Source organism: Phocoena phocoena, chromosome 1 (assembly GCF_963924675.1).
Source record: "Phocoena phocoena chromosome 1, mPhoPho1.1, whole genome shotgun sequence".
Classification (NCBI taxonomy): Eukaryota; Metazoa; Chordata; class Mammalia; order Artiodactyla; family Phocoenidae; genus Phocoena; species Phocoena phocoena.
This window is the reverse complement of record NC_089219.1, coordinates 139,442,697-139,661,322: the sequence shown is the minus strand read 5'-3', so window position 1 is coordinate 139,661,322 and position 218,626 is coordinate 139,442,697. Positions and strand designations below refer to the sequence as shown.

At 41.3% G+C, this 218,626-nt stretch overlaps 1 protein-coding gene across 4 annotated transcripts; it reads right to left on the bottom strand.

The window, feature by feature from the left end:
- Positions 1 to 12,098: 12,098 nt before the first annotated feature.
- On the bottom strand, positions 12,099 to 189,358 carry RGL1 (ral guanine nucleotide dissociation stimulator like 1). Of its 4 annotated transcripts, none has more exons than XM_065896243.1 (18): positions 189,227 to 189,358; positions 143,423 to 143,533; positions 105,696 to 105,904; positions 81,638 to 81,715; positions 63,084 to 63,268; positions 57,050 to 57,174; positions 55,440 to 55,655; positions 51,368 to 51,471; positions 47,703 to 47,787; positions 37,194 to 37,283; positions 34,457 to 34,543; positions 33,090 to 33,122; positions 30,971 to 31,092; positions 28,402 to 28,491; positions 23,516 to 23,702; positions 19,424 to 19,678; positions 14,932 to 15,046; positions 12,099 to 12,286 (listed from the first exon to the last, which is right to left on the bottom strand). In XM_065896243.1, exons 1-18 carry the CDS (start codon positions 189,356 to 189,358, stop codon positions 12,099 to 12,101), a joined length of 2,412 nt encoding a protein of 803 aa, XP_065752315.1. The 4 variants fall into 4 exon arrangements, with proteins under 4 accessions (XP_065752315.1, XP_065752384.1, XP_065752410.1 ...); XM_065896312.1 differs by lacking the exon at positions 189,227 to 189,358 and adding an exon at positions 144,500 to 144,526; XM_065896338.1 differs by lacking the exon at positions 143,423 to 143,533.
- Positions 189,359 to 218,626: the final 29,268 nt, after the last annotated feature.

Sequence of the window (218,626 nt, the reverse complement as noted above, 5' to 3'; positions counted from 1 at the left end):
AACTGTTTATATATTTTGGAGATTAATCCCTTGTCAGTAGCATCATTTGCAAATATTTTCTCCCATTCTGTAGGCTGTCTTTTTGTTTATGGTTTCCTTTGCTGTGCAGAAGCTTTTAAGTCTAATTAGGTCCCATTTATTTTTTTATTTTTATTTCCATTACTCTAGGAGACGAATCCAAAAAGATGTTGCTGCGATTTATGTAAAAAGTGTTCTGCCTATGTTTTCCTCTAGTAGTTTTATAGTATCCGGTCTTACATTTAGTTCTTTAATCCGTTTTGAGTTTATTTTTGTATGTGGTGTTAGAGAATGTTCTAGTTTGATTCTTTTACAGGTAGCTGTCCAGTTTTCCTGGCACCACTTATTGAAGAGACTGTATGTTCTCCATTGTGTAGTCTTGCCTCCTTTGTCATAGAATAATTGACCATAGGTGCGTGGGTTTATTTCTGGGCTTTCTACCCTATTCCATTGATCTATATTTCTGTCTTTGTGCCAATACCATGCTGTTTTGATGACTGTAGCTTTGTAGTATAGTCTGAAGTCAGGGAGCCTGATTCCTCCAGCTTCATTTTTCTTTCTCAAAATTCCTTTGGCTACTTGGGGTCTTTCGTGTTTCCATACAAATTAAAAAAATTTTTGTTCTAGTTCTGTGAAAACTGTCATTAGTAATTTGATAGGGATTGCACTGAATTCATAGATTGCATTGGGTAGCCTAGTCATTTTGACAATATTGATTCTTCTAATCCAAGAATATGATATATCTTTCCATCTGTTTCTACCATCTTTGATTTTTCTTTAATCAGTGTCTTATAGTCTTTGGAGTACAGGTCTTTTGCCTCCTTAGGTAGGTTTATTCCTAGGTATTTTATTCTTTTTGATGCAATGATATATGGGATTGCATCCTTAATTTCTCTTTCTGGCCTTTCATTGTTAGTGTATAGAAATGCCACAGAGTTCTGCATATTAATTTTGTATCCTGCAACTTTACCAAATTCATTGATGAGCTCTAGTAGTTTTCTGGTAGTGTCTTTAGGATTTTCTGTGTATAGTATCATGTCATCTGCAAACAGTGACACTTTTACTTCTTCTTTTCCAACTTGGATTCCTTTTATTTCTTTTTCTTCTCTGATTGCCATGGCTAGGACTTCCAAAACTGTTGAATAATAGTGGCGAGACTGGACATCCTTGTCTCATTCCTGATCTTAGAGGAAATGTTTTTAGCTTTTAGCATTACATATGATGTTAGCTGTGGGTTTGTCATATATGGCCTATATTATGTTGAGGTAGGTTCCCTCTGTGCCCACTTTCTGGAGAGTTTTTATTGTAAATGGATGTGGAATTTTATCAAGCTTTTTCTTCATCTATTGAGATGATCATATGGTTTTTATTCTTCAATTCATTAATGTGGGGTATCACACTGATTGACTTTCAGATATTGAAAAATCCTTACATTCCTGGGATAAATCCCACTCGATCATTGTATGTGATCCTTTTAATGTCTTGTTGGATTTTGTTTGCTAATATTTTGTTGAGGATTTTTGTGTGTATGTTCATCAGTGATAATTGGCCTGTAATTTTCTTTTTTTGTAGTATCCTTTTCTGGTTTTGGTATCAGAGTGATGGTGGCATCATTGAGTTTGGAAATGTTCCTTCCTCTGCAATTTTTTGAAATAGTTTCGGAAGGATAGGTGTTAACTCTTCTCTAAATGTTTGATAGAATTTCCCTGTGAAGCCATCTTGTCCTGGACTTTTGTTTGTTGGGAGTTTTTAAATCAATTTCAATTTCAGCACTTGTGATTGGTCTGTTCATATATTCTATTTCTTCCTGGCTAAGTCTTGGGAGATTGTACCTTTTTAAGAATTTGTCCATTTTTCAAGGTTGTCTGTTTTATTGGCATATAGTTGATAGTAGTAGTTTCCCATGATCCTTTGTATTTCTGTGGTGTCAGTTGTAACTTCTTTTTCATTTCTAATTTTATTGATTTGGAGCCCTCTCCCTTTTTTTCTTGATGCGTCTGGCTAAAGATTTATCAATTTTGTTTACCTTTTCAAAGAATCAGGCTTCCCTGGTGGTGCAGTGGTTGAGAGTCCACCTGCCGATGCAGGGGACATGGGTTCGTGCCCCGGTCCAGGAAGACCCCACATGCCGCGGAGCGGCTGTGCCCGTGAGCCATGGCCGCTGAGCCTGTGCTCTGCAACAGGAGAGGCCACAACAGTGAGAGGCCCACGTATCACAAAAAAAAAAAAAAAAAAAAGAATCAGCTTTTGATTTTTTCCTATTGTTTTTTAGTCTCTATTTTATTTATGTCTGCTCTGAGCTTTATGATTTCTTTTCTTCTAACTTTGGGATTTGTTTGTTCTTCTTTCTCTAGTTGCTTTAGGTGTAAGGTTAGGTTGTTTATTTGAGGTTTTTCTTGTTTCCTGAGGTAAGTTTGTATAGCTATAAACTTCCCTCTTAGAACTGCTTTTCCTGTGTCCCATAGGTTTTGGATCATTATGTTTTCATTTTCATTTGTCTCTAGGTATTTTTTTTATTTCCTCTTTGACTTCTTTAGTGACCCATTAGTTGTTTAGTCACATATTGTTTTGGTTGTTTAGTAGCAGGTTGGTTAGCCTCCAGGTGTTTGTGTGTGTGGGGGGGGGCAGTTTGCAGTTTTTTTCTTGTAGTTGATTTCTAATCTTATAACATTGTGGTTAGAAAAGATGCTTGATACAATTTCAATTTCCTAAGTTTACTGAAGCTTGCTTTGTGACCCAGCATGAGATGTATTCTGGAGAATGTTCCATGTGCACTTGAAAAGAATGTGTATTCTGCTACTTTGGGATGGAATGCTCTATAAGTATCAATTAAGTCTATCCGGTCTAATGTGTCACTTAAGGCCTGTGTTTCCTTACTGATTTTTCTGTCTGGATGTTCTGTCCATTGATGTAAGTGGGGTGTTAAAGTCCCCCACTATTATTGTGTTACTGTTGATTTCGCCTTTTATGGCTGTTCGCATTTGCCTTATATATTGAGTTGCTCCTATGTTGGGTGCATATATATTTACAATTGTCATATTTTCTTCTTGGATTGATCCCTGGATCATTATGTAGTGTCCTTCTTTGTCTCTTGTAACAGTCTTAATTTAAAGTCTATTTTGTCTGATATGAGTACTGCTACTCCAGCTTTCTTTTGATTTCCATTTGCATGGAATACCTTTTTCCATCCCCTCGCTTTCAGTCTGTATGTATCTCTAGATCTGAAGTGGGTCTCTTGTAGACAGCATATATACAGGTCTTATTTTTGTATCCATTCAGCCTATCTGTCTTTTGGCTGGAGCATTTAATCCATGTACATATCTATATGTATGTTCTTATTGCCATTTTATTGTTTTGGATTTGTCTTTGCAGGTCTTTTTTCTTCCCTTCCTCTTTTCTCTCCTCTTGTATTTTGACGACTATCTTCAGTGTTGTGTTTGGATTCTGTTTACTTGTGTGTATATCTATTAATACATTTTTGGTTTACCATTACCATGAGGTTTTGATATATGTATGTTTTGATATTTGTCTGTGTATATATATGATAGTTTTAAGTTGCTGGTCTTTTCATTTCAAATGCATTTCAAGATTCTGCATTTGTACTCTCATCCTCTCACAATTATTGGTTTAGATAATCATATTTGTGTATGGATGATTTCCTACATTTCCTGTATGTTTGCCTTTACCAGTGAGCTTTCCCATCTTGTAATTTTCTTGTACCTAGTTGTGGCCTTTTCTTTTCCACCTAAGGAAGTTCCTTTAGCATTTGTTTTAAAGCTGGTTTGGTGGTGCTGAATTCTTTTAGCTTTTGCTTGTCTGTAAAGCTTTGGATTTCTCCATCAAATCTGAATGGGAGCCTTTCTGGGTAGAGTATTCTTGGTTGTAGGTTTTTCCCTTTCATCACTTTAAATATATCATGCCACTCCCTTCTGGCCTGCAGAGTTTCTTCTAAAAAATAAGCTGATAACCTTATGAGGATTCTCTTGTATATTATTTGTTGTTTTTCCCTTGTTGATTTTAATATATTCTCTTTATTTTTAATGTTTGTCAATTTGATTACTATGTGTCTTGGTGTGTTCCTTCTTGTGTTGATCCTGTATGGGACTCTCCGTGCTTCCTGGACTTCGGTGATTGTTTCCTTTTCCGTGTTAGGGAAGTTTTCAGCTATTATCTTTTCACATATCGTCTCAGGCTCTTTCTCTTATTCTTCTTCTGGGACCCCTATAATGTGAATGTTGGTGTATTTGATATTGTCCCAAAGGTCTCTCAGACTGTGCTTTTTTCTTTTTATTCTTTTTTCTTTATTTTATCCCATGACAGTGATTTCCACCACTCTGTCTTCCAGGTCTCTTATCCGTTCTTCTGCCTCATTTATTCTGCTATTGATTCCTTCTTGTGTTTTTCATTTCAGTTATTGCATTCTTCAACTCTGTTTGGTGGTTCTTTATTTTTTCTAACTCTTTGTTAAAAACTTCTTGTAACTTCTTGCTCTGTGTGCATCCATTCTTTTCCTGAGTTCTTGGGTCATCTTTACAGTCATTACTCTGAATGCTTTCTCAGGTATATAGCCTATCTCCACATCACTTAGTTATCCTTCTGGGGTTTTATCTTGTTCCTTCATCTGGAACTTATTCCTCTGCCATCTCATTTTGTCTAAACTTCTATTTGTATTTTTATATGTGTGGAAGGTTAGTTACATTTCTTGACCTTGGAGAAGTGGCCTCCGCTGTAGGGGATGTCCTATGTGTCCCAGCAGTCCACTTCCCTCTCATCACCCAGTGTCTGGGCACCAGCTGGTCCCAGGGTAGGGTATTTGTAGACTTAGCGCCGTAGGCTGTGGGACTGTATATTTCTTGCTTCTGGTGTCTGCCCCCTGGTGGGTGAGGCTGGTTTAGAGGCTTGTGCAGGCTTCCTGGTGGAAGGAGAAAATGGTGCCTTCTCTTATTATGCAAACGGAATGAGGAAATGGCTTGAATTGCAGCATGAAGAGTTTAGGTGTGCTTTCAGGAAGAATTATTAAATACTGAATGGGTTCCAGGCAAGTGGTGGAATGGCTCCATTAAAATTTGTTGTTGGGCTGGAAAGTGTCTTCCTTTCTGGTCTATAGATTTGCCTAAGATGGCCTGTGTCTTAGCCTCCACCCGTAGGTGTACTGATATTGAGATGATCTTAGCTCGGGTCCCTCCTGCCACACCAGGGAGGCCACTCACAGCCCCAAACCGCCCTCTCGTATGCCCTCAAAAGGGATGGAAAGAATGAAGGATCACCTCTGAACACTGGTTTCTCTTTAATTTCCTGAGTTTATTTTTTCGGCCCCTCCCTGGAGTTTCTTCAGCTTGGCTTCCTCTGCTGTGGGCACTTTGACCAAATCTCTATGTCTGAACACCAGCTTTGTGCCCCCACCCCCGCTGGTCCAGAGGAGGCTCCACTGGGTGCTTCCTGTTCTAGGGGAGGCTGGGCAGGCCTCTGGGCTCTTGCTCATGAGGGAACGTGATTTTCAGTGTCCTGGACAGCCCTCTCTCTCTGTTCTTCAGAGAAGATTAGAAAATAACTTGTGACAAAGTGTCCTCTCCCAAAGGGAACTGGCAGTTCGGGGAAGACCCTCAGACAGGAGTTGAGATGTTTGTATTGATGGTGTGGTCTGAAGGGTTTTACCTGCTCTGTAAAATACCAGCATGAATTGGGAAGACTTGAAGGGGATATTTAGAATGGCCACAGGGAGGAAACCATGCCCATAGCTGAGCAGGGAGGGGACAGATGAGGGGTTGCAGGCCTTAGGGAATTAGAGGGGAGAGGAAAGAGGCAGCTTCCAGGGCACAGCACAGAGGTTCAAGTCCAGGAGAGAAGTGCAAGGGCCAAAGGGATATGAAAACAGATTCAGGCTCGTTAGTGGAGAAGTGAGCCTGGTGCACAGGCTGGAAAGGGAGGGAACCAGAGAGAAAAAAATAGTAGGAGAGGCTTGGAATGGAAGTGGCAACCCAAGTCCTTAAAATGACTATTTTATCCTTGCAAACCTGCAACAACAGGAGAGGCTGAGGTGGCAGTGAGCTGGACAGCATGCAAAGGAATAATTGGGATGCCCAGGGCCCCCAGTGCCTGTGGAACAGCAACAATTCACTGTCCTGCATGTGAGTCATCCCCGGGCAGAGGGAGAGTCAGAGCAGAGAGCCCCATTCTGCAGGGAAAGAAAGATACAGGTCTGGGAGAACAGGGGAATGGGGGCTCAGCTTCTGGTGAGAGACCTGTCCCCCCCTGACCACAGAAGGAATCCAAAAAAGGTGGGGACCCTGACAGGAATCACCTTAGGCTCTGGGAGGGGGATGCTCCAGCTCAGGGCCGTTTCACACGGGCCAGTGGCTCCCTTCCGAGTCGCCCAGTGTGTGTCCCTGTGCAGCCTCAGCCCCGCCAGGAGGCACTGTGGTCAGGGCTGCGCTGGGCCCACACTCCCCTCTCCCCAGCCTCTTTGGAGCGGGGCTGTGGAGCAAGCTGCAGGAACCCTGGCTACCCTCCAGCTCCGTGAGTCAGTCTTTCCCCAAAGCAGCAGCAGGCTCAGTTTTCCCAGGGTGCTGTTCAAGCATCTGAAGTCCCATGTCTGAGTGTCACATCTGCCCTGTGTCATTGCTTATTAGGGAAGGAGGCTGGAGGGCTTCTAAGAAGACAGCACGCCCCGCCCCGCCTTAGGCCATGAGCTTCCCGGGAATAACAGCAGTGAACTCTTAAAGTAAGCACCAGAGGGAAGTGCTTTCTTTACGTGTGCTGTGTAATGTAATATACTACATGAACCTCCAGAGGTAGGAACTATTTTCAATCCCCACTTTTTAGATGAAGCAATAGCTAAATGACTTGCCTAAGATAGTGAGTGGGCTGGGAGCCAGAGCTAGGCAGTCAGATCCCACCCACACCAAACTGCAACCATGCAAAGCTTCTAGAGAGAGTTTGCCTCATTTCTTGTTTCCTCACTAACATCTAATGTTTCTGTCGCTCTCTCATACACACACAGCCTGATGTATAAAGAAGCTCTGCAACCCCATCCCCCGTTTACTTCCCATCTATGAAATCTCACATATTAATTTTTTTTTAGCTGATTAGACCAATTCGCTGGCCTGCTGGAGGCTTGGATGTCAGATGTTATATAAACGAGGATCATCAGAAGTAGACATCTGGGGGCAAGGTATTATTTAGAATGCTTCTCCCATTTAGAATGCTTCTCCCATTTAGAATGCTTCTCTCCCATTTTGAAACTGGTGCCCTGGTATTGGGCTGGCCAAAAAGTTCGTTCGGGTTTTTCCACGAGCTGGTATGAAAAGCCCGAACGAACTTTTTGGCCAGCCCATCTTTTTTTTTTTTAAAACGGCTGGAGCAATCTAGAAACAGTTTAAATCATTTACTTTTCTTCTTTTTTCAACTTGACTTACCGGTACCCTTTGTGTGGGAGACTGTGACTGCAGCACAAAACGTTGCTCTAAGTTGAGACAATCGTAGGAATAAAAATGATTTCTTTTGAGGAAACTGTGACGAAGTACTCGATACTGATCACTGGTGTTCGCTCCTTTAACTCCTCATTCAGTTGGTGCTTTTCACCCACCCCACGGGCTCCTCATGCATCCTAGGTGGGCGTTAACTCACAATGCCATCCTGGTCCTTACGGCCCCGTTTCCCCACCTGCAAGATGAAATGATGCTCAGGATATCAGGCAGCAGTTCTCCGACCAGCAGCAGATCTCTCCTTGGAGACTTGACAGAACCAACCAGATGCACATCTAACCAAGGTAGCCTGTGGAAATTCACATGTAGCTTTTGGAAATTCACATGGTTGGAAGGCTGGGGATAGAGCCAACAGACCCCAGGCATCCTGTCCAGCTCCAGCAGGCTGTAGAGAAGCATCTGTCAGGAAAGCCCAGTCCACTGTGACACCCACATAGCACGGTTTGGTCATTCAGAGCCCTGCCCTTGACCTTTGGCAACTGACGTAACTGCTCTGGGCCTCAGCCCCGGGATCTGTAATGCAAGGGCGAGGACTACATGATTTGTAAGATTCATTCCAACTCTTAAGAAAATGTTAAATACCTCAAACTGTTAAATAAGTGAATTGCCTCCACACAGTTTTCTGGGTAGAGATGTTGAAAAACCACACCTAGTGGTGGTTTTCTAATTCAGAGTCTTAAATTAACTAAATTTGTCCGGCTTCTATTTGAATCTGACAGTTTATGTGTAAACACTTTAAATTTCCTAGATTTTTAAAAATTTGACATACAACTAAGTCTGTAAAGTAGCTCCTAGTTTAAAGTAGGGACCACATTAGACGCATGTAAATTGGTGGTGACCGCATGTTAGAAATAAATTCTATAAGGCTAATTCTAAACAAAATTCAATTACTCTTGCTTTTTCTCCTCCTTTGAGCACCTCTCTTTCTTCAACCCTTCCTTTGCTCTGTGCAGCCCCCATCTCAAGTCCTCACTGCCATCTCCTCCAAACAAACATTTTTCGGAGAATGTGGGAAGATGAACAAAGCCATGCACCCTAGTGAGAAGACAGAACTCCTTTGTGCGGGGACGGAAATGCTCGTCTACTCCAGGTGCCCTCCTACATTTCCCCACCTCCCCTGCGTTTAGATTGGGGCCACAGACTGGCCAACGGACTGTGAATGGAAGTGATGTGGTCCCTTTCGTCTAAGGCAGTCAGGAAGAGTTGTGAGTTCTCTCTACAATCACTGGGAGTTGAAAGAAAAATCTGAGATGGCGGAGTTGCAAGATGGAAGCTGCCTGGACCCTTGGAGCCGCTAAGGAGAGCTGCCCAATTTGCAATACCTAGCTCAGTTTTCAACGTGTCATATCTTAAGTTACTGAGATTTCATGGTTTGTTACTTTAGCCTAGACTAAATCCCTTCCAGAATTATTTCATTTTAACAGAGATCCTAGGGGAAACGGTAACTCAAAACATGACAGAAATAACTTTTCATAGTGGAACTGTGGATACAGGTCGTCACTGGTGCCATTGCGGCAGCCCTGTAGAAAAAGACGGTTGACATCGGGGAAACTTCTTGATACCACTAAAACTGGGACATGGGGCAATACCGTATGCCTCTAATGGTCCTGTGCTGCATGGCAAATTTGAAAAGGCTCCAAAGAAGGAAATTTTAAGACATTATTCCTTCAGGCAAAGTCTCACCAAGCTGCTTCTACAGGGAGGCAAAACAAGGGAACCCATTTTCTCAAATGATCTTGAAAACATAGTCACCTAGTGCCAGACATAGAAATCCCTTTTCTTCCTGCCCATATTATGGATTATTAAAACAAACACCTACTTGGCTTTCTCCACTATCCCACAAGGACCCAGAAAACTTGATAATTTGGATCCATTTAGGAATCCCATTTTTTTTTTTTTGGAAACAATGTGACGGAATGACAACAGGCATCTGTTGAATGAAGCTGCCTTTTGGGAAGACCTTGTTTCCTTCCTCCACAGAGGCCCTCCCGGCTTCCGGAGCACCATGGACGGTTTCAAGAATTGTGCAGATGGTAGCAATTGGAGACTCAGGAAAGGCTGTCAAAAAGGCAAAGTACTGCCTTGGATCCCAACTCTAAGTCTGATTTTATACAAGGTGTCCCCAGCCAAACTACTCCTAAGAATGCTGTCCAGCAAGGCATCACATCTGATGGCAGTCTCCTAAGACATCATTCTTTCCCCTAAATGCGCATGACACTTACCAGTGGAGAGGGTCCCTCCTAACTGTGCCACTGGCTTTCCCTCTGCTCCCTCCAACTGAACCAGCATGGGCTTCCAAAATGCTCCTTGACATACCTGGAACCCAGATCCACCAGATTAATACTCCAGATACAATCCCTTTGGGTCTGGCCGCACATGCCAACCAAGTCCCAAGCCAGTTTATTAATTTGACCAAAAGGTAAACAGATGATGGAGATGCAGAAAGACAAGCATATGCGAGCAGCTAAAAGTATTAACCCGGCTGTCCACCAGGAAACAAATTTAAGACATTTAAAGTGGCATTAAATAAATGAGGCTATGTTTTATCTACTTGTAACTTCCATTGTCTTTTTTAAAAAAGGAAAAAAATATATATATATTTTACATTGCAGTATATAAATCTAGACTCTACATATACAGTATAAATACACAAGGCGAGCACATGGGCACAACACGTATGTCTTGGTAGCCGCGCCCTAAACCAGGCCAACAGTTCTACATTTTCTTTTTGACCTTCCAACCAAGAAATTCAGGCTGAGCCTACGTTTCCTTCAGTCCCCATGACGTCTAGCACCCTGGCCATCCCTCCTCCACGCACAGAAGCACAAATCGAACCAGCCTTGCAAACACAGAAAAAAAGTGCTTTTCAACTAGTTGAAACCAGTCGGTCTTTACAATGCGGTCTGATCTAGAAAGACCTAAAGGAAATCTGAGGCCTTCCTGGCTCATTCTCGTTCTTTGGTCCACTGCCACAAATCTCTAGACTTTCCCTGGTGTTTTTCTTGCAGATTTCATATGGCTAATTTATGTAACATAAATCACACATAACCTTTGGGAGCTGTCTTACAGGATAGGAAAAAAAAAAAAAGCTCCACATTACAATCTGCACTTCATATCTGGGTTCATTCTTTATTTTTGGAATAAAAACTGGTATTTTGAGAATTTTCTTCTTAAAAAGGACAACATTCTGAAAGTGCTTCTTAAACGTGTCAATATCCCACGTATGGCTTTGTAGTTCAAACCCCAGCCACAGCTCAGATTTGGAAGGGAGAGGATGATGGTGGTACTGGAGACAAAAGTGTCACTTAACAGTGATACTGTGATACCAAGTGTGGAAACCTGAAAAAAAAAAAAAAAGTTACTGATTCCATCTGGAAGAATGTACCTCTTTAGAAACGAGTTGGATAATATACGGAGCCCCATTTCTTTCCCCATGACTAGGCACAGGAAGGCCATAAAAGTTAATACGTAAAACAGGACACTGCTCTCAGCAGTGAACATCTTCCGAGGGGCTAATCACAGAGCAATCGCTGTTCAGAAATCGTTCACAGGCTCAAAATCATCAGTTATAATCAATCGCAGTAGGAATTTCTACACCTGAGGAACAAATTGCACGTAATATAGAGGTACTGCGATCCAGATGGCAAAAGACTGCAGACATGTAGTTTCACATGCAAAAGGCAATCAGAAAAAAACAATGAAGTAGTGGCATTCCAAGACAGATCAGAGTCCACATGAGTCATCATCCTTTTGTGCTTTCCTTTCTGGCTGATAAGTTACCAAAGAACATGGCTGGATGTGCAAGAATGATTGTGATATGTTCTTTAGGGGGGGGGGAAACAAACAATGAAGTTGCCAGAAATCAAAATGGGCTTGTGTTGCCTCCAGAGGTGTCACAACGGCTGGACCAGTGGCTCAGACAGTCCTCCAAAGCTGCTCCTAGCCCTCCCTGGGGTAGCAGAAATTGGCCGATGCAAGCAGAGGTCAAAGCCACTGGCTCATCCAAAGCCTTTCCGAGGTGGCCTTTCATTCAGCCTGTGGCAGTTCCCGCCTCTGCGGTGGTTCTTTTCTGGTGGCACTTGATTGAGAAAGTAATCCTCTCCCTTTATAAAAATAGTTTGGACTGCTTATAATACTGGCACAAAGGACACTCTGTATTCCTAGGGTTGATTCTGTTTACTTGGAAGGTATGAGACGAGGTTCTCAGTTCCTTCTAGTTCCCTGTAAAAAGTGACCTCGACTTCCCAGGCCATTGTGCAAATTTGTTTCTCCATAGTCCAGAATATCCCGTAAGTCCCTCATATTTATATATATACACACACATACCAAATGTGTGTACATACATATATATTTATAAATGTGGGTAATTTTGCATTTTGGTCTCAGATAGGTCAAAGAGAATCATCCTTTTCGTGTCAAGTTCATCTCCGATTTCCCCACGACGCCTATCATAGTGCCTTGCACACCAGAGGTACTCAATAAATATCTGTCCACCTCACCAATGATCCTCTAACACTCGGTGGTAGCTGCAATCACCACGGCCTGTTCTCAGCCCCACCCTGCCTTTGGCAAGCAAGGGGCCACTGGTCTCTCCTTTCAGAGGGTGATTTTGCTGTGTCTGTTGCTCCAGCAGCCCCGTTTGGCTGTCCTGGGCAACGTCAGGCTGGTCCGGCTACGCAGTTTTACTTGCTCTTCCACAGAATTCTTTTTGCGTAAGATGAAGTCAAAGTTCACTTGGCTGTTCATGGCATAGAAGACATTTGCCGAGTCTGGGATCACGAGTTCTAAAAAAGATAAGGAAAGAGAAGGTAGTCAGCTCAGCGCTAACCGTGGCAGGTGGAAATTCTGCTCAGACACACGGCTGGGACTATGGCCGTTTGTCCCTGGAATGCAAACGGAACCAGACAGTGACCACCACTCCCTCCCCGCAAATCGGTTCCAACAGTTTCCAATCCCAAGTTAAAAAACCTAAGTGCGAATCCAATCTTAGAAATTCAAGCCACGAACCAAATGCGCAAATGCAGGATGTTTTAGCTGGAAGGAAGTGCAGTAGGAAGCAGAGGCCTACAGGAGTTAAAAGACATTCCCAAGAGCACAGCTCGTCAGGGGCAGAACTGGGACCCAAACCCGGGTTTCTAGCCTCCTGCAGGCCATTTTCCACTCCACTATGCAGTTTTTCACAGAGATAAGCGAATCCAATAACATGGGAAAAAGGCAGAAAATCTACACCGTTTTCCAGAACTCTTTACTTGGAAAATCAAAATATTTTTAAATTAATCCCAAGTCAAACCAGTATGTTACACCATTTGAGGCCTTGCTTCCTTAAGAACTTGCATTTTAATATTAAAGGGCAACCAAATAAGACAGTATCTATCTCTTAACATTTAAACCATTGCCTACTGCAGTGACTCCCACCTATATAGATAGCTGCAATTTTTGAACAAGGATTATTCCAAGCATAATATGAAGTTATTGAGCAAAGTGATTTGAATTTATTTTTAAAAGAAGCTATATACTCTTTAGCACTCAGGGGTAATGGATATCTTAAAAAAACCAACAGGGAAAAAAAAGGTAAAACGTGCAAGTCTTGCTTTGCGGCAGTGGAGTGACAGAGGCAACCAGGAGAGGTGTCTGCCTGCAGAACTGGATTAAGTCGACCTTACGTTAACTTCGACCACTGAGATTCCACAGCACGACTGATGCAGTCAGGTTCTGCGTGACTCCGCTACATTTTGCACAAATGTTCTATAAAGGATAACTCCCTTAAAGTGTCCCCAGTCTCCTGCCCACATATTCCTGGGTCAGTAACAACCTACCTCACAGCTATATATCAACATATCTCCAATACGGTACACTTTCGGGTGCGTTATTTCCTGTCATAATCACCCATGATGCACAAGGAACCAGTAGGGTATTGTCGCCATTTAACTAATTAAGGACCAAGGCCCAGGGAGGTCAAGCAGCCCACCTGCCACCACACAGCTGGTGAAGCCGGGCCCCAGCTGCACTCCAGGACTCCTGGACCTTCACACCCACTGGCCTCACCTTGGCGTGTTGGTTTGTGGACGACACGGTAAAACCCAAGAGACCACTTTTCAGGCTTGGACTTTTAACAGTAACTACATTAAAAGATGAAACTGAGAAAGGTTTGCCCCACGACCTAGGGCTCAGCTGGATGAAAGAAAACGTCCAAGAATTTTCTCAGAAGCTATAGTTTTTCATCACTAAGAAAAGGTACGACTCCAACTTCGCCTATTCTCGTCGGGGCCTGAGATATAGCCCTGGGTGATTTGTTGGTCAAATGGAGTATGAATAACTGCTCCCTTCCATCATCCCCGCCTTGTATAATTCTTCTTTTCCTTTCTAGGGGGAATTCTTGTTGGGGAACAGCCCTCCCTTGAGACACTTGCATTGGTCTGTGCTGGGTCTGTCAGCAGACAGGGTTGGCCTCAGGCAACAGTATTGGCTGTTCCTTGTGCACTTGGAAAAGAGACTCAGTCTGCCTGAGTCTCCTTCTCAGATGTGACACGGCATAGAGGAGTTACCTACCAGCTCGCCTCCTACCCCACAACAAATACAACCCCAATTCAGATTAGCAAATCGATACACGCAGGGGGATTATGTGCCTGGAGTTTTCATAAAAGGGATTTCTTCAACTAATGGACTCCTAGGCAAACTGGAGCATTTCATGATCACCGGTTCTTTGCCTCAGTAAGTGTGAGGTAAAGAACCTTCCAATCCTGGCGCTGGAAGCTTTTGCCGCTTGAAGGTCAATCATGAATAAAGATGACTGAAGGACAGACTCTCATAAGTGGTTAACTGAAACCATGAGAAATTATCGCAGGAACTGCAACCTTTCTGGACACACACTATTGGTTAATGGAGGTGCGTGACCGTCTGCAAAGAGCCAACAGACCCTGTCCATCCCCCAACTCCTGACACAGGGAGGGACCTCCTCCTACAGGAAGGCTTGAGGAGAAGTTTACAGAAACGGGCGGGAGGAACGCTCAGCAAAACTGCAGAAAGCAACAAGGGTTGCTGGGGGACCAGCCTGAGACGCTTGATTCTACAAGCGAGCTGATGGCATATGGCTCCTGGCAACTCCGCCCCAGCGTGATTAAAAACCCTCACTTGGGCTTCCCTGGTGGCGCAGTGGTTGGGAGTCCGCCTGCCGATGCAGGGGACGCGGGTTCGTGCCCCGGTCCGGGAAGATCCCACATGCCGCGGAGCGGCTGGGCCCGTGAGCCATGGCCGCTGAGCCTGCGCGTCCGGAGCCTGTGCTCCGCAACGGGAGAGGCCACAGCAGTGAGAGGCCCGCGTACCGAAAAAAACAACCACCCTCACTTGGTTCCATTTAAGAAAGACATTGTGTCCACTTCCTGTCTTCTCACACTGGGGCAATCTGCCTTGAGAAGGAACACGCGCCTACCTTTGTCCTCCGAGATGACCTGTACCAGCTCGTACCCCTCAGCCGGGTCCGAGTCCAGATTGTGCTTCAACATCGCCCTCTGGATCACGGCGGGAGTTTTATCCTGGCTCGTCAACTGGAAAGACAATGAAAGGGTGTGTAAAGCATTTAGCTTCATGTCTCCTGGAAGAGTTGTGCTGACCTTCTTATTCTTGCTGTCTTGTGCCTTCCTGGGAGAAATGGCCAGGTGGAATGAGAAAGGACCAAGAGCCAGCAGTCCTAAGTTCCAGTCCTGGCTCCATCCTCAGATAAGAGGTCATCTTTTCACTCAGTCACCTGCTCTCTCAGAGCCACAGTGTCTTAACCCCATCAAAACAGAGAGACTGGGTGCCTTGCCAGTTCCAATGGAGGTTCCGGTGGAAGAATATATATGAGGGAATTGTGAAAAATGCACAGCGTTTGCAGTCCTGGGCCAAAATTATCCTCACCTGTTGAGCACTGGTTACAACCTGTGGGTCAGAACGGCCACGGTTCGGCACACTGACCATTTCAAAAAGCACAAGTGGCTCTACAACCCAGGAATCCCACCCCTAGGTATCTACCAAGAAAAATAAAAGCATTATGTCCACGAAAGGACTTGTACACAAACATTCATAGCAGATTTATTCGTAACAGCCCCAAAGTGGAATCAACCTGCATCTCCATCAATAGGAGAACAGGGGAGGATAAAGACAGTGTAGTGCATTCACGATAAGAGCACGACTCAGCAGCTAGAGGGAGCTGAGAACTGAAACATGCAACAACGCGATGCATCTCACAAACGTCACGGGTGAGCCAGAGAAAGCAGACGCAGAAGATGACACGCTGCAGGAGTCTGTTCTTTCAAAAACAGGCCAAATTAACCTGTGGGGTTAGAAAACTAGCTAACCTTATCTTCAACTAAGGTTAAAGCAGGATTGAAGGGGCATAAGGGAATTTTGGACGGGGCGGATAAAAAATGTTATTTACCTAGACTTGGGGTGGTGGTTATATAACAGAAGTATACATATGTAACTATATGTATACATATATATGGTTATAGTTATAAAAACCCAAAGAACTGAACACTTCAGATCTATGTATGTAATTACATGTAAATTACGCTTCAATAAAAATGAGCTTCTAAGTGTTTAAAAATAATAAATCTAACATTTTTTAAAGTGCAAGTTAAGCCTCCTCTCACCCCAATTCTCCCCTTCATCTCTGCCCATCAGCCAACTATTCTCAGGGTGCTCAGAGCAACAGGAAAAGGGGGCTGACTTATGTACTATCCCTTGGGTGATTTCTTTAAATTTGAAAGAAAGCAAAATGAAACACACATTATTCTTACTTAAAAATAAAAGCTGTTCTCACCAAGAGGTAAGAGGAGAGAGACAGCCAAAAAAAAGAAGAGACGACGACGTAGTAGTCTGATGTTTTCCAAGAAACTGTTATTGTGAGCCCAAGGATGTCTGGGCCCACAGGCCTCCCTCCGATCTGGGGCAGCAGCTGTATTTGTGAGTCAGTAAACAATATGCATTACAATGGGGTCCCTATAAGTGACAAAGACCGTGCTCAAGGTTCTGTTACCAAAACATCTGGCACCTCCTTACACAAGGGAGAAAGAGATGCATACAAAATTCTAAAGGAGAAAAATTATTTTTTTATAGTCTAAAGGAAGTACTCCTGCAGCTGGATCAAACTGGTCCAGGAGCATAAAAAGCCAGAGGAGAAAGGACACCAAATTGGGGGATGGTTGTTGGGTTAAGGTGGTTAATGTTATCAGCTTTAAACCTACCTAAGGAGAAAACCAGGCTATGCTTATTTTACCTTAAACCTCCCCAGGTGTGTCCAAACAAGGATGGGCTGGCCGAGGGCTTTCCTTGAGAGTCTGTCACTTTGTACCATAAACGCTACTGCGGGGAAATGATGATCACAGACAATACTAACAGCTCAGCCGTGCAGCCTTACGCTGATACCCTGAACCAGCACTGGCCAGTAGATACATATAATTCGAGTCTCATCTGTAATTTAATTAATTAATTTATTTTATTTGTTTATTTTTTTAGATTTCTTTTTTCATTGTGGACCATTTTTAAAGTCTTTATTGAATTTGTTACAGTATTGCTTCTGTTTTATGTTTTTGGTTTTTTTCTGGCCGCGAGGCACGTGGGATCTCAGCTCCCCGACCAGGGATCGAACCCACACCCCCTGCATTGGAAGGCAAAGTCTTAACCACTGGACCGCCAGGGAAGTCCCTCATCTGTGATTTTAAATACCTAGTAGCCACATTTAAATTTTTTTCAAAAGGGAAATTTTAATATGTCCAAAATATTGTATCAGCATAAAATCAATACAAAATTGTTAATAAGCTATTTTACATTCTCATTATTGTTATTTTTTTGTACCAAGCCTTCAAATACCTGGTGTGTATTTCACGCTTACAGCATATCTCAATTTGGACTTTGCCCATTTCAAATGCTCGGCCACCACCTGTGGCTGGTGATTACGATACTGAACGATGATTGGGTGTCACCCTCATACACCTTAAATAGGAATGCGAAACACTCCCTGTGCCCTCCCCGGAGCTTAGTTTTCTAACGCCACAGGTTGGGCCTGCTTTTGAAAGATCAGACTCCGGCAGGATGCGGGGTATCTGATTTCTTTGGCTCAACGTGGTGTTTTAGAGACTCATCCACATCGCTGCGTGTTCAGTGCTCGGTTCCTTTCAGTTCAGAGACACCGTAGTTACACAGCTGGCACTTACTCCCCTGGTTGGCGTATGTGAGAGAAGCCATGTGAGTAAACCACCCTGAAAATACAATAATACCACTGATGACCTCGGCTGCCTGGTGGTGGCGCCCCTTCCTCTCGGACACTCCCTTATCACTCCTCCCTCACTACCACGTGGGTTCCGCCTCAGCCCTTCCTCACTCGCTGCACTACCGCATCCAGCCGGTGGAGCTGGACAACTCCCAGCATTCGACCCCAGCACCACCAGCCTTGCACCAACCTGTGTTTCTCACCATCTACTAGGTGATGCCATTTGGATGTCCTGTGGTGACCTTGGATTAAGTGCACCCCAAACCCCCTGCTCCAGTAGTTACACTGCACTGGACGGGACCACCAACCATCCGGCTGCCTGGACAACCTTTCGTCCTCCCTCTTCCACTCCCCCAGAACAGTAAGCAAAAAGTTCATAACTAAATGGATGAATTCCATCATTCTAACTTAGAAAAATCTTGCAAAAATCCATACCATCTCCAGACCATCATTCAAACCCTTAACACGTCCTACATGGAATATAATGGCAGCTTCTAACTCGCTCCGCCACCTCCAGTCTACTCCCCCTGCACTTCTGAATCAGGTCTCCACAATGCCAGCTACTTCTCTAAAGAACAAATCTGATCGCCACCTAAAAGCCTGCGATAAGACTCTACTGCAAGACTAACGCAAACTCCTTCATGAGGCCTGCAGGCCCTTTACAATCTGATCTGACCTCTATTAAAGTATTTAATACGTTTTGAAAAATGCTTTATGATCTCCTTTTTGATTATAAGTTCCTCAAAGACAGAAATGTCTCATTCATCTCCCTGTTCCCAAAGCCTGGTCCAATGACTAGTACACAACTAATGTTCAAGAAATATGTTGTTGATTCAGTGAATGCTTTAGTAAAGCTCTTCTTCAGATGTGAAAAGACAGTGTGACTCCTTATCACTGACATCATATTCAAAGCTGAGCTTATAAGCAGTCAGTGTGGCTCGAAGAAGGCAAGTCATGAAGATGCGGAGAGATGCGAGATTTACATTTTACTGTGGGGTTTTACTGCAAAGGAGAGTCTGCTTTTCAATACATGAGATACATCCTTTAAGATAAGGAGTCTATTCTTGTAACGGACACACCAGACCTTACACACCTAACGTTATTACCAGGAGAGGCTCTGTACGTATTCCAAAAAGACTGCCATTATTGAACACGTTTTTGGGACTGTGCTCAGAAACAGAGTTTTTATAGGAAGCTCAAGAAGATGTCTTATTTATAAGCATAGCTCCTCGTGGACGCAAACTGTACGTCCAGCTGGATCACCCACTTTACTAAGTCTGAGTGCAGGTGACTAAAGGAGAAAACTTTGCCACCACCGAGGAGATTGCTAAGAATGCACAGCAACTCAGTGATCCACGCAGACACGTTAATCCCCAGGAAGACCTGCAAGGAGGCGTGCAGCAGTGGCATCTTCCCTGGGATGCATTTATGTAGTCATCTCAACCGAGAGTTTTGAAGAGGGTGATACCCGGATGAATAAGGTTTAGCAACTTTTAAGACGTAAAAATTATATCCTATGCGCACTGCTGACATGCAGATCTTTATACATTATTAGTCTATATCCAGGGAGATTTCGGCACTGATGCGCGTGGCACACACTCATTTTGTGTGAACGCACGGATATGTGCTGACACGGCGCGTGAGTACCCGGGTGTCGGTCTGAGCGCCTTACCATGATGCTCTTGTACATGTTGCCATTGTTGTCCTCTATGCTGATGCGGATTATGCAGGTGTCTTCGTTCTGTTGGTTGTAAACGGGGGGCAGCACTGTCGAGGTAATGGACGTCACGGAGACAGAGCGCTTGTGGATTTTCGGGTTGTTGTTGCAGGGCGGAGGGGACGAGAGGGGGTTCATCAAGGACGACATCCCTGAGGAAGCTGTGTCCATAGAGTGGATGGAGGAACATGAGGAAGAGGACTCGGAGAGCTAGAAGGGTAAACACAGCCCAGAAGGAAACAGAACTGTTAGGAACCCTGGCCAACAGTGTGCTTCCCAAGTTTCAAAGCAGAGGTCGAGGTTGAGACTAATAAACTTCCGTTATTTCCTCCACAGCAGCCCACAGCACACGTGCGTCTTATTTCTGGCGGAAGCACCCCCGTGGCAGATGCCTGTCAGTGACTCAGTGCTCAGCCGAATCACTCTGCACCATGGGAGGCAAGGTGGTCCTCTCATTTCCAGAGCTTTTCGCCGCTCTGGAGGAGGGTAACCAGCAGGTGGCAGCAAATAGCAGAAACTAGAGGCAATACGTGCTTGTGAGGGAACCCCGAAGCTCACCGGGCAGGAAGCCCGGTCCTACTGCCTCGAGCAGGAAGGACGCTTGACCTGCCCCCAGAGATCCTTTCTACTGTGATTCCGTTTCACCGTCAGATTTTGGAGCAGGAGAGAAATGGCTATATTTTTAAAAGTCTCTAAGATGAGGACCACAGATTATCCAGCTCTGCAGGGAACATGAGCCCTGGAAAGGCACCTGGAGATGGCCTGGCCCCAATCCCTCTCTACTGCTGAGGAACCTGAGGCCACAGCTGTTGACAGCACCGTCAGGCTGTGCTCTCAAGTTTCCTGACTTGCATGGCCAGGTTCGCAGAGCAAGGGTGCAGCAAGGGTGAAGTCGGTGAGAATGTGGGGAATGAACACAGCACACCACTGCCCCAGGGATGCTCAGCGCTGTGAGGTTTGTGATGAGCTTTCAGACATCTTATCTCATTTTGGTCTCCCAACTATCTTGTGAACAAAATTCAGAGCATTAGAAATATGAGGGAAACACGATTCAGAGAAAGAGAGTGACTTGCCCAAGGGAACACAGCCTATGAGAGGCTCCACCACTTAACCACATGTGCTTCCAGAACCAACTGTACACATTTTCATGTTGTATACCAAGGATAATTAAAGAATGAGGTACTAGAGTTAATGTGTTTTTCTGATTAACGACAGGGTTCTTATATGTGCAACACCAAATACCAAAGAAATAGGATGCCCCCAACTCACTAGGTGGTGGTCCAAAAAATACCATTAATTGAATCATTTGAAATATCAATTCTTTTTATAGAAAATTACAAATAATTTCTCAAAATGAGCTGAGCTAAATTATACCACATTAATCCAATAAAATAATCTGGAAGTCATTTAAAAAATAAATAACTTACTAATTTCTTTCGTACCCATCTACCTTCCCATGGAAACAAAGTACAGAAATTTAGCTTTCTGATTCTCTGGCTTCCAAGTAAAATGGAGTCTCCTCTATTTTATTTCCTATGACTTCCCTTTCCTGTGGCATAACTGTACCTTAAATAACCGTACGTTCAATTCGACTGCATCATTAGTTGAATAGAGCCAGCAAGATGATGTGACAACTCTAGTAATGCAGCAGTCTAACTGAGGCTTTATCATAACATTGTTTAGTTACTTTTTTTTTTCTTAGCTTCCCAAGTGAATCAACTTAGTGGCTCAATTTGAGGGCTAACTGGTGGTGGATAATTTTAACAGCCTGACTTTGCTTGCAGGTATACTACACAGTAGCCAAGAGGGGTCCCCTTTCCAATTACTGGTTCAATTTTTTCCCCTTCCCTTTCCTCCACATAAATCCTTTTTCTTTTGTTAGATTTTTTCCCATGATTTTAATGACATTTAAGATAAAGCCTTGAAGATGCCTGGGTTATACAGCACCATTAAACAGACCACCTCTTGAGCCCAAATTCTTACTGGGAATTTAAGTAGTGTGGAGCAAATGTGAAATAAATGTTTAGTAACCACGATCAGGGGAATGAAGAAAAAGGAATGCAAATTACACTTTACTCAAAAGAGGGACCTCACAGTGTGGCCAGTGGGAAAGGCAGGGTGGGCGGGGAGGGCTGCAGGACCTCAGGGTAGGGAGGAGCTGTGAAGGTCTCTGGGGCCAGCCAAGCACTGAGCAGAACTGAGGCCTTTCCAGTTAACATTCGGGGCTTCTGCAGCCCAGCAACTACTTGCGTCCAATTCAATTACTCATTTTTAAACCCACAGAAATTCGTGACTCTGAAAACCGTTCATCCAAAGAATTAAAATTCATGACTTGCGCAAGAGACTGAAGAGCCAGTGTGATAAGGGGGGAGACAAAAAGGATGCAGCAAGGGGTGTGCACAGGACACACGCAGGGCTTCTGCATAGCTTTAAAAGGGATGACCCAGACCTGTGTGCACGTCCACTGCATCAACAGATGCAAATGTGATTCTACCTCCTTCCGGGACAGGTAGAAATCCCACAAAGATGTGGGCAATAGCTTAGTTGTCACTGTTGTACAATGTCCATCATCAGAAATGGGGCCTAAAAAGCTTAAGAACCTGTCAAAAGGTGAATGATGGGGCCTCACTCCAGATTTTGACAAAGTCAATGCTGAGTGTCAAGTCACGGAGAATGATTCCATCCCTGATTAAGGAGATATGCCTGAGAGAACAGCCAGTCCCTGGGTGTTCGCAGAGCTTTCCTTCAATATCTGGAGCATTAAAGATGTGTCTCCAGATTTCAAAGCAAAAAGGTGAGACATCCCGCTAGGGCAGCATCTGAGTCATCTCAGGGCTAATGAGCCCTTCCTGGATTGGCTATTTTGTGACAAGGTCACCTGAGGGTTCCCAGGTTGCTGCTGGTGCTTATAACGCAATGTGAAACAGCACACGCATCCCCTTGCAGAATGGCAGATACAAATGAAAGGAAGGAATTGTTACCAACACTCTACCTCACTGGCCTAAGCGTAAGCTAAAGGGCCAGAAGCCACTTACACAGCAAGTATGGCAGCCAAGATCCTCCCCAAATGGTGCAAGTCCTAGTCACATCAAAGTTGACATCTCTGACCCAAGCTCCTTGACCAACAGACTGAAGCAGGTGTGTAGAGAAGATGAAGGTGGATCTTTTGTTTCCTTTTCACTTATTTATGCAGCTATGGAGAACAAAAACTCTCTCTGGGAATTCCTTTATCACTTCTCATCACTTTCCCTTTTGGGGTACACAGTAGATTATACCCTTATTACCAATTCCTCAACCTCCCCTGCATCCGTGCCCTTTGCCCTGAGACTCCACAGTTCCTCCCATGAGGAGTGGCATGTAGTTCCCCACCTCATTCATTTATGTGGGATTTGGCCACATGATTTGCTTTGGACAACAACTTTTGGGAGACAGAACCCAACTGAAGCCTTGTTACGCGCTTGCAGGACTGGGACTGCCCTCTTGCTTATCCAATGTAGCGCGATAAGAGCATGCCCTGGGTGGCTCCTAACTCCAAAAATAACGAGAGGCAGGTAGAGCAGACCTGGACCAAACCCATGGCCTAGGGCCAAGCGCAATCCAACCTGCAGATGCAGGACAGAGGATAAATGGTTGCTGTTTGAGGTCACTAAGTTTTGGAGTGGTTTGCCCTGCACCATTATTGTGGTAAAACCTTGGCTGAGACAAGGTATGACACCGAGAGACTGACACATCTTTGGCTCTTGACTTTTTGCTCCAAGAAAATTCTCCATCTCCTGAATAAAGTGTAGCTCATGTTACAAGTCACAGTCCTTCAGTTGCCTCTGGATGTGGGAATGGAACAATATTTCAAAGCCTCAATGAATGTCGCTTCTAGACATGTTTCTATAAGGAATGAGTCCCCAGATTGAACTCTGCTTTTAACACCTCTTAAAAACATGACTTGCAAAATGCTGTAGAGTGATCAATTGGAAAACAGACACCCCTCGTGTGGCAAACACTCGGTCAGGTGCCCGCATTAGGAATTACGGAAAAGGGTGAAGTATATACCTTTTTTTGAGCCTCATCAGGTGTGTCCATGGGAGTGATGGAGCCCTCCTCCGCCTCTGAGTGATTTGACTCACAGGATGACACACTGACAGAGTCCATGCTCTCACCAGAGCTCCCGCTGGCAGTGGACTTGGGCTGTTCTTTGGTGGGAGTGCTACTGGTGATAATGTCCGACCCCAGAAACAGTCTGCAGAAAACATAATGCCAGGCATTCAGGCTCTTACAAATCTGGAATCCATGATTAAGCAAATATTTTTGTGTTAACTGAATCCTTGATGTTTTCTCAGTCTTGTGTACCCTGTCATTATTATTTTAGGGAAATATTTGCTACAAAGTTTCTAACAGATCACAGTAAACATCTTGTCCCAATAGATTATTCCCAACCTCAAAGAACACACAGATTGCTTAGCTGAATGAAAGGCCATATTAATCTGAGGTCTTTCTGGGTCAATGGTTCTCAATTTTTTGAGAGTTCTGTACCACTTTGGCAGGGTCAAATTGTCGTGGCCACACCCCTATCACTTCCCACCATAAAATAAAATCCAGGAGGCAGAAGAAGGAGGCCGGCACTGCGCTGGACAAGAAACCAAGAAGGAAAACTTCTTTCCTAACAATCTAGTGAACTAAAATAACCTAAACTCCTTCACTATAAAACAACTAGACGAGAAACATTAAAAATTCTTTTTAAAGTTGGGCTTGCAAGACAGTAAGAAAAGTCCCTGCAGGCCAGAGATGAAAAGTGCACTGAAAACCAGAACATGCAAACTAATTCTGCTCTGGATGGGGAGTGGAGGTACCAACCCTGGCAAACTAGGCACATGGGTTTCAACACGTACACAGGGTCCAAAGATGAGGGCTTTTGTCTATGTAAGGTGGGCGGTGAGTACTGACATCCTTTACAAAGAGCCAGGATCCTCAGAGGGCTGTACCCTTAGTAAAAAGATGGGCTAAAAGAAAAATCTCCTACTGACATAGGAAGACAGCAGTGAAACTTACCTGTTGGCCTGAGCTTGGGTAGGAGAAAAATGTCTCCCCTGATCATGTGCGATTTTAGCCAGCACCTCACTCAGATCTGCTATTACTTAGCTGATCTAGGAACTAGGAACTCTCAGGCCAGTGATCCTTCTGAAGAAACTAGCATTTAAAAAGCAACAACAACAAACTTCCTGGAGGAGTACACCTTCAACATAGGCTGCAGAGAATTCCCTGATGAAGATGAGCTCACTATACAAAGTTACAAAATACACACAAGGAAATAACCCACCCAAAGAGAGAGTCAACCGGCATAACAAAACAGCAAATCTAGGCTCCTGAGAACTTTAGATTACAAGAACTGTCAGAAAAAAAGTAATAATTGATTCATTCAACAAATATTTGAGTATCTACCATGAGCCAAGTTATAAAACAAGTATGTTGAAAAACATTAAAGACGTACAAGAAGAAACTGAAAATGGCAGTTAAGAGTGAGACGCTCTGACGAAAGGACAGGAAGATAATTTGCAAAAACAATTTCACTTCTAGAGTGAAAAAGGTAGTGACTTAAATCTAAAAACTCAGTGGAAGGATTAAATAAATGTGGAAGAGAAAAATTGTGAACTAGATGATAGTTCTGAAGAAAATCCTCAGAGACCAGCATCAAAATATAAAGACATGAATAATAAGAGAGGGTAAAGACACAGAGAATGGAATAAGAAATGCCTGCATGTATGTAGGGAGAATTCCAAAAGAAGACAAACGAGAGAATGGAAAAGGGACCACATCTGAAGAGACAGTGGCTGAGGAGATTCCAGAACTAATGAACCACATGAATCCTCAGATCCAGGAACCACATCTTGAATAGGATAAATAAGACTAAATCCCCACTTAACCTGCACAGTGGTACATCAAAGACAAAAGAAGTTCTTAAAAGCAACAGGGCAGGGGGCATAATGCAAAGGAACAGAATTCAACAGACATCTCAAAAGCAAGAACAGAAGTCAGAAGACATGGAATAGTATCTTCAAAGTGCTGAGTGAAAATAACAGTAATCCTTGAACTCCATACCCATCTAATATAATTCCAAGAGTGAGGGCAAAATAAAGACTTTCTCAGACAATGACTGTTTACCATTAACAGACAGCAAGGAAGGAAGTTGTAAGATGCAAGAAGGAATGGCACGTAAAGAAACTAGCAGACAGACCCAAACCCAAACAAGCACTGGCTATATAAAATAACAGAAACAATGAAGATGGGTTTGATTTTTTTTTTTTATTAAATAGTTTTGGGAATTACAAGCTCAAATTCCAAGACCTAATGCATACCTTTGTTCTGTCTCATCTCCACCCCACCATCTCTTGCCCCATTTTCCATGTCACCTCCTTTCTTGGACCTCCAAGCACTACTGGGGCTTTGGGCAAAAAGCTAAACTGACCACAATTCACAGGAGAGAAAATAATGCTACTGTCTTACTTCTCCATGAATTACAAGGTAGACCTTGGAAGGCTGTGAATTAGTGGTCCTTAGCCCGTTAACCGAGAGTCTCTAACTTAGAATTAAATTGTTCAAAGACTAAAGGTTCTTCCATTGGTACAATCCCATGAGGTCATTCTGCTTTGCAAAGATTAATTCTAGCAGAACATTAAGCGTCTCTGACCTTCAAATGAGGCACCTCTCCCCCTAAGGCTCCAAAATTCTCTCCGATCTCTTTGGATGATGGGTGATTAAATGTGGGGAGAGGAAAAAATACATTTTCAACACTTGTAAAAAATGCTAAGATCATAAAATCTTTTGAAAATGAATGTTATACAAACACCTTTATACGTACAAGGAATAAGATGGGGGACATGTGACCTGTGCTATTCCTAATAAATGTTCAAACTCAACTGCAGATACCAAGGGTTAAACTCAAGCATATGGGCAAGATTTCACTAACGGGAGAGATGTGTGGAGTGTCCACCACACTTTGTGCAGGACTCTGCACCCTGACAGTACTGCCTCTCCTGGATTTCACATGAATATCCTCACAAAGGCTGCACGCTGCCAGAGTGGGTGCTGGGAGAGGACCCCGAGCTGCTAGAGCACCCAGCACAGTAAATACAGATACTCGGAGTCAAGGGAAGCAGTTAAATAAAAATGAGCATGCAGTGGCCGCTTCCAGGCACAGGGTCTAATTAGACTGACATCAGTCTTCCTTTCCTTCCTTCCTCCTGAGCCTTTCTCTCCTCCTACTTTTCTTACTTCCCTCCCTCATCTTCTCCCCTCCTCCACGTCTTACTTCCCATTCCATCTTTCCTTCCCCTCTTCCTTCAGAAAGTATTTCTCCACTAGGAAGATGGTAAAAGAGTTATGACCTTGGCTCTAGAGCTAAATCTTGCATTTGAGCCCAGATCCTACAATAACTAGCATACTACTTACCTTGTCTGTGCCTTACTTTCCTGGTTTATAAAGTTGGTATAATAGCAGGACCTACTAGGTTATTTTGCGGATTGGACGAGAAATACATGTATTGTTTTCTCAGAACAGTGTTGGCACACGGCTCAATGTATTCACTCAATAAATATCTATTAATCATCTATGTGTCGGGCACCAGTCCAGGTTCCGGGGTTAGCAATGAATAAAAAACAGACATAAATGCCCGTCTTCATAGGGTTTGCATTCTAGATAATAAACAGACACATACAACATAGAGCACGTCAGCCAGAGGGAAACGCAATGGAGAAATCCAAAGCAGCTGAGGGTGAGACAGTGTGTCACGGGTAGGCAACGTGGACAGGCTGTACTATTAAATAAAGTGGTCAGGGAAGGCTCATGAGAAGGTGACAAAGATCTGGGGGAAGTGAGGGAGTGAGCCATTTGGCTATCTGGGGAACAGTGCTCTAAGCAGAAGAAACAGCAAATAAAAATGAGTGTGACTTGTGTGCTCAGGGTGGCCTGGGGGGCCGGGGTTCATGGAGTAGAGTGAGAGGGAAAGGTGAGACGACAGACGGGGATGGGATGGGCAGATGGGGTTCAGTTGGTACTGCAGGTCTTGAAGGGTCTTGAGGGCCACTGTAAAGACTGGATTGTACTCAAAGGGAGACAAGGTGTTACGAAGTTAGCTACGCCTTGCACTGAGCTGGGCAAACAGCCATGGGTATGATTCACAAGGTTCCTGCTCTCAGGTGGCTTACATTCCAATGAAGGTGACAGCCGGTATGATTGGGACTGACTGGGCAGACGGCAACATTAGACAGGATGCTCTCTCAGGAGGTAATGGTTTTGCTGACATCTGAAAGGAGCGAGCCCCAGAGAGAGCACACGCCAGGCCACAGGGCCACAGGCCATCTAGTGCAAACACCTGGTGCATCTAGCGCAGAGGCCACAGGCACAGGCCATCTAGTGCAAACACCTGGTGCATCTAGCGCAGAACGAGCCTGGTGTGGTTGAAGGATGGCTGGGAGACAGGTAAGCCTGGATCCTGGTGAACAAGGGGGCGTGTCGGACAAGAGGAAGGTGGTAAGAAGAGTAGGGGAAAATCACGCTGCACCTAGTGAAACAGGATAAGGAGTTCAGGGCTACCTTAAAATAAGACCATCAGAAGTTGTAAAGTAAGGAAGCGATGTAATCTGGTGTACATTTTAACACACGACCAGACTACTGGGTGGAGAACAGATTGCTGGAGCAAGGGTGGGGCCGGAAGCCAGTACTGATGTTGCTGGAGATGTTGCTCCAGGCAGGAGATGATGGTGGTTCAGACCAGAGGGAACACTGGGGAAGAATGAGTGGATTTAGAAAACCTATTGAATTCATGACAGAAAGATAAACTATTTAGTGAGTGAACTGGCTCAGGGGAACTTTGTTGAATACCCTTCCCCTCCCGACTCAGACGGGACCCCCTTGGGGCCCCGGGACCCCAGGGTGGCACTCACAGGCTGAGCCTCTTCACCATGCTCTTCCGAGGCTTGGGAGAGGTGGCACTGGCATCAGCCGCCGCTTCGATCTCACAGGAGAGGGCGTAGCTGGGGGAGAGAGGGGAGCTCGTGAGGGCAGAGCTAGAGAGGTGAGCAGATTTAAATCCACATGATTTACTGGCTTCCTTTTAGAGGTAGGTTCTGAGTTTTCAAAGTAAAGATACGTACCATGTTGTTCTATGGCGAGTGTCAGAGGGTTCTGACTTAATGACCAGATTGTACAAATTGGCACATCCCTCCTCAAAGCCCTACTGGTGTACAGAGTGAGGCTGTTTAGGTTTGCAGGCGTCAAACACACGAATTTGCCTGCTCTGGCAGCATCAAAAGCTGACTCCCTTCTGTTTTCCTGATTGTTCTCAACCCACTGCTGGGCCAGAGGAAGAATCATTTCTTCTCTCCCACCTCCCTCCCATTGCTCTGTGTGTGTGTGTGTGTGTGTGTGTGTGTGTGTGTGTGTGTGTGTGCTTGCGTGCCCATGCACGTGCTCAACTTACTGTTTATCTAAGGGAAGTGAAAGAAGAGACATTTGTAAATGATCTAATCTTCAGTAAACAGACACAGACAGTTATATTATTGATAAAAATATATAAATATGATTTCTAATTGACAAAACCTCCTAAATTAAAAATGCTCCAGATTCAGACGTCTATATGCCAGGCAGATATAACTTCCACAGGCACAAGAAGAATTTATATCTGCCTTGAAATGCCTTTTATGAAAGCTTGTAGCTCTAGCTAGGAGATGTACTTGATTCTCGGTAGGTGAGGAAGGCTAAGTGGTGAATATTAGCTTGGGAAGTTGTTTATTATGTGTACTTTTTTAAAACCTAAAGATGTATCCAGGTAGTTGGTCAAGCAGAAGTATTCATTGAGATGGGAATTATTCAAATATTAACTTAAGCCGTAGGGGTTTTATAAACAGCAAGAAAAAAAAAATGGGATATGTTTAACAAGATTCTTTAATCATTAAAAAGTCAATTCCACAGCTGATATTCTGAGTCTGAACTCTCTGATCCAAACCACCAGCCATGGTGTGTATGTTCCATATGTGAGAAGGATATCCACAGACAGTTCATACACACTGATCATCAGACCAGAAAATGTAAAGAGAGGCAGCAACTGTTTTGTTTTCTACATAGCAAAGAAAAAGTCTCATTAACCGATGAGTACTCTGAATTAAAGGTTTTTTTTTTTTTTTTCTTGAATCAAAGGTTTTAATGTAACAGGACCAACCCATTCTGAGATTTAAAAGGACCTCAGAAATCATCTGGCTTTCAAATGAGGAAACAGGCTTCCAGGGTTTACATGACCTGTCCAACATTATATAACCACCTTCAGAGCTTAGGCTTAGAGTCAGGCAGACCTGAGTTTGATTCCAAACTCTATCACTGACCAGTTATAACACTTCTCTAAACCTCAGTTTCCTCATTGGCAAAATACTTATTTTGCTGTCAACTTCACCCTCCCTGCTGATAAACTTTCAAGGAAATCCCCTAGTCTACAGCAAAAGTCAGCAAATATTTTCTGTACTGGGCGAGTCGCTGTTGCAACTACTCGATTCTGTCTTTAAAGCACGAAAGCAGCCATAAATAAGAGGGAAATGAATGGGTTGTGCTCCAGTACAACTTTATTAATGGGTATTAAAATTTTAATTTCAAATAACTGCCTCACGTCACAACATTCCTCTTCTTTTGTTTCTTTTTCAACCATTTAAAAATGTAAAAACAGGAGGTAGGCTGGATATGGCCTGTGAACTCTAATCCTCTGAACTACAGGGTAAAGGCTACACACCCCTCCCTGCTGGGCCAGCATTCAAGGCACTGGAGTTAATGTACCTTTCCAAGCTCGTCAACCTCTATTTTGACACCCGTCCCTTGTGAACCAACCAGAGTCCAATTGTTCTTCCAAATGCCAAGCTGGTCAGGCCACCAGGCCTTTGCTCACGTTCTCCTCTCTGTCTGGAATGTTCTTCTCCAGTTCTCCTGGTGAAATCTTTTCTTTCTTTCACAGCCCAGCCCAAATGTTAATGCCTTCATGTTATCTTCCCTTTTTCCCCCCCTTCCTTGGCCAGGTGAACTGTTCCTGCCTATGGGTCCTGCAGCACTGTGACTATCCATTGTTATTTCAATTCTTCATGAGTCTGTCTTTCCTCCCCACTTGAAAGCTCCCTCAAAGCTAGTACCAATTACTAACAGTGACAAACGTGGTAACGATGCTGTCTCAAATATGATTACATTTAATCATCTTAAAGAAACATTTTAGAGTAAGCATCCTGAAGATCAGGAAGAAGTGACTTGTTCAAGGTGACAAAGATAAATAAATGGTAGAGCAAGAATCTGAAAGCACATTTTCTGATGCCATCAGTTCAATTCTTCCTGCTATACCATTAACCTTTGAAAACCGAGGATCTGGAACCTTGGAGCTGCTCACTAAACAGTTGTTGAGTAAACGGCCAAATGAGGAACCAGATGCAGTATCTCTCTGGCCAACACCACAGCTCCGCCCTGATGGGCAATGTGTCCTCCTACCTCTCCTCCTCTGTTAGGAGCTGCTGCCTCTGGAACCACTGGATGAACTTTGGGTCTGGGGTCATACAATAGCTGTTGCAGGCAGACTGTAAGAGCTTGATTTGGGCAATCACTTCAAATTCCTAGAGCAGACAGAGCACCAAAGAGAAAGAGTGAATTAAAAGGCCAACCAAATAGACATCTTTTCAGCATGAAAACACACCACAGTAGGATAAATGATGGACAGATGCATCTAGGAGGATTCTAGAGTACTGCTTGTAACTCTGACTCACTGGTGTCTCTGCATGCTTTAGTGGTCAATCCTTCTTTCTCCTTGAAAAAAGCAATTTATGTGAATAAAACAAGCTACCAAAGCGACCCATACTAGGTACTACCTAATGTCATAGTGACTTCCTTTTTCTCTTTTCCATCTCCATTCTTGAGGCAGAAAAGTTACTTTTTAAGCCTGAGTCCTTCTAAAATGTATTTAAAAATTCTACTTCCTAAAAGATAAGGAAAATAATTACTCTTAAGTCAGGAAGCGCACAAGTTTCCCACCCCCATCTTCTTCAACCCTTACCCCTCAATAAATAAGTTTTGGTAGGGCTGAATATCTAAACAGTCTAGGGCCTCATAAACTTGAATGTTTAGATTTCCTGAATCCTTGGGGTTTTACTACTCCAGTAAATCATTTAACTCAGTCTTTTAAAGCTCACAAGAGAAGCAAGTGTATAATTATGTCCAAAATTATTTATACTTCTTTAGGTGTTTCAATAAAGATGTTTTTAAAGTCAGCAATGGATATAAGCTTTAGCTTTAGGTTTTACACTCAAACTTTCCCAAAGTTTAACACGCTAGTCTTAAAAAGAAAGAGATTACCATCCAGGGTTATTCTGAAGGGAAAGGACAGAGACGGGTAACTGTGGAGGCAATAACTGAATTTGTTTTAATGTTACAGGACAGAAGCAGCCCAACAACTGGCAGATTCCGTAGGTGTCAACTTCCCATCCAGTCACCTCCACCCTTGCTCTCAGTATCCAAGGAACATTTATCATCAAACGCTACCAGGGACAGAAGGCTTACATTCGTCTAGGGTAGTATATCTTGTTACTGATGAGTTCAGCCTGGTCAGCTCCTAAAACTTTAACTGCAATGTCATTTCCTCCTGGAAGTTTCTCTGACCCCACAAGTTGGGGCTAGATGCCCCTCCCATGTGCTCCTATAATACCCACTACTTCTGCTCACAAGCCCTTATCAGGCTGCATTGTAACTGCCTGTTTGTCTACTTTCCTCCTTGACTGTGAACTTTATGAGGGCAGGGAGCGCTGGGCTTTTTCTGCTGCAATCCCTAAACCTACCACACTGCCCGACCCCTGTTAGGTCTGCAGTCTACGTTTGTGGGATGAAAGAATGAAAGAATAAGTAAAGAACAATGAGAGTTACTACGGGGTGAAGTTATTATTTTGCTCACTCATATTCCTTGGAATTGTTTAAATATACGATTTAAAAAAACACTAAACCCATAGCGAATTTTCAAAGCTCTGTTTTATCTTTTTTCATGCAGTGTGGAACTCTTCTACTCTCCACAGAAAAATTTCAAACTGATGTTGCACACCCCTTCCTATGCTGACAGGAAAGGAAAAGAATAATTATCCACATGTTAACAATGAAGACCGTTTCCTTTCCTCTCTTCAATAGGCCTACAGGAGTTAACCATCTTTATTAACCCTTCCGTAACATATACTCTTATGAAACCCTTTCTCCTTAATAGAATGGACCTGTTATTGCTGAAGCTGATTGTAAAGAAGGAGATGATGAGGGGGTAAAGGAAGAACTGCAGGCTCAGGAGAGACAGGACAGCATTTGAACCCTGGCTGTGCTACCCAGTGACTCTGGTCAAGTTACTTCATTTCTCTGCGTCCTGGTTTCCTCACCCTTGAATTGAGGATGATAAAACCTACCCCACAGGGCTCTTGGGCAATACCACATAACAACATGCCAAGGACAATGACATCTGATAAATTTTCAATAAATGCTAATTTTTTTCTGCCTCTGCAAAAAATTTAAGTCTCCACTCCTCTAATTTTTTTCGTGCCCAGATGAAGTAAAATGGAAAACCACAGCCAAGACCCCTACTTACCCTTCTTCTCTTCTCAAAGTTTATCAGCCCACCCTGAAAGAAATTGTTTTAAATGAATGACAAACCAAGCTACTTTGAAACTCAGCCTTATTTGTTCTAGGTTTTTGTTAAAATAGCTCAAAGAGATAATAAAGTCACAATTATTCATGATGCTGTAATTATGGCTACAATGGAGGAAAAGAAACATCATTCACTTAAAAGGAAAACATTCTTTTAATTATAATAGGACAGGATTGGCAGACGGCCTTCTCTTAAGATGTCTGAAACCAACTAAAACAGTAATGATAAAGGATTTACAACACAGAATCCAAATACATTTGCAGAGACAGTAAAGACAAAAGCTTGAGTGAATATTCTGTTACACTTTTTTTTCTTTACCAAAAGCAACAAAAACAGATGGTCATTGACTCATACTGGAAACCACATTGTCAATGTTTTATCAAAAGAAGTTTATCAAACTTCTACACAACATCATCACCGAACACCGAAGTTAAGTTTCAATTCTCCATCGTCCCAGCTCCTATTCTCAGTAGGCTGAATTTAACTTCTAAATCATCGGTCACTCCCCCTAAATTCCCCAACACTGATGAGTGTTTCCTGAGATAAGCTGAGGCAGAGGATGTGAAGAGACGCGGAGCATCTCTCTCTGAGGGAGCATGTCCACAACATTTACGACGACCTTGGAGGTGGGAATTTGCAAGATAACTGCTACTCCTTCTAATTATGATAGAGTAAAAGCAGACTGACTGACTGCATGTGATAACCAGGAAGGTGAGATAAACTTAAATATACAGAAAATCCTTAAATTTCATTCCAAATATCCAATCTCTTCTCCATGTAATATTCTACTACTGTATTACTGTTACTAACAAGTAGCTTGTTTCACTTCTCTCCCCATTCTGAGAGAGAGAGAGAAGGTAATAATCTGAAACAATAAAGCGATACTTCAAAATCCACGAGCTGGACTGACTCCCTACCCCAGCAGGTAGAATGTGAGGGTACACTATCCCCCCAGCTCCACCTGCCAAAGTCCCACCCAGCACCTCGGTCTTTGCTCAAACCCACTCCTTCCTAAGGATCTGCCATGACCTCCCCTCACAAGGAATTGATCGTGGCCTGTCCTCTTCTCTCTTTGCATTTCCGTTTGAATTCTTACTATTTCTGTCCATCACTGCCTGCTTTGATATATCCCTTCCACTGGATTGTGAGCCACTGCTGGTGTCACTCATCTTCGTATTCCTCAGAGCATCTAGCACAATGCCACGTCCATAAAAAGCCCTCAATAGGTACAAACAAAGGTGTATTTCTCTCTTGGGTAACCAAGGAGAAGGCTGCCGATCCACCTGCACCATCAGCCTGGAACTCACCTCAATGTAGTCCTGAAGGGCAGTGTCAAGCATGGTCAGGTCAGTCAGGAAGGTGCCCAGGTAGGGCACAGTTCCCTGCATCACACCCTGAAGAACAAGCACAGTAAAACCATCTTCGCTGTTATTGAAAGTTCAGGGTTTCAATAACCTCCACACCGGACCAGATGGACCTGTGGCCCGCTACAGTCAGCAACGTGCCCATTTGCAGATGGAAGCAGCAGTCTTCGAATGGCTAGGTGATCCTCGACAGCATTTGGAGAATAATTAAGGACCATTCAAGGCCTAATCTAAGGCCACTAGTGCTAACCTACATGAATGAGATTTTTAAAAATCCCTACACAAATAGGTCAGGAACTCTGTCACCAAGGTAACTTTCAAAGTCATGAAAACCAAGCCTCAAAGCCAGGAGATGGTTCACGTGTGTTCACAGTGGGGTTTACACATTGCTTAGGCTCAGGTCAGAGGGACCTCTGTTCTCTTCCACAGCATGCGGACACTCCCGGTGGTTCAGAATGGCCCTGGGAGGGACGGTCTCACCACTGGTAGAGGATTGGGCTGCTGCCCACTGGAGAAGTGTGACCGCAGGAGGACGGGGTGTCACTAGTAAAGTGGCTTGGTGACTCGGTTCTGAAGAATACAGGAGGGAAAGGGAAAAATAGTCCCTTTAAAGTAGAAAACCTGCCAAACTCTACCTTAACCAAGTGATGACAGCTAATATCACCAGTGACATCAGATGTCATGCTGATGTCATTCACTCCTTGACACGATGGGAAGACACTTCACATCTGTGATATTCTTCCCCAAACCCGTGACCTCAGTCTAATCACTAGAAAAACAACAGACACCCCCTGGTTATGGGACATTCTAAGGATACTAGAACAGTCTTCCTGAAGACTGTCAGCTAATGCCAAACAAGGAAAGACTCAGAAACTGTCACACAGCAGAGGGTACTAGGGTGGCAACTAAATGCAGTGGGGTGCCCTGGGTTGGATCCTGGAACAGAATGAGGATGCTCATGGAAAACTGGTGAAATCCAAGTCAAGTCTGAGTTTCAGTTAACAGCAGTATGCCCGTGTCGGTTTCTTAGTATTGACAGATATGCCACGGTTACAGAAAATGTCAATGGGTGGGGAGGTGGGGAGGTGGGGAGGTGGGGAGGTGGGGAGGTGGGGAGGTGGAAGGGGGATGGGGGAGGATTCACAGAAACTCTATGTATTATCTGGAACTCTTCTCTAAATTCTAAAATTAAAAGTTGATTTAAAAAGAAATTTCCCCGGGCTTCCCTGGTGACGCAGTGGTTGAGAGTCCGCCTGCTAATGCAGGGGACACGGGTTCGTGCCCCGTTCCGGGAAGATCCCACATGCTGCGGAGCGGCTAGGCCCGTGTGCCATGGGCGTCCGGAGCCTGTGCTTCGCAACGGGAGAGGCCACAACATTGAGAGGCCCGCGTACCGCAAAAAAAAAAAAAAAGAAAAAGAAAAAAGAAATTTCCTTCAGAAATAAAGGTAGAAGCACTTCCACTGCAGGTATATACATACTATATTAATTTCACCAAATTTCCTTTGAAATCATCCCTATTCTCCATAAGGCCACAGAGGCACTAACCATTCTGAAGAGAAAATAAAAAGGGGCTTCCATGGACACCTTATCCTACAGTCCATTAAGGCACTTATGGAAATTCTGGCCAGAAGACAAAGTCTCCACCAGGGTAGGACATGGCTGCTTCCTCAGCCAGAGCTGCTTCTTGAGGTTCACTCCAGGCAGGGCTTTGTCCTTCAGGAGCTCTATGTCAGCTGCAGTATGTCCTTCCCTATCATGTGTACAAGGTCTCATCCTGAACTGAAATAATCTCTCTTTTTTTAACGGCTATTTTTAACTTGTCTTTGAACCACCAAAAAAGCCTGAAGCGCTGTGAATGCTTTACAGGCTTTATGTTACAGAAGACTCCCATCACTCAAAACCAACATTTCTGATTTATGCCCAGCTTTCCAAAGAAGGAGAAAATCTTCTCAAAGCAGGGATGAGAGTATTTTGAGTTTGTCAGTCTCCGTTCTCCTCTCTCTGGTTTTCCCCTTCTATGCTAAAAGTTAGGAGAGTGTTAAAAATAAAGCCAATGATGTCAAGGACTACCTTTCAGTCTTGAAGAGGGAGGTATCACGTTCCTTTGAGTACTGAAAAACTAGAAAGATTTGGCTAGTACTTGGGGTTAGTGACGAGAGCCAGAAAATGACTAGAGGATTTGGAACAAATGAAAAGATCTCCGAGTACAAGGACCAAGTCCTCCTGGGAGCTGACACTCTCTCTCCCCGGCACCCAGGTACTGGGCCACCGTGTGTTCCAAGCAGGCTACAGTAGGCATTCCCGTCAGGGAACTGAAGCCCAGGGGTCTCAAGGCCAAGGTCACGGTAGCTCCTAAGTGCAGGAGTGGATAAAGAAGACAGCAAAAGGGACAGAAATCTACCTGCCGCAGATTTTCCCTCACTTCCAGAAAATAAAAATGTTCCAGAAAACAATGTGATTTGTGACTTTCAGTGTTTATTTCCTGCTGGGTCCAGCGGGAGTGAAAATAGCTTCAGACCTCCCAGGGCTGCTGAGAACAGATGAGGTAAAGAATGGGGAACTTCTTTGAGGGCAGGGGCACCCTGCAGACTAAAGGGTCCAGGGCCATGCAGGAGCCCAGCCCCTGACATAGGGCCGCTCTGTGGTGGGCCCTCAGGGAGACCCAGGGCCTTACATACCATGTCCTTCTGGAGCTGAAGCCGCCTCTGAGTGCGCTTCTGGTTTTCCTTCACGCTGCTGTCCAGGTTTGCAAATTTTGAGGTTCCTTCCTAAGAAACAGAAGCACACACAGAGGAAAGTGATACAGGGGCAAGTGAAGGGGCACCTAGTTTCTGGGGCGGAACTTCTGCACAGCTATCTGGACGCCATGCAAAGTGAAGAGGCCTCCAGCAGGCTCTGGACTATTATGCAAACACTTGGCTGGCTAGTGGTTGAGCCATCTATTCTTGAGGGTGCCTGGTGGCCATGGCTTATCCCGTTTCCCCCCCTCTTTTGTAAGAAGAGCCCCTGATTTGGTTATAAAATCAATCATTAATACAAGGTAGGCAATTCCTGGAACTGGAGACAATTTTTACACATCCCAAATTTCACTTGAAGTAATCACACATCCTGGAAATGAAGACCTCTTCCTCTATAAATTTTATGATTTCTTGATCTTGGCCTGAAAGGCCTGTGCCAGCATTCTGTGAAAGAAAAGGGACTATTTCTGTGGTATTTCTTAGCTAAATGAAACTTTTTATACCGGAAGTTTTCTGAGGAAGTCCAGCACTGATCTATGAAAGCCAGACCTTCATACATTTTTCTCCCCTTTTTCTCACCCAGTCCATCCTCCCAACTTGCCTCTCAGGTTTGGAACTCCTACAAATCAATCTTTCCTCCTGGCGCCTGAGAACAGATGGCTACCCTTTCTCTCCTCCCATCTGTTGCGACAACAAACTCTTCTACATAATGACTAATCTCCAGTTTTGCTGACTGAACATAAAGTGTTTTTGGTTTTGTGGTTTGGGGGGTCTTGTTAAGTTCTCATTTTCCAGGAACTGCATGAATGGGAGGCAAATTTCACAATTCAGTAGTGCATAATTGCATTGTTTTTCCGTTAGTCAGTTCTCCCTGGGTTTATTATATGACCACAGCATGTGACTTTTCACTACTGTACGACTACGAGGGAATCTTTTCCAGTGACTTAGCCTTTCCAATGACAGTGTGACATCAGTATCTTTTATCATTCACCAGCCTTTACCCAGGTCCAGGTACATCACTGGGGACAGAACCCATAGTGACTCATTACCTATTTTCAGTCTCCCTATTACAAATGATAATAAGAAGAGGTATCGTTTAATGATTCCCTGCTTACAGTTTTTCCTGGGGATGAATGAAAGTGTCCTGAAATGTGCCACTTCCTGTGCTGGCTGGTTGAGTCCTCCCAAACTATTGATAATTTTTTTTTTTTGAATTTTATTTTTTTATACAGCAGGTTCTTATTAGTTACCTATTTTATACATATTAGTGTATACATGTCAATCCCAATCTCCCAATTCATCACACCACCACCACACCCCCACCACCAGCTTTCCCCCCTTGGTGTCCATACATTTGTTCTCTAAGTCTGTGTCTCTATTTCTGCTTTGTAAATAAGATCATCGATACCATTTTTCTAGACTCCACATGTATGCATTAATATACAATATTTGTTTTTCTCTTTCTGACTTACTTCACTCTGTATGACAGACTCTAGGTCCATCCACCTCACTACAAATAACTCAATTTTGTTTCTTTTTATGGCTGAGTAATATTCCATTGCATATACGTGCCACATCTTCTTTATCCATTCATCTGTTGATTTGTAGGTTGGTTCCATGTCCTGGCTATTGTAAATAGTGCTGTGATGAGCACTGGGGTGCATGGGTCCTTTTGAATTATGGTCTTCTCTGGGTATATGCCCAGTAGTGGGATTGCTGGGTCATACAGTAATGCTACTTTTAGTTTTTTAAGGAACCTCCATACTGTTCTCCATAGTGGCTGTATCAATTTACATTCCCACCAACAGTGCAAGAGGGTTCCCTTTTCTCCACACCCTCTCCAGCATTTGTTCTTTGCAGATTTTCTGATGATGCCCATTCTAACCAGTGTGAGGTGATACCTCATTGTAGTTCTGATTTGCATTTCTCTAATAATTAGTGATGTTGAGCAGCTTTTCATGTGCCTCTTGGCCATCTGTATGTCTTCTTTGGAGAAATGTCTATTTAGGTCTTCTGCCCACTTTTTGATTGGGTTGTTTGTTTCTTTAATATTGAGCTGCATGAGCTGTTTATATATTTTGGAGATTAATCCTTTGTCCATTTATTCATTTGCAAATTCTGAGGGTTGTCTTTTTGTCTTGTTTACAGTTTCCTTTGCTGTGCAAAAGCTTTTAAGTTTCATTAGGTCCCATTTGTTTAGTTTTGTTTTTATTTCCATTACTCTAGGAGGTGGGTCAGAAAAGACCTTGCTGTTGATTTACATCAAAGAGTGTCCTGCCTATGTTTTCCTCTAAGAGTTTTATAGTGTCTGGTCTTACATTTAGGTCTCTAATCCATTTTGAGTTTATTTTTGTGTATGGTGTTAGGGAGTGTTCTAATTTCATTCTTTTACATGTAGCTACCCAGTTTTCCCAGCACCACTTATTGAAGAGATTGTCTTTTCTCCATTGAATATCCTTGCCTCCTTTGTCACAGATTAGTTGACCACAGGTGCATGGGTTTATCTCTGAGATTTCTATCCTGTTCCATTGATCTATATTTCTGTTTTTGTGCCAGTACCATATTGTCTTGATTACTGTAGCTTTGTAGTATAGTCTGAAGTCAGGGAGTCTGACTCCTCCAGCTCCATTTTTTTCCCCTCAAGATTGCTTTGCCATTTGGGGTCTTTTGTGTCTCCATACAAATTTTGAGATTTTTTTGTTCTAGTTCTGTAAAAAATGCCATTGGTAATTTGATAGAGATTACACTGAATCTGTAGATTGCTTTGGGTAGTATAGTCATTTTCACAATACTGATTCTTCCAATCCAAGAACATGGTATATCTCTCCATCTGTTTATGTCATCTTTGATTTTTTCATCAGTGTCTTATAGTTTTCTGAGCACAGGTCTTTTTACCTCCTGAGGTAGGTTTATTCCTAGGTATTTTATTCCTTTTGTTGCAATGGTGAATGGGATTGTTCCCTTAATTTCTCTTTCTGATCTTTTGTTCTTAGTGTATAGGAATATGAGAGATTTCCGTGCATTAATTTTGTATCCTGCAACTTTACCAAATTCATTGATTCGCTCTAGTAGTTTTCTGGTGGCATCTTTAGGATTTTCTACGTATAATATCATGTCATCTGCAAACAGTGAGAGTTTTACTCCTTCTTTTCCCATTTGTATTTCTTTTTCTTCTCTGATTGCCACGGCTAGGACTTCCAAAACTATGTTGAATAATAGTGGTGAGAGTGGACATCCTTGTCTTGTTCCTGATCTTAGAGGAAATGCTTTCAGTTCTTCACCACTGAGAATGATGTTTGCTGTGGATTTGTCGTATATGGCCTTTATTATGTTGAGGTACGTACCCTCTATGCCCACTTTTCTGGAGAGTTCTTATCATAAATGGGTGTTGAATTTTGTCAAAAGCTTTTCCTGCAACTATTGAGATGATCATATGGTTTTTATTCTTCAGCTTGTTAGTATGGTGTATCACATTGATTGATTTGCATATAGTGAAGAATCCTTGCATCCCTGGGATAAATCCCACTTGATCATAGTATATGATCCTTTTAATGTGTTGTTGGATTCTGTTTGCTAGTATTTTGTTGAGGGCTTTTGCATCTGTATTTGTCAGTGATATTGGTCTCTAATTTTCTTTTTTCGTAGGATCTTTGTCTGGTTTTGGTATCAGGATGATGGTGGCCTCATAGAATGAGTTTGGGAGTGTTCCTTCCTCTGCAAATTTTTGGAAGAGCTTGAGAAGGATGGGTGTTAGCTCTTCTGTAAATGTTTGATAGAATTCACCTGTGAAGCCATCTGGTCCTGGGCTTTTGTTTGTTGGGAGATTTTTATACTTCCTTTTTTTTTTTTTTGCAGTACACGGGCCTCTCACTGCTGTGGCCTCTCCTGTTATGGAGCACAGGCTCCTGACACGCTGGCTCAGCGGCCATGGCTCACAGGCCTAGCCACTCCGTGGCATGTGGGATCTTCCTGGACCGGGCCACAGACCTGTGTCCCCTGCATTGGCGGGCGGACTCTCAACCACTGCACCACCAGGGAAGCCCTGTTGGGAGATTTTTAATCACAGTTTTGATTTCATTACCTGTGATTGGTCTGTTCATATTTTCTATTTCTTCCTGGCTCAGTATTGGAAGGTTATATCTTTCTAAGAATTTGTCCATTTCTTCCAGGTTGTCCATTTTATTGACACAGAGTTGCTTGCAGTAGTATCTTAGGATGCTTCGTATTTCTGTGGTATCCATTGTAACTTCTCCTTTTTCATTTATAATTTTATTGATTTGAGTCCTCTCCCTCTTTTTCTTGATGAGTCCGGCTAATGGTTTATCAATTTTGTTTATCTTCTCAAAGAACCAGCTTTTAGTTTTATTGATCTTTGCCATTGTGTTATTTCTATTTCAGTTATTTCTGCTCCGATCTTTATGATTTCTTTCCTTCTACTAACTTTGTGTTTTGTTTGTTCTTCTTTCTCTAGGTCCTTCAGGTGTAAGGTTAGATTGTTTATTTGAGATTTTTCTTGTTTCTTGAGGTAGGATTGTATTGCTATAAATTTCCCTCTTAGAACTGCTTTTGCTGCATCCCACAGGTTTTGGATCATCGTGTATTCATTGTCATTTGTCTCTAGGTATTTTCTAATTTCCTCTTTGACTTCTTCAGTGATCTCTTGATTATTTAGTAATATACTGTTTAGCCTCCAGGTGTTTGTGTTTTTTACGTTGTTTTCCCTGTAATTTATTTCTAATCTCATAGCGCTGTGGTTGGAAAAAGATGCTTGATATGATTTCAATTTTCTTAAATTTACTGAATCTTGATTTGTGACCCAAGATGTGATCTATCCTGGAGAATGTTCTGTGTGCACTTGAGAAGAAGGTGTAGTATGCTGTTTTTGGATGGAATGTCCTATAAATATCAATTAAGTCTATCTGACCTATTGTGTCATTAAAATCTTGTTTTTCCTTATTAATTTTCTGTGTGGATGATCTGTCCATTGGTGTGAGGTGTTCAAGTCCCCCGCTATTATTGTGTTACTATTGTTTTTCCCTTTTATAGCTGTTAGCATTTGCCTTATGTATTGAGGTGCTCCTATGTGGGGTGCATATATATTTATAATTGTTATATCTTCTTCTTGGATTGATCCCTTGATCATTATGCAGCATCCTTCCTTGTCTCTTGTAATATTCTTTATTTTAAAGTCTATCTTATCTGATATGAGTATTGCTACTCCAGCTTTCTTTTGATTTCCATTTGCATGGGATATCTTTTTCCATCCCCTCACTTTCAGTCTGTATGTGTCCCTAGGTCTGAAGTGGGTCTCTTATAGACAGCATATACATGGGTCTTGTTTTTGTATCCATTCAGCCAGTCTATGTCTTTTCGTTGGAGCATTTAATCCATTTATATTTAAGGTAGTTATCGATATGTGTTTTCCATTTTGTGCCAACACATATCGATATGTGTTGCCATTTTCTTAATTGTTTTGGGTTTGTTATTGTAGGTCTTTTCCTTGTCTTGTGTTTCCTGCCTAGAGAAGTTCCTTTAGCATTTGTTGTAAAGCTGGTTTGGTGGTGCTGAATTCTCTTAGCTTTTGCTTGTCTGTAAAGGTTTTAATTTCTCCATCGAATCTGAATGAGATCCTTGCCTGGTAGAGTAACCTTGGTTGTAGTTTCTGCTCTTTCATCACTTTAAATATATTATGCCACTCCCTTCTGGCTTGTAGAGTTTCTGCTGAGAAATCAGCTGTTAACCTTATGGGAGTTCCCTTGTATGTTATTTGTTGTTTTTCCCTTGTTGCTTTTAATAGTTTTTCTTTGTGTTTAATTTTTGTCAATTTGATTACTATGTGTCTTGGCATGATTCTCCTTGGGTTTATCCTGCCTGAGACTCTCTGTGCTTCCTGGACTTGGATGGCTATTTCCTTTCCCATGTTAAGGAATTTTCAACTATAATCTCTTCAAATATTTTCTCGGGTCCTCTCTCTCTCTTCGCCTTCTGGGACCCCTATAATGCGAATGTTGGTGTGTTTAATGTTGTCCCAGAGGTCTCTTAGGCCATCTTCATTTCTTTTCATTCTTTTTTCTTTATCCTGTTCCGCAGCAGTGAATTCCATCATTCTGTCTTCCAGGTCACTTATCCGTTCTTCTGCCTCAGTTATTCTGCTATTGATTCCTTTTAGTGTGTTTTTCATTTCAGTTATTGTATTGTTCATCTCTGTTTGTTTGTTCTTTAATTCTTCTAGGTGTTTGCTCTTTAATTCTTCTAGGTCTTTGTTAAACATTTCTTGCATCTTCTCAATCTTTGCCTCCATTCTTTTTCCAAGGTCCTGGATCATCTTCACTGTCACTATTCTGAATTCTTTTTCTGGAAGGTTGCCTATCTCCACTTCATTTAGTTGTTTTTCTGGGGTTTTATCTTGTTCCTTCATCTGGTACATAGTTCTCTGCCTTTTCATTTTGTCTATCTCTCTGAGAAAGTAGTTTTTGTTCCATAGGCTGCAGGACTGTAGTTCTTCTTGCTTCTGCTGCCTGCCTTCTGGTGGATGAGGCTATCTAAGAGGAAACTCTTGAGAATTTTCTTAGAGTGAGAAATCAATTCTTTCTGACTTGAATGCAATGTCCACCTCTTTCCAGGGAGTAGGTTATTCTGGTTCCCTTTCAGTTTCTCAATCACTGACAGACATTTAATGTATGGACATTATTGCAGGTATACCTAAAATTATCAAGAAGGATTTCTGAAAAGTTAAGAGGCTCCTGAGAATCACAGAAGTAGGATCCTAAAAAAGCACTTAGGAAAACCTCCTCATTGGGAGGACAAAGATCTGGGATGAGGAGCTGGAAGGTTTGCTGATTTCATGACTTCATGAGAGCTAGATTCCACTCCTGGATAGATAACTAAAAAAAGACTGACTAGTAGTGCCAGCTCTTCCAGGTGAGGTGTCAACTGAAATCCCCTATGTGCCACATCCAACCATGTTTTGGATGTGGAAGTGTTTTCCTTCCTTGGCCCTAAATCCTTTGCCCTGCAAGGTCTCACAACACCAATCCCTTGAAACTTCTTGAGACTCTTCACAGGATTTGTGACTGCATCGCTCTGGGTCCCTCCTCTGGTCTCCTTTTGCTGCCTGTGTTCACTCTCTCTTAATGACTCTTCTTTCTGACAAAGTCATCTTGTTTTTCACTCTACTCAGGTAATTGGAAATACTATCCAGTCCTGTGACCTCAGTCATCACCCATGCTTGGATGAATTCCAAATCTTGCCCTCCATTAACCTTCCACTCTCCTCTTGTCTCCTCTCCTCTCTGTCCTTCTTTCTCTCCCTCTAGTGCAAACTTCTCACCTGAGTCTCGCTTTCTCTCTATCTCCATCTGTGGCAAAGGACAGCTGCCCTCATCCATCCTGTTCCTGGGCCTCAGAGGGGCCTCTTCTACTTGGGTGCTACACAGACATTTGGATCCCTCTCCATACATGTTGATTAAATGACAGCTCAGCAGTTAATGGTAATTATGTGAATAGGCCTTCCCAGCCCTACGGTCTTCTACCCCAGCTCTGACTTCAATGTGCTTGGAGCTTCACTAAACAGACATGTCCACCAGAGCCTGGGCCTTTCTAGCATTTGTTTCTAGCAATGTAACCCAGAAGAGTTCTCACCAAGAATCCCAAGAAACAAGAAGATTTGGTGAGATTCTGCCTTCCTGTTGGTTTGAAATGTGCAGACTCCATAGATAACCTGCTTGGAATGATCCAAGTTTCGGAAATCATAAGACAGTAACAGGTTTAAGATAATCTCCGAGTAAAATAAAAACATTTGTCTCCAACAATTAAAAGGAAAACCACAGATTTTTGCTAATTCTGATGTTGCCTCAGCCGTAGTATTAAAGAGGTAGCACCTTACATCTGTCCAGAAGCAGAAGAGAAGATAGGTCATTCACGACTAGGATTACCCAACCACAAATCAGTTTAAGTCCAGGAGTGGCATATTAAAAACAGAGACCAGCCATGGTTCTTCTGAAAACCAAAGTACCTTCATTTCATTACAACTGTGCTGAGAATTCATATCCAGAATTATATACTTAGTATGAAGAATAATAAACAAAGATGACTGGAAAGGGACCCACAGAGACGTATGACCCGCCCAAAACATTCCACTATCGTTAACGATAATGTGCAGACCACATGAATTCATAGCCAAGTTTTTCATCTTTGGAATTCCAGCCACGTATAAGAAATTTAACCTAGAGCACCGAGGTAAACTTCTACATTTCAGAAAGTTTTATGGGACCTTTAATGTCTAGATATAGCTCCGCTTCTAAGGTTTCAGCCAGAAGACGGCCACCAGGCAATGAGCTGTACAGTATGCGATTTATCTGCTTCGGAAGGATGGCTCAGAGCTATTGGGATTTGAATGTGTGGCTCCAATTAGTCCAGCTTTGTATTACTGACAGGGAGACCACTAAGCCATCTCCTTCCAGCCAGATGAGTTTCCATTTAAAGTCTGCAAATCCAAGGGGATGTGAAGCAGGGAGTAACACGACCTCAGCAAGCCAAGCATTGTTTAGCATGCAGTTCATCAGGTGAGCCTAATCCAAAGTCAGACAGCAGACAGCCTGCCCTGCTCACATCATCTACGCCAGGAAGGGCTAAGAGTGGGCAAGTTGTTAAAGTCCTGTGAATTAGGAGGTCCATCAATGGATGTCAGTTTCTGAACACTTGCTACATGCCCAATGTGTTAGGCATTAGAGACATAACAGTGAAAAAGGCCCTGCCTGCAAGAGGCTTACAGGCCAGCAGGGAGACAGGTGAAATGCACAAGCGATTCCAATGGAGCATATGATAAGTGTTAGGACAGAGGAATGACGGGCTTCTGGAGGACATGGGAAGGGGCCTAATCAGACCTGAGGGTGTCAAGGAAGGATTCAAGCAGAAATTTAGTCCTCACTGAGACATGAAGGAAGAGAAGCAGGACTTAGGAGGAGAACAGTCAAGAAGACCGTAACAGATGCTCTTACAGGAACGACTAACCTAACAGTTATCAACTGATACCTTTTCTAAGTAACCCCATCCCCACTTGACTCTCATTCCTACTCCAAGTGTCTACTGTAAGCTTACATGTATCACTTATACTTTCTTCATTTTCATTTGTTATGCATACTTTGGTTTCACATGTAGATAGCTTGCGAAATACTAAAAAAAAATTGACATTTGCACATGGCTTTCAAATATTTCCTTAGTCAATCTTCAAAACAATTCCATGAGATCAGTAGACTAAATAGTACTATTATCATCTCCAATTCACAGAAAAGGAGACTAAGGACAAGGGTCCTCTGTTCTAACAGCCCAGTTCAGGGCTTCCTCCTATGGTAGCACATATCATAGTTTTTTTGTTTTTATTTTTGGTCTGGGGTTTTTTTTTCATAATTGCCCACTTCGCCTCCCCCATGAGACTGCAGTCTCCTTAAGATTGGAGGCTGCCTTCAGAACGGCTGTACCTCCCTCACCCAGCACACAGTGAATGCCCAATCAGGATTAACTGAATTACCAACTTATTTTCCTTCTCCATGAAGTTTCACATGACATACCCTGCCTCCTACTCCCAAGTGGTCAGAAGAAACAGTTTTATGCCTAAGTGATGAAAGCACTGGCTTTACAGTCTCACCAGGCTGGACTCACATTCTAGCTCCACCACCTACCAGATGTGTGGGACTTCGGGTTTGTTCCTTACCTCTCTGAGGCTTGGCTAGCTGCAAAATAAGGAGGATAAAATCTACTTTATAGAGAGGCCGTGAAGATAATATCTGGTCTATGTCCCCCTCTGACGATTGCTCACAACCTATCTTTGTACCTTTCTTTGACTACTCGTTCTTGTTTAGTGTCTATATCCACCCACCAGCAGGTAAGTTCCTGAAAACAGGGTCTGTGTTCTTCTTCATACTCCCAGAGGCCGGTCAAATGCTTTACAAATATCAGATGTTTAACAAACATCTAGAGAAAGAAAATGAACCGAGCTGTAGCTTTACCTAGCGTGCCGTTCAGAAGCCAGCACTCATCTGGTGTTCGATAAATACTGCTGACGGACTGGCTGTGCAATCTCGTGCAAATAAAGGATGTAGAATTGCAGGCTTTGCCCCTGTCCTTCTAGAAGCTGTTTTGCTGAGAAGGAGATTCCATGCTCTCTCACCCACCTCACTGCCAGCACTCAGTGTTTCCAGGGCAGCTTGTTGAGGAGCTACAGGCAGCAATGCAAATTTCACAATCTGGTTGCGTCGCAGTGAAGCTGAGGAGCTGGACTTTGAATTTTCTCAGCCTCAGGCTTCTTCGATTTGGCATAAAAACCAAAAGTCCTGCCTTCCAGTCCCTGTAGCCTCTCTCAAGGGACTGCAGGCATCCAAGGAGCCCTCAAGCTACCCTTCCGTTGAACGGATGCCAGAGCGGTCAGCACAGTACAACCCAGCGCCCTCACCTTCATCAGTAGCTCCCGGCTGGTCAGGTGGTTATTATGGTCTGAGAAGATGTCCGAAAGTTCTTCAAACATCAGCATTCGGTCCCTACAAAGGAATGAAGAAAACATTAAGAAATGAAGATTAGTAAAAGTCCCACACCTTGGGCCCAGGTGCCCTCAGTACCTCTGGCTACAGAGGGGAGGGCTACATGAGCACAGACAAAGCCAATGACCTTTCTCATGCAGGGTGGCTTTTTTTTTTTTTTTTTTTTAACAGGTAGACATGATCACCTGTGTGAAGAGAGGGATATTTTCTAAACATGCATGTTATAATCATAAAAAAAGATCGTTAAACTGGGGTATTAAGTTGTCTAATTGGGACATGTTCTCTTCGGCAAGTTAAAAAAAATTCTCTCTTAGCAACACACCCACAGCCCTACAGGACCTGAGAACTCTTCTTGGCCAGTCCCCTCGTTTGAGAGATGAAGATGCCAGGGTTGGGGATTTGTCTGAGCTTCCACTACTAACTGCTGAGAGCTGCAGTACAGAACCCAAATTTCCTGAACCTCTTAGAGTCAGAGTAGATGGTGGAACCAGAACGGGCTCTGGAGTCAGAGGGGATGGGTTCCAATCCCAACTCGGCCACTCACTCCCTAAGTGATCTTAGACAAGTTGCTCAACTTTCCTGAGCTTCAGTTTTCTTATCTGCACTACGGAAACAGTGACAGCCCCCTCGCAGGATGGCTGTGAAGGTCACCACGATCACACATGTGAAGCACCTACTCCTCCCTTGCGCCTCCCTGGTACACTACGTCTCCATGGGCCTCGCACTTTTCTCTACACCCCTCCAGGGTTACTGAGAGGATGACCTGAAGGCAAAGAATTAACAGAGGCAATGTCATTCTATATGCAACACTTTCATTATTGTGAGAAAGCCATTACTAAGAACTTACGTGTCTTACCATGAGTATAGTATTACTCTTAGAATTAAGAAAATCGTTAAAGCTATTTATATTTTGGAAAAACTCATTAAGAACTTAATTGCATGTGGGCCTAAATAAACAGAAAGAAATAGATGTCTTCTCTGTCCACTGAAAGTTATTAACATAAAGGGTCATCAGGAAAGCAATAACTGAATAAAATCTCTTAACCCTGTTCCTTGAAGTTAGCAATAGAAACTATATAGAGCTGATATGCAAGTGGCTTCTCTCGGGAACTGTGATACTTCTCCAGCAGCCCTGCTAAAATATGAACCCACCAACCAATGAAGACACAAACCAGACACCCATGTTGTAAAGAATAGGGCTTTGGGGTTTGTTTTGCGGTGTTTCTTAAATACAAAAGCCAGCTGGTATTTGTAATGAGGTGGATAGACCTAGAGTCTGTCATACAGAGTGAAGTAAGTCAGAAAGAGAAAGACTAATACCGTATGCTAACACATATATATGGAATTTAAGAAAAAAAAATGTCATGAAGAACCTAGGGGTAAGACAGGAATAAAGACACAGACCTACTAGAGAATGGACTTGAGGATATGGGGAGGTAGAAGGGTAAGCTGTGACAAAGCGAGAGAGAGGCATGGACATATATACACTACCAAACGTAAGGTAGATAGCTAGTGGGAAGCAGCCTCATAGCACAGGGAGATCAGCTCGGTGCTTTGTGACCGCCTGGAGGGGTGGGATAGGGAGGGTGGGAGGGAGGGAGATGCAAGAGGGAGGAGATATGGGAACATATGTATATGTATAACTGATTCACTTTGTTATAAAGCAGAAACACACCATTGTAAAGCAATTATACTCCAATAAAGATGTAAAAAAAAAAAAAAAAAAGCCAGCTGGAAGAATGGACCTTCTCATATGGTAACCAAAGAGATGAAGAAACAAGTCCACTAATTTTTTTACTTGTGTTTTAGCCTCAGATTTGCTATGGTAGAAATCTTTGCCTGGCTAAGTGACTTTCTATAGTGTTCTACTTATCAACCACCAAGGAAAGAAAGGATTACCTTTCAGTGCCACCAGAGAAGGGTGCAGTGGGGCAAGTCTTCGTTTTAGCCCCTGACTGTCCCGTTGTTGCTGATACCACAGCTGAGGAGCAGTGATGAGAGGAAGGAGTGGGGCTGGGGTGCTGAGGATGGGGATGCTGTACGCATCTGATTTTCCCATCATATTTCGCCAGGGCCTAACATCTAAATGATTTTATATGATCCTTATCTTTCCTAGGACTCCTGTGCAGAGGAAAATCAATTAACTAATCTCTCACACAGAGTCACCTTCTTCATTCAAACTAATGAAGAGGAGAAAGAACCCAAGAAAAGAGTGGTAATCGAGAAAACTGCACTGGACTTTGAAAAGCCTATCTGCCACGTTTTCTCCGGAGAGGTAACAGAACACGAGCTCTGGAGTCCAAGTGGCTGAGGCGTCTGCAGATCTATAACACCAGGCAATAAGATCACCTGCTTCAAAACCCATCAAACAATTATATAATAAATAACGTGACTTCCCCTAAGCAGCCTTTCCTCTGAGAGAGAATGTGAGCTTACCAGTAGGTTGAACACTCTGGCACCCCTTTTTCAGCACAAATCTACGAAACTCCGGTTTACCAATCTGGATCTCTGTTGAGTTTGGGTAGTGTCAGTCCCTTCAGGCTTACGCAGCTCTGAGTGAGTTGATGAAATTGAGTACCTAGACCTTCCACTCTAAGGACAGAGCCCACCAAATGCACAAGGCAGGCCTGCCTGGGGAGCAAGCTGGCCTGGCTCCCGACTGGAACTGACAGTGCCTCACACGGCACAGACTGCACTACACACAGTATAGACTGTGCTGCATACAATATAAGTTATAAACAGTTCACGCATCCTCCCCTGTTATGGCCTGACTTCTTGATTAGTGCAAACCGAGAGAGACTTTGTTGAAAGTAGCTGACCTAGTTTGTAGTCACGACACATGCCCCAGCATCTAAATCTGTACTCATGGGGGACCAGAACTGCCTCCTCACTCACTCTTCCCTCCTTTGCAAAAAGCCCTCTGGTCTAGAGTTCAGTGAAGCTCTGGACATGGGGGCGAGAGCGACAGTGAAACAGTAAGGAAGGACACAATTGTTCATTGTTCCAAAGGTTATGGCAAGAAATGTGAAGAAAAACACAATACAGGATGTGGGCAGTTAATCACTTTTAGTCAGGTACCTAGGAAGGAATACTTAGAGGTTTTTAATATCATTAAGATAGCTTTTAATAGGCGGAAGCAGAAACAAACTAAGTGGATTCTCGTTGAATAGCAAGAACTAATGTCCTATCTGCACACACTATCCCTCACAGCTTGGAACAGCTTAGGGCTTTGGAATGTGGCTGAAAAATAACCAGAACTAATGGCAAATTGCTGTAACTTCATCACTCCACAACCTTATCCCTCAAAGCCCAGATAATATGCACATCCTTAAAATCATCCCCAAAGCCAATCATCTTGGCTTTGGCACCCTTTGAGAATGAGTTTGATTTCTGCAGCAGCCCTGCCTCAAAACTCATTCATGATGATGTGTAAAACACACCCTGCCTGGAACACACAGAGGCTTTCAAAGATGTTTCTCTAGTTATATAATATGAGCTTTGAAAATGAGGACCCACACCATTTATGCAGCAACGAATCAGCCCAGCCAAAGAAAGCAGAGCAGAACACTTGGGAACTTACTTTGGCACCGCGGCCCAAGTCTTTTTTAACCGATAGATGGAATTGGACTGCAGTGCCGAAACGATGGCCCTCAAGGAGGAGAAATTCTTCAGGATTCTACATTCCTGTAGGGAGAGTGATTAAAACATACAAGGCATTTAAATATCAATAAAACAGTGAGTTGGTGGTTTCCTGTTTTAGAGGTAGCACAGCTGCCATGAACTCTTACCACTAAATAGGCGGCTGTATAAATATTGAACATCAAAAAGTGGCTCCTTTGCTCCCACCCCAGTCACTGAAACACTTTACAGATTTTGGCCCTGAACGCTTGTTTTTCTCCCTTTAATGTATTTTCTGTGTTGTTGTTACAGTTTTATAGTTTCCAGCTTTCCCAGTAAAAACACGAGTGGAGGTGAGTCTACAGAGCTTTGCTAGAGAAAGCAAACTTTCTTCTGAAGAAAGCATACATATGCCCTAAAAATACACATGAAAGATGACTGTATCCTTCAGACCCACAAAGTGAACCGGGCAGCAGCTGCTTCGAGGTCAGATGCTATCAAACATCTCATGACCAACCCTTGTCCAGAGAGGGGTATATAACTTGGCAATAAAAACTCACCACAAGTTGAACTTTGGCTTTTATGTTCTTAGCCAAGAGGGAATATTTTTATACACATCCATTCGGTTTCAAATGGGCTTGTGCCGCAATCATAAACATTCAGAAACACCTTGGTACTTACAATGGTTCCAAAATAACTTGGGCTTTTAAAATAAAATTCCCTTTGGCAGCGTTTTCAAACAAAATAGAAAGAGAACAGGAAACATTCTGGATGTCATTTTCTGGGGAAGGAGAAAGACTGACTGCCTGATCCTGAAACTTCAGCTACCATTCAGAGTCTATAGCATCAGCAGGCAGCGACCCTGAAGTCAAAGTCCTGCTGAACGAATGGCAGGGGACAGCGAAACAGTCAGGGAGAGGGTCCCATTTGCAGCCAGAATGGGGAAGGTGGCAGCCTCGAGAGAGTGGACAGTGCCTTATGCCCAAGGAGATGCTCCGTGTGCAGGCGTATGGGGGAGTGTACTACATCCACCGTTGACTATCGAGTGCACTGTGTGAGCATGGGCTGGGCTTCGTGCAGAACATCTGGGGCAAGAGGACCCAGGGTGGTTGGGCATAAATGCACGTCGCTTGAAAGATCACTTCATGAAGTCACGCGAGTCCTGACTGTGAAGGAAAAGTGGCATTCTCTGACTTGGCGCCCCCAAATCTGGCTACTTAACATTACTACGCCAAACAAACCCCACAACATTTTCTTAGAGTAAATGCCAAAGTTCTTTACAAAAGTCATGCCCACGCTTTTTAAACGCCTCAATGCTTTCCCTTTATTTAAAAAGAAAGAGAGAGAAAGCTAAGGAGAGAGAGAAAGCTCCCACTCTGAATTACAGTCAGTCTGGAAACCAAGCCCATGACAGCATGGTTCAACGAAGGTTCAGAATCCAAAAGTTATGTTCTAAAAATCAGGAAACTTGCAATAAATAAAGGGACTCAGGCCCAGATATTTCATGCAAATTGTGATAAACATATGGAACACATTATTCAGAAAGAGGCTTAAGCTAAGGGTTTAAAGGAGTACAAGGGGCATCTGGCCCCATTTCTAGAAAAGGAATCATCTTTGAGGAGAGGTGATACAAAAGTAAAAATGTAGCAGTAAGGCCAGTCCAAGAAAATACAGTCATGTTAGGTCAGAAATATTTACTGCATGTAAAATTATCATTTTTTCAAACATCCTCTCAATAGAAAATGACTGATTAATGCAGGAAAAGTAAAATAAATCTTGGCTGGAAACCACCTGTGAGTCTTGTTATTTTATTAAGTTACCTACACAATTTCAAGGGACACAGCATGCTCCACACTGGGAAACTGCATCACCAAGAGTTAAGGACCCTTGGCTTTTAAGCACGTGCTATGGGATTTGGAATATATCTCAAATTATACAACTTGTATTTCTTATTATCACATAAACACACGATTGATATTTATATGGGCCAAAGTCATTGTTTGAGTCACCCTGTCACATATACAGATGCTACACGCTTGCTACAGATTTTCTAAGCAGTTGAACAGATTAAAAGTAGATAGACTATTTTCTTTTGAGACATGTAGATGACTATAAATGATATGGCGTTTGTGGCCAAAAAATACTTTTTCTTATCAGTCTAAGAAGACAGAGAAATTCCATGCTCTATCAGAACTTCTTCTGTAGCTCTTACTTGTCGATAAATAACCTCAATTCAGAATAGGAGAAGTCAAAGTTGCATAAGATATTTTTTTGTTTTTTTCCATATAGTATTTTTCCATGTACTAAAAAGTCTGTGGTATCAGACCACCTACAGACTCAAAATAAAGCAAATTCTCTGGCACAGTTATGGCTTTGCTATTTAATCAAAGACCACAAAAGAGAATGTGAAAAAAAAAAAAGAGCAAAAATGTGTAAGTTTAAGCCTTATGCCCACAGATAGGGGCTTAATGAGAAAAATATATAATGGGGTAGAAAACAAAATGTGTTTTGGTTAGGGTTGACCCACATAGCCCAGAACAGAGTATATTTACATAATAATTATTTGTCAAAATTGTTGTTAACTACATAGCTCTTGCTGATGTAATTTCTTCTTTTGAGAAAAAAAAAAATCTTCCCAAATCTTCAAATACCCAAAATCCTATCAATTATTCAAAGCTAAATTCAAATGTCATCCTACCCATGAAACCTTCCTGGATCACCCCAGTCAGAAGTGATTTCTTGCTCCTCCACTTTTACAGCACTTATGTCATACGGCCCTACTCCTCTTCAGCCCAGGCTGATAATTCCAGTATACCTTAGCTTCCTCGTTTGACTATAGGCTCCTGTAGGATCAAATCAATTGTGTTTAGCTTATCTATGTCCGCAAAGGACATAAAATTGTAGCTCTGAAGCATTTAGGGGCTCATGAAATATGTGGTGACTGACTGAATACTGTTCACCTTTCCTCACTCATGAAATAAGATGCTGATAAATGAAGGTCAAGGTCATATGGCATGGAAGGAGTTGATCCCATAGACTGGACTGACACCCAGGAGAATGTAATTCAGGCCTAGGAATAGACTCTGCCCCTCCAACTTCAGATATAAAGCCCTCAGGAAAGCCCTTGATTAATGTGAAATCTGTATATTTCAGTCTTTTAGAAAAGAGATTCGAGATCCTAAGAAGGTATTGGCTCTTCAAGTCTGCAGAAAATAGAATGCTCCCAGGTACTGGAAGGGTGCGAGATAATCCTTTTGCATTGTCAGAGCAGTCCATTTGACACTGAGGCCACCGTTGATATTTACTGGACACGGCACAGAACCAACACTCAGGCTGTGAAAAAGCAGACATTCCACTGCACCCGGAAGGGGCCCATGAGCAGAAAGAAGTGAGCAAGGGACGAATTTTTTTAAAGAGGAAAAATAAATAAACTCCCACGTTAAGAAAGGCAACTTTTTTCTTACCTTGGAAGGACAACAAAAACTATACTAAAATAGTATAAAACTCTACTAAAAACTACACTAAAAATAAATGGTTCTGAAAAACCTAGGGGCAGGACAGGAATAAAGACACAGACGTAGAGAATGGACTTGAGGACACAGGGAGGGGGAAGGGTAAGCTGGGACTAAAGGAGAGAGTGGCATGGACATATATACACTACCAAATGTAAAATAGATAGCTAGTGGGAAGCAGCCTCATAGCACAGGGAGATCAACTCTAGCACAGGGAGATCAGCTCGGTGCTTTGTGACCACCTAGAGGGGTGGGATAGGGAGGGTGGGAGGGAGATGCAAGAGGGAGGGGATATGGGGACATATGTATACGTATAGCTGATCCACTTTGTTATAAAGCAGAAACTAACAAACCATTGTAAAGCAATTATATTCCAATAAAGATGTTTAAAAAAAACAAAACCCATGGGCCCTCACATATGGTCTTTTGACTGCTTTTCAACCAAATGGAAACATCAGAGTGATGGCAGCATAATCTCCCATATCTATTAAACCCAAAGAATATTTTTAAAAAGACAATTACATGAGCAATGTTAATCCACTTCTCGATGATTTTGGCTCTCTGCTGAGTTTTGAGTTCTTTGCCCCCCAGAATGGTGCTGACAACGCATTTGGTGAGGGTATTAAACTGAGAGATGGTAGCACGGATCGTAGGAGCCAAGTGTTTGTTTTCCTTCTTGTCCCTTCGAGACCAAATGCAGCCCAGGCAGTGGTGAGGCACTACTTTCTTGAATAGTTGCTAGAAAAAAAGAGGAATTGACTTTAAGGACAACACACACATTTCATATGGCAAAGCATGTCATCTGTAAGTTGGTACTTTGTGAATGGACAAATAACCCTTTCCTACTTGATTTGCCTCATGGTGTTCATTTCAATAGAAAAAAGTAAATAATTAATACATTAACTGATCAGAAAAGCCCACGTGTTCCCTTCTAAATCTGCTCAACTGAACAAATGGAACACGATGACCAAAAGAAAATTTAAATGTCCAAAAGCATTTTGACTTTTCTGTCTTGGAAGGAAAGCCAGGTAAAAATCTGTACTACTAATCTAAAAGAAGTGGTTAAGATTATTTTGACCTCAAAATCATATCCATGGTACGTCCTGGACACTCATGATCATGAACTGTGTATAATGCATATGAACGACCACCTGAAAAGTGATCCACAGAAGTACAGTACTTGTGACACTCATCAAGGTCACTATTCTATTTCCCATTATTTAAAATGAAGAAACTAAGAAACATACAAAAGGAAAAACTATTCAACATCACACAGTAAAAGGAAGAGGGATTTAAAGCCTGGTTTCCAGGTCTTTGCCTAAAAGTCATAGCCAATGAAGTCTTCCATCTTTCTCTTCTGCTATCAGTGTGTGAAACAACAACAAATTTGTTGAACAAATCTGATTCTCATTTGTACAACAATTTCAATACAAGACGTGCAAGGGCTTGTGTAAAACAGAGAACACCAGGATTTACTTTATATAGACTATCTGATTTACTTCTGAGAATCTATTTGCATGTTAACTAGATGGAAACTCTATGCTGCTTCCTCTAAAGTGCTAAGTGTGGAAGAGCTAAAAACCATTGTGATCACTGATAACAGCCCTTTTTTCTTTAACCAGCTAGCACTGAGCTATGAAACGTGGCTGATGAAACCAAATATGTACAGCTAACAAAAATATCCAAACTTCAAAAGACCAGGAAGCACATGTGGAAATGAGCTGCCAGATATAGTCACATGTGGATTCAGTGAATTTATTTTATCCTAACTTATACTTTGACCCCTTTACAATCCTCCAAATAAACAGTTTGGATCTTGAAATATTCATGAGTCTAAAGGGAGAGAAATACCCATGGAACAGGATAGATTTTTGTTTCCCTAGAATTAGAATTCTTATTTCCCTCTGGGTATTGAGTGCCAAGTAAAAAGCACCTTCTCCCAGAATTGTAAGAAGAGCTTAGGCCTGAATTATTCAGATGATAGATTCAAATCACATCTTCACTCTGCATTTACAGGCACAGCCTCTCTCAGGGATTTGGAAAGACTTAAATCATGTGACCCGGGGCCACCAGTACTGTCACTCCCCACATTCTAAGTAGAAGCACATCAGAGGCACAAAGAGAAGACGTACTGCATCCATGTAGGTCAGCTGCTCAGCCACGAGATCTTCTGAGAAGCACGTGAACTCTGCAGACCCGCCACCCTCCAGTTCCTCTTCCTCTTCCAGGCTGAAGGAGATGGTGCTGGGAAACCCATCTGTTCACAGGTGGAAAAAAATTAGTAATTTGGTGCTGCTGTATACAACCTTGTTTACAGAGTCCAACTGGACTTTTTTAATTTAGGAAGAAAAGAGCTGCTCCTTTAGAAAACCCACAGGGAGAGAACAGCAAGGACAATAAACCTGAGTGAAATGGAGGTTTTCCCAGGCTCTGCTTGTTCCTAGCTGCGTTATTAAGTTCAGAGGCCTCATGTTGTCACCTGGACAAACACTGGTTCCTTGGTCAAGGACAGAGCCAGGTTAGGCAAAGTCTAGAGAAACAAAGCTGGGCTACATTCAGGGGGTCACCCTCATTTGGGGGCTCCCTCAAACCCTCTGATCAGCTCAAACACTGATCCAACTACTTCCTAAACCCCCCAACTATGCAGTTCTTAATTACTGGGCCATTTATAATCAGAAGCCTGGAAGGAATGGACATGAAGGCAGGCCAGGCTCTGGGGAGTAGAACAGGCCATTCTGGTGTCAGAAATATTGATGAAGTCCTCAGAGTTCTCAAGAAGTACTTAGAATCCTCAAAATGTTAGGATTAGCTTTCAACTTCCACCTAAAATTAAGTATGCATGAGACTACTACAAGCAACTCTATGCCAATGAAATGGACAATCTGGAAGAAATGGACAAATTCTTAGAAAGGTATAACCTTCCAAGACTGAACAAGGAAGAGATAGAAAACATGAACAGACCAATCACAAGTAATGAAATTGAAACTGTGATTAAAAATCTTCCAACAAACAAAAGCCCAGATGGCTTCACAGGTGAATTCTATCAAACATTTACAGAAGAGCTAACACCCATCCTTCTCAAACTCTTCCAAAAAATTGCAGAGGAAGGAACACTCCCAAACTCATTCTATGAGGCCACCATCACCCTGATACCAAAACCAGACAATGATACTACAAAAAAAGAAAATTAGAGACCAATATCACTGATGAATACAGATGCAAAAGCCCTCAACAAAATACTAGCAAACAGAATCCAACAACCCATTAAAAGGATCATATACCATGATCAAGTGGGATTTATCCCAGGGATGCAAGGATTCTTCAATATATGCAAATCAATCAATGTGATACACCATATTAACAAATTGAAGAATAAAAACCATGTGATCATCTCAATAGATGCAGAAAAAGCTTCTGACAAAATTCAACACCCATTTATGATAAGAACTCTCCATAAAGTGGGCACAGAGGGAAACTACCTCAACATAATAAAGGCCATATACGACAAACCCACAGCAAACATCATTCTCAATGGTGAAAAACTGAAAGCATTTCCTCTAAAATCAGGGACAAGACAAGGATGTCCACTCTCACCACTATTATTCAACATAGTTTTGGAAGTCCTAGCCATGGCAATCAGAGAAGAAAAAGAAATAAAAGGAATACAAATTGGAAAAGAAGAAGTAAAACTGTCACTGTTTGCAGATGACATGATACTATACATAGAGAATCCTAAAGATGCCAACAGAAAACTACTAGAGCGAATCAATGAATTTGGTAAAGTTGCAGGATACAAAATTAATCCACAGAAATCTCTTGCATTCCTATACACTAATGATGAAAAACCTGAAAGAGAAATTAAGGGAACACCCCCACTTACCACTTCAACAAGAAGAAAAAAATACCTAGGAATAAACCTACCTAGGGAGACAAAAGACCTGTATGCAGAAAACTATAAGACACTGATGAAAGAAATTAAAGATGATACCAACAGATGGAGAGATATAACATGTTCTTGGATTGGAAGAATCAATATTATGAAAATGACTATACTACCCAAAGCCATCTACAGATTCAATGCAATCCCTATCAAACTACCAATGGCATTTTTTACAGAACTAGAACAAAAAATCTTAAAATCTGTATGCAGACACAAAAGACCCTGAATAGGCAAAGCAGTCTTGAGGGAACAAAACAGGGCTGGAGGAATCAGACTCCCTGACTTCAGACTATACTACAAAGCTACAGTAATCAAGACAATATGGTACTGGCACAAAAACAGAAATATAGATCAATGGAACAAGATAGAAAGCCCAGAGATAAACCCACGCACCTATGGTCAACTAATCTATGACAAAGGAGGCAAGGATATACAATGGAGAAAAGACAGTCTCTTCAATAAGTGGTGCTGGGAAAACTGGATAGCTACATGTAAAAGAATGAAATTAGAACACTCCCTAACACCATACACAAAAATAAACTCAAAACGGATTAGAGACCTAAATGTAAGACCGGACACTATAAACCTCTTAGAGGAAAACATAGGAAGAACACTCTTTGACATAAATCACAGCAAGATCTTTTTTGATCCACCTCCTAGAGTAATGGAAATAAAAACAAAAATAAGCAAATGGGACCCAATGAAACTTAAAAGCTTTTGCACAGCAAAGGAAACTGTAAACAAGACAAAAAGACAACCCTCAGAATTTGCAAATGAATAAATGGACAAAGGATTAATCTCCAAAATATATAAACAGCTCATGCAGCTCAATATTAAAGAAACAAACAACCCAATCCAAAAATGGGCAGAAGACCTAAATAGACATTTCTCCAAAGAAGACATACAGATGGCCAAGAGGCACATGAAAAGCTGCTCAACATCACTAATTATTAGAGAAATGCAAATCAGAACTACAATGAGGTATCACCTCACACTGGTTAGAATGGGCATCATCAGAAAATCTGCAAAGAACAAATGCTGGAGAGGGTGTGGAGAAAAGGGAACCCTCTTGCACTGTTGGTGGGAATGTAAATGGATACAGCCCCTATGGAGAACAGTATGGAGGTTCCTTAAAAAACCAAAAATAGACTTACCGTATGACCCAGCAATCCCACTACTGGGCATATACCCAGAGAAAACCATAATTCAAAATGACACGTGCACCCCAATGTTCACTGCAGCACTATTTACAATAGCGAGGTCTTGGAAGCAACCTAAATGCCCAGCGACAGACGAATGGATAAAGAAGATGTGGTACATGTATACGATGGAATATTACTCAGCCATAAAAAGGAACGAAATTGGGTCATTTGTAGAGATGTGGATGGATCTAGAAACTGTCATACAGAGTGAAGTAAGTCAGAAAGAGAAAAACAAATATCATATATTAACGCATGTATGTGGAACCTAGAAAAATGGTACAGGTGAACCGGTTTACAGGGCAGAAATTGAGACACAGATGTAGAGAACAAATGTATGGACACCAAGGGGGGAAAGCGGTGGGGGTGGGTGGGGGTGTGTGTGATGAATTGGGAGATTGGGATTGACATGTATACACTGATGTGCATAAAATGGATGACTAATAAGAAAAAAAAAGTATGCATGAAGCAGTAGGATAGCCTTAAGCTAAATTCACCTGAGCCTTATTAGAGATAAGATCATCGATTAGCAAATTAATCGGATACAGACTGAAGAAGTAGGAAAAAATAAATTTTTTCTACCTAGGGCTCCAAATCAAAAGCATAAGTGCTCAGCACATGGAACAGGACCTCCAGTCTCCATTGTGAAAGACTGTGGACCTGGAAGACGTTTACCTTGGGTCCCTAGCCTCTCTTCCGGGGAAACCTTCCCCAATTCCTGGGTTGTTCCCCAACCTCATCCCCTTTCACACTCCTTGCTCTTCTGCCTGTCAAATCCATTCTCAAGAAGAAAAATCTAGCTGCATTCAGTTATATCTTAGCAGACATTTAAATCAGGGCGTTACTACTCCCCCAGAATGTTTACATTGTAAGCCTTTGCAGAATAAAAGACTTTTAGGCATCTTGGATCAAGTTGGGGTGACCGTTTCTTAGTTTCCGAGGGGAAAAGGGGTGCTGAGTGGACCCTACATCACCTCCCCTGTCAGAGCACCACGTGGGTATCTGCCAACTTTGGTGACAGGTATGTGATTTAAGACTGGCCGCCTCACCCTGGAGTTGAAGGTACTGATGTGAACGGGGTTGGTTACAACCAGGTAAGGAAGGAGGGGATCTCTGCCTGCCTCTGGAGTCTGAGACACAAACAAGCATGAGCTAAAGAAAGCTAAAACCCCATGATTTCACCACTTTTCCTCCACACAATTCTGGTCCTCTCTCACTGGGTGGAGGAATAAGATATTTGAAATCCCAAAGGTTCAGAATGGGCCTCTCAACCCTCTTGCTAACCACTGTGCATAAATCCGTCCCAGTCACTCTGCAATGCAGAGGCTGGCCCACTTCAGCCAAGGAGTATATGTGCTAAGGCTTGATCTCATTCACCCAACACTCCATAGCAGCCTGATATGTGCCTTGGATCAACTCTGCTGTATCTGAAGATTACATGGTCCTTTCTCTCCAGGGTCTAGTCCATGCTTTCACTGTTTCTGCTTTTGATTCTTTTCCGGTGGTAAGTAGGTAAAAACTTGAAGCAAGATTTCACTTTTGGAAAACATGTAGGAGAGCTTGTTTGCTTTTGCCAGCATGAAACTGGGTAAAAAAAGCACATGGGAACCAAGCTCCTAAAACTCTTTTTCGGTAATGATTCCTGTACTTAATAAACAGAGAGTTTAGAGAGTTCTTGATTAAAAATTTCCAAACACAGAAAAAATTCATTTCTGGGATTGCCTAAAAACTTTACCAAAGTCAGGCCATCTCGTTCTCCCCTGCCTCAGCCTGCCAAATGAGCTGGCCTTCCAGTCCCGGTTGGAAACAATGAACCACTGGTCCCACCGGTTCCCCAATTAGGCCGGAAGCCAGGGGCAGCTCCCGTGGGGACAGCTGGGCTCTAATGGTGTATCCACTCCAGCACAAAGACAGGAGGGGAGGCCCTGAAGGGAGTTGAGGTCCGGCAGCTGGAGGAGTGCCCCTGGTATTCAAACATTCCCGGCAAATGAAGTCATCGGAGATACCGAGGACTTGGCAGTCAGCTTTTAATGATGCAATTGCATTTTCCCCTCTCTGGTCCCCCACACGTAAAAAATTCAACAGGTTCTGTTTGGAATTTAAGGTTATTTTCTTTGGCACTGATGCAGCTTCCCTTATCAGTGTTGAGGAACCATTTCCTTTCCCTCACTGAGGAAATCAGGCGTCACTTCAGGGAAGTGCCTGTCAGAAGCTCCAAGTGGGTCAGCTGCCATGGCAACCATCCCCCAGCAGCCAGTGAGGGGATAAAACGTCACACTGAAAGACCGCCCTAGCCTCTTTCTGACTTTCTTCAAAGCCTGATGGTTCCAAGCCGCCCGTGGCCTGCAGTGGTGGCCCTTCCTCTGTCCTTGAAAATAGGCAGTCAATTCCTCAGATAGGAAAAAACAGCCACAGAAATTTCCTCTGGATGAGGCCATCAGAGATGCGAAATGATGGTAATCTGCCCCAGTAGGGGACAGATTACAGGGATGCTTTCCGGCTGAAGGAGAAACATCTTTTCTGAGCTTTTCAAGCTTTTGTGAGGACAGGAGCAGAACTGGATTTAATTCCTCGCCTGCTGAATGGGGGTGGTGGTTTGTGATGCGTTTTCATTTGCTAGAAGGAGGAATCAATTAGGCAGATAATGAAGAGCAAATTCAAGTTCAGCAGGGTGTGTGATGACAAGGAAAGGTAAAAGACCATCAAGGAGATCGTCCTCTTTATGGTATTAAAGGAAACCCTGAGAAATCATTTCACCTCTGAGCCACTGTTTCCTCACGTAGAAAATGAGGGAGTTGGACTAGGTGATGTTGAATATCCCCTTCTCTGCTCTAAAATGCTATATAGGTCCTGTAATTAGTACTTCAATAACCTTGAGAATTTTACCACAGCCCCCAATCCCCCAGCAGCCTGTCCTGCAGGAAACCAAGGCCTCCTATTCAACAAGTACAGGGAGAACATTTCCTCACTGTGGAGGTTTGCAGGATCAGAATCTAGCTTCTTCCCTGGAATCAAACAAGTACTCACTGTCAGTTTCTACTTCTTGCTTGTGAAACTGCTCAAGAAGATTCTGTGCTCTTCTCTCTGGGTCAGAGCCTGGCATCATCTGCTTGAGATAATCCAGCAGTTTCTGTAAGCAAGGGAAGTGAGGGGGCTCTCGGAAGTCCTCTGCGCACTGGTCAAGCCAGGCCCTCAGGATGGAGGCGATTGCACTGAGAAAGAGAAAACAGAAAGTCACTGTACTCAACTGGCTCTGGAGACGCAAAACCAGCCCTGGACACCAGAGCCTGTCCCAGCCATGCCTCAGGAAACCTTGGGCAAGTGATCAACGGATAGTTCCCTAGAAGTTCCCAGCAATGTCAGTGAAGTTAAAGCATCTGAAAACAGCCTGACTACCTTTTATTATTTTAAGTGGTGGTTGGGGAGCTGGGGAAAGACTGGTAAGTTACAAAAAAAACCAACAAAAACAGGACCATAAACTTTGGAAAAACCCACATAGGGCAAAAAAAAGACACGGAAGAGAAGATTTAGTGAGTCCTGAAGCAACTTCAAAGTAACCTGTATACAACAAGATTATGTGTTTCCAATTCTGGATTCACTCAAGTCAGAGACCACAAAATCTACTGTGATAACATTTTAGGAAATAACAGACAGTGGGCCAGAACTTTGATAGACGGAAGGGCCTAGGTTTAGGAAAGATAATGTGTAAATTTAATTTTACAAAGATCACCAGGGTTTCAGCATAGCACCAAAAACGTCCTCACAAAATTATCCTTTCACTTTTCAAACTACCAGAGGACAATGTGTTTCCAGTGGGAGAATCAGTATGAGTAGAAAGTTAGGTTTTGAAAAGTAAAGGAGAAAAACTTGATAAGCAAAGCCATTCATCGAGAGGGCGACTTCTTCTGATGGCTCAGCTGAGTCCACCTTGGGTGAAACAAGGACCAGGGCACAAAAAGAGACCGGGTCATCATGGGAGCACATTTCCCTCCTTTCATGTTACTAATAACACAGGCTTGTTCTCTTTAAGGTAGGTGCAGCCCCTCACTCAATGGAAGAGACAAACAGCTGACAAAAAGGACAACTTTTGAGTGTTATTGTCCTGCGCTTCATATTCAAAGAAGCCTTTACAGCCACTCCTGAGTCGGGCACTTGCTAGGCTGTGTCCCATGCACACGGTACTTTGCCTCACTAATGACCAGCCAGCCCCAGGAACAAGGTGCATCCATTGACGATGGCCGGAGAAGATGACAGGGACTCTAAATTAATCCAAGCATGTTTTATTGACAGAGCTGGGACACTTTGTTTTAGCGAAAGACCTAATTAAAATTTTTCAGCTGAAAAAAAAAATGTCTAGCAGATTTTAAAATTACCATCTGATTAGACTTCAAACAAATTGTTCGCTTAGTTAACGAACTGTAAAGAAACGAGAAGATATAATGATCCGTATATATGAAACCGCCGCCTGGACTTTCATAGGTGTGTCTAAACTTCACAGGTCTCAAGTGCATAGCAGAGAGCTAGACTGTGATCAAGGCAGAAATGCAGCTAAAGCCAATCTAATGCTGAACTTTTGGAACTGACGTACAAACACAGAAGGGAAAGAAATTAACTGTTTTCACTGCTGTGGAGATCACTGTTTCACCAATATGGACATGAAGACATTGGGAACGATAATATTCACATAGCTACAGCAGAAGTAGATGACATAAAACCACTAATTAAGGTTGGCATGTAAAACCATAGAAATAATTCAGTATTTTCTAAATCTTCAGTGCAGATTCAAAAAAGAAACAAAAGTTTCATTCCCTCACAGAAAGCTAGAAGAAATTAATCTGGGCTCTGGGATTAACTGAAAGAACGAGCAAAATGAAATTAATGAACTTCTAGTCAGTGAACCTTCAATATTCGGGTCACTTGTCACATCATGTTATTTATGAATGTTTATGGCCCCCCAAATTCATATGGTGAAGCCCTAACTCCCCCTGAAATGATGGACTTCAATTATTTTGAGAGCCCATACACGGCACTCATTATTTCTCCTTTCTTCACCAAAACCAAATATCACGAATTGAAGAAGATAATGATGAGGCGGCATCCTACTATTTCGTTTTTATAAGGAAGATGACTTTTTCTGTGAATAATTTCCCTTCTTTGCTGACGAGCATTGAGACCAGAACTGGGGTAGGCACATAGGTGGGGTGATAGCACAGAACTCAGGAAAACCTGACGTTTGCATACATTATGGTGACTCTTACAGAACGGTTTTGCACTTCTCAAAAGAAGGGTGATTTAATTTAATTAGTACTATCACTCACTTAATATTTTTTAATATTTCAATGAGGGAATACTCTTTCGATGACAGTGATTAAAAGACAGATATGGAGGGATGATAATTCACATCACTAAATTAAAAATCTAAAAGAGCATCCAACCAACAATGAGACCAGCAACTCAATGACCCTGATAACACCTCAAAAGTTCATAACCTAAAAGAAACCCAGGTAGAAATCCAAAATTATAGTGAAAGACAGATGTTAAAACATATCAATATGTCATTTACTCATTTACCCCCCATAATTGCTAGTTTTAAAATTACAAAACAATTTATTGAAAAAAGTAAATACCACAAATACACAAATATCTATAAATTAAAACAACAAAATATCTACCCCCCTTCATTCTAATCTTATTACCATGACCTTGTGTGAACAGTTTGGAGTATATCCTTCTAGACTTTTCTATGGATATGTTTACATATTTAAGTAGATGTCATATGTATAAACCATGGATTTTTTTTCCCCCATAAATAGTATGTCATAGACACCTCTCCATCCACGCCAGGACCTCTAGCTCTCACTGTTTCTCAGGGTTACATAGTATCCATTGCATGCACACACCATAATTAATATAGGTATTCTACTAGTGCACAGGTAGTTAAGTTATTGTTAGGTTCTCACACTTACAACTACAAAATGAATATCCTTGTTTACATCTCTGTGTACTTGTATATTTCTATGGGGCACGTTGTATAGGACTTCCTTCCATGGAAAGCTGCAGCCTTGGAAGGTCCAGGGGAATTCTGAAGGGGGACCTTAATCCATACTGGATTCACCTTTAGGTGCACATTTTGTCCTCCTCAGACTGGTATTTTCTACTAGCGTTGTTAATCTATTCATTTTACTCTTTGTGACAGTGCCCTTCCCACAGCTTAGCGCCAAGAAGGCTTTGAAAAGTCACTACAAACCCAGACATTGAATTAAAAAGCATTTTCAGACAAAAGAGAAATGAAGGCAGAGGAGGAAGAATAAAGAGAAGAAGGAAAAGACATATACAGACAGCACAATACAACACAAGGCAGACCCCTGCCCTCTTATTAGCAGAGTTTTATCAGCATCCCAGGGAGGCAGGCTTTCTGGAATGGCCTGGACGTGTGCCCAAAGCTCAGAGCAGCTTTATGTTTGCCAGTCCTGGGAAGAAACTTTCTGTTCTTGATAGGCTAAGAAGCAGATAAAATGTGAAACTTTTGAAATTTCAGAAGGGAAAGCAACATCACAAAATCATGACACAGACAACAGGATTACTGGCCAGTGACTTTTCCATCTTACCTTTCCTGGCTCCACTCCTAAGATCTAAGGTACATCCTAACCAGAACTGGTTAGTTGGAAGGTGTAAAGAACCTTAATAACGAAGGGAGGCCCTCGTTAAAAGTCACAACCTTACAGGAAAGGTGTGACTGTTAAACTAGAGAAGCTACTTGGCTCTATGCACAGAATAAGAAATGAGGTTCCAGAGGAAAACCTGGTTCCCATCCTCACTGTGCCACCTGTGAACAATGGGAGTGGGACTGATCACTTAGCTCCACTGACCCTTATCTGGAGAAGAGACATAATAATACCTGCCTTCATCTACCTGACACTGATCGGTTGAATTTCAAATGACATAATGTCAATAAGGATATTGAGGTATCTGGAGAGAAACACAACTGTTAGCAGTCTTAAGACTACTTGCCGTAAATCACAAAAGGAAGGGATTAAAAAAGGTATGGCTCAGTGAACATCAATGAGCACTCATGGAAAGAACTCAAGGAAACTGCCACGTAAAATAGAGTGATATAGAATACAAACCATGCTCATGCAACACCTGTGGCTCCAGGCCTGCTGGAGGAAGGCAAACACTGTGAACAAATACCACCACCCCCACACACAGACACCACACACTCACACACACACACCACACACACACCACACACCCACACACCACACCACACACACACCACACACCCACACACCACACATACACTCACACACCACACATACACTCACACACACACACCACACCACACACACACCACACACTCACACACACACCACACACCACATACACACACCACACATACACCACACACACTCACACACACCACACACACACCACACACTCACACATCCCACACACACCACACACACACACACGCCACACACACGCCACACACACACACCACACAAACCACACATACACCACACACACACACACCACACACACACCACACACACACGCCACACACACACCACACACACCACACATACACTCACACCACACACACACACACCACACACACCACACATACACCACACACACACACACCACACACACACGCCACACCACACACACCACACATACACTCACACCACACACACGCCACACACACACCACACATACACTCACATACACCACACACACACACTACACACACACCCACACACCACACATACACACACACACACACCACACACACACCACACACTCACATACTACACACACATACACCACACACTCACACACACCACACTCACACACACACCACACACCACGTACACACACCACACATACACCACACACACACACCACACACACCACACACACACCACACACACCACACACACACCACACACTCACACACCCCACACACACCACACACACACACGCCACACACACACGCCACACACACACACCACACACACACCACACACACACCACACACACCACATACACTCACACCACACACACACACCACACACACCACACATACACCACACACACACCACACACCACACACACCACACATACACTCACACCACACACACGCCACACACACGCCACACACACACACTCACATACACCACACACACCACACACACACGCCACACACACACACCACATACACTCACACCACACACACACACCACACACACCACACATACACTCACACCACACACACACCACACACACACACTACACACACACACGCCACACACACACACCCCACACACACGCCACACACACACACACACAACACACCACACACACGCCACAGTCTCACACACACACCACAGTCTCACACACACACCACACGTACACTCACACACACCACACACACACCACACACACACCACACACACACCACACACACACCACACACACCACAGTCTCACACCACACACACACTCACCACACATACACTCACACACGCCACACATACACTCACACGCCACACACACACCACACACCACACACACACCACACCACACACACGCGACACACACACCACACCACACGCCACACATACTCCACACACACACACTCACACACACACAACACACCACACACACACAAACACACACACACCACACTCTCACACGCAACACACACACTCACCACACATACACTCACACACCACACACACACTCACCACACATACACACACACACGCCACACACACACGCCACACACACCACACACTCACACACACACCCCTGAGTTAGCCCCCCTCAGGACAGACCAATTCAGGAACATCAAAGTGTAATAGAGGGACTTCCCTGGTGGTGCAGTGGTTAAGAACTCGCCTGCCAATGCAGGGGACGCGGGTTCAAGCCCTGGTCCGGGAAGATCCCACATGCTGCGGAGCAACTAAGCCTGTGCGCCACAACTACTGAGCCTGCGCTCTAGAGCCCGCGAGCCACAACTAGTGAAGCCTACGCGCCTAGAGCCCATGCTTTGCAACAAAAGAAGCCACGGCGATGAGAAGCCTGTGCACCACAACAAAGAGTAGCCCCCACTCACCACAACTAGAGAAAGCCCGCGCGCAGCAACAAAGATCTAACACAGCCAAAAATAAATAATAAATTAAAAAATTAAAAAAAAAAAACTTGTGAAGACTGAAGAAGTAATTTCTGAAGCCAAATGGAAAGATTAAGATTGTGACATAATCTAAACTCAGTAAGGAGAAAAGCCAGCACTCCTCACTCCCAAGGGAACGTGTGTGTCTGATTAAGAATGACTGGATGGGGGGTGGGGAGAGCAGGGGCAAGACCCAAATCTGATGGTGGAGCAGACAACCAGGATTGCTTTCTCTACCTCAGACATCCTTGGCAAGGTGCAAATTCTTGCAGTATGTGAAGGAAGGAAGTCGTGTCCAGACCCAGATGCGGTTTCTAAGACTTGTAATAGAACAGACCCCTGGGGAAAATGAATTCACTAATCCAACTAATATTTATTGAGTACCCTTTATTTTCCATATTCCCGAAAACTATTTATGTGATGAATGTCACAGTAGGGGAGTCTAGGGTATTTACCTTCAGAGAAAGTAAACCTGGTCAGGGCTCCATGGAGTGCTTCCCTGAGGAAATGACGTTAAAGCTGAGATCTTAAGGATAAGGGAGAATTAGCAGGGTGAAGACTCTGGGGTAACAGCGTAAGCAAAGGTCCTGAGGTGAGAGAAAGCAAAACACTTTTAAGAGACATAAGGAAGAACTGTTTAAAGAATAGGAAAAGAGGGGAGAAATGGAGCATAATGAGATTTGCTATGTTCATTTGATTTCTTAGCCAAACAGAAATCACACTTAAGAATACCTGGTTGGAAGACATCAGACAGATGTCTTAGCTGAGAGGTATAAGGAAATAGTACAAAACTTCTAATCACTCTCAGGGACCTTCAGGCATGCAATGCAGAGTAAGAGGGCTGACTGAGGTGAGCATTAGGCTATTATGCTCAAACTACAGATTTTTAATACGTACAGGGATTTTAAGATAAATGCATTAAATCATGTTAAAATCGCATAGGTAGTAAAATACTCTAGAACTGGTAAAAGGTTTAATAAAAAAAAAACCTTCTAGGTATGAGGTCATCGCTCCCATGATATATAACTTCCAAGCCAAGAAATAGGATTATTATGACAAAAAGAATAACTCTGTCCATTTAGAGCTTTCTCTCCCCAGAAATCTATTTGAGGTAATTTTTTTTTTTTTTTTTTTTTTTTGCGGTATGCGGGCCTCTCACTGTTGTGGCCTCTCCCGTTGCGGAGCACAGGCTCCAGATGCGCAGGCTCAGCGGCCATGGCTCACAGGCCCAGCCGCTCCACGGCATGTGGGATCTTCCCGGACCGGGGCACGAACCCGTGTCCCCTGCATCGGCAGGCGGACTCTCAACCACTGTGCCACCAGGGAAGCCCTGAGGTAATAATTTATCGTTACTTAATCATCAGCAGAAGAAGATTAGACATGGAAACATTTTTTAAAAGCAGCAAAACATTTTTTCTATTTTAGGATACTCTCCAAGAATTGGATCTTTCCCTAATATAGATAATGAAAAGGTAAAAAGATCTATGTAGAGGGTGGCCTTTGAAGCAGTGTAGCACAGGACACTGCCAGGCCCTCTGGGTGGGAGCCAATGCACTTTGCCCTTCAGGGAAAGAAAGCAAAGTAACCTTGACACTGACTCTGAGCTAGACCCTCCACCTTGTTCTCCTAGTCACAGAATGATTTTCTGCTGTTTCTGGGAAGGCTGCCAGTTACAGTCTGCCTCTAAGACCCCTGGCTAGATGGTTTTCCTGATGAGAAAGAACAAAGGGAGATGCAGAGATTTTTTTTTTCCTTTTTTTGCCTGTAAAAGCATGTAAAGGATGGAAACATCATCTAGACTCATCAAGGTAATCTTGCAATGCTCTCTTGTACATTTTCCATTGTACATTTTGGTACTGGTGGTGAGTAGAGGTTAGAACGCTGGGAGGGAAAGTAAAAGAGGAATTAAGAGAGACCCAGGGAAATAAATGTAAACAAAGCCAGAGTAGGGACGAAGCACCAGAAGGCAATATAGGGCAGAAAAGCCAGTGAAGGGCCATGGGCAGTTAAAGAAGAGGAAAACCTCCAAGGCAAGAATGAGGAAGAAAAAGACTGGGATAGGAAAGACACACAGTATAAAGAGTAAATATGGGTGAGAAAGGGTCAAGAGTAGGAGGAGATGAGCTCAAAACCAATAACTTAAAATCAAGTGTTTACACACCTGTCTTTCATTCCCAAACTACATGTGCAGATCCTGGCAACTGCATGTAAATTTACAGAAACTGAAGGGAATTGTTGTGCAGAGACTCAATCCTATATTACCAAACCTTACTCAGTATGTCAGTGGCTGCACTCCATTAGAAAAGGAACAAAACTAAGAGGTCTCCTAAGTGCCTATTTTTCATGAGCAGTATAGCCGATGTGGTTACACACATTCTCCGGAGTCAGACTGACTCTCTGGTTAGTCAGACAAACCCAACCTCTTTATGCCTCTGCTTCCTCATCTGTAAAATGCATACAGTAATAGATCCCTCCTCACAGAGTTCTTAGGAGGCCTAAAAGAGATAATATATCTGAGGTATTTAGAATAGTCCCTAAGACATAATCAGTGCTCAAAAACATTAGCTATTTTCATTATTTTAAAAAAGAAGAATTACAATCTATAAGATTAAGGACTAAAGGCAAAAGGAACTACACATCAACACTGGACTCGGGTTGAGAAAGTTGTTTCCCTCGGGGGTACGAGTTAACGATTCTGATACTGCTATACATATATACTGAAACTGAACAATTAAGTAAATGGAAGGCAGAGGGTAGAAGCCGGTTTTCTCACTGCTGGAGAGGATACTCACAAATAAGCAAGGGGAGGAAGCTAGAATGGTCCATGTGGTAAGGATTAGAGTTGAAGGCATCAGTAAGAATTCATATTTAATATAATATATAGATGGTTATACATAGAAATATTTATAGGTATATGCATTTACACATATATTTCCTAGCCATGTCAGCTGACAGGGCCAGAAGAAATGACACCCCAGTAGCGATGAGCACACCTAGCACCCAGATCTTGGTTTCTAATATCATTCTCCAATAAAAAGAACCAGGTTGGGCTTCCCTGGTGGCACACTGGTTGAGAATCTGCCTGCCAATGCAGGAGACACGGGTTCGAGCCCTGGTCCGGGAGGATCCCACATGCCGCGGAGCAGCCGGGCCCGTGAGCCACAACTACTGAGCCTGCGCGTCTGGAGCCTGTGCTCCGCAACAAGAGAGGCCGCGACAGTGAGAGGCCCGCGCACCGCGATGAAGAGTGGCCCCCGCTCGCCGCAACTAGAGAAAGCCCTCGCACAGAAACGAAGACCCAACACAGCCAAAAATAAATATAAAAAATAAATAAATAAAACTTTAAGGTCTCCTGAAAATCTAAAAAAAAACAAAAAAAAAAGAACCAGGTCTCCTTGAAGAATGGCTGATTCTAAGACTGGGATGGGAAATATACAAGGTGAGTCTAGAACGTCTTGTAGTGCCATAAAGTAAGGAAGGGCTCAAATCCAATAATAGGGATGTGTGAAAGTGACACAGGAGTCAACCAGAAGAGTTCCCAATGGCCAAAGCTGGAATAATCTGAGCAATAAAATACATAAAGTAGCATTGCATTATAGCCCACAGTATAAATAAATTTCCATGAGTCCATACTGATATAAATAAAAGACTGAATAAATTAATAAATGGGTGAGACAAATCTCCCATGCAGAAGTTTTCCAAATAATTTAGGTAGATACTTTACCCTAAAAGAAGGGAAGCAAACCAAAGGGGTTGTGCATAGTGACTTCCTTCCAAACAATATAGTATAGAAAGGAAGGGGGAAAAAAGACATATGCCATGAGGAAACCTGAAAAATAACAACTTCATCCAGGTGATCAAGGCCAACATCAACAGTCGTAAATCATGTTGAAAGTATGTGATGAGAATGGTATTTTATCTCTGTGATGTTTCTCTCAAACCTCATAAATTCAGTCTAACTATGAGGAAAAATATCAGTCTAATTACAAGAAAAATTCTAATAAAGGGGTGTCCTAAAATATATCTGGATCAGTACTCCTCAACACTGTCAAGGTCATAAAAAACAAGAAAAGTCAAAAACTGTCACAGCCAATAGGAACCTAGAGAGATATCCCAACTAAATGTAATGTAGTATCCTGGATGGGACCCTGGGACAGAACAGGGCCATTACGTAAAAATAAGGAACTCTGACTAAACTATGAACTTTAGTTAACAATGCACTGATTCATTAATAATAACACGTGTATATTCGTGTTAGAAGTTAATAATAGGGGAAACTGTGAGGAAGGTATACGGGAACTCTGTATTATTGGCTCAATTTTTATATAAATGTAAAACTGTTGTTTAAAATGTCCTAAGGGGGAAAAAAAGATGAACAAGAGGGTCCAACCTAAGTACTTAAGAGAAATAGTCTCATTTTTATCACAGGGAAAGAAGTAGAGACCACACAGTGTTGAGGTTAAAGCCTGGGTTAAATCCCACTCTCTCATTTATTCACTGTATGACCTTGGACATGTTCCTTAACCTCTCTATGCCTCAGACTCCCCATCTGTAAAACAGGAATAATAACACATAGGGTTATTATGAGGGTATTAAAAGGATACTCAGTACTTAACACAGGGACTATTCCTATGAAGCAGCCAATGAACTCTAGCCATTATTATTAGAAAGAGACACCGCCGCTCACCAAAGTTATTTTTCAGGGACCTCAGTAACTCATTATTCTCCAATTCCTCACAGTCCGAGAAGGGAGTTTTTATGCTATAAATAGGCCTCTAATGAAAAAATTGCTGAGGCGTTCTACAGTTTTCACCATTAGAATGGAGTTTCCGTTGGGGATGACAGATGCTACAAGGCACCAAGAACAGGAAGCAGGCGCTCAGATTGATGGGCCTGACCAATCTGGTCTTCCTTCTTCTTTCCTCACATCCTCCAACCCATCTCCTTCCCCAGGAAACAAGCCTAACTTCCACATTTCTAACAGCTGTTTGGGGACCTTGTTCGGGGTGTTCATTTCATTAAAAAGCCAGGCAAAACAACACAGGCTAAAGGAAATAATCCCAAACTGTACAATCTCAGAATGCTAACAAGCTAAAGCACTAGTCACAATGGTGAGACTATACCCTAGTTCCTCATGCACTTCTCTCTGCAGCTCTTTTACTGTAATATAGACAAATATGGCGGGAGGGGTGAGGGGGCAGGGAGAATTTATGAGCACCAGAGATCCCAACCGCTATTTTTGAAATAACAGGCCTGAGAGCAAAATGGTGAGAAATCCAAGTCCTGGAGTCAATTGGACCTGAGATCAAATATCAGACCTGTCATTAACCAGTTGCTTGATCTTAGTCAAAGCATGTAATTTTTCCAGAGCCTCAGTTTACACACCTATAAAATCAGGACAATATCTCACAGCATGTCTGTGATGGTAAAAAAAAAGGTACAAAATGCCTAGCAGAAAGCCTTGCACTAAGGTAAGTACACCCCAAACTGTAGCCAGTGGTGGTGGTCGGAGAGGTGACAGTGGTATCATCATTTCTATCATCTCTGACGCTGCAGGGTGATCAAGGGACAGAGTCTGGTTGTGATGTCTCTTTACCTTTCTCTAACATGTAGAGGACCTTAGGAGATTCTCAGGGGGCCATTTATTCTTCTCTCTGAATCAATGATTATCGATGTTGTTTCATTCCTCCATTATTAGAAAAGTGATTTCTGCTTGGGAGCCTGCACTCTTCCCTTAAATGCATAATTTTGATTCAAGATTTCAGTGACTTTTTTAAAACTATACTTTGTTTTTCTTTGTCCAGTATGGATGCTTTAAAGACAATACCAGGCTCTTTTATGTGGCTTATTGCATCTCCATTTCTACTTTTGTTTTACTTTTTAAAAATATTCCTTTCACATTATAGCCTTTAATTCTTCTAAATTTGGAGTTTTAAATCTTATTTTTGCTTTTTTCTTTACTCTTCTTTCTTTGCCCCATTTTTGTTACAATCACTCAGATTGATTTCAATTGCCTTCTTAGGTTATTTGAATTTGATGGAATGAATATTGATTGCGAACTCACTGGGAAGATTTGTTAATACCTTCCACTGTAAAGTTTCCCAGATATAAAGAATTACAGCCAACTTCCTTTAACTCATCTCCCTTTTCTTTAGAATGTTTCTAATATCTTAGATACTAATATTTATAGGGCTCTTTACCACTGAACTAAAACCTGGTGTCACTATTTACAACTTCTGGGAAAAGATTACAAGAATGACTTTTATATCATCTGAATGTTTGGAGATGAAAGCAGTATGATTTCAGTGGTTTAAACCACTGCTATGGTAAAGAGTTTGAGAAAACAAAACATGGCATTCCAGAAGGGAAGTGACGAGAGTCAATTAAAGAAAAAAAACTGTAACTATTTCAACATTACAATAGTAATTTTTTAAAAGGAATAAAAAAGCGTAATTCCTGAATAGTTTTAAACATCTTTAAATAGAGTTCTGTGTGTGTATACATACATATATATATATGATATTCTAATCTCAAATACATTTCAGAGAGTGAAGATTCACGGTGTCAAGGCTCTGTATGGTTAATATCCCTTCTTCATGTTCTCTTCACTTCTGAATTCAATGACTGTAATAAATCTGCATTAAGGAAAGTTTCCTTTTCCCATCTGGTTCAGATTTTATTATTCTAAATAGATAGCATTTTCTCATGTAAAAGTGATGGCAGGAAGGAGGAAAGGGGCGCAGGTAGAATGAATGCTGGCAGAGATGTTTTCTTCTGTCATAGGAAGTGAGTTCCCTGATTTCCCAACAGTGACAAGTTTAGGGATTGTAGAAACAAACATGGTATGACTTATTATTTACATCAGTCTAGTGCTAACATCAGAAATCACTGTGTGGCAAAGATCCCAACATCTAAAATCCTTGCAAGTTGAATTCCCTGCAACTGAAGGAATTCTTACTTTAGCCAGATAACTTTAAAGGTCCTGATATCACACAAAGCCTGAACCGGGCATACTCGGGACTGGAATTACAAGTGAGAGTCACAGCACAACCAGATACTTTTTGAAATTCATGAAGAACACTAGCCAGTTGTGGTCCAAGACACCAGAAACCAATCTTTCATCTTGACTGTTTCATCTGTTATTTCTACATTTTTGCCTTCTTTTAAGTTCTTTTATCCTTTGAAAGGTTCATTAGATCCATATTCAGAAATACAGGAAAGACTGTTACCTTGGGACTTGGGAGCCTGTATCAAATGTAAGCCTTGTTCTATGCTTTACAACAAAAACTGAAAAACCAAACAATAGTTGAGCATTTTCCTTTTCATAGTTAAACCCAGTAGTGATTCCCCACCTCCACCCCCCCATATCCCTGGGCTGCAAAACTGAAGGCATCTGTCCTAAAACAGGATGTTTACTTCTTAGAATGTCACTGAATTCCTGCCGTCTGTTTCCCACCTGAAATCACAAGAACACAGATTTGCAGCAAAGGAAAACAATGGGCATTTTGCTGCTCCTTGCCTGACCCCACAATACAATGCTTTAGCCCATCTCTTTATTTATGATCCTAGCCAGCAGTTCTGATGTCACGATTAATAAGAAGCAAATCAAAGAAGCTGTGTATTTTTTCTTTCCTATTTTATCAAAACTGGTTACCCAATCTTTCCAACAGAGACAAGCAGTAAAGGGCACCTCTCAAACAATCAATATAATATTTGGACCATATCTCTGCTTCTGATATTCATTTTCATTTTTAAGAAGATGAAAAGAGGGATTCCCTGGTGGCGCAGTGGTTGGGGGTCCGCCAGCCGATGCAGGGGACACGGGTTCGTGCCCCGGTCCGGGAAGATCCCACATGCCGCGGAGCGGCTGGGCCCGTGAGCCATGGCCGCTGAGCCTGCGCTCCGCAACGGGAGAGGCCACAACTGTGAGAGGCCCGCGTACCGCAAAAAAAAGAAGAAGATGAAAAGAAAGCTAAATAAATTTTATCCTAGGCATCCTTAAACTTGAAAGGATCTCAGAGCACTCATTTTTCAGGAAAAGAGACTGAAACCGAGAGGTGAAGTGACAGTGATGGAGGAGGAGCTTGAGTCCGAGTTCTCCAGCCTCGTTTCCCAGGGCCCGTCACCTTCCATGAGGCTGGCTCCACGGCCACCTCAGCACTGGATTCGCCTAATTATAAGAAGGGGCATAAATAAATAAATTTCCAAATAAGTATGGTATTATTTTTACATATATTTAGATGTTCATAAATAAAGACAGTTTTCACTTGAGCACTGCAGCAGCCTCATCGCCATCCAGCAGGGTTTCTTACCTAGGCACTATTGATATTTAGGGTCAGGTAATTCTTTGTTGCAGGGGGGAGAGGGGCCGGTCTTGCACATGGCAGAATGTTTTGCAGCAATCCTGGCCTCTGCGCACTAGATGCCAGAGCACCTCCCCACCAAGTTGAAACAACCAAAAATTCTCCAGATCTTGCCAAATGTCCTCTGGGGGCAAAACTCCCCCACTGAGAACTGGCATACAGCCATATCTCCTACACATCTATCAGCCATCAGGAAGCCTTCAGTCACTGCTACAAGTCAGCTGCTGCAGCTCTGAGATGATCGAGGAACTTTCCATGTGTTGCATGTGGAATGGACAAGGTGCTTCCCTGATTTCCTCCAAAAACAGACAAAGCAGTGACCCTATCAAGTCACAGAAATGATCAGAAGGGTAACTTGTGAAAAAGAGAACAAAAAGAGAATGCTCAAGTGAGATGAAAAATAATAAAAGGAGAAGTGGAGGGAAAAAACCCAAAAAAGACAGAAGAAAGGGAAATGGAAAGAAGAAAGAGGTCAGCAGAGAGAAGGGATTTTAGCATTCCAGTATCTGTAGGACAGAGTGACCCATTATACGATAAAGTGGCATATTTTCATCGGGCATAATTTTTTAAAAAGGCAACTCAGTCTGAAGAAAAGGGTCAAGAACTTTCTACCAATTCACTGTGAGGCTTTAGGAAAGGACCATTGTCCTCAGATGATGGACCCCTCAGGGGAGTTCTATGTGAAGCTCTTTGTTAAGGCCTCATATGCTTATAACTGTAAAGCCCTTTAAAACAGCTTATCCTGGAGTCTCACCCACGTTACTGTTCCTGGTGTACAATTCATGTGAATGAAGCTTTAGAACAGGCCTTTGAAAGAATGAGCATGACTCTTCACGTCCAGAGTACAAATCAATTTGCTTTAACTGCCACTTCCCAGAAAACTATTTAACCTCAAAACACCCCCTGGGAAACAGCAAAGCTCTCGATAGTTTTCATACTGTTACTCTCCTCAGAGTTTTCAGGTGGCTGGTTGAATGGTAGCTCTAGACGTGGCGCAATTCCAAAATATGTAGATAACAACACGCTTATTGCTGCATCTGGTCACAGATCGAGGTTACGTTTGACAAGCTGACCACTCAATTCGTAGAGTATCTCTTCTTTAACATATGTTTTAAAATTCATTCTAAAAAGGTTCTTGGTTTAAAAAAATTATTATTTCCGTAAGTTTTCATGGATACACAAAACTAACGACAACAAAAGCCCTCTAATCCTACGATTCTCAAACTTTAAAATGCATAGGAATCGCTTGAGGATCTCGTTAAAATGCAGATTCTAATCGAGGTCTGGGGCGGGGCCTGAGACTCTGCATTCCTAACAAGTTCCCAGGCGATGCTGATGTGGCATTTATGGGCTAGGCAGTGGCATCTGGATTGGGCACAACAATGAGATAATAAAGAACCACAAGAAGAAAAAAAAAAGGTTGTAAGTCTAATCCATTCCCTCAAATTACCTATCTGATTATACGGCTTCCCTCCTGCAAAAACTTTTTAGGGCTGACTGCCCACTGCTTACCAGGGAAAGCCCAAACCCTCTTGAATTTGTGAGAAATTCAAACCTTTCACGATAACTTCAGCTCCACTAGCTGCCCTCACCCAACATCTACACAGTGAAGCAGCTGCCCCAATTCTGTGTTGTTGCCCCAGATATCATATACTCTGCACTTCCCTGATTTGATCCCACTGTCCCCTCTTCCTAAACGGCTCTACCATCCAAACCTTCACGCTCCTTCAAAGCCTGCTTCAGATGTCACCTCTTCCAAGAAGCCTCCCTAAAGCCCTCTAGGAATAAGGTATCTCTTCCACTCACCACACCTTGCGCTTGGCATTCAAATATCTACACTGGTGTGTTTAGTTTTCTGGAAGGTTACAGCCCATCCAATAAAATTATGAAACTACCTGACAACTAACTCAGGAGTTAAAAAGATACCCAGTTTTCTCATCTTTACATCCCTGGCTCCTGGAGAAAGGAGTCCATCAGCCAATTGCCTGAACAGTTAAAAATTCCATAGGATTACCTCCCTGAACTTTTGATCCCAAAATGAAACCACGAGTGGTTTCAAGCACCCTAGTATATAACCTGTCTACTCAAGAACCTCACTCCTTCAGCAGCCTGTACCCCTACATCGTGGATTTCTTCTTCACTGACTGCTGGATCAAATTCATCTGCATAAACTACCTCCCATTTAAAAAAAAAAAAAGGCACAATGAAAAGACCATCCCTTGCCCTCATCCTCCGCCCCATTTCTGTTTCCCTTTACAACATAACTCTTCCAAAGAGTCATTAAACTTGTCGTCCCCACTTCCTCCCCTTCTAACCTCTCTTAACCCACATCTGCATCCACCAAAACTGCGCTTGCCATGGGTGACAAAGACGGAAGTGTGGCAAAATTAGGAGTCACTCCCCAGACCCCTCTCTCTTGATGTCTGGGCAGCATCAGACACAGTTGGTCACGCCCCCTCCAAAACCCCCTCTCCGCTTGTCTTCTGGAACACAGCTTCTTTCTGCTCCTTCCCCCTGCCTGTTCTGTTCCAGTCTCCTCTGCTGGACCGTCCGCTTTCCTAACTCTCAGTACCGGAGGGAACCAAGGCTCAGTCTTTGGACCTTTCCCTTCTAGATCTACCCTTCATCCACAGGAGGTCACACCCATTCCCATAGCTTTAAACACCATGTATAAACTAAGGATGCCCAAATGTATACTTCCAGTCTAGACTGCTCCCTGGAATCTACACTCACCCAATTACCTCAAAATTAACACGTCTAAGATGAAATTATTGACACATGCTCCCCACCCAACTTTCTTATCGCATAAAGCCGGGGCTCCATTCTATCACTCGCTCACACACGACCCTTGGAGGCATCTTTGCCGCTTCTTTGTCTCATATGCCGCACCCACTGCATCAGTACATCCTGTCAGCAACACCTTCAGGACTTCTGCAGAAGCTGTCACTACTACAAGCTACTACTTCTTGTTACCACTCCTATAATGACGATGTCGACAACTACTATTACTACTCACGTCCATGCTGTCATCACCTCTTTTTTTTTTTTTTTTTTTTGCGATACGCGGGCCTCTCACTGCTGTGGCCTCTCCCGTTGTGGAGCACAGGCTCCGGACGCGCAGGCTCAGCGGCCATGGCTCACGGGCCCAGCCGCTGCCGCGGCATGTGGGATCTTCCCGGACCGGGACACGAACCCATGTCCCCTGCATCGGCAGGCGGACTCCCAACCACTGCGCCACCAGGGAAGCCCTGTCATCACCTCTTGCCTGGACCCATGTAAGGGCCCTAACCGGGCTCCTTGCTGCCACTCTTGCCCCTGTCCCCAATGTCATGGTCTATTTTCCACACAGAGCCAGAGCAGGCCTTTTAAATATAAACCAGGCCATAGCACTATTCTCCTAGAAGCCTGTTAAGTGTTTCTTATCTTTCTCAGAATAAAATTCAGCATCCTTCCCAAAGCCTCCATGTGATGAGGGGCCCTTACAGATCTCATGCCCCAGTACTTGCCACTTCATTCACTTGGCTGCAGCCTCATTCACCCCTCTACTTGTTCTCAAACACCGTTCCTGCCGCAGAGCTTTTTCCATATTCTCCCTGCCTGGACATTCACAAGGCCTCACCTGCACCACACGCAGGTTTCTGCTCCAATGTCTCCAGATCAGATCAGAAAGCCTATGTGAATCAAAGTCTCCATCAGGATCTAGCCCCCCCTGCCCTCCTTCATTCTTTTTTGCCTGGATTCTTTGTCTCTCTCTCTCTCTACTAAAATATAAACTTCATAAGAGCTTGGACTTACTTATTTTGTTCATAGCTGTATCCCTTAGCACAGGGCCTGGCCAAGAGTGGGTGATCAATACATGTTTACTGAATGAATAAACGAATAGCATTAGATGGTCAAAAATTACTTCTATGACTTTCCATGTATTATGGAAAAAAACCATGGCAACATTCCAAAGGAAATTAAAAACTCCACTAAATTACATTCTTTTAAGATAATAAGTCTGGACTGAGAGCTTGTAATGCAGAGAAGAGGCAGACTCACTTCCTGATCACCGTCTTAGACTCTGATGAATTTTGGCCTCCAACTTCTTCACAGTTTGGGCTTGTCAGGTTTCCATACCTTTATAGATAAAAACAAACAAACAAACAGACAAACAGAAAATGCAGTCAGTAGTGTTGGAGAGCAACTCTTTTCCATTTCAAACACAACAGTTATACTTTTCAGGAGTATTTAAGGAAAGTAATATCTGTGAAATAACATCAAAAATGATACTATATTATTGATATTTATTTAATGGGTAAACATATATATGTGTGTGTATATATATGTGTGTGTGTGTATGTATAAATATACGGTCTACAAGGAAAGTGATTTAGCAATGAATCACATTACTTAAAACTTTCTCTTAATATTTAACATTTCTTTGGATTTTTTTCGATGAAATTACTCTTTTCCTCTTAGCAGGAGAATCAGGCGTTATGTGATGCACAGGTAGGAGATTCCTCATGAACTCTGGAGCATCAACCTCTCTGTGTAGCTACTGAAGGAAGATGTGGCTTTGCTTGCGCAACCTTCACGCCTGTGCCACACATGGGCACAAGATGACGACTCCATGCTCTGCTTATGAGTCTGGTCTCCTTGAGGATAGGTCCTATTGGAGGAAGGTGATGGAAATAATTCCAAACCCTCAAGTAAAGGCTGAGATAGAGACAAGGACTGAAGAACAGAATCCTCATGTCTCAGCAACCAAGAGAGCAGCAGTGTGTACACCGAGGTCAGGCTGATCTAGGCTTCCCCAGCCACTGGGGAAGGGGGACAAAGGGGAACAACGGTTTAGAAAGCAATAGGTGCCTAAATTTTAAAATTTGTCTCATTACAAACTCAAAACTTATTAAAACATTGATCAGGGGCTTCCCTGATGACTCATTGGTTGAGAGTCCGCCTGCCGATGCAGAGGAAGCGGGTTTGTGCCCTGGTCCGGGAAGATCCCACATGCCGCGGAGCGGCTGGGCCCGTGAGCCATGGCCACTGAGCCTGCGCGTCCGGAGCCTGTGCTCCGCAACGGGAGAGGCCACAACTGTGAGAGGCCGGCGTACCGCAAAAAGAAAAAAACATTGATCAGTCCCCGGTTACACTGTCAGATGTCCTTCCAACTCCATAGGTAAGCAAGTCTATTTCATACAAATATATCATGCTTTGTTTGGTTCAGAATGTTCATTTAGTAAATTCACTTTAGACTCCTAAGGAGGAGCCTTTATATTAACTTATAATGCCTGGACTATTTCTGCAGTTTCTCTTCCCATCAGTGGAGAATTCAGAGATTCCTTGGAGTTTCACAAGCTGGTAATCTGTCCCAAAGTTTTGATAATAGAAATTCTATAACTGGTGGGGTTTACATTTTTAAAGAGAACACTTCTGTCTTCTACTAATAGGATTAAGAACCCCAGTACCCTTATGGTTCCTTGTTCCTAGGATTTACAAGCCCTTTTAAAAATAAAAGCCCACCATCTGGTTTGACAGAATGCCAGTCCATCTGGTCTCCCCATCGCCCTATCCCGGCAGGTTCTACTTTACGCCCGCAGGGATCAGCCCCCTCCCCCATCCACGTGCTCCTTATCAAGCTCCTCAGCCTTATAGACTCCTTGGCCTCCCAGAGATATTTTCCACTGGCCTCCGCCCTCCCTGTTCCTCTTCATTCTGTCCTGCACCTGCTATTTAGAGGCTTCCAGGGCTACCCTTTGCTTTCCCTGAGATAAGAACTCAGTCAGATTAAGATTTATGCAGCCCCATGTGGGCAAGGCAGGGCTGGGAAATGAGATTCCTAGTAAATAAATAGAGTGGGATTTCTTGGCTCTCTCTTTGGCCACCGTCATAGCGAACCCTGTCCTCATGTTCCCTCACAACAGACTGGTTTATTTAAGTAGGAAAGATGGGATAAGTACAGTGAAGAGGGAGGCCACTGTGCCTGCCACCCATCTGACTTGAGTGATCCATAAACTCCCGCCTGCCAGCCCTCGGTGACTAAATGCGGGACTTAACCTTCGTTTTGGTCACATTCTGTGTTCCTTCATTAATTCTCTTTCTGGTTATCCCGGAAATATTGCATCTTTTATCTTCCAACTGGAACCTCTGAGAGGTCGAAATAAAAGCGAAAAAGCTTCACGAGGGAAAGACACACATTTTATTGCACCTGATATTTTTCTTTCCAGAGATGTTCATACTAAAAATCTCCTGGTCTTCCTATTCCTTGTCTTTACTTTTGCTTCTCACACTCTGCTGCTCTTTCTCTGCGTTTTTCAGACTCAGAGCTGAGATGCTGGCTGGGATGACATGAACACCCATCACAGTTCTGCTCCCAGAATGCGATGCCACAGGTGCAGTCGGACGGTGTCACAAAGCACTAAGTAACTTACACTGGTGAGGGAGCAACGTTCTCTCTCCTTAATGAATCCGGTAGCATCTGCTCAGAAGACCACATGGATACTTCTCCTGGCCAGCAGAGTATTATGAGTAGAGGCTCATAGTCAGGACCAGCATGATTGGTTCGTAATAACTTGGAGACCAATCAGAACCATCAAAACAAGGCATGTGTGTGGTGGCGCACACGGTCCAGGCGCTCAGGCTCTTTAAAGGCTGCAGCATCCCTAACTCTTTCTTCTCTGCCCGATCCACTAGGAAAATCTTTTGGCTCTGCCATTATGACATACCCTGAATCCCAGCACTTCTCATCACTCTGCCCTGGCTCACACTGCCACCATCTTTGGCTGGATCCATGCAACAGGCGCTTAACGCCCCTCCTGGCATGTCTGCCTCAAGCCGCAGCGATGCTGTTCATGCCGCTGCTCTGCTCAAAACCCTCCCCCAGCTCCCACTCTTCTCCACTCTTCGGAAAGGCCATCATCTTACCCATCTCCTGAGGCCCTAAGTGACCTGCCCCTGATATCTCTGACCACGTCTCCTACACTCACTCACTTCCCCTCAGCCTCACTGGCTTCCTTGCTGCTTCCCCACACCACACACACACACACACACACACACACACACACACACACAAACACACACACACACACACACGCCAGGCATCCTCCTGCCTCAGAATCTCTGCACATTCACTGCCACCGCCTCCCACGCCCACACCGACGGTGCACTCCCTGGGCCCCTGCAGGTCTTTGCTCCAATGTCACTTTATCAGTGAGGCCTTCCCTGACCATCCTAAGTAAACCAACACTAACACCACTGTTTTATTCTCCTCCACAGCCTTTGACACATTCTAGTATACTGTGTAATTCATACAGCTATTGTCCATTAGAACACAAACCCCACGAGAGCAGGACTTCTGTCTCTTTTGCTCATTACTCTTTAGAGCTTAAAGCAAGGGCTGGCACCCAGCGGGCATGCTGATGGCTACTTGTTGGGAGCAAATGAGTGGTCTAGTGGGGTTCCCTAGGCAGACGTGGAAATGAACTTCCCAACGACTAGGTTCATATTTGTCTCTATAAAGGCATTCTTTGGCTTTTTGCTTATACAAGTGTCTTAACCTGTCTGTGCCTTCATTTCTAATGGTCTAGGAGCATAAAAAAGCTTTAGGATAGCTGTGATCATTACAAAAATCTAAAATTAAAATGCGAAAGGAACCTTTAAGATCTTAAAGCTGAGACCCTGAAGGTGTAAGCAGTATAAGAATACAAAAAAAAAATGTATATACAGTTTTACAAAGGAGACCTTTAGAAGCAAGATAAAATTAAAAAGCCTATAACCCTCTGGAATTTAACGGACTGGGGAGGGGACGATTATTTGCCCCTGCACTTTTCTTATCATTAAGGAGAATTAAAGCCTTACAGAAAAGAAACTAGACCAGCACTGGAATCAAGAACTCTTTGACGTTCAAGCTAGGTCGTTTGAGAGTTAGGAGTTAGTTTTATGAGATTAAGAGTGTTTCTTTGATGTTTCCTGGACCCTCTCATAGCTTCCCATCAAAAACCAAAGTCAAGTTCAATTCATTTACTCCAGGGGAGTAAATAAAGGGTGTGTATGTGTGTGTGTGTTTAATTAATGAGTAGCTACAGACAAACCTGTCAACAATGTCACCTCCAATTTCTACAAAACCTCCCTAGAATTTAAGATCAAAGCTCGAACCTCTTAAGAAGGCTTACCGAACTGCCCTTCTTTAAATGGCCATTCATAAACCTTAAAATACAAATTATCAGAATGACTTCTGACATGGTTTTCTCCGTATCACAAGGCAAAAGAAAGATTTACAAACGTCTCCTAAAGTACAGCCTTGCGCAATTTTTACTGCAGCCTAAAATTTACTAGAAAAAGAAAAAAAAAAAACCTCAATATAACGTTTAACTGGTTGCTAATATTTAAACAGGAAACAGTTATTTCCAGGGGGGATGGATGTATTGTTTGGAGCCTATCCGGGCAGATAAAACGTTTAATGTGTTTGAAGGGACGACCCGGGATACTTGTGGTTCAAAGAAATCTTAAGATAAAGTTATCCCCAGGGACAGTACTTCTGGTGGTGGTGGCGGGGGCGCTTTCTAACCTTTACTCTCTAACAGAAAAGTCTCAGCAACATCAGACCAGGATGGGGATAATCCTGAAGAACCTTTCAGGCTCCACTTGATTACGGCAAGTGATCCCATGGTAACAGCAGTTAATGATTAGCGAGAGCTCACTGTATACCAGGCACCGTGCTAAGTACTTTATATGGATTGTTTCATTGAATTCTCACAACAATCCTAGATGATGGGATTATTTTTTTTTTTTTTTTGCGGTATGCGGGCCTCTCACTGCTGTGGCCTCTCCCGTTGCGGAGCACAGGCTCCAGACGCGCAGGCTCAGCGGCCATGGCTCACGGGCCCAGCCGCTCCGCGGCATGTGGGATCTTCCCGGACCGGGGCACGAACCCGCGTCCCCTGCATCGGCAGGCGGACTCTCAACCACTGCGCCACCAGGGAAGCCCGATGATGGTATTATTATTCTTCCTATTTAATGGATGAGAAAATGAGGCCCAGAGAGCTTAAGTAATTTGCCCTCAAAGACACAGCTAGTAAGTAAAGGAGGGATTTGAACCTTGACAGTCAGACTCTAGAGCCCAGTCGCTGAGTCAACACCCGATCACACAAACCATAGTTATTTTGCTTATTTATTTTATGTCTCCCTCCACCAAATGATAAGTTCTTTGAGGTTAGAAACCTTGGGCTTTTCACTTACTCAGTCATTCATTCTTTCACTCATTTAGTCCTCATTCAATGAGTATTTATTAAAGCCTGTTTTCAGGTACTATTCTGTGCACTGGGGATACAGCAGTGAACTAACCAAAGCCCCTGTTTTCATGGAGCACAATGTCGTGGGGGGAGATAAGCATAAACTAGTAATTAGTTAATATATACTAGTCAGATGGTGAAAAGTGCAATGGAGAAAAATAAAGTAGCCAAGGGCACTCAGACATGATTGGAGGGCCTGAGGTAGCTGCTTCACATGAGTGCCCAGGAAAGGCCTGACGTGAATGTGACAATGAACTAAAATCCTCCAGAAGGCGAGCGAATGGGCCACACACACCTCTAGGAGGAGAGCCTTCCAAGCGGAGGGGAGAGCCAGGGCAAAGGCCTTGGGACACTGGCAGGATGGTGCGCTTGAGAAACGTCAAGAAGACCAGTGAGGAAGGAGCAGAACAGATGAAGCGGAGACAGAGAAGGAGGTGAGCATGCAGGTGGCAGGGGCAGATCACGAGGGCCTGGCCGGCCATGGTCAGGGCTTTGCTTTCACCCTTTTACCTCGCTTACTGCTATATGCCCTGAGCCTGGAGTAGAGCCTGCGCTTAGCGGACACTCACTACACATTTGCCAAATGAATTCATTAATGCCCTCTACTATCACGAATAGTTGAGGATGGGGAGGGGAGGGAAGGGAAGAAGCTACTTACTGGGGATGATGAAAGAACAGACAGGAGGAAGTGAAGGCAGGAGAGACCTCACATGAAGCTGCTGACTCAAGGACCTCGGGGAGCCTTTGCTTTTCTAATCAACCCCAGCCTGTGAACATCTGAAGCATTTTTTCTTTAACTGACCCACAAGAACACAGGTCAGGTATGAGGAAAATGTTCAGAAGCTGACCTTGACTCAGAAGAATGACACAGTGAAACAGCCTGCAGATGTCGGGAACACCAAGTGAGGCCTTGATTAAGACTGCAGACCGCACACCACAGAGCAGCCAGGGGCTTGTTTTTAATCACTCCGAGTAATACCCTCCACGGCAGGCACCTCTCTACCCAAGGGTGACCTGACAACTGGGTCACGGCCACCAAGTCTACCTTGGAAAGGTCTTGCTACCACCATGGAGCCAGTTATTCAAGGAGAAGACAAAGGTCAGAGACAACAGGCAAAAACTCCTTGTTCTCTTGCAAGAAAGGAAGGGGTTAATGATGCCGAACAGAGAACCAGGCAGTGTGATTTCACTCACGAGGTCTCGTTCTCTAGGCAAAGTTCTCCCATGATCAGAAAAAAAGTCAAAAAACCCAGAAGGAGCCTCAGTTCTCCCCTCCAGGCCTTTGCTGCGAAGGGACCTCCACCTTCCTTGCCCTTCAATTCGTCACATTATCTCCATATTACTGATGATGGTAGCAGGAACATTAATGTTCCCTTAACCATCTCCCTGATAGTTAAGGAAACATTAATAGCCAAAGTACCTAGTATTTCTGTTCCACTTGATGGTTTCAAGACACTATAAGATTTCCCTTGACAATACTATCTCCGCCTCCAGCCCCAACCTACAACAGTCTGAGAGGGAGACCAAGAAAAGGACAAATACTTTACAGTCACTATTCAGCCAGGGAAAGAAAATGAAAAGGTGTCTCTTGCTATAACTTGTTTCTCATTCACATTTAAAGTTTTTTCTCAAGTCTGATGGCCTTCATCCCCTTGCTGTCAGGTTTCTTCTATTTTCTACTGCAGGTCCTTGTCACCCATCTCTCTTCTCTGGCCCGTTTACTGCCCCCAAGAGCTTGGTGGCTCATCCGTGCCTCCTTCTTCCACCTGTAATTGGTAACAATTCTAAACCATCAGCTGCGAATCTGTCTTGTTAGCATGCTACAGCCGCTGCAGACACAACAAAGGTCAGAAGGTCGACGGAAGAAACAGGTTACAACTGGGGGCAGGGAGCAGGCAGCACCCTGACAACCACAGAATCTGTCTACAAGTTGGGATTTTCCTTAGGTTTAAGATGAAGTAATACATTATTGACAAGTCAGTGCGAGCCTGTGGCTCAGTTTTCCCCAACCACAAAATGATGCTCTTGCAGAGCTCTTCAAGAATCTTCTCGGACTTACCTGGTGGTGCAGTGGTTAAGAATCTGCCTGCCGATGCAGGGGACACGGGTTCGTGCCCCGGTCCTGGAAGATCCCACATGTCGCGGAGCAACTAAGCCCGTGCGCCACAACGAATGAGCCTGCGCTCTAGAGCCCGCGAGCCACAACTACTAAGCCCACGTGCCACAACTACTGAAGCCCGCGCACCTAGAGCCCATGCTCCGCAACAGGAGCTACCACATTAAGCCCACGCACCGCAACAAAGAGTAGCCCCCGCTCAACGCAACTAGAGAAAACCTGCGTGCAGCAACAAAGACCCAACGCAGACAAAAAATTAAAAAAAAAAAAGAATCTTATGAAAAATGCTACGTAAAATCAAATACCATGACAATGAATTTAGTATCATGGTATCTCATCAGTTTGGAGACTACTTTTCTCTCCTGTGCTCACAAAACTCAATATGACATCCATTTATCTAAATTGGTACTTGCTGGCAACTTCAGTAGAGACCAAAGGCAAAAGAATTACATTTCCCAGGACTAGGATCTTGAAGTCATTCTCCAGGGCTAAGTTCACTCCACAAAAGGTTAAAAGAAAGAAATGTCAGGGCTTCCCTGGTGGCGCAGTGGTTGAGAGTCCACCTGCCGAGGCAGGGGACACGGGTTTGTGCCCCGGTCCGGGAAGAGCCCACATGCCGCAGAGCGGCTGGGCCCGTGAGCCACGGCCGCTGAGCCTGCGCGTTCGGAGCCTGTGCTCCGCAACGGGAGAGGCCACAACAGTGAGAGGCCTGCGTACCACAAAAAAAAGAAATGTCAAGTAAGAGAAAAGTGATTAAAAAAATAAATAAATAAAATTAACTCAAAAACAGCCAGTCCCCTTTTCCTTTTAAAGTTTCAGAGATATACCTTTTTAAAAAAAAAACCATTGCATTCACTTTAATGAAATTAATGAATTTACTTTTCAGAACCATACTCATACTAGGAGAAGTGCCCTCCTCTGACTCCTAATGGCCACCTACAGGGTCCTGTCACTCATGCTAGGAAACCTTTGCCTGGAGAGTCACAACCTAGGGTCCCTGGATGAACTTAGGGAAGTTTGCGAATCCCTAAGCCATAAGCCAAATTTGGTGATGTGGTTTTTTTTTTTTTTTTGCTAGAGAGGGTCCATAGTTTTTAGCAGATTCTTAAAGGGGTTTGTGATCAACCCCTCCCACCAACTGCTAGAAAATGGTCAAAACCATAGCTTTAGGTTATCAAAGGTGAATTGAAAACTTTCTGATAATCACTCAGAATGTATGTACCTTGCCTTTCAGGTTTTTTTGTCAGTTTTGCTTTGTAGTTTCCAAACATAAGCACATTTTTTAAAAACCTGCTGGGCAATTTGCTATTCTTTTCTAAAAAAGAAAGATAACTGCATGTGCTGCCTCCCTTTGCCAAGTGAAATTTTTTTTCAAAAAAGAGCTACTTGAGAGAAACATTTTTCTTTCATTTCCAGAAAAGAAAGCTAGCCTGGTGAAGCTCTGAGGCTCAGTCCTTGACAGCAACCTTTTAGTGTTTATTCCAGCAGAACCATCGCTACCATCCAGATTCTGCTGTCCAGCCACATGTTCCCATGGAGAATCCCCACTGTGATGCTGGGTGAGAGTGGGGTCCTTTTGACAAAAATAAAGATTTACCAAAGACAAGCAACCCAGCAGTGAAGAGAACTTATTTCCATTTTCCCTCGTGTGATTACAGTTGGATGTAATTCTATAGCAGTACCACATTAAACTTTTCTGGCTAACCCAAAGCGGAGCCACAGGTACAGGGAAGAAAGAGGAACAATGCTTGTAGGTAGTGGCTAAGCCCTGTCCTTTGTTTCAGGCCATGCTTCCAGAGCTGAGTGTGTGGGCCACGCTGAACAGGGCATGAGGGCCTGAACAGAACAAGGTGAAGGTGAGCGAACACTTGACCTTCAACTTCCCTAAGCCCACAAGCACTAGATTTTTAGAGTCAATCTCTCTGACAAGAATTCCTTGTTTCCTATCGAATCATGAACAACTTCCCTTGTTCCCTAACAAGACCAAAAGTTGTGTTGATGTTATATTCGTTTTCTATAGCTGCTGCATCAAATGACCACAAACAAATTACACAAAATTACTATTTTATAGTTGGGTAGGTCAGAAGCCCAACACAAGTCTCCTTGGGCTAAAATCAGCTGCTCCCCATCGCTCGCATTACTGCCTGAGCTCCGCCTCTTGTGAGATCAGTGGCGGCATTAGATTCTCACAGGAGCGTGAACCCTACTGTGAACTGTGCACGCGAGGGATCCAGGTTGCGCGTTCCTTATGAGAATCTAATGCCTGATGATCTGAGGTGGACCTTCGGGTGTCACTGTCTCCCATCACCTCCAGATGGGACCATCTAGTTGCAGGAAAACAAGCTCGGGGCTCCCACTGATTCTGCATTATGGTGAGTTGTACAATTACTTCATTATATATTACAATGTAATCATAATAGAAATAAAGTGCACAAGAAATGTAATGCGTTTGAATCATCCTGAAGCCATCCCCTGCCCCACCCCCACCCCGGTCCGTGGAAAAATTGTCTTCCACGAAACTGGTCCCTGGTGCCAAAAACGTTAGGGACCACTGCTATAGGAGACAATCCATTTAACTGCCTTTTCTAGCTTCTAGAGGCTGCCTGCATTCTTGGGCTCAGGGTCCCCTTCCTCTAACTTCAAAGCCAGCAACATAGTACCTCTCTGATCTTGTTTCCATCCTCACATCTTTTTCTCTGACTCTCTCTTTGGCCTCCACCTTTCACTTTTAAGGACCCTTGTGATTACACTGGTCCTAACCAAATACTCCAAGTTAACTTCCTTATTTAGAAGGTCAGCTGATTAGCAACCTTAATTCTGCTTGGCCATGTAACCCAATATATTCATAGGTTCCAGGGATTAAGACTGGACATTTTTGGGGTGGGAGGCATTATTCTGCCTGCCACAGTTGGGAGTGTAAATTATTATAAATGTTGTATCTTCTATGGTTTAATGAAATAAACCCTCTTTCTCCCCCTGATAAAGCATGAGCTAGCAAGAGCCTGGGACCCTTCACAAAGCATGTGCCCTACAAAAGTTTTCAACATTCTTTTTGACGTTAGAAGCATTTCGATACCCAAAGATTCTCATAGCCCTTGTTATAATCCTCTTTTCTATCAGCAATACTTCCATCGTCCTAATAGCCACAGGAAATAAGATCTGAGTTCAATTTACCTTTAAGCAATCTGTCTTTTTTTAAAAACCTATAACATATACACAAACTGAGGGTTTTCTTGCCTATGTGGTCATCAACACTCAAACCTGGACAAAATCTATTCAAACTCATCTGCTATAACAAAAATCTTAAGAAATGGCCTTCATTTTTAAATAAATTCTCACCCTCGTCAGGATATCCAGTGTATCTGTATTTAAAGCTCAAAAAGGAAACAAAGCAATGTTAGGATTTCCTGAAAGCTTTCCCACTCTATAAATGGGATGAGCATCCTGGAATCAACTGACCAATAAATCTCAACATTTTCATGCACGGTGGGACAAAAGATTCAATGGATGAACCAACCACTCTGTTTGTTTCCACTTGATTTTGTTGAGAGTTATGGAGGGAAGTTACTAAAATAAATGAAGAGAATGGCATGGTATTGAAAAACTTTCCTACATAAGTGATAGAAGTTAGACATAAATCACTCTGAGACAGAAGTGTAGAAAAATTGTACTATGAGTTTAATAGTAACATTTAATGTTAAGTGTTACTGCTATAAAGAGACAAGCACCTGGAAGTGACTTATGGTCGTCACTAGTATAAGATGCTGTGAGGCCCTCTAAGTAGGTTAGATTCCAATACCTGCTCCCTAAGTGCTCTCTGCTCATAACCCCCTCTCTTAGGACCTGGAAGAACAAAGGGAAGATATTAGTAAACCTTGCTCCTACCAAAAGAGAAGGGAGTTGGGGAATCCAAAGAGCACTGCATGGCAGCATGAATCTCGGAATATTTGGCAAGTGCCTAGTCTAATTACAGAACTAATTTTCTTTTAAAGCTTAATTATTTTTAAGTGAGGTTTCACAAAAAGTAATTTGGAACATTTCTGTGTGCAATTCAAAAATGCTTACCCAGCTTCTTATGCTAAGGAAGCATTTAAGAGCTGAATGGATCGGTGTTATGAGCTTTTAAAAGGAGGTTCGCTACAACCACCTCACAGTTCCTGGGGTGGGGGGGGTAGGGTGCGGGGAGGGGGGGTTCTTTAAAGTACACATTCAATTGAGAAACTGATAAGATAAGCCACAGACAGGGAGAAAATATTTGCAAAAGGCATAACTGATAAAGAACTGTTATCCAAAATGTACAAAAACTCTTAAAACTCAACAATAAGAAAATGAACAACTTGATGAAAAAATGGGCAGAAGAGGACTTCCAGTTTCCAGTCCAGCACGTAAGGAGCTTAGGAGTCACCACTTCATCCTAACAACACGTAAAAAGCTGAACAAACTGGAAAATCAACAACTCTTCTTAGATCCGTCAGAGAAGTGTGGTCACAAGGCAAACCCGTGCCCACTAAAACTGAAGAGACCGTCAGACAGATACAGAAAACCACAACAGAGCAGAGCAGAAATCTCCATGGGAAACAAATGCTGAACTGTAATTGATGAATTGCTGCAGACTTATTGTGGACAAGTCTGAGGGATTAAAAACTCCAGGGGGACCCAGTCGTAGACACAGCACCACACTGCTATGAGTTTTACCTCCAGGAACTTGACCAGGTTATCATAGTTAATATAGGAGAAAAACCTCCTCATGCTTCCAGCAAGGGAAGGGGAAAAGGAACCATTAAAATACACTAGAGCACTCTGTTCTTAACAACACCTGCCCTCAGGACAAAAAATTTTACCAGAGTCTAACCTGCTGGGGCTTTGTCACAGCTTCACCTACCTTGGGTAAGGAAAATACCTAACTCTAGTCTTCTCTAGCCTTCCACATGGGGAAAAGGAAATACCCATCTCCAGGCCCTTCTAGCCACCCTTTCCCTAAGGGAGGAAATAAAAACAACAGAGAAGCACTGATGAAGTTCACAGTTCAGGGGCACAGGCTAACCAGAAGACTGAAAGCTAATCACAGGACTACAGAATGCCTTCCTGTCCCCCACCCCCGTACATTACAAGTACGTTACTGAATGCCATTTCCTTCCACCTGGTACATCATATCCACCTTTTATTCAAAAATTACAAGGCATGCTAAAAGGCAAAAAAGCACATTTTGAAGAGACTAAAGAAACATCAGAAAAAGAGTCAGATATAGCAGGAATGGTAGAATTATTAGACCAGAAATTTATAAAGACTACGATTAACACGCTAAGAAATTTAATCAGAAAAGTAGACAACATATAAGAGCAGATGGATAATATAAGCAAAGAGATGAACATTCTAAGGAAGAATCAAAAAGAAATGTTAGAGATCAAAAACACTGTAACAGAAATGAAGAATGCCTTTTAGGGGCTCATTAATAGGCTGGGCATGGCTGAAGAAAGAATCTCTGAGCTTGAGGATAAGAAAATAGTTCTAAAACTGAAAAGCAAGCAGACAAACAAATAAACCAAAAAAAAAAAAAAAAAGAGAGAGAGAGAGAGAAAAGAAAAAACCAGAACAGAATACCAAGTACCATGGGACAACTACAAAAGGCATAACATATGTGTAATGGGAATACTAGAAGGAGAAGGAAGAGAATGGAATAGAAGCACTATTTGAAGGAATAATGACTGGGAATTTCCCCCAAATTAGCAACAGACACAAAACACAGATCCAGGAAGCTCAAAGAACACCAAGCAGTGTAAATGCCAAAAACACTACATATTCAAACTTCAGAAAATCAAAGATAAATAAAAAATCTTGAAAGAAGTCAGAGCAAAAAACAAACCTTAACTTTAACTAAAAAGGAGCAAAGATAAGAATTATATATGCCATCTCCTCAGAAAGCAAGAAAATATTTAAAGTGTTGAGAGGAAAAAAAAAATACCAACCTAGAATTCTTTACGCTGCAAAATTACTCTTTAAAAGTGAAAGAGAAATAAAGACTTTCTCAATCAAAAACTGAGGGAATTTGTTGCCAGTAGGCCTGCCTTGCAAGAAATATTAAAAGAAATTCTTCAAGGAGTAGGAAAGTGATATAGGTCAGAAATTCATATCTACATAAAACTCACACAAGAAGAAATAGACAATCAGCATAGACCTGTATTATTAAAGAAATTTAATCAATAATCAATAGCCTTCCAAAACAGAAAGCACGATATCCAGATGGGGTTCACGGATGAATTCTTCCGAACATTTAATAAAGAAACTTTACCAATTCTCTACAATCTCTTCCAGAAGACAGGATCAGAGGGACTGCTACATAACTCATTCTATGAGGCCAGCTTTACCCTAATACCAAAACCAGGCAAAGACATTATAAGAAAAGAAAACTATGGACCAAGATCTCTCATGAACACAGATGCAACAATCCTTAAAATATTAGCAAACTGAATCAAACAAGGCACAACCAAGAGGGATTTATTCCAAGCATGCAAAGGTGGTTCAACATTTGAAAATCACTTAATGTAATCCACCATATCAACAGGCTAAAGAAGAAAAATTACATGATCATATCAATAGATGAGAAACAGCATATCCAACATCCATTCATGATAAAACTCTCAGCAGACTAGGAATAGTAAGAAATTTCCTCGACTTGATAAATAACATCTACATAAATATAGCTAACATCATACTTAACACTGAGAAATGCAAAGCTTTCCCACTAAGCAAGGATGTCCCCTCTCACACTGCTTTTAAACATTGCACAGGAAGTCTTTGCTGATGCAAAGAGAAAAGAAAAGGAAATAAAAGGTATATATCAATAGATTGGGAAGGAAGAGATAACAGATGACATGATTGTCTATATAGAAAATCCAAAAGAATCAACCAAAAGCTTTTGGAACTAGTATGTAAGATTGCAGAATACAAGGTTAACATGCAAAAGTCAATCGCTTTCCTATATACCAGCAATACACAAGTGGAATTTGAAATTAAAAACATATTACCCTTCATTTGCAGCAACACGGATCGACCTAGAGATTATCATACTGCGTGAAGTAAGTCAGACAGAGAAAGACAAATACCATGTGATATCACTTGTATGTGGAATCTAAAAAAAAAAAAGGCTACAAATGAACTTATTAACAAAACAGAAATAGAGTTACAGATGTAGAAAATAAACTTATGGTTACGGGGGGGTGGGGGGTAAGCGGCAGGGGAGGGATGAATTGGAAGACTGGGATTGACACATACACACTACTATATATAGATAACTAATTAGGACCTACTGTGTAACAGGGAAATCTACTCAATGCTCTGTAATGGCCTATATGGGAAAAGAATCTAAAAAAGAGTAGATATATGTATATGTATAACTGACTCACTTTGCTGTACACTTGAAACTAACACAATGTTGTAAATCAGCTATACCCCAATAAAAAATTTTTTTAAAAAATATTACCCTTTACATCAGCACCCTCCCCCCCAAATTAAAATATTTAGGTATAAATCTAGTATATATATATATATATATATATATATATATATATATATATATATATATATATATATACACACACACACACACAAGATCTATATAAGGAAAACTACAGAACTCTGATGAAAGATATCAAAGAAGAACTAAATAAAGGGAGAGAGACTCCATGTTCATGGATAGGAAGACTCAATATTGTCAAGTCAGTTCTTCCCAATTTGATCTGTAGATTCAATGCAATCACAATCAAAATCCCAGCAAGTTATTCTGTGGATTTTGACAAACTGATTCCAAAGTATATACGGAGAAGCAAACGAACCAGAATAGCCAAAAATCCAAAACACTGACAATACCGAATGATCACAAGGATGTGGAGCAACAGGAACGCTCATTCACTGCTGGTGGGAAAACAAAATGGTACAGCCACTTTGGAAGAGAGTTTAACAATTTCTTACAAAACTAAACATACTTTTCCCATACGATCCAAAATTCTTGCTCCTTGGTATTTACCCAAAAGAGCTGAAAATTTATGTCTACACAAAAACCTGCACATGGATGTTTACAGCACCTTTATTCATAACTGCCAAAACTTGGACACAACCAAGATGTTCTTCAGTAGGTGAGTGGGTAAATAAACTATGGTCCATTCAGACAATGGAATGTTATTCAGCACTAAAAAGAAATGAGCTATCAAGCTTTGAAAAAACATGAAGGACCCTTAATTGCATGTTACTAAGTGAAAGAAGCCATTCTGAAAAGGCTACATACTGTATGATTCCAACAATAAAACATTCTGGAAAAGGCAAAACTATAGAGACAGTCAAAATATCAGTGAGTGACAGGGACTAAGGTAGGGTAGGGAGGGATGCAGAGGCAGAGCACAGAGGATTTTTAGTGAAGCAAGATTATTCTGTATGGTACTATGATGATGGACACATGTCATTATACGTTTGTCCAAACCCATAGAATGTACAACACCAAGAGTGAATCCTAATGTAAACTATGGACTTCGGGTGATAATAATGTGTCAGTGATTATAATAAGTGTACTATTCTGGTGGGGGAATGTTGACAGTGGGGGTATGATTGGGTGCAGGAGTTATATGGGAAGTCTCTGTACTTTCCACTTAATTTTGTTGTGAACCTAAAACTTCTCTAAAAAATAGTCTATTTTTTATTGAATTATAGTTGATTTACAATGTTATGCCAACCTCTGCTGTACAGCAAAGTGATTCAGTTTTACACATACATACATTCTTTTTTTAATATTCTTTTCCATTATGGTTTATCCCAGGAGATTGCATATATTTCCCTGGGCTATACAGTAGGACCTTGTCATTTATCCATTCTAAATGTAATAGTTTGCATCTACCAACTCCAAATTCCCAGTCCATCCTTCTCCCTCCCTGCCCCCAGAAACCACAAGTCTGATCTCTATGTCTGTGAGTCTGTTTCTGGTTTGTAGACAGGTTCATTTGTGCCATATTTTAGATTCCATATATAAGTGATATCATACGGCATTTTTCTTTCTCTTTCTGACTTACTTCACTTAGTATGATAATCTCTAGCTGCATCCATGTTGCTGCAAATGGAATTATTTTGTTCCTTTTTATGGCTGAGTAGTATTCCATTGTATATATATGTACCACATTGTTTTCTTTTATCCATTCATCTGTTGGACATTTAGGTTGTTTTCATGTTTTAGCTATTGTGAGTAGTGCTGCTATGAACATAGGGGTACATGTATCTTTTTGAATTATAGTTTTGTCAGGGTATATGCCCAGGAGTGGGATTGCCTGATCATATGGTAATTCTGAAAACAGTCTATTTTTTTTAAAACACACATTGAGCCCTAACTGCCTTGACAGTAATGGTATGAGTCTATAGATTTATTAGTCTCTCCCACTAAATGTAGGCAGAAGCTGGGTAATGTTCACTGTTGTATCTTCCAGTGCACCTGCTCATAATAGGCATGAATAATAGTGATTACTTATTTGTTAGACAAATAGTTCCTAAGCATCTACTGCCAGATACCGTTCCTCTCTAAGGTTACGGCAGTGAAATAAACAGACATGGTCTCTGCATAGGGGCAGCTATCAGGAAATAAGCAAGATAAACAAGAAAGGTACTTTCAGGGATTTCCCTAGTGGTCCAGTGGTTAAGAATCCGTCTTGCAATACAGAGGATGCTAGTTCGAGCCCTGATAAGGGAGCTAAGATCCCACATGCTGTGGGGCAACTAAGCCCGCATGCCACAACTAGAGAGAAGCCAGGGCACTGCAACTAGAGAGAAGCCCACATGCTGCTATGAAGATCCCTTGTGCCGCAAGTAAGACCTGACACAGCCAATAAATAAGTATTTTAAAAATTTTTTCTATTAAAAAAATAAGAAAGGTACTTTCAAATAGTGGTAAGTGCCACGAAGAAATGAAAACAAGGTAATGGTAATCTCTTAAGCACTTAACATTTGCCAGCCACTATAATAAGAATTTTATATCATCAAGCTTAACCCTCATAATGGCCCTATAACTTAGGTTATTTTTCACTCGTTTTATAGATAAGGAAATTAAGCCAGTAAGATAAAGCAACCTGCCCAGTGCCGCAGAGCAAGTAAGAAGTGCAAAACCAGAATCAAATTCATTTTCTGACGCCCAAGCCCATGCTCTTAACCATCCCTATACCTCAGGTATAAATCTCATGACTAAAACAAAGACAGGAAAACTGCTTTTCCCATAAAATATCTTCAGACTCTGAAAGGAAGGGGAAGCATATTCAGCACTTATGACAAAATCTATGGAAATAAATAAACTGTTTTCAAGTTTTATATTTGATCGCTTTCTCTATGCTGTGGAGGAACTGGCTTCACTGGCAAGGGCAGCTCCATTCTTGCTGGTTATTGGTGGTGCATCAGCTTTTACACATGATGGTGTTACTACTCCAGGTGTCATAAAATATGGATTTAAGATTACTATCCCCATGGTGGTAACATATCTGCATAAATCCTCCCAAGCTTCTTCACTTGCTATCTCCCTACCCTCCAAGAAGAGTTCTCTTTGGGAAGTAGTACATTCAGGTCAGGGGATTTGGTCTGAGTACATCAAACAAACAGAAACACTCCAGACCCATGGACCCAGCAGGGACCTTGATGGCCCATGACCTGTCTAACCATCTAATATCACTGGCCAACATCCAGTTTTGTTTTGATAATATCGTCCTCCCCCACACAATCCTCTCTTATTGTCTCTGTCACAGAACCTAGCTCTTACCTCCCAAGGATTGTATCGATTTTAATTACACACATTTGTTTGTATGCTTATTTAATGTTACTCTCAGCCATTAAGCATGAAGAGGGCAGGAGTCATGACCAGTCTGTTTACCATTATATGCACAGCACCTTGCACAATACATGGTAGATATTAAACACCTGGTAAATATCATGTCAATGGATGGATGAATAGGAGCGCTGATGTTCAAATGACCTGTTCACAACTGTGTGAAGGGACTGTTCCTCAGGAAATCCAGTTTCCAAGGAAAATCAATTGAGGTATCAGAGAAAAGGATAGCTGAGTGGGATACCCAAGTCATCCCTTTCTTTAAAAATGACACTAACATGGGGACTTCTCTGGTGGGGTAGTGGCTAAGAATCCGCCTGCCAATGCAGGGGACACGGGTTCAAGCCCTGGTCCAGGACGATCCCACATGCCTCAGAGCAACTAAGCCCCTGCGCCACAACTACTGAGCCTGCGCTCTAGAGCCCGCGAGTCACAACTACTGAGCCCGTGTGCCACAACTACCGAGCCTGTGTGCCACAACTACCTAAGCCCGCATGCCTAGAGCACATGCTCTCTTTAATTAATTAATTTTTTCAAAGTAACATTTTTAAATGACTTTTAAAAAAATATTTATTTATTTGGCTGTGCCAGGTCTTAGCTGCAGCACATGGGATCTTCATTGTGGCATGCGGGATGTTTAGTTGCCGCATATGAGCTCTTAGCTGCATGTGGAATCGAGTTCCCTGACCAGGGATCGAACCCGGGCCCCCTGCATTGGTAGCGCGGAGGCTTAGCCACTGGACCACCAGGGAAGTCCCTTAAATGACACTTTAAATGACATGGGAGGTGATTTGGTGTGCTTGAAAAGAGCTTCCAAGTGGGAAAGAGATAGGTTTTAATTCCAACTCTGCCTCTTACTGACTGAATGTTTCTGAGCCTCAATTTTCTTATCTGTAAACATGCAGGTAATGATAAATGGACTAAATAAGATATAAGTCTGTGAAAATGCATGGCAATCCAACATGGGAATAAGAAATAAGTTCAAAGACCCACTGAATTAGTCTCCTCTCTACGACCTAAAGCAAGCAAATTCAAGTCAGATTGGTCTGAAAAGCATAGTGTTTATGGGATGGCTTCAACCTTTATTCTCTAAAAGTCCTGCACTGGGAGAATTCACTCAAAATGAAGGGGCAATTCAGATTATTACTCAGTCCCTTCCAAACTGTGACCTGAGTGCCATTAGCGGCTTAGCAAAAGTTTCTAGAGATTTAGTTCACCCCATTACGTTTGTCCTTGGCAGTTCTGCTCATTCCTGATATCAGAGAAAGAGAGAATGACCAAGAAAGAGCCCAAAAGTAGCTTATGTGACAGCTATCTGAAGAAAAATCTAGATATTTGTATAGACACTTCATGGTTCTCAGTGAGGGTCACTAGCTGAAGTAGGTTTCTCCCTACATCTGAGGTTGGGTATTTTCAGTGGTATCCAATTTCCTCACTTTTTTTTTTTAATGGTATGGTGGGAAGAATATATTTTTAAGTGAAATGTATGTTTAAAGTTAGAAAAAATAAAATCTCGAAGCCCCAACACAGCTAAACCACAACTCAAACTTTCTCTTAGGATAAAAGGAAGGCAATGAGCCCTAGAATTAACTCTGAGCCACAGTGAGAAGCACAGAAAACAGGATTTCTTGTTAACTGCTGATCGCCCCCAAGTAAGGGATAAAGCAAACACAAGGAATTAGCCATATATGACTTCAAACCACTGTCCACTGGTCAATCACAAAGGCTCATATTAGCAAAATGAAAAGAACTATTAAAAATATTTTTAAATCACAGAAAGCAAACAGTTCCATATGAGAAAAGCCACACGATTGGAAGTCTTAAGAAAAATCAAAGCTTGATTTCAAATATACTTTTCTCTGGAGGGAAATAAATGCCACAGCATCTGCCTTCAATTCATTCATGACTGGTTAGGATTAGCACATCCCGTAATAACTTCTCGGCGTTAATTTCACAAAGGATAAGTAATCTACTATTAAGAATCCAAGAGAAATCATTTTAAAAATAACATCAGAACACCAGAGACCCAAAAACAAGTCTACCACAATTTACTAATAATAAAATAGAGTATCTAGCTTATTTTCAGAAAAGGCAGGTTCATGCAGCTTTACTGCTGACCTCCCAATTACAGACATTAAAACCCCCGACAACCAATTTAAGAACCGAGTGTTTCACAGAATCTGCATTTTGGTTAAAATCAAAGATTAACATTTGGCCACAGGATATAAGAGAGAGTAGGAAATGGAATGAGGAAGAAATATTTATAATGAAGTTTGTACATATATGGACAAATCCAAATTTCTGCAGAGGAAGCATAATAAGTGGGATTTATTTCTCTGAACTTCTGTAGAACATGTCAGAGTTTCACTATTACACCATTTTAAGTAGTTGTCTACTTGTTTTCTGCACGTAATTATCTTCTGCACTAAAATATTAAGTTGTCAGGGTGGATCCATGTTTTGTGGGGCCAGCATATGTAATCTGAGGGGTCCTCTCTAAGAAAAAGACTATAAAATTATGAATATAAATTACGTAGAGTGTACTGCAAGTGAGGGCCCCTGGAGGTTAAATACCAGCAGCTTCACAGTAAATTCATCACAAGGGTGAGAACTTACCAAGTCTCAAATTTCTGCTTCGTCCACATGGTGTCTTGCAGAGCACTGGGTATTTTATAGACATTCAGTATGTGTTGATTCCACTCATGTCAGAATCAAAGGATCTGACTATGAGATTAAATTCAAGGTCAAGCCTTGGCCTACCTAAACAGTTCAAGATATATCTTAACTCTTCATTCAGTTATACCTTAAATGATTGTTTGAATTAAATGTAATTTGAATTCATGTTGATTCTGTCATTTAACAATTGTCATCTAGTAATATTTTAACAATCCAAAAATGTCTACCCACCGTGATAGGAGAACAAACCGATTTTTTTAAATCATCAAATAAAAGCTGGATGTACATGAGCCACAGACTAAACACTCTAGTTCCTGTGTGTATGCCCACTATTTATGATGAGCAGCTGGAATTCACGTGTACTCTTTTACTGACTATGGACATCTGTGGCCTATTATCAATGGAGTTACCCCATAAGCAGAAGAGGTTACCAATTCCAAAGAAAACTTGTAGGAGTTTTTGATGTGTTGACCTATTTCCTCATACTGCCTGCCAACAGTTAGCATACTGCATCCTTTTTATAAATATGTAACAGTGGAAAGAAAATTCATATAATTCTTCAGGTTCTATTTATAGGTGTGAGGTATTATACAAGCAAATAAACTATGAAAGAAATGACTCACTAATCCCATAGGTTTATACTCCAGGCTTAATATTTTAAGTACTGCTACGTGAAAAAAAACTACAGAACTTCCCACCTATGTTGAAGTCCAGAGTTATCTTAACCGGATCACTGCATAATAAAGTATAGACGTTTTGTGAATATTCCTGAATATGAACATATCAATAACCATTGGTCCAAACGATTTCACTCTATATGCATCTATGAGGAAAATATCTTGAGAAAAACTCACTGTTATCAATAACCTTATTCACATCGTAACAGAATTAGATTATTAAAGGCCTTTCTTAAGACTGATAAACATGACTGCATAAAAAGAATTTTTAATGTCTTCATAAAAAAGAATATTTGTAAACAACTTTTAAAACCAAGGGACAAATTAGAAAAAAATATTTCCAACATATGACAGGCAAAAAAACCTAATTTTGATAATCTACAGAGTTATAATTAGATGATCAACAATTAGATAACAAAATAAAAATAAAGATATAAACAGAGAGTGCACAAAAAACACAAATGACCAATAAGTATTTTAAAACGTGCTATACCTCACTCATAAATGTAAGAAACATAAATATAAAAACAATGAGCTACTTTTCAATGGACAGATGATAGCAGAGATGGTTTCAATTGCAGACACGAAAATACAGCTGGCAAGAGTGTAGGGAAAGCAAAGGGACACTCTCATTTTCTATGGACAGGAGAGTGGTAGGTACAGCTTTCTGGAGGGCAGTCTAGCAACATCTTTCACATTTTAAAATGCTTATAAGTTTTGACCCATCAGTTGCTCTTCAATGAAATTATCCTATAGAGTTCTCAACAAATACTTAGAAAATATATACTCAAAGACACTCTTTGCAGCATTGTTTAAAAGTTTAAAAACAAATTGAACTGGAGAGAGCTTAACTGTCCATCCATAGAATATCCCATTCAATAAGTACTGTAAAGCCACTAAAAAGAATATAGTAAATCTATCTATATGTGCTGACTTTAAAATAACAATAACTTACATTTCTTGAGCTTTCACTATGCCAGCCGCTGTTCTAAGCCCTTTACATATGTTGAAGAACTTACTGAGTAAAAACGTCTCCAAGATAAAGATAAGGGAAAAAAGCAAGGTGCAGAACACACTGTGTACTATGATTTCTATTTATATCGTAAATATATACGATAAATATCATACATAAATAAAAATATATAAATACACATTTCTATGCACCCAGAAAAACTTGGGAATAATACAGAAGGAATAATTTACAGTTATTATCCAGGAAGAATGGGACTGGAAATGGGACTTGGGGAAATAGAAATATTTTCTTTTTATTTCTTACTTTTTTTTTCATAATTTTCTGAATTGTTTGAACTTTATATACATGGATTACTTCTATTTTTAAAATGTTAATATGTGTTACCTGCCTAATTAGGTTACAGTCTGTGTCTATTTTTTTTTTCCCTACTTCCACGTATTTTAAAAAACCTAATAAATGTTATTTGGGAAAAAGTAGTAATATGAGAAAACATTAACGTTTCTCTTTATACCCTTCTATGGTATAAGAATTTTTAACACGAGCATCAATTACTTTCAAAATTTAAAAAATCTAGTTAAAAATCAATATTCACTAAGTCAAACAGAACACCCTATCTTCCTTCCTTCCTTCCTTATGCAAGAAACCCCAGAATACAAGGATGTGGATGAGGACTCTCATGATTCTAAAGTAATCGTTTAGCTGACAGTTTTCTTCTTCCCAATACCAAGTCAATTTAATAATAATTTTTAAAAGATCAAGCTTTGGGCTTCCCTGGTGGTGCAGCGGTTGAGAGTCCGCCTGCCGATGCAGGGGACACGGGTTCGTGCCCCGGTCCGGGAAGATCCCACGTGCTGCGGAGCGGCTGGGCCCGTGAGCCATGGCCGCTGAGCCTGCGCGTCCGGAGCCTGTGCTCCGCAACGGGAGAGGCCGCAACAGTGAGAGGCCCGCGTACCGCAAAAAAAAAAAAAAAAAAAAAGATCAAGCTTAATTATATAAATAAAACAAAAATAATGGGGGGAAATACAGCTATCAATTATCAATGTGTGAATTATAATGCACACTGCTCTATTTATTCTAAGTAACATATGACTTAACAATATAGATCAAGGACGATATGTCTGTGCATACCCATAAAGCAGCCAATACATGGTGATTGTTAATAGTACATTTAGCATTTTAATTCTCACAACAACCCAGTAAGATTCCTGGTTAATTGACTAAGCTAGAAAATTATGAAAACATGGAGAAAATTTCAGAGTGGCAAATGATAACTGAAATCTATAAACAATTGAATCTACCTTTATGATAGGCACTCCTAACTCTTTTATAGATGTTTTTGTGAGATATTTTTACAGAAATGGACCGTGAAGAAGCTCCTGAATAATCTCCATGCCCTTTGTTCCAAAGGTCCTTCCTTCCAGGTAACCCTTCCTCACGCGTCTCTCTCTCAGCATACCAAGTGCAGGCGATTCAGAACCTCATGCCTTCACTCTGCAAACAGCCTGACCTTTCTGTCGCCTCTCACACCCCTTCAGATTCTTACCTGTCCAGCAGCAGCTCCAGCACTTCTTTAGTGGAGGCAAAGCCTCTGTACGTTGACAGGAAGATGCTGATGTAGGTAAAGTCATTGTCCCCAAAAGCTGTCAGCAGGTTCTCCACGAGCTTCTCCAACGTGCCAGCTTTTATGGTCCTGATCTTACACGTCTCATACTGACTGACTGTATGCCCCGGAGGCAGCTGGTCGCCTTCAACCTGTACAATAAATTCATGATTTTGATCAGGAGGAATGACTCCCTAAGGTAAAACTGAAAACATTGAAGTAGTGGAAGCATGTTTTCCCTTACTCTTAATTTCCCTACAGGAAAGTCAGGTAAGGCAATCCTCTCACCTGTGAGTGTAGTAGAGCGGGATGGGCGAGCGGGGGCGCGTAGGGGTGGTATGTGCATTCCCTTCCTCTCTAGAAGTAGAGGTATTACTTCACAGAGGTTACATGTGCTTCTACTTACTTCCCTATCAAGAACTAGGTTGCTGGCATATTCTGTCGAGAATGCTTTCTATGACCCCCAGGATCAAGTTTAGCAAGTCTTTATCAATCACTCCCTTTGTATTGTTCCACGGTAAGTTTTCAAACTCATTCTCGAAGACAGCTCCTACAATGGTGTGCCGGAACCGATCGTGCTGGCTTTGGAGAGCTGATTGTTAAATTTTTAGATTTGTATGAGCCAGATGACATCATGCTGATAGCTGGAAAAGATCAGCCATGGGAGGAATATGTTCTCCACAGACATCTAGGGAGATCTGACCGCAATCTGATGTTCTTTAGTTCATGGGAGGCGATAGACTTTCTGATTCAGTATCACTGGCTGAGAAGTGTCTGTACGGAGCAGACCTCGGCTAATCGCTGACGAGTAATGGAAAGGGTAGGTGGGTGCGTGACCCCTGCCTCCTGGAGACTTGCAATGTACAAGAGAAGACGTTTCCTTCTGAAAAGTAGCTATCACATGAGAATGAAACTGTGAATAGTATTGGTAGGTATAACTGCACCTTGGAGACATAAACCATAATACTAAAGAACTGATTAGTGATAATATCTGTAAATCTTCAAAACTGAGCATGAGGGAAGTGAAATAAACTGAAGAAAAATACAGGTGTGCCTTACATTCTACAATAAACTGGTGCCTAACAAATTATACAGCGACGTGATTTTCAAGGTTTAACCTGTCCTTCATAGGCATAGGGGAAGATGCCCTACAGAGAGGAACTTTTTCTAAGCAAATAATCATTCTAAGTGATGCAAACAATCACCAGGCGATGTCTCTGAATTTGAAGTGTGAATTGTTTTATATCAGATTTTCCTAAATTGAAATCATCAGACGTGTGAAAATTAAAGAAAAGGGGCAAAAAAGAGAGAACCGAACCTCTAAACGATGATATTGTGCTTATTATGTCACATGTCTGCTATTTCTTCGCCTGGCCTGTCAAAAGTTAAACCGCTGGAAGGAAATCAGCAGGCAAGATTGCCTTCTGTAAGACCAAAGCCAAGGCCATCACTTTTAGGAGGGGCTTAGAATAGCTTAATGTCATCACAGCTAACTGCTAGTAGGAGTTAATATTAAGGCTCCAGCATATGCGGTGGATGACTTGATTTCTTTATTTAATTTTTGAAAGATACTTTTACTTTACCAAGGAAAGGGTTCTGGTTCAGTCAAAATACCAAATGTTTCTTTAGGCCTCTTAGGCCTGTTGACTCAGATCATGGCCTTACAATCATTCTTTATCACACTGTATGTAGTTTTAGCCTAGGCCTAATAGTATCCATCTGTCTTCCAGGAGCTTCAGTTAACTTTAACTAGAAACAACAAATGAAGAATATATATGGTTTCAAAGTCTAATTATGTTTTTAATTACTTGGTACAGTGTTGTCCTCAGTGTGTGCTGTAAAACAAACACTAGTTCCAAAACAAAAGGTCCTGCAGTCAAGTTTGGAAACTATAGAGTTAAACAAAGTCCAATATACTTCTTTGCTGGAGAATTTCTTCAAGTTTTTAACATGTTAACATGGTATGAAACTCCAAAAGAGGGATCTGGTATATGACATTTTCTAATGGGTTTCCCTTTAGTCTCAGAGCATCTTGCAGAACGTCAGAATGAACATACTCTGGAAAATGTTAGCTTAGTAAGTCACTGTGACGCGTTTCAAACTTAATTCACATATGCCACTTTTTACTTAAAAAAAGAAAAATCAAGACACTGTAAAATAAAATGTTAATTTTTATCTTCGAACATCTATGTTCCAAACTTACGGTTACCAAGTGGGAAAGAGGGGGATGGGATGACTGGGAGATTGGGACTGACATACATACACTACCATGTACAAAACAGATAACTAATGAGAACCTACTATATAGCACAGGGAACTCTACTCAGTGCTCTGTGGTGACCTAAATGGGAAGGAAATCTAAAAACAGGTGTATATATGTATACGTATGACTGATTCGCTTTGCTGTACAGCAAGAAACTAACACAACCTTGTAAAGCAACTACACTCCAATAAAAATTAATGTAAAAAAAAATCTATGTTCCTTTGATCTCTTTCTTACTACCCAAATTTAGGGATATTTTGTGTTTTTTACTTTGTCACCTCAAAAGATCTGGCCAACATAATGATCAGTCTGATAATATTAAAAAGTAGTAGTTAAAAAATATACCTCAATTTCAAATGTTAACAACAACAAAAGGAATGGCTTCTCAGTTTCTACAGATATTCAAGCTCTAATCCTAAATCAAGTTTCCTTACCCTGTGACAATGTCAGGGTTCCCTCACCAATTTTATAATTTGATGATTCTTATTTTACTCACAATGCAAATTCCACTTTAAATCTTTTCTTATTAGAAGTAATAACTATTTAAAAGAACTGATTTTTCCCTAAGCAGTGATGTCGCCAAAAAATTCAAACACAGAGAAAAATGCTTGTCAAAGACCCTGATGAAGTGGGTCCCTTTTCCTGCCAGAAAGCAGATTTGGCAGGAAGCCAAGTTTCTCCCTTGGGAATGGAATCATGTTACTCATTAATCCAGTCGCCTCCCTTCACTCCTCCTTTTACTCTGGAAAAAAAAAAAAATCTCAGTATGCATTCTTGATCCCCGTAAGTCCCTTTAATGGTTTCTGTTCCTCAGTGTTTTTATCTGTACATTAGGAAGAACCATGATTGAGCTCACAGAATGGCTAATAGAATATTCTGCAATACTTAGATTTTAAAAATCATTCTCTCATTGCAACAGGTGAGCATCAATGGCAATATCATAAAATGAAGTACAGGAATTGCTCTGATGCCTAAAGTCATTCTCACAAAAATCAACAACGCAATTTAAGACGGCAGAGCACTTGCTTACTCTTAATTTCTGCACATTTGCTAAGTACCCTAATATCTCTTTGCTATGGCAGGGGGAAGGCCAGATTTTCAAAGATGAGTTTTAATTTACCAACATTCAGATAAAGTACATTTTTATGAAATAAAAATTCTGTAATTATCTGCTTGTTACTGGAATTGAAATAAAATTATACAAAAGTGAAACACACAAAAATACACCACGCCTATGGTTAGAATGGAGAAGCTAAAATTGTAGTTTCATTTTTGCAGCAAAATATTCAATAGCTACATGACCCTTAAGAGACTTTAGGGTCTGTTTTTGTTTGTAATATCTCAATACCTTTAAATTCTAGTTTAAAAGAATAGTTGGGAGAGGCGGCGGGGAGAGCCTTGGCAGACAAGTGTTTAAAACCCCAGACTTAGAGAGCAAGACATGGAGAGCTGAGCATGCCCTCTGGGTTAGCACGCTAACAGGAAACAGCTCAATCTGGATTTAATCAGAGACCATCGCTTTACTGACAAGATCATGATACTGAGGCCACAAGAATGTTTCATAATTGTTTTTTTGGCCAATCCTTCTGCCATTAGAATTCAGCTTTTCCTAAGAGAACATGCCTGACTCCTATGGGGTAAATATCTAAAACCCTGCCCAACTGTCCTAGCCATGGAATTTCCATAATTACCAATTCTGACATAAGGGGAACAAGAGAAAGAGAATGAGAGAGATGAAATGTGCCATGTTTCAACCGTGTTTCCAGTCATTGAGAAATATACTCTTTCGCATTCTAAAATGTAAACTGTTCACAACTTGGGTGTTTCTAATTTTAAAAAAATTGTCTTCAATCAATATAATCCTTTAGTCATCTGATACTTTAACAGGGAACGTGTTAAGTAAACAACCTCATTAGACTGGAGACAGTATGAAGTCCTTCTCCAAGCCATGCTTAATCTTCAGTACATCAGTTCTCAGGCAGCCTGGCTTGAGCAGAAACGTAAATAGTGAGCACTCTTCCAGTCATACATAACTCTCTAAGAAAATCTAAATCCCAGAGCCAAGGTTTTACAGAACTTTAAGAATAGCACATTGCTCTCTGTACGCTCATCCCAGAACACCAAGGGTCCATTTTCTAACATCTATTCAAATGCTCTGTAACCACCACCCAGAAACAATAAGAAACCACCACAGTATAGGAAATGCTGTGAGATGACTCACAAACTCTGATCATTTGTCCATATTGCCCAAATACATACAGATTAAGTGTCCTTGCCATGCAAAGAAAAAATATGTGTATGTAATGGCACAAAGCAGAACGTTATGGAGAGGCCAATGCATCTGAGTATAGAGATCTATTTACACGTGGGACGTTCAGAGATGTAAAGCATAGTCTATACGAAACTTAAGGCATGTGATGTCAAGCTCAGTGTGAGCTTCTGCATCGTGTGAACTTCTACTCTGGGTGTCAACTAACTTCCTTTGCTAGGTTAGGGTTGCTAGGATGCCCAGCTAAATTTTAATTTCAGAAAAATAATAAATGAGTAATTTGGGAGCGTAAGTATGTCTCATGCAGTATCTAGGACCTACTCATACTGAAAAATGATTTGTTGTTTATCTGAATTTCCGAATGAACCTGGCATCCTGTGTTTTTATTTCCTAAGTCTGGCAATTCGCTGCTAAGTGCATACAAAGGGTGCGGAACGGATCTCTCATTTATTCATCTACTTATTCAGACACACATTAACCAAACGGTACTATGTGCCAGGCACTGTGCGAGACAGTAGAGATGCAAAAGTAAATAGCATGCAGTTCAGACACCAGGATGTTCAGTCTGAAGGAGGAAACAGACACAAAGAAACCATTATAATGCAATATGAGTAAGATGGTGGACAGATACGCAGATACCATGGAAGAACCAGGAGCGACTCTACATAGAGGCAGCATCTGAAAGTGACTGGAAAGATAAGGATACCACCCACATGAAAGAAAACTGAGAAAGAGAAGCCAGATTCTTGTGAGGCAGAAGCACTGAATTCCACTTCAGTCATGTAAAACTTGGGAATTCCCTGGCGGTCCAGTGGTTAGGACCCTGCACTTCCACTGCAGGGGGCACTGGTTTGAACCCAGGTCGGGGAACTAAGATCCCACATGTCGCACAGCATGGCCAAAAAAAGGGGAAAAAAAGAAAAGTAAAATGTGAAGTATCTTTGGGATTTTCCAATGGTACCGTCCAACAGGCAGTCAGAATCCAAGAGCTGGGGGATAGGTCTAAGATGGAAATATATAGAAGTCACATCAATTAAAACAGCTTCACCCTCCAGGCAGAGTGAACAGAAGAAAAGACTAGAGGGCAGAGGATGGCATCTAGAAGAATACCCAAATTAAGAGGGTTCCAAGAGCAAAGATGTCAAGCACCAGAAGAAGCACCTGCACATATGGCCAGTTTACACTCACCTGATCTGTGGTAGCACTTTTGGACAGAGAATCCAGGAGCAATCTTCACTGCCAGATTCATACAGATGCCAACATATGCACCTTCCACCTAATTACACAAACATACCGAGGTCTAGCCAGCAGCGTGCTGGAGTCAGCCCATCCCGCTTGCAAGAGCTGATTGTAGACATTCCTCAATCCTATGTTCCATGACATCATGTTGGTATTGTGAATCTGGCCATGGTGGAAATATCTACACCGTGGAAATTGGCAAACTGGCTAGAAATCGGGGCTTTGGGTCTGGAGAGTTGATTTACCAGCACACCACTGCCTAGAAGTCCCCCCTCAGATTATGCCAATGGCAAATTCAGAACATTTTTCTCTTTCTGTGTCCACTCCAGTTAAGGCATGTGTGTTGTCACCATGACCTTTGACCTCACAGAAGATAGAAAATTATGCCTCTGAACTAAGAAAAAAGGAGAAGAGGTAGAGGAGCATATGCCTGACAAAGTAACGTGCTCTGAAAAACATTACAAGATCCCCAAGAGCTGACTTTGCTTGAAGCCACACACGTTAGAATGTGGTCAGATTTCTACGATGAGGACGCTTCATCCTCAGGAAAATGCTAAGAGGGCTGTGATAACAAACAAGGGCCAGTGTTTTGTCAGACAGAAATCCCAGTCCCTTCCGCCATCCTGTCTCAGCAGAGTTTCCTAGATCATCCCAAAGAGTCCAGGAACTCTCCGAGGGGAAACAGGAAGTTGTGTTTTCCATCTCCTAAAACATGGTCATCCTCCTGGCTGTGAATCTGTTCTGCCCGGTGTTAACCCATAACAGACTGGATCTTCTCTCACACAAACCCCTACGGCTGGCATTCTGGTCCTCCTCCTTTAAGGATTTAAGGAGTCTCTAAGGAGGCAGATTCAAAAATTAAGCGGATTTAAGGGAGTTTGCTGACTCTGTTTTTCAAATAAAATAATTTCACTTTTACATGCTACTCTGCTGCTTGAGACTCAGAACGCTAATGATTAAGATGATTAAACGGCTTCCCTTTCCACCTCTGAGGCCAATTTACTACGGTACCTAGGGCAATGACTTAAAGTTTCAATGTCTCGGTCATTGGCTTTGCAAAATGAAGAAATCACATGCTATTTTGAGAAGTTCAAGGATTTACAAATATGGGGGGAGGGAGGTTTGAACTAAAACAGTCACCGCTGCACGTGCCAAATTACATCACAAACTGTCACACAGGGTTTTTAGCGTCCAGAGTGAACTTGCAAAATTCACAGCTCCCTCCTGTCCCACACATTCAGACCTCAAATGCCCAAGGTCTTCCTATGCTGAGGTCATAGGTTAACAGGCGCCTTGGCTTTCTGGAACTCATTCTGTTTTTGTGCAACCGAGCCAACCTCTGTCTGAAAAGGTCAGCAGGGAGTAGTGAGCTTCTGTGGGACCTAATATTCTCTGTGAATGAAGCCTGCTTTGAATGGAAAGGCTTCCTCACAGCCCAGCAACTTTCCCAGCCCTCCATAAATCCCACCGACAGTTCCACGGGGCTTCATCTCCTGTTGAGATGTAAAGTGTTCCTTCACCAGGCTTTGCGGGAGCAGAGGGTGGCAGCTGCCTGATGTTTCCTAACTGAATCAGCTTGATTCTTCTTCTGCACACCACATTAAGGAATCTCTTATCCTCCCCACTTTCCTATGGGATAAATTCAGTTTTAAGCAAAGTAAACATTCAGTTCCCACTATTATTATCACCTATTACGATACAAGCGTAAAAATCAAGCCCCATTATCAAAATGCCAGCAAAATCATTATTCCCCTGGGTTTCAGAATTTGAGGAATGACTATCCAGCTTGCTCCTTTTCTGCTCCAAAAATGAATCTTTCAAGCCTATGTGAGCTTACGAATTCAAATGTACAGTTGCACTTTACAGTTCCCACAAAGCTCTGGGACACAGAGTCCCTGGCAAGCACTTTACCCTCAGCGCTGCATTTGGCACAGGTAGTATTCCGAGATCATACACGGGCTTGTAGAACTGGCTACCTACAGAGTGACAAGGTATCTTTCAAGCATCCTATCAGGTGATCCAATCTAGGGCAAAGTATGAAGACCGATTTAGTTTATCTTGAGTACCTCTCTCTGAAAGATACACCGAACGTAACTGACTTTTTTAAAAATAGGTTTTCCTATTCATAAGCTGCAAATTAATTCTAAGAAAATCATCCGTATGCCCTGAATAAAAAGGAAGAGAGGGTTAACAGATATTTATTGAGCCTTTATGGGCTAGCTGCTCAATCCTTATAACAATCCTTGGGTATAGGAATTATTCTTACTTGACTTGAGGACACTGAGGTTTGGAGAAGTGAGCTGTCGCACCCAGTTAGCCAGCCAATTAGCATAACTGACAGAGTCAGGATATAAAACTAGCCCTGTCTTTCTATTACAGCATGTTGCATTAAAATGCAAAGTGAGGGGCTTCCCTGGTGGCACAGTGGTTGAGAGTCCGCCTGCCGATGCAGGGGACACGGGTTTGTGCCCCGGTCCGGGAAGATCCCACATGCCGCAGAGCGCCTGAGCCCGTGAGCCATGGCCACTGAGCCTGTGCGTCTGGAGCCTGTGCTCCGCAATGGGAGAGGCCACAACAGTGAGAGGCCCGCGTACCGCGAAAAAAAATAAAAACACGCAAAGTGACACAGTGTTGGGTATTCGGTCTCCTTATTTGTACACCTAAGACTAGAATCTCCATACTTCATAGGACTGTTGTAAAAAAGAGATAAAATTAGATAATAGATCTGAAAGCATGTTGAACGGTTACAAGAACTATTCAGGATTCTACAGGTAAAAGAAAATATTGTATGTCATACTAAAATCCTTCTCTTTTCACTTTCTTTCCCCTACCCCAATTACTTTCACCAAAATTAGGTCTTATGACAGCAAATATTCTCTGGCATTATCCCTCTTACTTCCTGACATTGACTGAGATCTTTAACACCTAAAGATTTAAAAAAAAAATACTGTTTTTGTGTTAAACACCCTCTTTGGAGGAAAATGAAACTTCCCCTTCATTATTGTGGTTTCTTAAGTGGGTAAATTAAGTCCAAGAAAGATGAATGACTTCGCTCAAGGGCTCCAAAAGATGCCAGGAGAACAAGGTCAGTAAGATGCATGAGAAGTTACTGGATAACACAGTGTAGGATCCCTGGGGGTTGCAGGGGGACTCATTAATAATCTAATTTCCAGATTATTAATTAGTTTTCCTACCTGCTAGTTTTATAAATCTCTCTAGTCATGAGACAATTGCCTTATATTTTTAGAAAGAAAGGAAAATGAAAGCAAAATGACAATATGATTGGTTATGTGATATAGCCAGACAAAGTGGCGCTGACACTTAATAAAAATAGATAGAGGAGAGGGCAGAGGATAGAGAGAATTGATACCTGGCAAAAACACAGATCCAATTTCCCCAAGCAAACAGAAACTTTTGAAAAGAGAACCATTTTGTCCACTAGACTTTAATGTGTCAAAAATATATGTAAAAAAGTAGGCATGTCAGTTGTAAAGAAAATATTTATCTTCCTAATAACATGCTCATCATTCCCATGGCTCATGACCCACTCTTGATGTCAGTTAGTAAAAAGAGTATTAAAAGAGCTCCCATTATGCAAAGAATCCAAATGAGGGGCTAAGGGAATCTACAAAAGAAATGAAAGACTATACTCTAAAAAAACAGTAGAGATTATATGAATGTGAATTTTTTCATTTAATGGGATGGAAGGAACGATGTGTAGAGCTTAACATCAGTGAATATTTAATAAATTAAATAAATGCCAGGTAAATAAGCAGCGGCCTTACAGAGAGAATTTCAGCACTGATGGGGATAAAGGTCTCTTGCAACCCTGAACTTCAACTTCCATGCCTTCATAAGGAAGGCATGGAACTAGATTCTTTTTCTAGTTCCAGGTCAATTAATCTTCAAATACTTGTTAGTGCCCTCTGTTTGTCTCAGCAGTGAGCTAGAATAACTCTTTCTAATTTAATTGCTTTTGTTATTTCCTAAATACACTTGAGAGGATCCATTCATTCAACATCTATTTGTTGAGTTCCTACTCATGTGACTGCTGAAAGCCAAGGTAACAACAGAGAACCCAACAAGATGTTGACTTGCACAGAAAAGTCCCCTTCCTCTACAACTAAAGGAGAAGAAAGCAGATGGATGAGCCGTCATGACTGGATCTGGGCTTGGTCTTATGAAGCCCATTCTCTAGAGTCAGAGTCTTCAAATTACCCAGTCCTGAGAGATTAAAGCTACTCTGCAAGGAATACCACAGAGAGATATGGCTGATTTTACCATGACACGCAAATAGATAGAAGCTATGACTATAAAGAGAGCGACTCTTTCTAATCAATGCTACATAACTGTAAATAGTAATTGGAGATGGAACCACTGGCCAAATTAAATATATACAGTCCTCAGCCATAGCTTCTCTGTGACACCTCCAGCCATGCTCTGGTAACAGACCAATGGACTGCGTCATTCATTTGTATAGATCGAATCAGTTTTATTTTTAACCAAAGGCACTACTCAACTTCATAAAGACCGTATGTTCAGAAAAGCTTCTAAAGTTTTAGTTATAGTAGTTTGAGTTTCTGAATATAAGATATTTTAAGATCTTTTTGGTACAAGATGTCACTAAAAACAATGTACATTTTGGAATTTGTCTGTTTCCTTGAACACACTAAGCAGTTTTCAAGAGGATCACTTGAGATGCTGGGTAAAATCAGATTCCTGAGTCCATATTCCAGAGATTCTGATCAGTAGACCTAAAATAAAGCCAAGGGATCTGCATTTTAGCCAGCATCCCAGATAATTTTAAATCCAGAAGCTCTACTGATTACCCTTTGAGAAATACTGTGTTTGACAATGCAAAAACCAAAGATGAGTAAGGTTTACTGATGGGATAAAGGAGTTGATTAACCAATATAAAGCTTAGACAAAGTCGTGTGGCCTCTCTTAGTCTTAGTTTTCTCATTTGTAAAGTGGGAACAGTTTTACCTTTACCTTCCTTTACTCACCTTGATGTTGCATGGATGATTCCCAAAAAATGTGGGATAAGCTCTGAACCGCTTGAGATAAAAGAACTACATAGTAAACTAAGGTATTATTGACACTTATTCAACGGCCTGAGATGCTTTCAAGCAAACCAAGTGATCTTTCTTATGTGTTTATCTTATGAAATTCAATGGGTTTTCCCACAAGAAGGGAAGGTATTACATGGGCCTACAGAGTTTACTTCTGCCCTCATTACTCCTCCACCTGGTTGTCGATCCCATGGAAATGCTTCCTGCAGAACTGGCACCGTGGATTCCCGCCTGGAACTGTCTGCCCCTTGTGCTTACAAACATCACCTTCTCAACAACAACAATCAGTAATTCTAAGCGCTTTCTATGTGTCCCATAATAACCTTAGAGAGCAGATAAATTTCTTATCCCCATTTGACAGATATTTTACAGAAAAGTGAGGCCCAGAGAGGCTAAGTGACTTGTCCCAGGGCACACAGCTAAAAGTGGCCAAAGCCAGGATTCAAGTCCAAGTGGTATGGACCCACAGTCACACTTAACCAGAATTCTATTTCATCTCCTTCAAGGGTCTCCTGTGATACTACAGGTGGGTCACTAGTTCTTGGTCCTTCACTTACCATCAGTATGGAAACATTCCCAACCTCAAGCCTCTTTCCTTCTTAGTCTATACTCTCTTTCTGGCCATTCCATACATACTACGCACTACCCCCGCCCCCCGTTTCACCTAACACAAATATTATACTAACTCCCTAATCTTTAACTCCAGTTCTTACTTTCCTTCTAAATTCTAGACATGAATTTCCAATTACTACACAATCACCTGGACAATCCATAAGGAACTCTAACTCAACGTGTACAAAAAAAAACTCATTTTATTCCTCTAAAATCTCACCCCTTCTCTAGCTTCTGACTTCGTTAATGATCCAAGTCATAAACCTACAAATCATCTTTATTCCCGACTTATCTCCCCCTCACCTCCAAAATCCAACCTGTCCCATTCCCTAAATATCCCTCCATTCTAGTCTTCTCCCCCATCTTCACTGTCTTACCCTAATTTAGACCTCATTTCTTAACTGGGTATGTATAACAAGCACTTAAATTGTTTCACTTGCCTCTAGTCTTGCTAAAATCATCTTTCTAAAGCACAAATCCTAGTTTCAGAATAAAGTCCAAGTACCTGCCAAAGCTAAACATGCCTATCCTATGACTCAGCAATTCCATTCCTAAAAGATACGAGTATTATGCCCACCGAAAGACAGGGACAGAAACATTTATAGCAGCCTCATTTATAATAGCCAAACACACTTTCCATAGTATGTTGCAAGCATGTTTACTGACAGGCATCCTCTGCTAGACCATAAAATTGTTAAAGGCAAAGTCTAGTCATGTGAGTATTTATAGCTCCAGAAATTAGCCTATAACCACATCAATAAGTACTTCAAGAATATTAAATATGTTTTTAAGACAAAAATGAGTTTTTCATCTAACAAATCTAATGATACTATGCTCCCTAAGTAACATTTTTCTTGATTCTTCTAGATTCAGTCAAATAAAAAAATATGTACATACACACAAGAAAAGTCTGTCCATACGCAATAAAAGTATACAATGCTCACTCATCACCTCTGAGTTGGACTGCTAAGGTAAATACCCTTTCAAATTCTTTTTACGGCATCCCTAGTAATCTTTTAAAGACACAAATCAGATCATGTCACTCCCCTGCTTAAAGCCTCTCGCTGGCTTCCCATGACACTTGGAATAATAGGCAGACTCTACCATGGTCCACAGGCCCTTCCTGCCTACCTCCCTGACTCCACCACCAAAATCATCTCCCTCCCTCCCTAAGCCCCAGCCATACCAGTCTTCTTTCGCTTCATCAAACACAGCAAGCTCATTCACACCTAAGGATGTTTTTGTGTTTGTTCCTTCTGCCTAACACGCTGCTCAGCCTGATTTTCTCCTCGTGGGTCCTTCCCCTCATTCACTGCTTTTGATCAAGTGGTATCTCCTCAGATACACCACCTGGACCATCCCTCCGGTGTCCCACTAGCCATCTTCCCCGGCCAGGCCAGATCATGTCATCTAGGTTAACTGCCTTATAGCCCTGACTTGTTTGCATGTTTGCTGTCTGTAAATTCTGCAACAGCAGAGCTCTTATCTATCTTGTTCACTACTATATCCCTGGGGTATAGAATAATGTCTAACACACAACAAGTGCTCAGTAAATGTTTGTTGTAGTGAGCGAAAAACAAATTAATGTTGTAATTAAATGGCAAATCATTTAACAATCTCAACGAAAGGCTGATTATACTCCATAGATCCATTGAAGAATGCCAAACTCTCCTCGGAACTAAAAAATCTTAGGTAAACAAAGTTAACTGTTTCTATCTCTTCACAGCAGTTGAGAACTACAGTGAATTCTCAAAATGACTATTTGGAGCTTTTTTTGAGTCTCCATTAATTCCACACTTGGTTATCATGATTATAAAAATTACTGAAGGGCTTCCCTGGTGGCGCAGTGGTTGAGAGTCCGCCTGCCGATGCAGGGGACACGAGTTCGTGCCCCGGTCCGGGAAGATCCCACATGCCGTGGAGCGGCTGGGCCCGTGAGCCATAGCCACTGAGCCTGCGCGTCCGGAGCCTGTGCTCCGCAACGGGAGAGGCCACAACACTGAGAGGCCCGCATACAGCAAAAATAAAAAAATTACTGAAGTCATGGGGGTGTTTTTCTCCAGAATTCATCAAGATCGAGTCCCTGAATCGAACTACACATCTCAAGGATCTCTCATTCTCTGAGGCTGACACTGTCTTCACTGTTCTGTCAGATGTAAATGCCACTGAACCAATTTCTTGCTTTGAAAACAAAGAGTGGGAATATGCTCTTGTTTTGACTTCTTGCAGCTCCAACTAGGAGCATCTGAGGAAATGAATACACAAGCTAATCAACCAGCTACATAATGTAAGTGTAAATACACTACAAGTTTACTTATGAGGTGTTGGACTACCAAGAAGCTTCCAATACTTTCTGCATGAAAGACATGGTATAAAGTAAGTAAGGAGTTTATTTGAAGCCTTTTACCGTCCCCTTTCTTCTGTGCCAGGTTCTAAGCCTTGAACACTAAGAACGCTGTTTGAGGTCCCTGAATTTATAGTAAGTTTGTATTACTGAAACAAATAAGTGCTCTAACGTCGCATTATAGAATGCTAAGTAAGGGTGCTTTCCACCTTAAAACAAGGCTAACTTGCTATCCCAGGCATTAAACCCTCTTCAGTGGAGGTCTAGAGGACTGCAGCTTTACCACAAATCCTACGTTCATTCATTCATTTATTCCGAAATATTTAGTGAGCTTTTACTATGCTTAAGTTGCTATATTATAAGACACTGCAGATACAGAAGTGAACACAGACATGGTCTCTATCTGCATGAAGCCAACATTCAAGCAGAGAAGACAAATACTAAACAGATAATTTAACAATTAACTATCTAATGCCAAGAGAGATCACAGCTCTCCATAAAAAGGTGCTAAAAGAAAATAAGGTAAAGGGATCAGACTGTGTCCTGGTGATCAGGGAAAGTTTCACCGAGGAAACAGAGATCAGAATAATCAGCAGGTGTTCACCAGGCAAAGGCTGAGAGAGAGAACATTTCAGGTGAAGGCACTGCATGCAAATGCCCTGAAGGAGGAAAGAAACCTGGCATCCTGGAGGATAAAGAGAAGCTGACGTGGCCAAAGGAGAGGGAGCCAGGGTAGGTAGGGTGGCAGGAGACAAGCTTAGCCAGGAGAAGAACGGAAAGCCACTAAAAGATTTTAAGCAGGGAGGTATACCATGATCAAATATAACATGGATCTACAAGAAGAATGAACTGCAGGAAATAAGAAAGGATTCAATTAAAAGACTACTAAAGAATGCAAAGGTTTCTCAAAATGTGGAATGTGATCCACTTGCATCAGAATCACCTGAGATACTTGTCAAAAGCAGATTCATAGAGCCAACCTCCAACCTACAAAATGCAGGTCCCTGTAACTGGGAAATCAGCAGTTAGTCCTAGATTATTATAATAAACTTTAATGACTAAGAAGCACAGTAATAATGCCAGAGGAATTCCAATGATCGTCAAATGAAATAAGCCAGGATTGAAGTAAAATCCTCTGCTTTTACTTGGGCGTGAGTTCCCTCTTCTAAAATTTTGGTGGTACCACTCTCCTCTCCAGCTCCTTTCTCCCTTACCTATAGCAAGGGACCGATTTTATTCTTTCTCCATAGTCATCAACTGATATTAGTTTTATTCAGAGCAGAAGCATACACTTACTTTGACTTGTTCCTGACAGGAGCAGATCAGAGTAAATGAACGCATAAGTTAATCAGTGTTACTATACAAGTCCATTTCTGACTAGAAAAGCTCAGGTTGGGAATAATGTTATCTTGCGTTTGTGTGGCCCTAATATTCAAAGCTCTTGTATATACACAATCTCATTTGATTCTCACAATAATCCCAATTTATAGACGAGGACACTGAAGGCTCAAGGGGCTAAGTAACTGACCCAGTCACATTCCTAGAAATTGACAGAGGCCAGAGGCCAGCCCGGACCCTTCAGACTCCAAAGCCACGTTCAAGGAGCAGTGCCACGTGGCTCCAGCAGGTCGGACCCCCAGGTGCTCATGGAAGGTCCCCCATGTACTGCCCTCTGCCCCTCATGCCACACACGTCAAATAGTGAGAGCCGACTGACTCCACGTCAGGTTCTGTGAATGAATCACCAACTCTCAGGTCCTATACTCAACAGCAAGTCAAAATTCCCTCTATGGGGTACTGGGAGGGAAAAGACGCCACTGTAGACAAATTACGACATAGCTGTTCCAAGTCGCCAAAACTACTTGAACATAAATATTTAGATTTCGTATTAACACGACAGAGGTCACGGGGCTCTGGGAAATTATAACTGTCTTAATCAAACAAAACATAAACTTCTCTTGTCAAACAGGTGTAATGGTCATGTTGCCAGTAGTAATTGTATGTTTGGATTTTCAAAAATGCATTCTCCTCTCCCATTTAAAAGAAAAAAAAAAATGCTGCAACATTTCCCTTTCCAGGAATGTGATTTAACTTAATAGCTAAGCTAATAATCACTAGCTGCTTATTTGGTGCAAACAAAGAAAGCACTGTCTCTGCAAGTGGGCACAATGGTTCTGAATGTGAGATGGATTTAAGTATCTGGTTGTGAGCGACCATTACGTTATGTAACGAACGGAGCTGCATGAATACCTATTACATAACTCCATACTGCCTGGGCACTCTAATTAAAGTGGGGGGACTCTCCCATCACATGAAAAAGCTCTCCTGAGTCACTTCTATAACTTGTAAGGTTAAAAAACTTAAATTATACTGAGCCAGGGAAATTGTGTACACAGCTGTTGTGTCCAAAGTAAACCATGAAAGAGGGGAATAAGAAAAGAAATGTTTCTGTAGGGACTAGAAGGTAACTGTCCTGGAAGAGGTAGAAGGGAGCCAGGTTGGAACTGAACTGAAAAGCTATGCTCTGTAGCTCTAACTGGGGAGAAATGTAGCATTTTCCAAATATACTTATGTAATCTGATGGACACCTAGCACTTAGTTGGAAGCACATATAGTCGTCCCTCGGTAGGTATCCGCGGGTGATTGGTTCCAGGACCCTTGAGAATGACAAAGTCCACAGATGCTCAAGTCCCTTACATAAGATGGTGCAGTACCGTCACACAACCCACACACATCCCCATATACTTTAAATCATCTCTAGATTACATATAATAGTTAATACAACGTAAATACTATTTAAATAGCTGTAATAACAATGTAAATGCTATGTAGATAGTTGCCGAAGTGGCAAATTCAAGTTTTGCTTTTGGGAACTTTCTGAAGTTGTTTTTCCCGAGCATTTTCTAGCCACAGTTGCATCTGCAGGTGGGGAACCCGTGGATACAGGGGGCCAACTGTATTGATTCATTTTGTCAAAAAGGCACGAGAGGCGCAAGATGTCATATAAGAAAGCAGTAGTCGGTGTGGAGGCAAAACCAGTGAAGGTTTCTAATTTATTCATCTGTAAGTTTAGCCCCCACATACGTCTCTGTAGCTCCAGCATCTAACTAATTCCACACCTTCTGAGACTGGGAAGGAAGGAGGCAGTACCTTTAACATTTCCTTCCGGTAGCCCTGGAAGGAAGCTGTTCAGGGTGCAAACGAGGCCAAGGAAAAAATCAAAGTTTTAACAAACCAGTACAATTTAAATCACGTAACAGTGATCCTTCATGGGGAAATTTAATGTTCAACCTCGAAAGAGCTGTTTTCTCAGTGAGGAACCTTTTAAACAGCAACATTCTAAAAGTTTTATTAATTCGATGGAAATGTCTCTGTTCTTCTGCCTTCAGAAGTAGAATATCCTGAGCGTGATTGAAACCTTCATTCAGAGCTCCATGAGCCATCAGCGCTACAAGGGATTGTACCTGTGTCCCCCAGAGACAATGACGGAGAGCAGTGCTTAGTCCAAAGCGAAATGATCCCATACGGTTCAATGCCTGCTATCTAATCATCATCACTTTCTCACATTCATTTATCCAGCAAATAAATATTCCTTGCGTCTTCTGTCTGCGAGGTACTGTTCTAGACTCTGGGGAAGAAAGGACCAAAACCCACGTCCTCTTGGAACTCACCTTCTAATGCAGGAGAGAGGCAATCAATCTGTCTGTCAATTACAAAACAAAAACAGTACCTTACACAGTGGTTAAGTGGCAAGGAGGGTGAAGCTGAAATGGAGGTCGGTGAGTTCCAGGCTGGGGGAGGGCTGCAATTTAAGTGAGTGGCTAAGAGTAGGCCTCACTGAGACAGTGACATATGAACGCAGCCTTCCACTGGATGGTCCATGTCTGTTATTATGAGCATGTCTACCTCTAAAAGCCCCACTCTCTTCAAATTTGCCATATCCATTATGACTATACATAAATAACCAACTTTGTTATGTATTAGGAATTAACGTGGTATATATTAAGAATGATGGCCTTTCCTATGGGGTGAGAACTATTTGGGCTACTCAGAGAATTTTTTCAATAACTTTCAGTTTTTAAGTATGCTCTTGAAAGCTGAAATAACCCAAACTGAGAGAGTGTTACCCTGCTGTTTTCTAGAGTACGTAAGCCTCTAACTCCGGCGCCGCCATCCCCTGCGCTAATGAACTAGCCTGCTTCTCCCCCTTACCGCTCCAGCTACACTTCTCCTGACTCCTAGACCAGCTGCTCTCTGCCTTCTTGCCTCCTGAATATGACATCACCCAAGGCCCTCACCCGTGTTCTATTTTCCGTATCGTCCATTCTTACTGCTTCACTCGTCGCTGAGTGAGCGATACCCAAATGTATTCCTCTAATCCCAAACCTCTTCTAACTGGAAAACTTCTCCAGCGTGCTCTGTCTAAAATTAAAATGGTCATGGCACCCCCTTCCCATCAGCACCACAAAGAAGCTCTTCTTCCCGAAATCCCATTTCTGCCAATGGTATCTCTATCCTCTCAGCTCAACTGCACCAAAAATCTTAGACTCATCTTTGACTCCGCACTGCGGTCACCAGGGAAACGGCTGCTGATGCTTTCTTCTAGGTTTTTATCTGCTCTGCTGATAGGAGGGAATGAAAACAATAATTTGAAGACGCAGTTGTGATCACTAACAAAGAGTTACTGCTGCAGGATTTACAGGAACCTTGGGAGAAAGTGACTATGTTCTCCTACAGGTGTCAGAATCCCAAACATTAGGAAAACACTGTTTTTTAGGGATAAGTTGGGAGATTGGGATTAACATATTCACACACTACTATACATAAAATAGATAACTAATAAGGACCTACTGTATAGCACAGGGAACTCTACTCTACTCTGTAACGACCTACATGGGAAAAGAATCTAAAAAAGAGTGGATATACGTGTATGTATAACTGCTTCACTTTGCTGTACAGCAGAAAGTAACACAACACTGTAAATCAACTATACTCCAATAAAAAAATTTTAAAAATAAAAAATAAAATTAGCATAAACCTTCTGTTACAGGGAAGAGGATTCAAGAAAGGTAGGACAAATATTCCAAGTACAAAATAAAAGTTTTAAGAAATCAAGGAGGTTGTACAGGTTTCCCAAATTATTTTTTAAATTTATTTATTTTTGGCTGTGTTGGGTCTTCGTTGCTGCGTGCAGGTTTTCTCTAGTTGCGGTGAGCGGGGGCTACTCTTTGTTGCGGTGCACGGGCTTCTCATTGCAGAGGTTTGTCTTGTTGCAGAGCACAGGCTCTAAGCACTAGGGCTTCAGTAGCTGTGGCACACGGGCTCAGTAGTTGTGGCTCGCGGGCTCTAGAGCACAGGCTCAGTAGTTGTGGTGCATGGGCTTAGCTGCTCCGCAGCATCTGGGATCTTCCTGGACCAGGGCTCGAACCTGTGTCCCCTGCATTGGCAGGCAGATTCTTAACCTCTGTGCCTCCAGGGAAGCCCTCCCAAGTTATTAGAGACAGAAAGAAGGCCCCATAATTAAGGCTATATACTTAGGGTCTAAAAGCATGGTAACATGGAAGTTAACAGTCATAACGAACTGAGTCTTATGAATATGTGAAGGTCAAGTTAAAGAGCTCTCTTCAGCTATATTAGGAGCAAAATGAGGAAAGGAGCTGCTCATTGCTGATGCGTGGGGTAATGTTAACTGATAAGAGAGAAAAGAGAACTACTTCACTCCCCGTAAGCTTCTATCTTCACTATCAAGGAAAATGATCTTTAAACTGGAAAAAGGGCAGGACCAGCATGATGAAGAGGAAACTAGAGCCCAAGATAGAGAAGGCAATATTAAGAAAGCTCTTAGCCCTTTAAGTGACTTCATGTCTCTGGAGCCAGAGAAAATAGCCTGAAGGGCACTGAAAGAACCAGAAGATGTGATCATAATATTGATGAATGGAATCTTCACAGAAGCAGAGAATCATACAAGTGACTGAAGCCTGGCAACAAGAAAACAGCGATTTTCAGACAGGAATTTAAGGTGGACTAGAAACAATGGACTGATTTGCCTACAAACCGCTTTCGCCAATATCCCAGATGGTTTGTAAGCAATGAACACTTGGAGCTCACATGAAATCACTGAGAAAAACAAATCAGATCAAGCTAACTTTCCATCCTATTCTGACCCTAGACAAGAAAAAAGGAGTACTACAGACATGACAGATGTCTCACACATTCAAAAAAACCATTCCACCAACTCTCTCCTTAGATCTTTTTTTTTTAACATCTTTATTGGAGTATAATTGCTTTACAATGGTGTGTTAGTTTCTGCTTTATAACAAAGTGAATCAGCTAGACATACACATATATCCCCATATCCCCTCCCTCTTGCATCTCCTTCCCACCCTCCCTATCCCACCATTCTAGGTGGTCACAAAGCACTGAGCTGATCTCCCTGTGCTATGCGGCTGCTTCCCACTAGCTATCAGTTTTACATTTGGTAGTGTATATATGTCCATGCCACTCTCTCACTTTGTCCCAGCTCACCCTTCCCCCTCCCTGTGTCCTCAAATCCATTCTCTAGTAGGTCTGTGTCTTTTTTCCTGTCTTGCCCCTAGGTTCCTCATGACCTTTTTTTTTTTTTTTAGATTCCATATATATGTGTTAGCATACGGTATTTGTTTTTCTCTTTCTGACTTACTTCACTCTGTATGATAGACTCTAGGTCCATCCACCTCACTACAAATAACTCAATTCCGTTTCTTTTTATGGCTGAGTAATATTCCATTGTATATATGTGCCACATCTTCTTTATCTTTATGGATCTGATAGAGCCCTAGGGGTTCAATGGTTGTAGAGTTGTATTCCAGTCAAATACAGTAAGTCCCCTACATATGAACCTTTAAGTTGCGAGCTTTCAAAGATGTGAACATCCAATCATGTAAGTTAGTTCACATGGCTGGTGTACATTGTCACTTGTGTGCATCCTCTACAAGTGGTTGTACTTTTGTGTACTTTACTGTACATTACTGTATAGAGTACAGTAGTACAGTACCTTTATTTCAAGCCCAGGAGGTCTGGAAGCAAGGATAAAAGCAGCAGTACATAGCCAATTGTGTTAGTTGGGTACCCAGGCTAACTTTGTTGGACTTATGAACAAATTGGGCTATGAATGCGCTCTCCGAACTGAACTCATTCGTATGTAGGGGACTCACTGTAGTCAGGGAACGCTGAATGGTAAAGCAATGTCAACTAGTGAGTACAGCTAGGAGCAGGGAATGTCTCTAGTAATATAACAAAGAGTTTTGTCTTTGGCCATGTTGATTAAATCATTTTAACAAATGAAGCAGACAATTATATAGAACCTTATTAAACTGAATTGAAAGTTATATCTGGTACGTTGACTTACGGAATCAAAATTTTAGAAGACTTGTTTTAAAACCAGGAATATTGGGCTTCCCTGGTGGCGCAGTGGTTGAGAGTCTGCCTGCCGATGCAGGGGACGCGGGTTCATGCCCCGGTCCAGGATGATCCCACATGCCGCAGAGCGGCTGGGCCCGTGAGCCATGGCCGCTGGGCCTGCGCGTCCGGAGCCTGTGCTCCGCAACAGGAGAGGCCACAACAGTGAGAGGCCCGCGTACCGCAAAAAAAAAAAAACCAAAAACAACAACAAAAACCAGGAATATTAGCTAAGACTAATAAAATTAGATTTAATAAAAATAAATATTTTCTACAACTAGACCTTTTTAAAATCAGCTCTCCAAGTACAGGCTAAATGAGACTTCGTTTCATAAAAATTAATATTACAAAAATTAAAAAGACCAAGGAATCTTAGGTAAACATGAGTCATGAGTGTAGTACATGTGTAAAGAGACCTAATTTAAGTTCCACACATGAACACTAATATTAAAAAGAATATAAAACTGCCAATATTCAACCATTTTTAACTTACTAATATGGCAATCTCATACGGTTCAACCTAATACGATTACATGTGAATCACAAGAGAAGTACAAAGTGCTACAGAACTCAGAAAAGGATAATTTACCACCATTTGGGAAACCGAAGTGGCTTTGTGAAAGAAATGGCATGTGAGCTGGAATTTGGGTGATGGCTGGGATTTGCACAGGAGATTAGGGGGAAGGGGGACATTTCAGACAGCGGCAACAGTTGGGGAAAAAGACCCTGGGACAGGAAAGTAGCGTAGTTAGGTTAAAGTGTGGAATATGTAAAAGTGAGACACAGGAAATAACACTAGAGAGGGAGAGACTGGAACTGAACTTTGGAGGCCCTCAAATCCACTGTAATAAAAGTGCTCAAAAATTCTATGAGCTGCCTACAGAGACCAAGAACAGTACTGGGCACATAGCAGGAGTCAAATTTGAATGAATAAGTGAATCAATGAAAGAAAGAGTGAATTATTTGTGATGGGTACAGAACAAGAAGAGGTCAACATAAACACAGCTCCTGCTTGCCAATCCACTACATCACCGACATCATAGTACTTTCCATCTACAAGGGATCTTGGAGATCATTTCGTCTAACTCCCTCAAAGATCCTGGGTAACTACCAACAGGACTGGAAATACTCAAGCAAAAGAGGCGAAAGGCTGCCTGGCCCTCTGCCAGTTCCTAGGGTAATCTGATTCACCACAGCAAAATCTCCAAAGAAGATTTCAGTTCAATAACTCCTAAATATTGTGTTTTGGACTCTTTACTGAAAATGAATGCCATCTAAGTCTACAAGTTTCGGAAACAAATGTTTGGTGGCTTTTGTGGGCAATTGTTTTTAAAACATCAAGCATGTCTAAGGTATAATTTTAAAGAATCTGGCTCCAGGAGAAAAAGCTGAAGCATTCATCACATGTTTTACATTTCTTACTCTTGCCTGCCAGATTTTTTTTTTTTAATTAAGAAAGGAAAAATGGGTCAGCCCAAAAGAATTTTTACAACTGTCAGAATAAATACAAGGCCCAAGCAACCCCATAAACTTCATTTTTGGAGGCTTATCTCCGCCTCTCTCTGTGGCTTTAAGTGTCCTTTATTTAGAACCCAGCCAAAGACACAGCCCTGGTGACTCCCCCTACATCTTGCATACTGTAAGGACATGTTTTCTTTCTGTCAAGAGGGAAGAGGACTGGTGTGAGCCTAGATGACAGTACAGCCTCTTCTGATTTCAACAGGACACGGTGGGTGGAGGATCTAAGGGTCAAAGAGAACCCTTGTCCAACCCAGCTTGACTCCAAGGTCCTTAAGAAACCACTCTCCTTCTTAGAAAGAATCACCACCCATGAGGCAGTTTTGAAGGCATCTTCAAGAAGCAACTCATCAGATAAAAGAAAGTCTCTCCTGGGCTTAAGGAACACTCTAGTGCTGAGCACACGTGTCCAGACTTCGGTCGCCAAAACTATAACCATCCTTAGTCCGCCCTTCACTCTGGGAGTCCCCTGAGGAGCTACTGCTTTTAGGATGAGCACCAACGCTCAGGTTTCCTTTCTTGCAGGGTCCGGTTTGGTTGAATTGTTCCAGAAGAGCTTCTACCAACCAGACCTAACATTTCTATGGTGTTGCCGGTAGCAACCTGGCCTCTTACAAAGCAGACCAGGCCTCCTGGTGATGCATTGATTAAGCTGGACCACACTAGAAGAGTGAGTTTCAAACTTCTTAACCATGATTCACAGTAAAGAGAAAAGATGCCTTTTACACATGACTCAGTACCTACTTGCACATATTTAAAACAAGTTTCACAACAATGTTATTCTAATATTTTTTATCTCATTCTGTTCCAATTTTTAAATATTGATTTTTTAACCCACTAAATTGATTTCAGAGCCCACTCTTAAGCTATACCCTGCATTTTGAAAGGCAAGGCCCTAGACAACACTGTCCAATAGAAAGACAGTGCCAGCCACAGTACGATATTTTAAAGTAGTAGCCACATTAAAAAAAAAAGTAAATAGAAACAGGTGAAACTCATTTTGACAATGTATTTTATTTAACCTGTTATATCAAAATATTATCATTTCAACATGTGACCGCTATAGAAAATGACTGAGCTATTTTACAGTATTTTAGCATAGGAAGTCTTCGAAATCTGGCGTGGACTTTGCACGCACAGAACGTTTCAATTCAGACTAGCCACATTTCAGGTGCTCCATAGGTACATGAGGCTAGTAGCTACCATACTGAACAGTGCAGCCCTCAGAGCTCTGGTCCCACATCCCCCAGAGCAGCAGGACCCACGAAGGTGCCCGACAGCAGAAGGGAGGGGAGCCATCCACCCCTGCAGAACTGCACTGCGTGTTTGCTCACACGTCCTCATCTCACACCGCACTCTCAGGCTCCTAGTGAAAGCTCACAGCCTGGATAAAGGATAGGAGATTTCACAAGGAAGAAGAACAGAAATGAGGCTTGTTAACTAATAACAAGCAGTATCGCTCTGAAACTCCTCCAAGTCCAAATGCATTCTTTTGTCTGTGACATCAGAAATATAACAAATGCACATAAGATTCAAACCAGAGAGTAACTTTTAGAGAATTTGTTCTGAAAAATATATCTTACTGATTAAAAAAACTGAATAAATAGCACGATTGCAACTATGTTAAAACGTGCGCCTGTGAACGAAGATTGGAAGATAAAAAGCAAAAGTTTAAAGAACTGTGTTACTGCGGTAGAATTATGGGTGATTTTTTTCTCTTCTTGTAAAAATAACGTGTACAATATTGTGGCATCACTCTTTTAAGAATAATATTGTTTTGAAAAGGTTCTTCCCTCTTTTCCAAAGCAAACATGTATGCCATTGAATCCCTATAAAAAGAAAAGGGTAAGGATAACATGCTTGGATAAAAGGCAAGAAGGACCAGAAGCAGTCAGAAAACTTGACCCTGACAGAGCCAATTACACTGGGACAGTCTGACGGGAAACACCTAACGACAGCTGGACTGCCAAAAACTTCTAGCGTAGGCTTTACGTTTTGCCTGAAGTAGAAATTTAAGAGTTAAGAATGTAAGACCACATAGCAGAGGAAACTTTGAGAGGGTGAGAGAGCAAAAGCAGCTGAATTTTACTAACGAAAACTGAAAAGTCTACAGATACTATTGTGTTATATAATAGAGTATAATTTATGCCACTTTTTAAAAAACCCCCTCTTGCCAATGAATTCTGGTAAGAGGAGCACACCCCAGAAAGTGCCGTACACAACAAGCCTGCCCCCAGAATCTCAGAGAAGCAGCTTCACCATTATGTGCATAACCCTAGTGGTTATGAGCATAAAGGGTGTCAGATCCCTTTACAAAAATGTGCTCTACAGAACAAAGCCAAAGTGGTTTGATACTGGGTTAATACAAGCTTGAAGCAAATTGCAGCCCCTCAGATAAGAGACCAAATAAAATATGTGAAAACCCTAAGTAAAACAACTTTGGAATCCAAAGCAGAATTGGGTTCTCAGAGGTCTATCCCTGACTCATGATTCAAACCTGTATGTCACCAAGAAGCTTACGGATTAACTTTAAATACCATGTTATTCTCCCTATAGAGGTCACCATAATAGTTCAACCAATTTTCATAAGATCATGAAATGTGTAGAAAAAAAGCAATGCTGACAAAAATGAGGCAAAAGCAGCATTTTTCCTTTTTTGTCTTGTGTCATCAGTTGAAGTATAAACTACAAATTAGATTTAGCTCATTTATTCAATATTTTCCTTTTTGTTTCAAAGAATGCGATTTACATTACCAAATGGCCAAAAAAAAAAAAAAGTCATGAAGACACATGTTTTATAATAGAGATTAGGTCAAACAACTTGTAAGATTCTTACTGAATACTGACTATGGCTTGGACATGGTTCCAGGTGATGGGAATATGAAGATTGATTAAAGATGGTCCCAAACCCTGCCCTTGAGAAGCTCAAATGAACAGGGCAAAGTGAAACATTTTTTTTTAAAAAAAGGATACAATGTGACAAGTGCTGTAATAGAGCTTTTCCTAAAGTGCTAAGATGACCCAGATAAAAGGATAATTATTCCCAAAGAGGGATCAGGGAAAGTAGAAGAGTACAGATGACATTTGAGCTGGGACTTGAAAGGTAAGTAGTTTATCAGTCAATCAGTGAACAGAAAAGCACTGCAAGCTGATACAATAGCATATGTAGTGACAGGAGGAGGAGAGAGCTGCATATAAACGTGGACTTCACTGTGGATAATGAAATCTACAACTCTATATTTTCAACTAAGAATAGGGCTAGTTCTTTCAATGGAGACATAACCACATAGGGAGCTGGAGGGTCAGAGAGATGGAAGGAAAACTTTTAAGCTTTCATCTGCCACATAGAAGAGTATCATCAACCCTGTTGCTGTAACTCTTAGCAAAATAGGGAGTTCAGGTTAGGGATGGGGGCTGAAATCAGAGCTGCTGCCATCAGCACTTTGCGGCCCGGTCATCTAAAGTTTTACAAGGCTTTGTCCCTCGAGCAGACACTCATTTGTGGATTGTCTAGGTCAACAATGGATAGAAAGTCATTTTTGTAAAGAATATCATAATCCTTCAATGCTAAACAAAGAATGTTCACGAAGAAACACTTGAATCAACTTTAGCTCCCTGAGAAACACTCGTGTGGGAGCAAAGCAGCAGCAGGACCTTCCAGGATACCCACAGCAGCGTGATGGGTGAAAGCTGGTCCTGGGCCCAGCTGATCTCGGCCCCGCTGCTTTGCACATAGATGATGTTACACAAGCGCCTTGAGTCAGTGTGTAAGATCCCTTCTTTTGTTCCACATACAGAGTCAGCACACACAGGGAGGATTCAGTGTCTGTCAGTAACACTTAACGTGAGCAAATCACTTATTCAGCATCTTTGTGCAAGGAATTTAATTTTTCAATTACAGTTCGGAGTACGAGGGTCAGTTAGCCCCACAAGTCAGCTGAGAACAGGCGTAAATAACAGAGAATGGATGCAGGAGTCTGAGTATCCTGAGAGAATAGGAAAGGATCTTACGATACTCAGGGGGGACCCTATATGAATAGAAGAAAGGCCAAGTTCGTGGGCAAGAAGCCAGAGACCCCGGAGACTATTTTTAATCCAGAAGAAGGACAGGAAGGAACAGGAACAAAACAAGGAACTCACACAGGAGAAATGGAAAGCAAGAAGGAAGCGACTGTAATAAGCAAATGGAAAGACGGTGAGAAAAATAGATAATAAAACTAAAATTGTATTCCTAACAGGGAAGCCAGGAACACCATAAGAAAAGGCTGAAAGAGAGAAGAGAACCCAAAAAGCAACAAGAGGACTGACTACTCAAAGGAAGTATTTTAAATGCCTGCATCTTATGAGGGTCAGTGTGGGCTGGTTGGTAACATTTTGCCTATGGCATTAGGTCATGAGTTCAAGTCCCACATCAGGATTTGGCCTAAAACCAAGTGCTGATTTTCCAGCAGCTCTGACAGGCTGGAAGCACTTTCCATTCCTGGGCACATTAACTTTACTATCCTTCTCTGCAACAAATTAAAAGTACCCCAAAGAAAGGGAGAATCAAAGAGAATCAACAGCCACTATCTCAAAACAAAACAAAACAAAATCATACTGGAGAGGGAATAAGAAAATAAAGAGAAAGTAGGATGTTTTCATATGCAAGATATTTACTGCATTTGTCTTTAGAATCCTGTGAGTATGGGATATTTGTTCCCACATCCCATCTATTGAGAGAAGCCATCTCTGCACTTTCAATGCACCAAGAATACTACTAGTAACAGTGGTCATGACGGAGGAAACACTACTCCTTGCTGAGCATGAAGATATCATTAGGTAATCAGCAAGTAGGAAGAAAAAAATATAGAAACGATTCCCACTGGGATGAGGGAAGAAAGGCAGGACTAATGAACAGACCATATGCCAATCACGCACTTAGGTGGTGAGAAGAAAAAAAAAAAACGGCCTTACAGTTAAATAACAATAAGAATATCCTTGTATTTGTATAATAATTTACATATTAAAAAGTACTTTGATATACATTAACTCATATGATCCTCACAAAACCCACGGGCAGAACGATTATCCCCATTTCACAGATGATGAAAGTGAAGATTTAGAAAGTCCTGTGACATTGTGAAAGCCACAACCTCGGGAGCAATTCAGCACAGTCCTAGTTTGGGGCTCAAGTACTGCATTAGCTAATCAACATGCAGCCCAATGAGAAATTTTACCTTTACTTGAACTTGTGAAAACACAATTTACTCACATCCTAAATTATGCCCAACGAAGAATGACTAGCATAATGCTTGCCAGGCAATTTTTAGAAAGACTGTTTCCTACCTTCCCATTTTTCAGGCAGAAATGGCAAATACAGGAGACAGAATACAGCCTGTTGTTAACTAGTACAATATTTTTAAAGCATAAAAATCAGAACACCGACAAATTAACTATACAGGAAAACTGAAGGAATTTGAAATGCGAAATACTGGAGCCCAGGCAATCATCATCTTTCACTGTACAGGCAGCCAGACAGAGAAAACACGACAACAGATATTACTTCTAATAAACAAGGATTACTAAACCCTGCCACGGCCCTTCCTCCCAGACGTGCAAAATGAGAAAGGGATGTCAGGAACATAAAGCCTCTCTAAGACCGTGTCTCAATCAAGCGGTCTGGATTCTATACAACCACAAGCGTCCAGGGCGGAACCACGCCTCTGCAAGTTTCCACCATGGGGTTCAAAGAGGACCCAGATGGTGGGGTCCCGATGAGAGCCCCACCACTCAGTGAGGGAGGGCAGACCATACCCTAGGTTCTGCACCAAGCACCTTACACACACAACTCACTCCTCACGGTAACTCTGTCCAGAGAGGACTGCTCATCTCCTCCCTTTCCAGGTGAGGAACTCGGGCTGAGAGAGGTTAAGTAACTTCAGAGCCGTACTTCAAGTAGCCGCACACGGGGCAGAGGCCAGCTCTGGATTCACACCTGTCTGGCTCCAAAGCATAGGTTACCTCCCTCTACTGGCGCTCCTGCTGGAAACACCCGTGAAAAGAAAGAGCAAATAGGAGGTGCCGTCTCCTACAAAGGCCCCCAGCCAGGAGAAAGAACCCCAGCCACACCCTGATGCCTCTGGGCCCTGTTAATTCTTGGTTAGGTTGCAAAACAGATACGCTCATCAGATACGCTCATTGTGTTGTGTCATTAGGAGAAGTCAGCATTTGGATAGAAAACAGCAAATGTTTTCCCTGTGCTCCACAAACTAACCCAATGCTTCCGATTTCCTGAATTATCTATTTGGGAGTATCAGTCACCTCAATAAAGAATTTCAAGTATTCCAATTTTAATTAGAAAAGTCATGACTGTAAAGCATTTTATTTTTAGCCAATGTCTAACCCAGTTTCAATTATTTTTACCTATATCCATTACATGTACTTTTGTTAGGCAGAAATTGTCCACAGATTCTAGCTCTGTCACCAGCAGTGACAGCATGAGAAGAGCATCTGACTAGAAAAGAGCTGCTGCCAAGAAAGTTGCCAAGAGCCTCAGTTGATATTACCTACCAAAGACATCCTACTTTTAGCAGAAACACTTTGTTTCTGGCCTTCAAATTATCTTTAGAATGATGAAGCTGGAAGGACTCAGCCTTGGCTTTGCTTTTATAAAAGATGAAAATGGGTACTAAAATCGGCAGGAAACAAAATAAAGGGGGAAAGTTGAATTGCTCAATTCCTTGCTGAAAGAGCAAACAAACAGAGAATGTCTGGGGGAGTTAACATGGGATGAGATTAACTGTGTGGAAATGAATTCAAATGAATGGACCACAGATGGCACAAACAATTATACTAGAAAATGTAGGGTAATGACTCTGTGAGTGTGGAAGGATATACAGAACCAACAACAACACGCCATCCCACTCCCAACCACCACCGTTATTATCCTTGGAAGTCAGTCATACACGGCATGACATAAAGGAGAAGACGGCTTTGAGGAACCAAGCTAGGCAGAAACCCCATTTATCAGACCACGATACACAGCCACACTGGTGAAAAGGCACAGGTATTTCTACAGTGTTAAGCCCAAAGGATCAGTGGTAAATGACATGCCTCTCTCTCTGCACAAGACTAACTGGGCTTCCTCCAAGAAGGTGTCTTCTACCTAATGTAGTCTTGTCCTACCTTTATTCCTTCATTCCTCCCTCTATTTGTATCCTTTTATAAACTGAAGACAGTTCCTAAACAGAAGAAAGTTAATCAATCACAATAATGACACAAGGGAAATCAAGCAAAACATAACAAAGTCAGACTTTGATCAGTTATATAGAAGAGGTCACGAGATGACATTAGAAAGATACACCAAATCCTAAAAAACGTGATATGAAAAGACATTTTAACTTATGGTGTACGTGTGTCTATGTGTGTGTGTAAGAGAGAAAGACTGAAATTGTGGAAGCGGTAAACTAAGGAAGAATTAGATCTTATCAACTTTTTTCTTCTGTACAAGTGGAGTCAGCAATCAGAGTGAGCCTCTAAGAGCACCAATGCCAGCACCCAGGATAAACAGTTTCAGAAAGGGTTTAAAGACGTTGAGGAGGAAGAGGAAAAAAGACCAGGACGCCTAACCATAAAATTTCTTGCGTCCCTAACAACACAATTATAAGTGTAACCGCTGTTGTCTAAAATACAACTCTGTAATCATAGTCCTGTGGGTTCCATATTTATTCTCTCTCCATGGCATACAGATTCAATCTGTTTAGTTTGTAAGGAAACAGAAGACTTTAGAAGGAAAAGAAAAAAAAAAACAAAAAACAAAACCAGAAACCACCAGCTCTCCAAAGTGCTCTGGAATCTGAGAAGCAAGCAGTGCTTGCTGCCCCGTTCATGAGCCTGAACTGAGATTCGTCTCTGGACAGGACACAGCAGGCATGCCTGGGTCTGGTCTGCAGGGCCTGCTGACAGGAAAGGAGGCATTTGCTAGTGTTTACATGGAGCAAGGCTGCCTTGAAGTCCCCAGGACATTTCATCCAATAAGAAGAGGATGGCGCTGACCCCAGAAAGCCAGAAGGCTTTTGACCTGCTCTTTGAAACCAGGGTGGTTAAGATCCACGCCTGCCAGGCCTCCTCTCGTCACCCTCCACTCCCACCACTGTCCCACCTCTCCCTGCACTCTCCCCCAGCCACCCTCTTTGTTCCGCTGCCCCAGTTTCATCTGGATCCTCATTCCTTTCCTCACTTCATGACCACTTTTGCCTCCTCCCCTAGTCCGGCTCCTTCCCGATGCATCCACCCGTCAGCTGTCAGTCATCTTTCTCAAATGCAAATCTGATCACCCCACTCAGCTGAAGCCCCTTTAGTGCTGACTATAGAGCATTGAGGACCAAGCAGATTCTACAGCTTATCACAGACATGGCTCTAGTCTTGCTCTCTGGCCTCCTTTCCCATCAGTCCTCCAGCAGGGGCCCTTCCCCCTTCCCCCTTCCCCCTTCCCCAGGCTGAGCCTCACACAGGGCTCTCATCTCTGGCCCCCATGCTTTTCCCCATGCTGTGCTCTCTGACTGGAATGCCTGTCTCCTGTGCCCCACACACCCTCATTTAACTCCTATCATCCGTCAACTCTCCACTAAAGGGCCCTTCTTCCGTGCAGCCTTCCCGGAGTGCCCACTCCCCACTCCCATCTGATTTATATGCCACCCTTTGGGGTTCCCCTAACACCCAGTGCAGATCTCTCACACGGCACTGATCACACCTACCACAGTATATGGTAATTAGCTTACGTTCCTGTCTCCCCTACTACCTGAAATTTCCTTAAGAACAAGGGGTGTCTTGCTTTACTTTGGATTCCCAAGATTTAACGTGGTGTCTGGCATAAAGTAGGCTGTTGATGAATAAATGAATCCTATCAAAGGTGAGGTTAGCAGACTCAAATGCAGATGACAGAACCATACAGAGATAGGCCACAGCAGCCAGGGAGTTCACAGTGGCTGTTTCACTAGCAAACAACCCAGAAACTGCCCCGAACTCCAGATTCCAAATCAACTCTGTGGGGATAACCACACCCATCAGCAATCCAGACTCGAGCTAAGCTGAGCTTCTCTCACAGAATAAAGCTACATTCCTCATCTCCCCCCATTTAACCAATACTTTCCTTGCTTCGTTTACAGAAATTTTTTTTTTCTGTAAAAAGTATATCTTGGTAGAAACTTAAACGTTTTATTTATGTCAGCTTATTACTGCATATTTTAATGTCAAATGTATAAGACAGTCACTACAAGATTCTGATTACGTAGAAGGGGGATACGTACAAGGATATGCATGCCACGGACAAAGGAAACTAAAATTAGTGGGATGGGGCAGTGGTGAATTCCAGCTAAAGGGGAAAGTACATCGACTTCATTGCTCTACTTTTCTTTCTAAATTTAAAACTCCAGGAAATTTTTCTTTATGCTTTTACAGAAATAAAAAAGAAATATGCTTACAATATTAATTTAACAGCATGTATACTTTAAGCATAAGGAATTAATGTGACTCATAGTTACGCTGTTATGTATTTGCTGGGGGCAGACATGTATCTTGCACTCGGCTGAGTGGCCCCAGGATTGCTGAACTGAAATGGATGTTCTTGGGTTCCATGCTAAATATTCCTTACACAGACCCCCAAAGATTCTGAAAGCAGTGAAGGACTTAACATAATAACGATAGCTCAGGCAATTGAAACTGACCGTATTTTCTTGATTGGTGTACAGCACACGCTGTACTATTGGATTATTTTAGAAACGTGTTCCCAAGGTCAAAATGAAAAATATATCAGTTGCTTCATTTACAGAGGTTGCTAAATTTTGGAACTTACTTTCTAAAGCCTAAATTAAACATTCCGATAGACAGGAATAATGCAACCCCAGGGCCTGTATTCCTAGATGAAAACAAGGATGACAGACTGTAAACTGAGGGCTCCTCTAGGGCTTATCTCCTTACAATTCTAAAACCCTCGCTCCTGAGCGCTCTGACCATACATAATGGTAACGCTTGCCAACACTAACTTGTGCATTGCCTTTCTTTCTTCAACGTTCAATACTATCCGACCGCTCGCCTTTAAAAGGCACTGGGGGATTGTCTAGTTAATTCACTGCCATGATTTTTTTGTTGTTGTTAAAATGAATAATCACTACCTTTGTTTGTGCCCTGCTTTGTTACAGAAAGGATGTAAGAGAGCTGTAATCATTAGCTAATTAGTTTTTCTCACTCCCATGCACCGCTCCTTTTCTTTATAAGCTAACATCTTCATGCTGATTTGGGTTTAAATGAGGAGTAACCATACATTCAGATTTATCAAGACAATATTTGCCTCGCAGAAAGGCATGAAGCTTGAGCCGCTCATTCAACAAACACTTACTGAGTGTCTGCCAACTAGATGGCCATAGTTCTCACTTCACGGAGCTTACAGTCTAATGGGAAATACAAATAAACAGGCAATTACAACAGAGTGAGGTAAACGCATCACAGACAGATAGAGAATGCTTCTGGAACGCGCAGAAGGGGTACCTCCTCCAGACTCGGGAGATCGGAGAAGCTTCCCAGAAGTGAAGTTCGCCGAAACTCAGGGAACTATGTGCCATTTAAAGGCAATATGGAGAGCAATGCCACGGAAACACCAGGTAGAGTCAATCCAAATAGTGCATCAAAGTGAGGTCAAACTTCTCCATTCAGATGTGACAAGTGGTTATCTTACCACTGCACTCATATAACCCACTGGGTTCTATGACAGATTTCCAGTCCCTTTTATTTCTAAATGCATTCTTTTTTCTCCTGTCCTATTTTACTATCTTTACCAGCCTCCCAGCTATCAAGTATTTCAATTCAAACCAACAAGGGCCTCTGTGGGAGATAGTGTGATAAATACAGGACGCAGGGCAGGGAGGCACTGGGGACCTCCCCACAAGGACCACGCAGCCACAGAAGCGCAGAACTGAGAAAACCACGTGACTATCCGCTGACCATTCCACTCCCCACAAACCTTGCAGAGGTGACCTGGCACTACCAATCCTGCTTGTGAAACAAATATCCCCACTTTGACTTTATCTTGGGTTTGATACATTTTTCTGAACCCTGAGGCTGCCATATTCCGAAGACAGCAAAATGGGCTCTTGACACTGAAGCCCCTTCCCTAACAGTGGGATCCTTTTCCTCTGTCCATTTGAGTATTCCTCCTAACATGGGACATTTCCTGCTTCCAGAGAATACTGGTATTTTCTTAAATTGCTTCTACACATCATTGTCAATGTACAATCACAATGCTGGAACCAAAGAAAAATAACTTTTCACCATTTGCTCTTCCAAAAATTACTCGAAATTTTTCAACAAGCTAATTGAATGGTTGGATAAAATTACTTTTTTTTTTTTTAAATGTTGGGAGTAGGAGTTTATTAATTAATTAATTTATTTTTGCTGTGTTGGGTCTTCGCTTCTGTGCGAGGGCTTTCTCTAGTTGTGGCAAGCGGGGGCCACTCTTCATCGCGGTGCACAGGCCTCTCACTATCGCGGCCTCTCTTGTTGCGGAGCACAGGCTCCAGACGCGCAGGCTCAGTACTTGTGGCTCACGGGCCTAGTTGCTCCGCGGCATGTGGGATCCTCCCAGACCAGGGCTCGAACCCGTGTCCCCTGCATTTGCAGGCAGATTCTCAACCACTGCGCCACCAGGGAAGCCCTGATAAAATTACTTTTTAATGTCTCTTCCAGTCCTGAGATTTTATGATTCTCTGACATAATCAGAACCATTTTTCCTTGAGGAAATAATATTTCAATAATATTTAGTTTTTCAAAGTTGCCCAACATAACCTCACAGAGATGCAGCTGCTGTATCAGTAAGTCCAGCCTGGTCGTTGGTTGAATATTTTACGATCAAAGACAGGGTTTTTCTTCAAAAGATCAACTGAACACAAAATCTCACAAACAAAACAAAAAAGAATGTCCCAAATGTTTTTGGATTGTATGATACTTCACATCTGAGGATGTGCAATTATTTTGCTATCATTCCCAAACTGGATCTTAATTGTTTTGTGATCTGAGTACTAGAAACTACAAACATGGTACTCAGTCACTTAGGCTTTTTGACATGTAGTGAGAGTCGTGCCCACCCTCAGGTGCTACATAAGCTCACACGTCTTTGGTGTACGACCCTTTATACACTCAAGATGGAGAGCTTATCATAAGATACACAGATACACATCTTCACAACAAATGTCTCAATTTGCAGCTCAAGTTATCATTCAAAACATAAAGAAAAGAAAGGTGTGTCGCTCAAGTCTTGCAGCAGCTGCAGTATCTAGGGGGGAAAGTACATCATAAGCATCCTTGTTCTTCTGAGTTGAAGTTCTCTTCCACCACTATGGAAACAGCCTTAGGGTCCCAGGCAGCTCTCAACAGCAAGGAACTAAACATCTGGGTTCAAATCCAGCCTCTACCACTTCCTAGCTGTGTGACCCTGGCAAGCAATTTAACCTCTCTGGACCTTTATTCCTAATGTGGAGAGAAAGAGATAATCACAATAGTACCTTCCTCAGAAACTGTTGTCATATTTCGATATACCCTCACCTCACTTCAGTCTCTAGTTCACTCTAAAACCAGTTGCTCTGACGTGAGGAATATGGTCAACAATATTGCAATAACTTTGTATGGGGACAAATGGTTACTAAGCTTATCATGGTGATGACTTCACAGCTAATGCAAATGGCAAATCGTTATGCAGTACACCTGAAACTAACATCAGAGTGTACGTCAACTATATTTCAATAAGAAGTCACTAAATAAAATGGTTGCTTTGAAGAATTTTGAAAGGGTTACTGGAAAAACAAATATAGAGAAGCCACTCACGGCCTAAAGAGAAAGGCTTTGTAATTGCTATGGCTCGATTGGTTGAGTCACATTTAATTAAATCTGGAATTTCCAAGGACAAAAACAGTGCTTCCCAACAGGACACCTAAGATAAGAAAACAAGGGGATCTGGGTTGGAGAGTCCCTAGGAACTGGCTTCTGAGGACAGATTCCTCCATCAACTAGAAGCAATCTTTTTACATATTTCCCTCTTGATATTTTAGCTCTACCGCTAAATCCAGGGTGAACCAACTCTGAAATCTGTATAAATATGAGAACTCTGGGAGAGGGGGAGAGAAGAGGAGTCCAGTGAACGGAACAGTCAGTGAGAATAACTAAATAACTGGGAGCATCTAAATGAACCATACTTCGTGTGTTTGGGACCTCCAGAGTTAACCCCTCCATTTCTCCATGACTTACTCATTCACCGCTATTGTGTTTGGCCAAAAACTTAAAACTGTCGCCCAAGCAACATCAGTCTTACTATAAAAGAGGAACAACCTGGCATCAGAAAATGTAATGACCTTTTTGAAGGCAGCTGCTTCAGAACTTGTGAATCATTTTGAAATACTCAGGCCAAACCACATCAATACCACATTTAAATAAAATGCAATAAATACAACCACCAAAAACAAAATGCTGACTTGTCAGAACTCTAGTTCTGCTTTTCCTATCAGGTCTGGCTGGTGATACACCTAATTAACTTCAAAATCATATTCCAAGTAAGGTACCTACTGGATAAGTGAAGACCTCAGGTTTTCAAAGGAAAGGTTCCGACCTCTCCAGAGCACACCTGCAGATGCCACTAACAATTTACCGCCCTAGTGGGCGGTACCTCAACCCCAAGTACGGAGCATGAAGGGCCTGACTTGCAACAGCTGGGGAAGCCCAAAGCAGTGAACGCCTGTGTCAGCAGCCCAGCAGACCCAGGGCAGAGGAAATCACTGCTGCTGGCCATCCTGCCTTAAACTCCAGGAATTGCAAGTCACGTGCTGCCTCTAGTCTTAACACAAAGTCCTGGGTAGTTTTGTTTCCTGTCCTCCTTCACACCCGACCTTTGATTTCTGCTCAAAAAACTGAATTTTCTGAAACCCAAAGCCAGTAAAGATTGGATGCCAGTGCATAATCTTCATTGCTCTCAAGCCCATCCGCTGTGAAGCCTCAATATGGCCAAAATAAGGCCAGGTGAAAGCACACTCCATCCTCTCTGTTCGCCTACCACTATGTTCTTTTCTCAAGGCTTTTTGTGTCATCTGTCACTGCTCTCTGCTGATTACTTCTACCTCCAAATGAAGAATTCCTTCGTTCTTCCACATGAGGATGTTTGCCCAAGCAGCGCTGTTTGCCCGAGCTTTCCATTCCTCACATCCCCTTTAGCTGGGATATGTTGAAGGATCCATTAGGAGATAATGAATAACTCACATGATCTCACCCATCACTTTAAAATCTCAGTGGAAAAAAATCTCGTTTATGGAAGCTGTGTTTCTCCAAAGACCCAGGCCTCTACGCGTTCTACGCATGAAGTCGTGGGCACCAAGCATGCATTTGCCTCCTCGTAGGCTCTGGAAAGGATGAACAGTGGGAAATCTGCCATCCCCCATAGGAGGCAGATTTGGAATGTCAGGTCCCCTGAGCACACTGGGTACTTGGTAAAGGGACAGGAGTAGGAGAGGGGCTGTCAGCATCAAGAGCGGGGAAGACAGAGAGAGAAAAGGATGCCATCTGGGCAAAATGGCTCTCGTCTAACACAGTGCTATTTTTTGGTCCTGTTACTGTGTCACTTTCTGCCACTCCACTCCCACTTTATTTGTCAAATACCTCAAGATGTTTCTAAGAGGTTCTGAATTATTGATAAACCTAAGGGAGATGCTTTGGAAAACAGTAAGTACAAAAAGAGACCGGTACTGCTAGTGCAAGCACTTGGTCATTGGTGGTTTCCTTTTTAAGGCCAAAAGAGAAGAAGAAAAAAAAAAAAAAAAAGCCTGCCTCTGCTAAATAATAATGATATTCACAGAACAAGAGACACTGCAAGTCCAAAGTTCACAATCTCTCCAGCTTTACTCACCCCTAGCCATCTTGCTCCTTTATTGGCAGCCTGTTGAATCTGGACTCTTTTGAGGGTGACATGGTACACAGCTCCTTCCTCTACCTCTTCACCCCAGTCCTGAATCGAGCTCTGCCAGGAGATGGGACAAAGAAAGAAAAAGAGTATTTTTTTTTTCCTCTCCGCTAACCACAATCTATCCCAGCTGCTTTGCTGCTTACACCAGCACTCAGGGCATAAGATGGGCTGTTCAAAATAAATATTACAATCAGAGGAACACAAGACACATTTGCGATAGAGGGAATGCTGAGATTTTCTTGGCCCCCAGCCCTTTCCTGATATCAGGATCCCCGGGCTTTTCCATTTAGTTATTTTTCCTAGACTCACTCACATATCTTAAATAGTTTTTTAAAGTCTTTTTTCTTCTTCTTCTTCTTAAAGAAAGTGGGGTTTAGTCCTGATTAACTTTTCCTCCTCAAGTGAGAGGAAAAATAATTCATTTGCAGAAAAAGGTTGTCCTTTTATAAGTGGCTCCGTTATTCGAGCAAACTACATTTTAAACTCTGCCACAAACAAGTGTTTAAAGTGCCAAGAGTGCTCGCTCCTTTGGAGTGAAATGCTTCGCATGTCTTTTTCTCCTCTTATTGTTTTGGAACCCACAAAGTTAGCGGGAGGTAGAAAGTTTTCATTTCCGTCAAATAATCTGGCATGTGCAGAAAAAGCAACACGTCAACTGTGTGCAGCGACCCCCTGGGTTTCCCTAAACTCGAAGTTTGTGTTGTTTAAAGAGCCGCTGGGACACAGAAGCGCTCCGCGGTTCACCCAGACTCACAGTCCTTTTGCCTTAAAAGTTTTCCTTTGCTGTTGCTGACACACATCTGCCCAGACACACCAAAGGCAACTGCTGAGAAAGTATGGCTTAAAGGGAGAAGACACGCAGAGAGGAAGGCGTAGAAAGCCAAGGGAGAAAGCTTTAGCTCTCAAGTCTGGAATCGGATTGCTCCGTTCACTCCGAGTGAGTCCAAAACCCGCCCAGGGAAAGCGGGAGGAGATTCCCCACCAGAGCAGCCTCGGGAGAAGGCAGAGAGTTCTCGTTACCATTTTAGCTTGCCAAAGCAATTTCATTCTCAGTTTTCTCTCCGGTGTGTGGACGCGGCATGATGCGCCCTGCTCCCAGGCGAACGCAGTCCCCGCCCGGCTCAGCCACGGCGCCTCCAGCCCCGGCCCCGCGCGGCCGCCGCACACCCAGCACAGACACGCGCCCGCCGCCGCCGCCGCCGCCGCCGCCGCCGGTGCGCGCGACTCGTCCACAAAGAGAGCGCGGCGAGCGAGCGAGCGAGGGCGCCGCAGACTCCTCCCCACGCCACTCCGCCGCTCCGTGATGTCAGGCTTTCCTGTTTGTGCTTAGGAGCACACTCTCCATCTCTGAAATCCCATGGATAAAGTTAGCTTAGCGCACAGTGATTTCTCCAGCTCTGATAGTGATCGGCAGACAACTACCCTTTCAAGTGGATCAGGTTTTCCTGATTGGCCACCAGGTGCCAAAAAAGATCCGGGTGTGGTATGAGGAATCAAGTGTGTTTCTCCTTTCCTTCGCTCAAAGGGGGAAGGGGAGGTGCAAAAAAGGATGGGAGGAGGCGGTCAGAAAAACGTCTATTATCTGCCTGTTACCTGTTGAATTTAGATTCAATCAGGGCGACCCCAATGAGAGTGGCAATACTAGAAGCCCGGAAGTTTTTCCTTAGGACAAGAAAAGAATTGGTCAGAGAGTATTCCAAAACCCATGCCCAAGGCTGCCCCTGTCCTGCATCAGCACACCGTCAACAAGAAATGGCTCTGGACTTCTTTCTACCACCCATATGATAAAGGCTCATCCAACTGTAACTGGCCATAGTGGGAGGGAAAGGGACAAAGCAGGAAAGGGTTTTGCTGAGACTGACAGCTTGGAAATGGGGCCACCAGTGGCCCCGGAGGTTCTGTGAGTCTTTGTGACTCATCACCATGGGTTGAGTTGTCTGTACTGTAGGGACACAGTGGGATAATAACTGCAGGGAAAGAGCCATTCATGAGGAGACTGCCAGAGGGAGTTTTGTCCTAACAGAAAGTAAATCAACAGCAAGATACCAGATGATAATATAATCAAACTTTGGCACGTGACAATTCCATGCCAATTGCAAAAACGTTTAGGGCTCATGTCTTTTATACTATTCAGCCCTAAATGGATTTAGTCGCCTTTAAATTTTTTTTAAAGAAAGGCCTCTCACTAATTGCCATGCTAAGGCATAAGGCTGGGCTTTGGTTAATAATAAATACATTACGAACTGAAAAGCTAGAGAATCAAGTGTACTGATGTACCCAGGAGAGCAAAATAAATGACAGTGAGGCCATATCAAGGAAAAAAAAAATCTTTGGACACTTGAACATCTTCAAGTCACTCAGCAAAGTTCCCCACATACAACCAGAACCTACGGGGCTCAGTAACTGTGGAGAGACAGGACACTCTTTTTATAAAACGGAAGTGATCATTTCTATTTTAAAAAAACACATAAACTAGACCCTTCTGTGACCACCAGGATAGAGTGTCCCCAGTGTCCAGAGGAAATGGTGTGGAAGACCTACCTCCCTGCTTCTTAAGCCATCCTCAGCCCCCAGGACCACCCCTATTCAGTGATCTTGAAGTACACAAGATGCACCTGGGGACAGTTAAGGAACCCATAAGATTAATTTCACCACTACTTTAACCTGATTTTTAGCTGTGAATTTGGAGATCACTCCTTAAAGTTTTCCACTCCAGGTATATCGAGAAGTTTCTTCAACCACGCCCCTCCGGGGAAGCCCTCCTGGACAGGGCAGCTTATAACTCACAAGGCTCCACTCAGGTTTCATATCTCCTCAGCCTCCTCTCTACTCCACCAATTCCCAGGCTGGTCACCTGGTGTGTAAGGGAAAAACAGGCTTCCAGCAGATACAACTTCAAATCCTGGTTTTACATTAAGAGTGAACTTGGGTGCTACTTCCCTGGGCTTTCATTTCCTTATCTGTAAAATGGGACAAACATCGATCTTATAGAGTTTGAAAAAGGATTAAATAGAACTTATATACAAAACACCTAGCACATGATCAGAAAAAGCTCCATTCCCTCATTATTACTGCACTTCCTCCCAAACTGCATTTTCCCAGACTCACTGAAAAGTTGTACGCATGCAATGTGGGGAAATCTAAAATGATGTCTTCTTGCTGAATAATTTCAGAGAGGTTTTCTCTGAATGACTACTTGTATTTATACCTGATAATGTACGTGATTTTATCCAAATGTTGATCCTCAAAGAAAGGTTGGTTTTAGATACAGCAATCAAGTGTTGCAGTTTATAATTTTTAAATATTTATTTTAAAATATTCCACATGCAGGCAGCTCAAGTCAGTATTACCTTATTACACATACTTTTGGGTTAAAATACTTCTGGTCAATATGTGGGAAGGATAAACCAGTAAGCCATTTATAACTAAGTTTGAATTTAGTTACCAGATTAATCTACCCATGATCTAGCATGGCCCTTAGAGAACAGGTCAAGTTTTGTTAAAAGGATATCAGCAATGTTCGTACTTTTCAGCATACAAGTCTTTGAACTCCTTGGTTAAGTTTATTCCTAGGCATTTTATTCTTTTCAATACTATTGTAAGTGGGACTGTTTTCTTAATTTCATTTTCAGATTATTCATTATTAATGTATATAAATGCAACTGATTTGTATATATTGATTTTAAATGCTGCAACTTTACTCAATGCATTTATTAGTTCTGACAAGTTTCAACACACAGTGCTGGGAAAACTGGATATCCACATGCAAAAGAATGAAATTGAACACTTATCTTACACCATACACAAAAGTCAACTCAGAATAAACTAAAGACTTGAAACTATAAAACTCCTAGAAGAATACATAGGGGAAAAGCTTCATAGCATTGCTGTCTGCAATGATTTCATGGATATGACATCAAAAGCATGGATATGACATCAAAATCATGTAGTGAGACTACATGAAACTACAAAGCTTCTGCACAGCAAACAATTATAACAGAGTGAAAAGGCAACCTATGGTATGGGAGAAAATATCTGCAAACAACATATCTGATAAAGAGTTAATATCCGTAATATATATCCATAATATATAAGGAGCTCCTACACTCAATACCAAATAATAATAATAACTGAATTTTAAGATGGGCAAAGGACCTAAAAAAAATTTCTCCAAAGCTGTACAAATGGGTCAGCATTATGTGAAAAGAGGCTCAACATGACTAATCATCAGGGAAATGCAAATCAAAACCACAATAAGATATCAGCTCACACCTCTTAGGATGGCCATTACTTTAAAAAGCAAAACAACAACAACAACAAAAAAACCACAGACAAAAAAAAAACCCCACAAATGTTGACCAGGATGTAGAGAAAAGGAAACTCTTGGTAAGAATGTTAATTGGTACAGCCATTACAGAAAACAATGTGGAAGTTCCTCAATAAATTAAGAATAGAACTACCATATGATCCAGCAATCCCACTACTGGGTATTTATCCAAAAGAATTTAAGTCAAGATCTCAAAACGACCCGAGTGCTCCCACATTCATTGTAACACTATGCATAATAGCCAAGATGTGGAAACAAACTAAATGTCCATCAATGGATGAATGGATAAAGAAAATGTGGTACATATATACAATGGAATATTACTCAGCCATAAAAAGAACGAAATTGTGCCATTTGCAGAGATGTGGATGGACCTAGAGACTGTCATACAGAGTGAAGAAAGACAGAAAAACAACTATCATATAATATAATTTATATGCGGAATCTAGAAAAATGGTACAGATGAACTTATTTGCAAAGCAGAAATAGAGACACAGATGTAGAGAACAAACGTATGGATACCAGGGGGGAAGGAGGGGATGAATTGGGAGATTGAGATTGACATATATACACTACTATGTATAAAAAAGATAACTAATGAGAGCCTACTGTATAGCACAGGGAACTCTACTCAATGCTCTGTGGTGACCTAAATGGGAAGGAAATCCAAAAAAGAGGGGATATGTGTATACATATAGCTGATTCACTTTGCTGTACAGCAGAAAGTAACACAACATTGTAAAGCAACTATACTCCAATAAGAGTTAATATAAAAAAAAACAAAAACGAAGATGTGGTATATACAGACAATGGAATATTATTCAGCCTTAAAGAAAGGAGGACATCCTGTATGTGTGAGAACACAGATGAACCTGGAGGACATTATGCCAAGTAAAATAAGCCAGTCACAGAAGGACAAATACTGCATGATTCCACTTAGATGAGGCATCTAAAGTAATCAAAGTGGCAGAAGCAGAAAGTAGAAAGGTGGTTGCCGGGGGGTGGGGGAGGGAGAAATAAGGAACTGCTTTTCAATATGTATTGAGTTTCAGTTACGCAAGATTAAAAAGTGCTAGATAAAGGTTTTGTTGCATGGTAGCAAAAAAAAAAAAAGTGCTAGAGATCTACTGTACAGTATTGTGCTTATAGTTCACAGTACACTTGAAAATTTGTTAACGTTGAGGGGGAGGTGAAGGAGATCAGAAGAGATCTATACTTAAAGCATTAGGACGTTGCTAGGAATAGTTTTATGTTGCCATATTTGGTGATGACTGACAGTCAGTAGCAATAGAAGATTCTTAGGATATAACAGGAAAAAGGAAGAGGTGTGGAAGAACCCCAAACTAAAGGAAAAAAAAAAAAGCTTTCTTGCTCTACAGTTTCAGCAGAGCCGATAAATAGAGAACTTGTAAGAGCAAACGTAAGAAGCTGGTGTGCAGGTTCTTTAAGAGAATCTATCTAGAAGTGGAAATACGTAGTTTATATACTCCATTTATTCATTTATTTATTCATTGGCTTCTATGACACCACGCTTTTCTAGATTTTATTCTACATCTCTGGCTGCAAGAAAAATATAAAAATTATGACAGTATACTTATGCACATAGGTTGACATGTAGTAATACTTATGTGCCTGGGTAAATGATGAGACATTTGGCATCGAAGAGCCAGGATTTGAATCCCAGCTCTAGACAATATGTCAACCAAGAGTTTGACCCTCACTTCTCACAGGTTTGGTGTCCTCATCTGTTTCCTTTCATGCTTATCGTGAGTGTCAAAAAAACTATCCTATATAAAGTATCTAACAGAATAAACTATGCTATATAAAGCACCTAATAGAGTGCTTGGAACATAGGGGGCCTTGAATAAAAATATATCTCCTTCCCTCCCTAACCCCACACTCTTTCCCTTTAATGTAATTCTGTATTCATTTACTGCATTTGGTTTGCAATCTGCATGTTCTTTAGATGTCTGCTTAGGTAATAGATTGTACTGCATGACAGAGAAGTAAGAGCAGTGCAAGTATAACAGACGCTGGACTTGGAAATAAGTAGTTAAGAACTTGCCTGAAAGATGGCAATATCCGCATAAGATGGTATGAAATGGGAAGGCCATGGCTTTGTCCTCAAACTCAATGCCAGCCTATGATATCCTGCTCCCAGTTAAAAGTACAGAGGAAAACAGTCCTAAGAGAGCATTAGTAATAATAATAACAACAGCAGCTAAGTGAAAAAAGCTAAATAATTGAGAGGTCAGGATTCTCCTTCCATGTGTTAGGACTGCTGAGTGCATATTGCTTCTACTTCCTTAAAGACCTCACCTGAACAGATAAGTTTGAAAACCTTTCCCACTTTTGAATGGAATTGACAATAGCCATTTTGCAACATTTTATTCACAAACTATACCTTTAGCTGTCTGTAGGTCCCCAAAAAAACGTTTGGTGGAGGACATAAGCAAATAAGTTACTTATTTGCTTCTTAACTCCTTCCCCTAACAATATCAAAGGTTTGTCAAAATGCAAACTGCTTAATCCTCCCAGCATCCCTATGAAATGCTTCTCCCTACTCCTAAGGCTTATAGGCTGTGTTGCTCATTAACCTTCCATCTTCAGCTTCCCACTATCAGCCAGGCATCCTGCTATGGTTGTTTCTAGCTCTGCTAACGGGGGTTGCCCCCATTCACCTATACTTTGCTTGAACTTTCAACCTTGCTTTGCAAAGGGTAAGGAGCCAGCCATGCTTGGTTACAGATGGCCAGTCCTCCAAACACTCTTAAAGCAGTAGACAGTTGCTTCTATCTTCTGAGAGCCCAAAGTGATTTTTACTAATTATCACAGAGATACTATGAAGTATAAGTTAAAATTTTTCAGTTCTCTATTAGGGGTTTTTTATTTAGGCAAGCAAATGACAAGTCAATTTTAGTTGGACCTACTACAACTAGAGTAGAGGCTGCCCTAGGGGGCAGAAAATGGAGACAGAAGAAACATAAATAGCACTCCACAGATGGCAGGCCAAAGGCACAGGACTACTCTGGCCACGATGACAAACACTTTTCAACTAATAGTTTACCAATTGTTGGTGGTTACTCCTTTATTTCAACTTGAAGATATATTTTTTTAATCTTTATTGGAGTATAATTGCTCTACAATGGTGTGTTAGTTTCTGCTTTATAACAAACTGAATCAGCCACACATATACATATATCTCCATATCTCCTCCCTCTTGCATCTCCCTCCCACCCTCCTTATCCCATCCCTCTAGGTGGTAACAGAGCACCAAGTTGATCTCCATGTGCTATGCGGCTGCTTCCCACTAGCTATCGATTTGACATTTGGTACTGTATATATGTCCATGCCACGCTCTCACTTTGTCCCAGCTTACCCTTCCCCGTCCCCGTGTCCTCAAGTCCATTCTCTAAGTCTGCATCTTTATCCCTGCCCTGCCCCTAGGTTCTTCAGAACCGTTTGTTTTTTGTTTGTTTCTTTTTAGATTCCATATCTATGTGTTAGCATACAGTATTTGCTTTTCTCTTCCTGACTTACTTCACTCTGTATGACAGACTCTAGGTCCATCCACCTCACCACAAATAACTCAATTTCATATCTTTATATGGCTGAGTAATATTCCATTGTATATATGTGCCACATCTTCTTTATCCATTCATCTGTTGATGGACACTTAGGTTGCTTCCATGTCCTGGCGATTGTAAATAGAGCTGCAATGAACATTGTGGTACATGACTCTTTTTGAATTCTGGTTTTCTCAGGGAATATGCCCAGTAGTGGGATTGCTGGGTCATATGGTAGTTCTATTTTTGGTTTTTTAAGGAACCTCCATACTGTTCTCCATAGTGGCTGTATCAATTTACATTCCCACCAACAGTGCAAGAGGGTTCCCTTTTCTCCACACCCTCTCCAGCATTTATTGTTTGTAGATTTTTTGATGATAGCAATTCAGACTGGTGTGAGGTGATACCTCATTGTAGTTTTGATTTGCATTTCTCTAATGATTAGTGATGTTGAGCATCCTTTCATGTGTTTGTTGGCAATCTGTATATCTTCTTTGGAGAAATGTCTATTTAGGTCTTCTGCCCATTTTTTGGAGTGGGTTCTTATTGAGCTGCTTGTAAATTTTGGAGATTAATCCTTTGTCTGTTGCTTCGTTTACAAATATTTTCTCCCATTCTGAGGGTTGTCTTTTTATCTTGTTTATGGTTTCCTTTGCTCTGCAAAATCTTTTAAGTTTCATTTGGTCCCATTTGCTTATTTTTTGGTTTATTTCCATTTGTCTAGGAGGTGGGTCAAAAAGGATCTTGCTGTGATTTATGTCATAGAGTGTTCTCCCTATGTTTTCCTCTAAGCGTTTTATAGTGTCTGGCCTTACATTTAAGTCTTTAATCCATTTTGAGTTTATTTTTGTGTGTGGTGTTAGAGAGTGTTATAATTTCATTCTTTTACATGTAGCTGTCCAGTTTTCCCAGCACGACTTACTGAACAGGCTGTCTTTTCTCCATTGTATATTCTTTCCTCCTTTATCAAAAATAAGGTGACCATATGTGTGTGGGTTTATCTCTGGGCTTTCTATCCTGTTCCATTGATCTATATTTCTGTTTTTGTGCCAGTACCATACTGTCTTGATTACTGTAGCTTTGTATTATAGTCTGAAGTCCGGGAGCCTGATTCCTCCAGCTCTGTTTATCTCTCTCAAGATTCCTTTGGCTATTCCGGGTCTCCTGTGTTTCCATACAAATTGTGAAATTTTTTGTTCTAGTTCTGTGAAAAATGCCATTGGTAGTCTGATAGGGATTGCACTGAATCTGGAGATTGCTTTTGGTAGTATAGTCATTTTCACAATGTTGATTCTTCCAATCCAAGAACATAGTATATCTCTCCATCCGTTTGTATCATCTTTAATTACTTTCATCAGTGTCTTACAGTTTTCTGCATACAGGTCTTTTGCCTCCTTAGGTAGGTTTATTCCTAGGTATTTTATTCTTTTTGTTGCCGTGGTAAATGGGAGTGTTTCCTTAATTTCTCTTTCAGATTTTTCATCATTAATGTATAGGAATGCAAGAGATTTCTGTGCATTAATTTTGTATCCTGCTACTTTACCAAATTCATTGATTAGCTCTAGCAGTTTTCTGGTAGCATCTTTAGGATTCTCTCTGTGTAGTATTGTGTCATCTGCAAACAGTGACAGCTTTACTTCTTCTTTTCCAATTTGTATTCCTTTCATTCCTTTTTCTTCTCTGATTGCTGTGGCTAAAATTTCCAAAACTATGTTGAATAATAGTGGTGAGAGTGGGCAACCTTGTCCTGTTCCTGATCTTAGAGAAAATGGGTTCAGTTTTTCACCATTGAGAACAATGTTGGCTGTGGGTTTGTCATATATGACCTTTATTATGTTGAGGTAAGTTCCCTCCATGCCTACTTTCTGGAGGGTTGTTATCATAAATGGGTGTTGAATTTTGTCAAATGCTCTTTCTGCATCTATTGAGATGATCATATGGTTTTTCTCCTTCAATTTGTTAATATGCTTTATCACACTGATTGATTTGCATATATAGAAGAATCCTTGCATTCCTGGGATAAACCCCACTTGATCATGGTGTATGATCCTTTTAATGTGCTGTTGGATTCTGTTTGCTAGTATTTTGTTGAGGATTTTTGCATCTATGTTCATCAGAGATATTGGACTGACATCTTTGTCTGGTTTTGGTATCAGGGTGATGGTGGCCTCGTAGAATGAGTTTGGAAGTGTTCCTCCCTCTGCTATATTTTGGAAGAGTTTGAGAAGGAGAGGTGTTGGTTCTTCTCTAAATGTGTGATAGAATTTGCCTGTGAAATTCTGGGCTATTGTTTGTTGGAAGATTTTTAATCACAGTCTCAAATTCAGTGTTTGTGATTGGTCTGTTTATATTTTCTATTCCTTCCTGGTTCAGTCACAGAAGGTTATGCTTTTCTGAGAATTTGTCTATTTCTTCCATGTTGTCCATTTTATTGGCACACAGTTGCTTGTAGTAATCACTCATGATCCTTTGTATTTCTGCAGTGTCAGTTGTTACCTCCCCTTTTTCATTTCTAATTCTATTGATTTGAATCTTCTCCCTCTTTTTCTTGATGAGTCTGGCTAATGATTTATCAATTTTGTTTATCTTCTCAAAGAACCAGCTTTTAGTTTTATTGATCTTTGCTATTGTTTCCTTCATTTCTTTTTCATTCATTTCTAATCATTATGGTTTCTCTCCTTCTGCTAACTTGGGGGTTTTTTTGTTCTTCTTTCTCTAATTGCTCTAGGTGTAAGGTTAGGTTGTTTATTTGAGATGTTTCTTATTTCTTGAGGTAGGATTGTATTGCTATAAACTCCCCTCTTAGAACTGCTTTTGCTGCATCCCATAAGTTTTGGGTTGTCGTGTTTTCATTGTCATTTGTTTCTAGGTATTTTTTGATTTCCTCTTTGCTTTCTTCAGTGATCTGTTGGTTATTTAGTAGTGTATTGTTTAGCCTCCATGTGTTTGTATTTTTTACAGATTTTTCCTGTAATTGATATCTAGTCTCATAGCATTGTGGTCAGAAAAGACACTTGATGGTTTCAATTTTCTTAAATTTACCAAGGCTTGATTTGTGACCCAGGATATGATCTCTCCTGGAGAATGTTCCATGAGCACTTGAGAAGAAAGTGTATTCTGTTGTTTTTGGATGGAATGTCTGATAAATATCAATTAAGTCCATCTTGTTTAATGTATCATTTAAAGCTTGTGTTTCCTTATTTGTTTTCATTTTGGATAATCTGCCTATTGGTGAAAGTGGAGTGTCAAAGTCCCCTACTATTACTGTGTTACTGTTGATTTCCCTTTTTATGGCTGTTAGCACTTGCCTTATGTATTGAGGTGCATAAATATTTACAATTGTTATATCTTCTTATTGGATTGATCCCTTGATCATTACGTAGTGCCCTTCTTTGTCTCTTGTAATAGTCTTTATTTATTTATTTATTTATTTATTTTTCTTGCTGTACGCGGGCCTCTCACTGTTGTGGCCTCTCCCGTTGTGGAGCATAGACTCTGGACGTGCAGGCTCAGTGGCCATGACTCACAGGCCCAACCGCTCCGCAGCATGTGGGTTCTTCCTGGACCGGGGCACGAACCCGTGTCCCCTGCATCGGCAGGCGGACTCTCAACCACTGCACCACCAGGGAAGCCCATAGTCTTTATTTTAGATTCTATTTTGTCTGATATGAGAATTGCTACTCCAGCTTTCTTTTGATTTCCACTTGCATGGAATATCTTTTTCCATCCCCTCACTTTCAGTCTATACATGTCCCTAGGTCTGAAGTGGGTCTCTTGTAGACAGCATATATACAGGTCTTGTTTCTGTATCCATTCAGCCAGTCTATGTCTTTTGGTTGGAGCATTTAATCCATTTGCATTTAAGGTAGCTATCGATATGTATGTTCCTATTCCCATTTTCTTAATTGTTTTGGGTTTGCTATTGTAGCTCTTTTCCTTGTCTTGTGTTTCCTGCCTAGAGAAGTTCCTTTAGCATTTGTTGTAAAGCTGGTTTGGTGGTGCTGAATTCTCTTAGCTTTTGCTTGTCTGTAAAGGTTTTAATTTCTCCATCAAATCTGAATGAGATCCTTGCTGACTGGAGTAATCTTGGTTGTAGGTTTTTCCCTTTCATCACTTTAAATATGTCCTGCCACTCCCTTCTGGCTTGCAGAGTTTCTGCTGAAAGATCAGCTGTTAACCTTTTGGGGATTCCCTTGTATATTATTTGTTGTTTTTCCCTTGCTGCTTTTAATAATTTTTCTTTGTATTTAATTTTTGATAGTTTGATTAATGTGTGTCTTGGCATGTTTCCCTGTGGATTTATCCTGTATGGTACTCTCTGCACTTCCTGGAGTTGACTGACTATTTCCTTTCCCATATTAGGGAGGTTTTCAACTATAATCTCTTCAAATATTTTCTCAGTCCCTTTCTTTTTCTCTTCTTCTTCTGGGACCCCTAAAATTCAAATGTTTGCATGTTTAATGTTGTCCCAGAGGTCTCTGAGACTGTCCTCAATTCTTTTCATTCTTTTTTCTTTATTCTGCTCTGTGGTAGTTATTTCCACTATTTTATCTTCCAGGTCACTTATCCATTCTTCTGCCTCAGTTATTCTGCTATTAATTCCTTCTAGAGAACTTTTAATTTCATTTACTGTGTTGTTCATCATTGTTTGTTTGCTCTTTAGGTCTTCTAGGTCCTTGTTAAACGTTTCTTGGATTTTCTCCATTCTATTTCCAAGATTTTGGATCATCTGTACTATCATTACTCTGAATCCTTTTTCAGGTAGACTGCCTCTTTCCTCCTCATTTGTTTGGTCTGGTGGGTTTTTGCCTTGCTCCTTCAACTGCTGTGTATTTCCCTGTCTTCTCATTTTGCTTAACTTACTGTGCTTGGGGTCTCCTTTTCACAGCCTACATGTTCGTAGTTCCCATTGTTTTTAGTGTCTGCCCCCAGTGGCTAACGTTGATTGAGTGGGTTGTGTAGTCTTCCTGGTGGAGGTGACTGGTGCCTGTGTTCTGGTGGATGAGGCTGGATCTTGTCTTTTTGGTGGGCAGGACCACATTCAGTGGTGTGTTTTGGGGTGTCTGTGACCTTATTATGATATTAGGCAGCCTCTCTGCTAATGGGTGGGGTTGTGTTCCTGTCTTGCTAGTCGTTTGGCATAGGGTGTCTAGCACTGTAGCTTGCTGGTCATTGAGTAGATCTGGGTCTTAGTGTTGAGATGGAGATCTCTGGGAGAGCTTTCACTGTTTGATATTATGTGGAGCTGAGAGTTCTCTGGTGGACCAATGTCCTGAATTCAGCTCTCCCACCTCAGAAGCACAGGCCTGACATCCAGCTGGAGCACCAAGACCCTGTCAGCCACCCGGCTCAGAAGCAAAGGGAGAAAAAAAGAAAGAAAGAAAGAAAAAAATAAATAAAATAAAGTTATTAAAGTTAAAAAAAATTAAATTATGAAAAATAAAAAAAGCTTTTAAGTAATAATATAAAGAAAGAAAGAAGAGAGCAACCAAACCAAAAAGAAATCCACCAGTGATAACAAGTGTTAAAAACTATACTAAAAAAAAAAAAACCAAAAAAACGGACAGACAGAACCCTAAGACAAATGGTAAAAGCAAAGCTATGCAGACAAACTCACACAAAGAAGCATACAGATACACACCGACAAAAAAGAGAAAAAGGAAAAAAATATATATATCTTTCGGGAAGTCTGAGGTCTTTGGCCAGCATTCAGTAGGTGTTCTGTAGGAGTTGTTCCACATGTAGATTTATTTCTGATGTATTTGTGGGGAGGAAGATGATCTCCATGTCTAACTCCTCCGCCATCTTGAAGGGCTCCTTTTTGGTTACTCTTAATTGTTGATGATGCTTTCCTGAGGAGGAAGTTGGTTACTGGAATACTATTTGTAACTTGGGCTAATAAGCATTATAAGTTCATCTAATTATAGATTTCTGTAAAGAAAAAAGGACATCCAGAAATGTGTTCACATGGTTGAAAAGATCAAAACAGAGAACAATCAGCTCGGACATAATGCCAGGTCTCTGTGACATACAATAAAACATTCTACAAAATGGGAGACAGGTGACCTGATGCCATGAAGGGCTTTAACCAAGATTCTGGAAGGAGTTACTGTGCAATTAGCCAAATCATATCTTGTTTCAGGGCTAAAGGAACCTCCTTTTTCCATAATAATGGTGTTGAAGTAGTACTGAAAACCCCACTAAATTAGACCTGTTAGAACATAGTAGCTAGAATGACGACAATGTAGTCAGAGACACCTAGATTTGAGTCCTGATCCATCACTTCTCTCTGAGGCAAGATCTCATCTCTAAGTCTACAAAAAATAGGGATATAAACACCTTCCTCATTAGCTCATAGTGAGGGTTAAATGAAATAATCCACATCAAGCCTTTGGCACCATAGTTAATAATGTTGATGACGATGATGATGGTGTCAAGTTAACACATTGCAAAAGCTACAAGAGACTGACTACTTTAAAAATCAGACCTATAGATTGAGTAGTTCAAGATTTTGCAGCCTGAAGCTAAAACTTCGTGTTACAAAGAAGCCCCATAAGCCCCACAAACTGGTTAGTCAATGAGCGACATTTACTGAGTTGCTACATGGCACAGGAAGAAACTGTGCTCTGCATCCTTTCCCACCTCAAACTACCTCCACACAGGGATCAGAGTAATCTTTTCCAATCACCATACCATCACCTCCTATCCTTAAATCCCTCCAGTAGCTCCCCATTTTTAAGGATAAAAACCTAAATCCTTTTCATATTCTATAAGGCCTTGCCCAGGTGGGCCCCTTCCACTTTACTTTATGTACATTCTCTGGACTCAGTGACCCCAGTCTTCTTTCAATGTCTTGAACGTATCTGGCTCCCCACATCACAGAGCCTTTACTCATGTGATTCCCTCTTTTGGGGAACATCCCTCCCTCTTCTCCTCTCCCACTTGGGCTAAATCCCCCTCTTATGTGCTCTCATGGCACCATGTTCCTCCCTTTGTAGCTCTATCACAGTTGTAATTTTTCACTGAACTGTATGATTATTTGATAAATATAGATTTCCCCCAAACTCTATGAAGGTAGAGGTAATGTTAGTTTTTTTCTCATCCCTGTACTCTAGCACCTCACACAGTGCCTAGCACATAGTAGATGCTAAATAAATAACTATTTGATCTACTGATAGAGTGATACATAGATGAATGTCATGCTGTAAATTCGGCAAACGCTTAGTAATTGTTGCTGAGTAATATAAATAAATCTTAGATATTACCTCTACCTTAAAGTTGCTTATACTCTAAAAGCAGAAAAAGAACAAAGGGAATAAACGAAAAATGACTTTACGAAGCCACAGACCAGCAGGTACAGATTTAGAGAACAGGGCACACTGAGCAACGTGTCTCTGAGAGGACACTGAGAAAATTAGCCACGTGGTGAGCACCCTTAAAGGACTTGCAGATAATTACGGTTTTTATTAAGACTGTGTTAACCACTAGCTTTGAAGAAAAAGAAAAATATGAACTGGAAGGAAGAAAGGAAGATCTTCCTATAGAGAGAATGAAAGCTTCAAAGGATGATATTTGCTTGGAAAAGTGGCTCATGTAGTCCAGGGAAATGAGGTTTGGATAAAGAAGGTAGTCGGTGGAGATTCCCGAATTGTTCTTAAGAGGAAATTGAAATGATAAAAGAGTGTGAACAAGATGATTCTAATACTTGTCCAAAGGATAGCTTAGAGGGAAGAAAGCAGAGAGGTAGAGCCATCTGATAGGAAGCTATTATAGTCATGTATGTGCCAAATAATTAACACCTAGGCTGAGATAAGGGTTTTGAAATAAAGAAATGAGTCTGAGTGATATTTTGGAAAAATAAGTGTTGCAACTTGAGGATAGGCGGCATGTTGCAAGTAAATGAGGAGGGAAAGAAAAGAAAAAAAAAACCTGCAGGGTTTTAAGACTGGGACGCTGGGATTGTGGTGGAGACGTGAAAATAGAGAGAAAATGGGAAGGACATTCTCCTATGGGGGAAAATATGATCAGTTCAGTTCTGGGGAGAAAGAAAATAGAGATATTGAAGTGATAGGAAGAAAAGATAAAGACTAGAAATGAAGGAAGTGAGTTGCAAGTTAGTACTTACAGGAAGTTGTTTGAAACCATGAACGCACATGATTTTTCCTCAGTGGAAGAGACGCAGAGTCTAAACTGTCTCAAAATGTGCCCACAACTGAAGACGACCAATCAAAAGTAACAAAAGACAAGAGCAAGGGGGAAAGGAAAACTGGGAGAGCTTGGGTTATGGAAACTAACGCTGAAAGGAAAACTTACTGCCACTAATAATTCTCAAACACACTAAAATCAGTCTTGGAATACAGTTCAGTGTGCTTTAGAATACCTCAAATGACAAAAGATTTACCTTCTCTCATTATCACAAGACGATACACACATTTAAAAGGATTTCCCCTGTTTAAAAACATCCAAAAGTTTTTTTTTTAATTATCACCAGTTATTCTATTCTGTGACACTCTTCAGTAAAATGTAACCAAAGTTAATTGAAACTCTTAGTGTGGTCAGTTACATAACATCAGAATTGCTGAATAGCTTAAATGTGGTGTTTTCCCAGAAATATTTGTCTTTTGGATGAAACCAAGAATGGAAAGTTTCTGCCTTAAAGGAGAACTTTTGAGAAGGCAGAAAGAAAAGAAAAACATATATAATGGAAATATAACTTTCACAATAATTAACCAAAATCCTGCAAATACAGTAACTACTCACACAGAGATACACAAAAACACAAAGAAAAGTGAATTTTACCACTTTAGAGAGCTACTTGTGGAATGTGTATCAATTAGATAATATCTTTTTAAAAATAAAAAATATCTCAAATATTGCCTTTGCCAGGAACAAATTTAGACAGATCTTTGGTTCTTGTTATTTTCCTGTTAAACTGGCAGAATCAACTCATACTAACCCATACTGATCCTGTTTTGTCTAGGACACGAAGTAAGGTCCTTAGAATGAAACTGTGTTTAGTTCAGGGCAGGAGAAGGGGAGGAGTCATAACCTTGGCTTATTCAGCTTCTTATAGATAGGAGAACAGCTGATGCTCTAGAAAGCTGTCTACCTTGGTTTTTCTCCCCTTTTCATCCAGAGATTTTGTGTGTGTATGTGGTGGGGGGTGGTGTCTGTCTGAACTGAGTGTGTGTATGTATTATGGGATAAGAGAATTGATAGAGTAGGTTGGCCTTAATCTTGAACCTTAATCATAAAATCTAATGATTTCTCTCCAAAATAACATAAACTCAACAGAAAGGCACTATAAAGAAATGACGGTGCAACTGTAAGTTACACAGCAACCTTAGAACAAAATAAGTAACATACTTTTACTTATAGCCAAATAGATAATGCATTTAACATTATTCAAAGGAATTCCTCTCCTTAACTTACCAGGATGCCCTGCTGTGAAGTCAGTGTGTCCTCAGCCTCAGGAAACCACACCCCCCTTGGTTGAGGCTCATGACCTTAGCAGGAGGACCAGCTGGCTTTCCTGGCATACAACTCGGGCTAAGTTCTTGGTCTTTGCCACCTGAAAAGGCTCGGGGGTAAAGTGGACATTGGGCAAGCAGTGGGAAATCCCTCAATTTGATTAGCCCTGTAAATCCATACCAGACTCAAGCTGCCCAAAGAGGATCCAGAAGGTCCTAGAATCAGTTCCAGTACCAAAAAGAAACTGACCTCACGGTGGGTATAGATGCCCAGGATTCCAGGACCAAATTGGACCTCCTAGGATTTTGTTGTGACCATGAACCACGCGAAGGGCATCGTCCTAGGATGGTGGAGCAGCAAGACAGAAGCAGCCCAGCTGTACCGTCTCATAGAGCAGAGCTGCCGTCACAGTCCTGGATGGCCTATCTCCGGACTGTTTTGTGGGAGAGAAATAGAATTCCTTCTTGTTTAAACTACTGTGAATTTGACTCCCTGTTACAAGTTGCCAAAGCTACATCTTAATATACCTGTTAAATAGAGCAGAAATCATTAGAGGTAAGAAAGTCACTTAGCCAAAGGCTAGATCATAATATTCTGAGATTGACTCTCGTGCACTCTGATTCTGAAATTGTTCTGGGCTCTGAAAGGGATTCTTTGACCTATTTATGAACTCCCGTGCGATGAATATCGACTAAGTGTTCACTACACCACAGGCACTGTGCTAGGCATTGCAGAAATAACTTTCAACAAGACAGTTGTGGTACCTGCCTCCTGGTGCTAATGGATTAGAGGGAGAAACAGAACAAACCATGTACATTACAATACGACAGATGCGGAGAGAAGGGTTGCTACTGGAGTATAGAGGCTGAGCCTATAGGATTTAGGGATCGCTTCCCGGAGAAAATGATCTCTAAGTTGAGCTCTGAAAGATGAGATGGACTTAGAAGTAGTAGAAGAAGTGGATGGGGCGGGAGGAGAGAGCAATCCAGGCAGAGGGAACAGACTAGGGGAAGACCCGGGACTTAGAGGGATCACAGACCAAATAGAATCCTAGGCATGATCCCGTAGTTCACAAAACCTGCCAAATATTTTGTACCAAATGGTACTACATATTTTTCCTAAAAAAGAAGTAGCACTATAGCTTCACTTTCTGAGCACTAATTTGGTGTAATAGTATAATATACTAACTGGATGTATGTCCCTTGGAAACATGAAGTATGTTTTGTTTTATTTTATATAATCACATAATCCCTCAAATAATCCTCTGTGAAGGGTCAGGTAAATAGATAACTATTTTAATGACTTTAACAGAGCACACACTATGCGTAAGGTGCTGATTGCACATCCTGGTCCTGGGTCTAAGTGAGGAAGGCAAACAAGGGAATGACCTAAGCAAGCAGGCAAGAGGGAAGGGCATGATTGTGGGCTTCTATGGAACTGTATAGACTCCAAATTCCAAATCAGAATGCTAGTGTTGCAGTTTGTTCCACTTAGAACAGCCATCCTAGCACATCCCAGGTAAGAGTCTGACCCCTGTCTGGGGGCAGGAATACAGGCTGGATGGAAGGACCTCTTGCAAGTCCACCTTGGAAATACTCGGTGTTGGTGCTACCCCTGATCATTGAATGAGAGAGAAGAGTGGGATCTCTTTTGAGGGAAGAAAAAGAAATTTAGAGAGCGTGAATGCTGTGAGGCTCCTGAAGGAGGCTTGAAGTAGGAATAGAATTTCTAGGTGGCAGGGAGGGGGTTTTAGGGAAGTAGGGCAGGAACGAAGGAGAGAGCAGTCCGAGCAGAAGGAAAAGTGTGAGTCCAAGTTTAGAGTCAAATGTGAGACCACGACAGACCAGGCAGAGGGAAGGAGGCCACCCAGCCCTGCCACACCACCTGGGCACATGTGCCCATTGCCCCTCTGGCTCACTCTCTCACCAGAGCATTCCATGAGTCATATTGATAGAAATGTGTAACTTCACCCAGCATAGGCTGTCCAAGTTCCTCCGTGCTCTAGTGGTTTGTTTGAGATTTACATCCCTTCTTGGGGTAGGTCAGAATTTTGGATCATTTAGCTACTACAGCGTGACTGTCACCTGTTTGCAGGTATGAATACCTTTGCATTGGTAATCACTAACATTTTCTGTCACTTTGCAGTTTACAAAGTGATTCTACATGCATTAGTTCCCTTAATCCTCACAACAACTCCCAAAAGTAGAGGTATTACTATCGCCATTTTATGACGTAAGAAACAGAAATGTCAAGACTACAAAGACAATGTACCTGCTTGGAGCCAGGTGTTTCAACTCCAAATATCATGCTACTTTCAAAAGAATACATTTTTGGTTTTAGAACATTTGTCTGCATCTTTGCTTGTATTTTTTTTTTTAGGACTTACAGCACCTCATGAAGTACATTAGTTTTTCATCCCCATTAATAAGTAGAGGTGCATCCACACAGTTGCCAGCAGTCAAGAATTATGTCCTTTCTGGCTCTTTCATGAGTGTCGTATCCTTCTCATTTCCAGTGCCACTATCCTGGTTCAGGTTCGTACTGCCGGGCACGATGGCTCCATTCGTTCATTCATACAATCAGGCATGCTCCAGGTACAGTGCTAGGTGCTGGGTGTGCTGGGGGATCAATACAGAGCCCTTGCTTTCAAAGGACTTACAGTCTAGGGTGGAGAGAGACAAGTAAATAGGACCTTGCAAAGAACGTGAGAATGCTTCATGGAGGGAGCACATAGTGGGGCCCCTAGCATCAAGAAGAGGCACTGAATCCAGAGTCAGGGAGTTAGGGATGCCTAAAGCTGAGACTTCAATGGGAAGCAAAAATTAGCAGATGGAAAGGGGGAGAAATGCCTAGTTCAGGAAAAGGAATGACATGAGCAAAAGCATGGATGCTGATGAGAAGAAAGTAATTTCTCAGACAGAAATGAATATAGTTTGATAGCCTGCAGGATGAGTGCAATGGGAAGGGGCTGTTGAGAGATGCCATAAGAGTCCGATTACGAAGAGTTTGGGAGCCACATTAAAGAATCTGGACTTCACCCTGGAGCAATGGAGACCATCGAAAGCTATCACACAGTAAAGTGATTTATTTAACCCACAGTACTAGAAAGAGGTATGGAGAGAAGTGAACACATTGGAGAAGTATTCAGGAAGGGGAATAGCAGAAATTTGTTACAGGTGAGAACTTACTTTAGTTCATGTTTTACACTAGGATCAAACTAATCTTCCTGAAATGCAGCTCTAATTAGGATATGCCCATGTTTTCATTGTTCCATTTCTCGCCTTTTGCCTACCAAATAAAGCCCAGACTCTTTAGCCAGCAGTGGACGTTGTCTTTCCTCCAGCATGGGCATCCTCCCCTCCACACAGCTGGGCCTCTTCGCTCCCACCTCTAGACCCGGTGTCTAAGACCAGTCGTAACCTTATGCAGAAGGAATGAGAAGACCTTGGCTCAGCACTCTGGAATGGAGCATCAAACCATTCCTCCTTCGAGTCAGGCCCCGTGTTCCAGGTCTGACTCCTGGCTTGGAAGTCTGCCTGGTCCCTTGGGGGCGGGGGCCCCGCTTCTCGCTCTCCATTCCACGCTTTCCTCCTTCCAGAGCTTGGGAGTCTGCCTGTGAACCTGAGCTTAGCGACACGAGCCTGCTAACTGCTGACAGACTTTCTTATTTCCTTATTCTTGACTACAGTTCTCAGTGCCACCTGTTGCTAGATATTCCAGTACCAGCACCTCCCAGCCTCAAGACTTGTCACCCACCTCCCAATGCCAACTTTACTCACCCAGGCAAGTAGAGTGACCACCTTTGTCATCTTTTGCCATACTCCTCTGCATATCCCTTCCAACACCTTGTCTGCCGGCCTAGACTTCTCTCGCAGCTCCTGCCCCATCCCCATGGGCAGATCTAGTCTCTGCCAGTTCGCTCTGTCTTTGGCAGTGAACCAGGCCATTTCTAACAATGTCTTGAGCTATAACAATTAACCTTCAAGGCCCTGAAGATTAGGGCCCACCCACCACTGAACTTTCTTTCTCACTATGTTTGTGTACCCTTTACTCCAGTCAAAATAATCTCATCATCGTTTGCCTTTTGTGCCCCATGCTTACAGACCCCCAATTCATTCTACCCACCCACTCAGCCTGGAAAGGGCTTTCTCCCATCCATTCCATCCCCATTTTCTGAGGAATTCTTAATAATTTTTTTTTTTTTTTTGCGGCACGCGGGCCTCTCACTGTTGTGGCCTCTCCCGTTGCGGAGCACAGGCTCCGGACGCACAGGCTCAGCGGCCATGGCCAACGGGCCCAGCCGCTCCGCGGCATGTGGGATCCTCCCGGACCGGGGCACGAATCCAGGTCCCCTGCATCGGCAGGCGGACTCTCCACCACTGCGCCACCAGGGAACCTCCCTTAATAAATATTAAGTCCCCAAATATGACAAGTCATAATCTCCTCCCCATCCTGACTGCAAATTACATCTCCCTCCTCTGAATCCTGCAGCTTATTATCTGGACTTCCATTATGGACTTTATTACATTCTTCCTTATTTTAAATATCTTATCTCCCTAAGAATACAAATAAACATCTTGGGAATAAGATCCACGTCTGATTACTTAGCAAAGCAAAATAGCTAGGGGAGAGGGGAGAAGGGAAAGAGAGACTTGGCTCAATTTCACAAAATGAGTGATGGTCCACCAAGGATTATAAGTGAACAAGCTCACACTGTCAAGTGCCTGCTCAGCATCCTTAATCAAGTCATTCCTGAAACATGGGGGTTAAGGGCCCCTGTCCCTATAGACTTCAAGGAAATTCACTGAGAGCCCCTTAAGTAATAATACAATATTATTCTATATAGCCTCTCTATTTAGAGTTATTTCTTTGCATCTCCCCCCCCAACCCCAAATGCATCTGGAAGCCCCCATCCCCACCCGAAGTTTTGATGGTTCCCTGAACAGAACTGAAATAAACTCAGTTACCCAGTTTAGATCCCTTCAGTTCCTCTTTTGGCACCTACTAGGTCCACAAGTGTGACAAAAGGGGGCACAGCAGCTTTCCCCAATGATAGAAGGAAACTCATGGACCCAGGGGACACAGCTCTTCCCCCTAGCATGAGTAGGAAAACTAGACTGACGAGAGTGGGTGTTTATGTTTCTTATTAAAATGGGCAAAGTTAGTTTTTGAACCCTGAATGATACTCAGCCTCTTGTTCCCTCTACAGCAGTACATCCTGGACACGGAGATTGTTTTGCCAAATGTCTATGCCACAGTGTAATGGGGGAGAGTTAAGCTCATTGCGCATCACTGTTTTGCACTCATTTTCCAGCTTTCCTCTTAGGAGCTCCAGATTCTTTACAAAGCATGACAACTATCTCACCAAATCCAGGTACACTAGGTAGAGGACATTACCAAGAAAAATAAAATGATTATAATCCGCCCACCGCAATGTCTGCTCTACCTGTGTTATTCTGTAATATTTGACATCTGAGTGGCTTTCATGTCTAACATTCCCATTCAACTATAAAAATACACAGTGCCAACTGTTTGCAGATGACATGATACTATACATAGAGAATCCTAAAGATGCTACCAGAAAACTACTAGAGCTAATCAATGAATTTGGTAAAGTAGCAGGATACAAAATTAATGCACAGAAATCTCTGGCATTCCTATATACTAATGATGAAAAATCTGAAAGTGAAATCAAGAAAACACTCCCATTTACCATTGCAACAAAAAGAATAAAATATCTAGGAATAAACCTACCTAAGGATACGAAAGACCTGTATGCAGAAAATTATAAGACACTGATGAAAGAAATTAAAGATGATACAAATAGATGGAGAGATATACCATGTTCTTGGATGGGAAGAATCAACATTGTGAAAATGACTCTACTACCCAAAGCAATCTACAGATTCAATGCAATCCCTATCAAACTACCACTGGCATTTTTCACAGAACTAGAACAAAAAATTTCGCAATTTGTATGGAAACACAAAAGACCCCGAATAGCCAAAGCAATCTTGAGAACGAAAAAAGGAGCTGGAGGAATAAGGCTCCCTGACTTTAGACTATATTACAAAGCAACAGTAATCAAGACAGTATGGTACTGGCACAAAAACAGAAAGATAGATCAGTGGAACAGGATAGAAAGCCCAGAGATAAACCCACGCACATATGGACACCTTATCTTTGATAAAGGAGGCAGGAATGTCCAGTGGAGAAAGGACAGCCTCTTCAATAAATGGTGCTGGGAAAACTGGACAGGTACATGTAAAAGTATGAGATTAGATCACTCCCTAACACCATACACAAAAATAAGCTCAAAATGGATTAAAGACCTAAATGTAAGGCCAGAAACTATCAAACTCTTAGAAGAAAACATAGGAAGAACACTCTATGACATAAATCACAGCAAGATCCTTTCTGACCCACCTCCTAGAGTAATGGAAATAAAAACAAAAATAAACAAATGGGACCTAATGAAACTTCAAAGCTTTTGCACAGCAAAGGAAACCATAACCAAGACCAAAAGACAACCCTCAGAATGGGAGAAAACATTTGCAAATGAAGCAACTGACAAAGGATTAATCTCCAAAATTTACAAGCAGCTCATGCAGCTCAATAACAAAAAAACAAACAACCCCATCCAAAAATGGGCAGAAGACCTAAACAGACATTTCTCCAAAGAAGATATACAGAATGCCAACAAACACATGAAAGAATGCTCAACATCATTAATCATTAGAGAAATGCAAATCAAAACTACAATGAGATATCATCTCACACCAGTCAGAATGGCCATCATCAAAAAATCTAGAAACAATAAATGCTGGAGAGGGTGTGGAGAAAAGGGGACACTCTTGCACTGCTGGTGGGAATGTGAATTGGTTCAGCCACTGTGGAGAACAGTATGGAGGTTCCTTAAAAAACTACAAATAGAATTACCATATGACCCAGCAATCCCACTACTGGGCATATACCCTGAGAAAACCAAAATTCAAAAAGAGTCATGTACCAAAATGTTCATTGCAGCTCTATTTACAATAGCCAGGACATGGAAACAACCTAAGCACCCATCATCGGATGAATGGATAAAGAAGATGTGGCACATATACATAATGGAATATTACTCAGCCTTAAAAAGAAATGAAATTGAGCTATTTGTAATGAGATGGATAGACCTAGAGTCTGTCATACAGAGTGAAGTAAGTCAGAAAGAAAAAGACAAATACCGTATGCTAACACATATATATGGAATTTAAGGGAAAAAAATGTCATGAAGAACCTAGGGGTAAGATAGGAATAAAGACGCAGACCTACTGGAGAACAGACTTGAGGATATGGGGAGGGGGAAGGGTGAGTTTTGACAGGGCGAGAGAGAGTCATGGACATATACACACTAAGAAACGTAGTAAGGTAGATAGCTGGGGGGAAGCAGCCGCAAGGCACAGGGATATTAGCTCGGTGCTTTGTGACAGCCTGGAAGTGTGGGATGGGGAGAGTGGGAGGGAGGGAGACGCAAGAGGGAAGACATATGGGAACATATGTATATGTATAGCTGATTCACTTTGTTATAAAGCAGAAACTAACACACCATTGTAAAGCAATTATACCCCAATAAAGATGTTTAAAAAAAAAAAAAAAAATACACAGTGCCAAATCCTAGGCCAGGAGATCTAAAGGCCCAATGGTCAGGAATCCTATGACGCTAGACAGACGTCAAAATGCCAGGTTTTATGAAGAAGCATTTAACTGTGAGTAAACACGCTTCAAAGCCTTTCAAGTGGTTAGTCATTCCTCCCTGCTTCCCTGTCTGAGCAATGAGCTCCAATCCCTGATGAAGCTAAAAGTGCTGAGTATCCTTTAGACGCATTAAAGAAGATTCTCTCTTGCCTCACGAATTTGATGGAGCAGCAGAGTTGGTGGTGACTTCTCAAAACCTCACGTGTCTGGTGTGAGATAAAATGGTCAAGCTCTATCTTTTAGATGCTTTACCTGGAATCGAAGCCCTGGTGTCCTTGTTGCAGGTATCCTGCAGACAGAATTCCATCACCGTGGACAGTCCTCACAATTAGAACCCACATCCTCTTCTGGCCCAACACAGGTTGAAAATTAACTTTTATGGTTTGGCACAAGAATTACTCTATTGATTTGGCTTTAGAGCATGACGACGCTCAAGGGAGGCAGGAAGGAGAGAGCTGATGTGAGCTTCATTTATTTATGTATCAGATTCCAGAAGCGAAAACACAGAAAGCACTTTAAGAATAAAAACAGAAATCAGCTACACAAGTCTGAGAAAACATTATTTTTCTTTCTACTCAAAACAGATTTTATAATCTTGAGAGTGTAAACGGGCATAACCTTTTTAAAGCACAATTTGGTAACATCTATCAATATTAAAAACACGCTTTCCCTTTGAACAAGTAATGTCACCACTAGGAATCTACCTGATGGATATACATGGAACACTTCAACAAAACATATGTCCAAGGATGGTCACTGAAGCATTATTTGTCATGATTTTTAAAAATACATCAAAATGTCCGTCAATATAGGGACTGGTTAAATAAAAATGGCATATCCGTATAGTGGATTAGTTCAAAGAATGAGATGGATCTGTGTGTGCCAATATGGAAGGATTTCCATGCCACATCACTAAGGGAAAAAAGCCAAGTGCAGAACAGTATGTATAGTGTGATCCCTAAGTGTTAAAATACACATAAGCATGTGGAGAGGAGCACATAATTACATTCAGGCATGTGCATAAAAGCATCTCAGGAAATGGTTAGCAGTGATGAACTCTGAGTAAAGGACCTGAGATGGGTGGAGGACCAGCTTAATAGGGCAGGTTGGCATTTGGGAGAGAGATCAGGGACCAGTGAAGGTTTCTTATTTGTACAACCCATTATTAAAAATACTAACAGGGGCTTCCCTGGTGGCGCGGTGGTTGGGAGTCCGCCTGCCGATGCAGGGATCACGGGTTCGTGCCCCAGTCCGGGAAGATCCCACATGCCGTGGAGCGGCTGGGCCCGTGAGCCATGGCTGCTGAGCCTGCGCGTCCGGAGCCTGTGCTCCGCAATGGGAGAGGCCACAGCAGTGAGAGGCCCGCGTACCGCAAAAAACAACAACAACAACAAAAAAAACTAATAAATATTCTATTATTATTTAAATGGTTTCTAAGTTAGTGTCTTCAAGAGAAATTGGGTATGTGGCCAAAGAGGGAAGAAAAAAAGAGATTCTTGGTTGAGAGATCGATAATGCCCTCAGCCAGCTCCGCTAAAGAGGAAGTATTCCAGTCCACAGAGAGGGGGAAGATGGCCTCTGCAAAAACTGTTCACTGTGTATTAGGGTGGAGGGGGAAGTGGAAAGAAGAAGAAGAATTGCCTCATGTGGGATTTTAATTGAATTTAATTTTTTCTACTTGTTTTACTTTGGAAAAAAGACTTTGATAAGAGGAACTAGCCCTTGCCCAAGAGTATGAGGGACCAAAACGTTGTCTCAGCTACCTAGAAAGACTCGGAAGGAACACTCAACCCTTCCCCACCCCACTGGCCAATCGGAAGACTAAAAGAGGTGTTCAGAGGGAATGTTGACAAAGGGTAGACCTTGAAGTAGGAGGACTGTAAACCAGCCTCAGCGGACAGAACTTTCAGAGTTGCTGGTGGCTCCCTTTCTACTGAACAGCATGACTCTTTCGTGTTCTTGGACTTGGGGAAGAGCCGAAGTTTCACTAATCCGTTTCACAGTCCAGGCTGCTGTGGCATTTGCCATTGTCCACCCAGACAGAGTGAAGAGAGAAGACAAGCCTGAGATTCAATGGAGTCCACTGCACTGAAAGACTCACCTGCCACACGACTCTTGTTTGTGATACACATGGAGGCTTTCTATTGGCCAAAACCAACCTCAATGGCTTTCATTACGGAGCAAGATTGTCAATATTTATCTGAGTAAAATATCCATGGCATTAGCCTAGATACAAATCCTATAAAATAAGCACGACTTTAACATTATTTTCTACGTGATGGTGATCCCAGGACCACCAGTCCCAGGGTAAGCACAGAATGTTCCCCTCTTTCACTCACCATCCAGTTATTCATCACCAGGGCAGAGGAGGGTGGTCAGCATCATTATAAGCCTCGATGGATAATTTCTAAATGCTGGAGCATCTTCAGGGAAGTGGACTTTCCCCCAGGCCAGGCTACTTCAGCTAGTTACAGCACAGGGCTAATGAGGCCGAGGTCATGAGCTTATTTACCCTGAGGGCCAATTAGCTTTGATCCGTTTCATGGCCATATCCTGTATCCCTCAACCCAAACAGCTGTTTCAAAAATGGATGCCCTTGATGACAAGGGGGACTGGTCCAAAGTAACATAGATGTATGAGTTCAGGATCATGGTCAGGCTCATGAGTTCATGCTCCTGGAAAAATGACACACAGCATATTAAGAATACTGAAATTACATCACCTGATCTTTGTTCCAAAGAGATCAGGAATAATAACACCAAGCAGATCTCAAAGATCTACACAACTGCGAGACTGGTCATCAGGCAGAAAACAGCTACATATTCATAACAGCTCACTTTTGTTTTAAGAAGAAGGCTATCATACCATGAACCCATTTTTCCATTAAAATAATTCTTTAGAGAAAGTTACTTTGTTTAGTATATAAAGAATTTTCTACTTGTTTACAGGTAGTTCCTTAGGGAGGAAACTGAATTCAAGAGGAGTTTTACAAAATTCTATGCCCTTTATATCTCATTAAGTATTTTATATAAAAAGTAAACTAAATGAACATTTTGGTCACTGTTTGATCTGAGCATTTTTCACGCTAATTATGTACTGATTTTTTTTCTTTTATAAATTGTTAGTTCTTCCAATTGCCCTAGTTCTTTCCTCACAAATATCTTCTTCACCCATATACTAAGCATAAAATACCTTCTTTTTTCAATTGGTCCACAGAACCCAATACTTATGCTTTTCCACCATTCATAAAAAGAAACAAATTTCCAAACTGTCTTTTCTCACACTTCTATCTAGCTCCTTGTTTCTGAAGTTCCCAACACAATCCACAAACATAGTCGATATCGGAAATACCACGTGCGCCAGTATCTGAAGCACATATAAAGATCTAGAATTAACCTTGGGGATTATCTCACACACTCACTTTGACCCAGAACTAATGTTGAGGGCCTTCTTACATGCTTCGAAATCTGAGTGCATCTGCAGCTGTAAACTCTCTGACCTCAAGATAATAAAAGTTTGCAATACTACAAATAAGAATCACCATTTTTAATCCCTGATCCCAGAAAACGGGCAGCTATACTGCTCCCTTACTGGTATGAGTCTGTCCTCTGGGGGGAGAAGGGAGTCTTGCTTTCTCTGTTTTCCTTCCAGCCACCTATAGATGTCCCTTGAAAGACTGAGAGAAGAGTCTACAGAGGCTCCCAGATCCAAGAGTGCCAAGTGTAAAATTCTGCCGGGGGTGGAGGTAAGGGGCTGGAATGGGACCTTCTCTTTCAGAAACTCCTCCATTTACCACTGCTCACTTGCCTTCAGAGGAGCCTGAAGCCAGCCCTCAAGGAAAGATACAGCTAATTCTGTGGAGGTAGGTAGTGATCTGAGAAAGTATGTCACCCTACTCAGAGAGACTTATGCTGACTATGTAAATCTTGATCTAAAACCTAAGGCTTGTGGCTGAACCATGGATGACATACATCAAATCAGGCTGAGGACAGAGAATCTGGGATATGGAATCCACACCTTTTTCCATCCTAGAATTTCTATGCTTCCCAGCTTCTTTCAAGAGCCTCTCCCAGTTCTCCACAGGCTATCGAGCTATCCCATATTCCCCTGTTTACCCTGATAAAGGACAGGAACATATTTTAAAATAAGATGCCCCCAATCCCTGCAAACCATGGAGGATGGTATATGAACATCATTTTGCTCAGTAGAACTGTACACAGTGTATATAGTTTCCTCCTCACTACTTATCTATGAGGTCACCAGGAAAACTGCTACTCTTTTCACGTCTTCCCTCTCCGGTTTACCTTTGATATCCCCCTTCTCCCTCCCTAGCTTTTCCCTTCTTCTCTATCCTGTAGTCCAGAGCCTCTTTTCTTCACTACTATATAATTCTAAACACAGGCTCTGACAATAACCCTAAGCTATGGCTGCATCATGCTGATTGGCACCAGCTGTGCCTTATGGCGGTTAACCCACACTTATAACAGAGCCTCCTTAGATCTTCCTCTGAGAACAAGATTCCACGTATACATCTAAAAGTCATAACCAGTGGGGTGGAAACTGAGCCAAGAATAAATAGGTCCTGCTTTGAACTACTGATTACATTAAGTAAGAAAAATAACACGACTGGAGGAAAGAAAAATGCTACCCAGAGGTGTAGCTTAAAGATTTTCTTGGACATGTACAACAAACTATTAGATGATCTGCCCCCTCAAACATCCCACTCCCAAATTTAAGGTCAATTTTCTCAATGAAAGGAAGATGCAGGTCAGGGCAGGGAGTGAAGGAAGGAAAGACTTCATTATGAAGAACTCAAGTGACAATAAAAAGTATACTCCCAAATGAGAGCATCCAGGAACTTTACCATGTAACAAGAGTTTGCAAAGCTTAGAGTCTTTGAGACCCTTAAACAGTTGGGAAATACCAAATGCACGGAGTTGGGAATTAGGGTATAATGACGTTATTCTGCATCTTTGGGCAAATCACAATCTCAGATCATCAGTTTTCCTATCAACTCCCTCCTGAGGAGTCACTGGCAAGGCCACTAGCTGGTTTGTGTATACTGAATTGTCTGGCCCATTTATTTTCCATTATGAAACCATGTGGAATGGTCCTGTGTCTGAACATGATCAGATAATGTGAATGACTATCATTAGAAGGTAATCATCCTTCCTTGTCTCTGTCCCAGTGCGACTGTGTTACAGATTCTTCAAACTCCATTCTTCCTAGCTCCATCGTATAATAGACAAATACCATTCTTTTTATTAAAAGAAAAATCTTCCAGATTGTAAAATTATTTATTAGTTTCAAAAACTCTGGCTAACTTCAAGATCAGGGACACAAACATGATCCATCTGATGCAAGAGGACATCAGCAGTCTAAGAAAAATATGATAAAACTAACTTTTTATTACAAAGCTCATCTACTTACAGATCAGGTTCCCAAAGGCTACATTCAAGTCTGTTTCACTGTAAGTCCAGAAGGATATTAAACAAGTCACTGCTAACAATCTCCTGTTGATGGCAGGCAGAAATGGTGTACAGGGGCTTCCCTGGTGGCACAGTGGTTGAGAGTCCGCCTGCCAATGCAGGGTACACGGGTTCGTGCCCCGGTCCGGGAGGATCCCACATGCCGCGGAGCGGCTGGGCCCGTGAGCCATGGCCGCTGAGCCTGCGCGTCCGGAGCCTGTGCTCCACAATGGGAGGGGCCACAACAGTGAGAGGCCCGCGTACCACAAAAAAAAAAAAAAAAAGAAAGAAAGAAATGGTGTACAGGACACCATTTCAGTACAGCTTCAAGCCATCTACGAAAGTTCTTAGGTTGGAAATATGTAGGAGACAGAACTTCTATACTCACTTTATTCACTTGGAGTAAAGTTTTCTGTCCACTAAAAATAGCAACAAAATTTCAGGCTCCCAGAAAACACGGCATTCCACTAGTCTTTAAGCACTGAATTATCAGCTCCTAACCACCAACAACATTGGTACAAAAATGGAGACCCACCCCCCAACAGTGGCAGACAGGGGTCTTGACGTTTGGAGGACAAACTCTCCCCCAGAGTCACAACGCTTTCATGGCCCTTCATGATCTGACCCCTGCCCTCCTTTCAAGCCTCATGTCCCCCAACACCTCCTGCCTTAAACCCTATCTTCCATCCATATTGAACTACTCTCTATTCCTCCATCCCCTCTAACCTCTATGCCTTTGCACATGCTTTTCCCTCTGCACATGCAAAGGACTTCCTTCCCCACCTCATCCCTTGGTGTAGTTCACCCGAGTCATTCTCCATGTCTCATATTATATATCACTAACTCCTACACATTATTAATTACTCTTAGCTTTTCCAAACCTCCCAAATTTAGGTAAAAATATACCTCACATATGCTCCCTTAAAACCTGTACTTCCTTTTAATTGCCGTGATCACATGTATGGTGCATTAAAAAAAAAATCTGTATCGCTCATTGGACTGTAAGCTCCCTGAGGCAGGGGTTATATCAGTCCTATTCATAGTAGGTACTCAACAAATATTTATTGAGTAAATGACTCAATTTCACTATTCTATATTTACTAAGGTAGACAGCAGTCATTTTATTTAACCCTTTTGTTTTGACATGTTTAATTTTTAGAATTGTAAAAGATAGAGAAATACAAAATGGATAATCGTGTTCGTATTACCACCATCTGGAATTGACAAATGTTAACAGTTTTGCATAGTACTTCCAGTCTAGTCAAGACTATTTTCAAAGGGCCAAAACTCAGATGATTTTGTGATCAGTCCTGATTTAACTAGAGAGAAAAAAATGGAAACAATAGTATTAAGCACTAGCTACATGCTAATCATTGTCCTAGGTTTATATATACTCCGTATTCAACCGTCCTAAGAGAATATTATTATCCACACTTTATGGATGAAGACACTAAGACTTAGACGATTAACTACTGCCTCAGAGAATAAACCCAGTAAACGTTACTACCATGTTCAAACCAAATTCTAACTAAATCCAAATCCATGGGGCTTTGCCCCTTATTGTCTAGATCCTCAAATCCTATCCTTATCTGGAAGGCACTTGCACTTTTTGAGCCAGAGAATGTACTTTCACATATGTTATTCATCTATTCATTTTAAAAACATCAATGAAGTGCCTACTAAGGGTGTGTGCTGTTACCTCAAAACGTGCGGAAAATTAAGTTAATCAGGGCACTGCATTCACAAGCATTTTGAATAATTTAGCTGTGAATAAATTAAGTGGTGATATAATGCCGTGGAAGTTTCTCCAATGCAAAAGAAACATGCAACCATCAAGGCAATGAGAAAATAGCATTAAAAGGCTGAATAGATTTCCTCCTACCCCCACTTCACACAGGTTAAGGATGAAAAATGACAAGCTACATTCACAATAGATGGCCCCTGAAAGTTTATCCTGGTCCTACAAGGACTATAATGTTGTAGTTTTGGTATGAAAAGACTTTACAAGGTGGCTAGATATATAAGAGTCATATTTAAAACTTGGTTGTTACTTATGATTTCTACAGTGTCCTATACTTTTGTCTTAACAGTTAAGCATATGAAACCTAGGGATAAATAATTTGGCTTTCTCAGTATATCTTCTAGGCTCTCAGTTCAAATTCTTACGTTTGTTTAACGTCGGCATGTGTGTGGCCCTATAGTTCACATAGGGTACGGTTAAGCCCCTGCACTTTCTTTCTTGTGTTCCCTGTCTCCCTTCAGAAAATGGATGACACCTTGTTCCCTGCCCCCAGAGAAACTGCCTGTCCCTGTATGTATACTTTGTATCAAAGGGCTGGCTATATTTCTTCCAGTAAGTCCTGAGTGTTTGGGAATCACTCACTTTTTTGTGACAATGCTGTCAGCAGTTTGGACTTCTCTTAGTAAGTTATAATACTTCTGGGCTCCCATTTGAAATCCTGGCTCTTTCTTGCTTTCCCATATCTACCACCCTCCATGATTCCTTAAAAATAACTTCTCCTACCTTGACTGATAGAGCATGATTCTTCCAGCTCAGTGTTTCAAGTCTTTTTGCCATTCTTAGCTTCCTTGATCAACATTTTTACTTCGAAACAATTCAGATTTGTCCTTGTATTGCATCCATCCTACTTAAAATGAATGTTCTGAGGCAACAAATTAGTTTGTAAGCATGGTTTGACCATAAGGGTAAACAAGAGTGGGTGGAGAGGTTATTTTGCTTACTGAGGACTCTTTTCAACAGGCTATATGCTTTTATTGTCACTGTATTTTTTTCTATACACAAATGGTGTTGATTTCTCGGAAATCCAGTAAAATTCTAATGGTTCCTATTATTGGCAAGTACAAGCCACGGAATAAATCATATGGTTCTGGGCCTTGGGTCTGTCCTTTTATGATGTCAGAGAAAACACCACTAACCCCTAGAAATTCTGTCACTTGGGTGTTCTCAGAGTAAGCATTAACACATGAGATAGTTGTTTATCCGTCCATTCCTTTGTTCATGCATTCATTCATTCATTCATTCAACAAATGTCTCAACAGGTAGTGATGTAACTTTGAATAAAGCAGACACAGTTCCTCATGTTAGGAGCTCATAGTATACTGGAAAAGAATATAAAATAAGTGATTGCCATATAATGTGATAAATGTATATAAAGGAAACACGGGGTACTTTAAAAAAAAGTTAAGAAACAAATGACAAGGGCATACAACATAGTCTGTGGAGATCAGGGGAAATTGCCAGGGTCTGAAGGAAGAATAGGAATTAGCTAGGCAAAGTGGAAGGAAGGGTACCCTAAACAGACATGACAGCATGATGTGCAAATGCACTGGGGCTACCAATATCCTGATATCAGAGTGCAATTTTTTAAAGAATGCTAACCCTTTCCTACCAGTGACCACCCCTAAATCTCTACCTTTCTGAAATGTCCTCCATCTATAAAGTTTCCTGGGGAATTCCCTAGCGGTCCAGTGGTTAGAACTCCGTGCTCTCACTGCTGAGGATCTAGGTTCAATCCCTGTTCGGGGAACTAAGATCCCACAGGCTGCACGGTGCGGCCAAAAAAAAAAAAATTTTATAAAGTTTCCTCAGATTCCTAGACCCAGGTTTTTCATCAAGTAAAGCAGGTACATTTCTCAGATGTCAGGTCATAAGAGAAGAGTTTATAGTGAAAGTTTTCAACTATTTCCTCTTCTGGGCCCCTGAAAGAGAGTGGGCCTTTGAACTAGCTACTCACTGCTGTGGGAAGGAATTGAATCTCTCCCAAACACCCAACATTTGTAATCCAAGGGCAAATTTAAATAATGTCATTTCTTTCTCATATTTGTCCCCTCGAAGGAGAGATAAGTCTAAAGGACAGAAGACACTTCTTTCCCTTTCATGGGCACTATTTCAGTGTGTAAGCTCCTCTCCTCCCATCATTTGCCTCTTTATTGCCTCATGCCAAGCTTGTCCTGACGCCATGGAGTTTTCAAGGGAATAAAAGGAGACCCTGAGGTTTACAACGAACACATTTTGGAAAACGATGAGCTGAAACAGAACTGCTTTGCAAACTTTTTCTTGGAGACCTAAGACCCACATGAATGCAAGCCCCATGAAGGAATGATTTCCAGGCCCTCAAGAAAATGGTCTTCTTCCTTCCTTCCTTCCTTCCTTCCTTCCTTCCTTCCTTCCTTCCTCCCTCCCTCCCTCCCTCCCTTCCTCCCTCCCTCCCTCCCTTCCTTCCTCCCCTCCCTCCCTCCCTTCCTTCCTAAATTCACCTGGAGTTTCCTTTACTCTCTGTAGCAAAATGCAAAGAAATGTTCATGTCTGATACCGTGAAGGCGCGGTGCATTCTAGGACTGGGAGGCAAACAGAACAGGCTAAATTGGTTGCAAATGTCTAAGAGAGTTCTACAGGAGAAAGCTCTGTACATAACAATTTTATCCTCCTAAAAGGGCTTGGCCTTTTCGCACTCAAATGGTCACCTGAGCAACTGAGTCAGCAGCTAGGATAACACAAGGTTTAGAACCCAGCCTGCCTACTCCTTTTCAGGAAGAGGCCCTTGAGGAGCACACTGCTGACTCAAGTGTTGTCCCCCCTCACCCACGGGGGAGAGAGGGAGGAGCTGAGTGGTTCGGAAACCCCCCTATCTGGCCACTCCCCGGAATCATCTGTATATCTCAACACAGTGTTGTTTAGTTGGGGTTGCCGTCCTCCTGGAAAGATCACCCATAGGAACCTTGGTGGTGGCAGTCTCATTGGAGTCAGGCAGCTGTGTCTCCAGTTCAAATCCTGTAGTAATTTAAAAACATAAAAAGGATCCCCGGGCTTCCCTGGTGGCGCAGTGGTTGGGAGTCCGCCTGCCGATGCAGGGGACGCGGGTTCGTGCCCCGGTCCGGGAAGATCCCACATGCCGCAGAGCGGCTGGGCCCGTGAGCCATGGCCGCTGAGCCTGTGCGTCCGGAGCCTGTGCTCCACAGAGGAAGAGGCCGCAACAGTGAGAGGACCGCGTACTGAAAAAAAAAAAAAAAAAAAAAGGATCCTGGAGTGTGAGGCCTTCCAGAACATGGGGGCAATCTTGAACTTAGACGGCATGGGTCAGAAGCAACTATTGTAAAATTAGTAAGCCAGTATGGTGTAACATTTTGTACTCTTCCCCCCTCACTGATTCATTCAATAATAATAAAAGTCTGCATCTATTGCTTGTTATGTAGGACTACTGTTCTAAGCATTTTGCATAATATCACTCAGTTAATTCTCACAACCTATTAGTGTACACGTGTTACAGATGAGGAAACTGAAATACAGAGAGATTAAGAAATTTAACGAGGTCACACAGCAAGTCTAGCCCCAGAGTCCACGCTCTTAATTCCTCTATATCTTTTCTGTATTTGGTAAATACTTCTTAAGCACCTACTAAGTGCCAAACACTGTGCATGATATTGGCATATACAGATGAATATGACAGAGGCCCTGCCCTTGAGAAGCTTACATTCTAGTTTGAGAGACAGCAATACATAAACATACAAGTACCATTCATGTGATGAGTCTTATGAGATAGATAAGCAGAGGCAGGACCACACGGTAGGGTCACTAACCCTGACAGAGGGGTCAAGGATGTCTTCCTTGAAGAGGTGGTACTCGAGCACCTTCTAACACCAACACTGAAAAGTAACCAATGTGAAACGTTTGCTATCAGGGGTGTCCCCCTTTAGTTTAGACTGTGAAGCTTATTGGAAACCTCATGCCATAACTCAAATGGTCTTCCGTAGGGCTCCTTGGGACTCTGGCAGCAAGAGCCCAGGGGTAAAAATGTGAAGATACAAGGTGGGTAGACTGGAGCTAGAGAGACTTCCCTGATAGTAGGTCTGTGCCCCGTGGTGATAGCAGACTGTTTGGTGAGCAGTATCTCAAGGGCATAGGAAAACTCTGATGTGATTCTGGCAGGCTTTAATGTCCAAGGAAGCAACAGTAGTTCAGGGAATGGGTGAAAATACCCAGGCTCCAAACAATCAGACTGTTCACACAATTGGACTCCAGTCAATAGCCTCGAGTATGCGGAGCAGTATTCAGTTATGCAGAAAAAAGAGCTATGAAGAGCTTAGTTAGCAGAGGTTTAGGGCCCCATTTAAATGGGATGGAGTTAAGGGCAGGGTGCAGTCTCCATGAGATACCTGGATACTACATGGGAGAACTGAGATGGAAACCCAGCCACATACTTGGACAACACTTTGAGGAACGAAGGACAGTTATGACTCAGTGGGCACGTTGGTGTTTATTCCCGCGAGACGCTGCTGAGCCAAGCCCTAGGAGAGCAAGACTGATACCATTTATTGTGCTAGGAATGCTTGAGCTTGAATCTTACTCTGCCACTTACCAGCTATGTATCCTTGAGCATGTGCCTTACCTTCTAATCTTCAAGATCCTTATCAAAAATGTCCCTATGGCTGTGACAATTAAATAGATTGATGAATATGAAAGTGCCAGGGACAGTTCTTGACACAGAGTAGGTGCTCAATAAATGATAGTTTCCCTCCCTTACAGACCCCAATTGAATATTATTCGGCCTCAATATTCCATTTCTCACTATTGATGATAATGGCTACTTTACTCATCTCAGTAAAAATACTTCAAAGCATGTTTATATATTAATAAGGTCCTAGGCAGGAAATTTCTATCCCTTTGCCTCATGTTAAAATTTGTGGCAGGAGAAGTCATTCAGAATCACAAAGAAGAAGCCTAGCACTGTCATCGAACCATAGCCTTTAAGTTCAGCAAAGAGCTGACTCTTCAGAGATGAATACAATGCACACCCATTGCTTGTCCAAATTGTCATCCAGTTTTTCTTTTTTTTTTAAATTCTCTCTCCTCTTATCCCTCAGATGAGTATGATTTAATCTCCAAAGTATGCATGACGAACACATACTATTTCTTCCTCCAAGAATGTGATGTTACAATGTGGGCCCACATTCCAGAACTGGATTGAGAGAGATAGTCTCCATACAGGCGTTCACTAGTTTAATTTCACACAGAGAACATCTCTGTTTCACAGCCACGGAGAATATTGCTTATCTTGGCAGCCCTCTCACAAATGTAAGACATTGAGCACAGATAAGTCCAGTGCATAAGGAATGAGTTGATGCAATTTCAATCAGTAACAACAACAACAACAAGAAAAACACCACCACTTAGTGCTATACAGTGGTGAATCAAATGAATCACCTTTGTACCCAGAGATGGCAGCATTTTGGTTGATGTTAAAATTTAGAGAAACAACATATTACTATGAAATCATGATGAATCACTGTGAATCACTATGAAAATGATTCATCAATCAACCATCAGGTATTTATTTCAACTTGTGTCCAGCAGTATGCCAGTGCATTAGGGTTTCTAAGCGAAGTAGAATTAAAACTAATGGACATGGTCTCAAGGACCGACAGCCTAGCTGGAAAGAGAGAACTCCCATCATGAAAAAAAGAACAACCCCCAATAATCCCTAGCATAGCATGGACCGAGAAGAAGGACACCGAAGTGGCCAAGAGCGGTTTTGAAGTGTTCTAGGCCACCCTTCACATGTCTGACAGAGTAGCATTTCTAAAAAACAAATCTGACCATGTCACTACCCCTGCCTGAAACCCTTTACTGACTCCCCAAGGTCCACAGGACAATTTCTGAATATCCAAGTGAAGCATATAAGACTTTTCGTTATTTGGTGCTTCTCAGCAGCTTCATCTCTTGCCATTTCTCTGCTGCTACAGATGCTCCAAACTGCAGGATGTCCTCTCTAATACTGCCCTTTTGTACGATTTTCCCTCTTCCAGGAATATTTGCTCTGGTTCCCCTTCTAAAACCCCATTTTCTGGGCTAACTTCTACTTTTCTTTTAAGAATGAACTCAAGTCTTACCTCTCTGGGAAGCTTTCTTTCCCTGACACCCACACCTACATAAGCTTACTCACACCTGTGCTGGACTACAGCTCCCTGCTGTAGGCTCTGAAAATACCTGCTGATGTATTTATTACAGCACTCATCACACTGCATTGCAATTATTGATTTATTTAATGCTGTTCCCCCAACCTATTGCCCATTTTTTAAGATCAACTTCATTGAGGCATAATTGACATATAATAAAATGTATCAATTTTAAGTACATAGTTCAGTTAGTTTTGAAAAATATGTATATTCATGTAACCACCATGAGAATCAAAGGACAGAACGTTTTCATCTCCACAAAAATATGTCCAACCTCCTCACTGCTCCCTTGCTCATTTAAAAAAATAAAAGATACCGAGATTTTATAAAAATGGTACAAATGCACTTATTTACAAAACAGAAATAGAGCCACAGATGTAGAAAACAAACATATGGTTACTGGGGGGAAGGAATAAATTGGGGGATTGGGATTGACATATACATACTACTATATATAAAATAGATAGCTAATAAGGACCTACTGTATAACACAGGGAACTCTACTCAATACTCTGTAATGACCTATATGGGAAAAGAATCTTAAAAACAGTGGAGATATATATATATATGTAAAATTGATTCACTTTGCTGTATACCTGAAACTAACACAACATTGTAAATCAACTGTACTTCAATAAAAATTGAAAAAAAAAGATACGGAGATTTTATAAAGACATTTATTTTTCATGCTTGATCATTCATCAAAAACTTCATTACTTTCTGCTATATGCGGGTATTATTTATAATTTAAAAATTAAATATTTATATTTAATGGTACATTTAGAATAGTTAAAGTTAATCAATACATTAAAGATGGACTTGAGGATATGGGGAGCGAGAAGGGTGAGCTGTGACAAAGCGAGAGAGAGTCGTGGACATATATACACTACCAAACATAAGGTAGATAGCTAGTGGGAAGCAGCCGCATAGCACAGGGAGATCAGCTCGGTGCTTTGTGACCGCCTGGAGGGGTGGGATAGGGAGGGTGGGAGGGAGGGAGACGCAAGAGGGAAGAGATATGGGAACATATGTATATGTATAACTGATTCACTTTGTTATGAAGCAGAAACTAACACACCATTGTAAAGCAATTATACTCCAATAAAGATGTTAAAAAAAAAAGAAATAATATTTTAAATTCAAATATATTTGACAAACTGATTTGTGCCTACATAAAATTTATAAATGATTCTAAGAAGTCAGTTATAAATACTGTGTAAGAAGGTACTTAACTAAATGTGGCCAAAAATAATAAAGATTCAACATTATCTAGATGATATTTTCTGACCAAGTGAAATACTTGTTTAAAAATAAGTTTGAAAAGCATATATTTTTAAGACACACTTTAACTCACGAAAGAGTGTAGGACTCACATGTCCAGCAGTATTGTGGACTGAATACTGTAATTAACTCTCCCCCTAAGAACAACTAAAAAATGCTTGATAAAATAAAACTAAAATGCCTTTTTCAATATATTGATAGGCTGACAAAAAATTAAGAACTCTTAAAAGCCAAACCTATATGAAAGAAGAACCTACAGAGATAAGCACTGAAGTCAGCCTCCATTTTGAGGGCATTGGCTTCACCAGGTGAAGTCAGCCTCCATTTAGCGGGCATTGGCTTAACCAGGTAAACTTAAGCTTTGTTTTTTGCTAGACACTTATTTAACTGCTCGCCAAAATTCAATTTGTGCTTCCCTTTCCAGAGTACTGAGTCATCACTAGGAAGTGGCTGCCCAGCCAGAGATTATATTTCCCCACCTCACCTCCCTCCTATCCACATAGGACAGTGGGATTAGTTCTCAGTGATGATAGAATGTAAAGTGATGTGATGTATGTCCCTCTGGTCCAAGAAAGTTAAGAACTGGGCGTGTCTTCTTCAATCTCATTTTTTGCTAATTGCTATCTGAACTTAGAAGATTCCTAGGCCCCAGAGGATGGTGGAGCTGCAAGAATAAAGTAATCTGTGACCCTGAATCATCATATGGAGAAAAGCTTCACTCTCATCAGAAACACCTACATTGGGTTATTATGTGATTGAGAAATAAACTCTTATTGCATTAAACCACATGCCCTCCATGACAACACAAGGAAAATTGCTTATCTTGAAATATGGTGCTGGATAGGGGCAGGGAGAGGGGAGTCATTTCCCTCCTAGAATTAATTACCACAAGCATACATATCTATAGGTTTCCAGCCTATATTCACATTGAGTGGTCTGAAAAACCTCAAGCTAAGAATTTATTTTAAAGTGCCTTCCAGTTGATAGTGCTCCCAGAAGTAAATGCAATTTCTCTCCAGAGAAAACTCCTTTCATTCCAAGAAAAATGAACCCACTTTCAAAAATCATAAAACACACAAAGAACCAAAACACCAAGTGCAAGAGCCAAAAGAAAAAACAGATAGTTGAATAAGACTCACAGCTATCAGAACTGCCAATTTAGAATATAAAGCCATTATACTTAATATTGTTCAGAAACACTCCTCCATGAGTCTCTCTTGTTCCTGCATGTCTTGCTTTGTATACAAAAAAACAAAAACAAAAACAAAAAAACAAAACAAGAAAACCAAGGCTCTAGCTGATCTTTACCTGGACCATTTTTCAGGTCTGTGTTTGCAGTGAGTATCCTTCAAGGATAAAGTAATGTCTCACTAGGAGAAAGTGTAGCCTTTCTTACTGTCTACTATAAACTGGCAAGTTCCCCAAGGTCAGTGATCCTCTCCTGTGCAAGCAGCTATCTAGGCCTATCTGTGTCATTCCTGTAGGAACTGGGACATAGGGAACCAAAACAAACATGCTGACACTCTGGCTACTGCTTCTTCTGTGACTAATAAAGTCTTTTGTCTCTGAGACAAGTCTCGTGTCTTCTTTCAGCTAATTTGCAAACAGTGTAAAATCTCATACTCTTCAAATGTCTTGACAAATAGTCTTTAGAAATAAAAATATGAACAGGAAGCAAGAAACTAAAGCAATGACTGGAAGATTTTAAGAGAACAAAACTGAACTTCTAGAAGTAAAAAATAGAATAACTGAAATTTAAAACTCAATGATTAAAGGGCAAATTAGATACAACTGAACAGAGAATTAGTGAATTGGAGGATAGATCTAAAATTAATTAGAATACAATACAGAGAGGAAAAAAGATAGTAACTCTGAAAGAGAGGTTAAGGGACATGAGCAAAGTGTAAGAAAAATGAGCATAAATCTTGGAGTTGCAGAAGGAAAATGAAGCAAAAGCAATTATTAGAGAAGAAAATTACAGAGATGTTTCCACACTGATGAAAGACACCAATCCATATATTTAGGAAGCCCTATGACTTCCAAGAGGTTAAACAAAAAAACCCACACCTAAACACAGAAGAGTAAAACTGCAAAACAGCAAAGATGTAGAGAATACCTAAGCAATTAGAGAGAAAAGACATCACAGATGGCCCCCCACTTACAATGGTTCAACTTACATTTTTTAAACTTTACAAAGGTGCAAAAGTGATACGCACTCAGTAGAAATCATACTTCAAATTTTGAATTTTGATCTTTCCCCAGGCTAGCAATAGGCAATACAATACTTTCTCATGATGCTGGGCAATGGCAGGAAACCACAGCCCTCAGTCAGCCACGCAATCACAAAGGTAAACAATCAATACACTTACAACCATTCTGTACTCATAAAACCATTCTGTTTTTTCACTTTCAGTACAGTATTCAGTAAATTACATGAGATATTCAACACTTTATTATAAAATAAGCTTTGCATTTAGATGATTTTAGGCTAAGGCAAGTTTTCTGAGCACATTTAATGTAGGCTAGGGTAGACTGTAATGTTTGGTAGATTAGGTGTATTAAATGCATTTTTGACTTATGATACTTTCAACTTATGATGGGATTATCAGGATGTAACCCCATTGTAAGTCAAGGAAGATCTATATATTCAAAGAAATAAAACTTAGACTTTCAGCTAGTTTACAACGGAAACAACGGAAAGCAGAAGACAATGGAATATTTTCAATGTACTGAGATAAAGTAACCTGAAATTCTATATCCATCTAAACTATCGTTCTAAAACTGCACTTAAAATAAAGACATCTTCAAACCAAATAATACTAATAATAAAACACACAAAGAAAGACTTTTGCTAAAGTTAGACCCTCAGAAAAGTAAACTCTAAAAGAAAAAGAAAAATTATCGGAGATGGGGTTGAGATGCAAGAAGGAAATGAGGAAAGAATGAGATTCTATTTTATACAAACTAGACTGGAAAAATTAAGAAATCTGACAATTCCAAAACTTGGCAAGGATATGGAATAGGGGGAAATTTATGCACTGCTGGTGGGAGTGTAAACTGGTACCACTTTGGAAAACAATGTGGCAATAACTTGCAAGATGGAACTTGCACGTAACAGGTATTAACCTAGAAAATAGGGACATTCTTATACAGGGGCATAAGACATGTATAAGCATGCTCACAGTAGCATTGTTCATAATGAAAAAAAACTAAATAATTGAAATGTTCATCAACATAACTATGAATAAATAAGTCATGGTATAACCACATAACGGCATGTTATTCAACAGTAAAAATTAATGAATTACTACTACATGTATTAATGTTGTAAGTCTTGAAAATCTTAGAAACAGGTTGAGTGAAAGAAATAAGTCACCAAAGAAATCAGATATATAGCACACATATATATGACTATATAAATAGCTTATATGACTTAACAATATTTTGGAGGGATACATATGTATGTAATAAAACTGTTTAAAATCCAAAGAATGATTGATTAAACACAGATTTCAAGAACATGGTTACCTTTGTAAGGAAAGGAATCCAGGGGAAAGGATGTGAAGGATTACACATATGGATTCAACAAATCAGTAAAATTCTAGTTCTTAAGTTGGTTGTGAGCTCACAAGTGTTTGTTTTAATGTTATACACTATAAGTTACATGTATATTATTTTGTAGGTATCAAATATTATAATGTAAAGAAATTAACATTTAGCACAAAAGAAAAGGAATAGAAGGAGCTTCCTTAACCTTCGTTATAAAAATCTTACAGCAAAATGGTATAGGATAAAATATTGGTGAAATATTGAGGGTGAAATATTGAAGCATGCCTTTTAAAGTCAACAATGAGACAAGATATTCACTGAATCATAAATATGTTGATACTCCCCCAAATTAATCAACAAACTTATTGCAATCCATATCAAATTCCCAGCAGACTTTGTTGTTTCTTCATATTTGCAGTACTTAATAAGGTCATCCTAAATTCATATTGAAAATTTAAGTTCCAAAAGCAGCCAAGACAATTTTGAAGAGCAATAACTCAGTGGAGGGACATGCCCTACCAGATATCCAGGTTTCCTTCAAAGCTAGAATAGTTGAAGGAGTATCACATCAGCAGAGAGAGTATGTAAAGAAACATGATACACGAAATATAGCACTACAAGCTAAAGAAGAAATGATGGACATTCAAAAATGGTATGAGGATAATTGATTATCCATATGGAAAAACTTCATGTTAAAACAAGAAGGCCCCATTTCAAAATAATCAGATTAACCAATATTTAAAGGTCTGATGATATCAATAACTGGGAGAATGTAGAGTAGGGAAAATTCTCTTATGCTTTTAGTGGGGATATAAACTCATGTCCCCATCTTGGAGACAAATCTGGTAATAACTAGTAAAACTGAAGGCTTTCATACTTTATAATCCAGCATGCCACTTCTAGGTGTCTATGCTAGAAACATGTATAACACTGCCTTGTATTGAAAAAAACAAAGTTAATCAACAAGAAAATGGATAAATAAATTTGACCTTATTAATCAATAGAGTATAAAAAGCAGTTAAAATGAATAAACTAGAACTACATGTATCATCATGGAAAACAGATAAAATAGAAACAAAATGTTAAGTAAAAAAAGCAAGGTGTAGAAGTAGATACACAGTATAAAGCTTGTGTAAAACTTAACAGATGTAAGTCAATACTATATATTGGAAATACAGATAACATGTATGCAGTGTACGTATTGAAATATGCATAAGGATGATAGATGTCAAATTCAAGATAGTGATTACCTTTGGGTAAGGAGGGAGGGGAATAAAATTGGGTGCCAGGACTAGGGTGAGGCAAGCAAGTCATCTAGCATGCAAAACATCAGGACTCATTAACTTTCAAGTTTGTGCAAGTGCAGGACACAAACCTAAGAGTGAGAGCCTCCTTAAATTTTGTACCCTCAGCACCTCCCTTACCTGATCCTAGTCTTGGCCCTGTTAGGTAAGATACAAAGACTTCAAGAGCTCTCTGCAGAGTTTTATTGCTTAAAAAAAAAATCAGTTGTGCAAGTATTTCCATAGAAAGTGTTTACAATTTCTTTGGCTGGATTTCACACGTTTAAGACTGTAGTTGTTATGTTAGTTTCTTAGATTGGAATTGTCACAACATGCAGGTATTAGAGATTTGGACACCAAACACAAGCGCTCTGAGGACTTGGTACAACGATTTCTCATGAGATTCCTTTTCTCTTTACAGAATAACCAACAGAAAGACACGTGCCTGAGCTTGGCAGTGACCCCCTCACTCCCATGGCTTTGCATCTTGAGCAGAGAAATGTGAGAATGAGGAGAGGGTAGAGACCACTTTGGAATTTATACCAGGGGTAGGGCTCTGAGTAGTTCCTGCTGACTTGGTTCCTGTCCTGTTTCCAAACATAGTTCTCCAAACTTCCCATCAATTCTGTGAGCCTCCCAATATCCTCCAGTAATTTCCCATTTTCTTTAAATTAGTCAGAGTCAATTTCTGTTGCTTGCAACTGGAGAGCCCTAACTGATACTTAGCCTCGTGCTGTCAAGGAACGAATTTATATAATTCCACATGTGTTAGTTGATCCTTAGGAATCAACTTTTTCACCACGATTTGATTTCCCATTTAGGTTTGGTAGGATTCTACAAGGACAACGTCAACTTGTATATTTTAAGCCCTATCGGTCAGGGCTAACTCCCTTGGCTGAATCACTGTGGAGTATTATTAATGTCCAAGGGACACACCCCTGACTTCTTATTCTCCAGCTGTGGTTGTGCCTATGGTCCCAGAATAAAAAACTGCCAAGCTGGCCTATGATAATGGCTACACTAAGAATGATAATTTCAAGTCTAAGAAAATACATCACTGTGTCAACTGTGTCACTTAAGAGTTGTCTTACCTCCTCTGTCTTTAAAACTTCCCATATCCGAGCGTGATCTTCCACCAGCCAGTGTCCTGCGCTTTCTACCTTGGTGGAAAGTTTGAGTTTAGACACCACATGAGCAGGCTCTCCCACGGGCTTCCCCTCCATCTTGAAAGAGCCAGGCAGGAGGCATTACGGATCTGTTTGCAAGAATAAAGTGAGATCCAGGTTAAAACACTGAGTAACATAAAAAGAGATAGGAAAGCAAATGATCACGCTTGATTTGTGGATAATGAGACCATCAACAACAGTATCACAACAGGCACCAACTTTTATGGCCACTTTTTATGTTTTAGATATTCATGACTGGTATTTTAATGCAGGAATCTGGAGGCAGGGATGCATTCTGATAATGGATGAAGTGATAAAAATTGTAAAGCAAAGTAAAAAGCATCCTTTGCCTGTTCTATCTGCTTGTCACTTTGCTCTGGCCCCTCAGTAGGAGAAATGGAAATGGGTAGATGTAAGACAAGCCTGAGCGATGTTTTCGTATTTCCATGCCATGCAGTGCATGAGGAAGAAGCACTGGCTCTGGTGTCAGGAGTTTTACTCTTCAAACATCTATTAAACACTTATTTATTCGAGGCTCCATGCAAGGCATACACAAATAATTTGGTAGTTTGGTCCTTCACCTTAAAAAGCTTACTGTCTCAGGGCAGAAAGTGCTGTAAACAAGCAATCACAACACAGTGTATTACAGCATAATGTGTGAAACACCTCAGTAATCATGTTTCCAAACTGTAGTAGAAGCACAGAGGAAGGTTCTCTTCAATATGTATTGGCTGTGTTACTTTCCTGAGTCTCCATTACATCAGCAGTTGCTGCAGAGACAGTATCTAAAAATTGATAACAATTCTATAAAGTCTACTTCCTTGACATCAATCTACCTGCCATTGGCTTGTTCAGAATCACGTCATGCCTGCCCAGCACCATACTGCCCTAAGGAATCTCCTTACCTCCATTCACGTCCCCCGGGTCTATCCTTCTCAGGGTAATTTTTCTAAAAAGCAAATCTGATAATGATGTTCTACCTACCAAGAACTTTGCCCGGAGAATGAAGTCCAAACTCCTTAACACAGCATCCAAGGTCTCCTCTGCCTCTCTTCTCCCACCATGCCCGGCTGCCTCCTCTGTTATTCTGTTTTAGTCCTTTGAAAGTGCTTATGGGGCTTCCCTGGTGGCACAGTGGTTGGGAATCCGCCTGCCAATGCAGGGGACACAGGTTTGAGCCCTGCTCCGGGAAGATCCCACATTCCACGGAGCAACTGAGACCATGCGCCACAACTACTGAGCCTGCGCTCTACAGCCCGCGAGCCCACATGCCACAACTACTGAAGCCTGTGCACCTAGAGCCCGTGCTCTGCAACGGGAGAGGCCACTGCAGTGAGAGGCCTGCACACCGCAATGAGGAGTGGCCCCTGCTCACCGCAACCAGGGAGAGCCCACATGCAGCAGCGAAGACCCAATGCAGCCAAAAATAAATAAATGTATTTTTTAAAAAAAAAAGAGAGTGCTTATGGATCTCAGATACATCTAGGAACTTTAAGCCTTTGTTTGTGTCACCTCCCCTTCACCCACCATGCCAAGAGAATAAAGGCCCCTCCTCCTTTGTTAGTCTCTATATATACTCTGGACAGATCTCTATCATGTCACCTAAAACACTTTATTATAATTATTTGTTTTCAATTTTATTTCTACTTTCTGGTCTTTCAAGCATCTTAACACTAGAGATGACGTCATGTACAGAGTAAGTACTAAATGAATGTTTGATGGATTAGTTAATTCGGTAATCATGAGACTCCAGTAAAAATAAGGCAGCAGATCTAATATATTCAAACAACAGATTAAAAGTCGAATTATTCCTTCACTTCAACTTTTTTTGACTTAGTGGGCTGTAAGCTCTTCAAAAGAAAGGGTCAAGTCTAACATTCATCCTGCACCCCCAGGCAGCTAATTCTGCAAGGAGCAATTGCTCATTAGTTAACAACAGAGTAGTTTTCTTGGAAATGTCTTCAAGGAACTGAGCATGTCTGCAAAAAGCAGGTCTTATGCTCACATAACCCACTGCCCAAATAAAAGTAAATGGAAATCGGTGTTGATAAGCTGGGCAGGGGTGATAGGTCAGAAGATTCGAGAGAAGGGTCTTCTGCAGCCAAGTTACTTCTCTGCCTCACATGCTCCACCTGTAAGCCATGGAGAGCAAGGAGTCTGCTGGCAGAGAGCAATGATGAGGAAACTTAACCAAAACCATGATGAAGTACTTAGAAGCATGGAGCACTTAATACACTCTCCTAGGAACCAGGAAACAGAACCTTTATAATTAATGAACAAAGTTCTTCTGAGTGGACATAAATGATGCTGACACATACATGCAAGGAAATAAACAGAAGAGAGTCATGTGGAGGTTTCAGTCCAAAAAAAGGAAATTAAAATAAACAGGCAAAATGGAAACAGGCCAAATTAGTAGGGAAGGAAATTCCATTGTTGTTATTGGAGATAATACTGTAAACCACAAATAATAAATCAAAACAAAGTGGAAAAACTTCATAAAATGGTTTTGGCTGTATCCTCTGTATATCATGGAGACGTAGCTGGATAAAGTAGACAAACTGTAGCATCTCAGGGTGAACAATGGAACATCTGTAAGTGTAATACAGCCCAGTGACCCCTTGGCTCTTCCTCTACTGTCTGCCCACAACTGCTTTCTCATCTCCACGGTGTGGGTGAAAGTTGGCAAATTTTCAGTGTTAGAGACTGAACTCTACTGTGTATTGACTTCCTACAGATTGTTCCTTACCCTGTTTGGGAGACGATGCAATTCTGAGCTTTAAACCATTCCAAAGTACTTGGGAACTTAGGATGGATGCAGAGAGGCAGCCAGCTCTTATGAGGCTCTTCAAGCATTTTGAGATCCTCCACCCTACCTGAGACTTGAGGCCTTTTCACCCATATTCAGTACATTTCCTCACTCACACACACAAAAAGGCCATATGCATAATATTATTGAGATCCCATTGCATCCCAGTCACTGCGCTAGGTATTTTCCACATTATGTCAAGTCCATATGATAATGCTTCAAGGTAAATGTCACAGTTTTACAGCGATGAAAAATTTGACTCAGAGAGATTAAGTAACTGCTAGAAAGTTGTAGGGTTCCCAAGTTCACGCTCTCTCTCCTAAGTCAGTTCAGAAGGCTTTCAACGCCTACCCTTTATCTCATCACTGGTGGAATGAGACCTCCCTCTCGTGCCGCTTCCCCCATGGACTAGAGTTAAAGTGTCACTGTCTTAGGTAACTGGCATAACAGTGCCCCTTGGGAGATGGTCACATCTGATGAATCATAGGTAAGAGTGAGATAGATAGAGGGAGGGAAATTTCATGAAAAAAAATGGATCATTCCTTTTCCTCTTTACTCCCATCTTAACTTCTGACCAGGGCAGGCTTTATGGGTGTGACCTGCACAATCACACATGGCCTTTGCTAAGAGGGGCCCTAAGCATGGTTGAATGCTCTGCTGTCACTGTCTTAAAATTCCTAACATTTCAACAAGGGCACCCTGCATTTTCATTTTGCTCTGGGCCCCAAAATTATATAGCCAGTCCTGCTGCTGGCCCATGCATTATAGGTTTCATCATACCTTCATGCATTATAGGTTTCTTATTTTCCTAAAATGAGCTAGAAGTCTATATAGTGGAGCCATTTTTTGGGTAGAATTAAAACTTGAGGCATATGTCGACCTTCTTCTACCTCTGAGAGGCTGCATGCCTTAAAGCTGAACCACTGCATTCTTTCTTAAAGCACACGGTCAAGGCTTACAAGCCGACTTCCATGCACATGTGAGCCCACTCAACAGATAAGTAGTCACTGTAAACCTTAAAGGCAAAATCTTCAACTCTACTTAATAATTAGTCTAAAATATCGTAGTCCTTATAAGCTCTTTGGGAAATCAGTTTTGAAGAACTGTCATCCTAAAACATCTGATAACCAAAGCAGGATTTTTTTTAGCCACAGAATGATGAGGACATCCTTAAGTTGGAGGTGGGGTGTAGAAAGGAACTGTATGTCTATAAAGGCAAATGTCTGATCAGAGAACAGAGAAGCAAAGTTTTGCTCAAAAATTTAAAAATAATTCGCTTGAGAGCTGTTTTTTGGTTTTTTTCTAATTGTAAAAGAGTTGTGATTATACATTGTCTCTACTGCCTGAAACAGAGAAGTCAGATAAGAACAGGGAAGACAAGTCTGGTGAAATAGAGGAAAGATGCTTTCAATTGACACTGAGAAACAATCTGCAGATGAGAAAAGCCATATAAAGGTTTTTGAGGTTACTGCATTCAAGTCCTAGAGCTCTAACATTCCCACCAAAGCTGAAAGGTTTTGCTTTATTTTGTTTTTTAAGTTAGGTTAAATCCAAAGACCATTCTAGTCAATATTTATAAATCCTAGTTGTCTTATGAGAAATTGATAGCTGTGAGAAATTTGTGAAAATAATAATTTATGATTATATAAGTAATCAAAAAATTACATGATTATCAATGTGAAAGTATCCATTTCCTTAAAATTTTTAATTTCTTTAAAGTTTGTGTTTTTAAGATGTGAATTTTCTTTTTAAAATATTTACTACATTTTGCTTATGACATAAAATACATAATAACACATTTCTCCCATTACTTCAAAAATAATCGTTGATTGGAGGTCATAACACTTTCTATGGTGATGACAAAAGACACGTTTGAGAGCTTCATATCCTAAATGATCATTAAGTACCAAAAGTAAATAATCAACTTCTCAGGGGCTAATCTTAAAAACGTAAGTATTAAGTGACAATCTAAGAACATAAAAATTTGCCATTACTAGTGTCTGTTCCTGCGATTTGATAAATATTATCCATAATGCCCATGAAAAATATTTTTGAAACACGGTTTTAAAAGTAAGTGCTAGGGCACAATTTCACTGAACTCTGTATTCATTTTATTAATCCCCACGCTGGACTTTGATAAATCAATCGGTACTTTATTAAATTTGACTTTCCTTCTATGATAGTAAATAATGTATGAGATATTCCTCTAAATCATTATTTTTTTTCTCCTACCTCTCCTCTTTACATATTTTTGGAAGGAAAAAAAGTGTTTAATTTTCAGAACATTACTGGAGTGTTGTGGTGTTTCTTGTCTTTATCTATTAGGTCCATGCTTTTCTTCAGCCCTTGCAGATTCCATCATTCATATTAATAATCTGTATTATATATTTCTGCTTTATTCCCTTTAGACACATAAACTCTTGCTTCTGCCTAAAGAAATCCTTTGATTTTTTAAACTCAACTCAGGTTTCTCCTAATCTTGAAAAAGCCTGGCATTGCCCTGTCCCGGTCTCTTCTAGGATCACTTGTCTTGCTGCCATTTCTTTCCTCCTACCTTCTCTCTTCCTCATTCTTCTTCCTAATGAGCTGAGGTCCTGTCCAGATAAGACAGGTTTGTTTATCTTTACCTCCTATTATCTACAACTCTTCCACCTAAAAAGTCTATCTATCAAGAAGAGTCTTTGCATCTTAGTTTTACTCAAAGGTTTAGAAGTGCATCATACAAAGAGCAGTGAAATTCCAGTCAGGAGACCTGGGCTCAAATCATGTGGCCATAATAATTTCTCTATGTAAGCCTTGAGCAAACCATTTCACTTTTCAGCCTCCGTTTCCCCCTCTTTAAAATAAATAGATAAACTACAAGGCTGCTGAGACCCCTTACAGGGATAAAACACTCATCTCCCCCAAATGTAGAAAGCAAAATATGCATTAAATTTGTTTCCAGTAGAGCTGAGGGATCTACACTACTAAACAAAACAGCAAAAAGGTTGTGATTTCTGTGGGTCACTCACATATTGTATTTATTCCCATATTATGCATGCATTCACTATTCGGAAGCCAAACGAACAGCATGAATAGCCCCTTGGAATTGACAGATATAACCTCTGAGTTTTGACTATTCAGGAACAGCCCCAAATTTTCGGTCATGTAGTCAATTGTAAGTTGGCTGAGGCCTTGTAAAGTTGGTGTTTAGGGGTGCTCACCAATCCTTAGCATCCAAATCTAAGGATGGTTGGGTGGTAGATTTCTCTAATCATGATTGCTATTGCGGTGCTTACAAATTGGGGGATCCAAGAAGGTATTAAGATATAGCCTCCCCAGTTGTGGGAGTGCGTCACGGTGGTCTCACCAGTGTATTCCATCTGAAAAGAGAGAAAGAAGCAGCTGTCTGGAAGCCAGGATTCCTGGTGGGAAATGGAGACTGGGACACAGACAGATAATCAGACAGAAAGAACTCCAGGAAGCCATAACATAGAGAGAGATTTCTAGGTCTGGGAAAGGGGGCATGTCAAGTCATCTTACAGCAATATTAAAGTTATTTGTGTTTGAAGTGACAGCATGTGTCCATGTATTGGAAGGTAAACAGATCTTCATTACCTCTTCCTCTTTGGAATCTCAACAGCATTCTAGTCTGTATAAGGCAATTCACTTATATTCTGCATGTTGCTTTCTTTTGCTTTCCTCAGCTCTGGTCTCCCCCGCTGGACTGCCAGCTCTTTGAGAGCAAGACTGGACATAAATTTATTATACTGCTTCAATTTTTTTAAAAAAGCTCAATCACTTTTTTTTTTAATCTTCATTTTATTTTCTTTCCATTAAAAAAAAATTCACTGGAGTCCGAGATAACACATTTACCATTACGATGTATTTTGGAACAAATGTCAATCACCGGGCAACCATTTCCAAAGGAATTTTAATTATGTCCTGTCTCACTGAACACTGAGCAAAGTTGCACAATAGTCTGTGGAGTTAGAAGTGACTTTCTCTGAAAGCAACTGTCTCCCGTTAAAAGTAGAAAATTAAAGAAGTGCAAGGCATTCCATTCCTTCTTCATTCAAGTTGATACTTTTTTAAAGGCTGGTCCAACTGCACTTCAGACTTTGTGTACTTTCCCCCCCTCACTGATAGTATTTGGCAGAAGTTTTTAATAATAATTCAAAAAAAAGAAAAGAAAGAAAAATCCAGACTGAGTTTGTACTACCCTTGTGAACCTCCCTGGAGAAATGCTGCTCTTTGCTCAGCAATTCCCGCTTGAAACAGAGAGCCAACACAAGGAAAACAGCTGGGCTCCCTTCCTGGTCTCCATTCAGAGCGGCCAGTCTGGAAACAAATCTGCAAAGGCAGACGCGGGGGAGGGAGAGGACACCTAAACAGAATAGAGGCTGAGATCACGAAGAATCCTTCAGTGTTCTAAGAGAGAGAGAATTCTAAGGGACTGACTACTTTATGGCCTGCATTTTTATTATAACAAAAAGCTTAGCGATTATGTTGTTTGAAAAGTTAAAATGAGATGAAACTGTAGATCACATGACTGTTCCGGGCTCAATATTTCACAGTTCTGTGGACTCCAGCTTTAACTGGCTGGATGAGGGCAAAATACAAAAACCACTAGGGGAGCATCACCCAGCTCACTAGTCCCAGGCTAATTTTTATCTTCCAGTTGAAGACAGTTGAGCTGATTCAGGTCACAGCCATCTTTTAAGTCCCAACAATAACAACATCAATAGGGATAACATGCCCCTCAACTCCACCCCAGTGAATTCAGCATTCACTGTGCCAGGCACTGGACCTGCACTGCGCAAGCATCAATTCCTCCTCAGAACAGCCTCAGGAGAAGCTCAGATCAAGAGAGATGAAGGAACCGGTCCTGGAGTTTCTCTCAAGCCATCCTGACCCCGGAGCTGTGCCCTCACCACTGTACTACACTGCTACTACCCTTTAACAGTCAATGCTCCACTTACAACATGACACCATGTAAATGCTGAAAAATCGGAATTCCCAGGAATCTGAGCTCCTGAAAAGATTCAGAAGAGGGCTTCTCATGGGAGGAATGTGAAATCTTTTAAATGTTAGGTTCAGGGAAGGAAATCTGTTGCGTTTATCAGTTAATGCACAAAATCATTTAACTTCCAAATAGATTGGCCCTCCCACATCTCAGGTTAAAGAGCAGTCTGTTCTCAATCTTTTACTTTACCAAAAACAGAAGTCTAATCTATTTAATTACAGTCACTTTTACTAGGCCATAGGATAATGGCAGGTCCCAAGGCGGGGAAATCTCTTTCAAGAAAACACTTCTGGGCGAGGCGTCTACAGTGAGCTGGCACTAGATCAATCCTTTTCCTCTTTCTCAGTCTCTAAGCAGCAAGGACACCATGAGTTTTACATATAACATGTATTTTTGTGTGTGTGTGGTACACGGGCCTCTCACAGTTGTGGCCTCTCCCGTGGCGGAGCACAGGCTCCGGACGCGCAGGCTCAGCGCCATGGCTCACGGGCCCAGCCGCTCCGCGGCATGTGGGATCTTCCCAGACGGGGGCACGAACCCGCGTCCCCTGCATCGGCAGGCGGACTCTCAACCACTGCGCCACCAGGGAAGCCCGTGTAGTCTTAATTACAATTCCTCTTTCGTTAGATCAGATAACACCTTGCCCCACTCTGATTAGTTTCACATAGTAATGATTAAATCCAGTTACTCTGCTGAATACCCCAGACACCAGTTTGCCAGACTAAGTGCAGTAAGATTTATATTCAGAGTAGCATCTTCATTTCCATCTAACTGTGTTGTTCCTTCCTTGATCTTGACCTCTGAAATAGAAACAAATGCCCATACGTGGTGCTAAGGCCAAAAGAAGGGGCCCAGTATTCATCCAGCATGGGGGAGGGAGGGATCTGTGTATCTTGTGTCAGGATGACTTTTACCACTGGCTCACATTTTTTACTTTCTTCTCAGCTTCTTTGGCCTGCACCCGTGATGTAACATGACGGACCTAACCCATGTGGTCAAAAACTCAATGACCCCAATGAACACAGGAACACTAAGAGACAATGAAACAAGAAGGAGAAACCACTAGAGATGCTGCTTCCCAACTCTGACACTTGCATAGACCTTGTGGGCTTATCCCCGGGTGACCTATGCACCCAGAGCGAACACAACAGAAAGTCAAAACCATATCTTACGGAATTGGACACAACCTTCCCAAAGGCTGGCACACTGTAGCACAATGACATTTTCATCAGTAAATGCAGTTACGGTGGTCATGTTCCACGTGTATTTTGGAAAAGATGCAATCGTTATTTTTGAATGATTTTCAATATTTCCGATTGTTTCAAAGTCTTTTAGTGAACTTTATAAAGACACTCCAACTTCTTTTATTTCTTCTATTCCTTTCTTGTCTTTCACATCAAGCTCTATGAGGGTGTATCATAGAGGATGCATCCTGCATTCATGTGTATATTAGATAAGAGGAAGCTTTTGAATTTACCCTCCATAGTCCCTGAAGGATAGAACCCTCACATTATTTTGGATTGAACCAAAAGATCTTAAGCCAAAATGAGGCCACTGAAAACCAAATTCCACTCTCAAATCTCAAACAGGTTTCCAAAGCATATTGGAAAACTGCTTTGCATAGCAACAGAGTCAGGAATGTTTTCAGCTCAGCCTGGAGGGAGGACCGTGCTGGGATATATGAAATAGTTCCTGACTTAGAACCTACTTTTTGTTTAAGATTGCAAATATTCCTAGCAGGGCCAAGCCTGGATTTCTCATTAGGCCTTCAGAAAGCAGCAGCCATCCGTCACAGTCTTTTCAAAGGCTGCATTAAATGGCTTGTGTACATCTGCAGGGTTTCTGTGTTTGATCCTAGATTATGTTTTCACTAAGGTTAAGGGTTAGAGTTTTGACAGATGTGGCTGTAGTCTAACTGGCCCACGTTATCTGCTCCTTTTCCACACACATACAGTATGCGGTAGCCAAGTTTGTGACATGTCTCAACTTTGATACCAGCAAACGAGGGGTGGGTGGAATGTGGGCTTGAATACTTAGTTAGGTTTGGGTTTTAGTTTCAGAGTCAGTATGAAATCCAGTGCGGCATCTGAGGGGAAATAGGATTATGTCATTCTGTCACTGTTTCATTCCAACTAGGTTGCAGTTTCTTTTCTCTTTCTTTTATTTTCCCCTCCTCTAACTTTTACAGGACTTTCCACTTTCTCCATTTATTTTTTCATTGCCACAGCTTGACCTTGCTATTTCCAATAAACCAAAGTGGAAACTGAATGAGAGTGTGTCTCGGATTCAGACCTCTTCGTGTGAATAGCTATTGTGCAAATATACGATGTAGCATCCCTGGCTTCCTCATTGAGGAGATCAGTGGGCCAATGTGACTTAACTGCAACAAGATGACAAACTTCCAGGGACATGACAGTTATGTTGCTTAACCTAAATTAAGTTACCAGCACCACGCTATGCACAGGAGGGATGCGCAAGTCCCTAACATTTTACCTATTTAGCCTAATCAGTGTGCCAGGTGTGTATGAGGCAAGGAGGATAAAGATAAATAAGCACGTGTCCTCCTTTAATCGGCCTACCTGCTGGGAGTTCTTAATCTGAACCACAGGGAAGTCCACAATTATTTGAAGAGAAAGAGATATATTTCAAAATGATAGGATAAGTGTTAGAAGACAGATATGCACAAGGGCATTACATTGAGAGCTTGCTGAGGAAAGTGTGAATCCCCCAGTCACTGAAGCTCTGAGAAGTTAAGTGAATCGCCCAAGGTCACATAGCAGAACACAAATTTGAAAACAGATCTGTCTGATTCAGAACAAAGCTTCCCTTTCCATTCTATAATGGCTTTTCACAATTTTCACAGAATTGTGGCTATGTTAATTTGGTTTTGTAACATTAATGTTTAAAGAGAAGCACTAACTCTTTGCACTCAGGTAGACGAGGAAAGGCCAAGAGGGTTATCTGAAATCTGTGCTTCCTTATCTGTGCTTCCTTATCTACCAAAGCTGAGAGCCCGCTTCTTCCTATGGCCTTTCACATCCCACTGTGCCAGCTCCTCTCCAATCCTGGGTGCCTATCACCCTTCCCCAGGCCTGCCCTTCCAGAGCTAAATAAACAATTATGCCACTATTGCTAAAAAGTGGCAGAAAACAGAAGCAAAAATTGACATTGTCGGTTCTCTCGCTTCTCAGTCCCATATGGACATTTTTGCTACAAAAGTATGGTGATCTGAAAGCCTAATTATTTTTTAAGACTTCCTTTAAAACAATATATGGACCCTATTACAGGACTCACTGACTTCTTCACTCTGCCTCTGCTCTGGGGGTTGGTGAGTTTATGATTTACAGCTCAAGTGAATGCTGTGCTCAGGTTCATTGCTCCAATGTGATTAGAGCTGACAGTGGTTCTGGATACCAGAGCGATTTTAACGATTATTAACTTCACTGTGGGCTGAAAAATGACTTACACGCTAGTGAAGCTTAAGTAGGCTCAGCATCACAGCTTCTGTGCACTTTACTCCATTCCTCCACTTTACTCTGGACACAAAGAAAGTGTGGGGCTTTATTTTTTTTATCCTTTTGTGTGTCCTAAAAGGGAATTCCAGGCTAGCTGCTTTGGACGTATAATATCATCCAGAGGATGAACTACCATGAAATCAGGTCCAAGTAGTTTTGAGGTCTTACCTGAGAAATAAGGGCACTAAGTCAGCCTAGAAATCTGTCAAGAGGCTGCCTGGGTGAAAAATGATTGAGTCTCTCTCCCTCTCTGTTTCCCTGCTGTAGACCTCCAGAGTTGTTTAGATTTACTCCAGTTCCTACTAGACCAACTAGTCAAAAGTAAGTTCTGTATTCTCCCAATTAAAATCCGGCAACACTCACCTTCCATGTACAATGGGCTGTCCTGGCTGGTCTCACACAGCCAAAAAGGAACTTAAAATAGAAAGGCAGGACTCTCAGTACATTTGAGTAGCACATGGAGTGTCACATCAGTTTTAAACGTTAAGTGTCCCCATTGCTTTAGTCTGAGCTCTTGAGCCAAACTATTACCCTCACTCTCCTTTTCCATCATCTTGGGGAGACGAGGTAGTGGAATGAGCTAAAAACTCCTTAGCTGATCTTCTCTGCTGGGCCAAACCATGCAAGCACCATCCTCTGGGTCCAGTTTGGGACTTTTACGAGAGAACCTCTCTGTCTCTTGGTCTTAGCCAGTATTTAGGGAGTAAGTGCTATATATCGTAGCCAAAGTTTGTGCCAAAATAGTTAAATTTTGCTTCATTTGAACTACAAGGAACTCCTAGGGCGATGCACTACAGATGTAAAGAAAGTTTGACAAATATTGGTCAGAGTGAGTAATGACTTGCATACCTATTCCAGGGGGGAAAAAAAAAAAGATCTAGAAAAAAGAATAAGAAGAAAGGAAGGGTCAGTAAGACTTCCCCAAGGTGAAGAAAATCTATCACCTCTCTATTCCATAATCCTGCAAATGGGCCTGACAATGGCTTTCATACCCCAGTGAGTCTAAAGTAGGTTGCACACCCCTGACTTGGTACCCAAGACTGTACACTGGAATGCAGAGAAAAATTACAACTTTGATTTGTATGCTTATTTCATCTCATCTGTTTCATTTCTATTTGTTATATTTTATAGTACATATAAATGTTAGAATAATGGTGCATGTATACAATTTAAAAATAATTGTATGTATATTGGAGGACACTCCAAAAAAACTGAAGTGAGAAGAATATTCAACCAAAACACTTTCAAAATCACTGCTTCCCACAAATAAAGCACCCATGGTTCATACTTTTTAATTCACTACAGAATCCTTCTCTTCCTCACGGATTTCCTGTATCCTCTATTGGCGAGATACAAACTTTATTTAGGTGATACAAACGAAATTTAACACGTCATGAACTGGACAGTCTCCTGTCAGAGAACTACAAAGTGAGGCAGAGGGCAAGAAACTTTTATAGGATAAAGAATAAGGAACAAGGAAGAGACAAATAGGAAATAGATAGTCAACGTTGTTTGTGGTGAGAAGGCCCAGAGTGGGCTTGGTGCGTTTGGGGACCGGATGACTGAACACAGTTATACTGCGCTTTTGGGCAGGCAGAGCTTTTACAAGGATACAAAGTTACCTAAGTTTCAGTTTGATGACATGACACCCCAGGCAAGAGTGGCTCCATCTTGGGCCTAGAGATTTATTTCAACACCATCCACTCAGATACGCAAGCTAGCAATCTCAGACTCATCCTCAACTGGTCCCTGTTACTAAGCTCCTTATCCAAGGGATCACAAAGTCCTATTGATTACTTCTTTGAAGGCATCTCAGATCAGAGCCTTTTCTATATTCCAGCCACCACCTTGATACATACTTTCATTATCTCTCGGTTGAACTACTCCAATAGCCAAGTTACTAGACTCTCTGCCCTTGACTCTTCTAGTCATTCTCCATACCATCACCAGAGTAGCCTTTCTAAAAACCTTTAATTAGATCACTGGCCTCCTTAGGAACCTGCAATAGGAATGCACCATCACAGGATAGAGCTCAAGGTTCTTAACACAGTATGTCATGGTCTGACTATGTCCTAACCTACAAGTCATATACTCCTCTCTGCTGTGCTCCAACTCCCCAACTCTCTCACATTGCTGGACTTCTCACCGTTCTCCAAACAGTGCGTTCATGCCTTTGTTTATGGACTACTCCTACCCAAAATACTCTTCTTCCCCTCACGTTTTCTTTGTCTTTGTTAGAGCAGCTTAGCCTATGCCCTCCCTAATACAACAGCTATGACCTGTTTGAGCATATACATGTCTGGTACTGTAATACATTATCTCATAGCACCCCATTTTGATTCTCATTTGACATAAGGAGTAAGTAGCAGAGCCAGGATTCCAATCTATATCCATGTGGTTCCAAAGCATAAGACATTAATCACTGGGCATTAAATTTTAAAAGCAAATGCAAATGTCACCTCCTGGTGACAAACCCATTGGGGAGTTAATTGCTCTCCCCAAGTAAGTTGTTCCTATTTCTGTCACAGCATTTATAATACTGTGCTTTAGTTTGCATCGTAGTAGACTGTGAGCTCTTACAGGTCAAGGACTATTTATACTCACCTTTACATGTAGGGTACCTAGGACACACTGACACATACAAGATGGTCAGTAAATATTTGTTGAATAAATCAATTCACAGATGTTCTGTCCTTCCTTCTTATTTTTTTTCCTCAACTCACTATGTTCCATCCCATCTTTAATATAAATGCAAAGGTGTCAAGAATGCCTGACACAGTACCCAAACAGAAAAGGCTTTATACAGCAGAGAAATTGTCAACACCTTTACAAAGTTTCCCTACACTGACTCCAAGACCTTGCCTCAAAAACAGAGCAACTACTACACACAACGACAATTTTAATGAGATATAATTTACTTATCTCACTTTAAGTGTATATTCAATGGCTTTGGACAAATGTATTCACTCAGGTTATCAACACTAAAATAAAAATAATGAACATCACCCCAAAAGGTTATTTGCTCAGTCCTCTTCCCAGTTGATCTCACCCCATAACTGTATTCAGGGAGCCAAGGATCGGCTTTCTGTAAATACGTGGGGCATTTTTCTTTTCTAGAGTTTCGTTACACTGAATATCATATAATACCTACACCTTTGTGTCTGAATTCTTTCACTTACCATACTTATTCTGAGATTGATCCATGTTGTCATGTCTTAGTAGTGCATTCATTTTTACTGCTGAATAGTATTCCATTGTTAAATATTGTATTTATACATTCACCTGTTGATGGACATTTGTGTTGTTCTCAGTTTGGATTCCATTAAATAAAAGAGCATTTGTGAACAACTCTTTATGTGCACACATGCCTTCATTTCTCTTGGATAAGTACCTAAGAGTGAATTGCTTTATCATATGGTAAATATATGTTTAACTTTATGAGAAACTGCCAAAACTCTTTTCCAAAGTGGCTGTAAAATTTTACATTCCCATCAGTAGTGTATGAGAGTGCCAGGTGCATCATATCCTCACCAACAGCTGGTGTTGTCGCTCATTTTAACTGTACCCACTCTAATGTTCTAATGGATGTGTAGTGATATCACGTTATGGTTTTAATTTTCATTTCCTTAATGATGAATGACAGTGAAGATCTTTTCATGAATATATTGGCTGTCTATCATCTTTGGTGAAGAGTTTGTTCAAATTTGTCCATTTTTTGTGTAGACTTTTTATTGGTTCTTTTAGTGAGTTGTAAGAGTTTTTTTTTTAATGTATTCTGGAAAGCCGTCTTTTGTCAGATATACATTGATAATATTTTCTCCCAGTCTGAGGCTTGCCTTTTCATTTTCATTTTCTTGCTGGTATATTATGAGGAACAGAAGCTTTAAATTTTAATGTAACCAAATTCAAACATCTTATATTCATGCTTTTGTGTCCTATCTAAGAAATTTTTGCCTACCTGAAGGTTACAAAGTTTATTCTAAAAGTTTTATAGTTTTAGCATTTACATTTAGGGCTATGATCCATCTCACGTTAATTTTAGTGTGTGATAAAGTAAGGGTTGAGGTTCATTTTTTCTATGTCGATAATAAGTTTTTCCAGACCATTTGTTGAAAAAGTAATCCTTTCCATATTGAATTACCTTGGCATCTTTGTTGAAAATCAATTGACCTTACATATGCAGGCCTATTTTTGGACTCTCTATTATGTTTCATTGATCTATGTGTCTGAACTTATGCCAATAACACACTGTCTTGATTACTGTAGCTTTACAGTAAATGTTGAGATCAGTAAGTTTTCTAACTTTACTCTTCTTTTTCAAAAAATTTTTGGTTTTCCCAGGCACTCAGATATCCATATAAATTTTAGAATCAGCTTGAAATTTTCTACAACAAAGCCTTCTGGGATTTTTATTGGGACTTTACTGAATCTATAAATCATTTTGGAGAGAAGTGACATTTTAATAATACTGACTCATAACAATATTGATTTTATTGAGATTTCATTGAATCGAGAAATCAATTTGGAAAGGGTTGAAATTATAGCAATATTCAGTCTTCCAAGCTATCAACATGGTAAATCAATCCACTTATTCATTAATTTCTCATAGAAATATTTCTGTTTTTCAGAGTAGGGTGCTCCGGACTCGCAGGCTCAGAGGCCATGTCTCACGGGCCCAGCCGCTCCGCGGCATGTGGGATCTTCCCAGACCGGGGCACGAACCCGTGTCCCTTGCATTGGCAACCACTGCGCCACCAGGGAAGCCCAGAGTAGAGATTTTATGTATTTCATGTTTGGGGATGCTATTGCAAATAATATTGTCTTAGTTATTATTCTCATTTCTATTTGTTTATTGCTAATATATAGAAATACAATTGATTCTTGCATACTAATTTTTTTTTTTTTTCTGGTACGTAGGCCTCTCACTGCTGCGGCCTCTCCCGTTGCACAGCACAGGCTCCAGACGCGCAGGCCCAGCGGCCATGGCTCACGGGCCCAGCCGCTCCGCGGCACGCAGGATCCTCCCGGACCGGGGCACGAACCCGCATCCCCTGCACTGGCAGGCGGACCCTCAACCACTGCGCCACCAGGGAAGCCCTATACTAATTTTGTATCCTGAAATCTTACTAAAATAACTTACTACTTCTACCAGGTTTTTTTGTTTTTTGGGGGGGTTTTTTGGTAGATTTGTGAGGATTTACAGCATATTTGATCATGTCATGTGTGAAAAAAGGTGGTTTTACTTGTAGCTTTCTAATTTGTGTACCTTTTATTTCTTTTCCTTATTACACTGGTAAGAATGTCCAGTAGACTGTTGAACAGAAGTGGAAAGGGTGAACATCCTCATCTTATTCTTAATCTTAGGGCAAAAGGATTCAGGGTTCACCATTAAGTGATTTGATAGTATTAGGTTTTTCTAAATAACTTTATTGAGAGATAATTCACATGCCACAAAATTCAACCATTTAAAGTGCACAATTCAGTGACTTTAGTATATTCATAGAAACGTGCAATCATCAGCCTTTTATCAGATTGAGGAGGTTCCCTTCAATTCTTGGTTTCCTGGGAGATTATAATAATGGATGTATGTTGAATTTTTTCAGATGCTTTTCTTACATCAACTGAAATGACCATATAGTTTTTCTCCTCTATTGTAATAAGATGAACTACATTAACTGATTTTTAATGTTAATCAACCTTCTAGTCCTGGGATAAACACCACTTGGTCATGGTATATTATGCTTTTTATATATCTCATTGTTGGTTTGCTAATATTTTGCTAAAAATTTTTGACCCATGTTCATGAAGGATATTGGTCTGTAGTTTTCTTTTCTTGTATTATTTTATCTGGCTTTAATATCAGGATACTGCTGGCCTTGTAAAATGAGATAAGAAGTGTTTCTTCTGCTATATTTTCAAAATGAGTTTATGTTGGGTCGGTGGTATTTCTGCCTTGAATGTTTCATACAATTCACCAGTTAAGCAATCTCGATCCACAAGTTTCTTTGTAGGAAGGCTACTAATTATGAATTAATGTCTTTAATTCATATTCAGGTTTTCTATCAATTTTTGGAATAATTTTGATTGTCTTTCAAGGAAATTTTCCGTTTCATACAGGTTGTTGAGTTCACCGGCATCAAGTTGTTTATAATATCCTGTTAGTTACCCTTATAATATATGCAGGATCGTAGAGATATTTCCTTTTTCATTATTGATATTGGTAATATTTATATCCTTTTTGTTTTTTCATCAATATAGCCAGAGGTTTATTTATTATATTGATCTTTTCAAAGAATCAGCTTTCGATTTCATTGATGTTCTTTATTTTTTTTTCTGTATTTTATTTCATTGATTTATTATTTGTTTCCTACTGATTTGGGGTTTAATTTGCTCCTGTATTTCTAGCTTAAGGTAGAAGTTTATATTGGTTGGGGTTTTTTTTTTAACATCTTTATTGCAGTATAATTGCTTTACAATGGTGTGTTAGTTTCTGCTTTATAAAAAAGTGAATCAGCTATACATATACATATATCCCCAAATCCCCTCCCTCTTGCATCTCCCTCCCACACTCCCTACCCCACCCCTCTAGGTGGTCACAAACCACCAAGCTGATCTCCCTGTGCTATGCAGCTGCTTCCCACTAGCTATCTATTTTATATTTGGTAGTATATGTAAGTTCATGCCACTCTCTCACTTCGTCCCAGCTTACCCTTCCTACTCCCCATGTCCTGAAGTCCATTCTACACGTCTGCGTCTTTATTCCTGTCCTGCCCACAGTTCTACAGAACCTTTTTTTTTTTTTTAGATTCCATATATATGTGTTAGCATATGGTATTTGTTTTTCTCTTTCTGACTTACTTCACTCTGTATAACAGGCTCTAGGTCCATCCACCTCACTACAAATAACTCAATTTCGTTTCTTTTAATGGCTGAGTAATATTCCATTGTATATATGTGGCACATCTTCTTTACCATTCATTTGTCAATGGACACTTAGGTTGCTTCCATGTCCTGGCCATTGTAAATAGAGCTGCAATGAACATTGTGGTACATGACTCTTTTTGAATTATGGTTTTCTCAGGGTATATGCCCAGTAATGGGATTGCTGGGTCGTAAGGTAGTTCTATTTTTAGTTTTTTAAGGAACCTCCATACTGTTCTCCACAGTGGCTGTATCAATTTACATTCCCACCAACAGTGCAAGAGAGTTCCCTTTCCTCCACACCCTCTCCAGCATTTGTTGTTTATAGATTTTCTGATGATGCCCTTTCTAACTGGTGTGAGGTGATACCTCATTGTAGTTTTGATTTGCATTTCTCTAATGATTAGTGATGTTGAGCATCCTTTCATGTGTTTGTTGGCAATCGGTATATCTTCTTCGGAAAAATGTCTATTCAGGTCTTCTGCCCATTTTTGGAGTGGGTTGTTTGTTTTTTTGATATTGAGCTGCATGAGCTGCTTGTAAATTTTGGAGATTAATCCTTTATCAGTTCCTTCATTGGCAAACATTTTATCCCATTCTGAGGGTTGTCTTTTCATCTTGTTTATGTTTTCCTTGCTGTGAAAAAGCTTTTAAGTTTCATCAGATCCCATTAGTTTATTTTTGTTATTTTTATTTCTCTAGGAGGTGGGTCACAAAGGATCTTGCTGTGATTTATGTCATAGAGTGTTCTCCCTATGTTTTTCTCTAAGAGTTTTATAGTGTCTGGCCTTACATTTAGGTCTTTAATCCGTTTTGAGTTTATTTTTGTGTGTGGTGTTAGGGAGTGTTCTAATTTCATTCTTTTACATGTAGCTGTCCAGTTTCCCCAGCACCACTTATTGAAGAGGGTGTTTTTTCTCCATTGTATATTCTTGCCTTCTTTATCAAAAATAAGGTGACCACATGTGTGTGGGTTTATCTCTGGGATTTCTATCCTGTTCCATTGATGTATATTTCTGTTTTTGTGCCAGTACCATGCTGTATTGATTACTATAGCTTTGTAATATAGTTTGAAGTCCAGAAGCCTGATTCCTCCAGCTCCGTTTTTCTTTTTCAAGATTGTTTTGGCTATTCAGGCTCTTTTGTGTTTCCATATAAATTGTGAAATTTTTTGTTCTAGTTCTGTGAAAAATGCTATTGGTAGCTTGATAGGGATTGCACTGAATCTGTAGATTGCTTTGGGTAGTACAGTCACTTTCAAAACGTTGAATCTTCCAATCCAAAAACATAGTATATCTCTCCATCTGTTTGTATCATCCTTAATTTCTTTCATCAGTGTCTTATAGTTTTCTGCATACAGGTCTTTTGCCTCCTTAGGTAGGTTTATTCCTAGGTATTTTATTCTTTTTGTTGCAGTGGTAAATGGGAGTGTTTCTCTAATTTCTCTTTCAGATTTTTCATCATTAGTGTATGCGAATGCAAGAGATTTCTGTGCATTAATTTTGTATACTGCTACTTTACCAAATTCATTGATTAGCTCTAGCAGTTTTCTGGTAGCATCATTAGGATTCTCTATGTATAGTATCATGTCATCTGCAAACATTGACAGCTTTACTTCTTTTCCGATTTGCATTCCTTTTATTTCTTTTTATTCTCTGATTGCCATGGCTAGAACTTCCAAAACTATGTTGAATAATAGTGGTGAGAGTGGGCAAGCTTGTCTTCTTCCTGATCTTAGAGGAAATTGTTTCAGTTTTTCTCCATTGAGAATGATGTTGGCTGTGGGTTTGTCATATATGGCCTTTATTATGTTGAGGTAATTTGCCTCTATGACTACTTTCTGGAGGGTTTTTATCATAAATCGGTGTTGAATTTTGCCGAAAGCTTTTGCTGCATCTATTGAGATGATCATATGGTTTTGATTCTTCAATTTGATAATATGGTTTGTCACACTGATTGATTTGCATATACTGAAGAATCCTTGCATCCCTGGGATAAATCCCACTTGATCATGGTGTGTGATCCTTTTAATGTGCTGTTGGATTCTGTTTGCTGGTATTTTGTTGAGGATTTTTGCATCTATGTTCATCAGAGATATTGGCCTGTAGTTTTCTTTCTTTGTGACAACTTTGTCTGGTTTTGCTATTAGGGTGATGGTGGCCTTATAGAATGTGTTTGGGAGTGTTCCTCCCTCTGCTGCATTTTGGAAGAGTTTGAGAAGGATAGGTATTGGTTCTCCTCTAAATGTTTGATAGAATTCGCATGTGAAGCCATCTGGTCCTGGGCTTTTGTTTGTTGGAAGATTTTTAATCACAGTCTCAAATTCAGTGCTTGTGATTGGTCTGTTTACATTCTCTATTTCTTCCTGGTTGGTTAACAGAAGGCCATGCTTTTCTAAGAATTTGTCTATTTCTTCCATGTTGTCCATTTTATTGGCACAGAGTTGCTTGCAGTAATCGCTCATGATCCTTTGTATTTCTGCAGTGTCAGTTGTTACCTCCCCTTTTTCATTTCTAATTCTATTGATTTGAGTCTTCTCCCTTTTCTTTCTGGATGAGTCTGGCTAATGGTTTATCAATTTTGTTTATCTTCTCAAAGAACCAGCTTTTAGTTTTATTGAGTTTTGCTACTGTTTCCTTCATTTCTTTTTCATTTATTCTCTAATCACTATGATTTCTTTCCTTCTGCTAACTTTGGGGTATTTTTGTTCTTCTTTCTCTAATTGCTTTAGGTGTAAGGTTAGGTTGTTTATTTGAGATGTTTCTTGTTTCTTCAGGTATGATCATACTGCTATAAACTCCCCTCTTAGAACTGCTTGCTGCATCCCATAGGTTTTGGATTGTTGTGTTTTCATTGTCATTTCTTTCTAGGTATTTTTTGATTTCCTCTTTGATTTCTTCAGTGATCTCTTGGTTATTTAGTAGTGTATTGTTTAGTCTCCATGTGCTTGTATTTTTTACAGATTTTTCCTGTAATTGATATCTAGTCTCACAGCATTGTGGTTGGAAAAGATACTTGATGATTTCAATTTTCTTAAACTTACCAAGGCTTGATTTGTGACCCAAGATATGATCTATCCTGGAGAATGTTCCATGAGCACTTGAGAAGAAAGTGTATTCTGTTGTTTTGGGATGGAATGTCCTATAAATATCAATTAAGTCCATCTTGTTTAATGTATCATTTAAAGCTTGTGTTTCCCTTATTTATTTTCATTTTGGATGATCTGTCCATTGGTGAAAGTGGGGTGTCAAATCCCCCACTATGATTGTGTTACTGGCAATTTCCCCTTTTATGGCTGTTAGCATGTGCCTTATAAATTGAGGTGCTCCTATGTTGGGTGCATAAATATTTACAATTGTTATATCTTTTTCTTGGATTGATCCCTTGGTCATTATGTAGTGTCCTTCTTTGTCTCTTGTCATAGTCTTTACTTTAAAGTCTATTTTGTCTGATATGAGAATTGCTACTCCAGGTGTCTTTTGATTTCCATTTGCATGGAATATCTTTTTCCATCCCCTCACTTTCAGTCTGTATGTGTCCCTAGGTTTGAAGTTGGTCTCTTGTAGACAGCATACATACAGGTCTTGTTTTTGTATCCATTCATCCAGTCGGTGACTTTTGGTTGGAGTATTTAATCCATTTACATTTAAGGTAGTTATCGATATGCATATTCCTATTACCATTTTCTTAATTGTTTTGGGTTTGTTATTGTAGGTCTTTTCCTTCTCTTGTGTTTCCTGCCTAGAGAATTTCCTTTAGCATTTGTTGTAAAGCTGGTTTGGTGGTACTGAATTCTCTTAGCTTTTGCTTGTCTGTAAAGGTTTTAATTTCTCCATCGAATCTGAATTAGATCCTTGCTGGGTGAAGTAATCTTGGTTGTAGGTTGTTCCCTTTCATCACTTTAAATATATCCTGCCACGCCCTTCTGGCTTGCAGAGTTTCTGCTGAAAGATCAGCTGTTAACCTTTTGGGGATTCCCTTGTATGTTATTTGCTGTTTTTCCCTTGCTGCTTTTAATATTTTCTCTTCATATTTAATTTTTGATAGTTTGATTAATATGTGTCTTAGCATGTTTCTCCTTGGATATATCCTGTATGGGACTCCCTATGCTTACTGGACTTGATTGACTATTTCCTTTCCCATATTAGAGAAGTTTTCAACTATAATCTCTTCAAATATTTTCTCAGTCCCTTTCTTTTTCTCTTCTTCTTCTGAGACCCCTATAATTCAAACGTTGGTGCATTTAATGTTGTCCCAGAGGTCTCTGAGACTGTCTTCAATTCTTTTCATTCTTTTTTCTTTATTCCACTCTGCAGTAGTTATTTCCACTATTTTATCTTCCAGGTCACTTATCTGTTCTCCTGCCTCTGTTATTCTGCTATTGATTCCTTCTAGAGAATTTTTAATTTCATTTATTGTGTTGTTCATCATTTTTGTTTGCTCCTTAGTTCTTCTAGGTCCTTGTTAAATGTTTCTTGTATTTTCTCCATTCTATTTCCAAGATTTTGGATCATCTGTACTATCATTACTCTGAATTCTTTTCCAGGTAGCTGCCTATTTCCTCTTCATTTGTTTGGTCTGGTGGGTTTTTGCCTTGCTCCTTCATCTGCTGTGTATTTCTCTGTCTTTTCATTTTGCTTAGTTTACTGTGTTTGGGGTCTCCTTTTTGCAGGCTGCAGGTTTGTAGTTCCCGTTGTTTTTGGTGTCTGCCCCCAGTGGCTAAGGTTGGTTCAATGGGTTGTGTAGGCTTCCTGGTGGAGGTGACTGGTGCCTGTGTTCTGGTGGATGAGGCTGGATCTTGTCTTTCTGGTGGACAGGACTGTGTCTGGTGGTGTGTTTTGGGGTGTTTGTGACCTTATTATGATTTCAGGCAGCCTTTCTGCTAATGGGTGGGGTTGTGTTCCTGTCTTGGTAGTTGTTTGGCATAGGGTGTCCAGCACTGTAGCTTGCTGGTCATTGAGTGGAGCTGGGTCTTAGCATTGATATGGAGATCTCTAGGAGAGCTTTCACTGTTTGATATTATGTGGAGCTGAGAGTTCTCTGGTGGACCAATGTCCTTAACTCGGCTCTCCCACCTCAGAGGCACAGGCCTGACACCCTCTCTTCTTTCTTTCTTTTTTTTATGACAGGCCAGGTGTCAGGCCTGTGCCTCTGAGGTGGGAGAGCTGAGTTCAGGACATTGGTCCACCAGAGATGTCCTGGTCAGAGCACCAGAACCCTATCAGCCACATGGCCCAGAAGAAAAGGGAGGAAAAAAAAAAAAGAAAAAAAATAATAAAATAAAATTATTGAAATAAAAAAGTATATTAAAAATAAAAAAGATAAAAAAAGGAGAGAAAGAAGAGAGCAACTGAACCAATAAACAAATTCACCAATGATAACACGAGCTAAAACTATACTAAAAAAACAAAAACAAACAAAAAAATATGGACTGATAGAACCCTAGGACAAATGGTAATAGCAAAGCTATACAGACAAAATCACACAAAATAGCATACACATACACACTCACAAAAAGAGAAGAAGGAAAAAAATATACATATATATCTATATATAAAAAAAGGAAGAGAGAAACCAAATCAATAAACAAATCTACCAATGATAATAAACTCTAAATACTAAACTAAGATAAACATAAAACCAGAAACAAATTAGATGCAGAAAGCAAATCCCAAGTCTACAGTTGCTCCCAAAATCCACTGCCTCAATTGTGGGATGATTCGTTTTCTACTCAGGTATTCCACGGACGCAGGGTACATCAAGTTGATTGTGGAGATTTAATCCACTGCTCCTGAGGCTGCTGGGAGGGATTTCCCTTTCTCTTCTTTGTTTGCACAGCTCCTGGGGTTCAGCTTTGGATTTGGCCCCACCTCTGTGTGTAGGTCACCTGAGGGCGTCTGTTCTTCACTTAGACAGGACAGGGTTAAAGTAGCAGCTGATTAGGGGGCTCTAGCTCATTCAGGCAGGGGAGAGGGAGGGGTACGGAATGCGGGGCAAGCCTGCAGCGGCAGAGGCCAGCATGACATTGCACCAGCCTGAGGCACGCTGTGTGTTCTCCCGAGGAAGTTGTCCCTGGAACGCGGAACCCTGGCAGTGGCAGGCTGCACAGCCTACGGGGAGGGGAGGAGTGGATAGTGACCTGTGCTTGCACAAAGGCTTCTTGGTGGCTGCAGTAGCAGCCTTAGCGTCTCATGCCCGTCTCTGGGGTCCACACTGATAGCTGCGGCTCACACCTGTCTCTGGAGCTCATTTAGGCAGTGCTCTGAATCCCCTCTCCTTGCGCACCCCAAAACAACGGTCTCTTGCCTCTTAGGCAGGTCCAGACTTTTCCCTGGACTCCCTCCCAGCTAGCTGTGGTGCACTAGCCCGCTTTAGGCTATGTTCACGCAGCCAACCCCAGTCCTCTCCCTGGGATCTGACTTCCGAAGCCCGAGCCTCAGCTTCCAGCTCCCACCCATCCCGGTGGGTGAGCAGACAAGCCTCTGAGGCTGGGGAGTGCTGGTTGGCACCGATCCTCTGTGCGGGAATCTCTCCACTTTGCCCTCTGCACCCTTGTTGCTACACTCTCCTCCGTGGCTCCAAAGCTTCCCCCGTGCCACCACCCCACGCCCCCCCCCCCACCGTCTCCACCAGCGAAGGGGCTTCCTAGTGTGTGGAAACTTTTCCTTCTTCACAGCTCCCTCCCCGAGGTGCAGGTCCTGTCCCTATTCTTTTGTCTCTTTTTTCTTTTTTCTTTTGCCCTATCCAGGTATGTGGGGGGAGTTTCTTGCCTTTTGGGAGGTCTGAGGTCTTCTGCCAGCGTTCAGTAGGTGTTCTGTAGGAGTTGTTCCACATGTAGATGTATTTCTGATGTATTTGTGGGGAGGAAGGTGATCTCCACGTCTTACTCCTCTGCCCTCTTGAAGGTCTCCTCCATACGAATTCTTTAAAACACATAAACAAGCCTTGAAGAAAGAAGCTCCCAGCTGTTATAATTTGTCTCATCCATCGCTCTCTTATAGAACCAGCCTTTGTTCCTTTTTTTCAGTGCCAGGGACTTGCTGTGTTTCACCTGATGTAATTTGTCCAGGCATTAATAATGCATCTTCAAAATGCAAGATGCATGAATTCCTTTAGTAACAGATCTGCTGGCAGAGGGCTATATTGTATTGTGCAGCTTTGCTTTTTTTTTCCTTTGTGCTTATTCTAGTTTCACTGGCTCACAGGATGCTGCATGCAGAGGCCTCACACCTGGCCCTTCAGACTAGCGTTCCTCATGCAAATTGCAGAAGTTTATATTGTTGCTTGTAGAGTTTTATCCTTTTCTAATATAAGCTTTTAAACATATAAATTTCCTTTTAAGTTACATTTCACAAATTTTGTGAAATAATGTTTTCTTTTCATTCAGCCCAAAATATTTTCTAACTTTCATGTGATATCTTCTTTGAATCGTGCATTATTTAGAAGTATGCTGCTTAATTTCCAAATGTTTCAGGATTTTCCAGGTATTTTTCCATTACTTATTTCTAATTTAATTGCTTTTTATCAGAGAACACACTACATATGATTTCAATCATTTTAAATTTCTAGAGTTATTTAACAGCTGGACATATGTTTTATCTTGGTAAATGTTCCCTGTGTACTAGAAAAGAATGTGTATTTTGCATATGTCAAGTGGCGTGTTCAACAAATGTCAGTTTGTCCAAGCTGGTTGAAATGTTTAAATCTTCCATATCCCTAGTATTTTCTGTCTGCTTGATCTATCAATTACTGAAAGGAGTGCTGATATCTGCAACTATGAAAATAATTTTTTTTTCTCTTTTCAGATCTGTTGGGTGCTTCATGCATTTTGAAAGTCAGTTAACAGGTGGATACACACTTAGGATTATTATGCCTTCTTGATTTATTGACCCCTTTTATCATGGTGAAATATCTCTGTTTATCCTTGATAATACGTCTTATTCTGAAGTCTATTTTTTTCTACTATTAATATAGCTAAAACAGCCTTATCTTTTCCCAACATTGCCCTTTTGTGTCTTTATATTTAAATAGAATTTTTTATAGACCACATATTGTACGGGTTTTTACTATCCTGTCTAACAATCTCTTACCTTTTATTATAGAGTTGAGACCATTTATAGTTAATGAAATTATTGATATGATTGTATTTAAATCTACCATTTTGCTACCGTTTTGATATTTGTCTCATCTATTCTTTGTAGGGTTTTTTTTTCCTATTTTTTGACTTTCTTTTGGATTAATTGAGTATTTTTAAATTCTATTTTATCACCACTATTGGCTTGTTAGGTATAATATCTTTTTATATTTTAAATGCTCATCTAGGGTTTATAATATACATCTTTATCTTATTTATGTTTAGCTTGAAATAACATTATATACTACCTCACATATAATGTAAGAATATTACAATAATATACTTCCATTCCCTTATCCTGTCCTTTGTGCTATTGTTGTCATATATTTTGCTCTTTCATGTTAAAATTCCCACAACATATTATTATTTTTGCTTTAAGCAATCAATTATATTTTAAGAAATTTTTAAATTATAAAAAAAATCCTTGATGTTTATCCACATATTTACCATTTTTAGAGCTCTTCATTCCTTTGTATAGATCCATATTTTCATCAGGTATCATTTTCCTTCTGCCTGAAAAACTACATCCTTGTAGTGCAGGTCTGCTGGCCACAAACTCCCACAGCTTTTCTTTGTCTGAAAAAAGTTTTTATTTTATCTTCATGTTTGAAAGGTATTTTTACTGGGTATAGAATTCTAGGTGGACCAACTTTTCCCCCCACACTTTAAAGATATACTACTGTCTTCGACTTAACGTAGTTTCTGAAGAAAATTCAGTTGTAATTCTTATCTTTTGTTCTCTGTGCATAATGTGCCTTTCCCCCCTATATCTACATTTAAGATTTTTCTCAGAATCAGTAGCTTGCTGTGGTTTGATTGTGAGGTTCTTGGAGAGGTTTTCTTAGTATGTTTCCTGCTTATGTATGTTCATAGAGCTCCTTAGATCTTAGTTGGTATTTTTTGTAAAATTTGGAAAATATTTGGTCATTATTTCTTCAAATATTATTTTTATTCTCTTTTTTTTCTCTCTTCTCCTTCCAAAGACTCCAGTTTACATGTTAGTCAATATGACATTTCACCACAGGTCTGTTTATTTTTCTTAATTTTTAAAATCTCTGTGTGTAAGCTTCATTATGGTTAGGTTCTACTGCAATGTCTTCAAGAGGTTCTACTGCTTTATCCTCAACACTGTCTATTTTTTATGTCATGTCTATCCTGCTATTAATCCCTTTATCAAGTGAATTTTTCATTTCAGATAGAAGTTCTCTTTACTTTCTTTTTATGTTTCCCTTTCCCCTCCTCATCATGTCCATATTTTCCATTTAATAACTGATCATATTGAGTGTAGTTATAATACCTGTTTACATGTCTTTGTCTGATAGTTTTATAATCTCTGTCATTTGGGGGCTTATTGGTGTCGACTGGTTGTTCTCCTGGCTTTGGATCACATTTTCCTGCTCTTTTTCATGTCTTGTCATTTTTTGTTAGATGCCAAACATTGGGAATTTTTCATTGTTAAGTGTTAGATTTTGTTTAATTCCTTTTAAAAATGTTGGACATTGCTCTGACAGAAAATTAAATCTTTTGCAGATTAGTGTGATTTGTTTGATGCTTATTTTTAAGCTTTTTGATGTGGGTCTGGATTATCCTTTACCCTACGGCTATTTTAGCGCTACCACTAACACCCTAGTCTTACAAGGTCTTTACTAAATGTTCCATGTGTGGAATGGGATCTCTCTACTCTAACTGGTAAAAACTCAGATTATTCTTGGTTCTATGTGACCTCTAGTAATTGTTCAATTTACATGTACATAAAAATTTTTCTTTGCCAGAAATCTCACCCTACAGTTATGCAGATTTCTATTCAACCAAGGACTCAAATGGACCCATAGGCAGATTTCTGGTGCTCTTTCTTAGCATAACTCCCTCCTTTCCAATACTCTGTTTCACAAATTCTAGCTGCCTCAGCCCACCTAAATTCTAATCTCTGTCTTCTCAATTCATCAAAATGCAGGGTTCTGTTTGGTTCCCTCTCCCTGTACCATGGTCCAGAAACTGTCTGGAGGGAGAAGGCCAGGGCAATCACTGGATTCACATCATTTGTTTCCCCTCTCAGAAATCATAGTGCTATGCTGCCTGATGTCTGAAAACATATGTTTTTTCCAATTTTCTAGTTGTTTTTGGTGGTAGGTTAAATGGGGACCTTACTCTCCCCCATGGCTGGAAGTGAAAGGGTATGTAAATGCTTTTGTTTGAAAAAAAACACTATATTTTAAGTACATATTATTTGTATAGCAACTCCATATAACATAAGACAGTTCCAAAAATACAACTGCTAACCTGTAAATCAAATGAAGAATGATATAAATCACCTAATATTTGAAGAAATTGTAAAAATCTTTGAACATGTAATAAATGAGGAGTTAGTATGTTATTCCCAAAATGTAATGGAAGCTTGTCAAGAAATCTAAGAATCGTTTGCATCTGAATAATACAATAACTAGTTTTAAGGAAATAAGCAAATTTTTTTCAGCACTTCATCTGATAGTATTCAACTACCTAATGTTTTTTGCTTTTAGGAAAATTTTCTGACCAAATAACCTCGGCTCTTTTTGGTTGTTTCCACTTCTCCAAAATGTAAAGATGGTTTTCATACTAGGGTACTGTATAGAAGATTGCCTATGACACTGGATATCTCTCTAGAAAATAAAGACTCCTCCAAATTTCAAGACTCACAATTATTAAGAAAAAACGTTCTACACTACGTCTTTATTTTTATTGGGGATTGAGATTCTTCTTCCCAATCCTCTATGCCCCACAATCCTTCAACAAGACCATTACCACCACTACCATACAACTAGTCCCAGCTTACACGTAGGTTAATTTACAAACTCTTTTTTATACCACTAGTTGCTTAGAACTTGGAATGCATTTTTAGACAGGTTAGAGACTTTCTGACATGCTGTGGTATATGTTAGAGATTCTGTACAAGATCCACACCAAC

What these genes read in the sequence shown, in the direction of transcription:
- RGL1 (XM_065896243.1), bottom strand. Translation starts at nt 189,358, where the DNA reads ATGGAGGGGAAGCCCGTGGGAGAGCCTGCTCATGTGGTGTCTAAACTC. An exon ending in AAGGAGCAAGATGGCTAGGG is followed by an intron (nt 105,905 to 143,422) that starts GTGAGTAAAGCT and finishes TTTATTGTACAG; the next exon opens with GTTGAAGGCGACCAGCTGCC. An exon ending in ACTTGGGCCGCGGTGCCAAA is followed by an intron (nt 47,788 to 51,367) that starts GTAAGTTCCCAA and finishes ATTCCTTTGTAG; the next exon opens with GGACCGAATGCTGATGTTTG.